The sequence below is a fragment of the Scomber japonicus genome, chromosome 19 (assembly GCF_027409825.1).
Source record: "Scomber japonicus isolate fScoJap1 chromosome 19, fScoJap1.pri, whole genome shotgun sequence".
In the NCBI taxonomy this organism is placed as follows: Eukaryota; Metazoa; Chordata; class Actinopteri; order Scombriformes; family Scombridae; genus Scomber; species Scomber japonicus.
The window spans coordinates 1737075-2018707 of record NC_070596.1 but is presented as its reverse complement, the minus strand read 5'-3'; the positions used below and the strand labels follow the sequence as shown (position 1 = coordinate 2018707).

At 39.1% G+C, this 281633-nt stretch overlaps 16 protein-coding genes across 19 annotated transcripts in view; 10 read left to right on the top strand and 6 right to left on the bottom strand.

Annotated features, from left to right (window-relative positions):
* The first annotated feature begins 4944 nt into the window (after positions 1–4944).
* On the top strand, positions 4945–17265 carry LOC128379742 (derlin-2). Its single transcript, XM_053339370.1, has 7 exons — positions 4945–5149; positions 11214–11279; positions 11640–11713; positions 12037–12130; positions 13154–13349; positions 13446–13536; positions 15211–17265. The coding sequence occupies exons 1-7, from the start codon at positions 5057–5059 to the stop codon at positions 15314–15316; spliced, it is 720 nt and encodes a 239-aa protein (XP_053195345.1). The 5' UTR covers positions 4945–5056; the 3' UTR covers positions 15317–17265.
* A 494-nt stretch (positions 17266–17759) lies between these two features.
* Positions 17760–24473, top strand: LOC128379734 (SWI/SNF-related matrix-associated actin-dependent regulator of chromatin subfamily B member 1-like). The gene is made up of 9 exons (XM_053339361.1): positions 17760–17916; positions 18887–18998; positions 20302–20410; positions 21009–21146; positions 21274–21401; positions 21492–21658; positions 22621–22811; positions 23082–23213; positions 23700–24473. The coding sequence occupies exons 1-9, from the start codon at positions 17827–17829 to the stop codon at positions 23737–23739; spliced, it is 1107 nt and encodes a 368-aa protein (XP_053195336.1). The 5' UTR covers positions 17760–17826; the 3' UTR covers positions 23740–24473.
* An 11903-nt stretch (positions 24474–36376) lies between these two features.
* Positions 36377–54800, bottom strand: LOC128379731 (stromelysin-3-like). Its single transcript, XM_053339359.1, has 8 exons — positions 54684–54800; positions 46106–46389; positions 42181–42324; positions 38614–38747; positions 37560–37774; positions 37208–37412; positions 36655–36915; positions 36377–36512 (listed from the first exon to the last, which is right to left on the bottom strand). Exons 1-8 carry the CDS (start codon positions 54798–54800, stop codon positions 36385–36387), a joined length of 1488 nt encoding a protein of 495 aa, XP_053195334.1. The 3' UTR covers positions 36377–36384.
* Positions 54801–62586: 7786 nt separating this feature from the next.
* Positions 62587–69676, top strand: ppp6c (protein phosphatase 6, catalytic subunit). Its single transcript, XM_053339366.1, has 7 exons — positions 62587–62726; positions 65216–65311; positions 65664–65729; positions 66894–67035; positions 67153–67232; positions 68185–68394; positions 69040–69676. The coding sequence occupies exons 1-7, from the start codon at positions 62652–62654 to the stop codon at positions 69286–69288; spliced, it is 918 nt and encodes a 305-aa protein (XP_053195341.1). The 5' UTR covers positions 62587–62651; the 3' UTR covers positions 69289–69676.
* Positions 69677–80005: 10329 nt separating this feature from the next.
* Positions 80006–81040, top strand: LOC128380636 (C5a anaphylatoxin chemotactic receptor 1-like). The gene has a single exon (XM_053340510.1). The coding sequence runs from the start codon at positions 80006–80008 to the stop codon at positions 81038–81040; it is 1035 nt and encodes a 344-aa protein (XP_053196485.1).
* Positions 81041–83317: 2277 nt separating this feature from the next.
* scai (suppressor of cancer cell invasion) lies at positions 83318–110313 on the top strand. Its single transcript, XM_053339372.1, has 17 exons — positions 83318–83595; positions 84977–85101; positions 91544–91639; positions 91912–91998; positions 93907–94005; positions 94965–95061; positions 101846–101944; positions 102229–102381; positions 105464–105565; positions 106652–106753; positions 106910–106988; positions 107736–107835; positions 107986–108067; positions 108152–108224; positions 108350–108523; positions 109165–109265; positions 109829–110313. Exons 2-17 carry the CDS (start codon positions 84995–84997, stop codon positions 109973–109975), a joined length of 1698 nt encoding a protein of 565 aa, XP_053195347.1. The 5' UTR covers positions 83318–83595; positions 84977–84994; the 3' UTR covers positions 109976–110313.
* A 12450-nt stretch (positions 110314–122763) lies between these two features.
* odf2a (outer dense fiber of sperm tails 2a) lies at positions 122764–137819 on the top strand. Its single transcript, XM_053339349.1, has 19 exons — positions 122764–122798; positions 123448–123564; positions 124659–124760; positions 124877–125059; positions 125340–125527; positions 126458–126591; positions 126768–126883; positions 129749–129823; positions 130015–130086; positions 130234–130350; positions 130486–130671; positions 131569–131678; positions 131925–132060; positions 132301–132411; positions 133063–133326; positions 134084–134184; positions 135462–135624; positions 137328–137453; positions 137542–137819. Exons 1-19 carry the CDS (start codon positions 122796–122798, stop codon positions 137710–137712), a joined length of 2475 nt encoding a protein of 824 aa, XP_053195324.1. The 5' UTR covers positions 122764–122795; the 3' UTR covers positions 137713–137819.
* A 1642-nt stretch (positions 137820–139461) lies between these two features.
* On the top strand, positions 139462–173656 carry sptan1 (spectrin alpha, non-erythrocytic 1). 3 transcript variants are annotated; one of them, XM_053339341.1, is made up of 54 exons: positions 139462–139532; positions 148040–148276; positions 148392–148517; positions 149132–149272; positions 149831–150111; positions 150263–150407; positions 150504–150658; positions 150895–151030; positions 151119–151220; positions 151315–151452; positions 151533–151643; positions 151735–151812; positions 151908–152063; positions 152156–152360; positions 152456–152637; positions 152731–152974; positions 153085–153207; positions 153304–153521; positions 153657–153749; positions 153879–154013; positions 154927–155075; positions 157306–157504; positions 158419–158523; positions 158622–158654; positions 158751–158786; positions 159366–159413; positions 160131–160222; positions 160894–161038; positions 161146–161327; positions 161416–161515; positions 161597–161794; positions 161877–162127; positions 162209–162371; positions 162659–162673; positions 163627–163758; positions 164236–164373; positions 164475–164579; positions 164665–164873; positions 164960–165080; positions 165527–165648; positions 165765–165897; positions 165989–166087; positions 166173–166332; positions 167131–167207; positions 167296–167505; positions 167599–167895; positions 168255–168367; positions 169883–169900; positions 171859–171913; positions 172005–172201; positions 172294–172347; positions 172568–172714; positions 172960–173107; positions 173200–173656. In XM_053339341.1, exons 2-54 carry the CDS (start codon positions 148043–148045, stop codon positions 173323–173325), a joined length of 7380 nt encoding a protein of 2459 aa, XP_053195316.1. In that variant the 5' UTR covers positions 139462–139532; positions 148040–148042; the 3' UTR covers positions 173326–173656. The 3 variants fall into 3 exon arrangements, with proteins under 3 accessions (XP_053195316.1, XP_053195318.1, XP_053195317.1); XM_053339343.1 differs by lacking the exon at positions 139462–139532 and adding an exon at positions 143018–143033; XM_053339342.1 differs by lacking the exon at positions 139462–139532 and adding an exon at positions 146551–146630.
* Positions 173657–173659: 3 nt separating this feature from the next.
* Positions 173660–179409, bottom strand: dync2i2 (dynein 2 intermediate chain 2). The gene is made up of 9 exons (XM_053339357.1): positions 179298–179409; positions 177994–178254; positions 177795–177904; positions 177548–177705; positions 176550–176659; positions 175904–176074; positions 174478–174716; positions 174232–174389; positions 173660–173977 (listed from the first exon to the last, which is right to left on the bottom strand). The coding sequence occupies exons 1-9, from the start codon at positions 179373–179375 to the stop codon at positions 173739–173741; spliced, it is 1524 nt and encodes a 507-aa protein (XP_053195332.1). The 5' UTR covers positions 179376–179409; the 3' UTR covers positions 173660–173738.
* A 1939-nt stretch (positions 179410–181348) lies between these two features.
* LOC128379740 (protein SET-like) lies at positions 181349–187933 on the bottom strand. Its single transcript, XM_053339368.1, has 8 exons — positions 187713–187933; positions 185991–186048; positions 185744–185886; positions 185485–185588; positions 185279–185392; positions 185013–185183; positions 184090–184224; positions 181349–183972 (listed from the first exon to the last, which is right to left on the bottom strand). Exons 1-8 carry the CDS (start codon positions 187780–187782, stop codon positions 183952–183954), a joined length of 816 nt encoding a protein of 271 aa, XP_053195343.1. The 5' UTR covers positions 187783–187933; the 3' UTR covers positions 181349–183951.
* Positions 187934–192442: 4509 nt separating this feature from the next.
* Positions 192443–215214, top strand: pkn3 (protein kinase N3). Its single transcript, XM_053340509.1, has 21 exons — positions 192443–192463; positions 196311–196587; positions 198856–199010; positions 199492–199615; positions 200660–200811; positions 202158–202377; positions 202491–202670; positions 203279–203388; positions 205736–205879; positions 206002–206077; positions 207096–207255; positions 208693–208779; positions 209444–209513; positions 209668–209759; positions 211857–212033; positions 212130–212192; positions 212283–212359; positions 212499–212641; positions 213910–214017; positions 214139–214219; positions 215014–215214. The coding sequence occupies exons 1-21, from the start codon at positions 192443–192445 to the stop codon at positions 215212–215214; spliced, it is 2718 nt and encodes a 905-aa protein (XP_053196484.1).
* A 1491-nt stretch (positions 215215–216705) lies between these two features.
* zdhhc12b (zinc finger DHHC-type palmitoyltransferase 12b) lies at positions 216706–220905 on the bottom strand. Its single transcript, XM_053339373.1, has 5 exons — positions 220809–220905; positions 219704–219843; positions 219252–219344; positions 217638–217804; positions 216706–217439 (listed from the first exon to the last, which is right to left on the bottom strand). Exons 1-5 carry the CDS (start codon positions 220903–220905, stop codon positions 217124–217126), a joined length of 813 nt encoding a protein of 270 aa, XP_053195348.1. The 3' UTR covers positions 216706–217123.
* Positions 220906–222099: 1194 nt separating this feature from the next.
* On the bottom strand, positions 222100–227332 carry uap1l1 (UDP-N-acetylglucosamine pyrophosphorylase 1, like 1). Its single transcript, XM_053339358.1, has 9 exons — positions 227007–227332; positions 225551–225755; positions 225202–225377; positions 224941–225113; positions 223876–224069; positions 223422–223562; positions 223141–223326; positions 222757–222823; positions 222100–222551 (listed from the first exon to the last, which is right to left on the bottom strand). The coding sequence occupies exons 1-9, from the start codon at positions 227284–227286 to the stop codon at positions 222465–222467; spliced, it is 1509 nt and encodes a 502-aa protein (XP_053195333.1). The 5' UTR covers positions 227287–227332; the 3' UTR covers positions 222100–222464.
* A 4609-nt stretch (positions 227333–231941) lies between these two features.
* Positions 231942–257650, bottom strand: slc25a25b (solute carrier family 25 member 25b). 2 transcript variants are annotated; one of them, XM_053339355.1, is made up of 11 exons: positions 257180–257650; positions 240088–240214; positions 239796–239883; positions 237890–237925; positions 237573–237684; positions 235660–235818; positions 235270–235422; positions 234409–234516; positions 233802–233969; positions 233561–233711; positions 231942–232126 (listed from the first exon to the last, which is right to left on the bottom strand). In XM_053339355.1, exons 1-11 carry the CDS (start codon positions 257534–257536, stop codon positions 231942–231944), a joined length of 1644 nt encoding a protein of 547 aa, XP_053195330.1. In that variant the 5' UTR covers positions 257537–257650. The 2 variants fall into 2 exon arrangements, with proteins under 2 accessions (XP_053195330.1, XP_053195331.1); XM_053339356.1 differs by lacking the exon at positions 237890–237925.
* A 7543-nt stretch (positions 257651–265193) lies between these two features.
* On the top strand, positions 265194–270215 carry naif1 (nuclear apoptosis inducing factor 1). The gene is made up of 3 exons (XM_053339363.1): positions 265194–266036; positions 267762–267812; positions 269361–270215. Exons 1-3 carry the CDS (start codon positions 265592–265594, stop codon positions 269918–269920), a joined length of 1056 nt encoding a protein of 351 aa, XP_053195338.1. The 5' UTR covers positions 265194–265591; the 3' UTR covers positions 269921–270215.
* Positions 270216–273199: 2984 nt separating this feature from the next.
* eeig1b (estrogen-induced osteoclastogenesis regulator 1b) overlaps positions 273200–281633 on the top strand; it is a 22118-nt gene continuing 13684 nt past the window's right edge. Inside the window, exon 1 of the mRNA XM_053339362.1 lies at positions 273200–273420. Coding sequence (XP_053195337.1) covers positions 273275–273420 — 146 coding nt within the window. The 5' untranslated portion in view covers positions 273200–273274. The remainder of the gene's footprint in view (positions 273421–281633) is intronic.

Genomic DNA, 281633 nt, shown 5'->3' with positions numbered 1-281633 from the left:
ATGTGCACTACATTTAGTAAAAACTGTCATTTATAAATGCACACCTTGCTTTTAGTTAACTTTATGCATTTTTTTCCTCATTGGTTATTAAATGATCTGTGTGTTTTTAACATACACAGAAAAACATGTTGACAGTTCAATCATTCAATAGTTTGGAGCAAAATATAGAATTGTTTTTTATGATCATAATAAAAATGTAAAAGTTTTACTTCTGGGTCCAGATGCCCCCTAGTGGTCGTGTTTTTCAGTGTAGTCAGATTTGTGTTGTGTGAAAATGAATAAAAGACACAACTACCCAGATTCCAGGAAAAAGACATGACGTCATGGTTTAATGAAAGGATATAACATCAACTCATCATGCTACTAGCTTAATAAGTACAATTAGCTTTCAGATAATAAATGTGATTAATGAAGAATATAACAATTGGCAATAATTTAGTCATTGAACTGTCTTCAAAAGATAGACACAGAAACCTGGAAACCCTTTAAAACTAAACCTCATTCAAACTTCCAATTTAAAATAACTTTAAATAACCTGATGTTATTTCACTCAGTGTGAGAAAGAAATCAAAACAAATGTGCTTGATAAGATAGGACAGATGATGTTAATTACAAAGTCTGTAAATACCTCAAATCTAAATGACTAGACATTAGGGGGGCATCTGTAGCCAGAACACCCCTATAGTAATAAGTATAAATTACCCCACAAACTGTGATGACTTATGCATAATACTATTACATATACACTGAAATCATGTTCATATACCTTGTGTCTTTTCAGGAAGTCAGTTCTGCAGCAAAGCATCTTCCCCCATCTGACAGGAAGATGAAGGAAGAATGTCTGAACAAGGATGGTTGATGTCATGTTTTAATGCAGATGGATATAACTTTTGCAACATTAGGGGGAATAATAATTAAACACATTGAAGCCCATTGTAGCAGATATGATGAAGTAGTAAATGAGAATTAGTTCACGGTAATTCTGGTCACTAATGAAGGTCTGGTTCATTTACAGATAGGTATTGGGACAGGTGCATCTATCTTGGTCTTATATTCACTTGTGATGGAATTCCACTGTATTTGGAAGCACTCCCTCAGAAGTCATTACTATATTAATAGTTTACTGCTCTACAGTGGTCATCTATTCTATTTCATAATAATGCAATTATACATTTTGGTAATCCATTATAATCAATACTTTACACTTTCTAATAAGTAAGTTGCCTAAGTCAATTTCTATTTTCTATTTCTATTTCTATTAAGGTATTTGCCAGAAAATCCTATTCTTCTCATCACTGTCCAATTCTTGCGAGACACAACTTCTTAAGTTTTGAAAATTTTAAAAGTTTTAAAAACAGCTGCCTTATCTATAAAACCCTCAATGGGCTGGCTCCTCCCCCATTAGAGGATTTTTTTAGACGGAGAGACAACACACTCAGCACCAGATCTGCCTCCAGAGGGGACTGCGAGGTACAGTTTAGACGTAGCCATATAGGCCAAAATTCATTGACTGTCAAGGGCAGTGCATGTTGGAATAGTTTCCCAACTCCGATCAGAGATAGTTCCACTTTTATTGCTTTTAAAAAACATCTTAAAGAATGGTTACTGTCCCACCAAATATGCACCCATGAATAACATTCTGACTAGCACTTTAATACAGTATTACTGTAGCCTTTATTTGTTACCATATCATATCCTGTACTGTATCCTAGGATAGAATTGCTGCTAACACTCTGCCTTCCTTTACTTATATATATATATATACTTTTATCTATTTTATTTTATTCATTTTATTTTATTTTATTACTATTATTATTACTTTTTTTATATATATATATATTTTAAGTTGTTTGTTTTTATGGTGTGTCTGTCTGTCTTTCAATGTGAGGACTACGGGTGGAAATTAGCCTTGGGCTAAACCCGGTATATTTACAGGACGTCATTGCACTAACTGTACATTAATATACATTGTCCTCGGCAAATAAACGATAAATAAAATAAATAAATAAAAAAATGTTATAGCACTTTTCATAACAAACATAACAAGTTGATCTATGAGACTTTAGAGAGTTGGCCTCCAGATTCTTAGTTAACTGTGTGTTAACCTCTTTTTCAGAAATGTTTCAGAAAAAAAGATAATTTGGAGATTTTTTGAGAGGCCTGAAACAATCCTGTTAAGATGGTGAACTTGTAGTTTTGACTTTTCTCACCTACGTTTGGCTTTCTGAAATTCTCTTTTAAATTGAGTGATGACATCATTGATCCAGAGGCATGGATTAACAGGGAATTTGGAATAGATGTGATGGAGGCCACTAGTGTTTCCCAGTATACAGTAGACCATTGAAACTGTCAACCAAACTCTGATTATAAGTAAAGCTAATCATTATCACTTACAAACCTTTCATAAAAGATGACTTATTACAAAGTGATAATGAGTTTTTCTCTATAGATGGAACTTTTTATGGGTTTGTTGATTCCAAAAACAGTAACAAAGCAATGTATGCTGGAGGTAGTGCAGAGATCAATAAATCAAACATTATAAATAAAATAATTTACTAATCAAATTCAACACATATGGCTCTAGTTGCATGAAGACAGTAGGGTTGGGTTTCGGTTTTGCAAATTTGCTGGCATGTGTATATGGAATTTAAGATTAAGAGCTTACATGTTTTTGCACAGGCATTTCATCAGCATCAACAATCAATTTCTAGCTTGAGTTGAATATCTAATTTTCTATTTAAAAAAGAAGGTCAAACAGTCTGACTATAGTCAGTACAGTCAACCAAAAACAATGTGTTAGTGTTTCATCTATGTGGTGAAAGAAGGAACAAAGAGAGTCAAACATTTTGCCTATATTTTACGATAACTACATTTTCTACACTTTATTTTATTGTACTTAATTTTGAAATTTTCTTGCATGCTTACTGTGACAAAGTGGATGAAACCCATCATTTGTCACCTCCTTTTTTCACCATCAACACCAGCTAACTTAAACCATTAGTTCATCAGTAATTATCTGCAGATACATACTATCCCAGGTTTGTTTTGCATATTATTTATATTTATTTTCAGCAAACCTTTGGTCAAAATAAAAACAGACGTATAAGGTTAATCTTTATTGGGTTTAGTTTTGAGTTTCATAAATTATGCATTGTGTTTTATTTGTTACTTACCATACCCACCATGTGCTTACCAAACAAATACTTCCTGTATTTATACACTGGTGATGTCAGTGGGTTGGACTAAGCATGGGGGATTTATTTTACTCAGTTAAAAGGCTGATTTCATGGTTTTGATTTATTGTTTTGGCTTATGGAAATGTTGGGAATGATGGCTGGTAAACAGTGTTAAATGATACAAGTAGCATTGTTGAGTGCCAGTTGGTAAGAGGGAGAGAACACCCCTGTAGTAATGGTTCTGCTTAATTGAGTGGAGGGCCTATTTAAGGGGAGATATGTAGGTTTAGAGGAACTCAGAGGATGAGAGTGTAGCTGTGTGCACCTGTTCATGCCTCAGTTGAGTATCTTGAGCTAAACCAGTTCATTTTTGATTGTTTGTATTCTTTTCATTTTTGGACACGCATTCTTTTTGTTGTTACGCTGGACTGAATAAATCATTTTTTACTCATTCAAACGACAGCCTGAGTCTACCTGCCTACCTTCCTTGTCACTTGAGCTACACTACATCACACTTACTGTTCATGTGAAAGGTGGAAACCTTAAACTTTGTACTGATGGCATACAGCAAGCAGACTTTTAAACATGAAATAAAAGTCAAAGGTTTTTTTCCCATTCATTTTCTTTGAATTTAAAACATCTACAATACTGTCAAAATTTAAATCTGTACTGAAAATATTGTTGATTTACTGACTGCTATATTAATTAACTGCTATTATGTTACTTCACTATGTATCTTATATTACATGCACAAGATGCATCAAATGAAATGGTGACAATAAATAAAGAATAAAACATTTACAATAACTGAATGAAGTGAATAACACTTGTGCAACATGTTTAAAGACACCTTTCACACCTCATATAAAACAAAACATTTTCCCATTCTATACCAATATACAGCTGTTATTAGAAATAAATACAGAAGCATGTTTGTTATCTGGATTATTTCCCTTATACATTTATTATTAGTTTGTATACTCAAAAAAGGGTCTGAATTCCCAATATAATCATTCAGATGGAATAATTTAATGGATAATATCCCTGGATGCTGGTTTTATTGTACAGACATACATGTACAATAACAACAATAACAAAAATGCCCATTTTAATTGATGGTGTGAGATTATCAGCATCAGAGGGAACACCAAGAATATCTTAAACAAAAAGGATCTTAAGATAAATCATTCAGTAATAATACTAAAATATCAATAATTAACATGAAATAGAATAGATAAAGTAAAATGAATAATATAAAAAGGGAATACAGTATTAATTCAGCTTTTCTAAATCACTTGGAAGATTATTATTATATGTATTTTTGTGCTTTAGATACTTTGACAAGTTTTAAAGATTTTAAAACTTGAAAAACATTTTCTGAAGAAAACTAAATTGGGGGGACATTTCATTCTATTTTTGTGTATAAAAAACTTTCTTTGTTTTTCAAATTAAACCAAATATTATGTCATCTCTTGAGGGAGAAGCCGGAAATGAAGGGAATTTATCTTTCAACCATTTGTGAACATCCGACCACAAGGTATGTACGGTGTTACATAAATATAGTAGCTTCAATATTGTTTTCAATAAATGAAAAATTATTATCTTCGATGTTAAAAGGTAATCTAAGTAAATGCTATTCATAGCCTCATTATGAAATGTTCCGCTTTAAGGTAATTATAGGTAATTTAATATAGTTAGTTCTCAGTTTTATCAAATGTATTTAATGTATGATCGTTATGTTGTCGTGTCCTGCCCTGGTTGCAGATGACAGCACAACTTTAACAGCTGACGTAACAGCATCCCACGTGGGTGAACGCAACACCATTCGCCTTGTTGAATGACGTGTCAACAAAGTGCCGGAAGCTTTCAGTCGCTCCAAAATGGCTTACCAGACCTTACAGCAGGAGTATCTACAGATCCCTGTGGTTACCAGGGCATATACTACCGCCTGTGTCCTCACAACCGCTGCAGTGGTAAGACAAATGTTTAACTTCACCGTGTTAGTCAGGGCTAAGCTGAGTGTCGTTTAATAAAGCCGCGGGAACGTTAACGTGTTTACTTTGCTGCTAGCTCGGTGCTTTAGCTGTAGCCTCTCTGAGAAGGATACGTGTCCAAAGCAGGTTATCTAAGGTGTTAACGCTCTGATTCAATCACTGATCAAATTAAAAGCTGTGCTGTCTGTCTCCGGAGTCCCGTGGCTTTATTTGTAAGCCGTAAAGTAAAAGTGAAGGCTGCCGGTCAATTACGTTTCCGTAGTTGAGCAGTTTGTAGAATGGCGACGCAGCTGTATGTGTCCTGTTAATGTTAATGTTAATGCTGCATGTACCACTACTGTTTTTAACAGATGCAAAAGCCTCCTATATGACTCAATACTGTGTGTTAGGAAATGTATTCATGTTCATTCTAAACATTATATGCATCCATTAACTATGTAACGTTATCTATAAATGATAATAACAGCTGTGTGTAGTTTAATCGATAGGAATGTAACATTGGTTATAAACCGGTCATATGTATTCGCTTGAAATCTTAAAGGACACGTTCATCATTTTTCATGTGTGTCTTAGACCATCAGTCAGGTGCCCATATATACAGTAAAGATGGGTTTTCCTCTCTGTAATCATTCCTCCTGTTCATACTGACTATTAAAAGATCTCCTTCAAATGTGCTTTCAATGGAAGTGATGGAGGACTAAATCCACAGTGTGTCCACACACTCATTTAAAAGTAGATGATCAGCTTCTATTCAGCTTCATCAGTGTGAGTTAGTCATATCAAGTGATATCTGACACATTTACAGTCTTTTTACCATCAAATTCCCTCTTAGTGTTTCCTGTTGTGCTGTGGTGGAAGTATAGTAACAAAAAGAGCAACTTTGGTACTAAAAACACTGTAACGTTGAAACATAGAAGATGAAGATTTGACTCATTTGGACACGGAAGCTTTGAAATCCATTGTTACACAGAAGGAGGACTGTGGATTTTGTCCTCCATCACTTCCATTGTAAATACATTATGAAGGGATCTTCTAATATGAACAGGAGGAATGCTTACAGCAAGAAAAACAGGTTTCAATGTTCATTTGGGCTCCTGACTGTTGATTTCATTAGTAACTAATAATTCCATCTGTCAAATAATAATATAGATACATGGACAGAGGAAGAGAGAAAGATTGACTCCCATTAAAAATAATGATGTACACACAACACTGAAAGGATGACAACAATGTTTAGGTGAAGGCTCAGAGTGTGTATGAAGCGTGTGGTGTATGTGCAATCAGCTGGAATGTCACAGGAACCTTTTTCATAATTGATTTGCAGCACTGCTTCCACACAGATCACAAAAGGTGCCAGCGTCCTGTTTCACATATACGTGTTGTCACTCACAAACTGGCATGCTCATACATAGTCACAAAACATGTGGAAAAGAACAGAGAGAGGGAGTGATGATGAGTGAAACCAGCCTCTGGGTCACAAATAGACTGTTAGAGGGTTTGCATTGGCTTACCGTAACTATAGAAACCCATTGGGACTGTTGTCAAGATGCAAAGGAAGTTTTTGGTTTTTATCCCAGAAGTGGTGCTGCTGTTGCCATAGTGCTGGTAGTGTGCATGTTTTTGCATACATTAAACTATACTACAGCAATATATTATGTACCGTAGTTATTTATGAGCCATGACTGTGATTTAAAGTAATTCACATCTGTCATGCATTTGTACTGGTAATTGAACCTGCATCATCATCTTTTAAATAAATATTCTGGCTGGAGGAATAAGTAGTTACTGGGTTTTTTTTTATCCCCCTCCTGTCGTCCTCCTGGGTCAAATTGACCCCATCTCTTTTTGACTGTTCCTTCTTTCCTTCCTTCCTCCCTCTTTCTTTAATTTTTCCTTTGTTCTTCCCCTCCTTTCCTCTTTCTTTGCTCCCTCCTCCTTCCATACTTCTTTCCTCATTTCCTTCCATCCTTCTTTGCTTCCTTCCTTCCTTCCTCTTTTCCTCCTTACTCATGTCCTTCCTTCCTTGCTGCCTCCCTCCCTCCTTACTCCTTTCCTTCCTTCCTTCCTTCCTTCTGTCCTACCTTCCTGCTTTCCTTCCTCCCTCCATCCATACTCCTTTCCTTCCTTCCTTCTGTCCTACCTTCCTGCTTTCCTTCCTCCTTCCCTCCCTCCCTACTCCTTTCCTTCCTTCCTTCCTTGCTCCCTCCCTCCTTACTCATGTCCTTCCTTCCTTCCTCCCTCTCTCCATACTCCTTTCCTTCCTTCCTTCCTTCCTTCCTTCCTTCCTTCTTCCCTTCCTTCTCTCCTTCCTTCCTTCCTCTTTCCCTCCCTCCCTCCTTACTCCTTTCCTTCCTTCCTTCCTTGTTCCCTCCCTCCTTACTCCTTTCCTTCCTTCCTTCCATCCTTCCTTCCTTCCTTCCACCCTTCTTTCCTCCCTCCTGTCCTTCTTTGACCTGAGGACAGGAGGGTTAAGTGTGCTTTCAGCTTGTTTTTGAATCAGCTTTATGTCTGTGCTGAGGAGAAGTGATACACTTTGCATATGGTTCAACAAGAGTAAGCGGAGGTGAAGTAGCTGAGGATTTATTCTCTTTAGTCGGAGTGTGTGTGAGGAAGTGTGTGTACAGATGTAACACTGCACTTGACCCCAAACCACACATGCTGTGGAACAACACTCAGAGTTGAGACTGTTGGTTTTTCTTGTGAGGCAGTTTTCACAGTTTCATTTCTACCGCTGCACGTTCTCTACACTGATTGGCTGACTCTTAGCTTCACGCAGCTGGCGGCTCCTCATAGGCCAGTGCTCTAATCTGATGGAGAGAAAAATAATCCATGTTGTCCTGTGAAGTTGTCATTTCCACAAAAATGATAAAGGATTGTGGTAATACCTTAAATGCATCAGTCTTTTGACCAATTACAATTAAAGTGAGTACAATAACAATGACTTATTGTACAAAAAATCATCAAGGATTACTTCATAACTTCATAATAATAATAATAATTAAAACTGCAAGCAGTGATGAACGGGCCCTCGCGCCTCCACGCACCGCCTTGTACGCGCATGTCGGTGCATGCTGCAGTCACATAGCAGACACAGCGGGCACGTAGACGTCTTGGCACCGGGGCTTGTAATGAACACTGTGTGATGGGGCTAAGTCACATTGCATGTGTCCACTAGGTGGTGCTAGAGATCACCCACCAATTACATGTCATGTTGCAGTGTATGATGTAGAGAACACATCCTCTAAATTTCATGTAAATCGGATAATGTTTGTCATATGAGGCTGACTTCCTGTGTCCAGTAGGTGGCGCTGTGTATATGAAGCAGTATTGATGCATAGATGTGTTCAGGGCGGGACCCTCTACATGCGTGATCAATTTGGTGTAGACGGGACAATGTCTGTAGGAGTTATAAGGACTTCCTGCTTCATGGCGAAGCATCGAAATTGTTTGCACAGCCACGCCCAACAGGAAGAAGTCATAAAAAAGCTTTTGATAACTTGTCATCTCCAATGTCTCAAGCTGACTCTGTGTGAATTTGAAGTGGATGGGATGAAATCTCTAGGAGTAGTTCGTTCAAATATGAGGCGTGGAAATGACCAAAACACTCACCAAAATTGAGCATTTTTCCCAAGATGGCCGACTTCCTGTTGGACTTAGGGTATGGGTCCAAATAGCGTTTTTGTGCGTCTATGTCAATCGGGAAGTCTGAGGTTCAATTTTGAAATATTGAAGGGGGCGCTATTGAGCCATTTAGTCACACCCATCCCATTGAAGTATATAGGATGTTAAATGACCCCACTCCAGACGTGTGTGTTGAGTTTCGTTACCGTGGAGGCATCCTTTGCCCCTTAAAAGTGTAATCGTATTTCATGGCGTTGAATGCGTTGTCATGGCAACAGTATTTGATGATGGGTCACGAGTTGCAGAATGTAGCATCACCAAGGTCTCATGTCTCAGCTGAGTCAATTTCAGGTGTAAATACTTAAGATTATGGGAGTAATTAGTGAAAGAATGAAGCAAGTGACTTCCTGTTGCCAGTAGGGGGCGCTATGACTGTAACAAAATATGAGACTGTACATTTTTTCAGACTGGGACACTGAACAAGCATATTAAATTTGGAAAAGCTCAGACCATGTGGAGTCAAGTTATGAGGGTTTGAATTTTCATGGCGAAGGATCGAAATTCGCCACATCACCACGGCAACCAGGAATGACGAGGGAAAAACCTTTTGATAACTTTTCATCTCCAATGTCTCAAGATGATCCTGTGTGAATTTGAAGTGGATGGGATGAAGATTATGGGAGTAATTAGTGAAAGAATGAAGCAAGTGACTTCCTGTTGCCAGTAGGGGGCGCTATGACTGTCACTAAATATGAGACTGTACATGTGTTCAGAGCAGGACCCTGAACAAGCATCTGAAATTTGATAAAGCTCAGACAATGTGGAGTCAAGTTATGAGGGTTTGAAATTTCATGGCGAAGCATCGAAATTCGCCGCGTCACCACGGCAACCAGGAATGACGGACGAAAAAGCTTTTGATAACTTTTCATCTCCAATGTCTCAAGATGACTCTGTGTGAATTTGAAGTGGATGGGAAGAAAACTCTAGGAGTAGTGCATTCAAATATGATGCCACAATTTGCATTAAAATCAATATTTTGATTCAAAATGGCCGACTTCCTGTTGGTGTTAGGGTATGTGTCCAAGAGACTTTTTGGTGCGTCTTGACATGTTGAACATGTGTACCAAGTTTCGTTTCTCTATGTCAATCTGTCACGAGGGGCTCGCTTTTATTGATTTTGCAGGTGGCGCTAGAGAGCCATTTTGCCTCGCCCATTTATGCAAACCATAAAATATCAAATTTTTCGCCGGGTCTGACTTGCATGCAAACTTTGGTGAGTATCGGGGCACGTTTAGTGGGGGAAAGAGGCAGTTACTTTGTCAGAAGAAAAATAAAGAGAATAATAATAATCATGGCAAAAACAATAGGGCTTCGCGCTGGTCAGCGCTCGGGCCCTAATAATAGACTCCTGTAAACAACTAAGTGAATAGGATAATGTATCACACCTGCTGATGCTGATGCAATTGAGCTAAGTGAACCTGAAGAAGCACAGTAAAGTCAGTTCAGTGTGTGCTGGTTTATTTGGACTTTTCACTGAATCCTTTCATACTGTATGAAAATTGACAGCTGTACATGTCTATTGCCATGTGTTTTAGTGAAATGAATAGTTCATAGTTTTAATAAGGATTTCTTTTTATGATGTAGCAGTGAAGACTGATGGCTCTAATGGTTATATAATAAACCCCACACTTCCATAAAGTTATAAAATACATTTCCATCATTATTGCTATGTTATATTTTCATGTCTTAGGTCAAATAGGACATGATATTGTGTGATAGGAGCTGTTTTTGGTGTAAAAGCTAAAAAATACACTCTCTCTGCTCTCTGAAACATGAATCAAGGTTTAATCACATTTATTGATCCATCAGATCAACTATTGATGCTTTATAAACACATCTGTGCTTCAAAATGTGGGATTCTTAGACCGGGTCAAAATTGACCCAGAACATTCTGCAGGGGTTTATCATATGAATATTATGAAGCTTGAAGATGTTCCTGCAACGGACCAAAAAAATACTGGCTGTGTCTACTGCATCAATCTTTTGTTGTACTCACCTATATGCAGATGTGTACACATGTGGAATCTTTCATGTTAATAGACACATGTATGATTTAATAGAGAGAGTTTTGGTTAAACCAGGCAATGAGAGTGATAAGTGCATTTATATCCACATATTCAAATATTCTGTTAATGAGCTTATGCAGTTTATGATAACCAGAATAATAATAATAATAATAATAATAATAATAATAATAATAGAGTATTGGTTTAAAGCAGTAGTTGCATGTATCATAGGAGCCAGCAACAGGCTTAGACACAAAGGTGTTACTTAATGTTTGTCAAATGTGGATCATTTTATGAAGTTCTTTGTCATTATTGTTACAGTCTATAACTTTATCTTTGTCTTCTTCTTCTCACAGCAACTAGAGATCATCACACCCTTTCAGCTATACTTCAATCCAGATTTGATTCTACGGAATTACCAGGTGAGTAATGTGACCCACCTCTCATCTTCATCTTCATCATTCTCAGGGGGCAGCTTCAGGGCATGGAACCTGACTTATTCAGCCAACATGAAGTGAGAAATAAAGACATCTCTCACACAGACTGCCAGTAGTTTTTCACATTGTTATTAAAATGAAATAGAATTAGTTCTGCTCACACAAGCATCCAACTACTGTAAGCCTAACAGATATCTTTCACATGTCATGTGACCTGCCAAAACCTTTCATCATTATTCAAGTAGAGTTTCTTAAATATTTTTTAAATCAAGGAAACATCTGGATTTGTGTGTCGTACTGTATACATGTAAGTTATGTTCAGCTCAATCTTCTCTTTTTTTCTAGGTATGGCGGCTAATAACCAACTTCCTGTTTTTTGGTCCAGTTGGCTTCAATTTCCTGTTCAATATGATTTTTTTGTATCCTTTTCAGTTCTGTTTCACTGCATGTGGAGTGAGTTTGCATACTTTCTGTTTCACAGGGAACATGTGTTTCAGAGATGTTAACTACATTTTCAACAGTAGCATTATGTCCAAAGTGTAGTCACATCAGTTTTTTAGTATCACACACCACACATTTGCTTTGGATCGTATATAGCATGTACAATGAGAAACGTACTCAGTCTTCTCTGTCATTCAACCAATAACACAAACATGTATTTAGTGGCAGTTCTTTGAGGAAATGTGTAAAATGGTTATAGCAGACTGTGTGTGTGTATATTTCCTTAACCCTTTGCTTTCAGGTACAGATACTGTCGTATGCTAGAGGAGGGCTCTTTCAGGGGACGCACGGCTGACTTTGTCTTCATGTTCCTGTTTGGTGGGCTTCTGATGACTGTATCCTTCATATGAAAGTGTCATTAAGAAAAACATTTGAACTTATCCATAAAGAGGTCCTTATTGAACAATTCAGTGACCAGTATGTCATTTATTACTTTAAGTGACCTCAACATTGACAGAAAAAAGAAGTGTAGCAAAGTGTATCAATCAATCTTTATTTGTATAGCGCCAAATCACAACAGAGTTATCTGGGAGTTGAGAGAAGAGAGAGGAAGGATAGAGGAGAGAAGCACAATGAAAATCAACAATGAAGCTAGAAGGTCCAGGACTGGAATCTGTCATCCGGACGTCTACAGGCCCAGATTACCTGTGAGACCAGAAAGCACAGACAACTCGGGGGAAGAAGTTTAGCTTATTGAATGCATTAATAGAACATGAATGTTAATGGATATAGATGGATGGATAGAGAGAGAGAGGGAGGAGGAGAGAGGAGCTCAGTGCATCATGGGAGTCCCCCGGCAGTCTAAGCCTATAGCAGCATAAGCTAAGAGTTCTAAGAGCTCTAACTATGAGCTTTATCCAAAAAGGAAAGTTTTAAGCCTACTCTTAAACGTAGAGAGGGTGTCTGCCCCCCGGACCAAATCTGGAAGATGGTTCCACAGGAGAGGAGCCTGATAGCTGAAGGCTCTGCCTCCCATTCTACTTTTAGAGATACTAGGAACCACAAGTAGGCCTGCATGCTGGGAGCACAGTGTTCTAGTAGGTACATAAGGTACTATAAGCTCTTTAAGATATGATGGAGCCTGATCATTGAGAGCTTTGAAGGTGAGGAGAAGGATTTTGAATTCTATTCTGAATTTTGTATGTGAATAAGAATCAGTACATTCCAATGTGTCCAATAATTATAAATAACTATAAATAATGAAGCACATAGAACAAAAAAAAGAATCACATATTACAAAATGCTGCCCATGAAACTTTAAAAAAGTTTATGGGCCAGGCTCTGTTTAGAGGTGCAGTCCTCACAATGACCAGTCAGTAGAATTGGTGCATTTGCCATGTTCTTTAACAAGGTTTCAGATATTTGGGACGTTTGTGAGCCTGGTGTTCCTGGGCCAAGCCTTCACTATCATGCTGGTGTACGTGTGGAGTCGACGAAACCCCAACGTGCGCATGAATTTCTTCGGGCTGCTGAATTTCCAGGCACCCTTCTTACCCTGGGTGCTGATGGGATTCTCACTTCTGCTGGGCAACTCCATCATCGTGGATCTTTTAGGTATTCTATCACTGATCTTACTGATACTTATAAAGACCAGAAGGGAGTGAGACGGTTGGTGGACAGTTTGAATAATACTTTTTTACCTTTGTTCAGGTATCGCTGTTGGTCATGTGTACTTCTTCCTGGAGGATGTTTTCCCCAACCAGCCAGGTGGTGGAAGGTGGCTCAAGACCCCATCTATCATGTGAGTCTCTAGCTTCTTTTAACACTTCAGGTGAATAAAAGTGAAAGCCCTGAAGCTTTACTAGCAGCCTTGTTCAACACACTTTGCAGTTTGTTGTGCTTTAATTGTGTGTGAGATAATGGGTAAGTCAGTGTAAAGGCACCCTAAGCCTAATAGATGGTATAATGTTGATAGGGTTAGGGCACAGAAGTAATAGTACATGATAAGAAATAGGCCTGTAACAATAACTACTTATTTGTTAGACGATATATTGTCTCAGAAATAATTGTGATAAACGATATTATTGTCATTTGAAGATGATTTTATACCACTGATATAATGATAGTATAATAGTATAATAATGTAAGGGGGGTGGGGGGTGGGATTGGAGAGTGGGTGCTACACTTGTGTCATCATGGTTGGGGACAGAGTTATTTCCCTTGAATTCTTCTACAGTCTCCACTCAGGACTACACAGTGAGGAATGGAGGACACTACTAGCTTAGCTAATGTGACATGAATAGCCTCTTAACTGCTAATGTGAAGTGTGGTAATGATCAAGCTCATGTCCATGTATCATATGATAAGTTCATATATAGACATGATGATGCTTATAATTACGTTATTGTACGATAAGTACAATATAAAATAAAATAGTAAAAGAATATGAGATTAATTAATTGGTATAAAAACAATGAAATAAATATTAGCTCCTGAGCAGGGAAGCCAAACCAATCTCACCAGCTGAAAGAAGAAAGAGAAACATCAAAACATCTGGCCAGTGGTCCAGATGTTTTGATCTGGACCACGGTGTTGGACAGAGAGACTGACCCACATGGGCACTCTAAATGATGTGTATTGTCTTTATTTACATGGATGTTGGTTTAAAGAATCATCACATCCACTAAGAAAACTTGGGTATGGCTTAACCCTCCTGTTGTGCTTGAGTAGGAAGGAAGGAAGAAAAAGGAGGGAGAGAAGTAGGAAGTAAGGAAAGGAAGGAAGGAGGGAGGGAAGGAAGGAAAGAAGGAGGAAGGGAGGAAGGAAGGAAGAAAAAGGAGGGAGAGAAGGAGGAAGGAAAGGAGGGAGGAGGGAAGGAAAGAAGGAAGGGGAGGAAGGGAGGAAGGAAGAAAGAAGGGAGGGAAGGAAGGAAGGAAGAGTCAAAACAGATGGGTCAATTTGACCCGGGAGCATAACAGCAGGGTTAAAGACTGTGTAAAGTGAATTCAGACATTTTCTTCTAAACACATTAAATAGGTCATAAATGTATTTCTAAAAAAGGTGTAAAAAGCATTTCAATCATTTAGATTTGAATTGTGGAGCTAGGCTTCACAAACTGTGTTTCAACATTTCTGTGCCGTCGAGTTAGCCGCTGATCTAGCAGCAGAAAGCTCTCAGACATAGCGTCCATGTTTCTGGTAGAGGTGGTGACTTTGATTGACAGGTGACACTTGGTAGGGGGCGGGGCTTCAGCGAACTCGACGGGCACTCCCACAGCGTTTGGGAGCAGAGAAAGAGACTGATTTTTACACAACTTTGAAGCCTAATTTCATATATTTGGTGATTTTTTTAATCATTCAAATTAGGCAGGGTGGTTAACAACACACTTTTCTGTGGTATGTCAAACTCAGAACACATATTTATTCTTACTTTACATAGACTTTAATAAAACCCTCTGTGTATCTCCCTCCCACAGAAAGATGCTGTTTGACACTCCAGAGGAAGACGCCAACTACAACCCTCTGCCAGAGGAGCGCCCAGGAGGTTTCGCCTGGGGAGAGGGACAGCGTCTCGGAGGTTAAACCTGCTCCCAGATCAGCCCTGATCCACAGGTCACTTTCATGGACATTCCCTCCGACAGATGAAGGGGGATGAACGTGGTCTTTGTCCTTGGCGTATTTGTTTAGTTCTGGACAAAGATGCCAAAACAAGCCAGAACTTGTCTGGAGATAACCATCTGTTGTCTTTTTGTATATGGGCTTAAATCATCCTCAGAAAAAAAAACTCTTCTCGATGCCAGATCGTTGCTCAAAGACTATTTTAGAGGACACAAGCTTCGGATGGACGGCGAGCCTTTTAGGGCTCAGGTTGATGTTTGTCTAACACCTCGGGAAAAAAAATTGACATACAACTGTCGTACAAAAGAAGCAAAAAAAAAAAAAAATGACAGCAGTAAAATATTATGAAAAATGAATTTATTCAGATGGCGAGTGCTTTTTTTTTTTCTTCTTGCATTTCACTTTTTTAAAGAATAAATGTGTGTGGCAAATGATGCTTTGGTTTCATCTCTTTTGACTGTTGTAGTATTGCATGAAACCAAAGAAGAGTCAACATATATTAGAAGAATTGAGCCATACGCATTAATATTATGCTCAGTAGAGAATTATTCCATGAGTTATTATGGAAGGTAGGGTCATTCTCTTTACACAGCAGCTCAGTTACTGCAGGGTTTGTTCTTCAGGCTTTGTGTGTCAGCACATTCAACATGAAATAAACTAATGGAGACTGAATTAAAGTGCCATGTCTAAGCTTTAATCAAAGCTTCACATCAGTATAGAAAGAAGTATGTGGAAGATAAAGCATTTTAACATGTTGGGAACCAAATTTAAAATTGTTGAAACAATTGAACAGATACACATGAAGTCCAACAAAATAATCATGTTTAATATTAAATGGAAAAAACTTTCACAATCAAAGCCTGGCTGAAGTCTTGGAGTCATAAACAGCAGACGCTTTGTGTCTTCTCTGCTGATTCTCCCACAGACAGTTTCAGGCATGTTGATCGTGGGCTCTCTCCGCCTCTAGTCTTGTTTCCAGCAGGTGGAATGCAGTTCAATCGGACTGAGATCTGGTCATCAAGTCTTCTCCTCCTACATCCTGCAGAGCATTCTTGATGTGACATTCTGTGTGCGCTCACAAAGGGCTTTTTATTTACTGCACAAGTATCACAAAACTTCCACAATCTACCAGCTTGTTTGTCATTTTATAGTTTTCCTGAGCTCACCTGCTTCTTTTTTTCCCCACAGTTTTCTACATATATTGATGTAAACCAACTCAAATGAAAGCTGACTTGGCACTTAAATGTAGCATCCATAACTTTACTTAAAATTGAAAAACAGAGCCTGAAGAACAGAAAGTGTGTAACTGTCCAAATCCTTACAGTCTTAACTGTATATCACATTTTGTACCATGTTCTCCATTTCATTCAAGTTTTTCTTTCTTTCATTTCATTCAAACGGCCTTAAATCTTGTAGGTGTGTGAACCAATCAGCTTTCAAAAAGGGTGTGTGAGTAATGCCTTTTATTTGTATGTGACAATGCTTCTGTTTGTATATCATGGATACTGCACACTTTTATTTATTTCTTTATTTTTCTGTTGCATGTGACCCAGTTTCATGTGTAGAAGGTATAAATCCCATTCTTTCTCTTGAGAAAGGGATGAAAGAAGTTATGATTCTTGGCAATAGCAAAACAAAGTATTTCATGAGCCTTTAGTAGAGTTATTAATAATATACTGTGGGCTGAGAAGAGTTATGGACTGTAAACTTTTTCTAAAACTAGAGCTGATTGTGCTGTTATTGTTTTGTTTTTATTTTACTTTGCTTTTTGTTTTGTTTTTTAAAACATTGCAGTAATAAATACAAAATGTAGTTGAATTCTACTTCTACATCTATAAATGACCTTTCAAAAATCCAAGTTTTAATCAATATATTGTACCGTATTTCACTGTAATTTTAAGTACTTTTCATTCATGTCATTCATATTTTCATTCATATGTATGTTTTGATCTATCTGATTGATTATATTGTTTTTGTTGTCATACAGCACATGAGATTAACAAGAAAATGTTCAGTAATGAGATTCAGAGTTAAATCTTTATTTTATATGTGATTTGATTATTTCAAATCTCTCTCCCGTTACATCAGTAGGTGGTGGTAATGTACTTTTGTAAATTGTTTCTCTACCTTTACATGAAGGAAGAGTAAAGCCAATGCAGCGTTTAATATTTTCTGAAGAAGAAAAAACCCTTTAATAACACCATCTCTTGGGTGTGTTCACGTAACATTTCTAAAGTGTGGATTGAATCGCGGATTTTGCATTTTTTTCTGAAGATTTCTGATCATTTTAATATCGATTTACACTTTATGTGCATATCTGCTTTCAGTTGGTGTTTTTTAAAGGCAGAAGAGCTTCAGTGCGCGCTATTTTCAAGCTCAACACTCTGATGTCCCATATTTGTCCTAGACCTGAAACACATCTGGAGGAAAGCAGGCTGTCTACGTGTAGTTAGCCTGTTAGCGACTGCGTAAAGATGCAATTGGCTCTTAGTAAAACGTTTGGCCAGAAGCCAGTTAAATTTCAATTAGAACAAGATGGGGACTTCTATATGGTTGGGTCTGAGGTATGTAACTATCCACTTAATGCTTTGCGATGCTTAATTTAGCTGTGTAATGTTAGCCTCAGTTACCCATTCTTCTGGCTAGTTGGTGCTAGCGTGCTAACAAGCACCCATTGATGGCTGCGTAAACAAAGAAATGGCTCACAGCGAAGGTCTGGAGGGTCTCACAGGGTAACGTCAGGTCAACAACTAGTACATGAAGCATCTTTTATCATTCATGCTGCTCTAACAGAAATAAATAACAGCTGACTGATTAAGCTGTTTTGCATTAACTTGTCATTCCAGCTAGTTAGTTGTACAGGACCACTAACGTTAAGTTAGCTGCATCACTGTGAAGTCACGTTAACGCGCTAAACGGTCACAACGTGTTTTTTTCTCTAATATTTAACATGACAATTCTTAACAGGTCATGCTCATGTGATTCAGTATATTTAAGAGTGATCCAGTAGATGACATGAAGCCAAACCACTGAGTTAATCGTATTGATTTGAAAGTAAAGGTGAAACATCTCCTGTAGTGGTGAGAAGTGTGCTGGATGATGCTGGATGTGTGTGAAGAAGAGGCTGCTCATGCTCCCTGTGGGCTTTATGTGTGGAGATGTATTAAAGGACAACTGCAACTTTTTCTCTTTTCAACCTTGTCTCACTGCTCAGTCAGTAAGTGAGTGAGTGGAAAAAGCTTCTGGGCTTTGATGAACCAAAGTGAAGCTTTTTTCACCACCAAATTAAACACTATGACAAGTGTTAAACCAGTAGAAATACACAATCCCACCATGAAGCTGATGGAGGCAGCATCTTGCTCTGAGGGTTAAATCAAAGTTGACCACATGTGTAAAGCTGATGCAGACACACCCAGTTATTGAATGTGTATTAATAGAACTTGTATAATATACACATGTGTAGAGATTTGTTTCCTCCTATAGGAACACTCACATACACTTTGAGTCACAGAACATCTGCCTTCTGTTCTCCAGGTTGGAAACTATCTGCGTATGTTCAGAGGCTCTTTGTATAAAAGATACCCATCTTTATGGAGGCGGCTGGCCTCAGTGGAGGAGAGGAAGAAAATTGTAGCGTCGTCACATGGTAAGTGCTGACATCAGTCGGTCTGGAGGCTCCATAGGTTATGTGGTGATAGAAGTATTCCAGATGAAAATTTATGCTTTAATCAAGTGTCCAGCTAGACTAGAAACTTTCAAAAACGCCTAAACATTAAGATATGATCTCAAATGAAAGTAGAAAGTAAAATGAGTGAATGAGTTTTTAATAAGATTTCATTTTATTGTATTTGAGTGCTTGTATATTTTATAGATTTTTATTGATCTTATAAATGTCAGTCTGCTGACACTGTAATTGATTTGATCGATTGCTCTGATTGCTGAAGTCTTACAGATTTTATAGAATTTGTTGATTTTCATTGATTGCCTGTTTGCACTGTCTTAATGTTTTCATTTTGTTGCCTAGTATGACCTGCTGATTGTATGCTCTGTGTGAAGCACTTTGTAACACAAGTCTCAATCAATCAATCAATCAATCTTTATTTGTATAGCGCCAAATCACAACAAAGTTATCTCAAGGCACTTTACACATAGAGCAGGTTCTAAACCAAACTCTTCAGGTTTTAACTTTAAAGAGACCCAACATTCCCACATGAGCAACAGTGGCGAGAAAAAACTCCCTTTTAACAGGAAGAAACCTCAGGCAGAACCAGACTCAGAAGTGGGCGGACATCTGCCTCGACCGGTTGGGGTTGAGAGGAGAGAAAGGAAGGATAGAGGAGAGAGACACAATGAAAATCAACAATGGAGCCAGATGGTCCGGGACTGGACCATCTGGCATCATCTGCCATCTAAAAAGTGATCTATAAATAAAGATTATTATTATTATTATTATTATTATTATTAATAATAAAACATATTAATATTTTGTAAAGGCATTAATATCATCTTTTACATGTACCATTATAAATACCCAGAGTCTGATCAGTGAAAATCCTCCAGCATACAGGAGGTGATGGAGGTGTGAACTTGTGGTCAGTCACAGCTTCCAGGGTTAATCAGAGAACCTCTACCACAGTTATGTCACAGTAGTGCTGTGGTTACAGTTACAGCAGCTTCCACCTCACTTCCACATGTAGCAAACATGTCAGCAACAGTAACTACAACCTGACTGGGTTGAGTAAACAGTAACATATAAAAGTAGGATCTACTACAGGAGTATAATATTAGATTACATAGCAGTGTACGGTTTTGTGGTCAGTCAATGTAATGTTTAGTTTCTCTGATGTGTGAGAGGTGCAACATGTTGCCCCAAAGCTTTCATGCACTTTATATTTACCACTTAAAATGTGCAATTAAGTTAGTGTCTTTTTGACTTTGTGTGTCTGCAGCCACCAGTGTCACTCTGCTCAAAGCCTCAGAGTGTGAAGAGATCTTCGAGGGTAATGATGAGAAATACAAGGCGGTGTCCATCAGCACAGAGCCTCCTGCTTACCTCCGGTAACTTCTGTCTTCTTTATTTATTATTATTGTTATTTTTTATATAATTTCCCCTTTTCATTATTATTATTATTACAGACTGTATATACAATACAAATAATATGCACACACACACACACACACACACACAAAACATATATGCACAATAATATAACAAACAATACATCAATCAAAAAATGTTTTAATTTTGTTTCAATTTGTTTGTTTTTTTCTGGACCAAACAAATAAGTATGAAATCTGAAATCAGTTGTACTACAGGTATATAATATTTAGCTGCCTTGGATATTTGATTATAGCAAAGGAAGCGCTCCAAAATACAGAAAATAACCCAGATGACATCATACAGAAAGCTGTGTAATTTGAAAGAAATTGACATTTACAGACCAGGGAGGATTTAATGTCAGTATTAAGGTGGATTTTGGGAATTGTTGGATCCAGCTTTTATGGAGCTTGATGTGTATTAGAGACTAAAAAGTGTGAATATCTCAGCCTCTGCTTCATTGATTCTGGTCATTCAGTCTGACAGCTGTATGGAAGTACAGTACTGGATCACTGGAGCTTACCTCTCAACATCATGTTTCTGATCCTTTCTATAAAGGGAGCAGAAAGCAAAGAGGAGCAGTCAGTGGGTCCCCACTCTGCCCAACAGCTCCCACCACCTAGACGCTGTGCCCTGCTCCACCACCATCAACCGCAACCGCATGGGACGAGACAAGAAAAGGACCTTCCCTCTGTGGTGAGACAGCTGTTTGTTTGCATCAGTATGGTGAAGCTGTAACAAACATGTACACAACAGCCTCTTTATGTTTTTGAATGACTTCTATATTGAGTGAAGTTGTGTTGTGTGTGTGTGTGTCTCTCAGCTTTGATGACCATGATCCTGCAGTGATCCATGAGAACGCAGCCCAGGTAGAAGCTCTGGTTCCCATTCGTCTAGACATGGAGATAGATGGACAGAAGCTGCGAGATGCCTTCACATGGAACATGAACGGTATAAACATCCCGGCATACACTACTGTCTTGAGTTCTCCTCTTTTTGAATATTTCACCTAACCTCACTGATCCCTCCTCCTCCTCTCAGAGAAACTGATGACTCCAGAGATGTTTGCAGAGATTCTGTGTGATGACCTGGACCTGAACCCTCTGGCCTTCGTCCCAGCCATCGCCTCTGCCATCCGACAGCAGATTGAGTCCTACCCCACTGACAGTATACTAGAGGAGCAGGCAGACCAGAGAGTCATCATCAAGGTGGGTGCTGGACAAAAGAGTCTTCAGAGGTAGAGTGGAGGAACAGGACAGTATCCATGGATATGATTTGCACATCACACCATTTCCTGCATGATAGAAACCAGTAAACACCTCATCCTGTTTCTTATCATTCTCTGCCATGTGTGCATATATATATCATCACGTTATGTTGAGCACTGTTTCCCACAGAATCAGATTGTATTTGTGCTGGTAGCTGACTGTGGACTTGTATGGGATATTGTTGTAATGATTTTAGCATCAAATTATTAACTCGTGTGCCTCACTTAGGACATTTTTGGCTTTTTTATTTTTATTTCAGTCAATTTATAATAGGTCTATAATACACTGCATAGATACAATTGTTCCTCTAAGAGTCTTGGGGACAAAAATGTCCCTAATGTCCCTTTCCCTAAGGAATCCTGCGTAACACTTTTTAAAATGAGGCACAAGGGTTTAAAATGTTGCAGTAAGAGAAAAAATACAAAAAAATACACTTTCACATTTTAAACAACCTTCAAGGCCATTTGCGTAGAGATTTCAGAGTTTACGAGGTGCACCTGAATGCACCATGAAGTCCTCTGTTTTTACAGTCTATGGACCACGCTTTACAAAGCTTTCCAGTTTTATTTGGGTTGGGCCGCCACTAACAAATAAAGGTATGGGAAATCCTGTCTGTCTAATCATAGGTCAAGATGTTGCAAATACCCAAAAATATCAACCAGTTTTTCTCATTCAGCAACTCAGCACTGCACAAATGTTGGTGGCACATTTTCTCATACACACATGTTAAATCAATAGTCCAGTCCTATTTTCTACATCTTAGAAACATTTCAAAGATTAGACATTTTCTGTCTGCCAAAATTCTTCTGTGCCTTGTTTTTATTGTAAAGCACTTTGTAACTGTGTTTTTTTTAGAGGTGCTATATAAATAAAATGTCTTATCATTGTTGTGTTTTCCGCAGCTGAACATCCACGTGGGCAACATCTCTCTAGTGGATCAGTTTGAGTGGGACATGTCAGAGAGGGAGAACTCCCCAGAGTCTTTTGCTCTGAAGCTCTGCTCTGAGCTGGGTCTGGGTGGAGAGTTCGTCACCACCATTGCCTACAGCATCCGAGGTCAGCTCAGCTGGCACCAGAGGACCTACGCCTTCAGGTAACACACACACACACACACACACACACACACACACACACACACACACACACACACACACAGAGAACTATTAGTGGCTTCAGTGGTTTAAACGCACATTGTTCCTTTCCTCCCAACAGCAGAAACATTGACAGGACATAGAAAACAGTAAAAGTGACTTTTTAGATTTCTGGAGGACTTCATCAGACAGTTGTGAAGTACTTGGTGTGTACTGTAATCTGTAATCTGTTGTGACTTACTGATTGATGTGCTGCTGCTTGTAATTGGCAGTGAGAACCCGCTGCCCACAGTAGAGATCGCCATCCGCAACACAGGCGACGCAGACCAATGGTGCCCCCTGCTGGAGACCCTCACAGACGCTGAGATGGAGAAGAAGATCAGAGACCAAGACAGGAACACAAGGTGAGACAGTCACATACAGACAGAAGGTCTGCTGAGTCAGCAGTTACAGGAGCCGTGGGTTAAATGCCACAGCTGGCGGCTGGAAGGAGACAGCAAACTTTAATGAACAAAGCTGTCTTTGTTTTTATGATGTTACAATTCACCATGGCAACGGGCAAGTAAAAGGCAGAGCTTTCATTTGAATCCAGTGATGTTGGAAATTATATAAATACATCTACAAATCAGTGCAGCAGCAGCAAAAAACACACATGTAGCCTTTTATTCTACATAAGTTTGTAATATATTTATTGTGTGGGATAGCCTCAACTATAAGTGTTAGATTAGTTTGATAACTGTGTTCTCCCTTCACTAAATCTGTTTATATATTTAGTCTATACCAGTCTAATTAGAGGAGGTTCAGATCATCCTGCAGTTTTATCAGAATGTTGAAATAATGTATAATGAATAATAATGTATAATAATAATGAGTTCAATGTGTTTTTTTAGGCGTATGAGACGACTGGCCAACACCGCCCCCTCCTGGTAGAAAGTAGCATTAACCTGTATCAGATGACATGACCTCTGGAGGCTCCTGTTACTTTGAAATGGTCAAGCAAACTTACACACACACACACACACACACACACACACACACACACACACACACAGGTAATCCACAAAGCATCTGGACGTTCCTGTTAGCATGAATGCATTCACACACCTGCCTTTCATCTACACACACACACACACACACACACACAGGCATTCCTCTGCTCACACACACTCTACCATCCTCATGTTTCATTTTGCCTTCAGCACATCAGTCATGGCAACATTTATGTGAGGAGTGTTCACAGACGCTCTGCATCACAGTTCAACACACTGAGCTTAATGTAACTGTATGAATGGTGTGTGACAACATACTGATCTGGACAGCATGTGTATGACATCACAACGGTAACTGAAAGCTTCCCACTTCTATCACATCTATGGATTAGAGGTTGGTTGTTTTCACTGGCTACCATGGCAACACTGGTGATAACTAATAACATTAACCATGATGTGTTCACAGCCCTGCACTGACAGTGCAGTCAGATAGAATGAAGTCATTATAAATATGAAAGCTACTATAGGTCAAAACATCTGCTGTGAAAAAGATGGTTAGTAGTGTCAAACTGATCGCACACATCAGTAATTAGTTGGTGGATTTTACCCCATAAAAGAGCAAATGACTCTGCTTAAAACTTCAACACCAAAGCAGATGAAAACAGTTAGTGTGAAAGTGTTTGAGGGCTCTATGTTTGACTTTTATGAAGTGTGCATAAAAGGCTCAAAGTCTGGAACTCCACAAACTTTAAGGACTTTAAGACTTAAAAGAATAATCCCCAGTGCATAGCATGACATGATTTCCACATTTGTTGATCTTATCAGGGAATCAACAAAAACCACTCCAAAGCCCCATTTCACAAAAGCAAATATGCAAGTTTGTAGGCTGCTGCTTTCACTCAGTCAAAAAAAAAAGCATAAGGATGACGTATCATAGTTTCTCATCTCTCCATCATGCTGTTTGTTATGAGGGAGGAAAGGCATCAAAATTGGAAATGTCATGGTAGTCTGGTAGTGTTATTGTAATGATGGAATAAATTCTCCTTTTTCTAACAGTGCATCAGTGTTTTGATTGACTGGCTAAACACATCAGCACACAGGTGAGTCTGAGCTGACAGGAAACAGAAGAGCAGATATTTGAGGACTAAAAGTGTTGACATAGTAACTGTGATGTCAGTAGATGGGCTGTAGAATACACCATTTGTCACTTGAACAAACTCGTCTACAAATAAAAACACTATCAGATTAATTTGACATGTAGTAATCTATGGCCAGTTTGCATGTGTAAAATCAACCTGGTGATGTCACCGCTGTCCAGACAGGTCATTGGACACTGAGGCTGGTATTTGCATTCAATCAGAGAGTTGTTGTGGTTTTAGTATGTAGCCTCTGAGCTCTGATTCTGATGTGTTCCATTCACCAGTGTTCATCTGCATGCTGAAACATAGCTAGCTCATACTGTTTGCTGTGCATGAGGGAAGCAGCTGTTCCCATAGTTGTGTGTTGCACTGTGCCTCACACTGTCAGTGTCAGCAGGCTTAAGCCTTTGTGTCACTGCTGCTGTGCTCGGGTAGGACAGAGGATTTTTTTTTAAAAACTAAAAAAAACCAAGCTGACGTGAACCGATGGTGTCTTTTAAAGTGTTGACTTTTCAACTTGAACATACTCCATAGAATGATGTAAACGTATGTACTGATGCTTCTTGTTATCTTTGTTTTGTAAAATTGCTTTACCTTTATAGTGGACTTGGTTTTTTTTATATGAAAAGTAACAATAAAGGAACTTGTTTAAAATGTGTTGTGTTTTTTATTGTGGCTATTAAGAGGATTTCTCTCAAGTAAGAGAACAGCTTTAATAAAGGTACAGAAATACAACTCACCACCCCTATGAAAAATAACTTTATTAATGATATACAGTCCCTGACAAAAGTCTTATCCATTTTGTAGAAACAACAGCGTAGAACCTGACTTTTAATTAATCCATTGGTTTTAGAAATGGCTCATATGAAAGCTAAAACTCTCCCAAATTATGTTTAATGTACAAAAATAAATTTGCTTCACTGAAGAAGGATTGATCATTTAATGAACACAGAAAGGTCAGATTTTGGCAAGACAAAAGTCTTGTCACCTTGTGAATTGCCATTGTGTATGAAATGCGCTATATAAATAAAACTGCCTTGCCTTGCCTTGCCTTGTCATATGATGCACCCAATCCTAGATCACAGCCTCACCTGTGATCAATAATGGATCAATCAATTAGTGGGTGTGTATAAAAAGAACCTAAGCACACCGGACCTGCAACTTGACCTCTGACAACATGCCTAAGATTCACCCTGAGACCAAAGTGTTAATTATCAAGAGGCTGAAGACCAGATCCACTGCTGAGGTGGCTGACACCTTCAATGTGTCTCAGCGTCAAGTACAAAGGATGAGAAAAAGATTTGAAGAGACTGGAAATGTTTTTGACAAGCCCAGGTCCGGCAGACCCCGCAAGACAACTGCTCGGGAGGACCGTTTGTTGGCTCGAAAATCCAAGGCCAGCCCTTTTCCACTGCTGCAGAGCTCCACCAGGCCTGGTCACCTCAAGTCCCCGTGTCAACCAGGACAGTGAGTAGAATTCTGTCTCGAAATGGCCTCCATGGCCGAATCAGTGCCCAGAAACCAGCACTAAACAAAAGGCAATTAAAAAAACGTGTGGCATTTGCCAAGGCCCACAGCCTGCTAAAAGGATGGACGCTGGAAAAGTGGCAGAAGGTGGATTTCTCCAATGAATCTTCGGTTGAATTACATCACAGCCGGCGCAAATATTGCAGGAGACCTACTGGAGCCCGCATGGATCCGAGATTCACCCAGAAAACAGTTAAGTTTGGTGGCGGAAAAATCATGGTCTGGGGTTACATCCAGTATGGGGGTGTGCGAGAGATTTGCAGGGTGGAAGGCAATATCAATAGCCTAAAATATCAACAAGTATTAGCTACCTCTTACATTCCCAAACATAAAAGGGGTCAAGTTTTGCAGCAGGATGGTGCTCCATCGCATACTTCCATCTCTGCATCAAAGTTCCTCAAGGCAAAGAAGATCAAGGTGCTCCAGGACTGGCCAGCCCAGTCACCAGACATGAACATCATTGAGCATGTCTGGAGTAGAATGAAAGAGGAAGCATGGAAGACGAAACCAAAGAATCTTGATGAACTCTGGGAGGCATGTAAGACTGCTTTCTTTGCTATTCCTGATTACTTCATCAATAAATTGTATGATTCATTGCCGAACCGCATGGATGCGGTCCTTCAAGCTCATGGAAGTTATACAAGATATTAAATATGGATCTCACAGTATCACTACTTAATTTACTGATGTTATGAAACATATTTTTGTATTTGAAGTCAATTATTTGTTCAATTTTCACATTACTCTATGTAGGCGACAAAACTTTTGTCTTGCCAAAATCTGACCTTTCTGTGTTCATTAAATGATCAATCCTTCTTCAGTGAAGCAAATTTATTTTTGTACATTAAACATAATTTGGGAGAGTTTTAGCTTTCATATGAGCCATTTCTAAAACCAATGGATTAATTAAAAGTCAGGTTCTACGCTGTTGTTTCTACAAAATGGATAAGTGACAAGACTTTTGTCAGGGACTGTATACTGAAAAGTGTACATTGGTCATGCATGTTATCTTACATGATTATGGCTCCTACAATATAAGTTTGATGAACATACAACATTTGTCTATGAAAGTTATAATAATAATTATATAAATAGAACATTTGGAACATAAAATTCACTGAAAATTAAGAATTTTTTAGAATAGCCATAGCTAATATAACATAATGGCATAAGAATAACCAATAATAATATAACTAACAAGAATTAAGTCGTTGTTTTTGTTTGTTTGAATCATTTGGGACACACCATTTTTTGTGGTTTTTGGGGGGAGTATAGGGTTGTTTACAGGGAGATAGCATTTCAGCAGTATAACACATTGAAGTGCTTTACATAATCATAAGCTGGAAACCTGAAGATGATTTGACATGTAGATTGTTTAGGAAACCCAGTATGCATTCATATCCAAATACATTATTCCTAGAATAGGTGACAATAACATGTTTATATTGCATGCAAAAAAAACCCTGCATGTTATTTGCCCAAAACCGAATGTGATTAGCATAAAATGTCCATGCCAGTTTTCCCCTCCCCCAAATTGAGCTTTGTTTAACACTCTTCCCAACAAGCTAGCATGACATAGTCGGTGCCAATACATGCTTTAAGTTTTACTGTATATGTACCTGTAGGTCTCGGCTCATAGTTGTGAACATGCAGATCCTCTACCATCCACCAGGGGGTGCTGCAGATCACCCCGTACCCCTTCTTTCCACTGACTTTATACCATGATGTATGAGATTTCACTTGAGACTCTGGATTCCTCACTGGGGGAATCTAGGCGGGTGTGTGAAGTGTTTGGACTTTGTCCTAATTCTAAAGTTAAATAAGAGAGCTCCGGAGGTTTCTTTAGTCATAGTTAGTTTCCATATGTGTTAAGTCTATCCCATCCACACTACTGCACAACATGGTAAAGCATGTAAAGTATATTTTTGGAAGTGATGTTCAGACGTGTAGTCAGTATGGGCCTGGCCGGCTCTGACTCACCCAGCCAAGTTTGATCCAAATATGTTTTTTTAACAATGAATGTAAAAAAATATATACAAAAGGAAATTAATAGATATAAACTTGATTTATGTTGTCTTGACATTTGTGTTGAAATTGTCCTATAATTAAACCAGAACTGTTGAAACAAGTTATAAGAAGTCTTTGGTTGATCTGGTACTGACACGTGGACTGTCCTGAGCTGTCTTCAGCCAATAACGCTTCCAGAATGGATAGACAGTTTTGTGCAAAAACTTTTTTTTTGGCTCATACATCAAAGTTCATTTTAGTTGAAGTTTTATACAGCAGTGATGAGTAAATTAGTGAGAGAAATTAGTTTAACTGATTACCTGTGCACCATCAGTCACTGAGACTCCTGTATCATTAGTGGTGGAAGAAATATCCAGATCTAATACAGATATATAAAAAATACTTTACAGGTAAAAGTCCTGCATGAAAAATACTACTACTGTAAAAGTAGTGTGATGTAGTATGCAGTATTACAGTAAAAGTTGTGATATATTATTATATATGACATCATTAGATTATTAATAGTGAAGCATCAGTGTTAGAGCAGCATGTTACTGTTGTAGCTGCTGAAGGTGGAGCTAGTTTACACTACTTTATACAGTTAGCTAGTTTATACTACTTTATATACAGTTAGCTAGTTTATACTATATATACAGTTAGCTAGTTTACACTACTTTATATACAGTTAGCTAGTTTATACTACTTTATATACAGTTAGCTAGTTTATACTACTTTATATACAGTTAGCTTGTTTACACTACTTTATATACAGTTAGCTAGTTTATACTACTTTATATACAGTTAGCTAGTTTACACTACTTTATATACAGTTAGCTCGTTTATACTACTTTATATACAGTTAGCTAGTTTACACTACTTTATATACAGCTAGTTTAGTCCAGTGGTTCCCAACCTAGGGGTGGGCCCCCTCCAAAGGGTCAGCAGATAAATGTGAGGGCTGGTGAGATGATTAATGGGAGAGGAAAGAAGAAAAAACATTTATTGAAATTCTGTATGCAGGGATTCTACTGCACTCTGATCACCTGCTGTGTTATCATAGATGTATATAACCATTTTGGGAATACAGGGTTGCACACAGAAATGTATCTTTTACTTGATTTAAATGTTCATCTGTTACAGAATGCCATTCAGCCTGCCATTCATGTTCCTTATTTAACCTGATTACTAGTCACTGCGGTGTTGCGATCATATAGAAATACATCACATAGAATGGACTCACATTGTAATTCCAAATAATTTCATCTGGAGTACATCCACCATCTAGTTAGACATACTGAAACAATAAGAAACATATTACATCAGTTGTACACACTGATGAAGGGCTTAAAATATTCTGTAACAGAACAATTAATCCATGATCTATGCATCTAGGATAACAGCAAGTGATGTTTTTTTATTTATTCTTACCATCTTTAACTGTATTCATTCACGGACTCCAGCAATGTATGAGTGCCAGCCATACACCTTACAGTCATTTACCTGTTGATGTAGTCGGTTCACATATTTCCTCATAATACAAAGCCAGTATCTCCAGACAATGCAGAAAAATCAAGACAGCTGTTTCCTATTATGCACTGGAGACAATGAAATCTTGCATGTCTGAGCTGCCATCTGCTGCATAGCAATCTAACCACAGCAGGAAGACTGCAGCATGACTCATGTCATCAAGATAGGAGAAACAAAAACCTGGAAATAATTTGGATTAGAGCTTTCTAGACATACAGTATGTGGACTTCATTTTTTTATTCTATACACCTCTCTTCTTCTCTTCTGCATGGCTGATAGTTGTAAAAGTGGGAAATTGGTGTGTCAGATTAGGAAAGCTCAATCAGCTGTTTTGAATAAAAAAAATATGAATGGGATTTAAAAGTTGAATAATGGTATGTATGCAAGATGTGGAACATTTTAAGGTTTGCATAGAGTGTGAAACAGTAGATAAGAGAAAATCCATGAAAAAGCTGAAACAGTAGGAAGAAAGTTGTTCTGTTTATTCATTTGAATGGAGCAATATCCCTGGAAAATGTTTAAAAAGGTATGAAGGGTGTTAATATAAAGTGCAGGGAGAAACTAAAGCCCACTTTCAATTGATTAGATCACTAAGACCTGAAAATCAGATGTTCTTACATGTTCCAAGGTTCAGACATTAGACCAAAGGAGACCACACTTTTACTGTCGTTGCTTGAATACTGTCAAATAAACCCCCCCTCAGTATCAAGTCAGCCAAGTCAGTGCTCATTTTAAAAAGCTTTTAAAGATGCACTTGTACAGACAGGCATTTTTATAATACTGTATAATTGCTGCTCTTTGTTGTTTTATGTATTGTTTAGTATTTATTGTGTTTTGTGTATGTTATACTCTTAATATTGCATTGTGTGAAGCACTTTGTAACTTCGGTTTTGAAAAGTGCCATAGAAATAAAGTTTATCATTATTTCTTACTATTATTAATGATTCATTAATGATGGTTAATTATTCATTTTAAAGTTTTATTGTAATTAAAAAACATTTACAGATTTATTCACATGAGAAATACACATTGACTGAAACAATTTAATATAAAAGGCAAACAGTTCAGTATATATTGAAGGTATATCAAAATAGACAATGTTGTCATGACTGTCTCCAAGCTACACCTGACTGCTATCATTGCAGACAGACCACAGTGTATTAAAACAAGTCAATGCAATCATCAGTGTCCTGCACTGGTAAACAAACAGTAATACAAATGTAATATCCATTAAAGAATATACAGTAAGGGAAGCACTGTCTCATTTCTCTGATTTGATTCTGATTTTGAGGACGAAAACATTTGCTATACTGTTAATATTTTAGATTATAATATCAACCAAAGTATGGTTAAGTATAATGTAATTTCCTCTGAAAATGATACAGTGCATTTTTAATGAAAGCACTATAACAATCAGAGAACTGAAACAAAGCTATTCAACAGATAATGAGGACTATTGCATGGCTCTATAAAAATACACCAAAGAAATGCATTGAATAGTGGAAATAACAGATTTATTTGAACTTTATTGGAATATACTGTATTTGTTTTTGTGTAATATATAGAGATACTGGTTTACCTTACCTACAGAAATCGGTTTTAGCACCTTATATATTCATGTTGTCATATGTAGCACACATCTGCTGTGAATTTAGAGAAATTCACGTGAGGAAATGGACACACAGCTGATTTTCAATACTGACTGTCAATGAATATCATTCAATGGGAACAGGGAACAGAGGTGATGAGGAGGTGATGGTCAGGTATGGTGTCTAGGAGATGAATGTGGTAGGAGAGATGGTAGTGGATTTTGCAAAACAAGTGGACAATGTAGTGTAGGAGGTGCAATCTAAAATAGACTGGAGACTGTAAGGTGGTGGCAGGGGAGAACGTAGTTATGCAGCATTGGATGGTAGAATGACTTCTTGGAGACCAAGAAGAGGAAGACAATGAGGGCAGAAACCCAGATCAAATGGTGGAAGTTGAGGAAGGAAAACTGTTGTGTGGTGTTTAGGGAGGAGTTAAGACAGGTGCTGGGCGGTAGTGAAGAGTTGCTGTATGGCTGGTTAACTACTACAGAAGTGGTGAGGGAGACAGTTAGGAAGGTATTTTGTTATTTGGACAGAGGAAGGTAGACAAACAGACTTGTGGTGGTGGAATGAAGAAGCACAGGAAAGTATATGGAGGAAGAAGTTGGCGAAAAAGAAGTGAGACAACCAGAGGGATGAAGTCAAGAGGATTACAAGGAGATACGACATAAGGTGAAGAGAGAGTTAGCAAAGGCTATGAAAAGGCATATGGTGAGTTGTCAATTATGAGAGTCTGGAGACCAAGGAAGGAGAGAAGGACTGGATGGCAAATCAGGAAATGCGATGGATTAGCATGGAAGATAGCAAGCTGAGGGTGGATGAAAAGGATCAAGAGTGGAAAGATGGTTGTTCCAGATGACATACCAGTGGAGGCATGGAGATGTTTACTAGAGATGGCAGTTGTTCTTTTATCAATTTCTTTCAATTATCAAGAACAACAGTGATGTGCAGAGCTGTAGTAACAACAGAGGTATAAAGATGATCAGCCACAACATGAAGTTTTGGGAAAGAGTTTAGGTTACGAGGAGAGGTGATGATTAGTGAACAGCAGTATCATGCCAGAAAAAGCACTTCGGATGCGATGTTTGCTTTGAGAATGTTGATGGAGAAGTATAGAGAGGGTCAGAAGGAGTTGCATGGTGTCATCGTAGATCTGGAGAAAGGATATGACAGGGTGCCGAAAGAGGAGATGTGCTATTGTATGAGGAAGTTGGGAGCGGCAGATAATATGTAAGAGTGGTGCAGGATGTACAGTAGGAGGTTACATCAAGAATCCTTTCTTCTTAGCAATGGTGATAGAAAGGGTGATGGACGAGATCAGGCAGGAGTCTCAGTGGACTTCACAGATGACTGTCATCTTTGAGAGACAGGAGGCAGAGAGAGAGGTGGAAGAGTTGAAGATGCTAAGATTTTCTTGGGAGTGACAGGGATGGACAAGGTTAGAAATTAGTATATTAGATTGACAGCTCAGGTTGGACGGTCTGGAGACAGGTTGAGAGAGGTGAGATTGAGATGGTTTTGACATGTAAAGAGGAGAGATGCTAGTTATATTAGGAGAAGGATCCTGAAGATGGAGCTGCCAGGCAAGAGGAAAAGAGGAAGGCCAAAGAGGAGGTTTATGGATATGGTGTGGGAAGAAATGTAGGGGGGTTAGTGCAACAGAGGAAGATGCAGAGGACAGAAAGAGGTGGAAACGGATGATATGCTGAGATGACCCATAATGGGAACAGCCTGAAGAAGAAGAGGAAGACTGTCAGTGGCTGAGGTGGCTTGTGTGGAGATGACTGGCTGCACAGACCGCCAAGCTCCAAACTACATGGTGTAGAAGAGCCAGACAAAGAGGAAATAAAACCAAAGGAAACTGATGAAGCAATCAAAACACAATTGCATTTAACATGTTTTGGAAATAAAGGCGAGGATAGGTATGTAAGGCCAGGCAGAGGTATGGTGTTTGCTGCCAAAACTACGAATTGGCTCTTTTGTGGTTTGTTTGACTGCCTTTACAGATGATGGTACTATGTGAAAAGTGAAGGGATGGTACTTGGTACTAGGTACAAGGGATGGTACTTGGTGAAAAGTAAAGGGATCAGGAAAGTTATTGCATCATTCATCCTGGGGGAGACATGAATGCACCAAATTTAATAGCAGTCCATCCAATAGTGTCAAAGATATTTCACTTCAAACTGCAAATGCCAACCACATGGTGGCACTGGAAGAAAAGTCAGAGGCTCACCAAAGTTTATGGGATTTACCCTCTAGGTGCCATCAATGTCTACCAAATTTTATTGCAGTCTACTTATTAGTTGTTGTTAGATATTTCAGTCCTGATCAATGCTACCGTGGCTAAAAAGCACAACTGTTTCCGGTTCAGTTTCTACTATGTTACAATTTCATTTGGCAGATGCTTTTATCCAAAGAGACATACAACACAAGCAAGGATCTGGTCAGTTAGATTGGATGTCAACATTCCAAAATGCATTGCATAGAGGCAATGCAAAGAGAGCATAGAGGCAGTTCTTTTTTCCATTTGTAAGTCCATCAGATGTTCATGAAAGAACTGGGTCTTTAGCTTTTTCTTAGGAATCAAAAGGGATTCTGTGGATCAAATGGCTTTTGATAACTCATTTAATCTACAACTACAGAAGAGAAGAGTCTAGCTAGCGGCTTAGTGCCCTGTTGTGGCAATAGTATCAGGCACCTTTCATTGGCAGAGCATAGTGAGCAGGAGTGATTTTAAATCTGAATGGAGTTCGGATAGGTGGGAGCTGTTTTTGTTGCTGATTTGTAAGCGAGTGTCAAGGTTTTGAATTTGATGCGGGCAACACCAGTGAAGGGATATGAACAGCAGAGTGATGTGCTGTTTTGGGCTGGTTGAAGACCAGATGTACCGCTGCAATCTGGATCATCTGCACTTTATTCATGTTATGCTCCTCTTTCCGTTGCTGTGAGACTGAATGATTGACTTAATGAGTGATTCTTCCTGGCATCTGTCATCCACAGCTAGTAGCCTATACTATAACAGCCCTGTCTTAACTCTGGTGATTGTCTGTAATGCCATCTGCAGGCAGCAGGTATTTGTTCCACATGCTAGATCCACGTGCAACCATGTGCACATGAAACGTATCGCTTCTGATGTTTTCTGTACAGTTAACACAAATCAACAAGAATGTTAGCATGTCAGAATGATATTTTTGCATGTATAACAGCCAGAACATGGTGATTACTAGATCATCAGTGGTCCCAGAAAGGTGAATTTAACTTCAAAAGAGTCATTATTTCTTCTGTAGAGACTCAACAGGTGCACACAGTGAACCTGGTCATGAAAATATTAACATTGCGCTGCCCATGTCATTGGGTTCATGAAAATAGAGCCCTATACATTTATATCAGCTATATACTTTCAAAGTCTCCTGGGATTTCTTGTTAAAAATTGAGTTTATAGTCCAAGTTGTTAGGCGTGGTTAAGTAATATATAACCACCTTATGGTGACCTGAGGTTATTACTCCAAGGAGTTAGATTGATAATCACATTTTGTCACTTCATTATGTACTATTACTCTTACTTGACTGACTGACCAGACTGGTGAGGAGTGGAAGAGAAAGAAAATCTCTGTAATGCATCAATTTCAGCGTGTTATTTCTGTGATTTGAGGAACAGAATAGTTGTTGTTGGAAGGGTTGAACACCGCTCCTCACATTGAATTGGGCATGTTTGACAATAGTTTTTGCCATTGTGCTGCCATTTTGGCAAGGAAAAAAGTCAATCCAGTTATATTACTGTAAAAATGGTGTACATGGAGTACATTTAGAATAGTTGCATGATAGGGTTAATGAGGTTTTCTGAGGGTGTGTTTGTTTCAGTACATAGTAGCCTTCTGTATATTGACAGACACACAAGCAGACACATGCCAGCAGGTATTTCCCAGGAAACAGGAGAAGATTTCAGCAAGAATATCTAGGAAATATGGGGATCTCAATTCTCAGTATTCAACCCGAGATGTGTCTAAGGGAAAGCTTTGACAGCAGGTTTCTTGCCCCACCTTCTCGCGTGGTCATTCAAAACAGGTATAATCATGTTTGTACTTTCATGGTCAGACAGAATCAACCAATTCTGTTTGACCATAATGAAACCTTAATAATTGCCTCAAGTTTGCTCGAGAGCAAGGTGTTGCTTGATTTGTCTGGGTTTTCCAACTTCATGCATTAAAGCGTACTTGCACCCAGTCTGCTTACACTGCCACCTTCTGGTGGATGCTCCATCGAGAAAAATGGCTCTTCACATTTCATTGCAGACATTGCTACAAACAGGAACCTTTCAACCACAGAGTTCAGTGCAGCAGTACTGCTCCTTCTCAATCTAGAGTGGAGTTGCTTTTTTAAAACATGAACAAACACTAAGTACTTGGGTAGTGAGTTTTAGCACCAAAGATTAGAAGTGAAGCTTTGACAGGGCTGCATTTCACCAGCTACCTGTCTCCAGATGTGAATTCTCATTTCAAACTAAGGAAATAATTTGCGGACTGTTCCTGTAAACTTAGACTTACAGTTAAATTTCGAATAAACATGTAAATTCAAAAACAAATGCATTGTTTTCTAAAGGATAATTTGGTTGTAGCAGGAGATGACTTTGGCAAGTGGCTGCCGTTATAGTCACATGGATTTTGATTCATCTTAATGAAATTCATCAGCCTTCAGTATATGTTCAAAATGACCAGAATGTGATGTATGTTATATTAAGCTGAAAAATCAACCTACTCCTCTTCAGAGGTTTACCAGATGTACTGTCTGTGTTTGAACTTATATGGCCCGCATTGCAGAGCAGCCGAAGAAATCCATGCCGATGCTGCGGGGGTAGCCTTCTAGCACCTTCAGCCCCACAGGGTCAAGCTTCCAGTAGTGCATCCCACTCAGGAAATTGGCGTAGCCTGTCAAACGGGTAAAGAAGGCAACAATCAGCAATGTGTTTACAGGTAAAACAACCTCCAGGCTTTTATCGGTCACTGGCACAGAGGCACAGTCAAAAAACGAATATGAAAATTAAAATGTTTCCCTCATCCCAGTCCTCACCATATTTGTCCCGAAAACCTGCGTCAACATGGATGGGCACTCCTCCCCACTCGTGGAAGTGGCGAGGGTGGGCACTAGAGATTCGATTCTCCTGAAGGTTAAAGGACCAGTAAGAACCGGACTTGAAGAGGTAGACTTTCTCAACTTGGTCCTCTTCCCACTTAATGGCTGCTTGGATGTCTGTTACAGGAAGACCCAGCTGCCGCACTGAATCTGGTCCTGTTATCTTCCTCTCTGCATCAAACACCCAGTAGTATTCACCTAGGAACATAGAACCCAAAATTTGGATCTCATTTACCTACATTTATTTCACCATCAGTTTCCTTTAAGGTAATGCCCAAATCCAGAACAAATCATTCACAAATAAGAAAAGCAATATTTTCATCAATACTGTTTTTGCACTTTTTTGATATTGAGCCCCTTTGTCTGATTTTTAAATTTTTTTGTTTTATTTTATTTCAGTATTAGTATTTTAAATACCATTTAAACCCTTCGCATGCAAGTTTTCGGCAGCAAACACACTTTTCTTGTTAGTTTCTCTATTATAACCAACCTTGCAAGAACCAGATGTTGCCAGACCTGTCTTCATACGCAGCATCGACGTGGTCAGGAATGCCCCTCCAGTGACGTGAAGCCAAAGCTGGATACCCAGACTGTAGCTGCCCATCACGGATACGCCAAACATACTGAGACCTAAAGAAGAACAACTCTCCCCTGATCATGGACACGGCATCAAAGGTTGTTCTGCAGGCGTCCGGCTGAAACACAACGACATACACAACAGGGTGATTTGTGTGTAAAAATGTGTTTGTGTTTGTGTGTAAAAATTTAAAAAAACAGGTAAGATTTTTGAAAACAAACAGAACATGTAGCTTTGAGGTCCAATACCAGTATTATTGTCTCACCACTCCAATGCCAATCTCATTGGTCTCTGACATGTCGGGCGGTATGTGCGGCGGGGGGCCGTACAGATACTGGATGCCTCTCTTGTCATCCTCGCTCAACCGCGGCGGGTAGGAGCTGCTGTAGAAAGGACTCATCACAGCATCCGGCTCCAGAGAATGCTGCAGGCCCAGGACATGTCCAAACTCATGAGCTGCCACTTGTAGGAGATCTGTGCCTAGACAAATAAAGAGCCAGCGAGACTAAAATTAGCTGATGATTGGTTACTCTTTAGTAGAAGTTGCCAATTCAAAGAATTAGTTTTAACTGTGGAGCTAGGCTTCACAAACTGTGTTTCAAGATTTCTGTGTTCAGGATTTAGTGGGCGGGTCTGAAAATCACTGCTGCGTTAGCATAAACGCTGCTGCTGTAGAGGTATAAATACATTCAGCACACACTACTACTACTACAGTCTACAGCTGGGGTGTCAAACATGCGGCCCGTGGGCCAGAACCGGCCCGCCGAGAGGTCCAATCCGGCACAGTTTCCTTCTTCCTCCCTTCCTCCCTGTCTTCTTTTCCTTCCTTCTTTCCTTCCATCTGTCTTTCCTTTCCCGCATTCCTTCCTTCTTTTCCTTCCTTTCTGTCTTCTCTTCTCTTCCTTCCATCTGTCCTTGCTCCCTTTCTTCATTCCTTCCATCTTTCCTTCCTGTATTCTCTTTCTTCTCCTCCTTTTCTTTCCGTCCTTCCTTCCTTTTAGTGGTCCGGCCCACATGAGATCAAATTGGGCTGTATGTGGCCCTTGAATGAAAATGAGTTTGACACCCCTGGTCTACAGTTAGCCAGTTAGCTGCAAGTTAGCTGCCGAGCTAGCAGCTGAGTTAGCAGCAGAAAGCTCTCAGACATAGCGTCCATGTTTTTAGTAGAGGTGGTGACTTTGATTGACAGGTGACACTTGGTAGGGGGCAGGGTTTCAGCAAACTCGACAGGCACGCCCACAGCGTTTGGTAGCAGAGAAAGAGGCTGCTTTTTACACAACTTTGAAGCCTAATTTCATTCTTTAATGTTTTACACTCACCCACATCATTGCCCACAGTCCAATGCTCATCATAGTCAAAGTGGACTTCTCCCTGTCTGTGTGTCCGGGGGAAATAGGCATGGGCGAGGATTCCTCCAGGACCATCAAATGGTAGGTCGTCCCCATGCCAGTACCTACACAATCACATCTGTTATGTAACAATCCAGCTGGAAACCCAGCCGAGAGAATAAAAAGCGAATATTATGCAGGCGACCCCGGTTCGAATCCCGCTCTGAGCGGTCTTATCCTGCATGTCATTCCCCCCTCTCTCTGCCTCCTGTTTCCTGTCTATCTCTACTGCCTATTAAAGGCAAAAAACCCTGAAAAAATATACTTAAAAAAAACTGCATCATTTAAAGGTGTCTGTGTGAGATTTCACAGTTCACACTGCCATGTCTTCCTTCTAATGAAACACACAGCAAAGTAACCATATCCTCTGTGAGTGCTGAAACCTGAGCATTACACCAGTCCAGGAAAAAAAACCTTTGACAGTTGCCAAAAGTTACATGAACAAGGACAAACCTGCAAGCATTCACCTCCTGTCTGTGAGCACTCACATGACTAATGAACTAAAGCATCACATTTCTCCAGTTTATATTAGGAGGCCTGCATTTGGATTCCTTGATATGCTTTTATGAGGATTATTTTTATAGCATCTTTTCTTTTCAAGCAACGTTCAGGTTCTTGTAATTTTGGTAAGGCTTTGGATCACAACCTTTTCCCAATTTACAGTGTCCTACAAAGCAACACAGCTCAGCCAGCAAGTTCATGACCGTTATATACTCTGCACTAAATACTAAATACTTTTCTACTTACTGTACTCAGAACTACAGAACTCATTAACTCATCTTCCCCCAACCTTCCAGCTTTATTGCTCAGTAATGGTCATACAGTGACCTGTAATGATAGATCAAATGCCTGGTGGTTAAGACTCTCTTTCAGTTTCTTTTCAATGATTGTTGCTCAGTATAAACTGTATACCAGTTAGGTACTCATTACTTAGTACCAACCTACCAACAGTATAAATTCTTTATAATTGCCAGGTTTTCCCCTCCTTATTCCTTAACTGCACATCTTGTTCTCTTGTGCCTACATGTATGTATCACTATGTACTATGTAGTGTTAGTGCTTAAAATTTACACTGTAGATTTGGAACAATAGGTAGGTAGGTTTTTATCAAAAGCGTTACCAGCAGTCAACTGATACTTTTCCTATATGTGGACCAAATGTGGTGTCATGTACAGTACACACAATCTCATAACTGACAATAGTTCAGGAATTTGATTGGTTTAAAACCACATGTCCATACACTAAACTCATTAGTTAACCCTCATGTGCAGTATATGTGAATACCTATTTTGACTGCTGTGTTAATAATGTTTGTTTTTGCTTTCATACTCTTATTTTCCCTGTTCACAAATGAATCCAGATTCAATGATACATGTTTTAAATTGTTTAAATATGCTGACGACATGGCCTTAGTTGGCCTTCTACTATCTGGCCCACACTAAGGCCTTTCAAACATGGTGTGGTAATAATCAGCTGGAAATTAATGTGGGTAAGACCAAAAAACAGAATCTGTACAAAACTTAATATCAAAACAGAGCCAGTTTCACTTAATGGCCAACAGATTGAAACTGTGGACAGGTCTAGAATCCCAGCTGAACTTCTTTGAAAATACAGAGTATATTTTCAAGAGATGCTCACAGCGACTTTATCTCCTCAGGAATCTGAGCAGCCTTGGAGTCAGTCAGCAGATTTTAGAAGTGGTGTACAAAACAATTATTGAGAGCATTTTAACTTTTCACCTTCCTGCCTGGTACGCTCACCTACACTATAGATCTAACAGCTAACTGTCCAGGATCGTGTTAATGGCCAGCAAATTATTGGCAAACCTCAAAAGGCCTTGTCATCACTCTTCACTGAAAGGACAAGGAGGAAAGTGAGGGGCATATTAAAGGATAGTTTCCATCTTCTATATAGCCTGTTTGAGCCTTTGAGCTCTGGAAGATGCTGTCAGCATCCTGAACACAGCAGAGTGGCTGATGAGATCCAAGCTACACATACAAACTGTTGTTGTATGTTGTCTGCTTTTATGTTGTCTCGTGTTTGGTGAGCCCAAGACCAATTTCCACCTTGGTGGACAATAAAGCTTTATTCTATTCTGTTCTATTTCATTTACATGTTCTTTGTTAAAGGTGCAGTGTGTAGAATTCCGTGGCATATAGTGGAACAGACTTGGCAGAAATAGAATATACAAGTATGTTTTCTTTATTATATAATCAGTTGAAAATGAAAATGAAAATGATTGTGTTTTTGTTACCTTAGAATGAGTCCTATATATCGATAGCATGTCATGCTGCATCGCCATGTTTCTACAGTATCCCAGAATGGACAAACCAAATACTGGCTCTAGAGAGGGTGTTTTGCATTTTTCATGAGTGCCATGGCCACATTACGTTCTCCTGTACACTTAAAGTGAGAGATGGAGTGGTATTCACTTTGCTGCCATTTGAAACCTCACTGCTAGATGCCTACTAAATCTTACACACTGCACCTTTAACCCTTACATACTGTTCAGGTCAAATTTGACCCATTTTAACATTTGACAGCTGTAAAAACACTCCACATATTGTTCTTTTACTTTGAAATGTGATGATTTTTTATGAGGGCATTGTTACTGTGAGGGAGTAGAATATATACAGCATGTGAGGGTTAAGTGTAACTTGGAGGAAGGCTACAAGCTGAAATGCATCACTTTCATTATAGTGCTTTCAGTCCTACAAGAAAGGAATGCTTGGGTTGATGCCCCTCAGCAGTTTTGGCAACAACAAGTTCTAATCAATTTTTATGATTATAAATCTGGGGATGAGTTGCTTAAGTTCAGAGCTGCCACCTGTACTCACTCACTATTTCACTCAGTGGCTGCTCATTATTCACAAATAATAATATGAGCATCTTGTTTGTTTTAACCATTTTCTTATGTTTTCAGTCAAGGAGAAGGATCCAAAGAGAGTATAAATAGCAGTGTGAGGACCTTGCTTTCTCTTTAAAGCAAATATATAATTTAAGGTTTAGCTTCCCTCCCAACCCAGTATTTTCCTAACACCAGTGATGAAAGCGAGTTATTAAAGTAACTTGTACAGGTCAAGACTCAAAGTGGAAAACGGGGCTTGGCAGAGTAGTTATGAAACTATAATGTGGGTGCGAAGTTGTTATGACATGGAAGTATCGTAAACCAAATTCCAAAATGACTCATCTGACTTAAAAAAAAAAAAAAAAAACGTAGCTGGAGGCATGCTATATTAATCTCGCCAAACAAGTCCAAGACCTGTGTTGCATTCATTCATGTTTGTAAAATTCACTCGAGCTGGGCTGGGACACATCTGGTTTAGTTTTTTGACCAAAAAAAAGAATCCAAAAGATTCAAGTTTGGGTTAAATAATGGAGATCATCTGGTGAGCACGGACAGCTGCCAGCTCAGCTCTCCGATATCATTAAACAAACATAAAAATGCCTATAAACAAAAGAAGTGTGTCATGGTGCAGGCTGAGCAGCTTAACTTACCTGTTGAAGTCAATAAGGATGTCAGCTTTCTCATTATTGACCTCTGTGAACCTCAGAGGAGTCACTGCACTCCACACGGCAAACCCTTCCAGTAAGATACGCCGAACCTTGTCCTCACTCATCTGCCAGGGAAAACGATCAATCCTGTTGGACACGGACACACACACACACACACACACACACACACACACACACACACACACACACACACACACACACACACACACACACACACCATTATGCTTTATCAGAGAGAACATATTTGTATCTTTTAACCATGTTGAATTCCTGCACAGGCTGACTTTCTGTGCACAAGCAGCATATTGTTTGGTATTTTCCTTAGCTTTAAGCTTGTCTGGCCCATCTGTGTGATAGTTTGGTGACCATTACAGAGCCACTGTTCACAGGAAGCTCATTATTTATCAGCGGAAAGCCAGTTGTTGTGAGAAACACATGTTGTGTGATTGCTGTGATTTTATCATCAAGTGCAAACTAAATATGTCCTTTAAATTATGAAGGTACAATAGTGCCATATATCCAAAGAAGAGCAGACTATTATTTTACTATATACAGATAGGGTCTTTACTTATAAACCGATGCATTGAAAAGTTTGTAAGTACACCAGTTTATTAAAATAAACACTTACCTGATGGCTTTTACTCTGCGGCTACTGCTAAAGCTGTAAACATAGTTGAAATATCGCATCGAGTTAAGACACTGTCGTACTATCTGTACTACAGTAGAAGTTTGATAACAATCCAGGCATTATTAGTGGGGTCATTTACCAGATACACTGGTGGTCCCGTTAGCACCTGTACTAAGACATTCAGCTGACAGCTCTAACTCCACTATTTTCCGACCAAATGAAAATAAATGGCTGAGGGGGTGTTTAGATAGACCTTATGGTGCATATGACGCTAGGTCGAAATTACGCCAAACCATCGCTTTAATGATTAAACTATGTAACCATTTACACAGTGAGATTCATTATTAGTTGAGTTATGGCTGAATTAGAATTCCACTTGCTGAACCATTAACTCTCCAAGTGTATAATTAACTATGTTATCATGTGCAGTATAGTCAACCTTCCTGATATAAATCCATACTGCTTATTGCTAAAAAAAAGTCTTATACAGTCTTGATTATATATTTCATTGTCCTACATACTACAAATGCTAGTTGAACTGGCCTATATTTTCCTGCTAATGATGTATTTCCTTTTTTGAAAATTGCACTGATATGTGCCCTCCCCATTCAAAGGATAAAAGATTCTTCAAACGATTGATTATATTATACAATTCAATGTTCAGCAATAACACAAGCCAATTCCTGTAAAATCCTCAGATGTATTTCATCTGTACATGGTGATTTATAGATGTTATTATTCTGTAGAGGCAAGAGCAGAGTTGTAGCAACAGGGTTCTAGGTTTGAACCCGCCGGCTGGCTGGGGCCCTAAACTGGGATTGGCTCCAGCACCACTGCAACCCTCTAGAGCAGGTGGTATGGAAAATGAATGAATGAATGAATGAATGAATGCATGAATGAATAGGTATTCGATAGAAGCAGTTTTCTATCACCAGTAGTTATTATAAAAACCCTCTATTTGCTGAACTTCCAATCTTGCTAAGTCAGGTATTTGCCTTTCAGGTTCTTTCATAACAATCCTTATCCTTTACAATATGTTTGTTTTTCCTGCTGATGTTTTAATTTTCTTCCTGTACAAACACAGCTGCTCTGTTGTTTTCTATAACCTAAATCCGCTACATCCATTTGTTAATATAGTTGTTTTAACCTCAGTTTAAAAGCAGGTGCTGTTGCGTTTCATCTCACTATGTTTATTTTAATTATTAGGATTGTCCCTCCAATAAACTAACAAATGTAAAACCTCATTCCATGAATCCCAGTGCATTGGATTATGAAATGTCTGCACACAGTCAGTTCAGTTAAGTTTATGAATCCTGATACTTTGTAAAACTTAAGACTCTCGGCTGTCACGCAATGAGACAGTTCTCAACATACATGTAATGTGATCATTTTCACACTTCCTGTACATGGTTTTACTTTCATTTCAAACCAGTTCATGCCAATTATCAAAAAAAGCATCAAAGTGAGTTTATACACACACATGGGTGGTCACAGTGTTAATCTGGTGATATTGTGTTAGCAGACAGTGGTTAGAGAATGCGTCTCTTATTGTTCAGATGTGTGGACGAGCTCAGACACGTTGGACAGGATGTAATCTGAATCTCTTCACCTCTGGCAAGCATCACTGACTCTCCTCACTCCAAAGTGATGATGAGCTAGCTGCTACTTAAGGACAACTCATGTCAAAAATGTAAATGAAAAGACAGCAGAGTTTGCTTTACTGTGTACTCACTTAAAATACATAGTGAGTTTTACTAGTGTTTCTTTTAATTTATGCTGCTGCTGGACATAAAGTTGATGAGAGAAGACTGAACCAAAACAATGAGCTGAAAGACACTAAAAGCTACATACGGCTGAGGGGATAATAGTTAATACAGTGAAAATGTACCACAAAATGGGCGATTGGGTGGAATTGGGTCATGTTTTTCACCTGTTATTTTACATGAAGAGTAGCAAGTTTGTCACCATCAACACCAGCTATCTCATTCATTTGGCATTGCTTGTTAATTGTTTGTTTAACCTATATTTAGGTACAGTTCACATTCAGCAAACATTTGGCAGCCAAGTTTAATTCAGTTTATTGGGTTTAGTTCTGAGTTTCATAAGTTATGTATTGTCTTTCTTTGTTACTTACCCACTATGTGCTCAACAAACAAAAAGAAAACCACCCAACTACTTCCTGTATGGTGATATCAGTGGGTTGGGCTAAGCATGGGGGATTTATTTTACTCAGTTAAATATTTGGTTTAGTATCTTTATGATTTATTGTTGTTTTGGTTTATAAGGATAATGTTGGGAATGATGTGTGGTGAACAGTGTTAAATGATAGAAGTAGCATTGTTAAATGCCAATTCATAATACGGAGAGGACACCCCTACAGTAGTAAGGCTGGTTCAGCCTAATTGAGTGGAGGGCCTGTTTAAGGGGAGAGGTGTAGATTTAGAGGAGGTCAGAGGATGAAGGTGTAGCTGTGTTTGTTTGTGTATCTTGAGTTAAGCCAGTTCATTTTTGATTGTTTGTATTCTTGAGCTACACTACTTTACATAGTTTTATTTTTTAATTCCTGACACTAGCAAAGAAAAACCACCAGTTTTTCTTGAATGTTTCCAACCCAGTGCCCACACATAGCTTACATACTCGGTTACAGTGTTGAGGATTACATTGCACATCTGTTTGTTATCCTATTTCAATGTTTTGTTGACTTTCAACACTTTTTGTAGACACAGATGTTCAAACTGTTAACACAAGCTCATATACACACACACAAACAGAGTATTACAGATACTGACTGATAGAGAACTACCTAATAAATAAATTAGTGTTTACTATAACCATTATTAAGTACAGGTACACTTTTAATAATAGGGTGACTCCAGATTTGCTAAGCCTTCCTCTCTACTTTGGGAATCTACAACAAGCTACACAACATCTTTTCGTGCAAAGTTAAACTGTAAACACGCTTTCATGAAACAATTGGTGGTTTGCTATCCCACCCCCCTCCCCTCCCCGTTTCACAGCCAAGGTCCTTACTAAACTAGAGCCATCAGCTTTGTTTTGCTCCAGCATAATGAAGTGCACTCAGACAGAATGGGTTTGTTTCTTTGGATGTCATGACACCCTCGAGCCAAACTGCAAAGAGAGAGGATGCCTAGTAACTGTGATTGGAGACAGGCAGACTTTGATAGTCTATCTCGTAGTGTAGAAAAAGATGCATGAAATATTTGTCAGTCGTGGCTTTCCTCCAAATGTACCTCCAGGCAGAAAGTTAGTGTTTCTTACTTGTAAGTGAGGTGGTTCTTCTCCCAGCGCCCTCCGAAAAGCGCAAATCGCTTCATGCGCTGCTGTCTGCTCAGTGCTCCCTTCTTCTTCCTCTTCAGGTTTAAGTAGGACAGGTTGACCTGCGTTAAGGAGGGATAGTCTGGGACTCCACAGCGAGGACGCTTCCAGAACTCTGTGTCATTTTTGGGGGGCAGCACAGACTTCAAATGGTACTCTTCATTGAGAGTGTCTTGTTCATGTCGTCCCTTCTTCAGACCGACGTGACTGTGGCGATGAGGCCTTCCCTGCAAACACGGACACAGTCACTGAGGACAGATCATCTGTACTGTGTGCTTTAAATTAAATAATTGTTTTTATACAGCACTGAATTCTATTTACTTCAATAGTGATTACACTACATCTTCCATACAGAGCAATTAAGAAAGAGTGGCTAATGTGGATACACACCGAAAAGCAAGTTACAGTCCTACAGAGATGTAGCTTTTCTTATTGTCTCAAGGAACTAGGGAAATAAATCGATACCAATTAGTATCAAAATGTCTCCCTTTAAACGATACCTGCAATTGATCCTTTTTGCACCCAGAGCTAGAAAATATGACAATTATTTGTATGGACTAACTCACAGCCAATCAACACAAGTGTTCTTGGATTTAATGCAACATGTGATTGGTCCACTGCCACAGCAGTTACAACCTGTCTTTGTTGGTGAAGTCGTGGTGAATTAGAGTTAGCGCGCTCAGCAGTTCAGCAGCCAAGATGCCACCTAAACTTTCTAAAGTGTGTCTACACTACACACACTGTTACACCAGATTAAAGACAGAGCACTAAATGTAGAATGGGTTACTGAATGAAGTTCTCAGTTGGTATCAGTATTACTTCAAGGGCACTTGGATTGGTATTGGTATTGTAATTTCTTCAACGATACCCAACCCTACACAGAACCAGACTTTTGATTCAAACATCTGGTCCACATTGTTCTTGAAGTGCTCACAAGCCACACACATACTTTCACTTACAGTCAAAAGGACCAACCACCAACCTTTGTTTTGGAGTGACATTATGCACTGGCAACATTACAATAACTAGACAGTCTCATGACGACGTGATGGTGACCGCACCAAAACATTGACTCAGCAATGTTTGAAGACTCGCCATGGGAGATTGCATCTGTGCAGGTACTTTTCTAGTAACTGCATCATTGACCATCAGGCACAAACACTCTTTGTTCTTGTTCCTGAGGGTCTTTGCTTTGGTTGTAAACCTATGGGGCCAAATTTAGGTAGGACTCACAGGAAGCTACTTTTACAGTTTCATCATTTGACTCAGATCCAATCTGCTGCCGCAGCAATCGTATTTAAAACAAACACTGCAGACAGTCACCTGCTAATGTTGACTGATTGGATCCTTTAGGGCTTATGGGATTGCCAAACATTGATATCATTTGAGGATATTTGGCAATAAACTCCAATGATCTTAGTTTATTGCAACATTTTTGGACTACATTCAAGCATTATCGTTTTCCTCTTGATTGACATCGTGCTGTTATAAGGTCATAGAGTTGTAGGCTGTTGAGTTGATTCAAATTGCCTGGTGTGTCAGTTGGACCAGATGTCACTGATTTACAAACCCCAATAAATGAATCAGCAAACTTGTGAACAACATTTATTTTCTTTTTGGTCTAATGTTGCCTTTAAAAATATGTTCAATGTCAACTGAAAAAGTGACACTGCAGGATGTAAAACCAAATCAATGAGGTGAAAAAGATGTTGAAAAGCTCTGTGAAAGTGAGGGGAACTGTGGAGTTGATGATATTTTCCTAAGTGACCACTTTTAATATTGTGATCCATTGTTATTGGCTCAGTGACAAATAAGGGTCAGCAAGATGAGCAATTCAAAAATATGTTAAAAAAAGTTTTAAAAGCAGCATCAGGTTTGTTAAAATGTACATTTAGTATTTTTGTTGCTTTTATATCATTTAAATGACATTTGCACCATTTTTTTTACCAAAAGTAAGACTGAATGCTCCTGAAAATGTCAAATGGTGTAACCACAAAAGAATGATAAATATTAAATATTTGATCACCTACAGTGTATTTAAGTGGACTTGTACTAATAATGACTTCATTTAAAACATGTAAATGTTTCCTGATCTCCATGATTCCCCAGATGAAATGTAATATTTAGAACAATAGTATTCCATTAGCTTTATTTAATATAAAAAGTTATAATGTAAGATCATGCCAAACTAGATGGTGTTTTATTGAGAATTATTTGGTACAAAGTTTTTACAGTTACACCACTTAGACATTTTTTTTTCATTAAACCACATGGACACAACAAAACCTCATTGATAAGAAACTCTGAGAGCAGTAGTCAGACCTGACAGTGAGAGTTTGTGATGACAGCAGCTTGTAAGTGTCATAACGACTTCACTGACACTAATCTGCTAGTGTCAAGTCAGCTATTTAGTGAACAGTTTCTATTCCGCTGACGAGACTGTTTGAGGTCAGCAGGGTCGGCTATTACACCAACCTATGATTGTTGGTGCATTTCAAGTTCAGAGATGCTGAGTGGGACATTTTTAGACAAGAAGACAACAAGTTTGACCACAAAGAAAAAACAGTTGCTGTTGCTTAGAACGAGCAAGAGGGTGGAAATGATTAGGTGAGAACCATCCTGAGTAATGCTGAATCATTGTCATTCATTCTGGAAAATATGCTTGCGTTGTTTTTTTTTTTACTCTGATATCAGACCACCAACAGCTACTGTAATCAAATACTTGTCAGAATGAACCTGTGATATATGAACTTACACGAGAAAAAAGTCCCACCCACCATTAATCTGCCAGCTCAGACAAACACCTGTGCTCTTTGTTCTGTGAAACATACAGGGTTATTTTCTCTTCACAGACAAAAGTTCTGTTCAGCTTTGAGTTGCGTTAATGTTTAGCAACCTCTGCAAGCCCCCCATCACTCACTGCAGAGTGTAATTAAACAGTCAAACTTATTGATTCATTGTCTTTCATGACTGTAACACAAATGAGATGATGACAGAGAGGACTGGCATGCTTACGCAAATCTTCCAAAGCACTCTAATGTGCAAGGATTATGGCTTAACACAGATGTTTGCTCATATAGTTGAAAAATCAAAAAAGCCACGCTGGCCCTGAGACAGCCTTGAAAAACAACAAGATCTCTGGAATGAACTGAGGTGTGTCATTTGGGCCAAATCCATCCTTCATTATGCTGTCTAGAGAAGAGAGGAGTGTCTTACTGCTTCAAGATGGATTATTTATGTGCCATAAATCATAAGTACCATCCTTACCACAGCCAAATATGTCTATATCAGAGTCTATACCATATATACTTACATACATTTCTAATCAGGGTTTATGAGGCTGGGACATCTCCCAGCATGCAAGGGACAAAATAGCAAGGAAAGCACTAATACATCTCTGATTTCCCATGTCTACAATTGATTTTGACATCGGAATGGCTTTGAAGGCTTAAAATAAATGTTTGAGTCTCACTTTGCAGAATGATGTGCAGTTGTTTTTTTTTTACATTCATCTTCTACTAGAGGAAAGCTTCTCTGAGTAACACCTACGTTCACCAGCTGCATCAGAACTTGTTTAGAAGTGAATTGCTGTCCAGTATACAGATTGTGTGATGTGGGAACTTGAAGCCGCCAGTACACAAACACTGAAATGGACTTAACAGTAAAGCAGGATACATCTTGCATCCAGCTGTTAATTTTGGAATAAATATTTACTTATAAATGGATAGAGATATGATGTCATTAGGGTCATCTGGGGTTTTCCGGTCGTGTTGATGTAATCAGGGTCATTTCCTCCAAGTGAGCTTGAGCCGTTTTTAATAGAAAGCATTAATTACATCTAAAGGTGCATGAAATTATAAGGCATTTTTGAGTGTCTAAAGAAAGAATCTAATGAGTTGCATTATGGGAATTGCAGTGTTTTTGGAATCTTATATTATCTTATATTATATTATATATTATATGAATTTTAGGACTCATTGTTTCTGTAATTTAACCAAGGCTGGATTAATACCCCCTTTCATGCCCCCTCATCATTTCTTGGGTCTTTTGGTTACCACTGGTGTTGTCCATTCCCACTAGTTGATTATTTTTACAGTGCATGGTGGCCTGCTAACCAATCATCACTTGCCCAGCCAGTCCTTAGAAACAATTTTTTTCCCCCCAATTGGATAAGACTGTTCAGGTGGAAATCTCATAACTCCATATTTCATTTTGGATATCTTAGGTTTCTGACAGCGACCATAATTATCAACATGGAGAGAAAGAGTCAAGCCTTGTGTCGTTTTGCTGTGGAGCCTGACAGTAAAAAAGGGCACTTTTTTTTCTCCCATCATTTACGGGCCCCTTTCTACTCAAGGGCCCCTAGGCACTTGCCCAGATTACTTTCATGGTAGATCCAGCCATGAGGTTAACCCATTATAATGTTGAGTCCCATAACTATGGATGTTCAACACTAAATCACTAAAGTAGACTTTTCATTCATAATCACAGATATATAAATCTGTGATATAATATATGCTATTATTTTACATTATTTTAAAATTGGTTTGCTCCAAAAAGTTAAGTTTGATGTTTTCCTCCCTTTGTGACATCATATACTGTGTATGTTTTGCTTGCTCTAAAGCTATATGCTGCTTAGGCTTTTCAATGACATTTCAATGGTTGCATCAGTTCATCAAATTAAATGTTTTATGAAAAATGAATTTGACATGCATTCATTATATTCATATGCATTCACTGTAGGGGAGACTGGCGACAGTTGCAACAGGGGACAGTTGCAAAAAATCTTATTTCTCCAATCAGAAGCATGCTAGAGTGATGACACTCACACTACTCAGTTAGACCTTCTGCTCACCAAGAAGAGAGAGGCCATATTGAGCATCTGGTCCTGCTTTTATCAAGAAAAGTTGTTTTGGAGGTATGAAAGTAGCTTTTTTCATGAGCTGTATTTTTGTCATACTGTCCTGACCTTTTGTACGAGTGAATTACCTAGTTTGAATCATTATTTTGTTGACTATTCAGTGACATGGTTAGCATGTGTCCATGTCAGTGTGGCTAGCTAGCACATTTAGTTTTGTCATGACTGATACCATGGGGTCAGTTGCAACATCTGATTTTTTTCTATTCAAATCAATATTGTGATTGACATGTTATATGTAACGATCTTTAAATGGTATGGGTAATTAGTAGCCATGTGTAAGTTTAATATGTAAAGGTTTGGTGGGCCTAGTCCAAATAGTCTCTGAGTAACTGAGAGCAATGTAAAAAGTGTTGCAACTGTCCCCAGTCTCCCCTATTTGATATGCATTAGTTGGAAAAAAAACAATTTGAGACTAGAGTTGAAACTATGATTAATGATTATTCTCATTGTTAATCCTTCACTTATTTTCTTGATTGATTATTTTGTCTATAAAATGTGAAAAATACCATTATATTTTTTTATTATTATTATTTTTAGAGCTGTGTTTTTTTTCAAACTTGTTGTCTGACCAACAGTCCAACGATTTTAAGTTTATGACAAAAAAGCAGCACATTTTACCTCTGAGAAATGACTGTGCTTGACAGATGACTGAAACTACTTAATTATCAGAATAGTTGCCTATTAATTATCTGATGATCAACTAATCTACTAATCGTTTCAGCTCTAATTTGGATCTTTACTGTAATTGAATATAAATGTTTGCTGCTTTGAACAAAGCTTCAAAGCTCTCGTGCACAACATGAGTACATAATGATGGACCTACAGGTGGATCTGACAAGGTTGAAGAGGTTTTAACCACTTCAATGAAGTTGAAGCCACAGGTTTAGCTGAATTGATAGGCTGCTGTATTTAAGAAGAGTGACAGAAACAAGACAAGTGTATGGGCAAGTTCTCATTTAAAAAGCATAAACACAAAGTCACATGACCCCAAAACAAAGCTTTTGCTATGTTGGGGGAATCCAGGAGATGGAGCTAACATGTCACTACAGGACACTGTGGCTGTGGTTGTGGACATGCCCGAGCTTTAACCCAAATTAAGTGCTAAGCCCGTCTACAGAGTAGAGCATTGTTGTTTTATTTAATAAGTGGCATCTGTTACATCGGAGAGTCTTTGTTGATGTCACTCAAACGTGTAAATACACAGTGTGCATGCAGGTACGAGCATGCTCACGACGGCAAAAATGTGCACCACTATCAAACCCACACTGGCACCCGAATCTTATTTTACAAACCTCCACTAAGTTGCATGACACAGACTGACCAGATGTCTGGAAATCCCCTGTTCAGTCATGACATCAGGGTGTCTGCACCATTACACAGGGAGTGCATGATGAAAGGTTTTCAAGGATGCTGATCTGACATTATTTAGAATGACTAACTTTACGACTTGCACCAACAGTGAGCAGAATCTGATCTGGCTCCCTAAAACCGCAGCACTACGAACGCGATATGATCTGCTCCCACAAACATTTTGAAGGCAGATAAAACGTAGTCCAAACTTGTGATAAATGATGTGCATGAGTTCTCTGGAGGATAAACACCTAGCCGCCAAACCTCCCAGATATCAGCAAGTATTTTGTGTTTTTGCACATGAACTTGCTGATTCCAAGCGGATGGAATGTTTGTAGGATAAAGAGGTTCAGCATGAGTGGATAAGAGACTGATCCTCCACTGTAAACACCTCTCAATGAGCCTTTTAGTTTAAGTAGCAGCTTTGTAGATTTTCTTAGGGGGGTTTCATATAGTAGGTGGAAGTGCAACTTCTTAATATGCCAATAAACACAAATCTCTCACTGTTTGTCACAAAGTGTCTTATGGATTGGCTTCACGCAAGCTGTCAGCACTTGACTGTGTTGTTAGGAAGATTAATCTGTCAGCAACAAGACTCATTTGGCCATCAGGATTAAGCGCTTACATTTCAAGGATCATGTGATGAATACCGATGTTTGCTTGTGTTGCAGCATCGTCCTCTTTGGCTCTTTGGCTGGACTTTTTTCTTTCTTTCTTTTTTTTGTCTTGCAGAATCTAAGTATAAAATGTAAACAATTCTCAGTGGTGGGTTTTCTCAGTTCCTGGCCGTGTGTTTGCCGTGTGTGCCTCTTTCTCTAAGTGGCACTATCGGCTGTTTTCTCCTTTTCCGCCTGAGTCAGCAAACAAGTAGATTTTTTAGCTTCCACAGACTGCCAGATGACTTGCCTCTGCCTGCATAATGCAACTCTCTCCCTCACACTGTACACAGCCACACTGGAAAACCTGGCCTGGCATCCATCAAGCTGCAGAGAGTTTGGAAATGCAGTGCAATGACACAACATGCACAATGATTTGATGGGGGGGGGAGTTAAATCCTATTAACTCTATGAAGGCAGTTTAAACAGTGAAAATGCATCACAGCTACAGGACCACTGAGTTCATACTTTCAGTGTTGATACTCCTTTAAGGCACCGGCTTCACATCTTTAATAGCATATCAGCAAGATAAATCAAGCTCATTATGAAGTAGAGAAGCATTCATTGTGCATAGCAGACATCTGTTTGAATTAAAAAGCCTTGCATGGAACTGATGTAGGGCTTTGAAATCCTACCTTTAACCCTTTCATGCATAAAGCTGTTTTCTTTTATATGCATGGATTTTGATGGCATAGTTACACAGTGGACACTAGTGTGTCATTCCATACACTCCCACTTTATCTGCACTAACTTTTCTGCTTGTAAATCAGTTCATTTATGTTACTATTAATTACGACAAGGAAACAAATCCTGGTTATCATAATTCAGGGATGAAAGGGTCAAATACAACTGAGTGCAAAAGAAAGTGGAGCACAGTTTCTCTATTTTTAAGCAGCTTTGTAAGAAACATGTCATGAAAGTGCTGACTTTGGACTATTACACCTCTTTTAAAGCCCTTACAATGGTTTCCTGACAGTTTCTATATTGATTTTGAGTTTTGCTTTTTTTCCTACAGTTTTTAAAGCACCTCATGATCCTCATCACTTATCTGACATGCTTTCAGTGAATGAACCAGCACAGTCCGTCAGCACCAGTTTTTAGTTATTTCAATGTGCAGGAATCACTATGATGAAGCAGCTGATATAAGCCTTGCTTTTTAATTATTCCATTATTGCTTCAGTTTAAATATATAGTTATTGTATTCATGTTTCAAATTGTTATATTCATTTTTACCAGCGTTATTTGTCTTTCATTTCATTTCATTTTTTCATTCTTTCAATCTGCTTTATTAGTTTTATTATCATTATTTCATCATTTCTGTTTCTCTACTGCATTGCAACCCTGCTCTTTTATGGTGACATTTATTATGTTTTATTACCAGCATGTCAGTCATCTGTAAAGCACTTTGAACTGCTCTAACCTGCAAATAAGACGCAGCACAAATAGTCTGGATGATTGACTGATCAAACTAACACATGACCTCTATCTTTAACTCCATCTCTCTATTCCTGACATACACACACTCACCGCATCCTGCACGGAGCTGTGTGATCATCTCTGGCCGCTGAACAAGCTTTTTTTGACTTTGACTCACCTGTAGCTGCTTGTACCTGCTGCTGCTGGCGGCTGTCCGGTCGAGCGCCGGTAGAGAGTGAACGCAGATGAGGAGGTGAAGAGGTAAGATGCTGCTGCACAACAGGAAAGCCCGCATGATGTCCGCACAGTCCTAGGCTGACAGGAGAGTGCAAAGAAACACGGAGCAGGAGGGTCAATGAGAGCTGCTGCTGTGCTGAGGAGGACGGTCAGTGTGTGTGTGTGTGTGTGTGTGTGTGTGTCTGTGTGTGTGTGCGTGTTGGATCTTATAGGCTACCGAGGGATTTCTTTGTCTTCTTCAAATGACACTTTTTACGAGCTCCAGAGTGCTCAACTACACTTCACACGTCATTTAACCCCTTTTACTCCAGATGTTCAACGACTCATGGAAATGAAGGCAGATCATCAACACATAGATAGATAGATAGATAGATAGATAGATAGATAGATAGATGAGCCAAAGTGAGGAAGTGAATGACAGTAATAAAGAAGTTGCTTTTTAAACTTATCTAAAACTTCTTCTTCAGCTGTGATGGTGAGATGTTCTGCATTTATTTTACAGCTCACCTCATTTTATACTAATTTGCATGAAATTTTTGCAGAGCATTTTGCTGTTTTTACAGAGAGGGTTGTGCAATTTAGTCCAAATTATAAGAAGAAAAACAGAAAAAGGTGTAAAGTTGGTATGTGCCTACCAATTATATCAGAGTTGATGCTTATTGGTAATTTGATTCCTAATAAATTGGACTCTTGGTAATGTTTTAATTTGCAGAAACGTGTTTTTCATTGTATAGTTGTATGTGTTAAACACATAAAAGCATATTAGAATGTTTAGTCTTTTCATTTGGTAGAATACAGACAATGTGCTCATTGTAGAGTTTTTAAGAAGATAAGATATTCCTTTATTAGTCCCACAATGGGGAAATTGACATTATTGTAGCAGCAAAAAATAGAAAAAGCATCACTAGAAAGAATAAAGAACAATAAATAATAAGTAAGTACACAAACAATAAAACAGTAGTAGTAAAAAGTATAGTAAAAAATTTGCCCCTTTGCAGTTTGACACACTAACACTGCACACTGAAACTAATTATTTATAATTAAACTCATTCTTATAAGTTAAAGAATTAAAGTGTCTAATTACTTATTATTATTTTTTGTTTCTGTTTTTTCCCAACAATATGTTCTAAATGTCATCAGCCTCTTTGTAAAATGTCCTAAAAAGTCATTACAGAGTAATCTCTAAATTACTCCAAGGAATTAGTATAACATTATAGACCTGTAAAATAAAATGTTACAGATGTTCTTATTATTTTTTAACTGTATCAGTCAATTAGGAGTCTGTAGCATTTACCAGAAGATAATACTAACAGATGGTCACAATATCTTCAATTATTTTACAATAGACTATTTCAATTGGATAGAAATGACATTGTGTGTTGTGAGACATGCAGTTATAGTTTAAGGATCCAAAAACAGAACTCAGACACAGAAATGTTTCCTGTGATTAAAAAGGGCAGCTGAGCAGGGAAGTGTGCCAGGGTTGTCAGCAGAGGCTATGCAGACTGTGTGCAGGCTCCAGAGCTGGAGTCTGGAGGCATGACGGTGAACCAGGTGAGGCAGGAGAACAGGAAGGAAGAGTGGAGTGAAGACCAATAAAAGGGTGGCGTGTTGAGTGGAGGAGATGATCAGATGCAGGTGGGCAGGTGGATAGGCGGGAAAGAGAAGTGGAAGGCCACGCCCAGCACCCACCCACACCCACACACACACACACACACACACACACACACACACACATGTTTGTCTTTATATCCTTGTGAGGACATTCATTTACACTATGTGTTACGTAGTCTAAACCCAACCATAATTTTTACCATATTTGACATCATGCAATTTGATGTTATAATCCTTTATGACTGTAAATCCATTATTATGTCAGCACTAACCGGATATTGGTTTACCAGCCATCAGCAGATGTTATCTGGGACACATCATCAGTTGTGTTCAGTTACTCTAAACTGAATCTGAACTCAATTCTGACATTCACCTTAAAACCAATTCTGAATCCTCAAACTGTCCTTTGAAGGGTGAAGACTATCCAAAATATCCTCACAACACAGAAATGTCCTCACGACACTGTTTTTTTTCTGCTGGTACCCTCAAAAATAGAAAGACATGCGCACGCACACACACACACACACACACACAAATACAGAGATAGAGAGAGAGAGAAACCAGTGACAAACAGGAAACCTAAGGGTGGGGTGGGGGGCAGAGCAGATACCCTACATATAACACATGTATTAAATCTGTATATCAATTCTTATAAGTAACCAATGGTTACTAACCATATGCATAATGCTTCTTCCATTATATCGTTGACCAAACATGAATAATTGTGATGTTTCCATTGTTAATACTTGCATTACAGGGTCATCCAACCAACTTGGGAAAAGGCTTTTTGTTTTTTAATCATGCGGTGATAAAGAGGGGTCCTTGAGAATGTTTGAAGTACTTTCAGAACCGCAGTAAATGTTGCTGTACAACCTTTTGGGTTTCTCAAACATCGCTGAATATTTGTCTTTAAGAGGAATGGACCCTCTGTAACTCAAAAGCATGTTAATACATAAAAGGAGCAAAATGGGGCCTAGACTGGGGACCTAAATAAGCATATCTCAGCGTCTGCTGCACAGAATTTGTCCCTCTTTTAATACATTACTGGTGAGTTCTCTAACTTGCGTGCAAAAAGCAATATTAAATCAATTGGGCGCCACTTAGAGGAAGATTTCATAGTTTTTAACATTCCGAAAATACAATAATTGAGTTTTCAGACAATAGGGAGCAGAAGAAGCCTGCAGCAAACTAACTGACACAGCTCTGACATTTTACCACATAGTTAAGTTGTTATGGCTAACATGTTAGCAAATCATGTCCTATTTCTAGGCATGTAGCAGGACACTAACACCATGTCCTCTCTACATTTCAGAGAATTTGGGGAGTTTTGCAGTCAGGGGAAATTACATTCTTAAATGAAGAACTTGCTGATTGTGTTATAGGCTGACTTCAGTATTTTCAGACTTAATTGAATAAGAATTCACTATTTCACCTGAATTTTATCCCAGACAGTGTGGAGAACGCTTTGAAACAGCATTTAGACCTTAATGTATGGAAATAACATCACAATTGACTCAATTATGTTTTTTGTGTCCATGTTGGTTTAGTTTAAATTTAAAGGGTTAAAATAATAAACGTATGAATAACTTCACACATTCTTTTTTTGTGGACCCAGCATCAAATTTCTGCTTTTAATCCATTTTGAGAGAATATATTAGAGGATTATGGCACAAATGTCTAAGTGGTGTGAAACTTTTTTCTTTGTGAAAGCTTGAATTGATCTGTTTATTGTTTTTACAACTTTTAATTGATCTCATTCTTTCACTGTTCTACTTTTGTAATTTTATTATTTTATACTTCTGTGCCTCTGTCTTTATCTCTGTGCTTCTCGTAGCCTTATTTTTATCTGTAAAGCATAACACTGTTAAGAAAAGCGCTATACAAATAAAGTTTATTATCATAATTATTCATGTCTACCAACTCATGAGATAAATGTCTGGATGTTCAACTTCCACACAGCAGTGAATCCACCACCATAAGCTCAAAGAAGCTAAAACACTCCAGGGGGCTGATGTTACTTTTAGTTGAAAGGAAAGGAAACTTTGAGGTTGACCAAGAACAGATTTCCCTCCATGCTTCCACGTCCTTCAGAGAGCACCTGAACATGTATCACAGCAGACTGGTGGGATAGAGTGCTGTGATGAACTCAACAGACACAGGAGACCTTCATATCTCTGCCTGAGCTCAACGTGTACGGTAAATCATCAAAGGATGAAAGTAGATCAAGCCACAAAGCTAAAGCGCTAAGCAAAGGAAAGGATGCCTGACTCACTGAAGTAAAGCATTAGTAAATACTCCAAACAGAAAGGCCTCCAGTGCTGTGGTTTCATTGAAGAGAGAGACCAAGATCAAGGTTCTCTGCAGAGGAGAATCTGCAGAGTCAATAAGAGGTGAAGTCCTGCTTCTTCATGGCCGGAGGGGTATGATGAACAGGATTATTGATCTGGACTAACATGTGTAGTTGATTAAACAGGAACCAAAGAAAAGCTGTTCTCTACAAAGATTCCTCCAGTACTTCAAACAAGCTCGTAGAGTTTATTGTGGGTATGTTTCATTCTCCCGGGTCTCATCCTTCCAGTTCCCCCCCATCCACACACCCCTTTTTCCAAACTCTTTACCCTCTAATTTTCCTCAATAAAATGTATCATGTTCGGACAAAGGCTTCATATATTTGATTCCATAGTCTTGAAAGTTTCAATACAATATCTCCAGTTACTTTGTTGTGGTTTTGTGTTGTTCTTCTGGTGGCGTGGTTGAATCATTTATAGTGTTGGAACAAAAATTCCTCTTCGTCTTCTGGTTGACAATTGATGTTTTGTTTTGTAAAATATCTTTATTATAATTCTTATGAAATAAAAACAACCAAACACCTGCAGATTCCTTTCAAATCTGGACTTTAAAAAATTGGATTTATGTCAATGTCGCTTTCGATGCAGACAGACATACTGTATTTTTGTCCACTTTCACCACTGGGTTCGGGTTGGATTCTGGTTTTAACCCTTACATACTGTTCTTATTCTGACTCATAATTAGTCTCTACACCAATTCACATTCATAAATTCTCCATCAGTTATTAATAAATGTTGTTAATCCCTCTGATTCATTTTAGGGAGAAAAGGACATTCATGGTGACCATTTTATTGTCCAGTTGAACATATGTTTCAATGCTGATTTTTAAAGTTGTTTTTTTTTAATAAACTCAGGTCAAATTTGTACATTTGTATATATAAAAATGTGTAACAGATGGACAAAAAACAAAAAAAACAGTTCATGCAGTTTATTTTCATTTCTGTATACTGTGGTTCACATTAGGAAAGTCCAGCTAAAAGAAATGTGTATATGGTGTTTTTACAGCTCTCAAATGTACAATGGTTCAAATTTGACCCTGAACAGTATGTAAGGGTTAAAGTTACAAACGGCAAAGGTATTATATCAATAGTACTTTTACTTTATTGACCCAGGTTACTGAAGTGACTAAACTTCCTAAATATAATTGAAATGCTATGTTTGTATTTTCTGACCATCAGAAGACTGAGGCTTCTACAGTGAGAATATGGAAACTTGCCCATTTATATTCAATGGATAAGCGATCTCATGTTGTTTATGCAGTTAGAGCAAGATTGTGCCCTCTAAGGTGATGAATTGATACATTTTTATAAGGCCTGCAGTCATTCATTACTCACGTTGGGTAACAGACTGTGGGTGTAATTATGTCTGGATGTGAATGCCGCTGAAACATGCATCAAAATTGACTGCAATATATCTATTGCAAACAATTATAGGTAGTTAAAATAATGTTAATGTTATCATTAACCCTTACATAGTGTTCAGGGTCTAATTTGACCCATTTTTACATTTGAGAGAATAAGGAAAAACATGTTTTTGTGCAGCTTACACATATTTTTGTTGAGTTTGTCTCATATTTGTTAAAAGAAAATAAAACGATTAAACTTAAACTTAATACTGTTTATTCACCTTTCATATCACCCATTGAAAGCATTATGTTCTCCACTGATATGTCATGTTGGACCTTTCTATTATATCTTGCAATTGTAAACATTTGTCTCCAGCAACAAAAAGCATAAAACTGTAGAATAAACTCTCTCTATTCTCTGACAGCTTCATTAACAGTTAATCACCAATTTATTAAAGACTGATTCATGAATTAAAATTATGTATAGAGACTAATTTGAGGGGATAGTGTGAAATGCCTAAACACGAACAGTATGTAAGGGTTAATTTACAGTACAGATGATTTATCATATAACATTTGCCATGTACTTGCTTACTAGTAAGCTGCATGAAAGCCTTTTTGTGTAAGAGTTCAGATTTCCTCTGTATTATTAATGAATCAGTGATTTTGCAGTCTGATAAACTGCAGTAGTTGGACATCTGTTTTGAAGAACTAAAAAACTGAATAAAATTATTTTCTCTGATAACCTTCCAATGTAGCTTATATGAAAATTGCAGCTGAGTTCTGTGTATGGTTGTACACAATGCTAAGTAGCAGGATTTATCTCTCGTTAATCCTTCATATAAATATTAGACCAGATCAAAGTTTGGATTACAGTTGTTATGAACAAGGTGACTGAGTTTAATTTCATCCAAACACAGCTGCTGTCAAGTGGGGGGTTTCCGTTTTCTTCCGCTCAAAACTAGGGCAAGAATTCCACAGATGACTGCCACAGTACTCCAGCCAAACCCTCGCTCCTCACCTCTGCTGTGCAAGTTATTAAAAAACCGCTCGTATGTGGAACAAGTGATTCGCTGTCTCCTTTCAGATTTGTAGAGCAAGTTGCTCAACTGTCTTGAACATGTCTGGTTGTCTATGAGTCTAACTTAATGTTTGCAGGGAGCAGTACAGTTAGAACAGCTGCTGCAGCTGTCTGACACACATTGCGGTGCAGGTTCTTCATGTTAGACATGTTTAGATTGACAGGAATGGGAATGCCTGGTTACTACATGCAGATTCATGACAGCTTTGTTTCATGGTAACAGACGTAATTCATCAGTCAGTGCTTCGTGAGCTGATAGCTGGACGTGTGAGGTTGGAAAGTCCTCAGACAGAGTGAGAGCACTGTCTAATAACTGGGTGGTGCTGAGGTTTGATGACAGGTTCAGTTGGCACAAAGTACATCTGAGCTTTACAAATTTACACACGCATGCACACACACACACACGCACACACACACACACACACACACACACACACACACACACACACACAATTCAACACGTATTCATGAACTAGGACCATTTATTACCTTTTTAAAAAATTACAAAACAAATAATAGATAGATAGATAGACAGATAGATAGATAGACAGATAGATAGATAGATAGATAGATAGATAGATAGATAGATAGACAGATAGATAGATAGATAGATAGATAGATAGATAGATAGATAGATAGATAGATAGCTAGATAGATAGATAGATAGATAGACCAGAATAGGGCCAGAATATTTGGAACAGAAGATTCAAGTGGACCCCAGGTGTGTTCAAACATCTTTAAAATCCAAAAACCTGCTCTTACATGAGTAATACTGTCCTTAAAGTCCTTTACTGAGACCCTTTCCTGACAATGAGTTGCTCAACTGTTTGCTCCACAAGAAGAAAACCAGGTAAATGTTGTCGTATTGGTTCGTTTAGTACCACTTAGTCAATTGTGTCATGCTCCATAATCTATCTGTCTCTAGGACAGATATGTTCTCAGTTGTAACCACCACCGGTTATATAATGAAAATGCCATATGTCTGTGAATGTCATTAAATGCACATGCACAATGTAAAATCAAATGCATGCGCAGGTGTTCATGTAAAAGTGCCATAAAAACGGCACAATTACATATGCATAAAATTAAGTAAGTAAGAAAATAAGTAAGAAAATGAGACAAACGGTTGTGAGAGCATATTTTCACCAGCAGGGGGCGCTATTGCGCCATGTTGCTTTTAAATAGCCGCCCTCAGAGCGGTAGGTAGTTACCTTCGAAATAAAGGAGTTGAGACTGCTACTGGCATTTTTTTAGAACACTTTCGGAAACAAGCGTTCAAATTAACATACAGTAAACTTTCCTGATTATGAGTTAACTGGATTTCACGTTTGTATTTTTCATTACCAAAAGACCGTCTGGTCAGTAGAGATTTGTATTTTGAAGGGGATTACAGGATGTGATTGACTTTTCACCGGAAACTGATGTTGACTGTGAAGCAGCGCTAAAGCGGAAGAAGAAGAGGAACCTGCTAGCTAGCTAGCTAGCGCCTTTAGCAAATATCTGCTTGTAGCATTTTGAGAATGGCGCCTTTAGACCTGGATAAGTATGTCGAGATAGCAAGACACTGCAAATATCTACCGGAAAATGATCTAAAGGTGAGTTCAAGTAACTGCGAGGTTTGTTAAACTCGGTGGAAGCTAACGTTGTGCCTGAAACGTACTAGGTTAAGTTTGTTCAACAAGCGTGGCTACTCATTAATTTATTTCCGTTAGTTGCATGTAGGAAGGATCCGTATTGTTATTTACTAACCCTAACCGTAACCCCAGAGGTCTAACCGCCAAGTTAACGAACGAAACTTCTGAAGATCGTTGGAGATGAAAGTGACTTAATGCTAGGAGCTAACGTTAGCAGCTAATGCCCAGAAGGATACACGACAGCGCTAACAGAACAGCTATCAGCAGCTTTCATCAGCAGTCTCAATCACTGCACTGTTTCTCACACTCGCAGTACAATTCACTTCCAGTATTTCTCCTTCAAATATCTATTAAAGCAATGCTTCCTAAACTGAGGGTCGAAACCCCCCCCCCCCCCCCAAAGGGCCACTGTATTAACAGAAAGGGTCGCGAGTTGATAGGACAGATTAGAGAAGAAGGAAAAACACTGTACATTCAAAATTGTCTATTTTTTTCAAGTTTTATTCTAATGTTTGCTTTACTTTTGGAATTCTGTATTTTAACTCATGCAGCCTCTAAAACAGGGGTGTCAAACATATGAACTGCGGGCCAGAACCGGCCCGTCAAGCGGTCCAATTAGGTCCACTGGATAACTTTGCAAAGTATGAAAATTGCAGAAAAATATTTCCAGTTTTTCTTGCTTGATAGGTTTTTTTCACCCTGACCATCATATTAAACTATTCATATATTGAATATCAATCAGCAGCTTCTGTGCAAGATAATTTGAAAAAAACGGACATAATATTGTAGACATCTCAGACTGTTCACCTGTTTTATACATATATTGTTTATTATAGTAAAGTTATAATATGTATATTGTTTCGATGTTATTATGGAATGGTTTTATTGGTCCGGCCCACTTGAGATCACATTGGGCTGTATGTGGACCCTGCCTGAACTAAAATGAGTTTGACACCCCTGATCTAAAAGTTACTTAGATAAAACAAAATAAGCTCTTTATTGAGCTGCGAGGTTAGTCATCAATTAATCCACTCATAAACGATTGATTAGTAACTATTATGATAAGTGAGTAATCATTTTAGTAATCATTTTTTGATGAACTGAATATGTTTGGATTTGGGGCTTTCTGTTAGAGCCACACCGATATAGCAGTCAGCCAACATTATTGGCTGATATTGGCATATATGTTGTCCGATATGCACCGATAATTTAAAAAAAATAATAATAATATATATATATATATATATATATATATATATATAGGCAAGATTATGTATACTTGATCTTAAATCAAGTATATCGATATCTGATTTTTTTTACTATCCAATATTGATATCAGCCCCAAAAAGTCCAGTATGAGTCAGACTGTGTTGAACCCAGAATCTACACAAACAAGCCTCAGAGCTCATATGTGTTATTTCAACATGCAGCTCATCTAGCAGTTAGCAGTTATTTTTAGACTTTCTGTATGACTCTGCGGTGCATTTATCTGTCACACTATAGTGCTGTTTGTTGGCTTCATGTTACTGCGACGGTATTCCTTAGGAAGTTAGTATAAACTCATTTGTCTTGAGACTTTGTATTAAAATGTATACATGATCTTTGTAGCACTTTGACTACATGCTGGCACATTTTCCTGAGCCAACACTTGGTTGTCTGATCAGCTTTCCTGAACTCTCAACTGATTATTTTCATTATTGATTTATCTGTAGATTATTTTCTTTATTAGTCCCCAGTCTATACGCTGTTAGAAAAAGGTATGTCAATTGCCCTGAAACCTGATCCACAGTCTACAACCTAATTACACTTAAATTCTAAAGTTATACATTAAATATTTTTGGCCAACTTCAGACTAAAGACTGAATAAAACCAGACAATATTAATATTTGAGAAGCTGGTATCAGAGAATTTGGACGTTTTGTTCTTAAAAACAAATTACTCAAAATGATCTAAATAGTTGACAATTTTTTGAATTGACTAGTAGCTGCAGTTCTGCTTTTACTGTTGCCAGGCGATTAATCAGATGTTATTTCCAATTACAACTTTGGCTCCCAGAGATGATGAAAACAAGATCATTAAGATAAAATGAATATTGTGTCACTCTCTTGTTTGCTATAATGCTCTGGTTTAGTCTTCATTCATAAAACAAGAATTTTAAGGCTTGGGTTGTGGAAGATTATTCTGGGTATCTATCACAATGTCTTGACAGTTTTCATAATGATAAATAACTATTGTACAATGACAATAAAGCAGAATGAGTCTCACTGATTATCTACCTGTACATCAGCAGTTTCCATGTTTAGTTAAACAGCCGCAGTTGAAGAATGAAAAGCTATTCCTGATTTGACTCTCATTAAAGAGTACGACAGCTGATGAGTTAGCATAGTGCTGCGATGATGATGATGATGATGATGAGTAACCTTTGTCATGTTTTGTTTGTGTTTTTCTAGAGATTATGTGACTACGTGTGTGATTTACTGCTGGAGGAGTCAAACGTTCAGCCAGTCACTACTCCAGTTACTGTGTGTGGAGACATCCATGGTCAGGTGAGTTTATGTCCTGTCTTCTCAACCTTTAACCTCAATGACTCACTGAGGATTCTTTTTTATCATTTGATTTTGCAGGTTTATTGTTGTTCTCAGTGGTTCATCTACTATCTGACCAATGGACAACAGTTGTATAAGAGCTTTTATAATGATTTTGATGAGCTTTTTACTTGTAAAAAAATGTTGTTAAACCTTTTATGATACGAAACACAGTCCATGTAAAACCTAAAAAGAGTGAGTTTATTTATATTACATGGTTAATACTGTGGCACTTGATCATAATCTGTTTTGTGTGTTGAATAATAATAATAACAATAACAATAACAATAGTTATCTTTACTGTTGTGTCTAGTTTTATGATCTTTGCGAGCTCTTCAGAACTGGAGGCCAAGTCCCAGACACAAATTACATTTTCATGGTAAGTTAATTCTCTTCTACTTTCTGTTCATTCTGCTTCATTTCACTTAGTCATCCTTCATGTTGAAAAGAACAATTAAATTCAGTCTTTCCTTGTGAAAAATGACATTCTAGCTTCATATTTTCTTCATTTACAAAGATCATTGTGATGATTGTCTTGCAATAAGTGTGTGTGTGTGTGTATATTTAGATATATAATGAATGTGTGTGTGTGTGTGTGTATATATGTGTGTGTGTGTATACATATATATATATATATATATATATATATATATATATATATATATCGCAAATTGCAATCATCTGTATGAGGTTAATGTTAACCCTAAAACAAGATAGTATTGTACAGTGTATCCTGAGTGAACCTGCCAGACTCTTATTTGAGTCTGGCAGTGTTATAGGACAGCAACACTAAATCAGAAGAGTACTCTTCTAATAATCAATTGTTGATCATTTCATTATGAAGAAAGAATTTACCAGAGTAATGTTACAAAATAAAGAGACATTTATTATTGATCCCAAATAAATTGTCAGTCTCTTCACATGTTTCCCATCCTATATCCCTGAAACTAACTTCGTTATACGGGTCAATGAGGTTTTTATGTGGTTTAGTTTAAATTTAAAGGGTTAAAATGTGAAAATAAACATATGAATAACTTCACACATTCTTTTTTTGTGGACCCAGCATCAAATTTCTGCTTTTAATCCATTTAGAGAGAATATATTAGAGGATTATGGCAAAAATGTCTAAGTGGTGTAACCATAAAAACTTTGTACCAAATAATTCAACTTGCTTAAAAACAGTAAATAGTCAATAAAACACCATATCAACTAGTTTGGCATGATCTTACATTATAACTTTTATATTAAATAAAGCTAATGGAATACTATTGTTGTAAATATTACATTTCATCTGGAGAATCATGGAGATCAGGAACCATCAGGAAGTCATTATTAGTATAAGTCCACTTAAATACACTGTAGGTGATAAAATATTGAATATTTTTCATTCTTTTGTGGTTACACCATTTGACATTTTCAGGAGCATTCAGTCTTACTAAAGATGTGTTAATGTGTTGCTGGTTGCTTTAATGTGTCAGATCATTTAAAACAGATGTAGGGAGTCATCTTTATGTTCTCTAATGTCTTCTTTTCCTTCCTTCAGGGAGATTTCGTAGACCGAGGATATTATAGCTTGGAGACATTTACACACCTGCTAGCTTTAAAAGCAAAGTGGCCGGACCGTATCACACTCCTACGAGGAAACCACGAGAGCAGACAGATAACACAAGTGTACGGCTTTTACGGTAGGCCACTCGTTATTTGCTGTTAGTCACTGCCTCCGTATGCAGACGTGTTTTCACTTTTCATATTTCACCAGCTCAATCAAACCACATGGCCATGTATGTTCTGCTTGTTTTTAGATGAGTGCCAAACAAAATATGGGAACGCAAATGCCTGGCGGTATTGCACAAAAGTGTTTGACATGCTAACTGTGGCAGCTGTAAGTTCATTTCTGGTTCTTTTCACATTAATAACATGGTAACATTCACCTATTGGGCCTTTTTTTAATTATTGTCACATAATGTTATACTTTATCTCATATAAACACATTTGCCTACTTACCTTTAGTTGGACACAGCTATCTATCTGTAGACATTCTCAGTATCATCTACATCTGTTAGAAAAAGAGTTTCAGCTGTGCTTTGAGCTAAATGCTAACATCTGCATTTTAGCATGCTTACATTTTTAACACCAGTATGTTTAGCAGGTGTTATTTTTAGTAGTGTCTTAGTTTAACATGCTAACATTTGCTAATTAACACTAAACACAAAGTAGAGCTGGTGGGAATGGCATTAGTTTTGAAGGTGTTTCACTTGGATAAACAGGAGTTTTGACCCAAATATAAGGTGGAAGAACATTTTTTCAAATGCATTTTACAGGGACATAAATGCTTCAAATTTCATGGCGGTCCATCCAATAGTTGCAAAATCAGACAAAGAGTGTTTGTACAATATTCATTGGACCAGGCTGCTATCATGACTGACACATAGTTTATGGTTGGTAGTAGCAGCTGTCATTCAGAAGGGAATCTGTATTAGATTTAAAATGATAAAACAATGGATGATAGTTAGTATTCACTACTGTAACTGATCTCTCTAAGTAATGTACAGTATGCAGTAATAAAGTATGCACACTCACATGAGCAGATATCAAAAGAATCATGTAGTTTACCCAGTTTATCATCTGACTGCCTTATTTGAACTATAATTTGTTGTCAGTTAAGATTAGATGAGTACTAGGAAAACACAGTGTCGAGATCGAGGTCCCTGAACAACCCCCCAAACAAACACACATACACACCTTTCTAACGTCTCGGGGACTCAGATATTTTAACAACTACCTGATTTTTTTTGTTTTTTTTCTAACACCATCTTTGATTTTTGAATTTCCAGTTGATAGACGAGCAGGTCCTGTGCGTCCACGGCGGTCTTTCACCCGACATCAAGACTTTGGACCAAATCCGTACCATCGAACGCAACCAAGAGATTCCCCACAAGGGGGCCTTCTGCGACCTGGTGTGGTCGGATCCTGAGGACGTAGACACCTGGGCCATCAGTCCACGAGGTGCAGGCTGGCTGTTTGGCTCCAAGGTCACTAATGAGGTGAGTCAGGTTTCAGTTTAATGGATTCAGTTGTGCGATCATTAAAATATCTGTGTCTAAAATCATTCCCTTATTCACTCATTCACTGCTCCCTGTATAATAAATACTCAATGGTTCATTCAATAGTGAGCAGCAAGATTTCAGACAATAACTAATGATCATCATCTGTGTCGTCACCATCAGCTGTAGAGTCACATGATTCTAGTTTCCACATCGTTAAAATGTGAAGCATTGCTTTGTAGGATTGTTAGTAAGTTGATATATTTGAAATCCGAATCCAACCGATACTGGATTTTTTGGGGGGTAGATATGTTATAATAATATATGATATTATGTTATTTATCATTATTATCTGATTATCTTACACAATCAACTTCTTAATGAAAGTAAAAAGTAATCAGCAGTTGGAACTATGATGACACTAATCATTAGTTACAGTCCTTTTATAAATGATTTTTCCATCATTATATGTCCAAGCATTGATATGAATTTTTCCTTGAAGAAGTATCAAAAAAGTCATTAAATTCCTTATTAAAAATGGTTGCAGATCAAACAAATCATCACAGCTTTAGAAGTCAGCTGTATTGTCAGCATTAAAATGTAAAATGAATGCTCATACCGCCCCTTGTTTTTTTTCTTTTTTAGTTTGTTCACATCAACAACCTGAAGCTCATCTGCCGCGCTCACCAGCTGGTGCACGAAGGCTACAAGTTCATGTTCGACGAGAAGCTGGTGACGGTGTGGTCAGCGCCCAACTACTGCTACCGCTGCGGGAACATCGCCTCCATCATGGTGTTCAAAGACGTGAACAGACGAGAGCCCAAGCTGTTCCGCGCCGTGCCCGACTCAGAGCGTGTCATACCTCCCCGAACAACCACCCCCTACTTCCTCTAATGACAAGACCCTCTGACTCTCTCTCACTTTCTCTGTCTCTCTCTCTCTTTTCCTCTATCTTTTGTCAAACTTATTTATATGCAACATCTTTTCAGAGTCACAGGTGTTAAGATCCCTCTCAGGTCCACAGCATCTTGAGGGTTTCTTCCAAAGCTTCTCGTCTGTTTGCACCACCCTCACTTTGTTCCGTTGTAACAAAAAAGATCTTCTTCTACCCCCCCGATGAGGAAATCATTTCTTCATATTTTAAATGATAAGGAAAAATGTTTAATTTCGATGTCAGACATAAGTGAAGCATATTAATTACCTTTTAAAAGTGGGTGCTAATTGCCAATAATCCATGTTCAAATAAAGCGATATGAATTTTTCTCTCTTTTAAGCCTCAGTATGACAGTTTGGTCTTGTTGCCTTTTTCAGAGACTAGTAAGTTACACCTCACATCCATTGTATGAAGAGTATTAGCTGCTGAGCTCACCCCACAGTGTCCTCTCTTAAATGCTGCTTTCATTTTTTTTTTTTTTTTGTCTATTTCTAATGTATAGTTTTTAAATAAGAAGCTCTACATCCTGCTCATGGCAAGTTAGTTTTTATTTATAAAGCATCAAATCATAACAGAAGTTATCTCAGGACACTTTTCACATCTGGACTGTAGTCTTGAACTCTTGAGAGCCCAACGTTGCCCAGATGAGTAGAACTTTCCCTTTAATGGGACCTCAAGCAAAAACCGAGCTTTAGGTGAGCAACTGTCTGCTTTGACAGTTTGGGTCCATATAGATCTCTATAGTAATAATAATAATGGTAATAATAATTAAAGCTGTAACCCCATGCATGTCGGTTTACAGATACAGTAGGGCTTTGCGCTGGCCCTAATAATATGACTAATAATGATAGTAGCAGTGGGTGTTGAGCAGGATCATAGGGGCCCCTGGCTACTGAAGCTCATGTCCCCCACACAACTTTTATTTTCCTCTGATTACATAACGCTGCTGTCAGGTGGAAACCTTGTTACTCCATATTTAGGATATACTAGGTTTTGGACAGTGACCATAATTATCAACATCAGGAGAATGGGTGGAGCTCTGTGTTGTTTTGCTGTAGAGCCAGACGACAAGAAGGGAAAAAAAGCACACATTTATTTCTTCCATCATTAAGGGCCCCTTTTTATGCCCTAGGGATTACTAGTGTCCAGATGCAGACGGCAACAGCAGGAAAGAGATGACGCAGCACAAAACTACAAGAGAGATGATGTGGAGTTAGTAACATGAATGCATGCAGATGTAGAGGTGGAGCTAAGTGCATCATGGGAAGTCCTCCCAGCAGTCTAGACCTAGACATAAACATAGAGAGGGTGTCTGCCCCCCCCCCGCCCCCAGACCCAAACTGGGAGATTGGTTCCACAGGAACGGAGCCTTACCACAAGTAAGCCTGCATGCTGGGAGAGGAGTGTACTGTCTTAATGATATGATGGTGGCTGACCGTTAAGGGTGAGGATTCTGGTTTTAATAAGGAGCCAGTGCAGAGGACTTTAAATCAAAGCACATACACACAGTTTTTTTTTTTTAATGATCAACATCCATAAGTGTCTTAAACTGGTGATGAATTTTGCAGTTTTTTTCTCTCTAATTTGATAGATTGATGACTGATCAACATGGAATAAGCTTTTAAAAGCAATTTGAAACAACAAATCTCATTAAAAGTGCTTTTTCATGAATAGTTGAGTAATTGTGTGAAGCAGAGAACATTGCTATCCGTCATTGTTTCCCTGTTTTGTAATTTGAATAAAACATTCATGAAGTCAGTGGATTTACTGTTGTTTTTTTAATGTAGTCATAATCAATGTAAAATGTGTTGTAAAGATCCGTGCTTCAGAGTTTGAATTGAACTAAATAAGGGACATCAGGGATTGCTTTAATTCAAATTCAGGATATTTAAAGTCCAGTTCGCTTCACATACACACATATACTATTAAAGTTTGGACATATACACTGATTCATGGGCTTTTCTTTATTTTTTAGTATGTTCTACATTGTCAAGCAATACTAAAGACACTTGGAATCTCCAGTAAACAAGTTATCCATCATATTTTAGATTCTTCAAACCAGCCACCTTTTGCCTTGATAATGGCTTCGCACACTGTTGGCATTGTCACAGATTCATGAGGTCATCATCTGGAACACAAGGAGTTCCTGCGTAATTATTATAATTATAATAATTAACATTTGTCGACTGGTTTTCCTTCACTGTGCAGTCTAACTCATCCTAAACTGTCTCAACTAAATTTTCGGCAGGGTGAAATTCTCTCCTTGTTCAGATAGACCTCACATGGCCTGAACATGTCCTGTAGGTCGTTGCCGAGTGAAAAACGAACAATGGTCCCAATAAGCTCAAACCAGATGGGATGGCGTGTTGTAGCAGAATGTAGTGGTAGAAATTTAGGACAATTCTAAATCTCAAACACACCATCACAACTCACACATGCTTATACCTAGATCTGTCATGATAACTACCTTTATTGGACGATATATAGTCTCGGAAATAATTATTCTACTGTCTCCACTCAGGGCGTACAAAGTGAAGAATGGAGGACACTACTCGCTTAGCTAATGTGACATGAGTAGCCAAAATGAATGTTTTAAAAGGATTTTTTTATATAGAGGTCAATCAATCTCAATCCATCTTTATTTGTATAGTGCCAAATCACAACACTGATGCTGTTCCTTTAATACCAATTAATACTTGTGTAAAAATGTACTTTGGTAAAAGTAGAAGTACTGATTCAACTCCTTTACTCAAGTAAAAGTAAGAGTACGGGCTCTGAAATGTACTTAAGTACAAAAGTAAAAAGTAATTTTTTACCATTAAGGATACACAATACCTCTTTTGATAACTCGACAAAACGATAACTCGTTTTTAATAGAACAGAATTTGTATCTTTTAAACACTTTATAACAAAAAACTAGCAACGTTTTGACAGTCTTACTTTACGTCAATGTGCAAATCAGTTTTTCATTTCAGCAACAGAACATGAAACATTATGATCAACAGGAAACTTCTAATCAAGTCTTTTTTATTTTGTGAGAAATCCACTCATCTCTACAGGACTACCAAAATCTTTTATTCAGCAGAAGCTGGTTCTCAAACTGTTTTGAATCAAGGCGTGCCCTTTTGGGTCTGAAAATCAGTCCTGGAGTGCTAAAAAGCCTCTCTCGCAGGCAGCTGAAGCAGGTAAGGGCGTGTTGAGCTTCAGTGACAAGTTGCAGACTGCTGGGAAAGATTTCAGGACATCCATCCTATCATCTGGGCAGGCCAGGTAGGACTCAAGCTGCTTGGAGTTTTCTTGAGTATTTCCCTGCTTGATGGGGAAAAAGAAGTCATCTTCCTCTGAAGAATGGGAAGTGTCAATTAGATGCACCATGGGTTGCTCCTTCAGATGGCTTTTGATGAAGTCAAGGCCTATGGAATACAAAACCAAAGAAGGATTTTAAAATTTTCCCCAATAAACATCACCTTTGTAATACCTAGATTAAAAAAATAGATCATGGAATTAGATATATTACATATATACAATATTTGACAATACTTTTATAATAAGGGTGCAAACAAATCATATACTCAAGTAATATGGATGTATCATAAATTGCTGCTGCTCTCCATTAACAAATGTTCACCTCACTATATTTGTATGCGATTAGCTCACAATTAATATGATCATCAGCTAAGCAATGTTAATTGACAGTTACTTCATGTATTATATACTATTAGTTAGCTAGATTACAGTTGCATAGATGTTTATCATTCCTCAATTGATGATCAACTAAATGTGAACTAATCAAATGAAGTCATAGTGACTTGATCATTAAATTAATGTCATTAACTTCATGATACATCCTCCATTAATTCAGGCATTATATCATCATGAATCATGCATTAGTTAACTATTACCTAAGTGTATGATTTGTACCCTTTATTGTGAAGTGCTCCCAATATTTTTATGCTAACATGTTTGGTAAAGTAGTTTTTGAAACACAGAACATGATTAACATAGGATTGTAATTTGTTTGCAAAAATGAATGTGACCACCCAGTATGTTATGGATAATTCAGATTCCAAAATTCCCTACATTATATTCAATTAATGTAAAGCAAATGTTTTATCACATACCAAGTTTTAGGATGTTGTCGTCACTTGTCCAGCATGTACTGAACTTGGGGACAAGAATAGCAGCAGCAATCAGCTCTGGATCAGCAAGCATCTGCCCGAATCGCCTCTCAAGTCCTGCTTGAAGAGCATCTACCAAAGGCCTACAGAACTTGGAGGAAAGTCGAAGGTGCTGTAGCTTAGTCTTGAGAAGTGTTATTGTGGGTCCCAGCCATCCCGTCTGCACATTGGTCTCTCCCTGAAGAACATCTACCGCCTTAGCTAATGGGCTCATCGTCTTCACATATTCTGCGAGAAAAGCAATCTCAACAGGAGTCAGAAAACAACATTTAAACCACAACATATCAGTGGCTACAAAAAGTCACACATGTAACACTTGACTCAAGTATATTGCGCGCGCACATACACACACACGCACGTAATGGAGTTAATATTAACTAATAACAGTCACTAAGGTGTGAAAATGTAAGCTACTAACATGGGAATCTTCAGCACACTGCACACAGCTGTAATGGCTCCTTCTCCTTGTTCTCTCATGATCCTCACAATCCTCTCCATGGCCAGAAAAAGAGAATTCCACCTCCTCTCATTTGGCCTCAAGAGCTGGAGTTTGCATTTTTCTTCAATTATCTCAGCAGCTGTAGTGGATCTTCCGCTTTTGTTCCATAGACTCCAGCACTTTGAAAATGCTGAACAAGACAATCGCTTGTAGACGTGTTGGCATTTGCCTCTGAAACATCAACTGTTGACACAAGGTTCAGAAGGTGGCAGGCACAGCGATGATGTTTTGGCAATTGGTATTCCAGGCCATCATCTTCTTCCAACAAGGTTCCTGCTTCAACAACCTCAAGATAGTCAATGTTTTCCTCCTCTTCCTCTCCTTCACTGTTCTCTCTTTCTGTTGATTCACTTGGTCTTGCCTCCTCAAGTGGAATTTGGTTATTATTTTCATCCAGCTCTCCATAGACTCGAAAAGCTTTGATAAAATTAGAGCCGTTATCAGTGGTTGTACGCACAATCTTGTCACGGATGTTGTACTCTGTGTGAATGTCATTCAGGGCACCTGCAAGTACAGAAAATGTGTGTGATCCTTTGAGCTGTTTGCATGCTAATGCAGCAGAGCATCTGTCCATTGTTTCAGACTCTATCCAGTGTGCTGTAACTCCGAGGAAACTCCGTCTATGTGCTGTCCAGCAATCGGTAGTAGTAGCAATGAACTCAACTTCACTCATAGCAGCCTTCAGATTATTCTTCATTTCCAGTGTTGCTTTCTCAACTTTGTTTTTCATAGTGCCTCGGGACATTACAACCACATCCAGTTGCAAGTAATACACAAGAGTTTTAAAACCCTGCTGTTGGACTATACTGAGAGGGTGCAGACCTTGAATGACAAAGTTCATGATGGCTTCATCCACACTTTTCTGTGACACTCTCTTGGTTTCCCACAGTTTAAGCTGCTTGGATGGGCCTTCATCTGAGGTTGACTTCCTCTTCAAAGTAGGTGCAGTGAGGTTTTTGGTGGTGTGTGGTTCACCTGACAGAATTGTTGTATATTTAACGTTGTCTTAGTGGGGAGTTGACGTACATGACTAACTACTACTGACACACTTGTCATCATTCCAGTCTGGCTTCAGGTCCAATTATTCAACGACAACTGCTGTTTTAAAGTTTACAAATGATGTGTGAAATGGTGAACTCACTGGTGCGATATTCATTGATTTAACTAAAGCCTTTGATTTTGTTGATCGTTATTTGCTTTTAGACAAACTTTCTCTTAATGCAGTCAAGTGGTTTAGCTCATACCTTTACAACAGAAAACATTGTGTAGTCTTGAATGGATTTCAATCCGATCTCCTTATTCAGCAACGTGGTGTCCCTCAGGGGTCAACACTCGGCCCACTTCTTTTCTCAATATATGTAAATAATCTCCCTTTAAGTCTTGCTAAATGTCGTGTTCAACTTTATGCTGATGACACCGTCATATATACATCCCAGCCTGATATACCACAAATTCAATCTTCTCTTCAGTCTGATTTTACTTCTGTTCAGAAATGGCTATCTTGTAACAAACTTGCTACCAAACAAAAACTGAAATCCAAACCTGGTTTCTGTGCTATAAACTGTAATGACGGTTCACCACTGCATAAAGTTGACAGTTTTAAATATCTTGGTGTATGGCTGGATTCAGAACTCACTTTTAAACCTAACCTAAATAATCTATTACGCAAAGTTAACTTTGGTATTAATATGTTATATCGCTCTCGTAACTGTTTTTCATTTAGTGTACGTCAGAGACTGGCCACTCAATTTATACTTCCAATCATGGATTATTGTGATGTTGTATACCAAACTGCTCATAAATCTGACCTTGCTGCACTTAACACAGCCTACAATAGACTCTGTAGGTTTGTCCTTGGTTGCCCTTATCACACCCATCACTGCACGATGTACAATAGACTCAACTGGCCATCATTGAATGTGAGAAGACATATGCACTGGTTGCAACTTATATACAAATGTATTAACCTTAATTATCCACCTTATCTACAGCAGTTTCTTATACCATATACATCAATTTACCATATCAGACATTCTGCTCATCTCTATTTTTTTCCCCCCAATGTTAATAAATCTTTCAGCAGATCTTTTACTTTAAAGCACCAGCAGATTGGAATAACCTACCGGCTAATATCAGATCCATTCCTGCATTTGTTGTCTTAAAGCGTGCTCTGTCTTCTCACCTTAAATTGGCTTGCTCTTGTTTTCATTGAAGCTGCGTGAACTTTCTGATTTGGTGAAGTGATTGCAGGCCCGCCGCTCCCCATACGCAGAGTACGCAGAGCGCGTAGGGCCTCAACCTGGCTGGGGCCCCCAAAATTAAGGTTGCTAAAAAAATGTCATGATAGTTATTATAGGCCTATTATTACATTAAAGAAATTATATAAATTAGTTATGAACAGGCCCACCGTTGTTTTTCTTAATTGTGTGCCCTATTACTCAAAACACATGAATGAGCTCGTTGGCTGCATGCTGTGTAAAGGAGGAATTATCTCTGGTCTTCGGATGATTCTTGAACACTTAAACACCTTGTAACCATGGAAACTGGTCCTTAACTTTACAGTTTAGCTTAACTACAGCACATGTACGTCTTCACCTTCTCCTGTTTCCTTCTCACTCTCACAGAATGTCAAAATAAAAGCAGTATTTTCAAAATAAAAGTTGACAGCCCTCTTAAGCAACACAGACACACAAAGACACCTGAAACATGTACAAAATGACAATAATAGTATAAACAGTGATAAATTGTAACTATCAGCTACATATTATATTGTAATGCTGCTGTTAAGAAAGTTTTTGACATTTTGTTTTATATATTTTGCTTAATATATACATTTTCATAATTATATGTATATTTCATGTCAATTTTAAAATAAATTGGGGGGGGGGGGGGGGGCTCCCTGACCATTTATGCTTAGGGCCCCCAAAAGCTTAGCAGCAGCCCTGAGTGATTGTATTCATTATCTGTATGTTTCTGTATTTTTATTTATTTTTTATTTTTTATTTATTTCTGTTGTCATTGTATTGTCTTTTGTATTGTCTAGTCTATGCCTGTATGTTGAATAAATGTCTGTTTATATGTCTGACCCCCTCGAAAACGAGATGATGCATCTCAAGGGGTTTATCCAAATAAAATAAATTTAAAATTTAAAATTTCTCTGAAACTGATGCTTCGACGACGGCGACAATATTCCCTGGTTCACTTTCTTCCTCCATGTCGCTGCTGCAAGTTTTCTCTCTATCATAAACTGCACACACACTTGGCGCCTTCTCTCCACTATTGACTTTCCCTCTCTAGTTAGTTATGTCTTTTACGTCGTGTCGTCATCCATGGAGGTTGAAAAAGTAACAAGCCCGTTTTGACAATGTAAGGAGTAGAAAGTACAGAAATGTGTGTTTAAAATGTAGGGAGTAAAAGTAAAAAGTCGTCAGGCAAATAAATACTCAAGTAAAATACAGATACCTGAAAAATCCACTTAAGTACAGTAACGAAGTATTTGTACTTCGTTACTTCCCACCTCTCCCAGAAACATGGACGCTACGTCTGCTGCTAACTCGGCTGCTAGCTTGGCACCTTTTTTAGAAATACATTTATAACCTATTTAATGTGTTTAGAAGAAAATGTCTGAATTCACTTTACACGGTCTTTAACCTCTGAGACCTATCCATCTCTATGACCCAGTGAAGAAACACTCGGACGTCAAGTATTGGCAACAACTTGAGAAAACATAGCAACCAGGGTATTGCCAGTGACAGATGAAGCAAAATGTGATTTTGACGATAAAAGGGAAAACACAAGCGGGAAAATATGTTTTAGATGCCAAACACTAATAAACAACTGCACAGCAACTGTGGCATGTCATACCTACATCTATATTGATGTTTACACGGAAATATATGCAGGCATGTCTGCACACATGGGAATGTAAAGAAGAACAGTAACACAAATACAAAAACATGTTTTAAGATGCATAAAAGTCAGCTTGCTGAAGTTGGAGACAGATATTTTAAGTAATATGGCGTCATTACTGCTTTTTTAAAACTTTCTGAGAAAACTTTGCTGATTCATTTCCTTCATGTCCACTTTTTAAGGGTTAGTACTAAAAGAGGAAACTGTGGCACAGCAACAAATGTTCTTAAATGTGTGTTTTGTTCTTTCTCTATACTTCATCTCTGTCACTGATACATCCTGTATCTTACTAAATGTCTTCATCGATCATCATTTTGACTCCACTGATAGCTTCTGTGAACACTTACCTGGTTACACCTTCAATATGTACAGTATTTATTGAAGCACTGTACAAACTATTCTGTGTTGACTGAAGTGTTGAGATGTGATTTTTAATTGATTTGATTGATCACATTCAGTAATGACATTATTGCCTCATCATATGTTACGTGAATGACTAAAACTCTCTTGTCTTTAAAATCAACATTTTCCATGAGGTTACAAAATGAGTCGAAAGCTATTTTATTTCCTTTTTGCTGGACAGGATTTGACACTTTCTCGCACGTGTTGAACCAAAAGAAGAAAAAAAAGAAGGCAGCTCTACTTGCTTTGCAAACAGTTGTAGGTGCCATGGAGAACTGTAGTTTTCAATGTAATTTAGTTTTAATTTTCAGTTTAATCATTTGTCTTTAGGCTGATTTGTGAATAATGTGTATATATGCAAATGTTGTTGTTACTGTAAAAATTATTATTATTAAATTGACAATAAAGTTTTTGTCCCAATAATGGAGGGACCAGTTTTATGGCTGCTGTTTAAACTTTATGAAGATTAAAGCAAATAGTATGTAATAAATCTACTTCTTATATAATTGGATCAAAACTAATATAATGCAAAATATTGAAGTCAATTTACAAACTCTGTCAGACTGAAAAAAACTGGAAAAAACCTGCACTGAAAAAACAAAATACAAAATAAAAACAACAACAACAACAACAACAACAACAGACCTTACAGTGTGACACACAGGCAAGATAAAGAGATAACTTGGTGGGGGGAGGTGGTTCTTAAGTGGTCACTATTTTTCTTTTCCCAATGTTAATAAATCTTTTATGTTTAAAGCACCAGCAGATTGGAATAACCTACCGGCTAATATCAGATCCACATCTACATTCAGACAAAAGCCATCATCGGGGGGCAGTAAAGATCAAGGGCTGTGACGTCACTAGATCAAGGTGTTGTTCTCATGGATAAAGTGTACAGTATATATTGTGTAAGTATCATAAAAATTGGAAAGTAATGCAAGTAAATGTTTATGAGAGTTTTTTTCTGAAACAATTTGTATTTGTATTTTTTTAGCTTTACTCTCATTTAAAAAAAATCATAGTTCTTTATAATGCTGGATTAAGGCACTATGGAGTGTTACATTACAGCCTTCGTATCAGTGAATACAGCCTTCTCTACAGTGAAGAACTTAAAGGCAAATTACTTTGTTTAATACCCCTGCTGAACATGGCTTCTTAAAAAAATATTTTCTGGCCATAAAATGATAAATCTCATTCACAATCTCATCACAACCAAATGGTGCAGGTCTGAAAGGAGCACTGCAGAGTAAATACATTTTTGTGTTATTTTGTTAAACTTTGCCAAATGCCAGTGTGGGTGTGTGTGCGTGCATTGGGTGGATAAAAAACATGCTTAAAAGCAGAACAGCTCCATAACTTCCTTCAAGCAGTGTGGGTGCAACATCAACAGGAAACTGAAGCTGTAAGTTGAGATTGCCATATAATTAGATATTTACTGAATTTAATTTCAACTGAAATGAGGTTTAACTGTTTAAATTTGATCAAGAACTGAATCAGGTAATTAATTGTGTTAAACTAATTTAAGGAATTTCTTCAGTATCATACATGATTGTTTTATTTTAGATTAAACATTTTTATTAATATCAAAGCTGTCTATTGTGTTGTCCATCTTTTTATAGTGTTAATTTAAGCATGCCACTAAATATTGTGCATTTCTGACAAATTTTACATCTGCAGCTTAAACCAGCCATGGAAGACATATTAGGCAACTTAACTTATGCTGACTACATTGGTATACTGCCTGAGAGTCCAGACTATTTGGTGCCTACAATTCAGCCAACCCAGATTGTAGCTCTGGTCTTCTATGGCCTTGTGGTTCTGTTGGGTGTCCCTGGAAATGCCCTGGTGGTGTGGGTGACTGGGTTTTGCATGCCCAGGTCTGTCACCTCTATCTGGTTCCTCAACCTTGCCTTGGCTGATCTTCTGTGCTGCCTGTCCCTCCCTCTGCTCATGGTCCCTCTGGCCCATGATGACCACTGGCACTTTGGCACACTGGCCTGCACATTGGTTAAAGGTGTCTTTTACCTGGTGATGTACTGCAGCATCTTGCAGCTGGTTTTGATCAGTCTGGATCGCTGGATGCTGGTCAGCAGACATGTGTGGTGCCAGAACAACAGGCGACCTAAACTGGCTGGCTGCCTGTGTGCTGCTGTCTGGTGCCTGGCCCTGATAGGCAGCATCCCCCAGTTTGTCTACACTAAGGAGATCACAGCAGGTGAGCACAAGCGAGAGTGCGTGAAGGTGTACACCATAGTCAGTGCCTGGCTCGTCACGTCCTTCCGCTTCCTGATGGGATTCTTCCTCCCTTTCCTGGTGATTGTGGTCTCTCACTGTGTGGTGTATAGAAGAGCAGAGAGTGGACTATCACGTGGTCGAACCTGTTCCAAGCGCACACTGAGGGTCATCATCGCTGTGGTACTGAGTTTCTTCCTCTGCTGGCTCCCACTGCACATTGTGGACTTCCTCTTATTGGTTACCCCTCGAAGGTCCATTCACAGCCCAAATCTGTACCTGGCACAAGTGTTAGCGCTCTGCCTGGCATATATCAACAGCTGCATCAACCCACTCCTCTATGTGTGTCTTGGCCGAAGCTTCAAGGACAGCATGACACGCTCCCTGCGCAACATGCTCAACTTCATCAGCGAGGATCCTACAAACAAGATGAGCGTTGTCACTGCTGACACCAAGAGCATGAGCAATGGAAAGGAGATGACTCAAATCTGAGGGTGTCTTAATACTTATTATTACTAGCTTAGGCTGGCTTATTAGTACACATGCATAGCTCCATGTTGCTGACTTCCATTGACAATGAATTGTAGCCTGTCGCCTTGCAGCCGGTAGTGTGAATGCCTTCACAAGCCATGTTTGAAATGTCAAACATTTCTTTTAGTTTAATTTATATCTTTAAAAACCTAAATGCCCATATAAACTAGATCATATGCTTGTTTTAATTATTAAAAAGTTGATGATAAGTTACATGATAACAGTCAGTGTAAACACTTGTTTGCTTACAGCATGCCAAATATCAGACAGACCACAAAGTCCCCCCACCCATGTTCTGTTGCCTGGTTAACATTTTTTGAGGTTTTTGATTTTTGATGTTCTGTTCATGTTTGTCACACACAAAGAATGTGTAGTGAAATGCAAATGTGGTCTAATATGGACTACCAAGCCCCCCATCCCAATCCCCCTTACTCTTTTGTTGGGAATATTGTCTTTTGTTGTTTGTTGTATTTCAGTCATGCTGTGTGCTGTTACAGGTATTCTGTTCTAATTATATGTTATGTTTGTGCTCCATACGCCGTTATCTACAGTATGTGATCTTGTTCTGAGTCATGTTAAATGAAATGAAAAGGAATGTTCACCCCTTGCATGTTTGAACTTTTTTGAGAAAGGATGTGAAATTAACAATACCAATAACATAAATGCTAAATAATATTTAGCCTTTTGGATATTGTTGATTCATGATTTATTTCTTAATTATGTAGCCTTGTAGACATGTTACAACCGTCCCTGGTATGGGTTAAAAAAAAAACAAGACCACCATTGTATAGTGAAAATTGAAGGATAGTAATAATGTTTATGACTGATATGGTGAGGGGTGCAGTGGTAAATGACTGGTTTCGGTTTGTTAATTGATTTGGGGGGGGGGGGGGGGGGCTTCCTTGTTTGTTGATTAATTGTTGTAATTCATTTGTGGCTCTATTTTTTGTTTTTAAAGCAAGAGAGACAGACACTTATAACTTTGCAGAAGATATAGGGTACAGGCCTATTTTAAGATTTTTACAAAACAAGAAGTAACACTTAAAGACCCAACTCATACAAAAGCAATCTCTATCAATCAGCTGCCCATTTCAAATAGGCACATGTTTGAAACCCTGCAGCACTGTTTTCCAAAGCCCTATGTGCACTACTGAAGCAGCAGCGCCCCCTGTTGGTGACAGCTGAATAGAAAAAGCTTACAGCACCTGGTCTCCTGAACCAGGCCCGACCCTGCTTAGCTTAGCTTCCGAGATCAGACGAGATCGGGCGTGTTCAGGGTGGTATGGCCGTAAGCGATTATTCACACTGCACACAGGCTATTTAAAGATGATGTTACACCATCAACACTTTCTCAAACTATTTGGCAGGCATCTCTGTCCCGTTTCATGCGCTGCTTAATAGCAGCGCTGCGCTACTGGAAATGATCTTTTAAAATAAAACTTAATACATTTTCTATGTCGCCCTAATTAATAAAACACACGTATAGACTAATTTAGTTTATAGAATGTTTTACTTCGGTATGAGACTATTTTGTTGATCATTGTTACTTAAAAAACAAAATAATTAGGCTATAGTATAGAGCAGGGGTTACACTTATTTATTTCAAGGGTCACATACAGACCAATTTGATCTCAAGTGTAATATATAATATACGTATTATAACTTTACTATAATAAACCATCTATTTACTGTGGAAAAAAAATGAATCCAATTTCAACAATGTTATGTCTCAGATTATATTGCACAGAAACATTTTGTACAATGAATGTTTATAATATGAATGGTTTAAATATGACCACAATATGTATATGTTGTATTCTTATCAGGAACGAAAAACCTCTGAAGCAGCAGAAAAAATTGAATTACTTCTCTGCATTTTATTTTCTCTTGGCAAAGTTATTCACTGGGCCAGACTGGACCCCTTGGCGGCTGGTTCTGGCCCACGAGCCATACGTTTGACATCCCTGGTATAGACGGAAGCAGCTAAATCATCGATAAATTAAACTATGTGGGGTTTCAGCCGTCACAAAAGTAATCAAAGTCACAGAATAGTCATGTTAATAATTTGAATGTTGTTAATAGTAATGTTGTGATCCCCACTCCAACCAGACGATGGCGTTATTGTAGCGTACGGCTGTTTCCCGCCATTAAACAACAAGAGAAGAAAAAGAAGCAGCAGACGCTTTTATTTTGAAAATGTTGACCCAGAAGTAGCTAGCCAGTTGTCGTGGAGCGGAGCCAGCAGCTGTCCTCAACTCCTCACCTCCTCTCACCCTGCCTCCGTGCCTGCTGCGGGACAACAGCCTTTGATACAGAGTACCGTTAGACTTCAGCGGGCTGCTGGAGGACGGGCTCTGCGGACACACGGTCCGGTGTCAGCCACGCAGTGAGATGCCAAGAAAGGCGCCGCTTCACCGACACGGCTCGTCGCGGCTTTTGCACTGATTTTTTTTCTTCTGAGAAGCATCTCTGCGGTTCTCCGTGCTGCTCACCATCAACGTTACCCGACTGGCCAGGTAGGGAGAAATGTCAACTACAAAAGCAGGGGAGGTTAAAACTGATAGGAGTTAGCCTGGCTCATATTACCGCTTTACGTCGTGAGCATCTGTTGTGCAGGTGTTTATTTAGTTGTGACGTTAATGGAGTCGTGTCTTCACTTTAATTGGACGGCGTTGGGGGATGATAGAAGGCTAATATATCGTTACATACAGAGCAGTAGCCATGTCATAGCTTACGGCTAAATGAAGCTTGGTCCTATTAGTAGCTAGTTTGGTAGATGAATGTTAACTGGAGGGCGTCACTGTCACACTACTTTACATTATACACGACTCCGCTCGGCACGAATATTCACTATAAAACAATACACAGCCAGCAACCATTCACCGAGTCATTGAGCATTTTTATATACATATATATATTTATTGAGACATTCTTTTCTTCACTAACAAGTCTTTCATATACCGGTATGTGGTCAGTCTTGTCGTGCGCGGCTCATTGTAGTGTCTCTCTCCAATCATTGCGCCCGCAGACGTCCCGTCATGTTCACGTCAAACACCGCGGCGAGTAAAATGAATGAGAGCTGTGGGATGTGATGTGTTCATGCCTGCACGGAAAATACCAGCACGCACACACACACACACACACACACACACACACATATATATATATATAAATCATATATATATATATATATATATAATCATATAATCTTAGAGTATTATGTGCAAGGTGGGAACCGTTTGTTGAGGTATAGCCAGGTGTGTAAGAGCCTTATTACCAAATACCAGGATGTACGTGAGCTGGAGGTTGTAGAGTAGTGCTGTGGTTGGAGATGCTACAGCAGCTGATGTGATCCTGCAGGCTTTTTTTCTGGCGACACTGACATCCACCCACCATCATACATCCACAGGCACACACACACACACACACACACACACACACACATATACACCACATCTCCTCATGTTAACCACGATACAGTCAGAATACACATCTTATTGGCTGTCGTTGAATAAAGTCAGTATTTCTATGTGTGCATAATGTGACCTGACTGTGTTGCTGCCTTGACCTGATTGCACCATCTTAGCGTACTGGAAGTTGCAGCCACTGTGAAAGTGAAATCTGGGACAGCCCAGGTCAACCTAAAAAAGGTGACCATGTGACGCGTTTCCTCCATAGTTCCTTATTTCTATTCATATGTAAGTAGGGCACCTGTAAGACACTCTGCAACCAGCAGCGACTACTGACATATCACTAGTTCCTTGTCACTGATTGAAATGCATGAAACACATTAGTACAAACTGTACTTTGCTGTGTTTGTTGCATGTATTTTTAACAATTTGTAACTTGATTTTAACGCAGTATATATACACTATGTCTGTTTTTCTTTGTAATCAGGTGTGAAAAGTCACTGTCATGACTGGAGCTGAGAATGAGGATGATATTCCGTTAGGCGAAAGGAAGACGGTCACAGATTTCTGCTATCTCCTGGACAAGTCTAAACAACTCTTCAATGGGCTGAGGTCAGCTTTTACTCAGTTTAATCTGTTCTCTTCTGTTAAATATGCTGTGTGATATGAGGATATATATTGTGTGATGATAGAAAGACATCTATGGTTTCATATGTTGCTCTTTTGCAATAATGTTGGTCATTTTTGCATGGATTACATTCATTTAAAAAAAGAGCAGTATGGAAGTGCAGTGGTTAGCACTGTCACCTCACCGCAAGAGGGTTCTGGGTTTGAACCCAGTGTGTTCTCCCTGTCCTTGTGGGGTTCTCTCTGGGTACTCCAACTTCCTCCCAAAAACATGCAGCTTAGGTTAATTGGTCAATCTAAATAGCCTGTATTTGTGAAGGTGAGTGTGAGTGGTTGTCTATCTACTCTATGTGAGTCCTGTGATGGACCAGCATCCTGTCGTGGGTGTACCCCGCCTCTCGCTCCAATGTCAGCTGGGATTGGCTACAGCCCCCTGCGACCCTCTGTGGGATAAGCAGTTGTTCATTGAATTTGCAGAAAATGTGCTATATCATGATTAGCATTGGTATCAGAATATTAAACCAGCTATATTAGGATATGAGCTTTTGGTTATGTCACATTCACTTTCAGTGGATAGTGGTGGGAAATGCATACAGTGCACAGTAATGTAAGGTCCAGGTCTAAAAATCCAGCCTAGTACTCTGAGGGAGTACATTCATATATATGACAGCTCTGCAGCACACATCTTATGACTAATGCCATGCAGGATGTAGTGTGTGTAGTGTATGTAAAGGTGTAGAGGTTGGGATGGTGGATGGGTGGTAAGAACATTTCTTCTCCTTCATTGAAAAACCCAGAATCCATCAATATGATGAAATAATAAACTAGGATTTAATGTGAGCTCAGAGAAAATTCATGTACGTTCAGCTACATTCATTCACTCACTTTGATTAGAAAATATGTCATTCCTCTGCAGTGAGCTGTACACATTTTAATTTAGGGATCTGATATTAGAGAGTTTCTATCTGCTGATATATATATATATATATATATATATATATATATATATATATATATACATATACATATACATATACATATATATATATATATATATATATATATATATACATATACATATACATATATATATATATATATATATATATATATATATATATAAAACACACCTAATTAACCAATCAGCTTTCAAACCACACCTGTGCAGTCAATTTGCTTCGTAACAACACCTGAACATTCAATCAGCATAAAAGGACTCCAAGGAACAGAGCACTTGAACACATTATTGAGAGGGACTACTTTTACTCACCATGGCAAAGACAAAGGAAATCAGTCTTGAGCTCAGAAAGAAGATAGTAGAGGCTCATGATAAGGGGGAAGGCTATACTGCCATTTCCAAGCGTTTCACAGTGTCTAGAACTGCTGTACGTTGCATCATTGCCAAGTACAAGGAGACAAATTCTGTAAGAAACAAACCTGGGTGTGGTCGTAAGCTTAAGATTTCAAGAACTCTAGAGAGGAAAATTGTCAGAGATGTCAACAAGAATCCCTGGACATCTGCCAAGATGATTGTTGCTCCTGTGCCAACCGAGTAAAGAACTACTCTAAGAGGTTGTTGTCAGTTGTGGCTCAGAAAGGGTACACTATTGACTATTAATGGCCAGGGGGATAATCATTTTGTATTTCTCATTTTTGCCTTTTTTTGTTTCAACTCATGAAATCAATAAAATATCCTAATCAAACTTGTCAACTTTTGTCTTTGTAGTGTAATTGTTTCCAAAATAACAAACACGTGTTGTTAATGGCCATTTCCATGGAGAAATCAAGACTTTTGTCTAATTTCATAAGGGGGGCTAATAATTTTGGTCACAACTGTATATATATGAGGGGTGGAGGGGGTGGTAGGGCGGTCGTCCACCAATTGGAAGATTGGCAGTTTGATTCCTGGCTCCTCCAGTCCACATGTCAATGTGTCCTTGGGCAAGATACTTAACCCCATATTGCTCCCGTTGCTGTGCCAACAGTGTATGAATGTGTGTGAATGGGTGAATGAGACATGTAGTGTAAAAGCACTTTGAGTGATCATAAAGACTAGAAAAGCTCTATATAAGTGCAGTCCATTTACTATTACCATGTTGTTCTACCTTGCTGATAAGCTGACATCAGCTTATCGCACATGACAATAAACTGCTGTCCGTTCCATAGTCTTGGTTTCTAAGGTTGTTGTTATGTTTTTTCCATGGATAATGTTTGCGTTGTCCACTCTCATGTTTCAGATCGGATTTCAGCTCAAACATGTACAGAGAAATTGAGAAGTTGATATTCCAGTTAAGGACAAACTAAAGTAGTGAAATGCTACTACTGAAGTTAGTGTCATAGTCTGTTAATGTGGCCTTTATGAGCCAGTAAATGCTTCTAAAGAGCTGACCAATCAGAACAGAGTGAGCTCATCATTATCTGTCTTAAAGAGACAGGATATGAAACGGCCTGTTAAGACACAGAGGCTGAACTGAGTTGCTGCATAAAGAGCCAGTATAAGCTAAATAAGGAGCTTTTAAGTGGAAATCATGCAAAGATATTCCAGTAGAGCTCCAGAATATAAATATAAAGTAGCACATATGTTGTCACTGAACGTAATGCAGGGTTCAGCACACTTATTCCTTAAGATATTTATCCAGTGACAGGTTGTAAAAGAATCTCTACATGTATAATCAAACGCTCCTCATCATGTTTGTAGCACCTCTGTCTTTATGAGGAGCAGGAAACAATTATGATATGTGTTAAAACTCCCACCTAGGCCTGGGAAGCTTCACCTACTCATCACATTTAGTAGTGAGATATTAAATATCCACACAATAGGATTGAATCTCTCTGCTTTATTGGCTTTAGTGGCACTTTTTCCTCCTCAGGCAAAGCTGTTAATAAACATAGCAGCATGCCCGGCTGCCTCATTCACACTCTGCCAGCTGCTATTTATGGCTCATATTTCACTACTTTCCTGATCTGGAAATTGAACCCCCCCCCCCTCCTTCTGATTATGTAATTGAAGCAATTACCCGCTGAGTATCACTGACCTATTTATATTAATAGGCTAATTGTGATTGGTTGTAGATGAATTGATGCTCCACTATCACAGTTATCTACTCATCTTCTTTATTTTTTTTGAGTGATGTATATTAGTAATAATATTTCTGTCATTCTTTAAGTTGTTGGTCCTGAGTCAAAGAAGCTTCTTCTTCCCACTTCTGTGTAATCCCTTGTAATACCTGCTATTAATGGTATTATAACTAAATATCTATGGCCTCTTAGTACAGTTCTTCAGACTGAAATATCTACAGCTGCAATTATTATCATATTCATATTCTGATTATTTTTTACAAACATTTTTTTAAATGAGTTCAAGGTGACTTCTTCAGTTTTTTGGTTGTTGTTTTTTTAAGTTCAAAACCCCAAATAATTGAGTTTACTATGATAAAAGACAAATAAAAGCAGCACATTCTCACATTTAAAAAGCTTGAACCAACAAATGATAACTCAATTATTAAAATAGTTGTTAATTAGTTTTGTGATTATGGAGGAATCCATAATATAGCTGATTGTTTCAGCTCTAGTGATCTATATTTATATATATTTCTTCCCATTGACCTAGTAAAAATTGATTTGAATTGTAATACACTTAGTCACAGTGACTCCTGTTCAAGGGACACCAGAGTATAAGGTGCAACATCTGGATTCAAAGCTCAATTCACCTCAGACATGGACAGTTGAACTCTGGCCTCAGCAGATTCATCTGGTTGTGTAGCCTGCTGCTGACACATCTGTGTAAAGATTGTTTAGTTTTTCATTTCAATGAGTTATTTCACTGATACACATCACTTTACTCAGTTTACAGAACTGTGTGAAGTTAGGATTAAGTCTGCAATCAATAATTGCTTTCATCATTGATTCATCTGCTGATTATTTACTCAATGAATAGTTTGTTCTATAAAACATCAGAACACAGTGAAAACACCCAGCCATCACATGTCTTGTTTGTTCCATAGTCCAAAGAGAATCCATTTATTCTAATGTAAGAACAATAAAGGAGCACATTTTTACATTTAAGAACCTGGAAACATTAAATGTTTGGCATGTTTGCTTGAAAATTGACCAATTGTTCTATTATCAAAATAAAGAAGAGTAGAAATTTCTCTTGATCAATTTATTGATTAATCAACTAATAGTTGCAGCTTCTGTCAGGACATCTCAGCATCTAATGCTCCAATTTTTCCCTCTTTTTGTCTCTTGAAAATCCCACGATTCACGTGTGTCACTGAATCATCTTTAACATATAACCAGTATTGGCTTGCCAGCATTATTTGATTTAGTCATTTTTGTTCCAAGTTCAGTAAACATATGAGCAGAATTGAGACTTGATTCGAGTCCAAAATGAAATAACAGAAAATACTCATAAGTCTTATCTTCCCTCCAACTTTATACATAGTTTGTGTCTATTTACTTTCATTAGTCAGGGATATTTTAACCCTTACATACTGTCCAGGTCAGTTTTGACCCATTTTGACATTTGACAGATGTGAAAACACCTCAAATGTCTTTGACTTTTCCTAAAGTGGTCCAAAATGCACAAAAATGAAAATATTTAAATAGGTGCTACAAATTTGGCTGTTTCAGGTAAATGATCTCTGTATCTATTGCCATGTGTTTTAGTGAAATGAATAGTTAATCGTTTTAATAAGGATTTATTTTTATGATGTAGCAGTGAAGACTGATGGCTCTAATGATTATATAATAAACCCCACACTTCCATAAAGTTATAAAATACATTTCCATCATTATGTCTATGTTATATTTTCATGTCTTAGGTCAAATAGGACATGATATTGTGTGATAGGAGCTGTTTTTGGTGTAAAGGTTAAAAAATACACTCTCTCTGCTCTCTGAAACATGAATCAAGGTTTAATCACATTTATTAATCAGAATATATGAACAGATTTGGTATAGACAATTTTTATGAGGGGTCAAAACTGACCCGGGATATACTGTGAGGGTGTAAAATATGAACAGTATGGAAGGGTTAAATATATCATGTAATAAAACTATCACAATTCTAGTCAATCCAGCAGTGAAGAGCTGTGAGTGGTTGTAAGACTATAAAAGCACTATGTTAACTTAGTACAGTCCATTTATCATGTGCACATGATTGTGACCTCTCAGAATTGAGCTGCCTCACCTGCTGAGAGAGCAGCAGGTAGTGAGGGTGTGATCTCAGAGAGCAGGAGACACTTTCACTTTGTTAAATCACTGGCTTTAGCAAACCTAAAAGCTCTATATCATAGTTCTTCTTCAGGTAAGATTTTTTGGAAATGGTCACAGTTTTTCTGCTGGCACTGATTCAAACACATAAATAAAAGGTTTGCCTCAAAACTGCATTGGGTGCTCCAATCAGAATCTAGCAGGATGTTGTATGTTTGAACTCAGTCCATGATCAGATCCTTAGGTTGACTCTTCAATAACTGACACAGGTACTTTTAAATGGTCCTGAATGTGTTTGTTGTGAGATTGTTCCAGTGAATATCACAATACGTTCTGAAACAGTGTAGAGTGCAAACAGACAGACGGGCCATCTGGAGGAGCAGTTTTCCCGCTGAGCTGGTGAACCTGTCATCTGGTGAGCCAACAGGACAACACCAACAACACTGATAGAGAAATAGAAAAGGAGCAGGCCACAGATATAGACTGATAGGTGGATGCAGGAAATGATGAATTGATCAGATGGACAGATAAACACCCACTGCTTCTGCCCTCTCACCTTGATTTTTGGTCCGTTGTTCTTGTTATGATCTGAGCTGAGTGACACATTGAGTTTGTTGTAAATGAGTCAAAACTGATGCTGCGTTCTAGTCATGTTTGTATTACCAACAAAATGGCGCCATCGTCAGCTCAAAGCAGCTGTTTTCTCTCACACACTCAGACCCATGTGAAATGATTTAACAGTCATACATTTGCCTCCAAAGATGAAAAATCTAGCTGGCTGTTGCATCTTCTCCTTTCCTTCTGCTGTTATGATCATAAATGTGACAGATGAGTAGATTCATCAGTTCAGATGAGCTATCACAATGAGCTATCTGGCCAAATGCTGTGATCTTTTTGAAGTCACAATTTTTTCAAGTGTATCTTAAACCAGCAGTTAGGTGTCCATATGAACATTAAATAATGATTCCTCCTGTTCATACTGACTATTAAAAGAAAGATCTCCTTCAAATGTGCTTTCAATGGAAGTGATGGAGGACTAAATCCACAGTGTGTCCACACACTCATTTAAAAGTATATGATCAGCTTCTATTCACCTTCATCAGTCTGAAATGTAATTTCCTGTTCCTCTAATTGGAGACTTATGTGTGGGGCTGAAAGCACTCAAACATGTTGTGTGTTTAATGTTACCTTTCTGTCTTCCTCTTCCCTGCAGAGACCTTCCTCAGTATGGACACAAACAGTGGCAGTCCTACTTTGGACGGACGTTTGACGTTTACACAAAACTGTGGAAATTCCAGCAGCAGCACAGGTTATTTCCATCTCTTACTACGGTAACTGTACTAGTTCATTTAGTTTGAAGAGTCAGAATAGATAGATGAAGAGTGAAGTGTTTCAAGTATGTAGTTTTCAGTTAAATGAATTCAGTACCAACCACAAGGAAACATACTGTGTTGAATCCATTGTCACAATTCTGCCAAAGACGGATGCACATGTAATGATGACCAGATGTTCTGTCTCTCCCAGATGTTAATTGATATCATTGTCTGTTGTTCAGTATTATAATTAGTCATTTATTGACAGGCAGGTTCTGGACAGTCGGTACGGCTTGAAAAGATGGCAGATCGGGGAAGTTGCATCCAAAATTGGACAGCTTTACTACCACTACTAGTAAGTGTCACTGTCTCAGCCACATGCATCACCACAAGCTTTCACAGTCTGTCTGCTTTCAGATAGATTAGATATAGTTAAGGTCCATACTATAAATCATACTACAACTTTTGGTCATGATATAGTTTATGTTGATAATAGAGTTTTTTTGGAAGTGGGACAGCTCGGAGGTGTATGAACAAAAATACATTACCTTGATTTAAAGGTACAGTGTGTAGAATTTAGTGATATCTGGTGGAGCAGACTTGGAATATGGTCATAAATGGAATATAATATTAATGAGTATGTTTTAATGAGTGTTTATCTCATGAAAATAATTGCTTTTTCATTTCCTTAGAATGAGTTTGCCTAGTGACATAACATAGGTTTATTTTTAAAAAAACAAAACAATGAACTCTGTGTTAATGTTGTTTTGTGTTTGGCCAAGTTTTTTATACACAAAAATAGATTGCAAAGTTTTCCTTCCAATTTAGTTTTCTTCAGAAATGAATTCAAATTATACATACAATCTTTAAAACTTGTCAAAGGATCTTAAGCACAGGAATTGTACAATATTATGAGCAATCTTCCCAATGATTTAGAAAAGCTGAATTAATACTGTATTCCCTTTGTGTGTTATATTATTCATTTTACTTTATCTTTTTTGTATCATGTTAATTATTGATATTTTAGTATTATTACTGAATGATTTATCTTAAGATCCTTTTTGTTTAAGATCTTCTTGGTGTTCCTTCTTATGTTGATAATCTCACACCGTCTGTTAAAATTGGCATTTTTGTCTTTGTTGTTATTGTACATGTATGTCTGTACAATAAAGAAGGAGGAAAACAAATTTACGAATCCTACTATGGTCATGCCAAGACCCACCCTTCTCTGCCTGTGATTGGCTTACCCTGATATTGTTGCCTTAACCCTAACCAATCAGAATCCTCATTCCTAAACCTAGGTGACAAAGGCAACGAGTGCTAGCCAATCAGAGGCAGAGTAGGGCGGGTCTTGGCGTAGTCATAGTAGGATTGGTAATTTAGCTGCACAGCCATGTTTCTAAATTAGCCCAGAAGGGACAAACCAAACAGTGACTAGAGAAGACCTTACATGTTTATCTCATGTTTTTGGCCACCATAGGTTCTCCTACACACTGGTAAAGGGAGGGGAGGGGAGGGAGGAGTATTTATTTGGTTGCAATCTTCAACCTCACCACTAGATGCCACTATATACTACTCACTGCTCCTTTAATAATTTAATTGAGCCAACTCTCTGACTTTTATAAAAGTCAAACAAATATTCAAAAACAAGACTTATGGCAAAATTAATTCAAGTTCATTTGAATAACTGCACAACTGTCTGATTAGATGTATTCACATTTGCATTTCTGTTGTAAAGTTTTCAGTGTAGGCAGACAGGAAATGTGGGACACATGTCCTGGGCCGGTTTTAAATCAGGACATTGTGTTATGGAGCAGTAGTTGTATGAGCGGTACCCATGTCTCTGTCTGCTCACATCCTTAGCAAGAGTTCTGTGTCATTCCAACGATTGACTTTGCAGAGATTGGATGTAAACAGTGCAGAATAAACATAACTTTGTTTTTGTTTGTTTACAAGAAAACCCTTTTAATTGCAAGTTGTCGGGCATGTACTTCCTGTTAAAGGCAACCTGTAATCCATGGATTTCTGTGCATGGGCACTCTACATATTTCTTGAATTGAACTTTTTTCTCTCTGCATCCCTGCTTGACAAAATAACACACTTTTTAGAAAATTTAATGACATGTTTTGTCTTGATTAAAGCTACATTGAATCTATTTGATGGTGCAATTTGTAGATCAGGTGTTACAGAATCAGCACTTATATGGAACATGCTTCAATGCAGAGATGGTAACACAGTTTCTGTTTTCTAATCTTTATTGAAGCCTTCGTACCTCAGAAACAAGTTACCTGAATGAGGCCTTTTCATTCTACTCAGCCATCCGTCAGCGGTCCTACTACTTTCAGGTCAACAAAGAGGACAGGTACGTTCCAGAAATACTCTGTGAAAAATGTTCTTCTACTACTACTAACGACTGTAGCTGCCCTTGCATGACTTATAATAAGTCATATGGACTATCAGTTTTGTTAAAGCTGCATTAATAGATTTGTATTTATTACTTGAGCTGTACAAACACAATATCATCATCGTTTAACTTTTATCCACAACTCTGCACATCTGTCAGCAACCTCTGGTCCATTTACTGCATCCTTACGATGACTAGACTGTGTCATCTCTGAAGTTATACAGTCAAAGTCTAATAATGATTTTATTGTTGCAGTGATTTACTCAGAATTTTAAAAAATATAATTTTTATTTTTTGATATACTACGACCTTCATCTCAGACTCCCTGTTTTACAATCCTTCACAAGCTCTCAGATCATCTACTGCTGAGTTTTTAAATACACACAAGAAAACAGGAAGTCTCTTTAATTATGCTCCAAAATAATGGAATACTCTACCTAAACCTACAAGTGATGTGAGCTCTGTGAACAGCTGAAAAAATATGTGTTTAATCTGGATTTTAATTAGTGTCATTTTATTTATAATTATTATTATTATTTATTTTTACTAAATGTGATTTTTTTGTTGGTTTATTGTATTGTATTTTTCTTTGTCTTTGTAAAGCTACATCCCTTGTGTGAAAGGTTATTATGATTATTATTATGTAAGCATATCATTAACATCTGTCATTTTTGAGAACACCTGTTTATTCAATATACGTCTACAAAAATGTGTAACCTCTTCATATATTCTGCTGTTTTAATAATGGAGGCAAACAAGACTTTTCTTGCTGTAAAGATTTAAAAAATGTTCAGCAAATTTCTAATGTAGACTATGTGAACCAGAAGCTGTTATCAGTACAAAGCTTGAAATGTGAGTATACTTTACTGTGGTTTGTTTGACCTCACAAGTTCTTATCTTCTCTCATCTTCCATCAGGCCAGAATTAGTAGTGAAGAAGCTTCGATATTATGCGCGCTACATAGTCGTCTGTTTACTGCTCAACAAGATGGACCTAGTCAAAGTTTTGGTGAAGGTATGGAAGCAACGTTTTTAAAACTTGATCATTTGTATGATAAAAACAGCCCCCCCCCCCCCCCCCCATTTTCTTGTGTACCCCCATGCAGCATTCATAGCATTCATTACAGTGTCTCACACCTGAGATTCTTGTATGAAGATTATGCAGAAATGACACTCATTTTCACCATTTCTCAAACACTCCGCTCATTAAGAGACCTGGTGGAGGGTGGAGGATGCTCTCTCAGTCTTGGTTGTATAACAGTTCCACTCATGAGCCAAATGTGTCTTCACAGAGGGAGGGGTCATGAAGAACCACAGAGCCACAGAGTCACTGCTCCTGCCAGTCAGTGCATGAACCAGTGAGGATCGGTTCAGATTAGGTAGACAATCCTCCATAACTGTGAGGCAAATACAGGAAATCCTTTTTTCTGAAGGGATGTAACATCAGACAGAGGTCTGACAGAGGTCATGGTTTAGTATGCGTCTTAGTTCTGGGGTCATAGAGCGAGATGTTCTCAGTAGGGCCTGACGGATACTGGATTTTAGAGGCCGATGCTATACCGTTATTTGGGAATAAAAAAATTCTGATATTGATATATCGGCTGACAATCTTATATATACAGATATGTACATAAACACACTTTTTTCCAAATTTGGCTACCAAACACTTGTGAGAAACATATGTTATGGAGGTGTGATATTTTACTGTTTAAGAATAAACTTGGAACTGGGAACTTACATGTATATATTAAACTTGAATTAGGAAAAATTATTAAATATACATAAAATGTTCTTTTATATATATCTTTTAAATATCGGGCACATACCAGATGGTATAAACACTGATACCGATAGATCAGTGATAGGCTAATGTCGACCGATAATATCGATTGACCAATGTATTGGTCGGACTCCAGTTCTCAGCTCAGTGAGTAAACTAAACTAAACTAATGAAACTAGTGACACAGTGGCTTATTGGCTCACTTCTTACTATAGAAATGACAGCACTCACTTACCTCTATATCCTAAAATACTGCTGCTACTCCTTATACAGGGGTGCTCAATACATCAATCGCGGTCCACCAGTTGATCGCAAAGCCTATGCTGGCAGCTCACGTGCCAAAGAACTTTGAGAGACTGCTTATTGGCTAATTTGTGATTCTGCTGTGGTAGCTAGGCTGTTTTTTGTTTGTTCCCAGGGTTTCCCGCAGAAAATGTGTTAGTTAAGGTGGTGGGGAGCAGTGGGGGGGTGTCTTGTCAAAAGTAGGCTATAAGACAGCCACATGTAAATGGTAAACGCAACTAGCCTTAATGGAGTGGACAAAATATTAGGAACACCATTCAATATAATCATGCACACCACAATCACTCAATAATGAACATAAAGCATAATTTTCACCTTCTTGTCAAAAAATGTATTTAAGCTTCATAAATGTAGAATGTATAGCAGAGCTGTTGTATTGGATTAAATTAGATTGTACAGGTTAAGCAGGCTAGTTATATTCAGCTTCAGTTAAGGTGACCAGATTTCTGAAATGAAAATCGGGGACATTTTCAATGCAGCGGTGAAAAATCATTACATTTTATCATTATGAAATAAAAAATGGGGACAAGTACTTTTTCATGTCTTTTAAACCAGCTTTTATTACACAGTCAGTAGATATTGTACAGTTAGTATCGGCACATGGTCGGCATTGCCTGTGTTTGATGGTGGGACCCAGTGTGATATCTTTTGGGGCCCAAAATCCCTGGTGGCGCCCCTGCAAAAGGTTAATAAATCAAAATGTCAGCACTCACAAATATCATGTGTCAGTAGTGAACAGCAGTGTCAAAAACACAAATATAGAATAATACATGAAAAAAAACATCTCTCTTCCAAATTTAAGAGTCATGTGCAAAGACAGCTGCCAGACCAGTAGCTAGTAAATATCATTAAGATGTAATTTAATAATAATCACCAAGTCAAAACATATAAAAAAGATGTAAGTGGATCACATAATGTGTGCCACTGGAAACAAATGGGTGACATCACCAACCATCCATCCACTGAGGAAGACAAAAATATCTTAGTCTTGTTAGCTTGAGTTATGATAGATTTTTTTGGTCAAAAGTGTCTACTCAACTGAATACTGAACTGATATTTATGACACAAAAGGTGGCAATCAAAGAAGATAGGTGACATTACCGTGATCCCCTCATTCATCCACCTCCGCCTCAGGAGCCTGGATAGAATAAGAGCAGAGGAGAACATGAGAAAAATTGCAAGAACAGAGCCAATCAGCAAGGCTAAACATCAACAAAATGCTACTGTATTAAAATCAAAGCCTACATTTATAAAGTGCACCTACAAAAGTCACTCATCAGGGGGACAGTTCCAGTATAGAAATTGGGCTCATATATTTATCTGTTTCTCCTTCTATCTCCTCTCCTCTCTCACTTTGTCTCTCTGTCTCTCACTCTCCCTCATTCCCTCTTTCTCTCCCTCCCTCTCCTTACCTGATTTGCATATTTCTCAGAAGAATGTATTTTCTTCTGGATGGCTCTGTCTTTGGCCAGCATCTCCATAAACTTAACACAAGGGAGGTTGATGTTTGTCTTTACAATAAGGATGGCCTTGATGGAAGGAACAGTGAACCTATTTCTGCTGTCTGTCCATATGTCATTCATTTGAGAGAACACCCTCTCTACTGGTGCATTACTGCCAGGTAAGCACATGACAACAGACACTAATCTTGCCAGGTTAGTGTGCGGGATGTCATTTTCTTTGAAATGAGTTAATACTGTGCTCCATCTCTGACTGAGTGGTGTCTCAAATTCTCTCCATTTCACAAGTGATTCCCCCTTTATTCTTGAAGTGATGGGTGACCAGCAGAAGAGTCAAATCAATGGAACAGACATGCTTGGAAATGAACGTGCCTAACAGTGGTTTTTCCATTGGAGCTACCCAGCTAGCAGCTCACAGGCTAAATCCCAACATCAAAAAGGTTAACACAGGTGTTTTTGGATAGTCACACATGTGGAATGGTGCATGTAAGGTCATCTTCTCTAATCTCAAACTAGATTGTCTTCATTCGCTGACACAGCTACAAACACACAGGCCCATGCAAGCTTTGAGTCATTCAACCACATGCTCCCTGTGGCATGCCATTGGAAAAACCTGCAACCCTTTTTTTTTTTAAAAATAGGATTTCTTCTGTGCCCTTTAAAGGTGGAGGCTCATCATTTGTGGATTAAAAACAACAACAAATGGATACATATCTTTGCCTTTTTGCATGCAAATACAGCACAGTGATATCAAAGAAAAAGGAATAACTACCACTTTTAAAAAAACAGGCAAGGCATTTTTTTTTTTTTTGGAATGATGTGCGATTGAAGATATCAGGTGCTGGTTGATGATGTGAAGGGAGTGTGATGATGGCCCACAGCAAGCGACAGAACTCACAGAACATATGCCATGCACACCTCTGCCTGCTACAAGAGCGCCGTTTGGCAAATACAAAAAATAAAATAAAAATCAAGACCTGGTAATTAAATTTTTTTTGTTGGGGGTGAAATCTGTTAAACTCCAACAGTAGCATCATCACGTTTTTGTTGAATCTGCCTCACTCTCTCTCTTCAAGTCTGTTGAATGAGAAACATCTGAGTGACTTAAAATTGACGTTTTGTAACATCAGTTGATAAAACGTGCAGCACCGCAGCATTTTACACATTGCACCGCTAATATCACCTGTTTAGTTAGAGCCGTTCATTTACTCTGAGCCGGTTAGCCTGAAACTTGTTACTATAGTAACGTCACAGTTAGCCGTCACAGTTAGCCTGAAACTATAGTAACGTCACCTAACGTTACCTGTCTGAGGATTAACGTTGTTAATGTTGACATCACATGGTGCTGCCGGTGTCATTATTTTTTCGGGCTCCGATGTTTTTTTCTGAGCAGGTTCTGCCTCAGATGATGTAGATTTATGTTTTAACCAGCGGTCTGTGTTTGTTTCCTCAAACTTGATATCACTGTTAGCGTGTCTGTGTTATGCTAGCGGGAGGTACAGAGAGCTACAGGTGTGTTCAGGGTCGAAGTCAGACAGTCGGACACAGCGGTTCCGGCCCGCTGCAGACGTTGGTTGGATTTATTTATCTTATTTTATTTTATTTTTTGAAGACGTTAGTTAAGGCGGCAGGCGTGTGTTGCTTAGGCGGCCGCCTTAGCTGTAAAGTGCTGTGGGAAACCCTGGTTCCTTTTTTTGGTGGGTAGATCATTTATAGCTGGTCAAAATAAAGTAGCTCACAAGCCAAACAAATCTGGGCATCCCTATCATACAGAATAGGCACAGCGGACTGACTGACTGATGCCCATGCTCAAATGGATGATGCTGTTACAAATAGTTTAGCATGTCTGATCAAGTTGTGACAAACCAATTTCATGGACAGCATGAAGATTTTGTGGGATCCATCGTTCATTGTCCAGCGAAGCTGTAACTTAATATGAAACCATGACGCTCCCAAAGCATAGATCTATGACACAGGAGGCTCTTTCAGCTCTAGTTTCTCATATGTGTATTCTATACTGATGACATGACCTATATGAGGGCTAGGTTACATAATGACATGATCACAAACAACAACTGACCCACTGTGGAATATGGACGCTCAAATAGACGCTGGAGGGTAAATATATGTCTGGGCAATTGAATTGAAAGCAACTGGACTTGTTATATGTCTATGAAGACGTTTTGCCTCTTATCCAAGGGGCTTCATCAGTTCTTGCGTGTCTGACCAGTCTGTGCTAGTCTGACTAGCAGTCTCTGCTCCTTGGATAAGAGGCAAAAGTCTTCATAGACATAACAAGTCCAGTTGCTTTCCATTCAATTGCCCAGAGATAACTATGGCCTTGACGAATGAGAACATTCACAGTCAGAGGGCTTTAGTAAATACAGTAGGTAGGGATTTCAGACAGAGCTCTATTTAAAGTGTGTGAGGCAATTAGAATTGAATTGAACTCCAGAAAATCACACACAGACTGTTGTGTATTAATTCAGGGAGAATATGTGTACCATTACCATTATATGTACCTAACCTGTATGAATTCATCTGCTGCCAGTGATGTGTCCTGGTCTTTGTACAAACAGGACTGCAGCCAATTTTTGCCCAAATCTGATCTTGATCTTGATGAGGTCTCCATTTCCGGCACAAGGAATTGCTCTGGATAGCAAATCTGCACCTAAAATCTAAACTCCAGGAGTCTTTCTCAGAGGGAGGATATGTGCATTGTTCTCTAGTATTGATTAGTCTACTTATATGTGCAGCTGATGGGAACACCATGGTCATATTGTCCTCCCTCACAGTACATGATGGCCTCAGTAAATGGAAGGAAAATATGTTAGCATCAAGAAGACTGAAGATAGCATAAGCAGTGATATTGTGCTCCAATTCCCCCACAGTCCTGCCCTTTGAGGCTAGATAGCTTCAGTGTCAAGAGCTCTGATGAATGCGACAACAGGAGCCTGAGAAGTGGGCTGTTCAGAGGCACTCTTCCTTAAATGTGCATGAAACCTTATTTTATAAATCTAGCACAAGCATTGATGTATGAAGAGAACTGGATACAGGAAGAGAGCGGGGCTTTGAAGCCAATTTGACATAGTGGCGAAACTGTGTAATTAGAACTTAAAGTGATGCTATTGAGCCCAAAAAGACTTTTTCATATAGACTTACATTATGAAAGGGACATATTTTTTGGGCATCACAAGCCCTGCGACTCATTTTACTTTCAGAATTGGATCCATTCCGTCTGATCACGTTTCAAAAGTCCTGAAAAGCCTCACGACTCAATTGTTTTATCCCCATTCAAGTTATCCAATATACAAGGCTAAACCAATTAGCTGTATCAGCCAATGGAAGTCTCTAGTGAGCATGCTCCATGGGTGCATTGGGCCACAGAGCATACTCGGTATGTTCTTAGGAAGTTACTTTTTTGGCATCATGCTCCACTGGACCCTCCAGGAACAGGATTGGGCTTTGAGGCCAATTTGATACAGTGGCCAAACTGCAAATACAACATCATGTGATGCTACTGGGCCTAAAGACCTTTTCTAATAGACTTTCATTTTGAAAGAGACGTCTGTAAATCAGCAGATACATTTTTCTCCGTCACAAATCCCATGAAATGACTCGTTTCACTACCAGAAATTGATCCCTTTGGTCTGATTATATTTCAAAAGTCCAGAAGAGCCGTACAATTAGATTGTTTTATCCTCATTGAGGTTAGCCGGAGGGCTAAACCAGACGTGGCCAGCTCGGCTTGCTGAAGTCACTACTGCGCTGCTCTATGGGCCCAACTACGCCTGTCACAATAATTATTTTATTGATTTATCATACAATAACATAATTATCGGCATTATCATGTCTATATATGGACTTATCATATGATACATGGACATGACTTTGATCATTGCCACACTTCACATTAGCAGCTAAGAGGCTATTCATGTCACATTAGCTAAGCAAGGAGTGTCCTCCATTCCTCACTGTGTACGTCCTGAGTGGAGACTGTAGAAGAATTCAAGGGAAATAACTCTGTCCCCAACCATGATGACAGTCTGTGTTTTTGCACAAGTGTAGCACCCACTCTCCAATCCCACCCCTTTTTTTAGTTTCATGAGTCACTGAGCAACTTTCATAAGAATGAATGTCCTGCCTCCAACTCTGTATCCAATTGTCTTCAAACATCTATGAGCCTTGCAAGTTGTACAGTAATCTGAAAAATGTGTTTGTATATACATAAATATGCATCTGTTTGCTACTTGCAGGAATTATCTGAGGAAATTGAAGATTACACCCAGCGATTCAACACAGAGGACCAATTGGAATGGAACCTGGTTCTACAGGAAGTGGCAGCTTTTGTAGAGGTAATCGACTCTCTAAATGTAAATTAACTCAGTACCTTAACAGTGCATCAGTACTGTTCTATTACCCAGCATGCATGTTACAAAACTGCTTTATTAGATTGTCCTCCCGTGTATCTCATAATTGCGTAGTGTGTGACTGAGTAAGACAACAGCAAACTGAGGGCAGATGTTGGTGACTGAAACTCTTAACAGTGCAACATTTCACCTTTCTGCACAGACAGCCAGGTGAATAAGTACGTTGTCTGCTGACCAGCTCACTGGTGTTTCTCTCTATTTTCTAACAGGCAGATCCTGTGGTAGTACTGAATGACAACAACTCTGTCGTCGTCACCAGCAATCGACTGCAGGAGGGGAGCGTTCCTCCCCTGGAACAAGGCATGGTGGTTGGGCAGCTCGTCCTTGCAGATGCACTAATCATCGGCAACTGTAACAACCAGGTTTTAACCCACTAATTCTAATTTACAGTTCCTAACACCTGAAACACATAGGCACAGTTGTTGATCTGTCTTATTGGAGGAAAAACCTGTGTGATGTTGGCTCTCACAAAAAGAAAACTTCACTTCAGAACAGTATAATTTTTACCTGCAGCTCCGTCATCGTATACACTGCTCTTGATGAGTAGTTTCACTGCTGCACCACAGCTTGGGTGAAGTACTGTATGTCACCACTCCACAAAGTGTAACCCACTGCTAGTAGTATTGTGACAGCTGTCATTCTGGAACAAAAAAGCAGCAATATATGACTTTATAACATGTAGTTTACTGACGTTTTCATACATAGGACTGAGCCATTGGATCTCATGCAAGAACCACTCGCAAGAACCACTCAAATACAAGCACAAGTGATTGAATAGAACTAGCACACACCAGTTTTCTAGTACAGTGGGGAGAACAAGTATTTGATACACTGCCGATTTTGCAGGTTTTCCCACCTACAAAGCATGTAGAAGTCTGTAATTTTTATCATAGGTACACTTCAACTGTGAGAGACGGAATCTAAAACAAAAATCTAGAAAGAAAAGATGTATGGAGGAGTGGGCCAAAATCCCTGCTGCAGTGTGTGCAAACCTGGTCATGAATTACAGGAAACGTCTGATCTCTGTAATTGCAAACAAAGGTTTCTGTGCCAAATATTAAGTTATGTTTTATCTGATGTATCAAATACTTATGTCATGCAATAAAATGCAAATTAATTATTTGAAAATAATACAACGTGATTTTCTGGATTTTTGTTTTAGATTCCGTCTCTCACAGTTGAAGAGTACCTATGACAAAAATTACAGACTTCTACATGCTTTGTAGGTGGGAAATCCTGCAAAATCTGCAGTGTATCAAATACTTGTTCTCCCCACTGTAGTTGGACTTCTTTGGTACGACTGAAATTCACAAGTCATCTACATATAGAGTGCATTTCTAATCAGGAGTAAAAGTTATAGTTTGAGTTAAAGGAGCAGTGTGTAGGATTTAGTGGCATCTAGTGGCGAGGTTGCAGATTGCAACCAACTGAATCCCCGTTCTAACCTGCCAAACATGTAGGACAGGCATTCCATAAAGGGCTATGTGTCTGCAGGTTTTTGTTCCAACCAAAGAACACACGATTCAGCCAATCAACTGTCTGAAGACTGAGATCAGTTGATTAAATGGGTCAAGTCTGGTGTGCTCCTGATTGGTTGAATGAAAACCTACAGCCATATGAACCTTTATGGAATAATGTGGACATCACTAATACACTAATTAAAATAAATATGAATATTATGAATATTATATTGTATTTCTGCCAAATCTGCTGCAATAGATGCTACTAAATTGTACAGACTGGTCCTTTAATAATTATGACACTTGAATTTGTAGTTTGAATATTTTAAAGACATCAACTTAAATTTAAAAATAATATGAATAGCAATATATATTAAGTAATATTCTGGTCCACATATCTGTAGGATAGCTGCTGATTTACTAAACAGTTGACATCCTCATCAAAGCTGAGAGAGGATGACCACCATGAATGTATTCTGTCCTTCAAACTGAGTGTAACAGGTAGCTTTTATGGCAGCACCACCTCATCAACATGTGGCACTCATTTGTTTATAATAAGCAATATATGCGGTTAAGAACAATCATACGAGCAAACCTCACAGAGAAAAGTATGAGAGGTTTAAGACGACAATGTTCAATGTTCTTGCAGCAGGCTCGCTGTTGAATTGAACAGCTGTTCATTTGCTTCTCTCTCCTCTGTCTGATGCATAGATCTGCATTTCCACTCTGGTCATAACACTAACACAACACTATTACTTCTATCAGAGCAGAATCATTCATATCTTCCCTTACTGACTTTCTAACAAAAATAACAATACATCCAGAATATGAATTGTAATCACTCACACTGTTTCATCTCTGTATATAAACTCTCTGTGTTGTCCCGATCAGTCTGGTAAAAGACTTCCTCAAAGGACTTCCTCATGTATCCTCACTCAACCTGGTTCAATCCTCCCTCCTCATCTCCCCTGAGCAGGAATAAGGGATTTGAGACTTGCTTAATTAAGGTGGACCAGATTGATTTCCAGGTCAGGAAAGGAACGAGCAGACATGATATGAAGCAAATGTGAAACACCCGCACTGCACCACATGAAACAGAAACTTCTCAATATTGCCCAGTCATTTAGGGAACCTTTGGAGGGAAAGTGTAATGTAATCCAGTGTTCAGGGGGGTCAGGGTTTACAAATGTGTGTGTGTTTTCACAGGCAGTTTACAGAATACATATCATTCAAACAATCATCATCACAGTAGTTTATTCCCATGAAACACATTCAGGTGTTATGGAGATGTTATATTACCCCTCCCTGCTCTGTGTGTGTAATCTGAGGTACCTGCACTGTACTGTAGTGTCCTCTGCTGGCAGCAAAACTTAAATCCTTATTTAACTAGTTCAGAAAGTATTTTTTGTGCTATTTTCTTTAGTTCTTAGCATGATGGCTCTTGGAATGCTATAAAACATTTTTTTAAAGAATCGATGCATTCTGTTTAGGGTCAAATTTGACCCATTTTGACCCTACACACATTTCATTTAGCTGGACTTTTCCTAATGTGACCCACAGTATACAAACATGGAAATAAAATGCGTCATTTTTTTATTTTTGTGTACAGCTGATACACATTTTTTGTATATGCAAATGTAAAAAAACAAACAAAAAAAAACCATTCAAACATGTATTTTTCACATTCTATAAAATGTTCTCAACCATAAAGTAGTGATTGTGATGTCTTGTTTCCTTTAAATAAATACTCTGTTTGTTCTCTGACAGCTTCATTAAGGATTAATCAAACATTGATTAATGACTGATGGGGAATTTATGAATGAAAATTGGTATACAGACTAATTATTGGTCAGAATATGAACAGTATACAAGGGTTAACCTTTTAAAGTATTTTTTGTGCTGTAAAAAATCTGATCTTAACATCACACCAGTGTTTAAACACAAATGTCTCAATAATAAGTTGCTTTCTTCCTTTTTATTGAAGGTGAAGTTCAGCGAGTTAACCATTGACATGTTCCGCATGCTTCAAGCTTTGGAGAGGGAACCAGTCAACCTGGCCACACAGACCTCCAAACAAGGAACGCTGGTCAGTGTCAGTGTGTTGAAACTGCATCATCACTCTTTTATTTTTATATCTGTATGTCTGAACTCAGCAGCAGAACATTCCCACCTCAGCAACAGTAAACATGTTGTGTGTGTCTCTCTCAGGACCAATCAGCAGCAAGTACCTGTGTGTCACTTTGTTTTGCTGTGTGAGAGCAGACTGTAATTACACTGTAGTGCATCCTTCCCTCCAGAGTTGCATCATTCCCCACTTGGAGTCTTGACTGATTTTGGTGGATGAACAAATGAACACATAACTGCATGGAAACCCTCATATAGACAGAGGTGGAAGAAGAACTCAGATCTTTTACTCAAGTGATTGTAGAAATATCATCATGTAAAAATACTCCATTACAAATAGAGCTCCTGCGTTTAACATCCTCCTCAAGTACAAGTACAGAAGTATTACCAGTTAAATTTATTAGTATTACGAGTTCTTGTTTTGCCGAAAATTGGACTGTGACTCGTCATTAAAACTGATGAACTTTTCTCTCATCTTCGCGTTTTTGTGAAATGTTTTTCAAGAGTTTTACATCTTTGAGGTTTTCTTATTGATTTGAAACAAAGTTTAAAGAGGTGAACAACTCACAGACATCTGAAAACATGAGAAGCAGACTCAGCTACACACTTATTTTATGTGAAGTTTGGGAACCACTGGTTTAATCTTAAATAATGCAGCAAAATTCAGATGCTGGTGTGCTCCTGATTGGTTGAATGAAAACCTACAGCCATATGAACCTTTATGGAATAATGTGGACATCACTAATACACTAATTAAAATAAATATGAATATTATATTGTATTTCTGCCAAATCTGCTTATTTCATGTCAAATTTTGATCTTAAAATAAAGATAAATGTAATGGTTCTACAAGTAAGTACAATATGTCCCTCTGAATTGTAGTGTAGAACAAAAAAGTAGCAGTAGTACCTCCAAATTGTACCTATGTACAGGACTTGAGTAAATGTACTTAGTTTCTTTCCACTGCTGCCTAGAGGACTGATCATCCTGTTACACATTAAAAAAACTTGAAGTGAAATGTGATAATCATTGAAATGTTTGTCCACAGGAGCCCAATGAGAAACCAGCCAAAAGAGAAAACCCTCACAAGTATCTGCTGTACAAACCAACATTCAGCCAGCTTTTTACTTTCCTGTCAGCCTCTTTTAAGGTCAGTACTGACTTAAAACACAGCTTCACTTAAGTCAACGGTTTATTGTTAGACATGCAAAGTTGTTACAATATCATATCATCTCTCAAGTATATGTAGCACATATATCTGATGTGGTTACATTATCTTTTTTTTTTAACTTGCTTGGATTTGTAGGAATTGCCTGCAAACAGCGTTCTGCTCGTCTACCTGTCAGCTACTGGAGTCTTCCCTGCTGGACATTCAGATTATGAAGGTAAAAAAGCTGTTTATCAGGCCAGAGTCTGCTACTGTAGTTCCTAACATCATACAGACATGTCACCAATCTAATGTGTGTGTGTATATATATATATTAATATGATATTATTTAATATTATTGTACATCTACAAATTAAAAGTCTACATGTGAGCACAGACCTTAAACACACTGTTTACATGTGAAAATAGTTTTTTTTGTGAAGCTCAACACAATTGAACCAGTATGGCATAGTAATTAGATGTGTGCTCTTAGATGCTGCCTGTTACACTGACACCTCCATCAGATCATCATTTTATGGTTGTAAAGTGGACAGAAATTTCTGCCACACAGCCTCTGACTGTGCCTGAGTCGGCTGACGTTCTTCCTTTCCAGTTTTTTTCCCAGTGAAAAATACTGAAAGCAAAAACAGAGGGAAAAAGACTGAAGCCAGATCAGAAACATTTTGTTAGTCAGCGTCAGGTCATTTGTCACAGCAATCTGTAAAATCACAATAAATAAAAAAAAATCTGTTCTTTATCAAGTTAGATGTAGTGGTGCTTACATCCATCATGTAGAGTTTCAGTAAAATCTGTGGTCTAGATCTGTCATGATAACTACTTTTGTTAGACGATATATATATTATAAGCAGATATATATTGTCTCAGAAATAATCGCGATGAACGATATTATTGTCATTTGAAGATCATTTTATACTACATGTCACAATCTGCCATGTCAACTTTCATCTGTGGATGTTTCTGGTAGGGCCGTACGATTTTGGAGGAGTTCTCACAAATACAAATCGAGACGTGGTGAACGGAGAGACGGTGCAGAAGAGGAACCAGGCCCAGAAAGAAATGCACTGGTGAGGAACGATAATATAAATGATTCATCTGTCTGAACGGTGTCATATAAGGAAAAGCTAGAAGTTGAGATTAACAAGTTTAGTAACTATCCAGCGCAGTGTAGAAAGGAGCTTCCTGACACTGACTAATGCTTGTGTGTAATGTTGCAGCCTTCATCCAGGAGATTTGTTCCCTTTCACCCGGAAGCCTCTTTTTGTCATTGTGGATTCATCAAACAGCACAGCCTACAAGGTACTTTACACCTTTATCTTTATAAAAAACATTGTATATTCTCATTAATATAACCTTTTCTATCTTTTGTTCATCCTTTTATAGAATTTCACTAATCTGTTTGGTCAGCCTCTGGTGTGCCTACTATCACCTACAGTATATCCCAAGAGTGTACAAGGTGCGTGTCACTCTTGAATATTACCTTTTGAGTGAATGAGAAATTTTTACTGATGGTTGTAAAATGACACTCTTTTGTGTTTTGTGATGTTCTGTTCTGACTTCTCCTCTGTGCTGTGTGTTCAGATCAGTCTCAGCGTGGGAGTCTCTTCACTCTGTTCCTCTACAGTCCACTCTTAGCGTTCTCCTCTGTGTGCGGTTTAAGCAACGTGCGGCGAGGATTGTGGGAGAGAGCTCAAGAATTCCTTCGCAAAGTGTACCGTGACATCGGCCAGATGATAACTCGATCACGGACCATAGGTAGCATACACTGTCTCTAGTAAATTATGAAGAGTGTGACATTATACTGGACTGTGGACAGTTTGTCATTTGCCATGCTAGCAGCACAGCTCTAGGTATAGCAACGTCGGCTGGTGAGGTTTTTGCAGCCTTCCGAGTTGGAAATCTGACTTCAGGGGTCATTCCAGTTCAAATTCCAACCTCCAAGTACAAATACAACACCAATGGTAAACTGATATCTATGCTAGCATTGTCATTGTGAGCATGTTAATGGTAGTATTTAGCTCAAGTACATATTCACTCAGACTACAAGTAAAAAACAATGATAATCATTATAAAGGTAATGCCTTAATTATTATTGTTCAGTATTGCAACTAATGATTACATTAATATTGTGATTAGTTCAGTTTATATGTAATTTTTCTGGAGTTGATCATGTTGAAATGGTATTGAATGGTTTTTATAGGTGAACCCAAGAACCCAAGTTATGGTCTTGGTCTGGTTTATTAGAGCAATAGTCCAAATCAGTGTCAATCCTCAATTTTGAGAAGCAGAAATCAGTGAATGTTTGATATTTGTCTTTAAAAAATAATTGAAGTGATTGATTATCAGAATGATCTACTTGTCTCAACACTGTTATTGTTTTGTGACTGTCTCCACAGATCAAGCCTTTTTGCAATTCTTTGGTGACGAGTTCCTCCGGCTGCTGCTGATCCGTTTTGTTTTCTGCTCAGCTGCACTCAGACTGCATAAACTCTTCCGGGTAAGTCGCTGCTGCTGCTGGAGTTATCCTAAAGAAGCTGCTGGGCTCTGGAGCACTTAAATCATGTTCACACACCATTAGGTACACAGAAAAGTGTGTCCCACTTCTGTAAAATACCAACACACAGTACACTTAAACTGATGCACACCTGTCCTGATACTACTTCAGAGCATCTATTTATAGCTAAGTGCATCCCACAATGCATCACAATGTACTGCATGACACTGCTTATATGCTGGTTTGCTGATCCACAGTTCATGAAGTGTGTAATTACTGCTAATACATGGGTGCAAAATTAGGGCCTGACTGACATTAGATTTTTTGGGGTTGACATATTGTCCGATAATGTACAGAATATATACATAAACACACGTCATCATAAAATAACGTAATAAAAATAAAAACAGAATAAATCAAAATCCATATGTCAAATGTATGCCAGCTGAAATAGTTTATGGCAGCTAGTAATGGTGGAAAAACATGTGCAATAGTTAACAGTGCCTCTTTAAAGAATGTTTGTTGTGATATTTATATATATTTATATTTTCTTGTCGTGCTCACAGGAGGCGCGGAGCTTCCCGGAGTCGTACCCCGAGCTCCCCAAACAGGACACAGTGGAGAGCAGTGTTCTACAGAAGCATATATTAGAGCTGGCCACCATGCTGGATGTGCAGAGTCTATTTTGGGATGATTCACTGGAAGCCTACTAACATCTCCGCACAGGGCAAAAATGGCAAAATGTTGTACATACAGACGCATAGACTCAACTGCCTCAGCCCTGGCAGTTACATTTCTTTTTTTTTTTTTCTTCTTTTTTTTTTTTTTACAGGTGAACCGATTCGCACATCACAAAAACTCCCACCTGCATTTAACTGTTACCTGTGCAAATGTAGTGCAACATCCAAAAATGTTCACATAGATAAGTCAGACAGATGAATATAGTGTAAATTCCCCCCCGATTCTCAGCAGCTTGCATCGTGAGTATAAGCATCACGTAAGTTACATAACCGTAAACTGACCAATAAGAGGCTATGAATAACTTTTTTCAACGAGCCCCCCCACCATTCAGACACAAAGTTTAACACTACAGTCAGTAACTTCCTTCCTCGTGTCATATATTTGTGAAGTTGGTCATCTCGTGGGTTTTTTTTTTCTCTTAAGTAATATTTATCATTGTTTAATAGAGTGAAGGTTGAGTAAGCCTAAAGGATAGACAATATAAACCTGGGCTGCCTCCCAGGTGTGACTTTATCTATCTGCATGAAGGCGAAGCAGGGTGGCGCTGAACTAATCCCTTCACTGCATCCGTAAATGTCTAAAAAAAACAAAACAACCAGTTCTCATGTTGGAGTTTAACAGATTTCACCCCCAACAAAAAAAATTTAATTACCAGGTCTTGATTTTTATTTTATTTTTTGTATTTGCCAAACGGCGCTCTTGTAGCAGGCAGAGGTGTGCATGGCATATGTTCTGTGAGTTCTGTCGCTTGCTGTGGGCCATCATCACACTCCCTTCACATCATCAACCAGCACCTGATATCTTCAATCGCACATCATTCCAAAAAAAAAAAAAAAATGCCTTGCCTGTTTTTTTAAAAGTGGTAGTTATTCCTTTTTCTTTGATATCACTGTGCTGTATTTGCATGCAAAAAGGCAAAGATATGTATCCATTTGTTGTTGTTTTTAATCCACAAATGATGAGCCTCCACCTTTAAAGGGCACAGAAGAAATCCTATTTTTAAAAAAAAAAAGGGTTGCAGGTTTTTCCAATGGCATGCCACAGGGAGCATGTGGTTGAATGACTCAAAGCTTGCATGGGCCTGTGTGTTTGTAGCTGTGTCAGCGAATGAAGACAATCTAGTTTGAGATTAGAGAAGATGACCTTACATGCACCATTCCACATGTGTGACTATCCAAAAACACCTGTGTTAACCTTTTTGATGTTGGGATTTAGCCTGTGAGCTGCTAGCTGGGTAGCTCCAATGGAAAAACCACTGTTAGGCACGTTCATTTCCAAGCATGTCTGTTCCATTGATTTGACTCTTCTGCTGGTCACCCATCACTTCAAGAATACACATGCTGCCATTTGTCAGTCACTGCAACCACAAAATGAATTGAAATGTGTTGGAAGGTGAGGAAGCAGGTAGCAACCACCATGGCTCAACTTTAACTGTGATGTTACCTTTTATGGATTTTTCTTGTCTTTGTGTCTTGACACCCTTTGTTTTTTTGGGGTCTTTTTTTGTTTTTTTTACTGTCCATACTGAAGGCTTTACAGAGTGCCTGTCATTGGTGCGCTCCACAACCTGACCAGCACAGTGCCAGTTTATCAGCCAGTAGAGATTTAGTGTTACACCCTGCTGCCTGCACTCCTTTTTAAATGGTCCTACATAGCAAGTAGAAGCTACACAGCCAAATGAAGCTCAGTCATTGTGAAATAAAACTCAAAATGTCCTCTGAGCACAACCGCAAAGACTGAGGAGAGGCCCAGAAGCATGCACGATGTAGGGAAGTTGAGAAAGGTTCATAGAAGCACATACTCGGTTCTAATGGAGTATACTGGCAGCTTAACATTTTAGTGGTCTGAGAGTTTTTGTAGCCATCTTGTGGTGACTAGAGGAACTGCAGCTCTTCTTCATCACTCAGTCATGGTGGTTGCTAATGCAAGCAAGAGCACTTGAGATATTTAGATCGTACTTTGTAGCTAGTTTAAAATTTCTGACCTAAGTATAGAGGTCAAAGACATATCCCATGATGCCTTGGGTTCTATCCGTCTGTCCTTTCTCACCCAGTCCATTGTGTCTGGGTATCATATCACACTTCAGACCGCTTGAGCCTAACTTTCAGATAGCATGAGCGCTATCCTAGTTAGCTAACACTTGCAGAGTCCAAGTACTTTTTCATTTGTTCATATATTGTTTGTGTCTTTGACTTGGCATGTTATTGTCTGCTGAGTTTCTTTGTATGCATGTAGGCAGCATCCAGACATTGTGGCATCTCACTCCCGCTCACCTGATAGCAGGTCTGTTTTGACTTTTTGTTCTGCAGTAGAAAAGTAGCATTTCAAAAGACTTTCAGTAGTCTGGTGCCAAAACTAAATTCCCCACACAAGATGTCTAAAAGTTTTGATACCCTCTTAAAGCCGATAACCTAATAATGACCGTTAACATAATAACTTTTTTTGTCCATTTTTTAATGTAATAAGCCGATAACGTAATAACTTAGAAGTAACTTAATAAGTTATTGGCTAGTTATTCCGTTATTGGTTCAGGAATTTTATTAACTTATTGGCAAATTATTACGTTATTGACTTATTACATTTAAAAACAGGCAAAAGTCAGCTATCATTACGTTATCGGCTGCTAGAAATACTTTAGTCCAAGACAAGGAATCTCCAAACAATGAACGCTAAAACTCCTTGAGCAAATTAGCTTAACATTAGCACGTCTCACAATATAACACACACTAGCTTATACAATGAAGCGAGAATTATTCTGTATTTGTTTTTTAGTCCATCTCTTAATACTTGCCCCTGCACTTCCATTCTAACAAGCTAAGAAGGAAATATCGCATTTTTGGGGGGTACTATTTTCAGCGGTGGATGAATACACATTAGGTGATTTAGTCGGTAAGAAGAGCTATGTTTTGGTTCAACAATACTCATTTTAATCTTTAGTTTGGAGTTTAAATTATACCAAATATCTTTATGTATCTGTAAGTATAAAAAGTAGAGAGCAGGTAATCTGGAGTTGCCATTGGGGATTTATTTTTGGCACCAGCAGAGAGGAGATTGCACAGGCCATTGTAGTGATGCTGATTAGAAACCAGCTGATGGTGAACTGCCCTCGACCAAAATCATATAACAATGCAGTGGAAATGAAAGACTTTTGAATTGACAGAAATGATAAGAACGCTATTTTTTAGTGTTTTATGATATTTATTGAGGATGTTAGAGCGTGTACAGATAATGTAAGGTTTCAGCACAGATGTGTGTATGTTCAGTATTTAGTAAGTCTATGTAATGTGTAATGAAAAATGAAGTAAGCATTGAGATAGAGACAGCACCAATAATAATAATAATAACGTGGCCAGTTTGTTCTTCGGCCATTTTTCTAACAATGTTACATTCCAACTTTTTCAAGGACTTGAAGAGAGGCAGAGGGAAAAAAACAGTTTTCTCCCATTTTACATTTTGTCTATAGGAATATAGGAAAAGTGAGCCTGTTTTTACATTTTCCTCTATTTTCATTGTAATATCAGACCACACATTCCCTCATTCCTTTGTGTTGACAGTTCTGATGATTAAGATATTGTAGGCTTGCACTTTATGAAGTTAAATATTGTAATGATCTTGTTTGTTGTGCTTTTAAGGAGGGGAAAAAGAGACAAATCCCTATTTTTTTTTCTTTTCTTTTCTTTTCTTTTTTTTTTTTTTTTTTTACAGTGTTGAAGTCAAGAGTGATTTCAAACATTTTCCAATAGGAACTTTTCATCAATCTGCGGCCACTTTTTAACATGTTTATGTGTGTCAGAACTAGAAAAACAGCGTGTTTTATAGCCAGCGGTGCTCTAAATCGCTAAAAAATGATGCTTTCAGTTGGAGATTGAAACATCTTTTTTTTTAACTTTACAAAGAAATATCATTTTAAAAAAAAAAGAAAAGAAGTAAAGAATTGTATTCCTTTAAATTGTCAAATATTGCATGTTGACAAGTTTGTATGTTAAGTCTCAGAAACTCATGTTTATATGTTGATAACATGTTTATTGTACGGTGTTTGTTTTTGTTTCCTGAATCCATAAAAAAGAGCAAATATTGTGGCACAAAATAAGCATTATGTAATGAAACCTATACACAGTCAGTGAGGTGACTCTGTCATCAGATAGATAAAGAAATGAAGACATTAGATCACTTTTAGCTTCTTTTTAAGAGCGTTTGCTGTAGCGATGTTTTCTTAAACCATGAACACCACCACTTCATGAATTAACACCGCTAGGGAAAAAAAGTACCATTTAAATGAGTTTGAAACAGAATTATTAGTTTTCTCACTTCATTTTTTGACATGTTGACATCAGCTGATTTCTGTATGATGAACGGCATTTCTTGCTTCACCTAATCTGATGATGGTGTTGTACAGTAGATTCTAGTCACTGAGCCCCTGCAGTCCTGGAAGCTGATGATCTTTGCACTAAATCTTGAGCACACAGGATCAACTGTGCAAGCTTAGATTATGAACTTGTGCGAGCAAGAGAACAACGTGCAAATATAGTAACTTCCAAAACACCTGTGGACAAGTTATTATCACTTTTGCAAACCAGACATTAACAAGTGTGAACAAGATGTTTAATTGTGCAAACACACAAAAAGATGCTGTACATTTTCTGCATAAAATAGTAATCTGTGCACACATGGTTTTTTCTTTTTTGATAGTCTGAAGAGACTCTTAAATTATCTGTTAGAATGTGTGGCTGATCTACAGGTGCTCTCTGAGTTCATACTGTACTAATATTAGATTATGGAGCCTTATGCAGGGTGGACACTGTGACTACATCATTTCCTGTCTTCTCTGCTGACTTTGCCTTTTTTTTATCTGAATAGTTTACATGCTGCTGGGTGTTCAGAGGTTTCATAAGTAAGCGATGTATGTGTTATAACCAGACTCAGCCTTATTGGATAAAAGCTTGATTTTTGAATCTGGGGTATGACACAGACCACCCACATCTACTCTTCCACTGCTAGACCCATACTGAGGTCTGTTCCTTCAGTCCTGTGAATAACTGCTCCAACTTGGATGAATACACATTTAGTTCCCAAATAATCAATGATTTGCTTTCTAAAAGCTGCCATTTTTTGCAACATTTCCACAGAGAAAACGCACACGAGAAGCAGATGAAGCGATATTTTTGAAGAGTAGCAGAAGGGAGGATTTGAAGGCTGGTGAAACAGAGTCAGTGCTCGCCCTGCATAACCAGTAGTAGAATCCACCAGAGCAGATGAAATAAACTGACATGGACGCACAAGCACAAACGGCCACTGTTCTATGTAACGGACCCACACATCTATAGAGAACACACATCTTAAATAACTGCCGTCTGATCAATCCTGTTTCCCCCTTCCCCTCCCCCTCTTCCACTTATCCAGGGGTCATTTCTACTTTTTTATACTTCTAAAAAAAAAAAAAAAGTCTAAAAGATGGGTGCAGCCCTCATTTATAGCAACACGTGTGACTTGCTTGTTGTGATTTTCAGTCGGTGTCAAACTGTCAGTTGTATTTTTGAATATTTCAGTTGAGAAGAAAAAAAGAAGAAGAAATGCACAGATGATTAATGTCTGTAAGCAGCATGTTTGTTTAGAATAGAAAGTGCCAAAGACTGGTGTACTCTCACTTTCCCATCCTAACCGTGACTGAGATCAATTATTGTATCAGATGTTGTTTTTTTTTTTCTTTTTTCCTTCTGTGTGTTGCCAGATGGAGTCAATAAAAGATGGAGAACATTTGGTATCATGGAAGGAACATGAAGTGTATTTATTGCAGGACTGAGAAAGATGTTAAAATGCACTGCAACTTCAAACTTTTAGCAATCAGAATTAACACATTATTTATCTCTCAGTCTCGTTCTGTTGGAGGGCAGCAGTGAGCATTCGATTGCAATTTTAAGGTAAGGTAAGTTCTAGAACAATCATATGAGCAGTATATAGTAGTTTGGACTTATCTGACTCATTTTAGTGAGCTGGTAATGAGTTAAGTTGTGTGTTAAGCTGATTTTTTTTTCACCCTACAAACTTTATTTTGACCTTTTTAAAACATTAAGTCAGCAATTGTCTGTCTGTCATGGATATTACATCTGTATCAGCAGCACCTTTATAAAGATCATAAAGGTTTTGGAGCTGTTGTGGACTCAAGCAAACCCACAGATGACATTGTTTAGTTGACTTCATCAGGTAATTTGTCACAATAATTAAAGATTATTGTGTTAATGGTGCTTTTATTGATTGGTGCAGAGTAAGATTTTCATAATACAATATTGGGCTTATTATTTCTTTCTTTATTATCAAACTTCATGTGACAATGTGGAAAATGCTGTGAAGTAGAGAGATGAGAAGTTGTCAGGTTGCTGTACCTTCACATGCCACCAGATGGTGACATGATACATGGATCCACCGACACCAGGTGAAACTTCCTGTTCACTGAGGGTAGAAATGTTAAAGTCACTTGTGTTCCTTCCAAATATCCACCAACAGGCAACACATGGTAACTTCATTAAGTTTTTCCCAATCAGTTCTGCTGTATTGGAACATTATTTAACCTTTAAAATACACACTCCTGTGCACCATATGCACCATGTAAACACATCATTCAAAAAGAAAAGACAAAATAGTGTTAATATCAGAATCACTAAAAAGCTCTTTAATAGTTGCAATAAATCCTACCTTTATCAATCTTTTTATTTACATGCAGTAGTTAAAGAGGAGCTGAATGTTATTTAGTTTGATCATTTTATTTTGAAGGATCGTACCGTAAGTGTCAGTATGTGATTGATGGTGGAGTTATGTTGAGTGCCCTCCAGTGGTCACAGCGAGGAACTATAACTTCAGACTCTTCAGTGGGCAATGAGCGCCCTGTTATCTTCAGCGTGTGCTGTAACGAACAACGGTGCTGCGTGTGTAAAGTGCTTTATAGAGTTGAGTTGTTAATACTACTACTACTAATAATAATAACAACAATAAAAAATAATAATAGTTATGATAATGGTAAAGTTTAGCACTTTTCATTCACTGTGAAAGTGCTACAGTAATAACAGTAGGCTACACACAACAGCAATAGAAGGAAAATGTCTTCCTCTCTGCTTTAAGTTAGCGTGACCAGACGTCCCCGATTTCCGGGGACAGTCCCCGTTTTGGGTGACCTGTCCCCGGTCAAACCTGTCCCCGAAAATGTCCCCGATTTTGACACTGAATGGGGGAAAATGCACACAGACTCAAACACCAGTTATTACGGTAGACATTAAACGCATCGCCAGAGGAGACGTCGTATGACGTACAGACGTTATCAGGACGTACGACCAGATGCAGCAGCGTCAACAGCTACAATCTAGAGGCGGCAAAAAGGAGAGAAAAGAAGACCAACGGCAGCGATAAATGGTATGTTGTGTATGAACTTATTATTATTTTGTGTGAACTGGCAGTAGACTTGGCTGTGTGTGTGAAGTGATGTAACGTTAAAGTAAGTATGATTGTTTATCTGAACTGAAGACCTAACCAAACGTTATAAAAGTCAGTGAATGAACGTTAACATTATGACAATGTTTTCATATCTGTCATTAGTGAAGCTGTAACGTTAACGTTAGCATGAGATTACCAGGTGACGACATTGTATGTGGCTCTGTTTTGGAAGAGAGGGAGGTGGAAGACTGCTTTGGTAGCATATGATTTTCCCGTAGGCATAAGGACCTAGGACTCTGTTCAAATAATACATTAATTAATAATAAGTCAATGGTTGATAGTTGTGTGGGAATACAGTGCTGTGTGGGTAACCAATGACGGTAGTAGCTATAAATGCAGGCCATCTGATTAGCTGATGCCCTGAGTCACTGTTTTGTATGTTAGTAAAGGTGTAACTTGTTATATTAGATTACAATGATATTACAATATTATCTCTATGTTGCTCTGTTGTAGATTAGAAGAAGACAAGTATAGGAGAAACTGATAGTAAAGAGAGAAGAGGAGAAGAGCAGGAGAACAGTGTGGAAAGGCAGAAATAAAGAAGTAAACAGAGTTTAGGAGAGAAGAGGAGGAGAACAGTGTGGAAAGGCAGAAATAAGGAAGTAAACAACAGAGTGAAGGAGAGAAGAGGAAAAGAGCAGAACAGTGTGGAAAGGTAGAAATAAGGAAGTAAACAACAGAGTCAAGGAGAAAAGAGGAAAAGAGCAGGAGAACAGTGTGGAAAGGCAGAAATAAAGAAGTAAACAACAGAGTGAAGGGGAAAAGAGCAGGAGAACAGTGTGGAAAGGCAGAAATAAGGAAGTAAACAACAGAGTGAAGGAGAAAAGAGGAAAAGAGCAGGAGAACAGTGTGGAAAGGCAGAAATAAGGAAGTAAACAACAGAGTGAAGGAGAAAAGAGGAAAAGAGCAGGAGAACAGTGTGGAAAGGCAGAAATAAGGAAGTAAACAACAGAGTGAAGGAGAAAAGAGGAAAAGAGCAGGAGAACAGTGTGGAAAGGCAGAAATAAAGAAGTAAACAACAGAGTGAAGGAGAAAAGAGGAAAAGAGCAGGAGAACAGTGTGGAAAGGCAGAAATAAGGAAGTAAACAACAGAGTGAAGGAGAAAAGAGGAAAAGAGCAGGAGAACAGTGTGGAAAGGCAGAAATAAAGAAGTAAACAACAGAGTGAAGGAGAAAAGAGGAAAAGAGCAGGAGAACAGTGTGGAAAGGCAGAAATAAAGAAGTAAACAACAGAGTGAAGGAGAAAAGAGGAAAAGAGCAGGAGAACAGTGTGGAAAGGCAGAAATAAAGAAGTAAACAACAGAGTGAAGGAGAAAAGAGGAAAAGAGCAGGAGAACAGTGTGGAAAGGCAGAAATAAAGAAGTAAACAACAGAGTGAAGGAGAAAAGAGGAAAAGAGCAGGAGAACAGTGTGGAAAGGCAGAAATAAAGAAGTAAACAACAGAGTGAAGGAGAAAAGAGGAAAAGAGCAGGAGAACAGTGTGGAAAGGCAGAAATAAGGAAGTAAACAACAGAGTGAAGGAGAAAAGAGGAAAAGAGCAGGAGAACAGTGTGGAAAGGCAGAAATAAGGAAGTAAACAACAGAGTGAAGGAGAAAAGAGCAGGAGAACAGTGTGGAAAGGCAGAAATAAAGAAGTAAACAACAGAGTGAAGGAGAAAAGAGCAGGAGAACAGTGTGGAAAGGCAGAAATAAGGAAGTAAACAACAGAGTGAAGCTAAGGAGAAGAGAAAGAAGGGTGAAGAAAAGAAAAGCATTGAAGGAGAAGAGAAAAGAGACGAGAGACAAGAAGAGTAGAGGAGAAGATGGCTCTTTCAAAGAAGCGCAAATGCCATTTTACTGAAAAAATCCAGCAAGAGTTTCCATTTATACGCCCCTGTCGCCCAGGCCAAGATGATACAGTGGTCCACTGCACCCTTTGCCAGTCTTCTTTTTCAATTGCCAGTGGGGGGAGATATTCTGTGGTGGAGCATCAGCAGACAAAAAAACATAAAAAAGGTCTGACTGCCAATGCTGTTACGCCCTCTATCACCACATTTTATAAGAAGACAGAGCCTTCCCAAAAGGAGTTCGAGTTAGCTGTGCAGGAGGGTATCTTGGCATATCACACTATGAAACATAATCATAGTTACCGTTCTATGGACTGCACAGCACAACTGACAAAGAAGCTTTATGAGCCAAAGTTTTCATGTGCCCGGACCAAAGGTGAAGCCATAGTAAATAATATCTTCGCACCATGGGCAACCAGTATGGTAAGACAGGATCTAGTGCAGGTTGAATTTGTTTCCCTGTCCATTGATTCATCCAATCATGGACATGTGAAGCTGCTGCCATTAATGGTCAGATATTGCAAAGTTAATGATGGCAGCATGTCCATAGAAACTAAATTACTTGATTTTGTTCAACTTAAAGGAGAAAAGGCAGAGGAACTTGCAGCTGAGATCATGGCAGTGATTGAAAAATTCTCACTGGAAAATAAAGTAGTGGCATTCTCTGCTGACAATACAAACACCAACTTTGGCGGGCTGAATAGGGTGGGGAGAGTCAATGTCCACACTAAAGTGAAAAATGCACTGCAGCGGGAGGTGATTGGCCTGGGTTGTCCTGCCCACATCATCCATAATGCAACCAAAACAGCTATGGACACCCTTCCCATTGATGTAGAGTACCTGCTCACAAAAATATTTGGATATTTTCATATTTACACTGTTAGGGTGGAAAGATTAAAGAGCTTTTGTGAATTTGTTGGCCAAGAGTATCAGAACATCTTAGGACACAGCAACGTTCGCTGGCTGTCCATGCTCCCTGCTCTAGAAAGAGTGCTTAAAATGTATGCACCACTTAAAGCCTTTTTTCTTTCTGAAGAAAAATGCCCTGTTGTCTTGCAAAGAATGTTTGAAGATCCACTGACTGAACTGTGGCTTGCCTTCGCCCATGGAAATCTGGCCATATTTAGTGAAACAATCAAGAAGCTTGAAGGGCAGGACTGCTGTGCTGTGGAGTCAGCTGCAATCCTGAGACAGGTGGAGGTAAAATTGACAGCAAGACGTGATGACATCTTCATTCCAGTACTGGCCAGAGGACTGCTGGGGGAGCTTGTGGAAAATGCAGCAATTGAAAGAGAAAACTTTCTCAAAACCACTCAATCTTTCTTCACAACGGCTGTGAACTACTTGCAAGCTTGGGGAAAGCATACAGACAATTTAAATGACTTGCACTGTCTCCTTTTAAAAAACAAACCCCTGCGCGAAGAGATCCAGAAGGCAACAGCCACACTGCAGGAAAAGTGCCCCAATGTGCAAATCAAAGAAGATGATTTGTTTGATGAAGTTTCTGCCCTGCAAGAATTCCTAAAGGGGGAATCACTTGTGAAATGGAGAGAATTTGAGACACCACTCAGTCAGAGATGGAGCACAGTATTAACTCATTTCAAAGAAAATGACATCCCGCACACTAACCTGGCAAGATTAGTGTCTGTTGTCATGTGCTTACCTGGCAGTAATGCACCAGTAGAGAGGGTGTTCTCTCAAATGAATGACATATGGACAGACAGCAGAAATAGGTTCACTGTTCCTTCCATCAAGGCCATCCTTATTGTAAAGACAAACATCAACCTCCCTTGTGTTAAGTTTATGGAGATGCTGGCCAAAGACAGAGCCATCCAGAAGAAAATACATTCTTCTGAGAAATATGCAAATCAGGTAAGGAGAGGGAGGGAGAGAAAGAGGGAATGAGGGAGAGTGAGAGACAGAGAGACAAAGTGAGAGAGGAGAGGAGATAGAAGGAGAAACAGATAAATATATGAGCCCAATTTCTATACTGGAACTGTCCCCCTGATGAGTGACTTTTGTAGGTGCACTTTATAAATGTAGGCTTTGATTTTAATACAGTAGCATTTTGTTGATGTTTAGCCTTGCTGATTGGCTCTGTTCTTGCAATTTTTCTCATGTTCTCCTCTGCTCTTATTCTATCCAGGCTCCTGAGGCGGAGGTGGATGAATGAGGGGATCACGGTAATGTCACCTATCTTCTTTGATTGCCACCTTTTGTGTCATAAATATCAGTTCAGTATTCAGTTGAGTAGACACTTTTGACCAAAAAAATCTATCATAACTCAAGCTAACAAGACTAAGATATTTTTGTCTTCCTCAGTGGATGGATGGTTGGTGATGTCACCCATTTGTTTCCAGTGGCACACATTATGTGATCCACTTACATCTTTTTTATATGTTTTGACTTGGTGATTATTATTAAATTACATCTTAATGATATTTACTAGCTACTGGTCTGGCAGCTGTCTTTGCACATGACTCTTAAATTTGGAAGAGAGATGTTTTTTTTCATGTATTATTCTATATTTGTGTTTTTGACACTGCTGTTCACTACTGACACATGATATTTGTGAGTGCTGACATTTTGATTTATTAACCTTTTGCAGGGGCGCCACCAGGGATTTTGGGCCCCAAAAGATATCACACTGGGTCCCACCATCAAACACAGGCAATGCCGACCATGTGCCGATACTAACTGTACAATATCTACTGACTGTGTAATAAAAGCTGGTTTAAAAGACATGAAAAAGTACTTGTCCCCATTTTTTATTTCATAATGATAAAATGTAATGATTTTTCACCGCTGCATTGAAAATGTCCCCGATTTTCATTTCAGAAATCTGGTCACCTTACTTTAAGTTCCACCTCTGTCGTGTTTTTGGACGTAATATTTCAGATTTTGCGGTTTTAAATTGTTTTATTTTCACGGTTTTCACCAGAATAGTTAGTAAGTTATTGTCTCTGACTTGATGCTGGTAGACTTGTCGTCTACTCTACGGTACAACAATTATCTTCTCAGGTTTCAGCTGGTAATGTGTTTCAGTAAAGGATAGTATTGTTATATTCCCGACTAAATGAAATCGCTGTTATTTAAAGCCACAAACAGCATAACATCAGCATTTAAACAGTATGTAGACAGCGGTCTAGTAGTTCGTAAACGATGCGCGAACGAGAACGGGTTAAATCTTGACATACTGAGTATCTTTGATAATTGCTGCAGTTTGTGAGAAGCTTGTTGCTAAGAAACATTAGAAATTCGGCTCTTGTCCAATCGCTGCTGGAGGAAGCTTGTCACGTGCTTTAAACAGACCAACCAGATTCAGAGGGCAGTTAGCGTCAGTACCTGATGAAGTTTATCCAAGCTTGTGCTCCATCAGAGTTTTTAAGTGAACGTAGCTGCTTATTTTCACTGAGTAACATCAAACCCTGCTTTGCTAATGAAATATATTTCCAACTCTTGACGAATATTCTTCGGTGTGTCATATGGTAAGACTTGAAGCTTGTTAATGCATTGTTCAGCCTATCCTCCGTGGTTGTCAAGGTTAGCTGATAAGCTAAGGCTAATGTGTACTTTTAGCTAAGCTACATTGACTTCTATATTTAAACATGTCCTTTACATTATAAGACTGACTCTGCTAGTTTGACTAATCAAAACATCATGACTGAGTATATGATATGAAGTCAGTGCATGACTGGAGTTCCTGGCTGTGATTATTTGTGTAGAATTAAATTGAGTTTAATTTAGTGTTGTTGTTAATGGGATTAGTAAGTGTTTGCAGCTACTTTTCCCCTCATCCACATCCTCATCCTCACAGCTTTTAATGATTATATTCCACATTATTCTACTCCAAGGAGACTATTTTTCTACCATTTGTCTTGGTGTTGTTTAATTCACAGATTTTGCCTGCAATAGACATTTTACTTTATTACCTGTAGAAGTGAGACTTACACAGTTATCTCTCAAATGTATTTTTATTTTGTGTACAAAAATGTAAACCAATTCATCTTGAAGGAAAAGCTGAAGTGTGTTGCAGTTCATCTCAAATATCATATCATATTTTCAGTGTATCTTGTTGGATGGGATTGGTTATACTGGTTGGAGACACTAACCGCTCTATTTCTTATCTTCCCACAGAAGAAAACAATGAGAACTCGCTCAAGTTCACCTCCAATTCATGTGCACGTCAACGATGACACAGCGGTCCACGTGCATGTGAAGAGCCAGAGGAAGAGTCCCTCCAGGTCACCTCAGGTTAGAGGTTAACCTTACAGATGTTTGGACTGTGTGTGTGTGTGTGTGAGTGTGTGAGTGTGTGTGTGTGTGTGTGTGTGTGTGTGTGTGTGTGTGTCTGTCTGTCTGTCTGTCTGTCTGCAGCTAATCTCACATACTACTGGACCCATCAGCCTAATATATTTTGTGAACATTTATACACCACTACAAAGTAAGCTTTAGCTCTTCATCAAACATCATCATCACTGTGGCTGTTTCTGCTTGTACTGTTCCTCCTTGCATTATTACTAACTGATCCGCTCAACAAAGAGCTCCAAATATCTCCAGCTGTTCTGATGTCGACCAGTTTTTAGCACCAGTAACGAAGCTCTGTTCCTGTCAATTCTTCACAATAAAAGTCTCTATTTATTTATATATTTAAAAGCTTTTATGATGAAGCAGGAAATGTTGGGTTTGCATCAGTGGTAACTTAACATGATTAAGTTGGCTAATCAGAATAGAGTGGGTTCATCAGGAGTCGGGTCTTAAAGAGACAGGAGCTGCCTATTAGAGACAGAGGCTGAACTGAGAGGCTGCATAAAGGACCAGTAGAAGATAAATGTAAAGCTACTTTAGTGGAGTCCCAGAATAATAATATAGAGTTCAAAATGAACATAACAGACCCCCCCCCCCTCTTTTGGACTTTCATCTTCTTAGCAGTCCTCATTATTTTATGATATGTGTTATAACATAGCATAAAGCACTTCTGGCAATTGGCTAGGCTAAAAACAAGGCTTACCTAGACTGTTGCAAGCCACCTTTTTGTCTTTATTGTGGCTTAAAAACTTATATCAATAAAAGAGTTTGATCTCATCTTGAACTGAAGCATCTGCCGATTAATTTCATACCTGATATGTTATGATCGTCTAAAGTAAGGCGCAATATGAGATGAATAAATCCCCATTTGTGTTATCCTCGCTGCAATTTTGACTGTACACACCTGTCAGACATCTACATGCTACTATTAATCAGATCATTGATGGGTCAGTCAATCATGAATGAAGCTTATTCTACACAGTCCATAGTACACACACCATGGAGATATTCTGCTTTGTGTTTTAAAGGGGAAGACCAAGGCCGACAAAGGAAACCTCCGTCCTTCAGCCAAAGTCAAAACTCGAGTGCCGTGGATTCCACCGGGGAAGACCTCCATCCGGGACGGCTCATACAAGTGGGAGGTAACATAAAGGAAAATTACACCTAAACTCTGTCCTCCATAAGGTTTTTATCTGTGCTTTGTGAAACAGCTGATTTAGTTTTTAGTGTTACTCAAAGTGTATTTTTTTACACAAAGGGGCCAACGCACCGCCTTGAGATCACACCATTGCTCCCTGATCCAGAACCTGAACCTCCCCAAAGTGTACTGCGATTGGCCGACCTCACATCAGAAGAAGAGGAGGGGCTTCACGGACGAATCAGCCAGTACGAGAGGAAGATTGACAGCTTACTGTCAGAAGTCAGCTCTCTGAAGAATGAGGTCAGTTTGTCCTCTGGTCGCACAAATCACAGCCTTATCAGCTCCCTGTTTATCATATATCATCACTATCTGATCCTATCATATATTATCATTATCATTATTATTATTATTATTATTGGATGTATTGGATAACATTGGCAAACGACAAAGGTTTTAAGTCTTGTCTCATTACATGTATTTGATATGATAACAGTGCTTCAGACATATTTGTTTGTATTGCCACAGTTAAAGTCAGTGTATGTATGTGCGTGTGTGTGTGTGTCCATCAATGTGTATGCAGGTGGAGCTGAGGAAGAAAGAGCAGCTGCTGGAGCGTCGGTCAGAGCAGCTGAGTGTCTCCCAGCGGGTGATAGCAGAGCAGGAAGAGGAGCTGGCTGAGGTGACCAAAGAGCTGGAGGTGACTGAAAGGGAGAACTCCAGACTACGTCATTCCATGGAGAAGATGCTGGAGGACACTGACTACAGCAGGTATCATATATATATATATATATATATATATATATATATATATATCACAGTAAATACTACAGCAGGTATATATGTTATTTGAAGTATTAAATTTGGAACATTTTCACAGTCTGAAAAATAGAGTCATTCATGGCCAGCTGTGATATAGATGAAGACTGTTGGTCTGATTTATCAGAAATGTTTTACATCTGGTATGAAGAATGAACAGATCCAGGGTTAGAATGTTCCAGATAGAGAGCAGCTGCTCTGTGTGACTCCTCTCCTGTGGGAAAAGGAAGAGAAATTAGATTCTGATTCTCCAGAGCCTGCCTGAAGACACATTTCATGTCATCACTCTTCTTTAATGTTGATCTGTCAAGATCTCTAAACAACAAAACCCAGCAGATTACTGCAAACTTTTCAGATATTATTTCTATAAAATCTCAATAACAACATCGATAGATAGACAGATAGATAGATAGATATTGTCATTGCACATACAATACAATGAAATGTGTTTTGCATTCCCATCCTAGCAGCATACATGAAAATATATATGTATCTATTACAGATAAATATATGGATATATATTAGAGTGCAACAATAGTGCCATATATATTGTGCTTAGTGCCTGTGTGTGTGTGTGTGTGTGTGTGTGTGTGTGTGTGTGTGTGTGTGTATTAGACTGTATGCTGTGTAAACAGGTTTTTAGATGCTTTTTATATCTTTTAGACAGTTTTATATACTGCAGACACTTTTGTTGTAGTGCAGTATTTTATTATTATTACATTAAGTATTTTTGTTTTATTAGTACAATTTGTGGTAATTTAGTCATTATTTTAGTTTTTCATGAGAAGGCTCTACCTATAATTTGCATGTAGACCTGTAGGAATATTGGTACAGTAATAGCCATAAGTCTGTGTTAACTGGTTGTTTGTGTTGTTCTTGCAGACTAGAGAGGGACAGTGTGCAACAAGACAAAGACACTCTACTAAGGAAACTGATGGAGGCTGAGGTGGACGGGACAGCAGCTGCTAAGCAGGTGTCAGCTCTGAGAGAATCCGTTTCCAAACTGTCCGGCACTTGTGGCAGCGTGAGTATCAGTGTTTGGTCTCAGTACCAGCCTGGGAGTTCTACCGAGTAACACACTGCTTTAACCTGAGATTGTTCACAGGACCATTTTCTGACATTATGAGTTTTTTTCCTTGTGTAGCCATGACTTCACCTCTCTCTCTTTCCTTGCTGGTGAAGAGGCTGTCAGGCTCTGAGTCGTCAGTCTTGGCCCGTCAGAAGGAGCTGCTGCTGCAGAAACTGGAGACATTTGAGGCTACAAACAGAACCCTGAGGCACCTTCTCAGAGAGCATCACAGCTCCCAGGTACTGTGTGTTAGGATGGATCCTCAAAACACTGGCTGTGTCTCACTTCCATGCTATATAATAATTGTGTGTCCTAACCCTTAAAGTCTATGTAAAGTAAGAATAAATATGTGTTCTGAGTTTGACATACCACAGAAAAGTGTGTTGTTAACCACCCTGCCAAATTTGAATGATTAAAAAAATCGCCAAATATGTGAAATTAGGCTTCATAGTTGTGTAAAACTCAGCCTCTTTCTCTGCTCCCAAACGCTGTGGGAGTGCCCGCCAAAACCCCGCCCCTACCAAGTGCCGCCTGTCAATCAAAGTCACCACCTCTACCCGAAACCATAGACTGTATAAAAGAAATGGACGTAACATCCATGACGTCACCCATTGCTTTATGGACTGCTGCTCGGAAGCCAATAATTTTGAATCTAGGCAGCGCCATCTTGAAAATTTCAGGTGCATGCTGGGAAAAATAAAAACACAGATTCTACTTATATGGGCATTAAGCGGAGCCATGGGTGCAGCGGGGAGGTTGCTATGGTTGTGAGGGCTGGATCTCAAGGACATTGGTCAATCAACCTGTCAATCACGACGTAGCCACGCCCTAACGCATACCCTGCTTTATTGTCAAATATAAAATCAGGGAGGCCAAAATTTCACAAATGAACATCATACTGCATTGAAGAAGGCTTTAAACTAGCGATTGAGACCATAAACACATTTTGAAAACGTTTACTGAGGTTAGAAATCAAGTGAGAAGTTGGTGAATTCTCCATTGACTTGTATAGAGACGGAAGTCCTTTTGACACCAAAACAGTTGCCCCCTGGTGGCCTTTTGCTAGAATGCAGTTCTAAGTTACTTCCGCGTTGGCTTCATTTCAGAGGACCAGAACTCCCCACCTGCCCGAAACATGGTCTGAGAGCTTTCTGCTGCTAGCTCAGCGGCTAACTCGGTGGCTAGATCGGTGGCTAGCTCGGCTGCTAACTCAGCTAACTGGCTAACTGTAGACTGTAGTAGTAGTAGTTTGTGCTGAATGTATTTCTACCTCTACAGCAGCAGGGGCGGGTTTATGCTAATCACTAAATCCTGAACACAGAAATCTTGAAACACAGTTTGTGAAGCCTAGCTCCACAATTCAAATCTAAATGGTTGAAATGCTTTTTACACCTTTTTTAGAAATACATTTATGATCTATTTAATGTGTTTAGAAGAAAATGTCTGAATTCACTTTACATGGTCTTTAAAATATGCTTTTTTGCCATTAGTATACAATAAATGAATGCACTATATTATTAAATATTACCAGGATGCAAAATGATTGTGGAACTATTTCACCACCAGCCACTCTTACTTTAAATTTCATCCAGCCGTGAGCAGCTCCTCCATTTTCTTGCATTATGGGAGAATAGTGTCAATAACAGAACACTCAACAATCAAGTGTTTTAATTGGCAAACCAACTGTTTTGTCACATTCCAGTGTAAACACACTCTATAATCTGCTTAGAATAAGTGTAAAGTCTGGCTTCTGTCTACATCTACTAACAACAGAGTCAGTAGTAGTACATGTTAGCGAGTCTTTGCAAGGTGCCAGTCTGTCCGTGTTCTATATGCATTTAAAGGAGAATTGAATGAAAAATAATGTATTGCACTACTGAGATCATGCTGGTCAATTTTTCTGGAAAAATCTCAGCCTCTACAGACTGGGTGCAGTTGAGATTGACACAAACTGTTAGGAATGTTAGGGTGGAAAAAAAGAAACATGACATGAGTGTTATTCCACAGAAATATCAATGACATCACATATAGAGTAGTCACACCATACAGATATCCAGAGAGCAGCCTGTATCTACAGAGCATCCAGAAAGTATTCACACCCCTTCACTTCCCCCACATTTTGTTATGTTACAGTCTTATTCCAAAATGGATTAAATTCCTTCTCCCTCATCAATCTACACATAATACCCCATAATGATAAGGCCAAAAAGGTTTTTTTTAGAAATTTTTGCAAACTTATTAAAAATAAAAAATTGAAATGTCTTACAGGGTGTGAATACTTTCTGGATGTACTGTATATGTAGAAATAGGTCAACCTAAACTACACTGATAGAAATATTGACCTATGTAAATAAAACCAAGTCTTAAAAAGTAAAAGAAAGAGCATTAATTAACAATGAACATTTTATTTGTGACAACAAACAAGCAGGATGTGGAGCTGTGGTCTGAACTGTGAGTGTTTGACTGCAGTTACCTCAGTATTCTAACTAAACATCAGCTGTATCTATACCATCACCACTGCTGCAGCTCCACCTGCTTCATTACACCTATACAGCTCATCTCAGCTGGAATGGAACTACTGAAGAAGAACATTTTGAAAACAAGCCTGATCTATTATAGTGTCTTTATGAGCTTGACATTGTCTCAGGTTAATGTATGAGTTCTGCTTCATTCTACAAATGCAGCTGCAAATTCAATCCAGTTTGAGTATGAAAGGATTCAAGCTCATTTGTTTATGATCAGTTGCTATATCAATTGATTTTATATCAATTGATATCATATCATGTCCAAGATTGTAACTGAACTGAGAAAATTTGAATAGACAAAACAGCTGTTTTAGCTGATAGTGAACTAAACACCTGACAAATTAAAACACTGCAGAAAGGCAAAAATCCAATGAACTGGATTCCATCTGACGCAAAGCATTACCTGCAATACAGCCAGAGATGTTAAAGGGATATTCACCCTGGTATAAACAGCAGAGACATACCTCACAGCATATTATGTTGTCTTTCTCAGGTCCTTACATTGTTGTCTTGTTGGGATTTCAGCAGCAATATAAAATCTAGAAGCATAGTAACTTTCATGTGTGCTGTCTTTAACAGATGGAGTCAATCCGTCTGTCAGAGCAGAAGGATGCTTTACTCAAGACACTGGCAGACACAGAGGCAGAGAATGCTGTGAGTTGAATAGAAGCCGATGATTTCATTTATTTTTAATCAGCCTGAATTATTTCTCCTTCTCTATTTTACCTATCAATCAAACTTCTTTTACATGTTTTATATTTCATCTCATCATAGAAAGCACGCTGAGTTCCCCCTGTATATGAAATGTGCTGTTAATTAAGCTTGCTTTGCTTTTCCTTTCACAGCATCTTCTGGTGAAAGTTCAAGAGAAAGAGAAAGAGATTATTCAACTTGCCACACTTTTAGATACTGAAAAGGTACTGTGAGCACATATTTCACTCTTTATGATGTGTTCTACTATAAATACAGCTCAGGGATCTAAAATTGAATCTTTCACTAATGGAAATCAAAGCACAAGACCTATTTGTTACTAATGTAAATTCTGCTGTATTTTGTGAATGTAGGATAATGCAAAGAGCACATCAGATTTATCCAAGAGTCTGGAGACAACAAGAGCTCATTTACAGGGACAGCTCCGTAATAAAGAAGCTGAGAATAACCGGCTGGCTGTGCAGATAAAGGTCTGTCAACTGTCTAACACAAGCTGTCATATGTAATCATCTGTTGTTGCTTGTGGTGATTCTATTAGAGTGATGAGGATGATGGGTAATGAAGTTTACGCTCTTGTTTATCTTTTATCCTTTCTGCTGGTTCAGAACCTGGAGCGAGCAGCCAACCAGCAGAAGGCAGAGATGGATCACCTGATGGATCAGCTGGTGAGGCTGAAGCAGCAGGCCAACGTAGACCGAGAGGATCTGAAACGAGCCACACGGGCCCAGAAGTTGAGAGCCGAACGCAGCGAGGACACGGCAGGCCAGCTGAGCGAGCAGCTGCTGGACATGGTAGGACACAAGCATCTCACATTCATATAGTTATCACCATTATAAAGTACTTTAGTGAAAATAATAGATTAAAGAAACACTTAGTAAACTCAGTAGTTACCTAATCTTTTATTCCTTTTTAGAGAAAGCTTCAATCCTTCTCTTGTCATGTGGCTCAGTAACAAATCAGGGTCAGCAAGATGAGCAATTCAAAAATCAATTAAAACTAGTTTTAAAAGCAGCATCAGGTTTGTTAAAATGTACATTTAGTATTTTTGTTGCTTTTATATCATTGAAATGACATTTGCACCATTTTTTACCAAAAGTAAGACTGAATGCTCCTGAAAATGTCAAATGGTGTAACCACAAAAGAATGATAAATATTCTATATTTTATCCTCCTACAGTGTATTTAAGTGGACTTATACTAATAATAAAATATAAATGTTTCCTGATCTCCATGATTCTCCAGATGAAATGTAATATTTAGAACAATAGTATTCCATTAGCTTTATTTAATATAAAAGTTATAATGTAAGATCATGCCAAACTAGTTGATATGGTGTTTTATTGACTATTTACTGTTTTTAAGCAAATTGAATTATTTGGTACAAAGTTTTTGTGGTTACACCACTTAGACATTTTTGCCATAATCCTCTAATATATTCTCTCTAAATGGATTAAAAACAGAAGTTTGATGCTGGGTCCACAAAAAAAGAATGTGTGAAGTTATTCATATGTTTATTTTCACATATTAACCCTTTAAATTTAAACTAAACCACATGGACACAAAAAACCATCACTGACCCCTATACGTCCACCCTTATTCTGCACTGCTGTTTGTAACAGAAAAATTAAAAAAAACAAAAAAAATCCACTGTAACAAAAAAGCTAATTTTAAAAAACTTTCTTCCAACAGGAGCAGCAGATGTCAGACGCACTGTCAGCAGCTGAGACTTGGCAAAGTCGCCATGACCAAGAATCAAAAGATAAAAGTAAACTTGAGGTTGAACTGTCTGTGTTGAACAGGTAAATACACACACACAGCTGAAACATAGTTGATCATTTTCTCTAGCTTTGAACATGGATGAATGTGAAATTGGCAGCAGGGATTAACATATGTCCAAATAGTGCACTATCAACATTATATTTTATAGTATTTGGGCTCTAACTATTGTTTTCATTGTCAAAGTCACTACTTGGATTTCAATAGTAGGGCATCTTGATAATATAGATAAAAACATGTATCGTATAATGTTCTGTAATGTGCTGCAGTCGTGTTGCCGAGCTGACGGAGCAGCTGCAGGGCACAGAGGAAAAAGGACGAACAGAGAGAGAATCCCTGTTAGATCACCTGCATGGACTGACTACACAGAGTACTGCTGTCAAACTGGAGAACCAGTCCCTGAAGGTGAAACACCCAACCACCCACAGAAAGCTTCACATTCACTTTACACTGACAACACATTCATTTAGTGTTAACCTGGCTTTGCCCTGATTGTAATTTGTTCATATCTGTATCTGTATCTTTATATAATGATCTTCCTATCTCCATGTATTACTCTAACAGACTTAGACTGACTTATATTACATTAGGAGGGTGGACTGTCCTGTTCATTTCATAACTAATGAAGCTGTGTGTTCCTGTCAGGCTACAGCATCTGCAGTGGAGGAGAAGCTGGCTTTGTCTCAGTCAGAGCTCCAACATGTCAAAGCTTCCATCAAGCAATATGAAAACCTGCTGGAAAGCTATAAGACCCAGGTACATGAAGGAGATTGTGATAGAACAGCAGATATTACCAATGGTTGCTGTTAAAGTCTGTGTAAAGTAAGAATAAATATGTGTTCTGAATTTGACATACCACAGAAAAGTGTGTTGTTAACCACCCTGCCAAATTTGAATGATTAAAAAAATCACCAAATATATGAAATTAGGCTTCAAAGTTGTGTAGAAATCAGTCTCTTTCTCTGCTACCAAACGCTGTGGGAGTGCCCGCCGAGTTCACTGAAACCCCGCCCCCTACCAAGTGTCACCTGTCAATCAAAGTCACCACCTCTACCAGAAACATGAACGCTATGTCTGAGAGCTTTCTACGACTAACTCAGCTGCTAGCTCGGCGGCTAACTCAGTTAACTGTAGACTGTAGTAGTAGTAGTGTGTGCTGAATGTATTTATACCTCTACAGCAGCAGGGGCGGGTTTATGTTAATCATTTTCAGACCCACCCACTAAATCCTGAACACAGAAATCTTGAAACACAGTTTTTGAAGCCTAGCTCCACAATTCAAATCTAAATGGTTGAAATGCTTTTTACACCTTTTTTAGAAATACATTTATGACCTATTTAATGTGTTTAGAAGAAAATGTCTGAATTATGTCCATGAAAAAGTTCAAAACAATTCGTCCCTTCCAGGTGAGGAAAACCCGGTCTGAGGCGGACGAGTACTGTGCCCGGCTGGCAGAGGCGGAGCGGGAGGCCAAGGCGGTGCGAGAAGAGCTGGAGAAAGAGATAGAGCATGTGCGCAGGGAGATGCTGGGGCGGCTGGCAGAGCTGGAGGATCTTCCCGAAGCCCTGCAACACTCTGAACTCCAGCTGCAGGAGGCTCAGGAGAGGGAGCGAAGCCAGGAGAGACGCAGCATAGAGCTCAGCTCTACACTGACAGACATACGCATGAAGGTTACAGCAGTCCCACACATCACGTTCAAGAAAGCATCACAAAAATCATGATTTTAAATGCCAAGCTCAGATATTACTACAGACATTTGGGAAAAGCAGTAAGCCCTCTGTGTTGCATTTTGGATTGTGAATCATCAGGTCAGATTTAGCTGAAAGCTTGCTGGATGCTGGATGGAACATTTAGTACAGACAGAGATTATTCCACTGTCAGATATTGAATATTGAACATGTTAGTGGTGATTTGTCCTTAACTTGATGATTCATTTTTTTAAATGAAGGAAAATAAATAAATAAACTCAAAATCAAACAACTGAGGCACCTAATGAATGAATCTTATGCAGGGAAAATAAGTCCATTGTCCAGGCAAGCAGGAAGTTTATGTGGTCTAGTTTTTTTCTGGTATAGATTCACCTTGTGTGTCCAAGCTGCCCAGTTCCTTCAAAACAAAAACGATGAACTAATGTTTCATTATTAAGTCTTACAAGAACAACAAATAGCTCCAACAAACATTTTTACCCATAACCAGGGAAGAAATAAATGATAGGAAGTTATGATTTATGGGAAATGTAGTTTTAGACTAGTATTAATCAGCAGTTCATTGTATGTGATTTGAAAAGCATTTTAAAAGTGCTAACATTTGTTGTAAGAGCACATTCACTTCAACACTTTTAGTGAGTGCATGGTAGCAGGAGCTCTAAGAAGAAAACCAAATACAGTCAGAGCCATTTGATTTAACACTTGTTTTATGTTGATTCAGGTGGAGACTCAGGGCAGCCAGATGGAGCTCCTCAGGCAGAAGAACAAGGTGCTACTGGAGGAAAACAGACAGCTTCAGCAGCAAGTGGAGATTCTGGAAAGGTCTGTACTTCATCAACAGCTGACTCACTGCTGGCTGTGACACTTTGTACAGAGGACACAGCATTTTTCATTTAATGACCAGCAACTGCTCCCACTAGCTGCTCCTAGCTTCTCTTTCTTAAATCGTGATGAAAATGTATCTAAATTATTTGATTAGTCTCAACTTGTTCTTAATTAAGTATGATCAGGTGTTTTCTTATTGATCAAAAAACAAGCTGTAGAAGTTAAAGCCTTTTTATAATTTGGAAAAAGCATCTCAATATGAAATAAAGCTGCAAGCAGTGATGATCGGACCTTCACACCATCTTGCAAGTCAGGGCACAGAGCAATATTCCTGAATATTGGAAATTGCATGTAGCGATAACTATCTAAACACACACCAAATGTACATTATGTTGCTGCATATCAAATGTAGAACACGCACTTTAAATCTCAGGTAAATCACAGTAAGTTTGTAACACAAGGCTTCATTGCCAGCAGGCAGTGCCACACAAGTGGGTCATTGCCTGACACGCATATGCATTGTCATGAATATCCGTCATTGCACGTACTGTAGTTAAGTAACTGAGTTAAATATCACTTCCTGGGGTTTAGCATAGCTCAGTGGGTAGCGCACCCGCCCCATGTGTAGAGGCTACAGTCCTCGCTGCAGGCGACCCTGGTTCGAATCCCGCACCGAGAACACTCACTACTTCTATGTCATGATGCTGTATATCAGACGATGCTTATTACATAAGACTGACCTCGTGTCAGTAGGTGGTGCTGTGACTATGACTCAATATGACATGTAGATGTGTTCAGAACTGGACTCCTAAACCCGAGTTACAACAACTTCCTGTTTCATTTACCATCAGCTTATAACTTTGCAGCACGATGGTCTTTTAAATCTAAAGTTGCTGTGGTTAATTCTCTAGGAGGAGTTTGTTAAAGTACAACACAAAATTTCACAGTAAATTCAAAATAGCTGGCTGGTGTTAGAGTGTGGCTCCAACAGTCTGGATATGGTTCATATGACTACCAAATGAATTTACTCTACAGCAATTTTAAAGGTGGCAGCTCTCTAAAAATTGTCAAGCCAACTTGCCACACTCAGGCCCAAGATCCACATCAGATATCAATTTTCACCAAGTCTGATGTGTGTGTTTTTGATTGAGTTCAGCAAATAATTATCATAATACTGATCTTTAGAATAACAATAGGCAAGCTAATATCTAACAATATAATAAGTGCTTTGTTTGACAGCTAAAGTAACTGTCCTCTTGTTTGCCATCTCCCAGAAAACTGGAGGAGGCTGTCGGTCAGAACGGTGACCTGCTGGCTGTCATCGCCAAACGGGAAGAGAGCGTCCAAGGCAATCAGCTCCGCCTTGAAGAGAAAACAAGGGAATGTTCCATGCTGAGCCGAAAGCTAGAGGAGGCACTGGATGATGCTCGCCATCAGGTCTGAACCCATGTTAAACACTGGTCATATAAAGTGTTCAAAAATTAGCTCTTGTATTTTCTTTAACACAGTGCTATTTTTCATCTGAACTAAAGGGTTAGTGCAGCATGGGTGTACAGAGCTGTATGTAATTATAAGTGTGCATGTCTTGGATTGAGGGATATATATCACTGTGGCCCATTAACCACTTAACGCGCGCTGTTCCGTCTACGGGACGGGACGGATGTTAGGAGGTAGCCACAAGTTCTTCTGAATGTTTTAAACACCAACCCTTAAACATATATATTCATGCCGTACATCGTTAGAAAGCTTAGATTGTCCTGATTCATTCAAGACCACTCACGACTTATATGGTTGCTCACAGCCGTAATAGTATTAGCGATTAGCTCGGCTAGCCCCTGAACTAAGTAAGAAAAGCTATAATGCTACATACCTTCAAAGTCTTCCCTTTATCCACAACGATCATCTTATGACTCAGCACTTTCTGTACAGCTCGCCAAGTATCCATTCTTGTGAAATATGAAATCCGTTTCCATAAAACCGGAATACTTTCCTCAATATGTCAACATGTATTTAGTCCAACACGTAACATAATAACACAAATAACAAACCATACACGGTCCGTTTACGTCATTTCCTGACCTGCACGTCCATATCAGAGTACACGTGACTAGATGTTTACGACCGTGAGCCTCTCCTGCTTCTGACGACACCACACACAAGCCAATCGGTGTTTAGGATTAGGCAGTACATGTCTCCAAAGCCAATGAGGACATGTGACCGACAACAATGACGACATGTCTTTGATTGACTGCTGTTCTAGCCTATAGAAATATTCGGTGAAACGAAGTTGATAACCTTTTAGCCAATAGTCAGAGGTTTCCAACGGTGTATGACACTAAGCTATTAAGTTTGGCTGTCCATAAACAAACTCCAAGCGTAACCGGCGTGCGCCCGGTGCGTAAAAGAGTTGAACCATATATCATTACGCACTCGGCATTTTGGTACACGGTTGGTTCTTCTTCGACTTGACATATCACTTATACCAAAATAAACAGATAGATAGATGGATAGATATGGCCAAACAAAAAAATATGGTTATATGTAATAATAATAATAATAATAATATTAATAATAATAATAATATGGCGTCAGCTTTCATTAGAGACCAAGATTTTGATTGTAGGGAAAGGGGATGTGAAGTTATAGGTGTTTGATTGCGGTTATACAGCTTTGGTAACCAAGTGTCCATTTGGAGTCTCCAAAAAGGACCTGAGGAAAATGCATGGACATACCTGTTGAAAAATAATTCAGAAATATTCGTCTTTTGGTCTTTTGACTCCAAATTTGGACTGCATGAAGCCAAGACATGTGGCTGTGGCCTCATTGTGTCTATATCCTGCTGAGAGGTCCCTGAATGTCTGTACACATGTCATTGTAAAGGCAAACCTATGGGCGAGTAAACAACCCCATCATTGTAACCTCTGCCACTCTTTGTCAGTAAGTCACAGAATCACACAGACACTTTTACAAGAATCCTGAGAGTGTTTCCTTTCCAATGATACCAGACACATCTCTGAGTCTCAAACTATGTGGGATCTGTGCTGCTCACAACTTGGGCATGTCGTTTAGGCTAACAGCATAAAAAACAGGGGCGTGTGTTAAGTGGTTAATTAAATCCAATGTGTTATATGTATCTCCAGATGTCTGAGACCATAGACCGTGCTACAACCAAAGAACGCTCCACCCAGTCCAAGATAGAGGATTTGGAGACCCAGCTCAGCAGGACTACCTCTGAAATCAACCAACTGAGACGCAGCAAAGAGGAGGTAAAAGCCTCCATCGACACTTCGCACAAAGCGTGTGTGTGTATGTAAGCTTTTGTAGATGTGTAATTTTTATATTTACGATGGTCAGGTGGAGCGGCGGTATCAGAGCCGACTGCAGGACGTGAAGGATCGCCTGGAGCAGTCGGACAGCACCAACCGCAGCCTGCAGAACTACGTCCAGTTCCTCAAAGCCTCCTACGCCAATGTGTTTGGGGACTCGGTTCTAAGCAGCTCACTGCGCGCCCCCTCGCCCATCTAACAACCTGTACATCAGCAGGTTGAAATATATATATATATATACATGTATATGCACACATTCCAGAACAGTATAGTGAGTTGTGCCCTGTTACATTTATCCTTGCTGACATGAGCTGGAGGCTGTAAAGATGACAGTGTCACTCAGCTGCATGGTTGCTTGTTTCATTCCACTTTGAACCAGGTGGGTGAAGAGCAACAGCATCAATGAGTCACCATGCTGAAAAATTTACAGGCACAATGATCCTTTACAGTGTAACACTTAGACTAGAATATCATCAATTATTAGGATTAAACAACAAAATCCTAAAATGAGAATGCACCTTGTAGCTTTTCAAATTGAATGTTGTCTCCTCATAAGCGTAATATTGGATCTTGAGGTCAGTTTGCATTTTACATGCCAAAAACAATGTAAATGGCTAACTTTTTAAAAGAATCATACTACACACTTTATTTGTTCTACTATACACTAAAATTATTGTTTTGTTGTTGTTTTCTTTTTTTTTTTTACAATGATACAAGTCTGTAACTAAGTCATCCATGATAGTTTCTGTGCTTTAATGTATCTATGCTCTTTGATTGTATGGAGCTGAAAACATTGGTGCTATCACTGTCCTTTGGCTGGCTCAAGACAGTGTGTCAAAACAATGATGTAGGGTTTACAGACTTACATATTAGATTAGATGAATCAATAGTTGTTGCTCATATTTTATTTCTGAACTGTTTTTATAGTAAGTATTTAATAACTGAATAACTGATATCCACTATGGGTAACATAAAAGCAATAAAACAAAACTGTTTTTTTGAATGTGTGGTTTTGTCATATAATGATAAACAGGATTTTAACCAACATACCAGCTCTTGTTGCTGATCCATCAACTTTTTGTTGTCAACCAGATGTGTTGTATTAAAATGTGTGGCTTACAGCTGTCAATCAGAAAATCACTCTAAAGTGATGTGTTGTCATATTGTCGCATAGCACATATTCTATTATTCACAGCCTCCTCACACCAGTCTGATACTGATGTGTTCAGTTTAAGAAGTACTGAATTAGACAATAAATAGTACTGTAAATAATAGGCCTACTATTTTAGGGGAGGTTTATGCACAACATAGAAGTGTGATTACATTGATAATGAACATATTTAGATTACATAAGGCAGTTACAGATGGAAATTACTATTATTACTTGGAATATGAAGCTCATGCACAGATGATCTCTTGTCTGATGTTCTTATGATAGTCAGCTGATAGAGAGGCCTGCTTAGGCAATTTCCACAGACAGCAGCACTGATGGTTATAGAGGAAGCTATGTGAGCTTAACACACACTTTGCTGTGTTGACTGGTAGTCATTTAAAGTGTGTTAATATAGCTGATCTTGCAGGGAGAGGAGTGCAGTTTCACAGCTGAGTAAAATGAAGATGTGCATTTTCCTCCATTAATGTCATTAACCTTGACTAGTCTAATAAATGAGGTGCAATTTTACCATAACCACTTCAGTCCTGTGATATTTACTGTTTGTCTTTACAGAGAGGGAATGTAAGTGTGAGCAAAGTATGCTTCTATATTAGAATATTTTAATTATGTAGTACAAAAATGCTAAGAATGTGTTGCCAGCCCACCTACAGTGCTGATCTCTAGCATATAATGCTGCTTCTACTGAGCATTATATGATCCACTCGGGTCCCTCCGGTAATATTCGGCTCTTTCCGTACAGCTGCAGAAAATTACGTCACGCTTGGCAAAAAAAAAGCAGCCTCCCAGCCTTCGTCGTCGATCCGCCTGGACAGCTACCACTTCGCTCTTTTCGAAAACAGACCGAGGTAATATAAATGCTTTACATTTTTATTATAATTTATTGCAGTCTTAAGCAGATACACGACACAATGGGTATCAGGTTCTCATAATTCAATTAGTCCTCTCGGGCTGCTATGGGTTAGGGTTAGCTAGCTTGGTGGCTAACGTTAGCTTGCTGTAAGCATTCCTTTTGTTGCTCATATTTATTGCTCAGTTCATGGCATTAAAGCGAATAACAGCAGATGAAGCCACTGTGTCTTTACAGCGGTTAGATACCTAGATATATATCACCTAATTGTTAACATTAGCCATCCTAATAAATAACATTAGCTTGCAGCGACACCCACCGACGTGCAGTGCGTTCATACAAACGTTTGACATTCATTAGTCTAACGTTATATGGTATTTTAATAATATGCTTGTCGTGTTGAAAGGTTTATAATATTACTTGTTAAGTTACAGCTGTTAAGCGAACGTAGCTCAAGAGTTGGTCACTAATGGCTATCTGCTAGCTCTGTTTACTATGCAAATGTGTGGTAATTAAAAAACTCACCTATATTTATTAGAGTAAGTCTAACTCACAGTTTGTATATTGTGGGTGTTGTATCTCTCAGTCAAATAGCACTGGTAACAGTAAGGTTGTGCTTGTGCTTCTATGACTAGTCGGCCGTGTCTGAATGGGAGCCGCCCAGTTCAGTTAGATACCTTTGGACATATGTGGCCCCAGCTGTCAGTGCTCTTGTTACTCTGCATTCCTAGATATAGAGACATTGTCCCTGTTAATCATTAATACACTACCTCAGGCAGACTGATATTACATTTTCAGATGCATAACCGCATTGTCAGACAGCTTTGTCAAATGTATTGTCAGTTATCTCCATGTCTTTATTGAGTTGAACAAAGGCTATGAAGAGACTCTGGTGTTTAACATAACATGACGGATCACGGTTTACATAAAGATAGCGCGTCATTTTGCATTAAGGCGGTTGTGGATCGTAATAACAGCATGGCGCTATCTCACATCGGTGTCACTGACTGGTCCCGGCAACTGACTTTGTCAGGGTGGTGCCAAGTTCCTCACATAGCAGCTAACCCCCCCCACCCCCCACCCCCCTTCACCCTACACACTTAAATAGGAATTCAAATAGAAAGCTAAAAGTACATAGGCTACAGGATGTATACTGATAACAGAGGAATTCTGACACCATTGGAATGGGAAGAGTATTATAATGACAGTGAAGAAATACATTATTAACCATGTAAACATTGTTTAAGAGTTCCCAAGCTTATAATTAGTTTTCTATTATGTATGTGTCCTTATAGCCCAGAAATGTCCCCTACTGCTTTACTTAGATTATGAATAATTACTCATTCAGTGATCATGCAGTTTCTTTAAAATAAAAGTTATAGGATGAAACTCTACCTTTTTAGTTTTACTATTTAGTCTACATGTTGCCATCTGCATTCACTATTTGACATATCAGTGTATCATGTTTAGGCCATAGTCTCTGTATTTCCATTTGAGAGGAAATGGAGTGAGCATCTTTATGATATGAGTATGTATTAATGTGTCATGTGTCATGCTCAGGCTCATGGTTGCACTGCTGTGGTAGAGTTAATATTTGTTATGTATATGGTCCACTCATCTCTAATGTAATAAGTCTTCTGTCACCCACATGTAAAATGACAGCAGTAGAGAATAAGAGAGGATTAATAACCCACACAGTCATTAATTAGCATTTTTCTGAGCTCACATCACGATCATTATGCTTTAAAACCATGTGGGCAAAATCAGATGAGCTGATGATTTTGTCGAGTCATTCCACATGATAGAAATGTATTGGACTGCAGCAGTCGTTGCAAACTGCTTTTATCCACCTGTCAGACCCTCGAGCAGCAGAATAGCAAGTTGTGACCTTTGCTGGTGTTGTAGACAACATTAGGTGAGTGTTGGGGGGAGGGGGGGGGGGGTCTGACCTGATGTTGCTGTGATACAGGAACATGGAGGCAAAATGGGACAGCTCTGAGCAGAACTGCCAAAAATACTCCTCAGATATTCCCCAGGCAAATGATATGTCCCTGCAGGCTGCCGCATTTTAATTGGATTGTATTATGATATTATGTATTATATATTATGATACCTGAATACATCAAATATACATTAAATGCTGCCTATATAACTTCAAAAAAATATTGGCACACATCAGACAACATATACACCGATACCGATTATATATCCATGACAGGCCAATATCGACTGATAATATCGGCTGACCAATATATCGATCGAGCTCTAGCTACAACTAACCATTATTTTCATTGTTGATGACTGTTTTCCAAAGCCTCCCAACCAACAGCCCACGACCCAAAGATATGGGTTATAAAAATTGTTGAAGATTCATTTAATAGTTGGCAACGAATTGATTAATCAACTAATCATTGCAACTCTAGCCATATGTGGGATTTTTTTTACAGTAAAACTCAAGCTCATCCTCTTATTTAGCTACTCTGCCAAATGGACCTGAGTAGAGTCGACCCATCACATTTAGCCCAATGCATTAGATGATTGATGATTTATTGATGCCATAGAAAGCCATTCAGGTAGGGCGGGGTGTATTGTTTGTGCATGCTCAGCTCTGCAGTCATTTATCATCCACTGGTTTGTTTTGCTGGTGAGAAACATATCGATAACCTCCTATAAGTGAAGACTTTTCTCCAAACTCCCCTTAACCTATCATTTCATCTCATTCGCTACAGCCACTTTTTTTTTTTTTTCTGTAACAGTTGTGCGACCACCGTGACCCAAATAGAAAATAGGCCTCCTCGTCTCCAGGGCTGTCAGATTTAGTGCCGGGGCCTGCTAACTCATTGTCATTCTACTGCTGGCACTATTTTTCCAGATTGTTTTGGAAGGGTCTTAAATGCACCACGATTCCTGTATCACAGCACCTGCTTAAAAACACAGTCATGATGAACTTCCTGTGAAAGCATCACTATACACTGCTGATTGCCTCCCACTTTAATGTAGCCGGCCAAACACGCAGCATGGCTACGTTTACTAAACCCAAACTCAAGGTAACAACCGAGTGTGTGTGTGTCACTACTCTGTGTGTGTGTGTGTGTGTGTATGTGTCTTTTTTTCAGCTATACAAGGGAAAGAGGATTCTAGAGCGGCGGAGGGGAACAGTGATGTTGTTTTGCTGAGTAAAGGGATGGCTGTGGTGGGGGCGGGGGGTGAGGAGGGGAGGGGCAGGAGCAGGGAGAGAGAGAGAGAGAGAGACGCATGGGCTGGGCTACATCTTGGCTTGCTCTTTTTTTTTTCGGTACAGCACAGTCACTGCAGGTGCAATGCGTCTGTTTGCGCTGCGGAGCTGATGAGACTTTTTATTTTTTTAATTTCTTTGTCATCTTCAGTCAAGACTGTTTTTAAAGAGACGCCACACGCTATGACCTCGCCACAGATGTAGCCCGTCCATCAGCCGAGAGAGAGGCGCATATACGAGAAAAGCTGAGGAGAAAAATCTGACGTGTGTACGCTTTGCTCCTTCTTCTTCTTCTTTTCATCCTGCCCAAACTATCAGCTCAGGTCTGCCAGTGTGAAAATATAGTGTTTGATTACATTTGGGATGCAGCTGCTGATCTGAACTCTGTGTGTGTGTGTGTGTGTGTGTGTGTGTGTTGACCTTCTGTTGAGTCCTTAAATGACAGCATTAGTTGACTTCTATTGCATGGCTTGTTGTTCGGGTGTGACATTCTTTGCATGGAAGTGATTTGCAGTTATGCGTCTCTCTCGGTGAACCTGCGTTACAAAGTTGGTCACATGATCAGTGCTTCAGAAAACACGGAGGTTCGTTAGCATATTCCTAGATGCCTTGTAGCTATCAGTGTAGTGTGAGTAGAGAGAGGCTAGTTTAACCTGCTGGACTGGCCAAAACTTAGTGTGTTTACTGGTCATATAAATTCAGTTTCAGCTATTAATCTCACATTTTAAATGCTAGAAGTTGATTGGTAAAGACTACATACAAGCTCGAGTGCTCGAGTGTTCCTCAGTAATTACACTTGCTTAAAATCCCTGATTGTAAAGTTATACGTCACTTATTGATCTGTATGATTAGTGACAATTCTTTGGGCGTGGCTGCTTCTATAAACACATGGATCAGTAAATGTCTCCATGTGTAAAACAAAGAGGGGGATGACAGTCAGCTGCAGGTTGTCCAAAGTTCAGTTGGAGGAAAAAGAGAGGAAGAGACATGTTGCCGTTACATCACGGCTCACTCTCTTTCTCATGAGACTCTCCCATTTCCTGCAAATTCCTTTAGCTTCCATTCTCCCAGCGTGGCGTCAGTGTGACCTCTGTTCAGCAGCAGATGGTTCACCATAGTAACGGGGAGTTGCTAAGTGAATGATTTCATCAGCTCCTTGACAGAGGGCAATCTGTTCATTTAATGGGAAGGGGATGCCTGAGGCTCGCTTCATCCTAACAGCCAACATTAGTTTATACAAGCTGATATAGTGATATAGTGTGACTTCAGCTTGAGAATGGATTCTACAGTCTATTAAAGATATGTGAGATGTATCCTTTAGGCCCAGCTGACCTCTTCTAACTTAAACAATAGCTCAGCGAGAGTTAGAGTAGCTATGTGTCAGTGTATCAGCTTGTTGCACATCTAGCTGTTGCACAGACCTTGGTGGAGGCTTTCCAATACATAATCCAGGTGATAGCTGTAGTATGTGGGCAGTTATTTAGTTGGGAGTGAATCAACAGCCATTACCCTCCATTCATCCACCCACACTCCCACTCCCACACACACACACACACACCCATGTTGTATCTCTTTTTCTCCCAGCACTCAGAGGCATCATGGGATCTACACAGTACATCTAAAAATACATGTGCTGCAAGCTCTGTGAGAAAATCCTGATTCTCTGATTTATTCCAGAGAAATGATCAAAGCTAGTAATTATAATTATTAGAATTGTTGTAATACAGATTTGTCCAATCTAGTAATGGGAAGGAGAAGAGATTGAAGTTAGTAGAATAAAGTGAGTAATTATACTGAAAATTAAACAGCAATACTTCAGTAAGATATAAAGTGAATTACAGTACTCCTTTGTACCTTTCCTAAATTCCTGCAATATATTTGTTGTGTGAGGGGTATAAACAGCACCTCACATCTAAAACTGATAAGCCACTAGTTTAATATGATATGATCCTGATTGTTTCTGCGCTTGTTAAAGTGGATAATTAAACTTGGAGAGTCACATGACCTAGGCAGCATTCAAAGTTCCCACTTCAGCATTAAAATTTCAACATGCCTAGAAGAAATGGAAGCGAGGGTAATATGAGCATGCAGCTACAGTGGAGGAGGAGGAGGCCAGCAGGCTGTAGTGCATAGTGCTGGCTGCTGTCAGTGTGTGTGTGTGTGTGTGTGTGTGTGTGTGTGTGTGTGTGTGTGTGTGTGGGTGTGTGGGTGTGTGGGTGTTGTTTTGCTGGAGAGGCAGCACAGAGGTGCAGAGAGGGAACGCTCTTATCTACTGATGCAAGATGGGAGGAAGGGCTATCAGCAGGGCCAGTGCTGTGTTTGAGGGCGTCACAGAGCTGTCACTCCTTTTCAAATATATGTTTAAGTCCAGGAAATTCCATCATGATTGATATTAAACCAAATGATAATCACCTGTTTAATGATACAAATAAAAAACAACCTTTGAGCCTTCAGCACATGAGATAACTTATAGCTCTATAGATAGAAATACATCATACACAACACAGCATAGCCCATATCTCCTAAACTGTCACTATGAATCATGGGAAACAGACAGATGCAGTGACGTCTGGAGTTATGGTAGAAGAAACTATATATAAACACAAGATGGAAATCACAAATGCTCTAGTCTATCAGACAAATGTGCTGTGTCATTGCTACATCGTTTACATAACTTAGTCTGTTCACTCCCTTTTTTAATATATATACATAAAATCCAAAAATATTAGCCCTGAAACCTGTCAGGATCAGACTCCACAAGGCACAAACAGTCAGTACAGTTGAGTATAGATGTAAGCAGCTGCCTCAGGGTCTTTCTACAGGACATTCTTGTGTTATAGCTAACAGTGTAACATCAGCTACTACAGGCTGGAATATTCTGTGTTTCTTAATTGGCTTCCATTAAAATCATGGAGCACTTTACTTTAGACTTCATGTCAAATCATCAATCTTCGGTCACTGCACAATCCCTGCAGCTGTATTTATATTGTCTAAATATTTCAGGTCCTCTTACGTGACTACTGACACTGTTAAATGTATTTTTTATTACACTTTGGCTGATTTCTGACTGCAAGACTTGATGCTCCAATGTATGTAGGTGACTTTTTTGCTAATGAATAATTTTAAGTGCACAGATCAAATCTCATAAACATTCATCTTCAGGTGACATTCATCCAGTTGAAACAAGCAATTTCTAACTTATTTTAAGAATTTGCCAAATCTAACTATGAGCAAACCTCACATAAAAAAAGTAAGAGAATTGTACAATGAGAATAGGAAATGTTCTTGTCTAACAGCTACCATGCACAGGATGTATATATTATTAGAATGAGTAGAAACTGTAGTGGAGAGCTCCTGGCATCTACCATAGAAAGGGGCCCTCAATGATGGGATAAGTGCTCAGTAAAGTAAGTTTAGATAAGTAAAGTCAATTTCCACAGTGAATGGACAGATGGGGTGTTATTGTGTGGGACGAGTGATGAACTTTATATAACTGCAGATCCGAATCATGCAAGTCAGCGTCCTCTTGTGCTGTCAAAGTTAAAGTTGGAGTTGGATTCAGTTCCATTTGTCTGACACCACTGAGCAGAATGAGACTGAGGTCAGTTAAATCCCTGAGATGATTTAAGCTCTCTGTGAACTGGGGCAAGTTAGCAGATGGGGGAGGGGCAATCGCCACCACTCACTTTTTCAGCGCGTGGGTCGGTGCCACTAATCGGCTTACTGTATATTCAGTGATGCTACATACAAACATGGTTGTTTTGTGTGTTTGTGTCAGTCTCTCCTCTGTTTACAGATGAGATGATATCCACTGAGCTGATACCTGACAGAGAACAGTGATACTTGCTCATTATCTTTACAGTATGTGTGTGTGTGTGTGTGCTCTCTAGTCTGGAAAAGCTAATGGTGCCTCTCTGCCCTTTGGCTCTGCTTTAAAAGCCCACTGCAACCGCACTGCTGACTCCACTAATCCTCCCATTGACCACAGATATGGACCACCGGACCGTCTCCCATCACTCCATCTCTTTTTTTTTTTTTTTTGTCTCACTGTCTGCAACATCGACAAAAAAGATCCACGTTCAGATCTACATTTAGGCCCAACGGACCGCACACCGCTCCCCTCCTCCCCCATCTCCCACCCCCACCATCACCCTGCACTCTGCTATTATGCTCAGAGTTAGTTTGACCTTGGGTTACATCCACCGATCAATATCCATCTCTGTCTTCCTCTTTGTGTGTGTGTGTGTGTGTGTGTGTGTGTGTGTGTGTGTTTGTTTGTTTTGATGGGTGGAGTCCGGCACAATCTGGTAAAAGCATCAACAGTCAAACTTTAATTGATGTCACCGTTTAATGGCTTCTATTTTGAATTTGTGAATGGGTTCAGCTCTTCCTGTAGCTCCCTTGCTTTACTGATTCTGAGAAGTTCGGACGTCGGCTCACAATCCTGGTCTGTCGTGTTTCAACAGAGCTTCTAAATAGACATTCCCCACAGTGTGAGGCTCCGCCGGTCAGGGACAGAGGCGCAGCGGACAGAGGGGCTGACCGCAGCGATCCCATTGTTCAGTTGAAGCCCAGTTACTGTTTGCATGCGTGTGGAATTTCCGCCCCCACACCCCGGTTTGGCATTTCAGTATTTTCAGCTGCTAGCCCCTTGGTTGCTCAGCTTGAGACAGGATGGAGGGAGGGAGGGTGGTGGTGGTGGTGGGCCTAGACTTTCAGATCATATATCAAGGCTTCTCAAAGGCCAGATAATAAGTCAGTGTGAACCCAGCCCATACTTTGTGTTATGAATATGAGGTCTGAGCTGGTTTTCTATCAATCAATGAATTGTTAGTGATGTTGGATATGCATTGTAGCTGATCCTGTCTCCCTAAATGTGGTTTTAATGCAGCTTATTATTTCCCTGTTGTTGACATTGTTGTCATAGCGATGTTAAAGGGTGGAGAGAGTGTCGTGTGTTGTCACTGCCAAGTTTGCGCATTAACATTACACCAGAGAATTTTAATTAGGCACCCCTTCAACCCCATCAACCCCATCCCAACCTATAATAAAAGTCAGATGCTGGCCTTGAGCACCTATCCTATATTATACTCAAACAGACACAGCAAATAGCAGTTTATTTATCCACTGTTATCAATATAATATCAATATCTGGGTGGCCTGAGCACGTCAAATTTTAAAGTTTCTGCCCAAATCTGTCCTGGATGTAGTTAAAACCAATGCAGTAGAAAACAAGCTTACAAGTCTTTATCTATGGTGTGTTTCTGCAGAAAATGGACACCGCAGGCAAAGTGCTGGAGACAGCAGAAGACATCCAGGAGCGCCGGCAGCAGGTGCTGGACCGCTACCGGCGCTTCAAGGACCTGTCGATCATGCGCCGGCAGAAGCTGGAGGACTCTTACCGCTTTCAGTTCTTCCGCCGCGATGCCGACGAGTTAGAGAAGTGGATCCAGGAGAAGCTGCAGATCGCCTCAGACGAGAACTACAAGGACCCCTCTAACCTGCAGGTATGACAGCATGGTTTCATCATCTCTCTCTCTGTGTATTTGAACCCTGACATTTGCTCTGTCATGATTTCTCTATATTTTATACATCTTAAATGTGTTTTTTTATTCTCTACAGGGTAAGCTGCAGAAACATCAGGCCTTCGAAGCAGAAGTTCAGGCCAACGCCGGGGCCATCGTCAAACTTGACGACACAGGAAACCTCATGATCACCGAGGGCCATTTCGCCTCCGAGATTATTCGAGTAAGACACATTACTGTGGAGCAAACACAAGCTTACAGGCAAACAGAAAGACACAGATGAACCGCACCTAGTTTTGTTTCCTGGACATGTTGTTCCCTGTTAACCCCTTCCGTCCGATTCAGTCCTACACGCCTTACCGGACTCAGCAGAGACCCATAGTTACAAGTTTCAATATGGCTGAGTATATAAAAGTAGGTGATGGACTGCAGTGGACAACTAATGACTCTTGAGTGCTTTAAAATCCTTCCATTTCCAAATCTTCTCAGCCAACTTTCCCCTTTTTTCCATTTTATTTTTAGGAGATGAACTGATGTGTTTTAGTGCATGTTGTGTGTTTTCATATGGAGAACACTGCAAAGGATGGGACTGTTCATACACTGTGGTCTTGTAAGAGGACTGTTTTTCTTCTGTAATCACACAAAGCAGCAATCTTAGTATAATAAATTTAGATAAAGAGTCAGACGAATACAGAGGGAAAACGTATCCTGTCATATGTTGGATGTTGTACAGATGTTTGCCTACTAATGTTTTCTCTTTTTCTACTTATTCTCACATGTACCTTTGAGCTTCTTCTTATCACTAACTTAAAAAAATTCCTCTGTCTTGTGGATTAGACTCGTCTAGAGGAGCTGCACCGCCTGTGGGACCTCCTGCTGCAGAGGACCAAGGAGAAGGGCATGCGTCTCCTGCAGGCCCAGAAACTGGTCCAGTACCTGCGCGAGTGTGAAGATGCTCTCGACTGGATAAGTGATAAGGTCAGAGTCACACTACATAGCAAGAAAAATATTGTTGCTGGAGAGAACAACTAAATATTTTGTGTTTATTAATTGAAAGTCACATATCTCAGTTTTCTCCTGGCCAATTTTCAGAATATAGGATATATTGTTTCTTAAGCTGCTCTAACAGTATTTAGCTGTTCTCATTAAAAGGAAATTATAATTGGAATCAGAAGCTTAAAACCTGGCCTGAGGCTAAATGTACCAATTAATCTGAATGAAGAAGAAGAACAAGGTTATAATGGCAGGTAGCAAAAGAGAATAATTACTTCAATAGTATCTGGTAAAGAAAACTAAGCAGTGAGCAGCTGTAACTGTAAATGAAGTTCAAGCTCAGTGCACAAAGAATCTTTAAGTTCAATTGGTAGAAGAAAGCATTAAAAGGTGCCTGTTGCTCAAATGTGACTCAAAATTCATTATGGAGTGGTCCCAACTGTCCCAACCTTATTCAAAATGAAATACAGTGATTTATATTCCATTTTCTATTAACTTGAACCACATAAAAGCATAAACCCTTACCTCCAACTCCACCTACAGGAGGCCATGGCCACCTCAGAAGAGCTGGGTCAGGACCTGGAGCACGTGGAGCTTCTGCAGAAGAAGTTCGAGGAGTTCCAGACAGACCTGGCGGCCCACGAGGAGCGTGTGAACGAGGTGAACCAGATCGCAGCCAAACTGACACAAGAGGCCCACCCTGAGGGCGAGCTGATAGTTCGCAAGCAGGACGAGGTCAACGCCGCCTGGCAGCGTCTGAAGGGCCTGGCCCAGCAGAGGCAGGGCAAGCTGTTCGGAGCTGCTGAGGTGCAACGCTTCAACAGGTAAACACATCTGGACAGCTTTTACACATCTCATTTTATATAAATACTGATTGCATGGGTTCAAATATAGATGTTTTCTCTCTCACTGATTTTGACAGTAAATGATTGTGTTGGCACTGTAAATGTAAAACTGTGTGTGTGATTCTAACAGGGATGTGGATGAGACTATCAGCTGGATCAAGGAGAAGGAGCAGCTGATGGCCTCAGATGACTTTGGTCGTGATCTGGCCAGTGTTCAGGCTCTCCTGCGCAAACATGAGGGTCTGGAGAGAGACCTGGCTGCTCTGGAAGATAAGGCAAGAGGAAGCTTTACATTCATCCACACATATATACACAAATAATCATAAAGCTCCATAAAAGTTTGAATTCTAACTTATTTTACTTTCAATCAGGTCAACACACTGGGCGGTGATGCAGAGCGCCTGCAGCAAACACATCCCATGAACGCCTCTCAGATCCACCTGAAGAAGGATGAACTCATTACCAACTGGGAGCAGATTCGCACTCTGGCTGCTGAGCGTCACGCTCGCCTCAACGACTCCTACAGGTAAAATACCAGACAGTGTCAGCAAACTGTCTGCTGCTAAATATGCTATTTATTCCTGATTTATTCATGAAGTTGTCAGGTGTTGGAAATTCAAATACATCCATACATGTTGGATCTGAAAGCCAATCAGTGACAGTATAAAAGACATGTGGAGCTACATCAAAGTGCCACTCTGTTAATCATTTCTTCACAGAAGTCTGCTCACTCCTGCCCTCTTGTGACAATCTCTTTTTCAGGCTGCAGCGCTTCACAGCAGACTTCAGGGATCTGACCAGCTGGGTGACAGAAATGAAGGCCCTGATCAACGCTGATGAACTGGCCAATGACGTGGCCGGAGCCGAGGCTCTGCTAGACCGCCACCAGGAGCATAAGGTGAACACTGTGAATTGTCCTTTTTTAAAAAGCTGAATACAAAATGAAATGCAACATGTACTTGACGTGTGTCCTCTGTGCTGTACAGGGAGAGATCGATGCTCATGAGGACAGCTTTAGAGCCACTGATGAAGCTGGCCAGGCCCTGCTTAATACAGGACACTATGCCTCTGATGAGGTCAAGGAAAAGGTAGGACTGCCAGAGCTTTTAGATAGAGCTTTGTGTCTGTAGTGGGGTTTTATCTTATTGTGCCATGTTTAACATCCGTGTGTGTTTTGTGTAGCTGGGCATCCTAACGGAGGAGAAGGAGTCTCTGCTGGAGTTGTGGGAGGTCCGCAGGCAGCAGTACGAGCAGTGCATGGACCTGCAGCTCTTCTACAGGGATACTGAGCAAGTCGACAACTGGATGAGCAAACAAGAGGTAACCAGCTAACACTCAGCCTCTCTTCAGGGTAGTAGATGTGATTTGTCAGTTACTAACGCAGTCTGTTCATTATTTAGGCTTTCCTACTGAATGAAGACCTTGGAGACTCTCTGGACAGTGTAGAGGCACTGCTGAAGAAACATGAGGACTTTGAGAAGTCACTCAGTGCCCAGGAAGAGAAGATCACTGTAAGTTACGCCAGTTGTCCATAAGAATATTGTTCAGCCAGATTTGACTCTCTTCTTTCTTTTAACTTCTTTTTTTCTTGTACATCTCCAGGCCCTGGACGAGTTTGCTACCAAACTGATCCAGAACAATCACTACGCCAAAGAAGATGTGGCTACCCGCAGAGATGCTGTAAGTGCAACACCTTCAATCATATTAGTTACAGCAGTTAGCAGTTTGTTTTAGTTCCACTGAAAGAACCTTCTTTCTTTTCTGTCCATCTGTAGCTGCTCAGCCGCCGCAACGCCCTGCACGAGCGTGCTCAGTCTCGCCGCGCCGCCTTGGAGGACTCTTTCCACCTGCAGCAGTTCTTCAGGGACTCAGATGAGCTCAAGAGCTGGATCAATGAGAAGATGAAGACCGCCACCGACGAGGCTTACAAGGTAGCGCATCGAAGAGTTTTTAGATTGCGTCCTCTCAGTTCTCTGCTCTGGGCTTTTCTAACCTGCATGTTCTTCTGCTCTCCTCACAACAGGACCCCTCCAACCTGCAGGGCAAGGTACAGAAACACCAGGCCTTCGAAGCTGAGCTGTCAGCCAACCAGAGCCGCATCGATGCTCTGCAGAAATCCGGCCAGGAGCTGCTGGATGGGAAGCACTACGCCTCTGATGAGGTGGCCGGTCGCATGGAGGAGGTCAGCTCCCAGTGGAAGAAACTGCTGGAGGCCACTGAACTTAAAGGTAGCAACCAGAGAAAAGCAAGAGTACAAATGTGACAATTGTAGTTACTACTGTGGATGAGTATAAGATAAAGATTTTCAACTTTTTCATCATAGGTATCAAGCTTCGTGAGGCCAACCAGCAGCAGCAGTTCAACAGGAACGTAGAGGACATTGAGCTGTGGCTGTATGAGGTCGAGGGTCACCTGGCCTCTGACGACTATGGAAAAGACCTGACCAGCGTCCAGAACCTGCAGAAGAAACATGCTCTGCTGGAGGCTGACGTAGCCGCTCACCAGGTGCCCAATAAAACTAGTTGATGTAGGACACAAGTGTACACAAAAGCATAATAGCAAATGTCGTAAATCCTTCCGTGAATATCTCTCTCTCAGGACCGAATCGACGGCATAACAATCCAGGCTCGCCAGTTCCAAGAGGCCGGACACTTTGATGCCGACAACATCCGCAAGAAACAGGAAGCTCTGGTGGTCCGTTACGAAGCCCTGCGCGAGCCCATGGCCGCACGCAAGCAGAAACTGTCCGACTCTCTGCGGCTCCAGCAGCTGTTCAGAGACGTGGAGGACGAAGAGACTTGGATCCGTGAGAAGGAGCCCATCGCCGCCTCTACTAACAGAGGTAAAACTCAGGCCACTATGTTGTACAGCACAAAAAAAAAGATTGATGTTTTGTAGTCCTTCTATGCAGTGTTGGCTGTTTTAACTCATTTCTCTTGGTGTCTTCCTCAGGTAAAGACCTGATCGGTGTCCAGAACCTCCTGAAGAAGCACCAGGCCCTGCAGGCTGAGATCACGGGTCACGAGCCCCGCATTAAAGCTGTCACCCAGAAAGGAGATGCCATGGTGGAAGAAGGTATTCATTTCAATACCCATGTCTTGTTTTAAGTGCCTTGCATGAGAAGATAGTGAAATATTACATACAGTACCAACATCCATGTTTGATTCTCAGGACACTTTGCTGGTGAGGATGTGAAATCTAAGCTGGGTGAACTGCATGGACGCTGGGACACACTGAAGGCCAAGGCCTCTCAGAGGAGACAGGACCTGGAGGACTCTCTCCAGGCCCAGCAGTACTTCGCCGACGCCAACGAGGCTGAGTCTTGGATGAGGGAGAAGGAGCCCATTGTGGGGAGCATAGACTACGGCAAAGATGAGGACTCTGCTGAGGTACATGAATGTTTAAGAGAATCTTGTCTTAGTCAACAAGATGATTTTACTGTTTCCACCCTCAGCTCATGTTAAATTTATTGCACAAGCCTCTGTGACAAAAACATTTGTACTGAATACTTTTCTCTTCCACAGGCCCTGCTGAAGAAGCACGAGGCTCTGATGTCTGACCTGAGTGCTTATGGCAGCAGCATCCAAGCCCTGAAGGAACAGGCCCAGTCCTGCAGGGTAAAAAACCAAATCCTCCTATACACCACAAACCTGCACATGTGCTCAGCTCCAGAACAGGGATTTTTTACTGTTCTATATAAATATATAGAAGAGTATAAATCAGTGACACGTATCGTTTTATTGCAGCAACAAGTGGCACCAACTGACGATGAGACTGGGAAGGAGCTGGTCTTGGCTCTGTACGACTACCAGGAGAAGAGCCCACGTGAAGTTACCATGAAGAAGGGTGACATCCTCACCCTGCTCAACAGCACCAACAAGGTACACATACAACCAGACTAAAATCATCTGTTTCTAGAAATATCCAGATAGTCAGTATGGAGACGTATAAGATAAAGCTGGCGATTATGGATCTCAGCCTGAGATTATTGAGGATGAAAGTCTTTAAAATGGATCACAAATATACAGGTAGTTTACAGGGGCCAGTAACAGCTGATCACTGTAATTGTTTAACAAACTAACCCAAGCAGGAGGAAATAGTGTATTTATGGGAGGCTATTTTCTGCAGCGGATTGATACACATTAGTGTTCTACCTGTTAGTAGTGACAGTTGAAGAAAAATCTAGGCTATTGCCAGCCTCATCCTTTGAATTTTGCCACAGGAAGCAACCATCAATTAAACTTTATTTATACAGCAGCTTTCTTTCAGGTTCATGTAGGTCAAAGTGCTTCACAGTTGACTGACAAGCTGATAATAAGACAGAACAAGTGTAGACAGAGGACAACATAAAGAAAAAGAATAACAATAAAGAACAATTTGAGATCAATGCACACGATAGAAAATAAGAATGGAAAAACAAGATTTAGGCTTTATAATAAACATCTAAAATAAGAAAAACTAAAAAAAATGAGAGAATTAGAGAAAGGTTTATTAAAAGTTAGAATAATAATAGAATAAAAAAGGGCTAGACTAAAAACTAGGTTTAAAAAGATAAAACAAGACAAAAGAAACTTAACGTTAGCAAGCTGATGATTTCAATCAGAAGATGATAAAAGAAGTAACACTCGATCTGAAAAGTGTTTGATGGTTGATATCCAGCTCCATGTGTGAGCTCAGTCCATTCTTGTATAATTAAAACCAGCTGCACCATACACATGTTTAAAAGCAGTAAAGTGAAGATGAATTAATGACAGCACTTGTTGACGTGACGCCTTTGTTTCCTCCCTGCTGCAGGACTGGTGGAAGGTGGAGGTGAATGATCGTCAGGGTTTCGTTCCTGCTGCTTACGTGAAGAAACTGGATCCCACCCAGTCCTCCTCCAGGGAAAACCTGCTGGATGAACACGGCAGCATCGCACTGCGCCAAGACCAGATCGACAATCAGTAAGAATCCCACTCCACCTCTGTCCGCTTTACTACCGAATGTACTTTACTACTCTTCTCTCCTTTTTCAACTAGATTTAAACTATTCCTCCTGAGTGCTCTGTTTTTTAAAAGCTTCTTTTTCTTTACTTCCTTTTCAATTTTAACTAATGACTTCGCCCGTGGCCTCTTTCTCTGTCTCCTCTGCTATCCTTTTGCTGTATTTTTAACAACTAAATCTCGCTGTGCGTTGGCCTCTCCTTGCCACCGCGCAGGCTCGTTACCAAGGAGGCCTGCAGCGTGTCTGTGCGCATGAAGCAGGTGGAAGAGCTGTGAGTAGGAACCCCCCCGTGTCCCTCTGCGTGTTCTTGTGATTGTGACAAAACCGCTAAATATCATCAGCAGTTGTGCACCCCCCCCAATCCTAAAACTGTGAAAAAAAACACTCAACCCATGTTCTATGACGCCACATCTACTTCACCCTCGTCTTCTATTCAACACAAGGATAGAAGTACCTTTGATGTAAAACTTCCACATCCTTGTCATCCCAGCCTTTCCTATGGATGTCAATTTATTTTATTTTTTATTTTGTTTATTTTTTTATTTTTTTATTCTGAAATTCTGTCTGTCTGTGTATCACAAGCCATAAAATGTCATGTCATAAGCTGTCCTCTTCTGCATGTATCGGGCTCTGATTCATTTTAATAATAAGTTTACCTCATTGTCCAAGGCTCAGGTGCTAGTCAGAGACGTTAGCTTATGCACTGGCCATTTGTTCAAGGTATACTATAGATCAGTGTTCTCCAGCCCTGCTCCTGGAGAGCTACTGCCCTGCATGCTTTAGGTATCTCCTCACTCTAACATGCCTGATTTTAATTATTAACCTGTTATCAAGCCCTTAACAAGCTTCAGCTGCTTGATAACAAGCTAATAATTACAATCAGGTGTGTTAGAGTGGTAGTAGAAACATCTAATTGATGTATGATAACTTGTGATGGTTTCCCGTAGGCAATAGGTGAGTTAAGGTGGTAATGTGCTGTGATTAAATACTTATAAATGTAGATATTAGATAACAGATTTGTGTGATGTAGCTCCACTGTATGTTTTCTCTGAAGGCTCAAATGTGTACTTCAGACCTGTTTTGGGAACACAAAAAACTATAGGTTTTCCACAAAAGTGAAATGATCCTTAAAAAAGAAAATGGTTAAAATAACATAATCATTCAGGATCTATGGCATAGGCCAAAATATTTGTCATTTTAAAAGTTTTCCTGCTGGACACAAGATGTCTCCTACTTCACTGTAGAGTCTGTCCTGAGTGTTTGTGCACTGGAGGCTTCATGTTTCCACATCACACTTGTATAAGTTGCTCACTGGACCTTCAAACTAGTTGTGATGTCATAAAATCATCTTGTACATGTGTACATTTCAGATTTAAGGTGAGCACAGAGAAACGTTCCTCTTTCAGCAGATGAATATGAAAGCAAACTGCACATAGATCATTTTTATAGAGAAGCTCACACATTTGGCTGAAAGATCAATAAGTAAAATATACATGTGAGTGGAGGGGACTTTAATGTTTCACAAAGATATATTCATTTCTTCTGATGTTATCAGAGGCAATGTTTATATCAGACTAGGTGGAACAAATGCCTTTTAAAACACTGAGGGGGAACCCTGCTTCTGTTTGCAAGGCCTGTGTGGTCTGCTGGACCCAAAACCTGCCCGGAAACAGATTTCTAATATTGATTTAGGATTATGAAATGAGTCTCAGACCAGATTCCCTTATTCAGAAATACAGCGAGACAGGTTAACAAAAATAATTTCTCTTGGATTAGAGATTGTAACACAAAAAAGTTAAAACCAGCTACTTTTCTCACTTTTTTTGCTTGTTAAATGTTATAAAAGTCAGTTAACTAATGGATTCAGCAATGCAGAAGTGAGTTTGTTGTTTTGATTTGGAGAAAGTCATTTGTAAATCTGTAGAGATGGACCACAGTATGAGAGGATGATAAACCTCTGAAGACACATTACATGGTTGAGATTGTGAGTAAGGGCTGGTTCATGCCCCCTGCTGTTCATTCAGAGCATTCTCATCTGTCATTTAGTAGTTATACAAGTCATAAATCAGTCACACATCCAGGCTTCCTTCTCATATTCTGTGTCCACCCAGCATGTCAGTGTTCCTCCAGTACTTTACTCTCTACTGGTTCCTCATGTAATGCCTCCTGTTCACCTCCTCTTTTGTCAAGGTACGGCACTCTGTTGGAGCTGGGAGAGAAACGCAAGGACATGTTAGAGAAGAGCTGCAAGAAGTTCATGTTGTTCAGGGAGGCCAATGAGCTGCAGCAGTGGATCAACGAGAAGGAGGGAGCCCTCACTAATGAAGAGATGGGCTCTGACCTAGAGCAGGTGGAGGTTCTGCAGAAGAAGTTTGACGACTTCCAGAAGGTAAAGTCTCTCAACCTGTCTCCTCCTTTATGTAGACTCTGTGTGTCAATATGGCTCCAATACTCCTCTTATTTAACATTGCTTAACAGTAGCATACAAACATAGAATTAAATGGTTTTGTGTTTTTTAGCAAATATACACATACATAGTTGGGTGAGTTTGGTGTGGAAGAACTTGACAGGCCCACACAGAGCCCTGACCTCAACCCCATCACACTCCTTTGGGATGAACTAGAACAGAGATTGTGAGCCCAACATCAGTGCCTGACCTCACAAATGCTCTTCTGGATGAATGGGCAAAGCCTCCCACAGACAATACTCCAAAATCTTGTGGAAAGCCTTCCCAGAAGAGTGGAAGCTGTTATAGCTGCATAGGAGGACCAACTCCATATTAATGCCTATGGCTTCAGAAGTGTGATAAAAGCTCCTGTAGTGTAAAGGCCAGGTGTCCCAATATTTTGTCCATATAGTGAAAGTGTTTAATTAATTTGTCAACAACTATAACAATAACTTTAACAACAACTAATTTATCATTTTTCATAAATACATAAACACTTACAAATCTCCTTATTTCTGCTTAACACTGTGCTGTAGTCTGTCATATGCTATTCATTAAATGTTTGTATACTGCTTATAAATGTTGAATGGAGAGACTAGCTGAACTAGCTGCTGTACATTTTGGTCCAGGAGATGTAAATAACTGTTTTTAATTGTTACACAAAACTCAATCTGTAGGTTTAAGTGTAGTCTGAAGTCATAACCGGTCTGTATGCACTGAATATGATTATTAGCTTCCAGCTCATGTGTTCCTAGCTGATCCACACACATGTTTCTCCTGATTACATTTGTACATGTCATATGTTCTAGATCACGTCTCACATAAAGTGTCTGATGTCTTTTTTTTCCTCCCTCCAGGATCTGAAGGCTAATGAGTCTCGCCTGAGGGACATCAACAAAGTGGCATCAGAGCTGGAGTCTGAAGGCCTCATGGCTGAGGAGGCTCCCATGATGCAGGCTCAGGTGAGTCCTTCCTCTGCATCTGTAGGATCATACATATGAACCTTTCTGATGTTTTAGCTGCAATTTAATATCAATCCTTTTTTTCCTTCCATTTACAGCAACAAGAGCTGCTTGGTTCTGCCCCTGGCAAGGTAGTAAACATCTCTCTCACTTCCATACATACTGCATGACATTTAATGAACAATTCAACAGTGATATTTATGCTTATATTATGTTTTTTTAAATAGGATGAAGCTGATTCTAAGACCGCATCTCCATGGAAGGTAATTTCCATCTCACACTGTTGAATCTCTCTCCAGATTATACATCCAAACATGTTTACTGTTATGTGTAAAAATGCATCAACTGCAAAGATTTGACACCCTGTCAATCTTGATCTGATACTGTAACTGTGCATGCCTGTTCAGCATTGGGTTGATGTTTGATAACTGTTGTGGAATTAACTGCAGTCACGCCCAGTAATGTCATAATGTTCAGTTACTGGCATGGGGGCGTAACGTTACACATGTTTACCTCATGGAAATCTGATTAGACATTGATGAGACGGCTCGGGAGCCTGAAAACTCTCAAGCTTTTTTAATAAGCCTTGAATTAGTTTTTAAATGAGGTCTCAAGATGTCTTAATCGTCTAAATCTCCTGTTTGATTCATCATAACTCAGTGTTGGTCAGTTGGTTCTAGCTGTGGTTGCAGTGCTTTACAATGGTGTTAAAGTCTTAGTAGAAGACTGAGACCAACCCTGGAAGTTTCCATAACACTCTTGACTGGTGTGGTGTTTTTTCTTTTTTTTTCTTTTTCCCTCCTTCCTTCCTTCCATGTTATTTTTTTCACCTTCGACTGTAGAATATACGCTTGGCTGTTCAAACAACGGCTAACTTTAATACTATCAAGGTAAGATTAACTAGTCCACCGGCCTCATTCTAAACCGCCCCTCTCCTTCTCTCCCGTGTCCTGCATCATGATCAGAAAACTAACACCCCCCCCCCCCCCCTTACATTGTCATCATGGCGTCCCTTTTTTTTCGGTGTAACACAATCTGTCTCTTCCTGTCCTTTGAAACCTGACTGTTTTGGAGTGTTCAATGTTATTTGATTCCGTCTAGTTCTTTCCCCCGTAGCTTTTTTGTTCTTTTCCTGTGATCCTGCCTTGTAGTTGTTGATTGTAGTATGTTGACTGTTTGTTAGCATGACTACACGAACACCTGAGCATCATTTTTTACTACATCCTGAATGTTTTCCTCATCCATGTGCCGTGTCATGTTCTTCCCATGCATCCATCTGTGCATCTCACCCTTCATCATTCACCTTCCTCTGTTTGTCCATCGCTGTCTGTGTCCATCAAGCAGACATCATGCACACACTATGCAAATAATCTCACATTATTCCATTCAATTTCACACTGCTTACATCACATCGATGCCATTTAATCCTAAATTTCTTTACACATCTATAATCTTGCACCACATATCTTGATCACTCAGGTCCCTCTTTGATTGAGGGTGTTAAGTTGACAAATAATCGCACATTTTAACTAGAAGACACAAGCTGCAGAAGGGCTGAGTTAATTCTGTGTAAAGTGCTGTTTTCATGCCGGTTGTTTAACGTACAGGAGCTGAACAATCGCTGGAGGTCCCTGCAGCAGCTGGCTGAAGAAAGGAGTAACATGCTGGGCAGTGCTCACGAGGTGCAGAGATTCCACAGGTAGGAAAACACACATAGTAGTGTCTGTGACATTACTAAAAATACTATACCTACCTACCTATAGATAAATTCTAATACTAATATAGGCATGAAGGGTGAAGCCTGGGTGAAATGGGAAAAGAATCAACTAAATTTGGATTTGAGAGAATTTAAAGGAAATCACCATGGCAACAAGTTAGACTGGTTGCAGACCACTGAATCACCACTCATATCTCCAACTTGTTCAGTGATTCAAATAGACCTGTTATTGTTCTCATAGACAGCTTCTGCCAGCTGGAGAAACTATTGACCAATTAGGAATGGTGACATCATCTTCCTAAATATGCAGCTACCTAGATCCATGAAGAATAGCATCAGGTTGTCATATGCTGACAAGCTGTTATTAACTGAGCAAATTCAACATCTGTTTGAAGTTTGCTACCAGACTGAGTAAGACTCTAGCAGCAGGGTTTTATTGCTTCTATAACTTTTCCTTTAGTATGAGGAAAAATGGACACCTCATCCTAACTAGTTATAATAGAAACTGACACAGAAAGTTAAAGCATTGAATACATGTTTGTGTTGTGGTGTTTGTACAGAAAGGAAAACCCTCAGTCCTGCACATAGGAACATGTTCTTATCACTTTAGATCACAGAGTGATTTGAACAAAGCTGTGTGTGTTTCTGTTCAGGGATGCTGATGAAACTAAAGAATGGATTGAGGAGAAGAACCAGGCCCTCAACACTGACAACTATGGTCACGACCTGGCCAGCGTCCAGGCTCTGCAGCGTAAACACGAAGGCTTTGAGAGAGACCTGGCAGCCCTGGGTGACAAGGTCAGACACCCTTTTAGCTGATCTACAAACAAACTGGCTCTGGTTCTGGCTAAAATATCTGTCTCTTGAAGTTCTTGTTCATTTTTTTTTCTCTACTCCTCACCTAGGTGAACTCTCTGGGAGAGACAGCAGAGCGTCTGATCCAGTCCCACCCTGAAGCAGTGGACGACATCCAGGAGAAATGCACGGAGCTGAACACGGCCTGGAGCAGCCTGGTGGGACGAGCCGACCAGCGCAAAGACAAGCTGGGCAACTCTCATGACCTGCAGCGCTTCCTGTCTGACTTCAGGTGAGGAGACTAACCATCTTTGAAAGTGACCTATAGATGTTTTAGGAAAGTAATACAGTATATAATTCTTCATCTGATTTGTACACAGAGATCTGATGTCCTGGATTAATGGCATTCGAGGACTGGTGTCTTCAGAGGAGCTGGCTAAAGATGTGACTGGAGCAGAGGCCCTTTTAGAAAGACACCAGGTACTGAACTCCTTCATATTATGATGTGCAGTATTATACACATCAGCACATCTAACACTCCCCATCCATCTTTCTTTCCAGGAACACCGCACTGAGATCGACGCTCGCGCCGGAACCTTCCAGGCCTTCGAACAGTTCGGTCAGCAGCTGCTGGCTCGAGGCCACTACGCCAGTCCTGAGATCCAGCAGAAACTGGAGGCTCTGGACCGCGAGCGTGCCGATCTGGAGAAGGCCTGGGTGCAGCGCCGCATGATGCTGGACCAGTGCCTCGAGCTCCAGGTAACAAAGCGCTGAGCCAACGAGATAACGAGTTTAGAAGCGGTTTGTAACACAGTCACTGACCGCCTGCGTCCCTCCACAGCTCTTCAACAGGGACTGTGAGCAGGCAGAGAACTGGATGGCGGCTCGTGAAGCTTTCCTCGCCAGCGACGACAAGGGAGACTCCCTGGACAGCGTGGAGGCCCTCATCAAGAAACACGAAGACTTTGACAAAGCCATTAACGTACAGGAGGAGAAGATCGCAGCTCTGCAGTCCTTTGCCGATCAGCTGATTGGAGCTGATCATTACGCCAGACCTGAGATCTCCAACCGCCGCGACGAAGTGCTTGACAGGTGAGAAACATCTGAAACTGTAAACTACACATCAGTGTGTTTGAGCTTAGTTTTAAATGTTAAACTCCTGATGTGTGACAGGTGGCGTCGACTGAAGGCACAGATGATCGAAAAGCGTTCTAAGCTGGGAGAATCCCAGACCCTGCAGCAGTTCAGCCGGGACGTGGACGAGATAGAGGCGTGGATCAGCGAGAAGCTGCAGACCGCAACTGACGAGTCCTACAAGGACCCGACTAACATCCAGGTAAAGTCTTGCACCAGCACAGACCTGACCCACACAGTGCATGGGATGCCTTCACAAGTGTGATTCAGTCAATAGAAAAGACACAAATATTCAAAGAAAGAAAGAAGATTGTAACTGTTTAAGTGGTCAAAAGATAACAAAGTGTCATGCTAAATTAAACTGCTAATGTGTTTTGTCTTGTTTATATTGACGATAACTCTTAATGGTGTTGAATCCCTCCCTCTGTCCTGTCTGAAGTGAGACTGAATTTTTCTCTCACTGTTTTTTTATTTATTTTTTTATTATAGCTGTCCAAGCTGCTGGTAAGTTTGAGTAGTGTGACTAACAACCGAGCAGGTTATCCTCCATGTGTCCACGTCCTCGCTGTGTGTGTGTGTGTGTGTGTGTAGACACGACATAGAACAAGCAAATCCGTCCATCTTGAGTTTGTCCCTCATCATCGATTGTTCACTGTCGAGTGCCAGCTTCTTTTTCCACTTGGGTTTTTAATTTAGTTCATTTAAAAAAAAACTTCATCCTGTGTTTATGTTTGTATTTTATTTCTAGGTTTGTTTTTGTCATCGAAGGCTACTAGTTGTTGGGTGTGGCTTCCATTTTTAATTTCAGTTCTCGAGGGGTCATCTTGAAACTTGCTTCAGATGTTTGATTCCTTCATTGATCCCAAAGACAAAACAAATAAAGACAAAATGAAATGCTGAATATTTTAGTTAAAGTGAGACAGTTTAGGGTTAGAGTTAGGGGTAGAGTGAGAAGCAATCCTTCCTCCTTAATTGAATCAGATGTAAAAAGACAGTATTTATGAGCCAGCTGAGAGGGAAATTAGAAATGTAAATAGATATAAACATGAAGCAATTTTTAAAGTGATCCTTCCTTCAGAAAGTTTTCTTAAAGTCAGCTGTGTTGCAGATGTTGTCCTCTACATTCCCATTTTGTGTTTGTCCTGTGTGTGTCCACGTCCAACACATTGTTTGCCATAGTTGGCGTCTTGTGTTGAATTCTTTTTTTTTTTGCAGTTTTCAGTTACAGCTACATTTTTTTGTCAGCCTCATAATGCTTAAGCTAAAAGGTTGTTGAAAAAAAACTCAACCTTCATTTGAGCTTTTGCACTGAATGTAAGTATGAGAGCTTTGCTAGACTTTGCAGTCTTAATTGACATCTCTGAATGGAAGAAGGGTTGTGATGTGACATGTACGCCATAGAGCAGGAGGTTCTCACACTGTGTTCTCGTTCCCTCCGCCTCTCTCTGTGCCATCAGAGTAAACACCAGAAGCATCAGGCGTTTGAAGCCGAGCTGCACGCCAACGCAGACCGAATCCGCGGGGTCATTGACACGGGTAACGCCCTGATCCAGAGAGGAGCCTGTGCTGGCAGCGAAGACGCAGTCAGGGTATGTTCATCATGTCTGTACACTGTGTTTGACTTATGAAAACATATAAGCAGCACATGTGGATGACACGCCTCTCTTTGCATCTTCTTTTTCTTTTTTTTTTTGCAATACAATTCAAATAGTTAGAACACTGTCTGACAGATTGTGACAGTGACACATTATCATAGTCAGGCTTCAAAACACACTATACAGTACCAGTATCGAAAGTTAAGATGCAGCTTCCTGACTGATACTGTAGATAAATGTATTTTTGTGTTGAAGTGTCTAGAATATTGACAGACCTTTCCTTTAATGGGCAAAGATTCATGTATTAGTGCCTTATAGGATAATAAGCTCATGACCAATACTGTAAGGTTCTGACAAAGAGTTGAAGCAATAGTTTAGATAGATGTTCTTATATTATGGTAACAGTATATTAGATATGTTACTTATGAAAACAACTTTATTTAATTTAACTTTGACTTTCGTGTGTCTCAGGCTCGTCTCAACGCTCTGGATGAACAGTGGCAGTTCCTCGTCAACAAATCAGCAGAAAAGAGCCAGAAACTGAAGGAAGCCAACAAGCAGCAGAACTTCAACACAGGCATCAAGGACTTTGACTTCTGGCTGTCTGAGGTGATGATAGAAACACACACACACACACACACACACACAGATGATCGCAGTCATCTCAAAGACTGACACATGTTGTTGTTGTTGTTGTTGTTGTTTCTCAGGTGGAAGCTCTTCTCGCCTCTGAGGATTATGGTAAAGATCTTGCTTCAGTCAACAACTTGCTGAAGAAACACCAGCTGCTGGAGGCTGATATTTCTGCCCATGAGGTACACAGCTCATTATCACACAGAATAGACACAATACACTTGAAAAGGCCTAGTTTATTCAGACCCCTCTTCTTCCTCCCTGCAGGATCGTCTGAAGGATCTGAACGGCCAGGCCGACAGCCTGATGTCCAGCAACGCCTTCGACACCTCGCAGGTGAAGGACAAGCGCGACGCCGTCAACGGCCGCTTCACCAAGATCAAGAGCATGGCAGCCGGCCGCCGCGCCAAACTCAACGAGTCCCACCGCCTGCATCAGTTCTTCAGGGACCTGGATGACGAAGAGTCTTGGATCAAGTAAGAGAGCTCCCTCGGTTCATGAAGAATCAATAGCAGAGATGAATGTCTTTATGGGATGACACTAAAAAGTGCACTGTTCACAGAGAAAAGAAGTTGCTTGTGAGTTCGGAGGACTACGGACGTGATTTGACAGGAGTACAGAATCTGAGGAAGAAACACAAGAGGCTGGAGGCCGAGCTGGGAGCCCACGAGCCGGCCATTCAGGTACACCAGTCATCTGTTCATACTAGAGCTTTATAGAACTGATAACAGAGATGAAGGCAGTACTGTCTGGACTCTGGTCTGTTCATTCTGTGAGATTTCTGCTATTGTTCAGTTAGTTTAAACAGGAAACAAAGTCTCATACCTTTTAGAAAACAGTCCCAATGAAGTCTTAATATTATGATGTGACTGCAGTCAGTTTATCTCCTCTCAGTGATTACTATACAGTTATAATACAGACTCTCCCGAACTGTCTTATACTTTATGTAAGGCAGCTGTCAGAGCTCTAAATACATGATACTAAAGCTGATTATACTGAATTTAAAGCCCATATGTCAGCATTTATACTGATATATGTTCTGTAACCCTATCAAATGAAATGATGGTACAATAGCATGTTGTAATTCTGCTTGTGTTGTGTGTGTGTGTGTGTGTGTGTGTGTTGTCAGTCGGTGCTGGACACTGGGAAGAAGCTGTCTGATGACAACACCATCGGTCAAGAGGAGATCCAGCAGAGGCTTGCCCAGTTTGTCGAACACTGGAAGGAACTCAAAGATTTATCTGGAGCAAGGTGAGCACTTACTCTGCCACACAGGTGCAGGCCAGGGCATGAGCGCACAGATAGAAACAGGAGTGTAAATGTGTGTGTGTGTGTGTGTGTGTGTGTGTGTGTGTGTGTGTTCTCAGGGGACAGAGACTGGAGGAGTCGCTGGAGTACCAGCAATTTGTGGCGAACGTGGAAGAGGAAGAAGCTTGGATTAATGAGAAGTTGAATCTGGTGGGGAGTGAGGACTACGGAGATACGCTGGCTGCTGTGCAGGTGATCTGCTGCGTTCCACTGTGTCAAATAAGTGTTTTTTTTAACCTGTAGTAAGTGATGATGAGTTCAAATAAGACCTCTTTTTCTTCAGGGCTTGCTGAAAAAGCATGAAGCATTTGAGACAGACTTCACCGTGCACAGAGACAGAGTCAACGACGTGTGCGCTAACGGAGAGGAGCTCATCAAGAAGGTACCCACTCTAACATGAAACAGTCATTTAAATCCATTCCTACACGTCTACAGAAGTGTTAAAATCATTAGCGTGTCTCCAACAGAACAACCATCACGTGGACAACATCAGTGCCAAGATGTCGGCTCTGAGAGGAAAAGTGACTGAGCTGGAGAGGGCAGCAGCTCAGAGGAAAGCCAAGCTAGATGAAAACTCAGCTTTCCTGCAGTTCAACTGGAAGGCTGACGTGGTGGAGTCCTGGATCGGTATGAACACAAAGTCCACCTTTTATCCATAGAAGCAGTCTCAGTCCAAAACAAGACAGCAACAAATGAAATACTAGATGTTACTGCTATAATATATTCACTCAAAACAATACATGAATACTTTTAGTGAAGCTTTTGTATTTTTATTTAAAGCAAATATTGATAGAAGTCATGCTTAATCTACAGTCCTGTGGTCAGAAACTACTTGGGTGACTTCAGCTTCACTGCTGAGTATTTTTATGTTATGAATTCAAACTAGAACCTAAAACTGTTTATAAATTCAAACTAGTGACGTGACCTGAACAAGTTTTTTCTGTCCCTGATCCTGAAGTCCCATCCATTGCTTTAGTTTCCATAGCAGCAGATAGAGATGACATCACATTATTGATCTGATATGAATGAAAGTTTAACTGGAGTACATGACTCTTGAATGTGAGGTGAACCTCTAGAGAGAAGATGTCTCACTCTGTTTGAGTTGTAGTAACTAAACTCTTGATTGTAAAGTACGTTGCTGAGTGGAGCATCTTCCCTCACAAAAGATCTTCGGTGAAGTACAGAAACACAAACCTGACAACACACTAGATGACTTCTGGCCTGCTGTTTAGTTACTTATGGAATGAATGTTAAATAGTGAGTGCTGATTTAACTGGTGAAAGCATTGCCATTGAGTGATTACAGCTTCTATTTAAATACACTGGAGGCCAGTGTAGCAGTGAAGACTTATCCAGAACTACTACAGGCTTAACAGTAGATGATCATGGACAGATGTGTGAACCTCTGGATGTGCTTTGTGTTTAGGTGAGAAAGAGAACAGCCTGAAGACCGATGACTACGGCAGAGACCTGTCCTCCGTGCAGACCCTGCTGACCAAGCAGGTACTACCTCCTCCCAAACACATTTCAAACATCTCCTCTGTTACACTGTCACTCTCTTCACTGACTCTTTGGGGTTTTTTGCCTGCAGGAGACATTTGATGCTGGTCTCCAGGCCTTCCAGCAGGAGGGCATCACCAACATCACAGCTCTCAAAGACCAGCTGCTGGCCGCCAAGCACGTCCAATCAAAAGCCATCGAAGCTCGCCACGCTGCCTTGATGAAGCGCTGGAACCAGCTGCTGTCCAACTCAGCCGCTCGCAAGAAGAAGCTCCTGGAGGCTCAAGAGCACTTCAGAAAGGTAAAGCTGCGATATGATACAGTCCAACATCAAAACATTTTCAGTGACATGAATCTGTTCGATTGAATCACATCTTCTCTACGCTTGCTCCAGGTTGAGGACTTGTTCCTGACATTCGCCAAGAAAGCGTCGGCCTTCAACAGCTGGTTTGAGAACGCAGAGGAGGACCTGACGGACCCGGTGAGGTGCAACTCTCTGGAGGAGATCCGGGCGCTGCGCGAAGCCCACGAGGCCTTCCGCTCCTCGCTGAGCTCGGCCCAGGCCGACTTCAACCAGCTGGCCGAGCTGGACCAGCAGATCAAGAGCTACCAGGTGGTGTCCAACCCTTATACCTGGTTCACCATGGAGGCCCTGGAGGAGACCTGGAGGAACCTGCAGAAGATCATCAAGGTCCCCACATTCAAGATTGCACATATATGTTTATCACAGTGTGATAGTAGCCACATGCTTCTACCCTGATCCAACATATCTGTGCTCCGTGTTTATTTAGTGTTACTGCACATCATTAATACCTAATACTTCAGTTGAGTTTAGAGTATACCAGGCCTTTTTAACATTAAACTAGTTTATTAGGTTATTACTGTACACTCATTACCAGGATTAATACAGCTATGCGGGCAAAGATGAAATTAATAATGATTTCTATTTGTTTTTATCTGCTTTAGGTTCTTCCTTTCTCCTCATTATTTAATGAGTTGATTTTAATTGGTTGATGTTTGCCTGACATGTGTTTTTGTGTGTGCGTGCAGGAGAGAGAGCTGGAGCTACAGAAGGAGCAGAGGAGGCAGGAGGAGAACGACAAGCTGCGTCAGGAGTTTGCGCAGCACGCCAACGCTTTCCACCAATGGCTGCAGGAGACAAGGTAGAGGAGAGCGTTCCCTTCTAAAGCCGAGCTGAGCTTTCACAGCGTGTCAGCTCTGCTCATTCAAACATGAAGATCAATCCTATCAGCTCACATTCTCAGCATGTATATAGTGTTTCTGAAGAGTTGCATGATGGTGTGTAGCTGTGTTTTTACACTCTGCTGTTCACTGAGTAGGTCCTGATGCAGATGTGTGGCAGTGCTTTCTTGTGTGTGTGTGTGTGTGTGTGTGTGTGTGTGTGTGTGTGTGTGTGTGTGTGTGTGTGTGTGTGTGTGTGTGTGTGTGTGTGTGTGTGTGTGTGTGTGTGTGTGTGTGTGTGTGTGTGTGTGTGTGTGTGTGTGTGTGTGTGTGAGAGATGTCTAGCTTTGGTCACACCAGCATTTCACAGTAAATCCAATTCATTCTAATCCAATCAGAGGATTTACTACAATTTGCACAACTTTTTTGTGTGTGTGAAGTTAAACCTGTGTGGAGTTTAACAGCTAAATGCAGCTTGTCTTGACAGGAGAGTCAGAGTCCAAACAAAGGTGGAAGCTATTAATAATAATGATAATGATACGAATAAGAATAACTTTATAAATGCAGCTCAAAGTGCTTTACAACAAGAGAAAAGAAATGACATACATTAAGTGCTTCACATTAAAAGGATGTAAAAGGAGTAAATGTTTAAAAAAGAACAAGGGAAGAAATAGAAACTTTAATGTAATATAAGATGTAAAATATAAAAAAGCAATAATTCTAAAATAGTAAAAATAGTAGCTAAGAATAGAATAGCCTCCTATCATAGTAAAAAGCCATAAAAGAGGGTTAGGGTAGAGTCCTGACCCATACTGGATTTTTGGGGCCTATACTGATATTAGGGAGCAAAAAAATGTTTGATATTGATATATCAGCTGATTATCTTATATATACATAAGCACACTTTGTTTTTATCATGGTTATCAAACACTTTTGAAAAAGATATGTAATAGAGGCTGTGATATTTAACAAACTTTTTATAAAATGACATCAGTGCACTGAAACAGTAGACATCACTGGGAATTGTATATATTAAACTTGAATTAGGAAAAAGGATTAAATATATCTAAAATGTCTAGTTAGTTATGATACAGGAGTACAGATACGTACATCTTTTAAGTGAACTGTACAAACGTGTCCCATCACTGTAAAATGTAAATATATCAGTGAGTATGCTGTACAGTAGTAGTACTGAAGTAAATGAACAGTAATGCAGTTACAGTCAGTGACCGTGACTTCCTGGTGTGACCTCAGCATCACTCAGCACAGAGCATGCTCAGTGTTTGCTCACAGTAGAACACAGCTTGATCCACACCTCAGTTTCAGCTGCTTGTGTTATTGTTTGCAGTGAGCAATGTATCGTTGCCTCATGTTGTTAACTTGTTTTCTCTCTCTCCTGTGTCTCTCTCTCTCCTGTGTCTCTCTCCTCTGTCTCTCGCTCTCTCTCGTGTCGGCTGCTTCCTGGCTGGTGCTTTGGGATCACTCTGCTAAAACAGGACATATCTGCTGGACGGGTTAATATCACTTTTTTTCTTTACTTTGTCTGACTGTTTGATCCAATGTGTGTGTGTGTGCGTGCGTGTGTGCTTGTGAGAAGTGTTGTAGGATGTGATGATGAAAACAGATGTGTGATCTCACAGGTGGGTGTATATTTTTTTAAATGATAAAGCCTTATAGGACTGTTATTCTCCCTTTTTATGTAGAGAATTTTTATTTTTGTTTTCCCTCCATTATCTTGTCTGCTGTTTAATCTCTGGTCCTCCCCCCTCCTCCTCTCTTTGAATAGCATAGCCTATCGACGGGTTATCTGTGTCTATCAGTACCAAGTTGCAGATGATCTGTCTGGAAGGTCAACCTCTTTCAAGCCTCTCTCTGGTTTCTTTTTGCTTCTTTTGACCCACGCAGTGCCCTCCAGGCTGTGTGTGAGCTCATGCACCCTAGTCTAAAACAACCACCATGCAGGGCTCTGGTGTGCTCAGTACCCTCCTGCTGTACTAACCTTCCACTTAGTCCTCCAACACCGCCCCCCCCCCCCCCCCCCCTCCACACACACACACACACACACACACACACACACACACACAACCTCACACCCCCACGCACCAGGCTGCAGTCAGCCAATGCTTCCAGCCTGTGGACCAGCTATGTCACTTTACTGCAGGGATGGAAACTGTCATTCATCAGCTTCTCTTGTTGCAGCATTTTAAGCCCCCCCCCCCCCCCCCCCCACACACACACACACACACACACACTAAGACCCGATGGAACTTTTTGGGTTTTTTGGGCTCTTTGTGGTGACTCTCCTGCATGTGTGCAGTGACTTCAGGGAGCAGTTTCCAGTCCTGTGTGCAGCAGCCCTAACCTTGCATGGTTTGGGTTAGCAGTAGTACAGACAGCATCACTGTCATATGAGCTTAGTTTATAGCGACTGCTGCAGCCACATGCCAAATGATACACCCAACAACCAGTTAATTTCACACTTCCAAACACTTTACTAGAGCTGCCGTGGGAGGGACTTTTTTCCCCCTTAAAACACAAATGAGTGAAGCCATTTAAATTGTCATGGTTACAGACAAGCTGATACTGGATTCTTGGCACCAATGCAGATGATCAGGGTGTAAAACAATTAGATACCAATATATTGGTTGATAATCTATACAGAATATATACATAAACACATTTTCAATGATTGTTGACACAGGGTATCTGCACATTTTAATAAGGAATTTAAGAACTTTTTAAAACATCTAAGGAAAAATGAATAGCATTATTAAGACATAATAATGCAGGAGCAGGATGTTACTGTTGTAGTGGGTTAAATGGAGCTCATTTTGTAGTTATTTATAAAGGACTGTAACTGATTAGTTCTAACTGCTGATTATTTTTACTTCAATTAATAAGTTGATTGGTTGGTTATGTAAAATAATCTGAAAATAATAATGATAAACTGAACAAATATAATTACACACAAATCAAATTTAATACATTAACTAAACTCCTACAAGTCCACACATTTAAATATATTTTAGAGCTTAAATATCCCAAACTAAACTTCAGACTGTTTAAGGCTCCACAAGGACCCTGTCATATCTGGTTATCAAACATTATGACAAAGATATGTAATGAACAATAAACATAAACTTTATGTGGTGATCAGCTTGACTGTGCAGTGGCTGTGATGTGATTGGGTTACCTTGGTAACCGCGGCAGCCCTACACTTTTCAAAAGCTAACCGTAGTTAATACAGGTGTTTCTGGAAACACTGGGTTTTGTAGAGAATGTAAGTATTCCTAATATCTGTGTGTGTGTGCGTGTGTGTGTGTGTGTGTGTGTGTGTGTGTGTGTGTGTGTGTGTGTGTGTGTGTGTGTGTGTGTGTGTGTGCGTGTGCGTGTGTGCGCGTGCGTGCACGTGTGCGCTAGTTTTCCCAGACTGCACTACTTCCTTTCTAACAGCAGTTTCTGTTGGCATCAGGTCGTGTATGGTAGAAGAGTCTGGAACACTGGAGTCTCAGCTGGAGGCCACAAAAGTAAATATGACTATCACTGCTGGAAGAGGTGAGTGTCTAATACTAATGTAGCACAAGCTAATCAAAAGTGTGTGTGTGTTTGTGTGTGTAGCGTAAGCACCAGGAAATCCGGGCCATGCGCAGCCAGCTGAAGAAGATAGAAGACTTGGGAGCAGCTATGGAAGAAGCACTGATCTTAGATAATAAATACACAGAGCACAGCACAGTGGGGCTGGCTCAACAGTGGGACCAACTGGATCAGCTGGGAATGAGGATGCAACACAACCTGGAGCAACAGATACAGGCCAGGTACACACCAACACACTGAGAGGTTTGATGTTTCATGTTGATAGTCAGTGTGAACATGTTTGATCTCATGTGTGTGTCTCTTCTCCTCTCAGGAACACTACTGGAGTGACAGAAGAGGCTCTGAAGGAGTTCAGTATGATGTTCAAGTAAGTGATTTCTCACCAGACTTGAGTTTCAGCTGTTTTGTGTGTCCCGTCACGTCCTCATCACATATATATATATATATATATATATATATATATATATCTATATCTATCTATATCTATATATATCTATATCTATATCTATATCTATATATCTATATCTATATATCTATATATCTATATATATATATATATATATATATCCCCGTTTATTTATTTACAGGCACTTCGACAAGGAGAAGTCAGGTCGTCTCAACCACCAGGAGTTCAAGTCATGTCTGCGCTCGCTGGGCTACGACCTGCCCATGGTGGAAGAAGGAGAACCAGATCCTGAGTTTGAGTCCATACTCGACACTGTGGATCCCAACAGGTTTGTCACATGATTTTAAATGAGTAGATTACGCAGAGTTGTTCAGCACTTGAATACATTACAAAGCTGGTAACCTGTATAGATAGCAGGAAGAACCCCAGCTGGTGAAATCAGGTTTTCACATTTAAAGACACTTGACTGCAGCCTGGTTACTCGAGTGTACATTAACACACATTTGAAGAGCTGTATTTGCATTCCATCCATGCGTGTTGTTATTGGTGACTAACAGTGAGGATTCTTTGCAGGGATGGAAACGTGTCGTTGCAGGAATACATGGCGTTCATGATCAGCCGCGAGACAGAGAATGTGAAGTCCAGTGAGGAGATAGAGAGCGCCTTCAGAGCTCTCAGCACCGAGAACAAACCCTACGTCACTAAAGAAGAACTCTATCAGGTGCCAAGTATTCTCCTCTCTCTGTCTGCTGTGTATGTGTGTGTCAGTGTGAAGTGTGTATGCAGGTCTAACTGTTCTTTTGTTCCTTTCAGAACCTGACCAAGGAGCAGGCAGACTACTGCCTGTCACACATGAAGCCCTACCTCGACAGCAAGGGCCGCGAACTGCCGACAGCTTTCGACTTTGTTGAATTCACCCGCTCGCTTTTCGTCAACTGATCCTTGCCCACCAGTGACCAATCGGGATGCGTTTTTTCCCCCACACACACACACTTTAACACGAACACATGGCTGAAACTGCATGACTGTGGCACTAGGAATACTCACTAATAACAACTATCCGTATTATCTATTTATCTCGCTCTACCCTTAACTCTTTGTGCTTCTCATGATAGCATAGTGGATCTGTCTGCATTTGAATGTGATTGTTTTAGCTGTTTTAGCTTGTGCTTTCAACCAATTAAAGAACCTAATAGTAACAATAATGTTGGAACACCTTAACAACTGCAGTGTGCTTTAATAAACGCTACTGGTTAGAACTGGAAACAAATACTTGTACTTGTTTTTATTTCATAATTATAAAACAATTCATAAGATTTATCCATTTATAAAATAGTCCATGTTAATGTGCCTCATTCTGCCACCTGATTGGCTATCTGCTCCAGCCGGCTGCTCTCTCTGGGGCTCTGCTCTGTCAAATCGGCGCTCAGCTGCCAAACACCGACCGTCCCGTCTGTTCTGCCCACTGCCAGCAGGTGAGGGTTCTGACAGTTAAAGGACAAACATGTTGCAGCCTGGCCAGCCCCTCCCTGGTCAATGGTGGCTGAGGGCCTCAGGGACCTGCGGCCCAGGTCCAATATCTGTACATCACCTTGGAGACAGAGAAACACATCTGCCTGAGACCAACGAGTGCTGCTTTATTTACATGAGAAATGCTGATACCTGCATATCCTGACCCGTCTATCAAAATCAAAGACTGCTTTAAGCCCAAGACTTACAGTACAATAGCACTAATATCATCTTAGCTTTAAAGTGGTTCTGGGAAACAGGACCCTAACCCTCCTGTTCTGAATCTGGTTTGAGGTGTGTGTAAATCCAGTTATTTCAGCAGTTTTAATGCTGTACCTTGTCCAGTGGCTGCAGCAAACAGCAGCGGTCTGGTAGGAGACCACTGCACCTGGAAGATGTAAGAGTCTGAGACCCTGACAGAGAGCAGTGGGTTGGCCTGCAGCAGAGAGTGGAGGTGGACCAGACCGTCTGTCCCCGCGCTCACAAACAGGTTCCTGTAAACATGTAAAACAGGGACGACGTCAGCACGCCTCACACAGCTGACACCACATCTGTATTATTATATTGATCAACATGTCAGACCTGTGGAAAGGGGAGCAGTGTATGGAGTGGACGGGGCCACTGCGAGGTCTGAAGGAGAAAACAGCCGGAGCTCTCAGCGTCACGCTCTGGCCTTCGGAGGACATTGCTGCTGCGGCGGGTGTCTGGGAGGAGAAGGAGCATCGGAGCAGCAGCCCACCCTCAGAGCCCACCAGAAAGGTGTCAGAGTCCCAGGGAGACAGAGCCAGGGAGGTGACGCCCACTGTGCTGCTGCCTCGAGCCTATGAGCAACACAAACATACAAAAAAAAAACACTCTTTACCTACTGTTAACACAGAGGAGCAGCTTAGGAAACATTCAAAGATTATAGAACATTAATGTACTTGTGTGTTTTTTTGGGGGGTTAATTTCTCAATCAATCATATCTGTACTTTACTGTGTTTAACTGTCAACTCTATAATAGATATAGGTATTTTATCCCTTAGCTGTTAAACTAATTATTAGTTGAAGAGCAGCTAGTCAGTCAGTCAGTGTGAGCAGCTGAAAGCACAGGTAGCACAGTAGCTATAATAAAGACAGTTATATATCACACTAATGCAACTAATGTTTATTTACATTATTGATTCATCTGTAGATTATTGGCTTGATTAATCAATTAGCTTTTTGGTCCAGAAAATGGTAAAAAATGATGATCACTGTTTCCCAAAGTCCAAGATGCAACCTCAAATGTTTCACCCACAACCCCAAAACACTCACTCTGTTATAGAGGACTAAAGATCTCCAAAAAGTTACATTTTTTAGAGAATTTTGTGTGTTTTTTTTCTTAAAATGACTCAAAAAATTCCATTAGTTATCAAAATAATAGATGAGTTAATTATTGCAGATGTACTTTATAATATGATATGATTATACACTGTGTAGGTATCTCTGTCTGTATGTAAAGACAGCCCAACATCATCCATTATGTTACTGTCTCTGATATGAATGCTGCTTCATTTACTGCTGCAGCTTTTCTATTCAATTTGGTTCAAATCACAACAAAAGTCACTTCAAGGCACTTTACACAGAGCAGGTCTGGACTGTACTCTGTAATTTAATTTAAAGAGGCTCAACATTCCCACATGAGCAGCACATGGTGACAGCGGCAAGGAAAACAGAAAGAAACCTGCAGTAGAACTGGACTGTCGGGTTGAAAGAGGGAGGAGGAGAGAGATGTAAATATATAAATAGTTTCTGCATTTATAAATTATTTCCCTTCAAAACCTCTAAACTCAGTGGATTAGTGTAGCAGTGAGTGATCCTGATCTCTCCCTAAAGACTACTGTAGATATGATCAGCTTTCATCTTTAATGAGAAACACTGTACGGTGAGTCTCTCATCTTTCCACCTCACTGATCTCCTCTCAGATTCTTCTACACTGACTGAGGATGAATTCAGTGTTTCAGTGTTTAGTCATCTTGATCCTCACCTTGAAGCTGCTGCTGCTGCTGTGTGGAAGCTGCTGTCTCAGCAAAGCGTAGGCTGCATTCAGAACAAACCCACCCTGATCCAAGTCCACCGTCCACAGCAGCACTCTTCCCCCTGAGCTGGCACTCAGCACCCCAAACTCTCCTCTCTTCTGCAAAGGCACCCAGGCTACCTACACACACACACACACACACACACACACACACACACACACACACACACACACACACACACACACACACACACACACACACACACACACACACACACACACACACAGATTATTTTCTTAAATAATTTATATGTTTTTTGGTCAATCAGAAATGTCCAAACTATTCCATAAAGGTTCATGGGGCTGCAGGTTTTCATTCCAACCAATCAGGAGCACACCAGACTTGACTCATTTAATCAGCTGATCTGGTCTTCAGACAGCTGATTGGTTGAATCTTGATTGGTTGGGACAAAAACCTGCAGGCACATGGCCCTTATGATATTCAGTTTACTGTCACAGAGAAAATATTAAGAAGCTGGATGTTTCAAAAAGATGAATCAGTTACAAAATCAATCAATTTCAGTGTTCAGAGTGTCAGTGTTGGTGCATGCTGATTGGATACTAGAGCGTCAGCTGACAGACTGTGTGCACTCACCTGATAAACAGGCTCTCGGTGACTGTCTGCTGACAAACCAGTCTGAGCCAGTACTGGGTCCTGAGTCCGACTGGTGTCCCAGAGCACCACCTCTCCACTGTACAGACCCCCTGCAGCAACACACACACACACACACACACACACACACACACACATTAAAATGAATAAATAAACAGTCCATATTGTAAATGACTGTCAGTCTTAATGGAGTAGATATAGTAGATATAATATGTGTATTTTCAGTTATATGGCCAAAGTTTAAAAAATGTTAATTATTTTCTTTAGTATATGTTGTGTTGACTGCTTACATTATAAACCAAGGTACAGTACATGAAGGTAAATATGATTGATAGCATTCTGATTGAGATTGTTAAAGGTTAAAATGTTTAGTTCAGTTAATTACTTTAATGTAAAAGCCTTACAATAAAATAAAAACTGTAAAATTGTAAAAATTGTAAAAAGGAACAAGGAAAGAAAGGAAATTGGTCCATATTGTCCACCAGGCTTTTCTGTAGAGATCAGTCTCTTTATATGGTATTGAAATTAGAGTCCAACAGATATATCACTCCACTGATATTATCAGCCAATCACAGATATATCAGTATCAGCATATATGTTGTCCAATATGTGTGGATATAAGTTATATAGGCAGCATTTTATATATATTTGATTTTATATATATTTATGTTTTTGTTATTTTTATTTATTTATAGTTATTGATAATTATTAAAGTCACTTAATACAGTGAGGTTTATTACCAAACTGTAAAATATATCTCCATTATATATCTTTGTCATAAGTTATAATCACAGTTGATGGCTCATTGCAACAAATATGTATTCATGTATATATTCTATCAGCTGATATATCGATATGGGAATTGTTTTACTCCCTAATATCGGGACACAAAAAATCCATTATTGGTCAGGCCCTAAATGAAATACAGCTGATAATAAAACTCTATAATATACATAAGTCAGTGTAAATATGTAGTGCACCTGCGATGAGTGCGGGCTGCTCTGGATGACAGCACAGAGCAGTGACTGCAGTGTGAACATCTAGAACCAGATCAGCCTGTTTGGGGTTCAGGCCTCTGCGGTCCAGGTTCCACGTGCACACATAAGACTTCTCTGTGCTCCAGTCTCCGTCGTCTATGCTGTGGAGAAAAAACACATCATTTTTCTATCTTGGAAAGGAAAGCTACTTAAACTGCTTCTGCCTGGTTTAGGTGAGACAGTAACATACCGACCGTAAGCACAGGCTATAACTGAACCTGTGCAGCTCCACGACACGCTGGTTATATGAAGACCTCTCTCCTGTGCGCTGGGATGTTGAAGACGATGAAGGCATGAAACCTGCACACATAAACAGAGCAGTCTAATGTAAAACTGTCAATGGAATTATATAATGAGACTAGATGTTTCATTTGTTAGGCCCTGCTTACCGGCTGACTGTGATCCTCCCAGTTCACCTGGAACCAGTCGAAAGCGTGACTCTTGGCGTTTCTGACCAACTCTCTGATGACAGTGTCCTCCACCCGCTGCAGGAAGTCCTTCAGGCCCAGCGGCTCCGGCTGGTCGAGGTGTTGTTGGAGCAGCTGCTGTATGTCCCGGTCATGTGGCTCCGTCTGAGTGCAGCTGACGGTGGTGGACACAGTCTGGACCTCTGCCTCAGTGCTGTGGATGGCTCTAGTCTGACAGCCTCTCTGACAGGCATATATGTTGTTAATGAAGTATGAATGTGAGTCAGTGTAGTACAAGACGCAGCTTTTGTTTGCTTTTTGTTTTCATAAAGTATTCTGTCATTGTTTAGTAAGTTATCAGGTTGTTCTCTTTGTTTTTCTTGCTGTAATCATTCCTCCTGTTCATACTGACCATTAGAAGATCTCTTCATAATATACTTACAATGGAAGTATACATCCACAGTCCTCCTTCTGTGTAAACATGTATTTAAAAGTTGATGAAGCTAATATGAAGCTTCAGCGTCCAAATGAGTCAAATCTTCATCTTCTATGTTTCAACGTTACAGTGTTTTTAGTACCAAAGTTCCTCTTTTTGTTACTATACTTCCACCACAGCTCAACAGGAAACACTAAGAGGGAATTTGATGGTAAAAAGACTGTAAATGTGTCAGATATCACTTGATATGACTAACTCACACTGATGAAGCTCAATAGAAGCTGATCATCTACTTTTAAATGAGTGTGTGGACACACTGTGGAATTTGTCCTCCATCACTTCAATTGAAAACACATTTGAAGGAGATCTTTTAATAGAACCTGACGGTTGCTTTATGACATGCTTGAAAAAAACGCGTTTCTCCTGTGGTTTGAAACATTTCCGAGTAACACTTGAACGTAACAGCGTGTAAAAGCAAGTATTAGCTTCTGTTTTTTTGTTCCAGTATTTTCACATTACAAACATTTAAAGCACATTCTGTGATACCATAATTGGAGACGTTGAATCAGCTTCTAAGATATAAAGAGAAGCCAATACAATAAAACAAAAGAAGAAAAGAAAAAAAAATAACAATGTGAGGGTCTCATTCTAGAAGGGCAAATAAGTCCATTAGAGAAAATAGTCTCTGGGCCTTTTTGTTTGTCATGTAGTACTATTAGCTTCTGTTAGCTGGCTAACAAACGTTACCGTAGACCAACGCTGTTTCTGAACTGTATGAAATATTCAGTAACTGCAGGCAACAAGTACGCTGTCACTCATGTTAACAGAGTAGGTTACTTTACATACATACCGACTCCTGCGCTGACTGTCGAGACTTCCTCCACAGTGAGCAAACACTCACTGAGTCCAGCGCTTCATCAGTAAACATGCTGATAAGTCTGCTTTACTCAGCTAACATGAGCATGACCATTGACTAGCTAAACTAACATGTTCATGTGCAGTTAGCTGCTTTTCACTGCAGGGGCCATTTTCCATAGCGAACGTTACCTTGGTAACAGAGAGGATACCCAGAAACAAGAGAGAAATCCCGCATTCACTTCCGCTTCATTCAGGTTTAAAATTATGGCGCTCTAAACAACAGCGGTTAAATGTGAACCTGTTGCTGTACAGTTATAAATAAATAAAATGGTTAAATTAATAGCACAGAAATACCTGTCTCTTATATGCTTCAGTTGTAGCTAATGATATGTTATCCAACTGTAAAGGGAATATATTGTAGAAGCATGTGTACTTCCTGTAGAGGCCCGTCTGTCTTTTATCAGTGTTCAACTCTAACATGCTCAAACAGGCGTTTAAACCCTGTACTAAATTAAAATTAAATACCCTGTGCTCGCCATATCTCTCGCCTTATTAATTACACATAATTGACGTAGTAATTAGCACGTTTTATTCCAGTCAGTACTCAGTCAGAGTATTATTGTGTCCTTGTCCTCCGTTTTTTTGAAGTCCTTGTTACGTAGAGGTGAAATGGTTAACGTTACTGCTGTGTGTGCTGTAGTTGAGCTGTGTTAGCTGCTGACATTTGGCGCTTTTCCATTATTATTATTCCATTATCATGAATACAGTCCTAGCACTACTCGGTTCGACTCGACTCTACTCGGTTTTGGTACCAGGTACGTCGTTTTCCAGTGACGACACTCTCTGACCAATCAGTAACAGGTGCAGTCTATTTACGTCACATTTTAGTATCGGCTCGGCTCACTTGGAACCTCACCAGAGCAGGTACTAAAAAGTACCAGGTACTATCCCTGATGGAAAAGCAAAAAAAAAAAAACAAACCCGAGTAGAGTCGAACCGAGCCGAGTAGTGCTAGAACTGTATAATGGAAAAGCCCCAATTGTTTTGAATCTTCTAGACTGTGTCTGTGGATGTATGGATGTATTAAGGTCTTATTACAGCAATGACTGTCTCATACACAAAAGCGGGAAAGGCCTGGTCAGTTTAATGGTTGCAGCCAAACAATTTTTCTCCTGTTACTTCATGTGAGAGATGTCTGACATCTGTTGGTGGGAGGACTACACCACAAATGTTTATTTCAAGAAGATTAAAGTTTGTTTTTAAGGTTAATATATATATAGAGAGAGAGTCACTACTGGAGGGAAGGTAGATGATAGTTTACTGCCAATAATCTCTGTGACAGCAGGACTCATTTCTCCACATCCTCTATGTGCTCTATAAAATGACATGAACATACAGTAAGAGCCACTCATAGTGAAGTCCAGTACCTCTATTTAAGCTTTTAACAGCTTTCTTTAGTCGTTTTATCATGTTATCTTCATCTTAGTGAATCATGTATTGCTGCTATTTGGAACCCAATGACCAGAGCACACACACACATATCAACACAGTTGTTTTGCATGTTTAACAATGAAGTGACACACTGCACAGTCACTTTAACTGGGCCAAACAAATAAAGTACTATCTGTTTTATGATGTGTGTAACCTCTGGACTGGCACAGCAGTAGCCGGCATGTACAAAGACAAACTATGGCACCGATTAGAAAATTCCCAAATGCGATCAAACTACTCCAAACATTATGTATACATTTATTTATTGTAACAAAGCAACTGGTACACTTAATTTAATGTGAACAGGTTTCCAGTGGAACAGGAGATTCTACAGAAATCTTTTTTTCCCTCCTCTCTCCCATCTCAAAATGTTAAGCCAAGCTCAAAATTAGATTTTTAGGTTGTTTTTATAAAAAAAATGTACATTTCAAACTTTGTTGTGGGTGCCTGAAAAACAACATAATGAAAATTGAATTAACAGAAATTGGTGTCAACCCCCCCCCCCCCCCACACACACACACACACCACACGCTGCCCCACCCCCACCCCCATTAAACTGTGTACAATTAACCACTGTCTTACCAAGACACATGTATACCCCAGAAACATTTACAACGGTTGAAAGGAACAAGCTGGTGCTTTCAATCAGTTCCATTACTACAATAAGTCACAAAGGAAAAATGCAACTTCTAATAAGCCTTAGTACCCCCAACCACTGGATATATTATAATATACATTTATATATATAAAAGTGGCTAAGGATGCTATGATTAAGTTATCACTGCACCATGGCTTATTTTTTATTGAACTCACAACTTCAACAGAAACTGTAACTTCATATCTTACATAGAAATTGCTATTGTACGTATCTTAAATCTACGTAGAATGACGTGCAGAATGCTACAAATTCTTTTTTTTTCCTTTTTCTTATTCTTTTGCATGTCTTTGGGAGATGTAGAGAATCAATGACAGGTGGGGCTTCCAGAGAGCCACCCACACCCCCACCTCACCTCACCCAATGTATACCTGCTGTGCACAGTTGGGTGCAAAAGTTTGGGAGCCCCTTGACAAATGACATATTTTGATGATTTTATTTTATTGAAAAAATGTGGAGAGTCTATGTAGAATATGGTGGGGGGGCTTCAAACATTAATGCAGTTACTTTTTGTCATAAACTAGTCAAAAGTAGATTCTTTTTACATTGATTCAGACGTTAATCAGCTTGTTAGCTCTTGTCATGAAGTGTCAGCTGGTGCCAGTTTCAAAGCTTTACAAACATTCTTCAAACCATGTGGGAACACTCAACAGCTTAGTGGCACTCTGAAAAAGAAAGTTATTGATGGCCACAGTGCAGGAGAAGCTACAAAAAGATAGCAACGTGTTGTCAGCTTGCAGTTCATGAAGAGATAGCAGACTAAGAGGACTGTAGAGGTTAAGATGAGATCTGGAAGACCAAGAAAACTCTCATAGAAAGAGAGAGAACTGCTCGTGTGGCAGAGACAGTAGAAAATAACCTTACCTACATCCTCATCATACAACATCTACAGAAGATGATCTATCATGTTTTGTGGTTTTGTTGTAGCCAATGAACAGTGGAGGGAAGAATGGATTCCACTAAATACCAATACATTCTGGAAGCAAACATCAAACATCTGAAGTTAAAGAGGATGGTAATGATTCTAAACATGCCTCCAAAGGAGATACAAGGTTTTGGAATGCCCCTCACAGTCCTGACTTAAGCCATTAGAAAAGAATGGGAGAAAATCCCAAAAATACAAGAAGTGAAAGACTTTAAGCTACAAAAGCATTTACAAGCTGTGATATGTGCCAGAGGGAGAGTTAGTAAGTACTGACTATACAAGATGCCCAAACCTTTGCACATGCCACAATGTTTTTAGGGTTCAAACCCCCAAAAAGGAGGTAGAACCCCTTCTGTGTTTGTCCCTGTTTATTGTCAGTATTAGTAGTAGTAGTAGCAGTAGTAGCAGCAGTAGTAGTAGTCTTCTGCCATGGCTCAAATGACTGAGCTGGAATGAGATAAAACTATGAGACTCAATAACTAGAAATGAGCTGCGTGAGTCCAAAGAAATGAGCCTAATCACCCCTCCCACCCAAGTCTGATTGACTTGAAATTTCACACACATCCAGCTTAAGCCTCTTGGACCATAAAGGTACACCATGATGGACAACAGTAATGTGAAGAGAACATCTTAGATTTTGACTTCATCAACACCAAATTTGGTATGGTCTTCTAGAGTCTTGGGGGACTGAGATTCACATTTCTTATATAAATGAGCAAGCTCGGTCCAAAAATGAGACCGTCGTCAAGCAAAATGTCTTCACAAAGGTTATAACTCATTAAGCATTTGTCCAATCGTCAGAAATGTTGGTAGATTACTTCAGTTCATCATTGGGAATAGATCTACCAAAGTATTTTGACTCAAACCCATGATCACTAACCTTCCTGTTTCATGCTCTAACTGTTTGAACTGATTTTTAGCTCTTCATTTCTAACGAACCAAAATGTGAAGTTTCGTATTGATTGGTGGAAGTGGGCGTGGCCTGTCACATATTTGCTCATGATTCAAAAACACACTGGAGCAATCCTGATTAAACTGACTGAGATGTGCTGCATCATCTCAACATACACACCGAGTGTTGTTCATATCTGATGAAAAAGAGGGATGAATGGTGGAACTTTGACCTCACCATTGTTAAAAATGCAGAAGGCTTTATGATTGAGGCTTTATTTCTTTTTGTTCAATTTATGACAAAAAGTAACTCTGCAGTATTGTTTGAACATATATCTTTTTATGTTCCATATCTACGTTTACATATTTTCATTATAAAAAAAAAAAAAAAAAAAAAAAAAAGTGACTAAATCACTGTTATTTGTCAAGGGGTGCCCAATCATCTGCATGCAGCTGTATGAAGCTGGTCATGTGACATGGCATTATGGACAGGCTGAGGCTGCTGAGGAAGAGGACGGACAGGCTGACGACACACAGGGGAAGAAAAAAAAAAAAGTTTTTCGTTTTGTGTGGTTGGTTTTTTTTTACAAAATCCCCTCCCCCAAACCAAACTAAATATTTTGCTCCCGTGGGTTGTAGGATGATCACGAAAGGAGGACCGGGAAAAGATGTTGGCTGAAGCGTTTAATCGTCCTCACCGTCATCCTGGAAGAGAAAAAACAAAACCAATGTTACACCAAGGAGCTTCTATTGGACACAATCATTGATTACAGTCACTAGTTCAACACTACAGAGAATAAACATGAACTGTCCTGTCCTTACCTCTCCATCTTCTCCATCACCATCCTCATCTTCATCTTCACCTTCCTCTTCCTCCCCCTCGTCAATGTCCTCCAGACCCTCCTCTTCATCGTCGTCGTCATCGCCATCACCTTCCTCATCCTCCATGTCGGGGACCTGGAGACATTCCTACGTTAACCAGCTGATCCTGCTTTCCTCAGTGTTCAGTTACAGTAAGAGGAACTTTTTATTATAGGTGCTCTCTGGTAGACTAATCATGTTTTTAAATGTTTTGTCACGTCTGTGCTGTGTTGTTACATGTCTGCCAACATATACATACACATACACTCACTAAGCACTTCATTAAGAACATGTGTGCAATTTAATGCCATCAATTCTACTTTGGCCAAGCTTATATACTTTCAGGTGTTAACATTGTCAGAAAGGTGATAATTGTACTTGAGGTTTATTAGTAAGGTTGTAGTAGGTGATGTACTGCAGTTCATTGTTCCTGTCTACCTTTAATGTAACAGCACACAGTGTCAAACAACCCTGCTCTTTAACATTATATTCAAGTTCCTTATCGAGGACATTCTCCATCATTCCAACTTTTAATTTTTAAATTTTAATAAATACATTTTTATTATATATTTTTTAAGTAAAACATAATATAAAGTAACAAATAAAACATAACGTATATTAGGAAAATGTAAAGAAAGGGGAAAAATATAATTCCAACCTAAAATATACTATAATTAGGACGCATTAAGTCTATAATCTTGTATATGATGAAGATTGTGAGATGTGGTAGAAATTTCTAGAAAAGCCATTAAGTGACTGAAAATTGATAAGCCATTCAGTTACTATTTTAGCAATGTATTTTAAGTTTTAAAACTGATGTTGACATTTGAACAAGTTTGATAAGTGTGTCAGTAGTGTGGAGAGCCAGAGGCAGCTGATCGTACCAGGTAGTACTGCAGAGGGTTGGGCCAGATGTCGTCTTTGATCACTTCTCCCAGCTCGTCAGCTCCTGCGTCCGAGTGGTCGGTGAACCAGGTAAAGAAGCTCTCGGGCTCCTCGTGCTGCCTTTTCTTCCCTGCTTTGTTTGGCGTCTGGCCTGTACGCTTTGTCAGGTCCTGAGGAGGAGAAGTGTGTGTAAGTATGGTCACACACACACACACACACACACACACACACACACACACACACGAGGCCAAAGATGCAAACCAACCTTTCCAGCTTTCCATTTGATTTCAGTGGATTTGGAAACAGGGTCTCCACTCTCGTTTACATTAAACTCTTTGGAGAGGGCTTTGTTCTCAAAGTATGGGTTCTCATCAAAATACTGAAAAAAAGAAAGAAAAAGTGTCAGTTTCTAGCAGCATGTGGTCATTTAGAAATGTACAAAACACAAAGTGGACTCGCTAAAATACTCACAAAATCTATTCTATATCCTGACTTGATGTCCTCAAACTCGGTGACCTCCACCCTCGACAAGTAATGAAGAGCTTCCTCGTCTTCCTCCCCCAGAAGAGCTGAAACTGCACAGCACACACTGTTGGCTGCTGATCACACAAGTTCTCAACATTTACTATAAAAACAATAACCAATATTACATTTAAAAGAAGTAGATACAATAAGATCATCCGGTGGTTGTTTACATTTAGAGTCACAACAACAAAGCTCAGATATTTACCTTGTGGATGGTTGACGAATGTTGTGACCCAGAAGTTGGGGATTTTGGCTATGAGTTCTGATCGCTTCTGAAAGAATGGCTGGCGTAATTTGTTGTACTTCTGCTCTACTTTTAAAATTTCTTCACTCGCCTGTTCGTTCAGTCTGGGAGAAGGAGGGATGACCAAAAAAACAAACATAAAAAAAACACAGTGACAGAACTTTCTTCATGCACACATCTTTTTAAAAAGGTTAAGTGTCTAACTCACCTGTCAATTTCATTCTGTACTTCATCAATGTGTTCAATTGCTTCCTGTTGCTCTTTTTCTGAAAAGGAAAAAAAAAGACACGTAGGATCTCAGAATGAAAGCTACACACTCCTGACTCAAGATATGAGGTAACTGAGATTACTGAGGTATTAGGATTCAATATAACTACTGTGACACAACAAAGAATATATCATTAACAGTAATCTGTTCTCTAGCATCAACTATTAAAGTGTGGCTCACACAGCAAATACACATTGACCAATGTCTGTAAAATACATTACAGCAAGCTTCATTCAAACATGTTAAAGCATATGATCAATGATGCAGCTGCTATTTGTGGATACATTTTCCACATAAACAGCATTTTTTTCAATGCATGTGTGATGAATGGAATGGAATGTCTAATATATTTTATAGCTGTAAAAGAAAAAAGAAAAAACAGCCTGGAAGTTTAAAATGTGTGCATGGTGTGTACTTACTTGCTTCTATTCAAGTTCTATATTTTTAACATTAATACTTGTTAATACATGTTTTAATGGTTTATAGTCATATCTCTTGTCCTGCATTTTCAGTCATGTTTATAACATCTTGACATGTTAAAAATAAAACTTAAATGCATCAATCCATTTAAAAAAGGACAAGGGAAAACTGGGTTTTGCTGCAGCTTTCTAAAGCGCGATAAACAATTCTTTTGAAAAGAATAGGATCTGATAGAAATCACTATTAGATTTTAACCGCCAGCAAATCGGGGCGAATCAAAACAACCTAAACTTCACATCAATATTTCATGCTTAAACAATTCTTAAAGTAATTCATCACAACAATGTCTAACACGCATTGTGTCGTTTTCAGACGAACTCTATTCCCGGTCATTTCTCCACAGTGCGCACCGTATGTTCGATAGCGTATGTACGTGTGTGTGTGTGTGTGTGTGTGTGTGTGTGTGTGTGTGTTGGATCCAGACAGACAGACCCTCTGCCTCCTGCAGTCTGGAGCTTCCTGTTGCTGCTAAAGGCGGCCTGGTTTGAATGAGACGCTGTCTACTTCACACTGATACACTCGGAGCTCCACCGCAGCTTATTCACGCATTATAAAAACACACGTTAACATTCACTATGCTACCAAACAGCGACGCTACAGCTAACCGAGCGAATAAAAGTGCTTGTTTACATTTTATCCAGACACTCACTCGTACATTAAAGCCGAGCTAGCACGCATGGTTATTATTAAAGTTATTGTTATTATCGGAGTTAGCAGTGCTCGGCCTCTCCTGTGGATACGGTCAATGTTGCTCTAATGTCCGCTACTAATGTGGGAAAGGACCGCGTAGAAAGCAGCGGATGCAACCGTGTATGGAGGGGACGCACAGCTGCGTTAGTTTTCATCGATACCATCCCCAAAACAAACGTCCCACATGCGTCTGAAAGAACAACAAGTGCACATCGCGCTAAATGCGAGCTGTGCAGCACAAAAACCGGCCTCCTTCATGTGAACTAGTGGCTAATGTAAGCTAATGTAGCTAACATTAAGCGCTCACGTTGGCTAATCGGTTAGCACATGTTAGCATGCTACATCGCTGTGCAGTCCTACGAGGCTAATTTACGCGGTTCAACCATGCACACACGTATCACTTCAACTCAACAGTGCAGTGAAAATAACAAAATGACGAAAAAACAAATGAAAATGGCGTTGTGCGGGATAACCGCCATTCCTTCACGTTACCGGAGGTCTCGTCTGCTCCGTCGTGATTCGAATTCTCCTTCCTGCTGACTTTCGCCGATGAAGCCGACATGGTTATCGTTTGGCGTGAGTCTCTGGACCAGATGTGTATCCTAGCTGGTTTCTAACTCTTCTCTGGAGGGTAAAAGTTTCTTCCACCTTACAGAGTGCGTGTTTCTCGTAGCCCACGATGAGGAGGACTGATGTTTCTCTCGGTCGGCGCTCGGTCGGTGAACAGATTTATGGTGCTCTGCTGCCGCCAGCTGGCTGGAGTCATCCATCCCATCCATGATCCCATCCCACCCGCTGCTAAGATACATACCACTAGTTTCATCGTCACTTGGATGTACAGTCATAGACAGTTCGACTGACTCACTAAAGAAGGCAATTAAGATCACTCTCGCCGGAGTCCGGGAAATCCCTTACTGCCGGTAAACACACAACACTTATCTACTGAATACATCCTACACATCCTGACCAGTACAAATGTATACATCTCATGAAATATTTCCCTTGAATAATGTTGGTGATTTGGTCTTGACCAAACCTTTCACCCTCTTCTCATTTCCCCCTCCATCATACTTTTTGCATTTTTGAAAGGCAGAGTTCTCGCAGGTTTCATATTACCTATGATGGAAGGAGTGAAGTAGGCTATATGTGTGTGTGGTGATGTGGAGTCCTTTGGGACACTTTGGATGGAAATCATTTGTGGTTTATCTCTGTGGTTATCTATGGAAGCCTGAATCACTTCTCTCATGCACATGTAGCTACTACTCAATGCCATGCAAGTTTGCTAATCAGAAATTGCAGACTGTTGAAAAGCAATAGTAAATGAAAACAAATGAAAATTCACGTTAGAGTTACTGAGTGAGTAATTGATGCAACCTGAGTCAGAGCTTCAGCTGTGGCCGGTGGGAGTGAGTACTGAGTAAAAATAAGCACCAGCACAGGGTTAAAACAGTACTTAACTTGATACATTGCCACATACAGTTACTATAAGAGTCGCATAATAATTACGCAATCTCAGCTTGTCTTCACAGTTTGTACTAGCTAACTATAAGGTAATAGTGATGAGTCTGTGAATGAGGTAGTGGAGATGAGGACTCACATTTTCAAACAAGTGCCATACATTCATCCATTTTCTCCTTTTCTATCATTGTATTTTTATTAGAGATGTCATTCACATTCCAGACAAGACATTTATATACATATACATCGACATACATCACATTTACAAAAAACATAATAATATAGGATTGACTCAAATATTTGCCACAAGCCTTATCTAAATAAAAATGTGTCTTTTTTATTGCTCTCCCTTTCATTTTACTTTGAGTTTGAGTAGCATTTATTCAACTTACTACTGCCTGTTCAGTATTAATATAACTATTTATTGTTCTAGTTGAATAAAAGATAAAAATGGGTTGAAACTTTGCCCACTGCACTTAATTACTTTCTGTATGATCATGCCACAGTATCACATGGCATCTCTCTATTTATTTTAGGGTAGTAGCTATTAATGTCACTGCATAGCTGACACTTAACACCTACTATATGTACAGTAGAAAAAGCAACATGTCATTTTAAAAATATATATTTATCTTAGCACTCTGCGCACTCTTCACTTCTTTGCACTATTTATATCCTGTTTGTGGTCAACAAATGGGTTTAACATGTATGTAGACATTCCTCATGTATAATTCTGAAGACTGGTGTGTTGTTATTGTGTGTAAGTATAGAGCCACTAAATCTTAGTCAATCCCTCCCTGTATGTGGATAAAAATACTTATTCAATATAGATGATTCTGTATGGCTATAGTCCATTGACATATCAAGATCATTCTTATAAAGTATAACCACTGGCCAAACAATACCAGATCAAATACACAGTGTACACACATTTCCTATTGTGCATTTGAGCCTGCGGTCTATGCAAAAACCAAACCCTCCTGTTTTACTGCACCCATGTGTCGTTTACATCACTGGTTCTCTCTAACAAGCCTCATCAAACCAGCCTTAGGACTTCTCTGTTTTGCTTAAAGTCATGGGATAACAATCATGATTTATACATTTACTTTTTTTTTAATAACTTGTGACATGCTTTTTACTTTTACACTAACCTGCTTTTGATTTGATGCCATATTATCTGATACAATAGCAAAACACACTGTTTTTTATAATCAGCTCTCAGGAGTTTTCATTCTTCAACACAAGCAGCTCTATTGTAAAAGTGACTCTATTCCCTGTAGTATAAGTAGATTAACTGGCAGCAATGCAGCATCACATGTTTTATGAGTTTTTTTTCTGGTCTTTCATATTTAATTGATATATGAAAAGTTGAGACTAAGAAACGTTTAATTATAACTAAATGACATCATAGCCTATCCTAGTACAAGGACAAAGTGAGATGTATATTTAGAACTTGTGTCTTCAGTAGCCACAACAGGCCGTGTTGCATTCACATGCTGTAGGACAGATTGAAATTACAAGCTGAGAGCACTTCAGGTACCAACAAAGTCAAGAAGGTGTGTGGCTGCTATTCCTGGTAAAGCTTTGTCACAGCATGCTGAAATGTTAAAAGTGTAGTTTACCTTTATTTCTACTATTCGACCTTTGTGTGTGTGCGTGTGTGTGTGTGTGTGTGTTTGAAATACACCGCTGGATTTATAGGCTTCATACTGTTCATTAAGACTTTAAGATAAAGGTATGTCTTCAGGAGTGATGTAAAAGAAGATGAACTGTTATACTGTTGTTCGGTTTCTTGTTGGTTTTATTTTAACACAGTAATTTTTTCTTTGCCGTTCATAGAAACAAGGAAAGCATCCAGAATCATGCTTACATAAAGAACAGAGAGCAGTACTCTAACCTCATGGAGCAATAGATGACGGCTATTTACATGCTGCCCAAGGTGCAACAAGAATTAGACACTATTTCCAACCCCACCCACTTTGAGTGTGTGTGTGTGTGTGTGTGTGTGTGTGTGTGTGTTTGTGTGTGTGTGTGTGTGTGTGTCTTGGCAGAATGACAGGAGCTGGACCAGTAGCTCTTAAAAACGTTTCACATATAAAAAGGAGCCTCTGTCAGAATATGCAGGTTTTCTGAGCCTACCACAGACTGCAGGCTGCATAAGATTATGAAATGTATTAATGGCTCTGACAGAAGTTTCTTTCCGTTTTTTTAAAGACAAGCAAAACTTGATTTATATTTACTCATAACAACAGCATAAGTCAAGAAGAAGGGGTCTTTAAATAACACATTCAGCAAAATGAATGTAATTTAAGGAGAAGATGTCAAATAGGCTACAATTTGTTTTAAATAATGATTGAGTGGAAAATAAGTGTGGATATGGTAGTTCCCTAGTCTAAATTGTATAAATGAACAATTTTCCCTTTGTTTTTACTAAGGAAAGGATAGGTTGCCAAAGATATGTCATCACAATAAACTTTATGTTTTCAATGGAAAGGGAATTCTTCTTAATCATATCCTTGATAAGAGATTAAAAGGCTGCTCTTCCTCTGTGTTTTTGTTTGTGTGTGTGTGTGTGTGTGTATTTCTTTGACTTTAATAATCCATGACGTGTCTGCCCGTCTCAGACAGGGAGTGATCCTGATGTCACCGACATAAACAGCCTGTTTCATCACTTGTGTGTGAGGTGGGTTTGAACTTGAAGCAGAAAAAATACAAATATTTTATATAATACAGTCACTCCTGATCTACACAGTATTACTCTTGTCCCATGTATTGCACTTGACTCATCATGTTTGTCATCCTTTTCACCACGAAGAAGGAGAGTTCAACAGAAAAGCGCTTAAGTGCCAATATAAGAAAAAAATATGTTGACCAAATAAATAATAAAAACAGTGCATATAATTTAACAATAAGTACTAAAAGCAGAACTAAATTCAATTTAATTATAGTATGATAGTAGGATAGGATACTTCTATAATAAAAGCAGAAACAGAGTTAAGAGTAATACAATCTAGATAAAAAATGAATAGGCTACTATCCAGATAAAAACCAAAGAGTGAGGGCTGGGATTATATCAAAACCAGTTTAAGAATTAAGTGACTGATTTGTTAAGAAGAGAGATTCAAAACTCACTGAGCAGACTGGAGATCTCTGTCCATACCGCTTCTGTTTCTGTAGGCTATCTCTAAACTGTGCAACCAGTGTGTGATGTGCAGAAACAGTCACAATAAGTTTATCTTCCATTGTTAAATGTGTTTCAGGCGGGAATACATTTATTGAAACATACAGTTCTCTGTATTTATTGACTGCAGCTTTTCTTTCGCCGGACTTCGCCGCAAAAAGTACAACTATTCTCAACTCTTTTTTTTTCGCCGCTCTTCGGTGAGTTCACAGCGTTCAGCCATTGAGAAAACAAGCTAACAACAAATAAACGATGTCGGCCCTCTTAGCAGCGCGAACAGGTGCATTGGATACTCGGATGTGATTGGTCCCTGAGGCGTACCTGTCGTAAAACCGCCTCCCAATCGTTCCCGCCGCAGTGTCGTGACGTCAGTTTAACGTTGAGCTCCAGTTTGAGTGGATTCAAACTTTGGCTCAGATGTGTGTGTCGGTGTGTGTGTATGTGGAGTATGAACTCAGGCTCGGCTTCATGAAGAGGCTGTGAGCTGCTGTAGGAGACGCCGCCAGCCTACCTGCTCCGTTCACCGTTTTACCTGGAGCTGTTTCCTGCTTTCCGTCCCGAAGAAGACTGACAAACAGCCACTATGTCAGGTTTAACACTACAGGTAAATGTAATGCAGTTGAGCTGTTATGGAGACTATATTGTTCGAGCTTTAGGTCATTTAAATGAGTAAGCGCGTCGCTACTGAGGCGCAGTCACACTGGATTTTCCTGTTTATCTTGTTTGCTTCTCCTCACAGTTCCTCTCACTGTGACAGGCACACGGTAACGTTCAACTATGTGTTACAAATCAGCGTTTTAAAATACAATGATAGCTTTAGTTTCCCCCTGGACATGACTACATTTCTGCCAGAGTTTGTTTCTTATGCTAGCATTTAGTCACCTAAAGCCTTTATTTCAGTAGCCTCACATTTACATTATTTTTGTGCCACATTGTTTATTTTTGTGTTAGCCCATACGTTGACATGTCACTAAAATAATTCATGTTTATTAGTAAAAGAATAAGGCCTGTAGTTTAATTCAAATATATCATTTTAGAGCTCAGGTGTCATCCACTGGTCATATATGATATAAATTAATACTAGTTTCATTGTCCTTTTAATGGGATCCAGTTTGAACAGCACTTTCTAGAGCAAAAAGTCTACTTGTTTTGATTGGCAGGTTGTGTCCTTTTGTAATATAGTAGCTAAATCAGGGGTTTTCTGAGTCTCCCAAGCTCAATTCCTGGAAGCCTATGAGATCATGGTTATGTTATTTGATCTCATAGACTCACAACAGTTGAGCCGTGTCAGCCTGATATTGTTGTTTGACATATAAAAAAGTCTGTCTGAAGGCATTTATTAGTTTCTGACACAGGAAAGCAGGAAAAACGGTAACATTTCCCCCAAACCACTGTATCTCTGAACTGTCTATTTAACCATATCACAGCACACGCTCAGGTTATTCTATGTAATCTCTTTTTGATGAATGTAAGAATTTCACTTCCGTTCATTGAGCCTCACCTGAAACTGTTTGGAGGCTGTCCTCCAACCTTTGAGCTAAATAATACACACAGAAATGAATAAATAACCGGTAATACCAAACACAGAGGACAGCCTACCTACTGCCATTCAGTTGGAGCCGGAGGCCTTTCTATAGTAACAGAGTAATGATCCTGTAGTTAGTATAGGTTGATAATTATTTAAGTATTTGGCTTTGCATCCAGTGGTGGAGAAGATGTACAGTAAAGGCTCAAAGCTGATTTAAACCAATATAAAACAAATTCAGTAATGTTGTCATAAAATGCATTTGATCATTAAGCATTTTATTATGTAAAAATTATTATTTACTGTGATGTAGCTTGTGTTATGATTCAATTAAGGGCTGCAACTAAGATTTAGTTTCATTACTTGTTAATGTAACCATTATTTTCTTGAATAACTCATTTGTTTTTATTCTGTTAAGTGTCAGACGATAGAACAAAAATGTGCAACACCATTTCATAAAATCGTAACTGATGTCATCAAACTTCTTGTTTTGTCTGATTAAAAGTCCAAAACTTTGGGTGACATTAAGATATCATCCAGGACTCAGTGGATCAAATATGTGAACCCCTTGTGACCAGATTTTGCGGAGGTGTCAAGCGACTGATCATGTAATGCCCCCTTCTTTTTTTCTTTTAAATATTAATTTTTATTGAATTTCTTCTTTTCTAACCTGTCCTGGACTTACCTGTCACACGTTTTACCCTTATGTACACGCTTAATCTCTCCCAAACTGTATAAAGTTCATAAATGACTACCTGTTTATTAAATGCTTGTATTGCAGTCTGCCCCCCCCCCCCCACCCCCCCAAAAAAATATATCATTAGGGCTGGGCGATATGGACAAAATCAAATATCACAATATTTTAGACCAAATACCTCTATTGATATTGCAACAATATTGTAGAGATGACTGTCTATGAAATTGTTGATGAATAATCATCAGTAATGTGGATATAATGACAAAGTGGGTAAAAGGTAAATAACAGAACAGCTAGAAAAATTCTGAAAATGATGTAATTCAGCCTTTAAAACCAGGAAAAGACAACTTTGATGACATATCGCAATATTACGATATCCAAAATCTAAGACGATATCTTGTCTTATATCACAATATTGATATAATATATACATATATAATAAATACAATATATTGCCCAGCCCTAGATATCATCCAAAAAATAGCTTTGAGGATCTTCTACTTTAAATTTTATTTGAGGAACATGTGAAGAGTTTGCTTACAGTTTATACAGCTGGATGAATAAGTCATAATTCACTCAGCGCTATCTATATGTCAGCAGCTCACAAATATCAGATATAGGTTTTGGAGGGGTGCAGCTACTTTCAAGAGTCGTTGAGTAATTACATCTGGCAGTGTTAGTGCAGTACACCAGGTAAGGCTGTGATTCTAATGAAACTCTCATTCAACCATAAGTGACTGTTTGACCTGTATTAGTAGCAGCTCAGTGCAGATGCAGTTTTGATTTCATCCACCTCCTCATTTCTCAGCATTGAACAGTTTCCAGAGAAGTCACAGTGTCAGGTTTGTCAGTGATGAAAGACAATGGAATGAAAGAATGTATCTGGAGCGAGGCTGAAACTATGTGAATGTATTCAATGGAAAACAATTTCCTCAAGATTATTTTCACTGCCAGTTTATCTGTTGTTTAATATCTAGATTGATTCCGTGTATTCTAACCAACAGATATCTAGTTTACTGTCATAAGGACAAGGAAAATCTGCTAATCTTCCTATCTGAGAAGCTGGAGTCAACAAGTTTGGCATGTTTGCTTGAGAGATGACATAAAAATGAATGAATCATTAAGGTAGTTGCAAACCTTTTTTATCGATACAATAAGTAAATGTTGCAGCTCTAGTTGGTTGACAAAACCAAAAGAAGACATTTGAAAACCTCAGTTACCAGAAGATGAACCCCCTCCCAACAGATCAATTGGTTACAGTTGCAGCCTTGTTCAGAACACAGCCGCTGGTTGACTGACACTAAGAGAATCCTTATTTATGAAGGAAAAATGCTGCTGTAGTCTCACTGGGATTACTGAGGTGTTTTATCCAGGAGGCTCAGCTGATGTGTAGCCACAAGGGGGAGTTATTGTGTTATTTACTGTTGTTGTCACTTGTTGCTTTAACTTTACTCCTTTTTTTTGGCATCAGTCAGTGAATGGACTAAATCCACAGTGTGTCCACACACTCATTTAAAAGTAGATGATCAGCTTCTATTGAGCTTCATCAGTGTGAGTTAGTCATATCAAGTGATATCTGACACATTTACAGTCTTTTTACCATCAAATTCCCTCTTAGTGTTTCCTGTTGAGCTGTGGTGGAAGTATAGTAACAAAAAGAGGAACTTTGGTACTAAAAACACTGTAACGTTGAAACATAGAAGATGAAGATTTGACTCATTTGGACGCTGAAGCTTCATATTAGCTTCACATCAACTTTTAAATCCATTGTTACACAGAAGGAGGACTGTGGATTTAGTCCTCCATCACTTCCATAGTAAGTACATTATGAAGAGATCTTCTAATGGTCAGTATGAACAGGAGGAATCATTACAACAAGAAAAAATATTTCAATTACTTAAAAAATTGTGAATCCACCCCTTAAATCCATGTCTTTTGGAATCCATGGAGCCTTATGTGGATGATGTTTTCAGAACAGAAGATGTCTCTTCCAATTGTCAACTTATTTTTAACCGTGCTCACTTTGAATTCAGTTTCCAAAATCCATATGAATTGATAATGATGCTCAAAGAATGCTTTCAAGAAAAACTATGACAAGTAAATAGTAGCAGTTTTTCCTAGAAATGATAGGGCCAGCGTGGCAGTCATAATATGCTGCACCTGAGCTATCAAAGTACATATTAAAAACAAGAATCTCAGTGACTGAAGCTGTTGTGGTGTTTCCTTCAGAGCGGCTGCCTGCAGGGATTGGATGAGGCGGATATTCTTGACCCGGAGTTTCAGCAGAGATTGGAAGATGCCCGCACTCTGCTCAGGCAGGAGATCCAGCGAGAACTGAAGATCAAGGAGGCGGCTGAGAGGCTGCGGCGGGCCGTCACCAATCGCAAAAACGCGGCCGACGTGGAAGGCCAGCTTAAGGCCTCGAGCCGCAAGCTGGAGAAGTTGCACTGGGAACTACATGAGCTCAACGCCAGGTCTATGGCCACAGAGAAGGACAGTACTACAGGTAGATGATACACAATGTTTTCACAAGGTATTTTCTGATCAAAATTGTCATGCCTGGGAAAAGCAGGTGTAAAATCTGTTGGACACACATAGATGGAAAAACACTATATTCAGGTTAAAACAGTAAGAATGTGAGAAAGACATGCAGAGTGAGAGCAGTGAGACATTGTCCTAATAGTTCAGACAATTAAAACAACAAAGACAAATAAATGCATTATGAGGTAACTGTATAGGAACACACCAAATATGTGTCACTCTCCTGATTTTAATTGGCTCACTGCAGCTTCAGTTTTACATGTTAAGTAGGTCTGTTATATTCATATTTGTCTGTTCACAAGTCAAAGAGGTGAGAAGTTTGGCAAAAAAATCTGTCACACTAATTTATTTATTTATTTTGTAACATTTTCACATTCGTGTGTGTGTGTGTGTGTGTGTGTGTGTGTGTGTGTGTGTGTGTGTGTGTGTGTGTGTGTGTGTGTGTGTGTGTGTGTGTGTGTGTGTGTGTGTGTGTGTGTGTGTGTGTGTGTGTGTGTGTGTGTGTGTTATCTTCAACCAGAACACATTTTGTTTCCACACACACACATGTGAGAACATCTTGTCGAGGTGCTCTTTATACAGATCAGATGGAGAATGCAGTGGAACAAAGTGTTTGCATCCCTAATGGTAATTTGTGGCAGCCTTAGTAAATGTCACTGATCCTCATTTATTAATAGATACATTCACAGAGTGTCTGTGTATAACTGTGATGATCACATACACACTGTAAAATGCTTGACATCAGGGGTTTTTCTATAGTTATTTTTCTGCTATTTGAGTGTTTTGTAAGCTGCTCCTGCACTGATGAACCATTTGTGTTTCTAATTATGTATCTAGGTTGAATTAAGAGTAGCAGCCTTGAGAAATTGAAACCCACTTTGTAAATGTCTCTTCTTCTCTGAAATGATTGTGACTGACAGAATGCATTTTAGAAGTAGCATCAACAGCTAGCAAATATAATATAAGTATTAGACCAGGCAGTGTCCAACTCTGGCCCAATGTTTATTCTCTGTCCTCAGAATAGCAGCCAGGCACACAGTAGTGAGGCAGTGTTCACATTATGGCAAAAAATCCTAATCACACATTAAACATGATTACTCACTGGTTTTGGAAACAGTATGCTTTTATTCAACTGTTAAAAAACTTTTATTTTTAACAGTGGATTAACTTCAATGTTAAAAATCTTTTAACTGTAAAACAAATGTAAAAAATGATAGATACACATTTAAATAAATACTAAAAAAATAAATACCATATACCAAAATCAAGTATGTTTTAGTGTACTGCTATGACCTACTGAAAACTCCTCATGTTTGGGCTATGTTAGCTTTTCAACTCATTTTAAAAGGGTTAGAGGAAAAGAGAGAGAGGGAGCAGCAGAGCTGAGAGCAAGAGAGAGCTGCAGTGGTAGAGCAAGCTAGAGAGTGAATGGAAAGAGGGAGCGGTGTGAGAACAAAGCCATGAATCAGACAAATGAAATGCCACTTTCTGATTGTTTCATGGCAAATAAAGAGAGATGTCCCACCCTCATCCTAAACTGGTCCAACATCGATACTGGAGCACTTCTTTATTTTGTGAATGAAGCCACACAAAAACCACAGCATCATTATGCGACACAATAGTTAATAATAAACCAAAATGGACACAAGTGTGCCTCAAGCCTTTACTGTAGGTTTGGTTAGTTTAAAGGACGGGTCCACAAAATGTATCTGAAGCTAATATGAAGCTTCAGCATCCAAATGAGTCAAATCTTCATCTTCTATGTTTCAACGTTAATTTTTTTTAGTACCAAAGTTCCTCTTTTTGTTACTATACTTCCACCACAGCTCAACAGGAAACACTAAGAGGGAATTTGATGGTAAAAAGACTGTAAATGTGTCAGATATCACTTGATATGACTAACTCACACTGATGAAGCTCAATAGAAGCTGATCATCTACTTTTAAATGAGTGTGTGGACACACTGTGGATTTAGTCCTTCATCACTTCCATTGAAAGCACATTTGAAGGAGATCTTTTAATAGTCAGTATGAACAGGAGGAATGATTACAGAGAGGAAAACATCTGTATTGTCAGTGTTCATATGGACACATGACACCAGCTACCTCAGGATAATGTCAGGATACAAACAATGTGTGCCATTAATGCTACACAATGTTTTCAACCACTAATTCAACTTTGACTCATCATCTAACTCATATGATGCTTTCTGATGCAGGCAGCGTGGAGGAAGAAGACAACCTGTCTCCAGAGTCGTGTCAGTGGGAAGACGTCACGTCACCACTGGCAGGACGAGTCAGAACCCTGAAGAAACAGCTCACCATGGAGACCAAAGTCAAACAGGGTGCTGAGAACATCATCCATACCTACACCAACAGCTCAGTCAAGGTACACACACACACACACATACACACACACATTCAACAGTGTCACATTCTGTTCACACACTTTTCTGTGCCTGTAGCACTGACTCATGTGGTGAATTGCTGGCAGCAGCAGAAAGCATCTCTGATGTATAAGGAGGGACAGACAGAGGATTGGACAGGGGAGGGAACAAATAAAGTCCATTGGAGTAGACTGCAGGGAGTGTATTTGGGGACACAGCAGCCCCACTCAGGACCTTACATCCTGAACTCCATTACTATTTCTTTTTATCTTTTTAAAGGACCACGAATGTGTGAACCAAATTTCTCATCAACCCATCCAATAGTTTAGAGATATTTCAATAAAGAACTAACCTCATGGTGGCATAAGAATTAAAGTTAGAGGATCGCCTAATTACTTAGAAATCATCCTCTAGTAACCCTGAGTGTGTGTCCTGAAAGTTTTGACTTGCTGGTGGTCTTATGTTGTCCATTTTCTCCTACAGGACAGGAAGATGCTGTCCACAGCCCAGCAGATGGTGCAGGACAGCCGCACTAAGATCGAGCTGCTCCGCATGCAGATTGTCAAAGTCAGTCAAGTCAAAGACGGAGAACGGGACAGTGTTTATGGTAAATATCTTACTACACACATGGGCTATGTGCTTCTTGTCTTAGCCTTCTAATCTCCATCAGCTCACAGTGCTAAATGTGCATTATGTGTTAAGATGCAAGAATATATAACTGCAACAACTGCGGACCTTTGATGCATGTCTACACATTTTTGAAAAAAAGTAAAAAAAATAAATAATAATTAGTAAAAAATGATAGTGTTGGTGAGGGCTGAAGGCTATAGGTTTGAAAATGAGTTAAAAAGAAGAGAGTTTATCAGACCCCTGTAGCTCCTTCTCTCTGCTAGAGGCTACATGAATAACACACCTGAGTCTCCTTGTTGTAGGTGCCAGGTTTTTATGTTTGGACTTCAGATTGCAATACAAACATATAACAAATAGAGGTAGTATCATCTGCTGTGTGGACATTTTCAATATTTATGAACTTTGTACAATTTTGGAGAGATTAAGGGTAAACCTAAGAGCAATAAAAAGTATGACAAGTAAGTCAGGGAGAGGATAGGAAAGAAGAAATAAGATTCATATTTAAAAAAAACGGTTCAACATACAGTATCTATATAAAAATAAAGATAAAGGAGCAGGGAGACTTGACACCTCCACAAAATCTGGCCACAAGGGCTTTACATATTTAACCCATTTAGTAATTTTCTTGAGGCAGAGAGAGAGAAAATAATCCTTTCCATAACATGAAATGTACAATGTTAAACATTGATGACTAAAGGAATCAATAAGTTCTGTGGAGACAGACCAATCCATCATCTCTCTCACCTTTTTAATTTATTTGTTTGCTGTTTTCTGCATGTCTGTGTGTTTAATTGTTCAGTGAAGCAACAAAAAATAAATAATTTTAAAAAGCAGCTAATAGGGCAACAATATGGCACGTCTAGTAGCATTTAAGAAATATAAATCTTGTTGAAATCATGAAATAGATATAATGCAGGAATTATACAAGAGTCTTCTTCTACTATAAATATATAATAACTGACATCCAGAGGTGTAACTCTGTTAGACCTCTTAGTTATAATCTGCTGTGATGTTCTCTCAGGTCATCCTGTGGACACTGTCAGTCCTCTGGAGCTGCGTGTGGCTGAACTCATGCACCACATGAAGATCGAATTGGCCGTAGCAGAAGGCGCCAAAAACGTGGTGAAGCAGCTGAGCGAGCGTAAGATCCAGGACCGCCGCATACTGGCAGAGGTGGGTAACAGCTGGACAGTCCTCACTTACTGCTGGTTAGTCTGTCATGTGAGATTACATACAATGAAACATCACAGCTCCAGCTGATAAAATCATACCTGCTTATGAGTCTTAACTGGATTTTGTCCATAATTTTATAATGCATAGTAACTGGATTTTGAGTTCATTGGTTTGTATTGTGTGACAGTTCCATTCATTTGTTTATGCTGTTTGTATGTAAATAACATAAAATATACAATAAACAATCTCTAAAATAATGTGTAATTATATAAATCTACAATTGTCATACATTCCTTATATACTATACTACTATATTATACTATAATGTTCCTGGGAGTAAACAGCAGGGACAGCCTCAGTCTCGTTAGTGGGAGCTGTGCTGTTGTACAGTCTGATGGCTGATGCTATGAAAGAGTGTTATAACAGTGTTTATGCTGATATTTTAGACAGATCATTCTTGAAAGGGGATTTTAATCTCAAAGAGATTTTTTTTATCTAGATAAATAAATAAATAAAGGATAAGATACAAGAGTCATGATGATTATAGATCTTTAGAGACTAAACAATATAAATGTCTCTAGTGCCATGCTTATTTTAAGAATTATGGAAAGAAAAAACACAACAGAGTGGTTAGCTGAGGGTTTCTAGTCTAACAGGTTTTCATGTGAACAGTGTTCATCATCACAGTTTTCTTGGTTATATATCATATACAATCATTCTGTAAACTAGAAATGTATTCAGTGATCATTCATTATAAATTCAGGTCAAAACACTGAAGACATGTTACTGTATCTACGCTAGACAGATACAGCAATTGAAATTTACAAGCAGTCTAGACTCCAGACTGCAGTCTAGACTTGTACATTTCATTCATACCTCAGAGAAAACTGGTGAATGCCACAAATTCTCTATAAGCTACTCGTATGTGACACTTGAACTACAAGAATGTAGTTGTTCCAGTGCTTCTTGCATGTGGCTTGTTGTCTTTTACTAGATTATAAACCAATGTAAATATCAGTAAATGACAATCTTAGATTACTTGATTATGTGATTATATCATAAACATTTCACCTCTTTAAATATCACATTTCATCACCGTATCACTGCTTCATCTCATAACATATTAAGCACTTCACTCTTGATTATGATGCAGCTTCATGATACCAGTTATCCAGACATTAATTGAACTACTGCTTTCCCACCTGCATATCTGCTTACTGTATAATGTCTAGACGTAATAAATGCTAAAGGTCTGATTAGGATGTGGATATGATTTTTTGTGGACAGATGCTTTTTAATGATGTGCATCCTAACAATGAATGAAAAGAATATGGTGTGTGCTTCAGGCTCAGGCACGGATGCAGGAGTCGTGTCAGAAGGTGGATCTGCTGCGTCTCTCTCTGGAAAGACGTTTGAGCGAGCTTCCAGACGATCATCCCAAACACATCATCATTAAAGAGGAACTGATGTTAGGAACCTCACCTTCCTACAACTCACCGAAGAAGAAGACTCTGTCCTCTTCCTCCTCCTCTTCTTCCTCCTTCTTTAAACCAGCCAGTCTAACAGGTAGCCACCCAAATATTTCAGTATACAATCATTTGGTTTTTCCTAGTTAAATAACTGAACTCATCTTTTTGTGCGATTGCATTAAACTTGAGCGTCTTCTTGCTCCTCCTCAGGACGGTTAGAAGTATGTCTGATGGGCTGCCAAGACCTGTTGGAGGCTGTACCGGGTCGTGGTCGTGTGACAAGCGTCTCTCCTGCTCCTAGCCTGTCTGATGGAAGGTCTCTGAAGGTGAGGGCGGGACTGACAGGACGTGGAGCCAATGGCAAGACGACCAAGGCTGATGAGCTGTCCTGTAAGTGTCCAAACTAACTGTGCTTTATTTTACTTCTCTGGCCGTAGATCATGTGTCTGCTCATTTGTGTTTTGTATGAATTCCTGTAAATGGATTTGTAATGAATTTAGAAGTGCCGGAGGAGGACACAAAAAATGACAAAAAATGATTATATTAACTTAGCAAATAACACATTATATTGACATTGGTGCAAAAGTCTAACAGAGGATTTAGAAATTAGGCTTAAAGGTTTGTTTTATTGAAACTAGCCCAGAAATGTAAGTTTCTAAGGCAACTACAGCACCTCCTGTGGACACCTGTAAATGGAGACTGCTGTATAAACGGATCATATATGACAACACAGTGTAGTAAAACACAGAACATGTGTCAAGAAGTTATGAGTGCTGACATTCATAAACACTTAACACTGTCCTTATATTTATATATTTATATTTACATTATAGTGTATTACAAGCCATTTATTAGATATTTGTATACTGGTTATAAATGCTAAATAGAGGGATTTAAAAACAATACTTTATTTGTGTCTATTTAAAATATCCTCACAGCCTGTTACAGTCTTAAGTAGTCTTTGTATTATTTTTAAACTGTGCTGTTTTGTGTCTCAGCTGAGATAAGCGCCGTGCTGAAGGTGGACAACACCATAGTGGGACGCACACACTGGAGACAGCTGGGGAAAGAGGCCTGGGGCCAGAGCTTCAGCATTGAACTGGAACGGGTCAGTGGTTTTCACTTGAGTGAGCAACTCCATTTACAACACAACAGTTAACTGTACTAACCTGCTTCTCATCATTATTATTATTGAGCTACTGTCTCGAGAGGAAATGAAAGAAAGGATGGCTTGGTTAAATGTTCCTCTCTCCAGGCACTGATGCCTCTACATGAGTCACTATTTTAATAATTATCAACATGTTATCTACAGTATTATATGTTATTTCAGATAAAGATGGTGATAAACATGATTTTGTAGTCTGGGGGAGAATGAAGATTAAAAGGCTTGTTTGACTCATTTTTATGCATGAAATATGATAAAAGCTAGTCACAACCCCACCACCTTTTTGTCATGTTACTATACTATACTGTACTAATAATTGCATTATAATTGTAATGTCTTACAACACCAATATGCTGTATTATGACTTTTGAGTGGTGATGCCTCTCTGGATCACTACCAGCTAACACATTCCTGTCCTTTGCTTTTAAATATATTTTAATTAGTTTATTAGTTTATTCATTAGTTTAAGATTTGAACATAATTTATATTGTGCACCAAAATTATTCAATTTGCTTAATATTGACTGTAAGCTATTTTCAGAAATATTAGCAGTATTATAACAGCAACAAGAAAGTTGAATTCATCCAGTAATGAGTTTTTTTTTCCCAGGATGACTTTATTAATACTACTACTACTACTACTACTACTACTACTACTACTAATAATAATAATAATAATAATAATAATAATAATAATAATAATACTAATACTAATAATACTACTACTACTAATAATAATGATAATGATAATGATAATGATAATAATAATAATGATAATGAACTTTATTTATAGAGCATCTTTCATACAAGGGATGTAGCTCAAAGTGCTTTACAAAGACAAATAAAAAATACAATAAAATAAAACGGCAAAAAAAAAAGAAAAGGAAAATAATAATTGGACAATGTTTTAAAAATTAGACACCTAGTAAAAATAAGTTTATGACACTTTAATCTAACATTATAATGAAGCTACTACAAATAGTGCAAAATATCAGTATCAATATATTGCATCATGATACAGGACGCTGAGAAAGCATTTAATAGAATGGAGTGGACATATATTAAAATCCAGCATACAACAAAGCACCAGGCTCAACAGTTACTCCTGTTACGCTCGACTGTTCCACCAGACAACAGCTCTCTCTCTTATCTCTGTTGCTGTTGGCATATGATTATGTGCTGGTCATAGAATAGACACACATATGAAACATCTCTTAGTATCTTAGCTGAGCTCTGTTAAGGACAATCCTCTAGAGGTATTAAAGGATAAACGTCCTTCCATGGATGAGTTTTTGTGTGTTATGGATATTCAATAGTTCCCCCTTTTCTTGTAATATGATGGAGAAAGAGAGAAATCAGAAATAAAAAAGACAATTTTCCAGAAGTTAGAAGGGTGATTTTGATCATAGCAACCATGTAACTAAGTTAAATTATAGTTACATTTGATTACAGCATTAAAACCAGGCTCAAGCTGGAAGACAAAAAGCTGCCATTACTAAAAATGATTGTCTTTAATCATTGAAAGTGGTTTTATATATCACATTAGTTTTTTACAATATGAAATGTATTTGTCTTTGTTCAAATAGTCAAGAAATGTGGGAAATGAAATACTTATTTGACAGTACAGGAGTTTGTATCAGTGATGTCTGGTGTTGTCCCCTGGTTAAACTGAACACTTGCTGCCAGCCTCATCCCACAGATTATTTATTTAGAGAATCTCTGTTGCCCCTAATGGTGAACATCTGTTAGCAGGTCAAGCACAATCACAGAGCTGTGACTTCTCATCCCTCCTGAGAGCCGGAGTGAACGAGCCCGTCTTTGATACTTTGTCAAAGTCGATCCTCCTCTCATGTAATCCCACCGCTAATCCTCTGACATTTGCTCTAATCTGGGTTTACCCATACAAGCCAGGCAGCTCTCCAGCTCTCTGTATGACCAAGTTTTGACATTTTAAAGGAGATAGTCAGTGATGGATACACACATAGATCAGGTTACATTAGATAGTAGGAGGAGAGTGCAGTGCTACATTTCTGATGAGATTGGCTTACTCTCTCAGAAATACATTTCTCTAGCTGCTGTCATTTTACTTTATCATTTATTTTATTTTATTTATTTTTCTCAAGTTTGCCAGCTAGTGAAGTCTCATCATGTGTCCATTACAATCACCTCTTTTTGGTAATTTGAACGATAAAGCCATTCTGCAACAGCAAATCCAGTTAATCCAGTTGTGTGTGTGTGTGTGTGTGTGTGTGTGTGTGTGTGTGTGTGTGTGTGTGTGTGTGTGTGTCCAGTCCAGGGAGTTAGAGATCGCTGTGTATTGGAGAGACTGGCGAGCATTGAGCGGGGTGAAGTTCCTGCGGCTGGAGGACTTCCTGGATAATCAGCGACATGGCATGTGTCTCCAGCTGGAGCCTCAGGGAAACGTCTTCATCGAGGTTCTCACTCTCCCATCTAGTTTGTGCATGTCTTTGTAATCACATTCACTGGATCAACACTAAATAATAAAGCTTTCATCATAGTGTGCTGAAGAATAATCCACTCATCTGTTCATTTCCAGGTGACGTTTATCAATCCTGTCATTGAACGGCGATCCAAGCTGCAGAGGCAGAGAAGAATTTTCCCTAAAGAAAAAGGTTACTACAGTTATTTTCTCATTGATATAAACTGTATAACAGAATATGATGTTGTAGTTTCACAAAGTAAATGTTTAAACGTACTAAGACCCACATTTCAGCTTATTGTTGATTGATTGTTGTTTCTTGTTATCATTTCAGCCTTATAAGCTGGGTTCATTGTCAATTGGTTCTTTAAAGAGCTATCACTGTGTAGGCATATATCAGTTCATATTATGAAGATGATGTAAGCGTCAAAGTACAGTTTGTTGGTAAATAATAATATAGATTGAGGATGGAAGTTGTTTAGTTTCATTTGTATTTGACATCATCTAAGACTTATTTCCACTGTGGTGCTTGATGTATAGAGGAGAGGTGCAGGAGTTCAGGTGAACAAATGACATCATCTCAACACATTGGTATCATCATTAATAAAAAAACACAGTCGATTACATTTTAAATTTTTAACTTTCCCTGCAAGTGAAGTCCTTGTCCTAGCCTTACAAAAGTCTTCTTGCAGATGATGTCAAATCCATTTCTAGAAAACATCATAAACCCATTTATCATATCAGCATCAGGTCTTTGTCAATATAATTATACATATCCTAGTGCAGTACTTTGACGAGCAGTGGAATCAATCATTGTGTGTACAAGTACTATGAAGCACACTGACCTGTAGTTGTTGTGTTAGCCACCCAAGCTGTTTGTGAATGCGTGTTCCTGGGTTCATACCCACCACAACCCAGACTAACTGGTTCTGAGAGATATGTCACATGTCTGTAAGTGTTCTCAGACAAAGCACATACACAATGACTTGCTAAAACAACTCAAACAAAGACAACTGGCCAACATCTTTATCAATTCAGTATTTCTATTTGTTAAGATCCAGTTGAAGCATATTGTACAGTACATTAATACGTTCAAATACATCCTTTTAAATAAATGCAGTCCTAAGATACACAAGCTAATTTGGTACAGTACCATGTGACAACCACAATCCATCATCATAATTCTTGTCTCACTATTTGCATCATAACAGGGAAGGACTTCCTGCGTGCTGCCCAGATGAATATGAACTTTGCCACTTGGGGCCGTCTGATGATGAGCATTCTGCCCCCCTGCAGTTCCATGGAGCCCATGAGCCCTCCACTGGCAGGCCCACTCACTAGCCCCGCATCATTCAGCCCTTCTCCAGCACGGTAAGGCACTGTGACCCAGAAACATCCCTTTGTCACTTCTATGAAAGAGCAGTCACAAAAGTCAGCTATTAACTTCTTTATTCAGCTTCCCACAGTGACTTGAGGCTATTTTACTGTCCTCTTTTTATCTGAGACTAGAGAGAATGTGACTGCAGTGAAGGGATGATAGCTTTAATGCTTTAAGGTTTAATAAGAAGTATCATTTTAGAAATTAGGGGATATTCTGTATTTTTCTCATTATCAGCTAAACCCATGAAAAGACTCTACTATCAAAGCCTTTTAATATTATTCTTCTGTGCTATAGAGCACCATTTGTGTCTATTAAAAACACATCCATCAACAAACACATTGAAGTTTATTTTACTCAATTCCACACACACACACACACACACACACACACACACACACACACACACACACACACCCTGCTGTCCTAAATACCCACTACAGCACCAAATATGGATTCATCCACAGCTAAAAATAGTCCCCAACAAACACTGTTTCAATTTCCACAATGTTTGTTTAACTTAAACTATACAAGAGGCTAGTTTTGATCTGTAGTCCTCAGGCAGTCAAGTACAATCACTTAGCCAAGTACAATAAAAAAGAAGAGAAAAGTCAGAAGAAATTAATAAAAAGATGAGCTAATGTTGGTTTAGGTATTTTTATAGAATTTGTAGCCCTGCTGTAAAATCCACCCAGAACCAGGTTCAATCATTAGCTGGTCATTTGCTGCTCTTGCTGGATTTACCTGCAGAGACAGCTTCCTCAAGCTGGTTTAACTGGTGTTCAGTTGGTAGACCAGTTTTTGTGTAGCTGGTTTTTCACAGCTGGCCAACTCAGTGCTGATAGCTGGACTACCTAGCTGTCAAAAACCTAGCTTAAACTAGCCCCCAGTTCTGAGTTAATAGTTTAACCTAGGTATTATTACACTGGGGAAACTAAATTACAGAACACCAGCCTTATCTTTTTTAAAAGGCAAGAGCATATCACCTTCCCATAAATACAAAAAACTGAAATACTTCAAATAGACAGAATTCTGATGATAAAAGGAAGAAGTGATAAACTGGCAAAAGAAAAAAACATCATTTTGAGATTCTAGATCTAAAAACTGAATGCGGAGTGAGAATATACAACCTTTGCCCACAAAAGCCTTTTAGTGTTCATTTGGGTGGGGCGTGTTTGGTCCTTATGTACTAGTACTTTTTAGACTAGTTTCTTCATAGAAGCAGTTATGCAAATATATGTTATATATTACAGCAATGTGTCAGTGGTTTTGAGGTAGTAACATTTTGGAGATGTTGCATGAGGGTACAAAGTAAATTTAAGGTCTAAAACAAGTCAGCAATGCTAGCTATAAGACAGCATTATAACCAGTATGTATAATCAACATAACTGTTGGCAGCAGTGTAAAAGGTTCTCCTCTTGGTTTTTCAGAGAAAGTCCCAATTACAGCGAAGAACAAGCTGGCAGATCTCCACATCGCTCAAGAAAGATGCCTAAAGACTCTCTGCTGGTGAGCCAGTCAGATTTACATATAAATATAACTGTATGAGAATAACAACAATAAAACATATATCATTTGTAACTTGTATGACTTTAACTACAATCAGCCATCATCTGGAGCAGTGGTTGTTTCTGTCGCTCTGCTCATCAAGATTATTTTTCAGTTTGTATTCTTTTCTTTGTGTTCTCTTTTCTCTGTTTACCTCATGCAAAACAAAACCAAAAAACCAGTCTCCTCGTAAGAGCCCGAAGCCTGTACGACAACCCTCCATCCATCCACCTCCAAAGTGAGTCATACTGAGTAGGAATGAATTATTAACTAAACAATTCAGAAACAATCCTACATTTACTTTAATATAGTGTGTTTGTAGTAAACTAAAACTGCATGAAAATACACTGCAACCTCCTTTAATTTGGTCAATTTTACAACATTCCCTGACATTTAAGTAAAACTTGAAATTCTTCAGAATATCACTGTGGAATATTCCCACCCTCAACAGCATGTGTGCTATAATTTATCACATCCTGTTTAATTTCAATGCCTTCATTTCTGGGGAAAACAATGTATATTTAGTAGTTTTTTTATGTTATAGGTGTAGAGAAAACAATTTAAACAAGTGGAAAATTATTTTAAAAAGTTTTCATTTGTAAAATATTTATGCATTGTTATGTTTTGATGTAGGATGGATGGAGGTCTACAGATGGAAGACTTCAACTGCATTTCAGTACTGGGAAGAGGTCACTTTGGAAAGGTGAGTCTCATTCTTCTGTCCACCACCCCTTTTGAAAATGTTTAGAACGTTGACCATGCGATCACACCATCCCTTATTTCCTGTCAGCTAAAGTGTAGAAATGAAGGTTAATATGCATCCAACATATATAATCATATTTTATAACTGATCCAAGGTGCTGCTAGCAGAGTATAAGAAGTCTGGTAAACTGTACGCCATCAAAGCCCTGAAGAAAGGAGACATTGTGACACGTGATGAAGTTGACAGGTAACTCAGCCAGTTCAAATCTAATTCTAGTCTAAATGCTTCTTGCTAATACTCAGACATGTAGATTATATCCACAATTCTCACAAACTTGATTCTCTGCTATGATGCTGAACGCTGCTACGTTATTTTAATGCTGACTGTTTTCTAAAGCAAGTCTTTAGGTTGATCTCTTATGTTCCAGTTGATGACTTGAGCCTTTCATGACGTAGTTAATCCATCACAGTCAACTTGTAGTCAGCCTGTCTATTTTTTTTCCGGACAGAGTTACATTAGCACTGAGTGGTAATGCAGTTAGGGTTAATATGAGAGGCTAAGAGAATATTATAGCCTACAGAAGGTGATGTTATACTGTCAGCTGCAACATGAGATGATACTGAACCAGAGAGCTGCTGAAATACACAGAGGCAACAGCTGTTTACAACTGTCAATGAAATATCACAGTTACATCTAAAACAGTTCTGTCAGTCAATTAGCAAACCATTATAAAGATATTGTGAACAGAATATTAGCAAAAAGCAGTGTGTAGTGGGCTCACATTTCAGATGTCTGAGTTGTTAACAGCTTTTTCCCTCTAAACTTCTCACATGCTTTCATTTCAATAAATGTTCAAATGATCCAATATTTCAGCAAAAATAATCAAAGATTAGAGAAAAAGCCCAAAAACTGAAAACACATTTGTGTATCAGAACTTCGTTTTTTCTTCTTTCCTCTCCCATTAATCATTTCACCAACCCTCACATTTATCTGCTGACCCTTTGGAGGGGCCCCAACCCTAGGTTGGGAACCACTGGACTAAACTAGCTAACTGTATATAAAGTAGTGTAAACTAGCTAACTGTATATAAAGTAATATAAACTAGCTAACTGTATATAAAGTAGTATAAACTAGCTAACTGTATATAAAGTAGTGTAAACTAGCTAACTGTATATAAAGTAGTATAACCTAGCTAACTGTATATAAAGTAGTGTAAACTAGCTAACTGTATATAAAGTAGTATAAACTAGCTAACTGTATATAAAGAAGTGTAAACTAGCTAACTGTATATAAAGTAGTATAAACTAGCTAACTGTATATAAAGTAGTATAAACTAGCTAACTGTATATAAAGAAGTGTAAACTAGCTAACTGTATATAAAGAAGTGTAAACTAGCTAACTGTATATAAAGTAGTATAAACTAGCTAACTGTATATAAAGAAGTGTAAACTAGCTAACTGTATATAAAGTAGTGTAAACTAGCTAACTGTATATAAAGTAGTATAAACTAGCTAACTGTATATACAGTAGTGTAAACTAGCTAACTGTATATAAAGTAGTGTAAACTAGCTAACTGTATATAAAGTAGTATAAACTAGCTAACTGTATATAAAGTAGTATAAACTAGCTCCACTCACTTTCTACATTGCTGTATTGGTACTTTTATTTAATTAAAGCATCTCAGTAACCCTCCCACCACTGGATCTAATGATAGACACTGTTCAGTTGCATTATGGGAAATGTAGGATCCAATATTTTTGGAGCTTGACCCATACTGTAAAGAAATAACCAGGAGGCTTTGACCTCTTTATAGAAGTGCTAATCATGAACACTGTTTTGTTTAGCAGAAAAATGAATGATAAAGGTGAGATTGATGAGTTTCATAAAAATTAAATGTGTTTAAATGCTCAATGTGATGGATTTAATATTTCAAGCAAGCTCCCAATCTCTGTCATTTATTTTTATATAACATACAGTATCTCACAGAAGTGAGTACACCCCTCACATTTTGCAAATATTTCATTATATCTTTTCATGGGGCAACACTATAGAAATGAAACTTTGATACAATTTAACAGTAAATCCATAAGCTATACAAGCTGTACATGCATATCAAAGTTTCATTTCTATAGTGTTGTCCCATGAAAAGATATAATAAAATATTTGCAAAAAAGTGAGGGGTGTACTCACTTTTGTGAGATACTGTACATATAAATTAACTGCTACAAATGGCATTTTCTTTAGTATTATGCTAAATAAAAAGTTAATAAGAAAATACATGCTGGATTGAGTTAGGTGTGTGTGTGTGTGTGTGTGTGTGTGTGTGTGTGTGTGTGTGTTCAGCCTCATGTGTGAAAAGAGAATCTTTGAAGTGATCAACGCGTCTCGTCATCCGTTCCTGGTGAACCTGCACGGCTGCTTCCACACAGCAGACCACGTGTGCTTCGTGATGGCCTACTCCCCCGGTGGAGACCTCATGAAGCACATTCACACCAACATCTTCAATGAGAAACAGGCCCGGTGAGAGCACATACACACCACCACATAAACACACACACACACACACACACACATCCCGCACGTTTCCATCATCTTCTCTTCTGCTCTTGTTTTAAGGTTTTATTCATCGTGCGTGCTGCTCGGTCTGGAGTTCCTCCACAAGAACAAAATAGTTTACAGGTGAGTTTTCTTAACATGCTTCCACTACAGCACCTGAGAGCTTGTAGTATAATGTGTGTGTGTGTGTGTGTGTGTGTGTGTGTGTCTCAGGGATCTGAAGCTGGATAATCTGCTGATGGATGCAGATGGTTTTGTCAGGATAGCAGACTTTGGTTTGTGCAAAGAAGGTACAAGATACTCTTTTTTTTATTTGTATTTTATGTGATGTAAACTTCTCATCTTTAGTACATTATTTGCTCATTTTTTTTGCTAAATGTCATTAGACAGTGTATGATCTGCTAGTGAAGCTGTGTACTGTGTTTTTAGGTATGGGCCACGGGGATCGCACCTCAACCTTCTGTGGCACACCAGAGTTTCTAGCTCCAGAAGTGCTGACGGACAACAACTACACCCGCAGTGTGGACTGGTGGGGGCTGGGGGTCCTCATCTATGAGATGCTGGTGGGGGAGGTCAGTGGAAACACATGGCTGCATGATTTGACTGTCACCGTGGAGATGGATCCAGAAACAAGGATGTGTAGTTGGATAAAACCCCTCAGACTAGCCGGCAGCATTAGGAGAAACTCTTAACAGTCATACATTTAATCATTTTACTTTAAAAAGTTTCAAGTTTTTGGTTAAACAATAAATCACAAAATAGTTTTCTCTGATTGAGCTAAACCATATCACTTTGAAAGGCGCCTATAAATGAAATGCATTATTATTATTATTATTATTATTATTAGTATTATTATTATTAGTATTATTATTATTATTATTATTAGTATTATTATTATTATTATTATTATTATTTTAACACTTAAAGCAGCTCTGAAGACTGAGTAGTTGCAACTAGTCCAGTGAGTCACTGTTAGTCAGGTGCTGCAGGTAATGAGGAAAAATAGGTTATATAGATGTTTTAAAAGCATATTTTTATGACATATATTTTTTTAATTTTTACCTTTATTTAACCAGGTTAGTCCCATTGAGATCAATTTAAGGGAGACCTGGTCAAGTCAGCAGTGACACAGTTACAGTAAAAGAATGAGCTTCATTAAAACTTACTCATATAAAACACAAAGACAGTCTGGACTCCAGAGTTTTCACTAGTGCTTTAAATGTTGTCAAGGATACGAGAATTTGAAGATGAAGTTCAGATTATAAATAGTTCCAAGCATCAGGTGCTGAAAACCTAAAAGCTTTCTTTCCCAATTCACTTCTTACTTTGGGAACAACCAATTGCAAAACGTCCACAGAGTAAAGATTGTGACTTCCTTGTTTCCATTTTGATGAGTGAATAAGTTTCAGCAAGTCCAAACAACACAACACCAGTCTACACTACTATGACTCTGTAAAAGGACAGTTTGCAGTGCTTTCTGTCAGTTATTCTTCAAACATGCATGTTTTTACAGTTGACTGAGCAAATCCCTTCATTTTCTATATAAAGCACATATTTGACTGGGTAATCAGGCAATGACCATGATGTAGTACAAGTTTTAATCTAAAGCACACATGTCACTGTGATGAATAATATGAACAGCCTGAGCTATTAATCAGTGCTGCAGACTGCTTTCATACACTGTCCAGAGGTGTTGTGTTAATGTCATTGGATCCTTATTAATTGGCTCTCCTTCAAACGTTCAGTATTGTTGAACCACAGGAGATCTACCTGCACTGTCATATAACCACAGAAGGAAAAGTGTGTATATGAAGTGTGTGCTGTGTCTGTTCTCTTTCAGTCACCCTTCCCCGGTGATGATGAAGAGGAAGTGTTTGACAGTATCGTCAATGATGAAGTGCGCTACCCTCGCTCCCTCTCTCCTGACTCTGTATCCCTCATTCAGAAGGTTAGCCTCCTGTCAAATGGATTCAGAATCTCCATGATCAAACTCAAATTGCACAGTATTTTGAAGTGTGTGTCCTGTTTCATTGATTCCTCTCCCTTTTTTGCTCTCACTGTGTTTTCAGCTGCTGCAGAAAAATCCTGAGATGAGACTTGGAGGAGGAGAGGAAGACGCCTCGGAGATCAAAAGACATAAATTCTTCCAGGTCATTACCTCACTGTCCTCTCTTCCCTCCAAAACATCTCAAGTGTCTGACTGGCTTTAGACAGACAGTTAGAGAGTAAAATATTTAGTCTCCTTGGTGATTCTCACTTGCAGAGCTCTGCAGTTCTGCTTGGTTCATAATATTTAGCCATATATTTGTATCTCAGATATTATGTAACCTTTAACTTTAGCACTTAGTGTAATTGAGTTACTCACATGCAGTTAATGTGTAGTATGGAAGTATGGACATTTATGCAACAGAACAGATGGGTCGTGCTGCAGGACTCATTAATAGGGATTTTTCCTCCTATCATGGAGGTTTATATGGAGCTGATCTAACTACTGAATATTACCAGAAGCAGTAAATACTAAAACTAAAGCACGTTTGCCACTGAAACATTGAAGATAGTTGAAAAAAAAGTTTGAGTGGTGGTTGAAAGAAGGTGAAAAGGAAGTTCAAAGTGAAAGTGCTGAAGCAAATTAAAATGTCAGTTTTGGTGCAAGCGGTGAGTGAAGTTCAAGTGGAAGGGGTGAGAAGAGTTGAAATAAAAGTATAAATGCTTGAAATAGAAGTTCTGGAAGAAATCAATAATACCAATAAGTCAGCATGCAAAAAACTGGTTGAAGCTAAATGGAATGCAGTCGATATTGTGTTAGGAATTATAGCTGTAAATCATATTATGTCAAATGTCTGCTGTGAAAAGGCTCAACTCAGGATGATAACACACACATATAGAATTGTTATCATTGTGTGTGTGATCTCTCAGTGCTTCCCTGTGCTCCCTCTGTTAACAGGGAGTGGACTGGAATGCTCTCCTGGCCAAGAAGCTGAAACCTCCCTTCCTGCCGGTCATCAGAGCGAACCAGGACGTCAGTAACTTCGACGAGGAATTCACTCGCCTCAAGCCGGTCCTCACCCTGCCACGAACGCCCTGCTCCCTCACCGCTGAGCAGCAAGACATCTTTACTGACTTTGACTTCTCTTTCATCAGTTGACCCACAGAGCTGCTGCATCACTATCAAAAGCATCCCACTACTTTTATTGACCGTACGCTCCTCTGATTCAACAGAAGCTGAGAAACCACACGTTCCACATTTCCAGCTGCGCACATCTGTCTGTGAACAGTCCCTCAGATACACTGCACAAACTCATACTGTTGGACAAAGTATGAACATTTACTGTTTCCACTCTGTATGAACTGCCTCCAGTGCAATAATGAATTGTTGCTTTTTTTTTAAAACCAATGAGCATGTGCCAGTGATACTTAAAACGTCCTTACTGCCTTCATAATCTGAATTACCACACTGTAAATATTTATGATCTACATGATGGTCAAAGCACTGAATATATCCTCTTCTTAGTGTAACTATGACAACTGTTGTTTACCTCATATATGTTCCTGGGATGTAATATACTGAAAATATCCAAATGATTAATTTAAACTCTTTCTATCTTTGATGTTTCCCAGCTGTATTTGGAGTTTTTTTACTTAAAGCTGTCATGGAGATTGTGCTTCTATAGAACAAACCAGCCTGTATGTAAAGTGTAAAATGACATGAAGGAAAATATGAATGAATAAATTTCTATCTGCTGGACTTTAATTAACAGGAGAGTCTTCATGAAACATTTATTTATTGATGTGTACAATATTGTATTTTCAAAGTAGTAAAAAAAAAAAAAATTTGCATGACAGTATTGCATATTACTTGAAGTACACAACATGAATTAAATGTTCATTCATAGAAACCAGAGCTGAAACTGGAGGCCATCAGCGTTTTGTCCCACACTACTGCTGTACATTAAACTCAACACCACATTTATTGCTCTCTTACAGGGTTACTATTGCACAAGAGGAAAAAAGCTCAAATGGAAATACCAAACTATGTATTGCACTCAAAGCTATCTACTGACTCTTACTGCTCCACAGTATTGAGTTACTCTGTTAAAACAGTCATACAAAATATCTAAAGCCGTTTTCTGCTTCAAAATAGTTTTAAAAATTATGTACAATATAAAATAGCTTGAAGTGCTGTCCATTGAAAGCGTCCTGTACATCAAAGTTAGATTAAATACTGGAACAGTACAGTTCATGTTTCACATCTGTAAATATTAACCCTAAGCTCAGGTTTGAAATAAAAAATAAATGAGTCACAGTTTTTCTTTAAGCTGTTGAAGCAAGTGAACCCTGTAAACCTCTCTGTGCAGAATAAATAAGATTCAGCAAATTATCACATGAAACAGAATAACATTTTCTACACAAAAAAATAAAAACAACAAATGTACCAAAGAGAGAAAGCATAGATTAGGAATGTCTACACATGCATCTAAAACATCACATGTATAAAAAGTAAACGTCAGAGTTGATTAACAGTCCATCAGTCAGGATTATCATGTGACTGTCATAGTAAGACAACAGGTTAAATAATGTAGTTACTGTCCATATTAACCATCTAGTGGGGGGAGCAGGAGGAGGGGGGGGGGGGGGTCAAGAGTGGATGTGGGTGCATAAACAAAGCATAAGCTTCAGTCAACAGGGACAACAGGCAAGTGCCTGTAGATACTGTGGATCATTTCCTGTTTTAGGTCAGATTGTAAACAATAGTTGTGATGAGGAGACATGAGCGCATCTGCTGTCCACACAGAGGAGCAGGAGCTTCTTTCTGGGCACCTGTTGGACTATTTTTAGTGTAATAACAACCATAAGAGAGTATAAGAGGGAAAAAAGGAGGAGAGATGTTCAAGAAAACAGGAAATGTTACAGTTATGGCACAACAACACAAGTGCCTATACAAATATAACCTGCACATAATAATAATAGTTTATCTCCAAATGTTGTGCTCATGTGGATCTTCAGTCCAGACAGGTTTGTGGAAGTTGTTCGTGAGTGGAATGCAGACTTATTCCCTACACTTGGTCGCTGCCCTCTCTGAAGTACACCTGCTCCCACACCACGGAGCCCCACACGCAGAAGAAACCCCACAGGTTGTGGAAGGTGCCTCGGTCGAAGGGGTTTTCGTCTGCTCCGCAGTGTTTGAGGTAGGAGATGCGGTGGCGTGACATGAACTCCCAGGTGGTGGTGTTGAGAGAAACCAGGTAGAGGTGAGAGCCGAGCAGCAGCAGCACGATCAGAGACAGCAGAGCCACCAGCACGGCGACGGCCAGCAGCATGCCGTTAGTACGCAACCACATCTGCCAGCTGGGCACGTAGCTGAAACCGGTCCTGACGAGACGAGCAGGGAAGAAGAGAAGACAAGAAACTTTATTGTCATTGCATAAGAAGTACAATGTCATTTGCTGTGCTGTACAACAAACAGAAAATAGACACACGCATACACAATCATCTCATTGTCCCATGATTGCACAGTGATTGATGACATCATAGAAGCATAGTGACGCTCACTGACAGTGTGTTACTCACCAGGCTATGTGCAAACCCCACAGCAGCACCAGCAGCTGTACGGCCAGATAAAGCACGAACCAGCGGTGGTTCCTCTCGCCCACGCAGTTCTCGATCCACGGGCAGTGATGGTCGTAACGCCGAACGCAGTGCTGACACGTCTGGCAGTGCTTTGATCTCATTGGCTGCTGCTTGAAATAAAGGTTATTGTAGTTAGAAAGAAACCTTTTCTGTTAAATCAATAAATATGTGTTAAAAAGCACACAATTGGGGGCTTGGGGTTAAGGTACATACACATACACAGTGCCCTGGTTCAAATCCCGGCCGGAGGACCTTTGCTGCATGTCACACACACACACACACACACACACACACACACACACACACACACACACACACACCTCTCTCCCATGATTTTTTAACTCTGATATTGCACTATAATGCTCATATGTATTTATTTATTGTTTTAATATTTAATGACTCATACTTGCACTGTCTTGCCTTATTGTTTGCACTATTATCACACAGCCTGAGCACATCTATCTATCTATGATTTCCTGTCTCTCTACTGTTAATAATGTCCCTATGTTGTTTTGACACTTTGCTTTAGAGCCAGGTGTGATGTGAAGCAGTCCTGGTCAGTCTTCTGTAAAGCTCATCTTGGCTATCAGTGTGAGAAAATATGTACTGCTGCTCATCAGTGCACAAAGTGTTCTACTGTCAGTCCTGAAGCTGCAGAGCTTCACTGAGCCACAGTGCACCTGAGTCTCAGTGGAGACTGATGGGGAGTGTGACTCAGTTCTCTCTGTCCTGGGAAAGCAGCCACATGAACCATCTGTTAAATGATAGAGAGCCACAGAGCATCCAGGGAGCTGAAGAGAGCTCTCACCTCTGTGTTCACAGCATTTTTATCTCAGTGTGATGATGAGGAAGAGCTGCCTTCACAACACTATCTGTCCACAGAGCTGATGTGTCTTCTCACATGGATGTAGAGTATACAATTATGTTAAGCATAAAGATTCCTTCTTAACCTTTGATGCAGACTGTGAGATGTGGCTGAAAGCTCTAGCAAAGGCAAGCAAGTGGATCTTGAGTTAGGATTTTTCTTTATGTTTTGGTTGAAGTAACTGAAAATAAATCTAAAACAGTGTGAGCTTTACATTAGATCTGATTGTTGGCTGTCATCATTTTTAATAATGCCACCTTACAATCTCATGTTTTGATTTTTCATAGTTGGATTACATTTGGGTTTATATTTGGATTATGGATTATGCCTTTAAAGTGAAAAGCTAAATAGAGACATACAGCTGTAGATAAGGAGCTGACTGTGTGTGTATAGCTCCTGCTCCTGGAAGTAGTTCAGGTGTGTAACATAGAACTGTGCTTCTGTTATTCTATACCACTAAAGGATGCTACTAGTACTGTAGTAGTTCAAGTGTCACATTTCATCCTGACAGGTACACAGCATCATGAATATATGACCAGTTACAAACATAATCAGTGAGTCCTCCATCAGCAGGGAAGGAAAACAGGCCGATAAAAAGCTGCACAGCCACGGACAGTGTGTTGCTTTTGAATGTGTGGAAGTGTGTCATCCTGAAAAAACAAGCGCATGTCACATGATCCTGTGTGTACCTGAAGCAGACAGTGACCACAGCGCCTCTGTCGCAGGGATTTGGAGGTGGGTGGGATCATGTCCTGCTGCTCCTCAGTCACTCCCAGTGTGAACTGGTACAACACAAAGACACACTGGTCACTTTAAGTTCACATGTTTTTCATGACCTACAGTTTAGTGTGCATGTCTTAGTGTGTTTTCATTTTCTACTACAGTGTTTCCCAGAGCTGTGATACACACATATTGTTATACTGCCTCTTTATCATGAATGGACAGGAACGCATCTAATGAATGCAACACCTGCACTGCAACACAATCCATCTGAAAAGCCATGAGGAAGCAGTGTGTGATACTATCAGCTGAGATCAATACAAGTTTCAGTTTAGGGAGACAAGATGTTTTAAAGAATGAAAGTAAAGAGTTTGGTACTGTATGTGTGATGATACGCATAGACATTAGGTTCACTGTTCACCTGTAAATCGCTGTCATCAGACAAGATGAAGCCAGGATCCATCAGAGAAACAGCAAAGTAGAGCAAAACTGACACCAACACCAGCAGGACAAAGAGCACCGGCTGCACCAGCTGGCCTGTCTCCTCCTGCTTCCTCAGCTCTGCAACAAATACACACACGAGACACTTTAAAGACCACAACACACACACACACACACACACACACACACACTGCAGTCCTGCTGAGAGGTCAGCCAGGATCCTACATCGCTTACACGCAAAGCTACTAAAGTTAGGGGAAATAGAAATTATATCATATTTAGCAGCTGATTCTGTTTTTCACCACTTTCACTTATGAAATAGTGTTAGACCTCATTGCAAAAGCCTAACACTGTTTAAATACATCCCAGACAGATCAAAAACCACTATACTTGTCCAATCTGGCCTACATTACTAAGGAGAACACAGTCTTAGATTTGTGAAACCTTCATTCTACATGTGAAAAGGGCAATTTCACTGCTTTTTCAACCCATCAAGACCACATTAGACCAGGTCTAGATGAAAACCCACCAGTTTAGACCTGTCAAATGAGGACTAGATTATTATGAACATACAAAGTCATTTGTATAATATAGTTTGTTTAGTCTAATGTGATCTGGATGGAGGAAAAAACAGAGAAATTGTTTTTTTCTGTTTTGAAAAGTCAAATAAAGATGTGACATACGTGTTAAACATTGTTAAGGCTTTTACTATGATATCTCATTTTTATCATAAGTAGAAGTGATGAAAAACAGAGATTAACAACCAGAAGCTAACATTAACTTCAGTGTAGATGTCAGCTTAGATAACAACTGTCTTACTCAGCTAACAGTATATATAGCATTATACTGAGTTATACGAGGAGAAATAGTAATTCCACATATAATACATGACTTTAAAGCTACAGTGATGCTATCATGTGTAATGATATATATATAACTTTAAAGCTACAGTGATGCTATCATGTGTAATGATGTATATATGACTTTAAAGCTACAGTAAACATATCATGTGTTATCATGTATATATGACTTTAAAGCTACACTGAAGCTATCATGTGTTATGATGTGGGAATGTGCAGGCTTACCTGTATCATGAAGGAAGAGTATTAACGTTATGACCCATGTCAGAATCACATGAGCTGTTCTCACCAGAAAGCCTGAGCCGAACACATTTTTGAACATGTTTCTAGCATGTTAGAGCCTCCATCAGTCTGCACACTGACCGGACAACAACAACAACACACCGAGCGTCCTGTCGGTCCCGTTCAGCGAGCTAAACGTTAACGTCGTCAGAGAATTAACGCTTAGCAATATTCCAACCGTCAGCGCGAGCTTGCAACGTTGACGTTATTTGTTTCGCGGTACTGGTCCAAACATTGAATGAAATATAAGTCAAAAAACATAATTAATGAATGTCAGCGTTTTATTTAGGCTCTAATAACTCTACTGACACGGAATCTGTCATTTTAACGCATACAGTCCGCTCCGTTGCACTTGTTTTGTGTTGTCGTCCCTTTAAAGTCCGCGGTGTGATTGGCCAGCGTCGGTCACGAGACAGTCGAGGATAGGATGGCCGGGAGGGACAGGTACGTAATGTACGTACTGTACGTAATGTATGTACTGTACGTGCTGCTGTTAGTTCACCTCTGGCATAAAAAGCAGTGTTTACATGACTTCTGACAGAGTAACACTGAGTGAAGGAATGACAGCAGATGATCTAATGCAGATATTTCAGACTGCCACATAATATTCGTTTATCTGTAAGAATGACAGATAGTTAATACTGGAATTTACGTTCAGTTACATTTAACTATTAGAAAAAGTAAAATGAAAATGTGAAAATATTATTCATTACATTCCATTTAATTTCATATTTAAAACTGACATTTATTTTTTAATTGTCTGTCTTTGTATTTCCTGCTAATTTTATCTCTTATTCTGCGTTAATTTAGTTTTATTTTCTATTTAACTTTTTTTTTCAATTATATTTAAATGGTGTTTATATTGTCTTATGTTCCTTTTGCATTTTGTCTTGATGCCTTTTATGTTTTATGTAAAGTACTTTGAATTAACTGAGTTACAATATGTTATACACATTAACTTACCTTGCTTGCCAGTTCAGTCTTTGGACCCAAAGCTACATTACTCAAGTCCTGCCATTTAAAAACCATTAACTTTTACATCACAGTAAAGGCGGTATGTTCTATCACTCATTTTGTTAACTACAACTTGTCTTCTTTTTGTTATTAACCTTTTTTATGTGTTACATTGATCAAAACAGATTTGTTTTTCACAGATCCACTGGTCTTTATACTGAAGCTGTTCCTTCATAAATATCATGAAACATTCTCATACACATCCTGAAACCATTGAAAAGTATAGAAGAGAGAAGAATTACTGTAATTTACTCAAATAAATACACGGTGGGAGTACATTCTGATTATATTTTTGTTATATGTTGAACAAAACAATGTGAATATAATCCCTGTAAATCAGAGAGTCCCTTATTTGTAGAATTTGTTTTCAAGTGTTCATGTCACACGCTTTGTAGCACAGTGACAATTACATGAGACATAAAATGGCAGTTTGATATGATTATCTTCACACAGTTTAAGATTCATTTCAATTCTCAGGCTGAAAACTACCAAATCACATCAATCCAGGCTTGTATCTCCATGCTGTGCTCCTCTGTGGTAGAATCTCTGCTGCCATCGCACACTATTTTACTCATCAAAGAAATGTTACAGAGCATGCAGCTCTTTGGCTCTTTTTTCATCCAGAATGAAAGGAGTTGGCAGTGTCTTCCCTTTAAGCAGCGGCTCCAGGCCCTGGCAGAGAAAATGACAACACAGTTCAATTACAGCAGCTTACTGAAGAAGGAATAATCCTCAAAATTAACTCCTGATAATGACAGCACACAAATAATCCTGAATTATCTCGATCTAGTTATCAACCTGTAACTGCTCTATAGGTTGCACTAGTTAAGTAACCCAACAATTTGTTTTGGTCTATGGCAACATAAAGTATACTCACCTCTCCAAAATAAGAGACCAGTGGTGAAATCTCACATTGTGCTGGAGGACTGTCCCCTCCTGACACACTGTGGAGAGAAAAACATATTTTTAGACATTTTCAACACTCGATTGGTCTTTGTAATCATTTCTCATCACTATAGTAGGAATTATTTAAAGTGATTACAGCAGCTTTCAAATTATTCTGATGACATCCATTATTGTTTGTATACTGTCTATCACTATGTCACATGACCACCAATTAGCACCAGAGTATGGACCTAGATCAGGAAGTAGAGAATGAGGGGGGCCATTGCACTTCGACAAGAAATCGTTTCAGCAGATAACTCTCCATAAAAATACAACTTGTGTTGGTGTAGGGTGTAACAGAACATTTGCCTCTGACCTGGCTGTAGTAGAAAGGTTATTCCCGTGTTCATCCAGCAGTGTGGCTCCTGCAGCTGTGGCCCAGCGGCAGTGTTGAGACAGCAAAGAGTTTCTGGCTGTGGTTGGACTGTCTGAAGCTGCCCCGTCTGCATTTTTCAGAGGGGAGAACTCATCCTCCCTCCTAACTTCAAACGCAACAAAGTTCCTTCCAAAGACAATTTTTTGAATTAGTAGAAGAGACACAATGTTATGACCCAAGTCATGTTATGTAGAGTGAAGCAATAGAATGATGAATAATACCTTGAGAATGGAAAGACATCAAACACAAATTTTTCCATCTTGATGCCGTTAGGTTTGGTGGGTTTGACTTGATTGCCACATGTGTCTACAAATGGGACCTTCTTGATTGCAACATGTTGTTTCAATTGGCTTTCAAATTTCCTGTAAGATAACCGAAAAAATAAATGAATAGTAGGGAATCAAAAGCTAAACTTGTAGGACCTAACTACATGTAAAAAAGCATTATATACAGATGTTTTACACCTGCAAGAGCAATTGCAAGCACAGCAATTAGCAGACTGAATGGTGGTCAAATTAGTTCTCAATCATTGAAGTCTTTTGGGGTCTATGTCTCTGTCCATTCCCAGTTTGTGTCCCTTTTTGCTCAAATCTGTGTAATTTAATTTGCTGTGACCCTGATGTTGTGCAGGCTGAAGTACCAACATGTACTTTATGTGACAGTAAATGCTCTTACTCTGCCACATCCTGCAGGAAAGTCCTGGTGAAGAAGTGATTGCAGATGTTTCCAGCACTGTAGACCAACTCTCCTCCAGGTCCTTGGAGTTGAGCCGTCTCCGGTTGGATCTCACTGTACTCGACCACCTGGGGAACGCCTTTCACCTTGCAAACCACGCCCACTGGCTCAGTAGGGTACGCTTTCTCCACCACCTGACACACAATATTATGGGTGTTAACAAAGCATTAAGTTAAGCTAGATCAAGCTAAATGTTAAAAAAATCTAGTTCTAACTATTCCATGCAAGTCGGAAGTCGATCGCCCCGAATTGGAATATCTGACTTCCAATATAAATGCCTACCAGTGCATCTGCTCGGGAAAACATGGACACCCACTGCAAAATAATATTTGCATGGCAAGTCTCTGACCTTCACAAGAGGGCCTTCAGAGTAGCACATTTTAAAAGAGAGGAATACGAAAGGAAGAGTCAGCTAGTACCGCATCCTTGCAAAGACTCCTATCAAGTGCAAATCAACTTAATGGGATGAAAAGGTCATTCTGCTTGCTCACTGTGTGGGCTGGATGGCTGTCACCCAAGTTGCACCTGTCTGTGTTGGAGGTTGTTTCTTTCAGAGTTCCGAGTACAATGGATTGCAGCATGAGTATAGGTCTCTATTCATGTTGGATGGTACCAAACCTGGCAACCTCACACTGACAATAAGATTCCTAAAAAGTCACTGCCCTCAGCTGTCTGCCAAGAAATAGTTCCAGCAGAAACTCTTCCTGACTCTGCAAATTGTTTTTATCTTTTTGTTTGAATGTACATTACACAAAAAAGATATGTGTAAATCAGTGAGTCTAAGATCTGGTGGTAGGTGTGTTTTTATGATTTTTAACAGTCTGGCTAGCTACTTCCATCTGCTTCCAGTCAACATGCTAAGCTAGGCTAATAACCTCCCTGATCCAGTTCTGCCCTTAATACTGAGAGTGGTGTCAATCTTCTCATCTCATCTCAGATAGGAAGCAAAATACTGGACTATTCCTTTAATGCACTATTTGTATCTACTATTTAATGTTACTCTACCTTGGCTCCACAGTCGGCTCCTTTGCTAATACAAAACCCAATGAACACAGGGTCAGCCATCTTGACCAGGATGTTGTCCACACAGTACACATGCAGGTACTCCACTCCTCTTTTCTCCATGTCCTCCAGTACCTTGTTGTCCACCAACGCCCGGTACAGACCACCATTCCCATCTGATAGACAGCACAACATACATCAGTTGCATTAAGTGAAAGTATTGGTGTTTCCACTAGTACTTGACTGAGCTGATATCCAACCTACCTGGGGCCATGGCTAACTTCCCTTTACTCTGCAGGATGACCTTTCCATCAAAAGTGACCGCTGGGATCATCCTTTGCTCAAACATAACCATGTGTGACGGCTCCAGACCAAAGTAGTTGTTCTCTTTGAAGAACTTCTCAGTAGGAGCCAGAGTGAACTCACTGGTCATGATGTACCTGAGTTACAATAGTACAGAAAAGAGTTTTGCTGCTCACTATAATCTAGCATGACATTTCTTATCATAAAACCATTCCAAGCTTAATTATAGAGGCAATAACAGCCATGTTTTTATCACTTTATATTCACACATGATCAGAGTAGTAGAATAAGGTTCATCATATAGTCTTACCATGGAACGGTGCATTTTGAGCCATGCTTAGCTTCTGCCAGCTGTTGGATTTTGTGAATGCGCTCTGCCTGGATCTGATACAAGGTTTTACCGCTTGGTAGCCCAACGTTATACATTCCTTTAGGATACTGAACACCAAGACGGGTCCCCTGACCACCGGCCAAGAGCAGGACCGCAACTCGATTCTGTGAGATTTGCAACAGCCCTGAAAAAAAAAAGTAGCATGACGGACTGCATGCAAGTGAACTTTACTGATGTAAACTGTAATCATGGCTTCTAAACTTTACAACAGCATGAATAGCACACTATCAACTCTTAGCATACTGTTAAAGTGAATACTTTCATAAAACTTTACTAGCTTGCCTTTAACCTTTAACTTGTGACTGTGGTGGAGTTGTTCCATAGTTTAAAATTTCAGGAGACCAAATGAACATTGAATCATGCTTTTCTTGTTGTAATGATTCCTCCTGTTCATACTGACCATGGAACTCAGTAGTTCCATACTACTATGGAAGTGATGCAGGACTAAATCCACAGTCCTCCTTCTGTGTAAACATCTTAAAAAGCTGAATATAAGCTTCACATCTACTTTTAAATGAGTGTGTGGACACACTGTGGATTTAGTCCTCCATCACTTCCATTGAAAGCACATTTGAAGGAGATCTTTTAATAGTCAGTAAGAACAGGAGGAAAACATCTTTACTCAGACGGACGCCTGACTGCTGCTTTAAGACACAGTTGAAAAACTGTGAACCTGTCCTTTAAAAAACACTTAATTTTAAGCATCAGAAATGTTGTTTCTACATCTTTACTTTCCTGTTAATCCTCTTGTGACCCCTTTGATTTATCCAGTAGCTTGGGGGGGGGGGGGGTTGGAGGTGTGGGGGAGGGTCTTAGGTTGAGACCACTGATTCCATTTACTACTTTATCTTACGGCTGTTGTTTTCAAGAGCAAGAGCAGGAGTGTTGGAGGAATCATATCTTGATTTTTCCTTTGTCTATATAGGTCCAGTGGCAGGAGGGATTTTTTCTTTCCTTCTTCCCTTTGTTTTTAATATTTCCTATGTATCATTTTTGAGCATGTACAAGCCTACTGTTGTTTACAATCATTTAAAAAAGAAAAAAAGTTTCAAGTTTCATTATAGTGAACATCTTGTCTGCTTTTTTGTTGTTAGAACTATCATGAGAGATGTTAATATACTTTCAGGATGAATGGATTCAAGTATAAGTAAAGGTTTATAGTGTTAGATGAGAGGAAGACAATGGCTGCCTGAAGAGCATAAAACACATTCACAAATCTCGTGTTAGTGGTAAAATCAGCAAGGATAGGAACAAAAACACAAACTTTCCATGTTGTTGTTCCATAACATAACACTTCCTCGTCTACATATTTTCTCAATTTACCGTTGTTACCGTAATCCTTCTAAAAGAATGCACCAGTGATGTTGAAATTCACCTTCATTTTGCCACTCTGCAAGACACTTTTTGTCACTTGTCCTCACGCTGCCGATGAACTCAGGAGGGACAGCTTCTAAGTGTTGATCCAGGCTGTCAGGAGGGGAAGCTGCAGCCCTCGCAGCCCCCTCACAGTGACCCTTCAGTCCCTTTAGATCCAGCTGAGACAGCTCCTGCAGGAAAGTGTCCCTCTCCTCCTCACACAGCTCCGACCAGAACTGCAGGATGTGAGACTGTCCCGCTGTCTCCAAACTCTGCTTCACTTGCTCCAAAGACAGCATGATGATCGTTTTATAACTAAGCTAACGGTGCAGTGGATCAACACATGAATGAATCCAACTTCCCCGTGTGAGCAGGATAAAGGTGGAGGAGCAGTGTGGCTGCTGTTTGGAGGAAATGACTGCGTGTCATGAGGAACTCGTGACTCTACTCTCGGATCCAAACAAGGATCCTGCGGTGAAATGCTCAAATATAACAGGATGTATTTCTGCAGCTGTATGAAAGATGTCTTTATGCTGCTGCAGGTTTACAACGTGTCTGAAAAAGCGTGTGTGAAACCGACTTCATCTGAGTCTGCACACAGACATGAGACCGGAGGTTAAAAATGAGCTGACTCAGCTTTAGCATCAGCTGATACCGCCTGATATTCAGAGCAGTCCGTTAAGCACAAAGTCACAAAATATATCTGTAATAATGTAAATATGGATTTACAGACGTTCTACGTTTTACGACCCCTTGCAGTTTTGCGACAATAACTTGCTGTGTAGGGATCGTCTACAAATTTCACACTAAGAAAAAACATTACCCTAAAGTAGTGATATCATTTAATGTTAATTTAAATTCAGCTATAATAATATTATATTTTATGCCATTCTATCATTCTACATTGTTACATATATTTGACAGCTGTAATGATATGGTGTTTTTTCCTATTTTTAAGAGCATGATGTATCACTGCAAAAGCGGGATATATTGAGTTCACATTAAGATTTGTTGAATAAATATAAGGGAAAAAACTCCATATGATGATTAGTTACCTGGTAAAAAATGATAGTTTATAAAGCATAAGGTAAATAAATTATCACCCAATTCTTATCTCCAAACATTTTTACACATAGTTTTGGAAATTATGGTCAGTAAACCTCATTTAAATTAAATTATACCTCATATTTGAGCTAATGCCTATTCCCCTCCATCCTTGTGGGGTTTTTTTTGTAGATACAAAGTGGCTTTGTTATAAATTTTACCCCTCAAAAAAGATGTAAAGTACTTACAATTTGAGCCTCTTTAGCCAGCTACAATATTAAATGCAGTGGCAATCATACATTCTGAATGTATTTGATCAATTGCACTTGATCTCATGATATCATTCATTAAAGAAACACACACAGGTACACACAGCTTTTGCTTTTGAAAAACAAAAACAGGTTTTTGGAGTGTTTTGTTCATTTATTAAAAATAAAGGACTGAATACTCTGTTGAGCTGTGGTGCTTCCTGCTTCTATCAGTGGTCATTAAGATAGTTGTACAGTTTGATTGGAGTCCACCTGTGTCTAATTTAATTCATTGGAAATGATAGAAAACTTCTTGTATGCACTGTATGTGTGTGTGTCTATTATATATGTTAATAATAATATAAATGTAATGCTGGATATACACTTTTTTTATTAAGAACAAATTGCCTTTCTTTTGATTTCAGTGGGAGTTTCATATCAAATGAGCCCAAATGAAAACACAGGTTGAATGCTGAACTCATTTATTTAACAGCTGATCTCAAACAAGCATAAATATTTGTTTTCAGCATAACATTCTTTCATTGGATGCATATACACACAGACAACTACTGTACAACTTCTCAAATACTCATTCTTGCAGCTCGGTCAGTTACAGGTAAGCATAGTAAAATAAATTAGAAATATATATATTGAATACATTTAGTAAACTATGCCACCATTTACCAATATACATTGTAGCCTTCAGTTTGTTTAGTCTGGTAGTTTCCTGTACATTGAAAGTTCCAACTCAGGTTTCACTTGAAGACATCAGAACGCTACTTTTACTGTACAAAATATGAAAAAAAAAAAAAAACATTTACTCGCAGCCACAGAGTGACATCATTCTGTGTCACTGCTTTATGCATACATGATATCAGTATTGAGCAAATGTATGTTTTCTTCTCCACCGGTTACAAAGACACAGCGCGGTATCAGAAGCGAGTAAGGCAGCTGACCAAAAGCAGCTGATTATACAGCACGATGGGGAGATGGCCTTTTCATTGAGAAAATACATCCTTCCTTTTTATGACAGCAACATATTGAATCCCAGGAGATCCTGTTCAGATTGTGTCAGGCAGATGAAATGCAGGGTTTGGGAGCTCTCAGAGGAATCTTGAATTATTTAAACCACATCAAAAAGTTGTGTCAATCACTCCAAAAACAAAACCACAAGCCACAGATTCATCAAAAAAAAAAAAAAAAAAAAAAATCAAACAGCCACCTGAATATAAAAATCATTCAGCACGACCACCAGATCAAAATCAGTCATCAATCCATGTTTTTTTTTTTTTTGTAAAAATAAATACATAAATACGGTCATAAATAAATTTAAAAAAAAAACAACACACAGGAAGTAAAGCAGAGTACCTTAAAGTGCGAACAATGTCCCACAGACTCCACCTCTTATATAGTGTTTAGGTGCTTTATAGAGAGGCTCGGCACCCAAAGGCACTCATGGGAATCATTAGACACAAGGTGCAGTCGTGTTGAGTGTTACCTCTGCTTGGATGTGCTGATATTTGACTCATAAAGGAGGGTTTATTTGCATCACGCAGGCTGGTGAAGTCTCCACCAGCTCCTGTACTCAGCCTTCAACTTTACAACATTGACCTGGAATTACTGAATAAATGCCATTATTATTATTATTATTATTATTATAATTATTATTATTATTGTTAGAGTAAAACCAGAGGAGCTGTGTGATATGATGTAATCTTCATAATATGTAGAGCTGAAATCAAACAACTCCTGATTGATTTCTAATCTTTTCTGCTATGAGATATTTAAGTGGTATTTTTTAGAGCCTGAATGATATATCGCTCAGCTGATATGATCGGCCGATATTGACCAGATATCGGTACTGGTGAATATGTTGTCCGATATGTTTTTTTCAAGTTATGCAAGCAGCATTTTATGTATATGTTGAGTTTACTGTTTTAATGCACTGATTTAAAATATCATACCTTCATTACATTTGAGGGATCATTACAAAGCAATCTGTTTATCTATATATTCTGTACATGTAATATTATTGGCCAATATATATTGATATTGGAATTTTTTTGACTCCCTAATATCAGCATCAGCACAAAAAGTCCAGCATGGGTCGGGCTCTACTATTAGTCCCATAATCAGTTTATAATAGGTTCTATTCTATGTGAAGCATAATACAGCCGAAGCACAACACAAGCTAACGTTTCATCACTAGTGTTGAGTCAAATCAGGACCAATCAGACCAGAATGTTGCAGCAGTTTAAGCTGTTACAAAGCTGTTACTTTGTGTAAATGTAAATGGTTGGAAATGTCTACAATCATGTCAAGAGTTCAAGCTTTGACTTAGTAGGAATGGAGTGCAAAGTTTTCCAGTATCACAGCAACCACATGACAACATCCCAAATGAGGAATCTGCTCTCCTGATCTCTAGCATCAAAGACTGTTTCTGCTTCCCTCACTGTGGTGAGCTGCTTCAAAAGGTATGTAAGTCAGTTCAGTCACAAGGAAATGCTTTATGATCTATCATTCTGCACAATAACTGGACATTCAATATGATATCATCTTGTAACTGTCACTTGTGGCTACAGTGGCTGCTGTGCTTACACAGTCACACTTCAAAATGTCAATGTTGACGACAGAGTCAACGGGAAGACAGGAAGTCACTGCTGTGCTCACTGACATCACGCAAACTGCAGTTGTTGCAATTTCAAATTAAAAGCACTTATGGATTAGCACAAACCAAAACATCAATGAATACAGTTTCTCCTGCTCTTCAGCCGCGTTCATCTCACTCCGCCAGTGCAAAAAAAGTGCAGCTCAGAACAGACACAATGACAGTTGGCTGTAACTAGATCCCTTGATAACATTTCAAAATAAAAGGATTCCTTCCCTTGGCAACATGTCTATGGAGATTTCAGATGTGGGCCTAAGGGGGGCGCTGCAGTGTTCACAATGGAAAGCTTCATCCTTTGGAGAGAATGAATGGAAATATGACTGCTAAGCTATTTTGAAAAATACAAATGAAAGAAATATAAGTGTAAATATTCTTGTTGATGGTGATGCTTTTAGAATTTTGCCATCATCTTCATGCAAGTTAGAGGAATGTAGCTGAATCTATTTCCACTAGTTGTATTATTTAATAAGGTTTTTTTACCCTCAGTCATCTACGTCAACATAATGGAACATGATACATGCACAGTGGGGGGGGGGGGGGGGGGGGGGTGGGGGCTACATACTTTAAAGTGTTATATGGTCAGTGTACTCTATGATTAGTAGTGTGCAGACATGGTTAATGCTTTGTGATTTGTCTGAACAAAGCCCTTCCAGACTGAGATGATCCCCCCCAATCATGTACATATTACTGGAAACACACCAGTAAAATGACTTCAATGTAAACTTTTAAAGATAAAGTGAACAGGTGTTGAAGCAGTGCTGGATATTTAGAGGAGCAAACTAACAGAAAAAAATGCTTCAATCGAGTTCTTGGTCCATCCAGAAAGTCTTCATTGCTGCTCGTTCCATCTCTTGTTCCTCCTTTAAACCCTGGAGTTTTTCATTTCAGCTGCTTGTCAATCTTCAGCCCAAAAGTAAAGCAAAAAAAAAAGAAGAAAAAAACATAACCTTTGGCCTCTAGGTCTCCTCTGTCCTCCCTCCTCCTCCTCCCTCCTTCACCTTGACTGGACGCCCAGCGTGATCTTGAGGTGCTCGTAGACGACGTAGCTGATGCTGACGGATGGAATGACCTTCATGAAGTTGGGGGCCAGGCCTCGGTAGAGTCCCGTGGGCCCCTCGGTCCTGATGATGTGTCTGAACAGACCTGACATGCTCATCTGAGGGCCTCCTTCCAGGGTCGCTGATGAAGAAAACACAGTCAAACACTTAACACCAGCTTCACTTCTTCAACATGTTTCATCTTTTAACCATACAGCTACTGACTGATATATTAATGCTGTGTTATTTTTACTTTAATGCTCATTTTGTATTAGATTTGTGAAAAGTTATGTGTGTTCTCATAACTTTTGTGCCTATAAACCCCATAGCATGAGATGACTTTTGTTGTGATTTGGTGCTATATAAATAAAGATTAACTGATTGAACTGAACTGAACTGAACTGAATTGAGTGCCAGGAATCACACACTGTTAGAGCAACTTAAAGGACAAGTTCACAATTTTTCAAGTCTTTCTTAAAACAACAGTCAGGTGTCACCACTAACAATGAAATAGTTTTGTCTTGCTGTAATGACTCCTCCTGTTCATACTGACCATTAGATCCCTTCATAATGTACTTTCAATGGAAGTTGCCTACTGTTTTAAGACATACTTAAAAACTGTGAACTTATCCTTTAACACCCCATAAAATCTAGTATTTCCCATATTGTGCATGACAGCAAAAGTTCAAACAGTGCTACCTACTGTTGTGTTAATATAAATGTTGAATTTCTATCCTTTTGTATAATGCTCGTTATTTTGTCCTACTGAGCTACATGAGAGAGTTAAAGTAGTGTGTTTGTATTAGTAAATAGGCGTGGTGATAATGTGACTTCACTACTTGGATATAATTGGCTTTAGTTTGTATGACAGAGTGCTAAAGAATTATAATCAGACCATCATAGTAATACACTTGCAGGATAATCAATCAGTTGGAACTAAAGTAACATCAGGAAATGAAATATTAAAGACTGTGTAAAGTGAATTCAGACATTTTCTTCTAAACACATTAAATAGGTCATAAATGTATTTCTAAAAAAGGTGTAAAAAGCATTTCAACCATTTAGATTTGAATTGTGGAGCTAGGCTTCACAAACTGTGTTTCAAGATTTCTGTGTTCAGGATTTAGTGATTAGCATAAACCCGCCCCTGTAAAAATGTAAAATTCAGCACACACTACTACTACTACAGTCTAAAGTTAGCCAGTTAGCTGAGTTAGCTGCCGAGCTAGCAGCTGAGTTAGCCATAGAAAGCTCTCAGACATAGCGTCCATGTTTCTGGTAGAGGTGGTGACTTTGATTGACAGGTGACACTTGGTAGGGGGCGGGGTTTCAGCGAACTTGGCAGCCACTCCCACAGCGTTTGGGAGCAGAGAAAGAGGCTGATTTTTACACAACTTTGAAGCCTAATTTCATATATTTGGAGATTTTTTTAATCATTCAAATTTGGCAGGGTGGTTAACAACACACTTTTCTGTGGTATGCCAAACTCAGAACACATATTTATTCTTACTTTACACTGACTTTAAATGATGTCTTGAGGATGTCAGCTGTTTAGACTAGACTAGAGTAGTGTTACCTTGCGCCTGCATTCTAGTCCTGACCAGAGCCAGAGGATAGCTAGCCAGCTGTCCACACGTGCTGGATGTAGTCCCACAAGCCAGGAGCACAAACACCCCTGGATTAGCGCTGTCTGTGGCGTAGCGTTGCAGCCAGGCATTCTTCAGAGTCTGAAGAGAGGAGGAGGAGGAGAACGAGTCAAGATTCAACTAGAGAAGAAAAAAAAAAGAGAAGAAAAAAAAAAAAGTCCTCCCACACACCTCATACACAGCCAGGTCGATGCCAGCGTAGGGGATGATGCCCAGCATGTTGGGGACGTAGCCTTTATAGAAAGCAGCCATGCCCTCCTTCTGGAAGATGTGTTTGGCGCAGTGCACAATGCCCGAGAACTGTCCCGTCTTCCTCAGGGCTAACCTCGTCTTCAGGACCTGACACGGAACAGGAAGTGATGTCAGGCTTCCAGACATGTGACCGTAAACTCCACTTCTAGTCGCAGATCATCTTTCATAATACTAAACATACATGTGGCGTGCATTATATCTCCCATATGAAAAAGAAGTTAGGGTGTATGAACCTCATTTAAATGACTTGCTCACACTTTGTGCATAAGTGAAGGTCTGTGAGTCTGCGTGTGAAGGTCTGTTTTCCTCCAGATAAGAGGTCACAGTACAGTTTCACATGATGGGTTCAAGGCTAAAAGTTAAAATGGGCAGTCAGTCACAAAGCAAACATCGTCCATCATCCCAAACATAATCAATCAAGAGTTGCCTTAAAGCATTTATACAATCCATAGAAACTTATGACCACTTATTGTTTTATTAGAGGTGATGCTTAAATGATTGTCTGTGTTATTATTAACTCTCTCACCTCCATGGGGTAGATGCTGCTCTGAGCGATGGCTCCAGCCAGAGAGCCTGCTACCAGTCTCTCCGTGATGCCCAGGGTCTCCTGGTTGCTTCCAATTAATCGTTTAATCTGTCAAAAAGAGATCAATCCTCTTGTATTAAGATCAGATATTCCTTTATTAGTCCCACAGCAGGGACATTTACAGTATTACAGCAGCAAATGGATAGTAAATAATAGAAAGAGCATCAATAAAAGAATAAAGAACAATAAATAATACACAAGCAATAAGAACAATAGTAGTAAAAACAAGAAATTGTAGCATTATGTACAATTGATCCCTACCTTTGGTACATAAACATAATAGTACTCTAATGATTAACTATATCATTCTTATGATGCTGTTTGTATTATATTATTATTATAACATTGTTGCTCAACATATAGTCGCCATTACTATACTCATTGTTATCATTATTATCTCTATTATTATTACTATTATTATTAGAATATAGCACAGACTTGTTAAAACATCCTACCACACACACACACACACACACACACACACACTCACTACATATATCATACCACCCAACTTGTAACAACTCTTCACCATCACACAGACTTCTCTTTTTCTTTCAAATGTGCAATATATTTTTATATCTGTATACATAGTTTTATCTTATTGTTTTATTATTGTTAATATTCAGAAATATTAAATATAGTGTATAACCTGAATGACAAATAAAATCTATGTAATCTAATGTTTATATATTAATGAATGTGTGTGTGTGTGTGTGTGTGTGTGTGTAGTAATACATTTCTTGTGTGTGTATTGTGTGGGTTATTGTATCACCTCTTACTGTAATAAAAAAGAAGGCATACCTGTTCATAGGCCATGAACTTGATAGCAGACTCGGGCCCGATTTTGATGACATTGATGCCGTTGCCTCTCCACAGTGACCTCACACCTCCCTCCCTGATCATCTGACCAAAGCCGCCCGCCATGCGCATGCTGTTACTCTTGGAGGCGTGAACCTGTGCAGGCAGGGACAAATATCTTCTTATTAGAATAAACTTTATTCATAGAGCACACATAAAAAAAACTATTCAGTGTGTAGGAAAAAGACAAGAATGGACAAAAAATATTTAAAGGAAATAAAAGCAATTAAAGGAAAATTACAACTCAATTAAAATGAAAAAAGGCTCTCTGATGGAAAAGAGAAAACTGAATCAGCTGACTTTACTTCCTGATTTCACACAGTGTGTTTTTACCTGCATGAGTACTTTGAGCCGGTCCAGTGGTGCAGTGCAGGTTCGAGACACTGCGCCGGCTCCTCCTCCGGCCACTAGGTGTCGCCACCACATGCCTGTTTTCTTCTCCTCTGCTGTGAACTCATCGGGTACCATCAGGCTCTCCCCAACATCAAAGATCTGTAGAGGATGCAGAGTGTTCCATGAAGGTTTAGTCATTAAAATTATTTTATTATTCATTTATTATATTTGATTCATCTTTTATTATCTTTTATTTTATTTGGGTATTCTGAATTTTTGAAATGTTGGAGCAGACATTTCATTAAATATCAGTGTTATTATCTCATAATAAAAAGGACAATAATAGAAGAAGAATAGAAGACAGTTCACATAAGCCTTAAAAGCCTCAGCCTCTTCAATATTTTTAAATCTGCCAACTTCAAGGTTCTCAGCTGTGTTCAGTTTGCTGTAACAGAGGATTCAGGGCCATAACTGTGCTTGATTTGAATATACGTTGGTAATTAAAAACAAAAAAAAAGCATATTTCTATAACCCATGGAGAGCTTTGATTTACCTTCTTATTGAGAATGTTTTGACATATTAAGCAAATGATTCCATAATCTGATCATTTCACATTTCACTTATTGAACCAGAAAGCCGACCCATCTCATCCTGAACAGCCAAAATAAGAGCAAACTAATGAAGCTTTAAAAAACAGTGTGCGGCTCTGTTCTGTTCTGTATCTCTATTTCACATTCCTTAAGAACCGTATCATCAAGCATAGTTTAGTATGGGGGAGACACATGCATCATAATGCTCAGCCTCTCCCACTTTAGTTCCAACTTCTAAAGTCATACTTTTATCAAGAGTAAATCCTAAATATTTATATTTGGAGGTATATTCCAGTTATACATCCCCAAAAGTCATGTTATTATTACTTCTTTTGTCCTGAAATGAATCATCTGTGCTTTACTTTGATTTATTGATAGCTTGGGGTCTGTTTCTTCCTGACAGAGATTCAGGGAACAACATAAATATTGTAAATTATTATTATTAATAATAATTAATAATAATAATAATAATAATTATTATTATTATTATTATCATTATTATTATCATTTTAAGAGCTTCCAAACTACAGCAGCTGCTTTTGTACACAACAACATGCTGCTGGTAAATCATGTGACCCTCATCCCCGATGGAGTTATTAAATGATTCAGTACTGTTTCAATATTAGCCAGTAATATAAATCATCTGTAGCATGACTATTTAATGAGCTTGTAGAGACCTGTGTGTTAATGGTTCCTGACTGGATGTTGGCATCTGTCAGGTTATTAAAATCATCTCAGTCACACTCAAGTCAAACTGAGCACACAGTAAAAAAAGCTTTTTAAATGATTAGTGATCATTTTGACAGAGCTTTAGCAGCTTTTAGCAGAGCTGACACAAACTGAACCTAGTACAAAAAGCTTTTGAGTGAGTTCTCTCTTAACCTTCCTGTCTTCCTCCTGGGTCAGACTAATCCATCTGTTTTGACTGTTCTTTTTTCCTCCCTTCCTTTCCCCCTCCTTCCCTCCCTCCTACCTTTCTTCTTTCCTCCCTCCTCCCTTCCTTCCTTCTTTTGTCCGTCATTCCTTCCTCCCTCCTTTCCTTCCTTCTTCCTCCCTTCTTCCTCCCTTCCTTCTTTCCTTCCTTCTTCCTCCCTCCCGCCTTTCCTTCCTCCTCCCTCCCTCCCTTCTTCCTCCCTCCCACCCTCCTTTCCTCCCTCCCTCCCTCCCTCCCTCCTTTCCTTCCTTCTTCCTTCCTTCTTCCTCCCTTCCACCCTTCATTCCTCCCTCCTTTCCTTCATTCCTTCCATCCTTCCTCCCTCCCTCCTTTCCTTCCTTGACTGGAGGAGAACAGGAGGGTTAGTTTGATATGCAGAGTTAGAGTACCGTGGAGTGTTTCCAGTAGAGGATGATCTCAGGAATGTTGTCTGCTGGATGCAGGAGGTGATAATCCCTCCACTCGTTCCAGTCAATCATCATCGTTCCATTTTTATCCATACTGTTGGTAAAATAACACTTACAGTTAGTCATGTGACAGCTTTTAAAACAGTAGCAGTAAAAGCTTTCTGCTCACATGCACAATAATGCTGACGTGTTCTTTTGTGATGTCATTCCCTCTGATAGTAACAGCTGGTGACTGAATGACACAGTGGTGATTAGTGTGACGCTGGCTGAGAAAGCAGACTATAGAAGCTACTACTTACTACAAGATAGGGGCCCAGATATGACCCCTCCTTACTCTGAGACCAGCCAGAGAGAAGAACAGACAGACAGACAGACAGACAGACAGACAGACAGGAAGTTAGAGGAACAACACAAGGATCACACAGAGCACAAGTCAGAAAAGTTGAGCTGAGGATGGAGGATCAGCAGCAAGCACCCTGGTGGACTGTGATAGGCTGAGACACCTGTCAATCTAGCTAAATGTATGCACATGTTAGAGAACTGAACATGCCCCACTTCAAATCTAATTATCATCTTAAAAGATAAAAACATTCAAAACAGCTACAAGAAGAAGCTGTTGAGACTTTAACATGGTACTTGTAGAGAGGCTGGGAGATTTTAAGCTTCCAAAGAGCTATGTGATCCTTAAATGACTGAGCTCCAACAGTCTGTCTGCTACATAAACAGCTTTCAGACATGGGATATGTCTCACTGAGCTGTTAAAGTCAAGCTTTTTAGTCATTGTTATGGAAGTGTTACTCAGGCTTTTATTCAGACATGATAACTCTGTTATGAAAATGAAAAGAAACATAACACTCATGTGATATTTGGCTCTATGCACATTTCCTGTTAACCTAACACAGAATCAATCTCTCTCTCTCTCTCTCTCTCTCTCTCTCTCTCTCTCTCTCTCTCTCTCTCTCTCTCTCTCTCTCTCTCTCTCTCTCTCTCTCTCTCTCTCTCCCTCTCTCCCTCCCTCCCTCCCTCCCTCCCCCTCTCCCGTCGAGGCAGATGGTCGACCACCTAGAGTCTGCTTCAGCTTGACGTTTCATGTGGGAATGTTGTGTCTCTTTAAATGAATCAAAGAGTATAATCTTGACCTGCTCTATGTGTAAAGTGCCTTGAGATGATTTGTATTGTGATTTGGCTTTAGTTCACTTACACACTGTTCAGGCACATTTTTACATTTAAGAGCTGTAAAAACACCATGTACACTTTTTCCTTATGTGACCCACAGTATACAGACATGAAAATAAAATGCATCTTTACACAAATAAGTTTGACCTGTGTTTTAGTCATCATACATTCATCATATTTATACATTGATCATAGGGGTGTGACGATACACGAAATAAAAGTAAATTGCACAAATCCTGTATCACAAATACACAAGTAGAACAGGCTACTTCAGGCTCAGTGTAGAGACCTGCAGTTAACCTGCTCCTCTCCTCATCTCATACTTCTGACTGAGATCTTCTCAGCAGGTAGAAGCTGTAACAATGTTAATGATCTACACGTGACTTTATAAAAAGAAGACATGACGTGCGAATGAACGATAGACAACCGATTGTTGGTTTTTTTTGGTCCGGCCCTTAATTATAGCTTCGCGAGACAAAATTCACTTCGACGAGAAATATTGTTGCGTTCGTCTCGCGGCACGAGATCTCGTCACACCCCTATTTGATCATATTCTATAAATTGTTCTCCTGGATCATAAAATAGTGATTGTGAAGGTTTTCTTGTTTTCTATAAGATGAATCAAACATTTGGGAATGAATGAATGTGAATGAGTGTAATGAGTCAGAATATAAACAGTATGTAAAGGTTAAAGCAGTCTCATTGACAGTGTTGTAAACAAGCTGTGTGTGCATATTGAACCTGCTGATGCTGCTGTAGCCTTCATGTTAATGTAACACTGGAACTAACTCAGGCTTTTGTTGGAAATATTACTATTACATACATAAAAGATTTTAGATTTACCCTAAAGAGCTGCATGTCTGAAAGAGAAAAGTGCTGATTTGACAAAAACTGGTCATCTAACTGTTGCCTGTAAAGAATGAGATTATAACATTATAAAATGGAAACAAGGGAGACATCACACACTCACAAACAGTGAACAGATGAGTGTGTGCAGTATCAGAAGCTGTGAACCTCAGCATCACTCACCTTTTGAGAATCTTGTCGGCCTGCTCCTCAGAGATGTTAACCCCCAGGTCACGCAGAGACTGCATGATTTCTTGTGAGTCAATCCGGCCTGCACCACAAAAATCAGTCACTTGTCCATTAAAGTTTGACTCCTGGTAGACGTTTAAGTTTGTATAATAACAGTCTTCTCTGCCTGATAATATACATCTGCCTTTGCTGCTCTAGAGTTCAACATCCCACTTTAATCTCTCTCTAAAATTGTAGGACTATCCCTTTAATTATGTAGCGATCCTGATTTAGAAAGATTCCTCACCATCGTTCTTCTTGTCCAGACTCTTGAAGACCAGCCGCAGTTTTTTCTCGTGGTCTCTGAGGTAATGTACAAACTCCTCAAAGTCTAGTTGTCCGTCCAGGTCTTTGTCCCCTGCTTTGACTATTTTCTGTAAAGGAGAGCAGAGACAGGAGACAGGAGATACATTTAGAGGACACTTTCAGACAGGGACAAAGCCTGCTCATAAAGATGTTTGGCCTACTTTTGTATTTAAGTGATGTTTCAGTCAGTCAGTAAGATTGACTTGAGCTAATCCAGCAGGGTTATTAAAGAAAGTGACAAACAGCAGTAGAGGTTAGAGCATCTCCTGCCATCTGTGCAGTGTTGACTCAGTCTGCAGTTTGGACCACTTTACAGCGCACACACACACACACACACACACACACACACACACACACACACACACACACACACACACACACACACACACACACACACACACACACACACACACACACACACACACACACACACACACACACACACACACACACACACGGCTATTAGTCATCTTACACAACAACGGGGAGCCTAGGAATCACAGTTACCTAAACATACACGGATACAGCAGAAAGCGGCTGCCTGAAGGTAAGAGCAGCTGGGTGTGTGCACAGTGTCACTTCACCAAATCATCTGCTCTGCTAGTGAAGAGGCAAAAAAGTGAATCAACCATGTGCACCACTGGACTCACCAATGTTTGAGGGACTGACCCTGTTTTTCCACTCAACCACTTTGTTTTAAATCTAAAAAAAAAGTCAGAGTCCTGCATTCAAAATGTTACTTGAGTGAAAAGTATTAGCAATAATATTATAATATCAATATTAAAATATTAAAGTATTAGTTAAGCATTAATAGTAAAAGTCTCATACAGAAAGAGAATTTAAATTGATGTTAAAATCACAGTAATATACTCACTGTACATGTATGAACTATCAGACTGATATTACAGTGCAGGTTTAAAGGGCCATTCAGTCTAACTTAACGTGGTTCAGAGGATGCTATTCAACTCATTTGCATAGATTTGTTGTTGCAAAGCACTATATCCATGGCAACGATGAGCAGAAGTTGAGATGCAAACATGATGGCACTTTCAGGTATTTGCATTCTAGTCAGAAAAATCATGTGACAAAAGCTATTAATAAAGAAATATCTATACACAGTACAAAAATAAAAGTTAATGAGAACAAAGTGTGTTTTCATTCGTACCTTTTTCCACATGCGATATTTCGTCAGTTCATGTGAAGGGAGAAATAAGCTCAGCTTTAACACTGATTTGATTTCAGATGGTAATCCGTTTGTTTCAAAGTATTCAAATTCATAGTGGCCCACGCTGGACACTGGCACATAGAGACACAGACGCATCAAGCTTTTCTCTACGCTCCTACAGGAAGTACTAAAGCAGACTGTATAAAGAGAGAGCGCGGGCTGGAAGAGTGAAGAGCATCATCATTAGAGTGCACATATACAGCATTACAGCACCCGCCCACCAAGACGCCAGCCTGCCACTCATTGGATCGTTTTATAAAAGATTAAAGAGTGCATTCCTCCCACTGGATCAACAGCTGTTCACTAAGTCATCTCACAGAGAAAACAGCTGCATTAAAAGTCAGTAACTGTACGAGTCCATCAATTCAACTGTATTTATATAGCAGGTTCATGTAGTGCTTCACAGTTGATTGATCAGCTGATAAGAAGACAGAACAAGTGAAAACATAAAGAAGAGGAATACAAATGATGAAGGAATAAAAACAAAGAAAAATTTAAGGGACAAACAAACATAGCTTAATACAGTTAGAAAATGATAGTAAATTGCAGACTCAGTCATTACATGAGTTTATGTATATCATGTGCCAACAGATGTGCAGATAACCATTGTAAGTGTGTATCTTGGTTCAAAATGTAAGCTATAGAGTTGAAAGTAGTGTTTTACTTTTTATACCAATGATGAGCAATGAACACCAAGTGGAGGGCTGTCATACCACTCAATAAATAACTCAACAGGGTGGACAATGCATGAGTTTATCTGCTGTGTGTGAGCAGGTCAAGGTTGAATACACACCTAAAGCAGTTGGATGATGTCATGCTGTTTCTCAGAGCGGCAAGGTTAAACGGGTTACTGGGTAAACCATTTAGACGGATGTTTTCAATTGTGTCAGGATTTTTGTATGGAAGTCTTCACAGTGTTTCCCATTAATGATATAGACTGTGAGACAGAGGAGAGGAGCAGCTAACGTTAGCCTCTGCTATAGTTTGCTGTCACTTCTCGTAGCGTTGCTGTCCTCTACGACTACTTTATTCCTCCTCACTGTTCTGTATAAAAGGTCCGGACACTGAATGGAGGACAGAGTTGCTCCGTCAGTAAGCGGCTACAGGACGCTGTTGTATTTGCTGTGGTCGAGTGAGCTAGAGAGTGAATGAAGAGAGGGAGCGCTGACACTAAGAAAGCCGGTGAATCAGATCAATAAAACGTTATTTTCTGATTGTTTCACAGCAGTTACGTTCAACAGCACAAATAAACTTCCCCACACACCTCCACTCAACCCTGCAGCTCTGCCTCAAACCTCTGAATGTGAAGGCTGCACAGCAGCAGCTTTATGCTGGTTTAGTTAGTTCATAATAAAAAAGCAAAGTCTTTATGAGCGATCTTCTTTATTTCTATCTGTAAAATAAATTAACTCTGATCCTGAGTTGAGTCTTTTATTGATTAGCAGACAGTTCAGTTATTTGAAGAAACACAATGTAGAAAAAGCATGCCCCCCTAGAGGGTCTGACTAAGACCTCACCATCATATTCTCTCAAGATTAAGTGGGAAACAGTGTGCAGCTGTTATGAGAATTTGACTTTATCCAAGCCAACTTTCACGTGACTGTTATTGAGGAGGAACATATGGTAGCAGCTCATTTCAGACATGATGCCTACTTCCTTTCATACTTGAATGAACGGGCTGACAAACAGCTGGGGAACAGGCAAATGTTCAACTGCATCAATGGTAAGTGGTCATTGAGGTAAAGTGAAAGTTGTGTGGTAGATGCGCACATCTGGAATAAAAAACCAGATGCTGGACCAAAGAACTAAATCTGTTTGAAGCTTCTTCAGGCACAGTGAGTGACAGGGAGTGTAAAGAAGAGCAAGAGACGTGGTAATGTTGAAACGTCACACTTGATATCCCATTAAACTATATCATCATTTAGGTAAAGTCAAGACCAGAGAGGAAAGCTAACCTCTGTAACCAGTGTTTGCTGCAGTGACCTTTACCTTTAACAGTCCTTAGAAGTCCATTTCAGAACACTTTTCAATGCTGTATTAAGAATCCAAAAACAGGCTCATTTTCTGTTTCTGGTCTTATGAAGTGATGAAAAAAGCCTGTATAGCAAATCTGGAGAAGGAAAGACTTTTGGAAAGAAACGGTGCACGCCAAGTTCATTGACTGAATAGAAGACAAAGACAGCAGTTTAATCCCCAGAGTGGCACAAACAGTCTGCAGTGCTTCTGCAGTGTAAGCTTTGCTCAAGGCCACCTTGACAACCGAGGTTCCCTCAAAGCAAAGAACACATCCCTTAAAAAAGCTGTGAGGGAGCTGCTCAGCTGCCAAAAGATCAGTGTGGTTGTTTTTGTTAATGTGTGACTGAGGAGCAGTGTGTTCCCAGAAAAAAAGCTAAATGACAGTTAACAAGACTGAGAGTCTGCATTCATGCCTGCAGTTCTGTGAGGCAGCCTAGGCCTGAGTTCATTCATTTGAAGGGAGGGGGGGGGTGCTTTGACGCAGAGAGGGTGTGAGGGTCAAAAAAAAAAAAAAAAAAGTTGCACCTGGCTCAACTTTTACTACAACACAACACGACAAGGTGCTACGATGAACCAATCACATGAGAGATGGTGGACTCTGTACCTTTGCAACGTGAGCGCTGTTTTTCTTCTGTTTACATCACAATCATGTTGTGTTTTGTGTCTGCTAAGTCCAGCGGGACTTCCTGGATATTATTTCATTATCTCCCTGGTACCTTACACAACACGGCCAATGTCATTAATTGAACAGGTATTTGGTCAAATTTTAATTTTGACCCACTGGTGGCATTACTGGACATAAAAGTCAGTGGATCAGCAAATGAACTCAAATCCATTGTCTGAACTGTGAGTTTATACCACGTTTTGTGTCACTCCATCTAACAGATGCTGAAGAAAAGTGAAATGTGTGACCTGATAGTGGTGCACTGCTGGATAAACAGTCATTAAGATGAATCCTCTGTAAAATCCTCCTTAACTGGAAAACAAGAAATCAACTGAACATCACACACTAGAAGAATCTGTTAATAGATCAAATCTCAATGGAAAAAATGTCTGCATTAATTAATTACAGCATATTCTGTTTCAACAAAACTTGGTCCACATTTATTCAAAAATCCACCTCTACAAATACTTCATGTCAATTCCACAGAACCTTGCAACACACGCTTTTTTTTAAATTTAATTGTCCCTTATTTATTCTATTATTGTTTTTCTTTTTTTTAATCCTTTTTTCTGTGCTGCTGTTGTAGGCTACCTCCTTGTCTGTCTGTCTGTCTACACAATATACAGTTGCCATACCATCAAAGATCAAGGTTAACACCTTGTGTATTACTATGTACATATTTACTTCCTGGTTTATTATTTACCTTACTTCTTCCTTATGTTGTTTGACTTTTTAAGTTCTGTAAATAAAAATTAAAGTTGTCCTTCAAAAGTGTGGGGGTGGTGACGGACCAAAAAAGAAAAGAAAAGATGACTCCTCTGTATTTACACATACCTGTACCAAGTTATCTTTGCAATCCATCACATAGTTGTCAAGATGGAGTGACAGAGTCATCTGTAGAGGCTGACACTAGAGGGACAGATTTTGTAGTTTTTATCATCAGGTCTTATCACCTGTTACTCAACCATGGTGGAAAGGTTACTTGACCTGTTCAGCTCTCCTTATGGAAACTATCCTGTGAGATGTGGTTGAAAGATATGCTAAAAGCTAAGAAGTTGACTTGAATTAAGATGTTTTTTGGGGAGGGGAGGGGGCACAGGCAAATTCTTTGAATTTTTTTGGACGTTTTTTTTAAGATGTAGCGGTTTGGTTGGAGACGTAGATAAAATGTTTGGAAATCTACAGCCACTTTTGTTAGCAGCAGTGTTAAAAAGTCAATCTTGTGTTTTAGCTGCAGTGTCTCCGGGCTAACAGCAAGCTAGAGGAGTGAGTGGGCGAGCGAGAGAGAGTGAGAGAGTGGCATTGTGGTGGACAAAGGCGTGCTCATTGGTACTGAGCAGTATAAACTATAAACGTAGCACTACACGTATTTATTATGCATAATTTACACTAAAAACACAGTCCTACAAATAAACAGTAGGGATACATTTAGTTGACTGTAGTGTAGTTTATTCCATGGAGCACTCAAGGTGTGTCACAGCGTTTCAACCAGTTATGAACTTACATAAAAATCATTTATTTAAATGTTTTTGTTTGTTTGTTTTTTGCTGTTTAACCCTTTATCAGGAGAATAACTGTATTTGGTAACCATAGAGATCTAAAATATCCTCCTCATGCCTCTCTGTGAGGTTGTACAACCATGTGGTTTTATTAGACAGACTTTTTGGTAAACGTTTTACCCTAGACCAACGAGGAACCATATATGGTAACTTTATTGACGCTGATTTGCAACATAACAATGAAATATTTTGAAAAAAGTCACAAAATCCCCTAATAACTCTCTGGGGTTGACATTTTTCATTTTCAAGTATTTCAATGAGTGGCCTATAAAGGGTTAAAGGCTTGTTGTAAGTTTCAGCAGCCAATCAGGAGAGTAGAAAAGAGAGTACAAAAAGTGAATTTCTCTTGTTGGTGAAAAACAGCATTTCTTTGTAACACTCTGTTATAGTTATTTCTTTAATGTGTGTTGAATAAATGTCTTATTACTTCTATAATAACACATTATGTAGTCATATTTTAGTACTGACTTCATAAGGGGCTCTATAGCAGGGGTGTCAAACATGCGGCCCGTGGGCCAGACCTGGCCTGCCAAGGGGTCCAATCCGGCCCACTCTCCTTCCTGTCTTTTTTCCTTCCTTCCATATTTCCATCCAGTCTTCTTTTCCTTCTTCCTTCCTCCCTTCCTTCTTTTTTCCATCCATTTGTCTTTCTTCCCTTTCTTCCATCTTTTGTTCCTGTCTTTTTTTCCTACTTCCTTCCTCCCTTTCTTCTTTTTTTCCATCTGTTTGTCTTTCTTCCCTTTCTTCCATCTTTTGTTCCTGTCTTCTTTTCCGTCCTTCTTGACTTCTCCTCATTCCTTACATCTCTCTTTCTTCCATCTTTCCTTCCATATTTTCATCCTGTCTTCTTTCCCCACTTACTTCCTTCCTCCCTTCCTTCTTTTCTTCTCTTTTTTCCATCCACCTGCCGTTCTTCCATTTCTTCCAGTTTTTTTTCCTTCCATCTTTTTAATGATCTGGCCCACATCAGATCAAATTGGTCTGTATGTGGCCCTTGAATGAAAATGAGTTTGGCCCCTCTGCTCTATAGGATCTATTCTTCATTTAATGATTAGAAGCATGATTTAGTCACCAGGTCTAATAACTTCTCAGGGGTAAACTACTCTGATCCTACCTGTTGATGATCTGTAGGTGGATCCACCATGATTAACACTGTGGTCTTCTTTGGAGGAGTAACAAGACCCCTGCTCTCTTCTGTACTCTCAGAGGAGTGTGTGCTCGTTCCCTGGAGACCGCTCTGCAGTTCTCCGTGGATGCCGGCCGTCTTGCTCTCTTTCTCCTCTGGCGACTGGGTTTCGGCGGGCTTACACTGTGTCCTGCCAAAAAGTCTCTGGCGCATGAAACTCAGTATGTCCTCCAGCATCCTCTAGTGTGTGTGTGTGAAGAGCGTGTGACGAATGTTAACTGCGTCTGTTGGCCCAAGGAGAGGAGAGGAGAGTTGAAGCTGAGGGAGCAGGTGTAGAGAGGGTCAGCTGAGGACACGGGGGGATTCGCTGCACTCCCGAGTCAGCATTTCATCTTCTTGCTGTGTCTTTTTTCTTCTTAAAAATCACTCTGCATCAAATTCACCATTGAAAACTCCTCCCATGTAACTCCTGAAGCATGATTAGCTCTCTGATGTCCCACTGTACATATCTCATGCTGAGTGTGTTCAAATGAGTCGGCTTCAGCATCATCGGCCGGTGAAATGCAGCAAACAGAGCCTCCAGAAACCTGCATCCTCACTGCAGCTGAGCCCAACCAATCGCAGCAGCCCATACTGGCAGGTTGCACTGCTGAACAATGCTAGAAGCCCGTCAGCCAATGGAGGAGGCGGGACAACGGTGTGAAAATTAATTTATGACTTCAGTTGTCAGTCAATGAAGAGGGAGGGGAGAGGTAGGATGGAGCCCAGGGTCCCCCCCCATCTGTAGAAAATCTGCTGAGTGATGACTCCCTCCCTCCCTCCCTTTTCCTTCCCTCTCTCCCTTGCAATCCTCTGAATCATTCCGAGCGCTCAGTCAGCATCCGAGCAGGCGATCCCAACCGCACCTATGCTCCGTCCGCATTTCTAATTCTCAACATGTAGCGGCTTCCTCCTGCTGGAGTCGATCAGATGACAGTGTGATGCAGCAAAGTAGGAACGATCTCTGCATAAAATCCTCATTACTTCCAGCTGATTTAATGACTGTGCTGCCGGCAGAATACAATCGATCCCAGTGTGAATGATTGACACAAAGAGGAATTCTCTATTACAGCTCATCCAATGTTGCAAGAAATACCTTCTTCCGAGTTTCTCCCAACATTGACTTATTGATGGTTACAGCTGCTGTTATTATCAACAATAATAATAATTAAAGCTGCAAGCAGCGGTGAACGGGCCCTCGTCCCCCCATGCATGTTGGTTTACAGATACAATACGGCTTCACGCTGGTCAGCGCTCGGGCCCTAATAATAATAATAATACTTCCCAGAGAAGTTTAGCGTTTTAGTGCACTGATTTCATTTTATATAATGTTGAACTATCATACCTTCATTATATTTGAGGAATCATTACAAAAAATGTGTTTATTTATATATTGTGTATATATATCATTGGCCAATATATCAATATCGGTAATTCTTTACTTCCTAATATCTGTATCGGCATCAGCCCGCTTTAATAGTTATATAGTTTACTAAGAGCTGAGTGCTTCTACTTTAATCAACAAACAGGAAGACGATGCTGAATTTGGTGAGGACTATTTTTTCACATCAAATCAATCACCAAAAACAGCCTTCTATCAGCTTAAGAACATATCCAGAGTGAAGGGTTTTATGTCTCAAACAGACCAGGAGAAGTTGATTTCATGCTTTCATCTCAAGTAGACTCGACTACTGTAACGGTCTTCTGACTGGACTCCCACAAAAAAGCATTAAACAGCTGCAGCTCATTCAGAACGCCGCAGCTCGAGTTTTAACCAGAACAAAGAGATCAGAGCACATTACTCCAGTTCTAAAGTCTTTACACTGGCTCCCAGTCAGCTCTAAAGTCTTTACACTGGCTCCCAGTCAGCTCTAAAGTCTTTACACTGGCTCCCAGTCAGCTCTAAAGTCTTTACACTGGCTCCCAGTCAGTTCTAAAGTCTTTACACTGGCTCCCAGTCAGTTCTAAAGTCTTTACACTGGCTCCCAGTCAGCTCTAAAGTCTTTACACTGGCTCCCAGTCAGCTATAGAATACATTTTAAAGTTCTGCTACTGGTCTACAAATCACTGGATGGTTTAGGTCCAGAATACATGAATGACATGTTAGTAGAATATAAACCCAGTAGAGCTCTGAGATCTACTGACTCAGGTCAGATAGTTGAGCCCAGAGTTCAAACTAAACATGATGAAGCAGCTTTTACATAACTGGAACAAACTAGCAGCAGAACTGAAATCATTTTTAAATCCAGGTTAAAAACATTTCTCTTCTCCTGAGCTTATGATTGAGCTCTTTTAAAGCACTTTACATTTTAATCTTTCATTTGCACTCTATGTCCTTTTAATGATTTTAAAGCTAATTTATTATTTTATGCTGCAATCATTTTATTTATGTCTTTCTATTTTTCTGTACTTTGTTTTTATTATGGGGGGGGGGGGGGGGTTAATGGTATGTTTTAAGTTTCTCAAGTTACATGTTTTTCTGTTTTATGTAAAGCACATTGAGTTGCCGTTGTGTATGAAATGTGCTATATAAATAAAACTGCCTTGCCTTGCCTATTTTCAGCGGTGGATTAATACACATGGGTTGCTCTAGGACTGTGTGTTTGGGATTGAGTCAAAGTAAACTACAGTGTGTCTGTTCATGCTAATGAGGGAACACTAATGTGTTTTTAATAGTTTTTGGTCAACAATGGAGCTCTATGAAGTAGAGGAGTAACATCTATTCATACATTGCTCACTGCTGTTGTCTTATGTTACTATAAACCTGTGGATCAGAAAAATCTGATACATATTTACATTTCCTTGGGTAAAAACTTTAATGTGCAAGTCTGTACAGGGCTGAACAATGAACTGAAATTTTATTGAAATTGCAACATAGCCCACAACGATTTTCAAATTGTAGGAGGTGCAATATTTGTTAAAAGGTGAAATGTGTCAAAAAATACATTATAATTGAAATATTGTGGTGCTGCAGAGATGTTAAGGCCTACATCATAGACTGTATATAAGAAATGGACGTAACATCCGTGACGTCATCCATTGGTTTGTGGACTGCTGCTCGGAAATCCAATAGTATCGAATCTAGGCAGCGCCATCTTGAAAATTTCAGGTGCATGCCGGGAAAAAAAAACACGGATTCTACTTATATGGGCATGAGACGGAGTCATGGACGGAAGTATGGGCGGGACCAACGGCGGAGCGGGGAGGCTGCGAGGGCTGGATCTCACGGACATTGAACCCAGGTCAATCAACCTGTCAATCACAACGTAGCCACGTAGCCTGCTTTATCGTCAAATATAAAATCAGGGAGGCCAAAATTTCACAAATGAACATCATACTGCATTGAAGAAGGCTTTAAACTAGCGATTGAGACCATAAACACATTTTGAAAACGTTTACTGAGGTTAGAAATCAAGTGAGAAGTTGGTGAATTCTCCATTGACTTGTATAGAGACGGAAGTCCTTTTGAGCACAAAACGATCGCCCCCTGGTGGCCTTTTGATAGAATGCAGCTCTAAGTTACTTCCGCATTGGCTTCTTTTCAGAGGACAGGAACTCCCCACCTGGCCTACATATCATGTTCTACTGACTAAAGAGAACATCTTTGTTTGGTACAAATCCCCACACAAATCACACCATCATCATTTGAACATGTTTTTCAATGAGAATGGAAATAATGATGCAAATATTATCATTCCCTCCAGTAGTAAAATTATATCGCAATTGTATCTGTCATTGTATCTGTCAGAATAGTCCCAATTAGATATTTTGGTTCAGACACTATGGGTGACAAAGTGTTGCCTGTTTACTGACTCTGTTATTAAAGTTTCACACTCCCCAATATTAGGTATGATGATGCAGAAGATGTTATTATTACCAGTACACTAACAACCAGTAATTCCCAGCTGTGTCATAAGAACAAGGCAGGCTGCAGGTATAGGAGCTGTGGTGTGTGTGTGTGTCTGTATGTGTATGTGTATGTGTGTGTGTGTGTGTGTGTGTCAGCTGTAGGTTATCAGTACACAGGTGTGGAGAGTCTTAGGAGCAGAGTGCATTAAATGAACAATTGACCTCAAGGTCCTCCTCACATGCAAAGCCCTTAATGTGCTAGCATCAAGAACAGTGTGATTACCTGCTGCTGCTTTATTGGAGGTTCACCCCAAACTATGGAACACACTTCCTTTAGACATCAGGGAAGCCAGGTCGCTAATAGTTTTTAAAAGAAAACTGAAAACCTAGTTCTTCAGTTTAACTTTTAACTAACTTTTCTATCAGTCATTTTCACACTGATGAACTACTGCTCTTCTTTTAGAATGTTGTATTTGATCTTATACATTCTAGTTATTAGCTAATTTAACTATGTACTTTTTTTTTTTTTTTTTTTACTATTTCACCATTATTACTATTTTTATTTTCCATCTTATGTTATGTTGTTTTTTGTTTCTTTTTTAAATATTGTTTTATGTTCCTTTTACATCCTTTTAATGTGAAGCACTTGGTGTATGTCATGTTCTTTTTTTGTAAAGCATTTATTGTATAAAAGGTGCTATACAAACAAACTTATTATTTAGGGCTGACAGCGTTAACACGTTAATCGCGATTAGATTAATGCAATCCATAACGCGTTTTTTTTTTTTAAATCTCATTTTAATTTTGCAAGCCTTTTTGTCCCTTCTACTCACCCATAGACGGCTCCTCTAGCTGTAGCGCTATGCTTTGAAGTGGCCTCTTGCAGTAAACCTACCGCGCTGATGGAAAGTAAGAGAGCTACTGGACTTTTGAACGGCTTGTTTAACTTTAAAACACTTCCAGACGCTTCAGTTGACAAGTCAAAAGTAAAATGCAACCTGTGTCAAACGGAGTTTAACTACCCCCAGAGTACATGGAGTTTGAGTTACGCTAAACACCCAGGTGCAGCCAAGCGAGCCTCAGCTCCACCAAAGGACCATTTTGGAGTGTGGGAGTCGCAGCAGAGCCGTGATTGATTCCCAGTTAAGACACTCTGGTAAGAAATGCTTTACATTATGGGCTTAAAACTGCCTTCAAATGGAAAATAACAGGATTTTAAATATGCAATTCAAAACGTGATTAATCGCGATTAACTATGGAAATTCTGCGATTAATCGCCATTTTTAAAAATTAATCGTTTGACAGCCCTATTATTACTATTATTATTATTATTTAAAAGGTACAAACACATGAGCTTCCTGTGGCTAAGGAGCACACAGCACACTGGTGTAATGGTTAACACTGTGGTCAACTACAGCACACCCAACAGTCATGTGACTCACTGAAAACACATCACAATGATGTTCAAGTCAAACCTTAAAGCCAGTTGCTGAAGTAAATGATGTATGTGAGATCTGTCTTGTTATTTCCACAACAGGAGAAGTGGTAGAAATGAAATCCATGAAATAAACAAACAGTCACAGAGTGTGTTATTAATACTGGGCAGCTGCAAACAGACACTGTTTCAAGATGTTTTTCACATCACCTAAATGAGCTGGAAGTAAGACTGCAACTAATAATTATCTTTATTCAGGATTTATCAGCTAATTCATTCTTTGATCAATAATAAAATGTTACAAAACGGTGAGAAATGCTCATCAAGTCCACAAAACCCCAAAATATCAGTTTCTTGAATAATTGTGTATAAGACAGATGAGCAGCATTTCCTGTCAGTTAACTAACACATGAATCACCTGGACATTTCAGCTCTAATTGGACAGGTGTAGAATTATCTGAATCAAATTGTAAGAAGAAAAATCTGATTGAATATGAGTATATAGTAGTAGTAGAATATATAGTATATCAAATTATACCAACTGTACTTCCTTTCCCATTTCCTTTTCCTCTTCTGGTAAAATACACAGCATATAAGCAGTGGTGTATGTTACTATGGCGACAACAGCAGCCTGCATGAGCAGTTTGAGACAGGAAACTTCTGTCTGTGCTGGTCTTTTCTGACACACTCACACCGTAACAATATACACAAGGCAGTGACACACACACAGCCTGGCTTCATCATCAACAACACAGAGCAGCAGCTTCATTCTACAGCAGGAGACCATGCTAATTACTGCTAATTAGTGGCCCAAAACTCAAAAATGTGTCTCAAGCTGTGATTTGTGTAGATCGAGCTGGTTTGAGTGTTCATTTCAAAGTTAGAAAAGCTGTTTTATACATCGCAGTTATTGTGAAACATTTCCACTCCTACAATCAGCCATACATGGATGAAGACACGCCTTAAACCAGCTGTTTTCATATCAGCTGCTCCACCAGTATTTACACCTGTCTATGAAACAAACAGGAAAGAAGAAGGAGTGTAGTTGACAGACTGTGTTGCACCTGCAAGCTTCTCCAACAGCTGTTATTATACAGCTGTGCAGCTCTTTATAGCGTCATCACTGGTAATTCATCATGTGGACTATAAACTATTGTCTGCAGCTCTGTATCTGAACTGACTTTACAAGCTGTGATGCAACTTATGATGAGAAGATATTAATAAAATGCAAAAAATTTTAAAGTATGCGTCCTAAGCTTGTGGCCCCTGGAAAGTGAAAAGAAGAATCATGGGAGAATATAATGAACAGTCCATCTCTCTAACTGGCTATATGTATACAAGTCGGGCTGGGTATTGTCAATGATTTCCTGAATCGATTCAATTCCGATTCACAGGGTCCCGATCCGATCCGATTCTCGATTCGATTCGATTCAATATCGATTCGATTTTATGTTCCCAGAGTTTCTGTTTTGTAAGTCAGACAATATTTTTAACACGCAGTCATGTGTGGACACCAAATTCTTGAAGAGTAAAGTTAAATCATGAGTCTGATCCAACACTGGGATCTAGCATGATAGCATTTATGTGTATTTACCCTTAAGACCAGTGGCATTTTAAATCATGTCATTTTGAATTATGTTGTCATCATGTAACCAATGATTTTCAAAAAATGTACATAAAGATTATGGATAAGCATGTCAGTTCAAATACAAGACAAAGTTGTAAACTCTCAAATTATAATTATTATTTTAAATTTCATGCTTCCATCTATTCTCTCTGAAAAAATCGATTCACAGAATTTTGAATCGATATCGAATTTTTAAATAGAAAATCGATATTAATTGGATCGATTTTTTGGACACACCCCTACATACAAGCATAGGCTGAAAACTGATTAAAAAATGTTCTACATTATGTAATCTATTGTTCATGTGATCATTGATGATACGTTCTAGTTTTACAGTGAAGTGTTGACTTGTGGTGACATCACTTTTTTAATACTACATAGTGATGACATTTTTTTGTCAGGAGTAAGTCATGTGATTAGGTGTCACCCAGTGATACAACATAATGATAATTAATTAATATAGCAGTTAGTTTAAGTAAATCAATAAAAAAATTACAGTACAGATTTAAATTGTTACAGTACATTGTGGTGATTTAAAATTCATAGAAAAGAGACATGGTGACATCTTCACACTGAGTTTTCCCAATTTAAAATATTGACAGATTAATGGACAAATGGTGAAAGCTGTTTTTGTGAGAGTGAATTTCATTGACAGATAAAGCTGTTTGGTATCGGGCTGCAGTCTGTTTTGAAAGCAGTCTGTCAGTTTCTATATTGGGACGTGACTAAAACCTGTGACATTCCTGACAGGGTTTGAAGGGGCGTTCATGACCCTGAACTGAGGCTGGGAAAGAAAGACGCAGCCAGTCATAAGACCTGATGTCAGTTCAGGTTAAATGCATGCTGTGTGTGTGCGTGCCTGTGTATGAAGCATGTGTGTGTACTGTACATGTGTATCAGCAGCACAATGTCCTGGACTGGTTTATAGTGTAACCCTATGGGTACCAGCATCAACTGTTACACAACAGCCTGGTGATATCAGCCAGCACCTATGCAGCCACAACACATTGACTCTGTAGACATAAACAGAGCAACACATGACCATGCTTCCTCAGCTAAACAGCTAACAGCTAAACAATGAGCTCAAACTCACTCTAAAGCTGAGAGGAGCTGCAGAGTCACTGATTATTATCTGTAGGTTCCTCACTACGAGACACAAGCAACATGACACACTGACTCAGAGCTCAGACAGTGAAGAAATGACATGGAGATGTTAATACACGCCTTCATCTCATCACATTTAGACTACTGTAAGTCTCTGTTTACCTGCCTGAACAAATCTTCTTTACACAGCTTACAAACTGTCCAAAATAACGCTGCTAGGCTCTTAACTCCATCCATCACACCCAGCTTATCCTCACTGCACTGGCTTTCTGTACATTTTACAATTCATTTCATTTCATTTCATTTCATTTCATTTCATTTCATAGGGACTGATTTACTAAAGGTTTGCATGTGTAAAAACGTGTGCATCACCTGCAAAAAATGTGCAAGCTAATTTCCTAACAGAATACGTGCTGTCCATTTAGTACGTTTGCCATAATGAATATGTAATATGGAGCGTTTTAACCTCAGTGTGCAAAACACAGGGGGGGGGGAAATGCAAATATGTGGTTTAGCACACCCAGCGTGATTTACCAAACTCAAAAGGTCACTTAGTTGATGTTAACTAGGTCTATAAATAATACCTTAAGGCAGGTATTAACCCACTGTGTACTGCTCACTGATGACTTCTGTTACTGTGGTGAGGAGACGGAGGCACACTCTCCATTAGACACAAAACTCTCATTTAAATACTGCTCTCTGCACCTGTTGCATCTGTTTTCATTTACTGTGCACACAATTTAGTACCCTTTATTTGTGATCTTAGTAAATCAGGCCTGTAGAGTCTTACATGTAGTACTGTCATGATGACTACTTATTTGTTGGACGATATATTGTCTCAGAAATAATCACAATAAACGATATTATTGTCATTTGAAGATCATTTCATACCACTGATATAATGATAATATAATAGTATAATAATGCATGCTGCCTTCTCTTGAATGTGAAAGCTGCTGTATAAATGAACTGCTTCCACATTGCTATTATAAAAATATTGATTATAGCCACTTAAAGTAGTGAAATGTAAGATATGTATAAGAATGTACTTGACTGATGTGTGCTACTCTCTTTACATTATATCATACAGTACACAGCAGGGTGGATCAATACATCCAGGCTGTTTAAAGGCTTCTTTGATGACAGGTGGTTGCTGCTGTAGCCAATCATAAAGCTTCAACTGTTTATGTGTTCAAACATTTGTTGTACAGAGCTGTTATTTGTCCGCTTGAGGCTGTTACTGTTCCATTTTCTCACATATTTCACATCTTCACTCCAAACTCTGATACACTGATGATATCTGGCCCCAACGACAACACAACAGCACCGCATTCAGCCACTGTGATAATAACTCTCACCCACTCTCTTTAGTCAAACAGTAACTGAGCCTAAACTGACTGTGGGCAATCATTTACTGCAAAAGTGCTTATGAATAAGTACAAATCTCTTCCTCATTCGACTGCCAGCTTCAAGTCATGTAGATACAGAAGCTGGAACCGGTGGATTGTTCTTAGAGGTTAAATCCTGTGGCCTCTGTATTCCTGGACATTTGCCACCATGTCAAACAGACCAGATGAGGTGGAGAGGGGTGGGGGCTCCCTTTCTGCTAGGTCACTATTATTATAACCAAGTTCAAAACAATGGCTACCCTGTCTCCTCCACTTTTCCTAATTTGGTGATGTTGACAGATGTGTTCTTTACAGAGTCATGGTGACCGCTTTACTTCCTTTATAGCAGATTCATTCAACCTAAGTCCAGTCCAATAGCAGATAAAATGTGTTGGTATGGTACACTACAGTACAACATGTCAGATCAGCTGTGTTTTACATTTCAATGGCTCTACGATTGCTCACATTGGTTCGCCTGTGTTTCAGGTGCTGGAGCTGCTTCATTTGTTTAAATGAAATATTATAATAAAAAGGCCTTGAGGCTGTGATGTCAGACACTGGCTGTCATCCAGGATGTCCTGTCACACACTTTGTATGTGAGCAGAACTGTACTGAAGTCTGTTGAAGTACACGTTTCTATGACATTATGTGTTGATTACAGATTACAACATCACTTCTCACTCATCTCTCAATCTTTGTTTAAATAAGTCATGTAGAGTTCTTCTGACCTATAAATAACCAAATGATTGCTTGCTAAATTATTCATATACCTGATTATAAATATATAAATTTCCCAAAATATTGCATCTGCTTTACCTCACCCTTTCTACTGATGCTTACAGTTCTGGTACTAATCCTGCTGCTGTATTGTCTTTGTTACTTTTCTTACTTTGCCAAATGCAGTTTTAATTTTACATATGGAAACAATAAGACAGAGAGAAGGCCAGAAAATCAAGAATTAAACAGGGGAAAAACAGAAACTGAGCTAAAGCATAACTTACCATTAGTTCATGTTCAGTACGATGCACTCCTAATTTCTTGAGTCCAATGGTCAGGTCGTTAACACAAATGCCTCCATCCCCGTTCACATCCAGGACCTGGAACAGCACTTTGAGTCTGTGCTCCTGCTCAGGGCCTCCACATATGTCGCATGGATGTGGCGCCTGGTCGGAATCCAAGGGCCAGTCACCGGCCAGCGGCTGCCGTGTGACCGGTTTACATGATGAAGCTGATGGGGGGTCCTCGGCGTGCACGCCTCCGCCGCCAGGGTCGACCCCTGGGTGGGTCTCTGCCGACCGGCACTGGCAGAATACATCACCGAGCAAAGGAGGCATGAAAGAGCCGTGCTGGTGCATCATGAATGTCCGTCACTGTTAAACTCCTGTGTAGCGACTATAAAGTATATAGAAATATTTACACACACACACACAGGTATATACAGTCTATAAACTGGACTGTTCGCTTCGTCAGAGAGCAACGGCTACTATTCTACCACGTCACATGTCCCTCCATTTCTGCCGGCTCAGAAAGCAAAAGCTACCGCCGCCGGTGAGCTTCCAAACCCGGCTTTTCATCACGAGCACATCGAAACATTAACGGAGCACAGCTAAGACGTAAAAAATAAGGAGCCTCTCGGTAATTCCGCTCGCTCGTTTGACACGACTACACAGCGTTTCCAACGTAACCTACTGTGATGTTGTGTGTTAGCAAAGCGAGACGTGGTGCCGGGTGTTTCGGTGTAACGAGCGACCGTGTTAACTGATGACTCTCGCTAGAATGCGCCCGCGGTTTTTGTAGTGATGGCAGCTGTTGAAAACACGAAAAAAACATGTAAAAAGAAAATATGTTTAATACGTTATATATTCGTCTAGTGCTCTTTGAGTTGATAAATATAGATTAGCAAAGAAGCTAGTGATTTATGAGGAATTTGTAATTATGATACAGTTTAACTGGTTGAATATTAGCCACTTTCCGATTGAGAATAACGGTGTAACATCACCAAAATAGGCTATAGGTTTGTTTCCCACGTTATAAAAAATGTTACAAGAGTGCATAATTAAACTGACTTAAAATTAGAACTATTCTCTTTTTTAACAGCTACCGTCACTACGACAACCACGACTCTTTCTTCTGAGAGTCACCAGATAACACGGTCACTATTTAAAGCGAAACACCGGGATGAGGAGGATCCCGAGCTGTCAGCGCCCAGACTGAAAATACTGACAGAAAGTAGCTTAAATACTGACTGAAAATACCTTCACAGGAGGAAGTCACAGTTCATACGAAGCTGGTGTATTCCACATCACGCATAATACGTTTCCTCTTATAAACACCGTTAAGTGAAAGTGTTTAATCCGATTATTAAGAGCCGTTAACTTGCCGACCGTTGAAGAGAAAATGATAATTGACTCCGGGAGCCGGCTGCGCCCGACATCTCGCTTTGCAACGCGAGATTAGAGCGTGGTCACATCAGGGTGGAGGTCAACTAAGGGAACTGACCTTACTACGTGATACTCCTACTTTACTACACGACCCCCATGACCCTTGAACCCTAACCATCCCACTGCTCATGTCTAACTTCTTACCGCAAGCTGTTTGACTAATGAACACGGCTGATCCTTTCATCCCACACACACACACACACACACACACACACTGAATGTGGCCTACTGTTACAACAAGCATTGCTACTTTTTGCTGTGTTTGCACATTTTTATTTTGCATATTGCACTTTATTGCTCTGATAGATTATTAATGTTTTATCTATGTCTTAAATTATTTTTAATTGTCTTAAGTGCTATCTAAATTTCGTTAAATTGTTGTCTGACCCTCAATATAATGACAATAAAGCTAGTAAACTAAACTAATGAACATCAGAGGGTATGTAGATAGATCTTGAATGTGGGTGGGTACACAAAACAAGGGGTCTGGGGCGTCCTCTGCCATAAATGTTTTCAATTTGAATCCCATGTCCTGTAATTTATACATACATTTAGGGACTATGGTGATACAGATCCAGGAAATAATGAAGTTGGTAATGATATATTGTGCCAGAAAGTACTATAGTAACAGCTATCTAGACTGGTCAAATCTGGACTGGTTTATCTCAGAGGCCAAAGTCTCTTTAAAACACAATTTCAGAATTGTGAAAGCTTTATTCTCTTTGTGAAAATGCAATAAAGGCAAATTTCACTGTTTCTTTTCATACTGTATGTAGACCACTTTAGACCATGCAGGAGTAGATGAACAAACAGTGATCGTCTGTGGAGATGATGCTGTGTGGTTAAAAAATAATAATAATACTAATAAACAAATGAAATGAAAGTAGGGGAGAATGTTTAATGCCAGTGTAAGAACAGCCTATAGAATAACATTCTGAGAATATTGAATGAAAATATGAAATCAAGCTCAAACCTCTCCACGACACAGGCACCACCTTTAGTTTCAGATATGTAGTGTCAGCCTGCCGCACAGGTCATACGTGCAATGTATTCAAATAAAAGAGACAATGGGAAATCTGGTGACAGCTATTTCAGAATAAAACACTTTGTTCTGTGGCCAGTGCAAAGATGAGGCCTGTATGTATACATATAATAAACCAAATTCATTATTACTCTAAAGTTTTTATTGCTTCAGTGGAAGAACATTTCTCACCAGCATCAGCATCTGTTGAGGAATGGTGGACAACATATCTCATTAAAACTGTGAGTTTCAAGCATTAAGTAATATAGGCTACTTATTTAATGTCTATGAATAAAAGGTAATTCACTCCAGAAAACTTGTAGCTGAATGTAGCTAACCTTTAACAATTTGGTGGAACATGGAAAAATGACCCTGTTCTTTCTTCCAGATGTTTGTTCATCTTTTTTTTTTTTTTTTTTTAATCTACAATGACTTGGAAGGACTTGAGGAGGGTCTCACTAGCATTTGGTCAATGTTCCATCCAAATACACATTCACACACAACTTTAATGAAAAGTCTAAAACATTACAGACAAGCTCCTGTAGTTTCTGGCAAACACTTTCACTCGTTCATCAGTTTATATACTGATATGTAACAAATAAACTAGATCATATGGAAGAGTATTTTGTCTTGATCTTGAGTCATTATACTAACTTATGCACAGTAGAATGTAAGTGTAAAAGGGGGAACAAAAGCAACATTTATTCAAGTTTTTAATTTTTTAATTAATACGATTAGATATTCCTTTATTAGTCCATTCATGGGGAATGTACATTATTACAGCAGCAGCAAGTGGATAGTAAACATAGAAAAATCATCAATACAAAGAATAAAGAACAATAAATAATAAGTACACAAGCAATAAAAACAATAGTAGTTAAAAATATAGTTAAAATAGTAGTAAGAATGTGCTTAGATATTGTGTGGAACTGTACTGCTGGGATGAATGACATTCCTCCTAAAGGTATTCAATTGATGATGTGATGATGGTGCTGGACTGCATTTATTGTTTCTGCACTCATTGAGCTTAGTCAGGTTTTTCCTTTATATCCTTACCAAATCTGTACTATATACATTTATTGACAGCTGTTTTATTTGAAATATCAAGTATGTGTTTGAGTAATTCTTTATTTTACAAGGCTTTTATTTCCTAATCTGAAGGTTCCTGGAAAGAATTAGAAGTGTTCTATCTAAATAATTATTGTTTTTTTATTTGTGTCTGGAAACTTGATTGTGAGGTTGTATGCTTGCCTGTGGACAAGAAGCATGTTCAGCTGACTTACTGTGCACTGATCCAAGACTATATAACAATGAACTGATTCATAGTGTGTCATCTGAACTCTTGTGTATTTGAGGTGTTTTTTCTAGAAATAGGAACAAATGGCATCATCTTTTTCAATCTTTCTAAGAATTACATCAGCTCCTTTCTAGGAAATGAAGGAAACTATAAGGTCCAAAATAAAGTGTAACCATAAGTTGTCACTCATCTGTTTGTATTTATATCAATACAACTAAAACTGTGAAGAATGAAAAGTGAAGTGTTGTGGGAGATATTCTTCAAATGTCAAATATTTGTCATTATTTTGCCTTTAAATCATCTTCAACAATAAAGGTTATTGATCAAATGACATCTGCATCTATGTTTTTATGTATTTAGTTATATAGTTCTATCCAGCCACTACTGTCATATAGCTGCTGATAAGGCTACTGGCTCTATACTAATGTAACTGCTGCTACTAAACACATGACTGAGCAGTACAGAAGCCCTGTAATAGAGTAATACACCAACAGACAGGAAACTAACACATGAAGTGTGAAGGATCCTTTGATTGAGTTTCATTTAAACTATTTCACATCATGTGTTCAATGTTATAATGACTCAGTAACAGAAGGACTAACTATCCTTAATCCATATCATTACATCCAAATATATTGTTATTTATAATATAACAAGACCAGGGTTGTGAATGTTACTTTGGAAATGTAATAGATTACGGATTATTTAAAATGTAATAAGTAATGTAACTATTTCAGTGACTTCATCAAAGTAATGTAACTTATTACATGTGATGACTTTTCTAATGTTCTAACCAATGTTTCCAGCTGTTAGGGGAAGTGTTCCCATTAAGCACCAAAATCTAAGTTCAGCTGTTTTTCGTGGATACTGACATGATTTATAAGAGAGATCATTTCTTATAAAGCAACATTTATCTCTCATTTGAAAATCTATTCATTAGTTCATATAGGTTTTGGAATATAAAATAAAGATATTTGATGAATAAAGTGGGTTTAATTAGTACTGTGACTCCATTTAAGTCCATGTGTGCTCCAAATAAACCCACCTCATGATTTATTTACTAAATATAAAAAATATTGTTTTCAAAGAATTAAAAACAGCAATATATGTATTCAGTAACATGTTAAATCTTAAAGGTGTGACTTCAGATGTAACCTCCTTTGTAATCATCATCATTTTCATCAGTAACTGTCATTTAATGACACATTTTTTCTCAGTAATTGTAATGGATTACATTTACAATTACATTTGTTCTCCTACAGTAAGTAGCTGTTCTGTTAATATGTTCTACAGACTGTGTCATTACAGTATATATCAGTGAGCAGGACAGCTTTAATACAGTACTGCATTACATGATTTATACATAAGTGTAATGAAATAGAGGATAAACATTTAATAAAGTAAAAAACAGACTCTCATCTGAAAGTATTAAACCATAAAATAACAGAAGTTGTATCCATGTGGCCAAAACCTGCTTACTTTAAATACAGTTAACTCACTGATGTGTTCTTAGATCATTTTAACCAGTGGGACACTTAGCAGCACGTTGTTACTTCTGTCCCATCTACTGATGAGATGTTTCCATTACCAGAGATAACTGTGACCATTCTTAAGGATCATTTTCACATTCTGTTGATGCCATACAGACAATATGTCCACTGCTGCTCCTGAAAGCATCACCTTCTTCTAACAATTGGAATAATTTTCTAATCATTTATTATTTGCAACCTGATTCAATTAGTATTTTAGTAGTACAGGGGTTCCTCAAGGATTTGTGAGCTCTACTTTTTTATTCACTGTTTACACAAATGAGTCCAGAAGCCACCAGACAAATAACTTCATCATAAAATTCTGTTATTTTAAGCCTGCTATAAGCAGATGTTAATACACACTTTTAGGGTCTGCTGTGAGAAGAGTCATCTCACTTTAAACCTTACTAAACTGTAAAATTGAGAGTAAAATCAACTTGAATTAAACGAGCACATTGACTGTCTGTGAGGCAAATTAGCCCAAAGATTACATTTCCTCCTCCGACTCGGATTGTTTGGTGTGAGTAGTGAAATGATGTTAACCTAGGTATCCTGATCTGATACGGCTTAGCTTCCTGGTTTGGCTCCCTCACTACTCAAAGCAAATCTAAGATAGTCCCTTCAAACAACCTTTCTAGGAAACAGTAATCAAACAATCTTATCGTATCTTGAACGAAATCTCACACAAATATGTACTCCTACCTTCAGGCAGGAGATATAGAGCCTTTAGGTACAAAACTAACTGTTACAGCTTCTCCTTCCTTCCAACATCAATTGTTCTTCTTAATAATAAACAGCCTGCCAAATTCCAATCTTAATTGAATTATGTATTTATTAAATTGGAACTAAAAACTTGGTCCCTGCCCTGTGGTTTATTGGGTTATTGTACCTTTACTCATTGATTCTTTAGGGTGAGCTACCTTGCGCACAGCAGTCTCTTGTATAAATCAGTTCCAGCACAAGTCACTTTAATCTATGTGCAATATTTCTTATTATGTTTAGTGCAATATCTGATTGGAAATCCAGAAAGCACAGTAATGTGTAGACTGTCACTTATGTCATATGTAAATTGAATGTGATTGTAGCCACTATAAACTGTTATCTTGATTCACTTTGATTTGATTTACATGTACACTACTGACTTAAAGTGTCAAAGTAAAGATGTATGTACACCGCAGTTTTACATAAGCTGGTTATTAATATCTCTATATTATTATATAACTACATCCAAGTTTTTTCTGTATTAATATGCAGTTATTATCACTATTATGACACTTTCACCTGTAGCTTCCTTACCATGTTTTATGATCCATTGTATTAGCTGCTGTCTGTAAGTCATTCCATAAACACAGTCCTACTTTTCCTAACATTACACATTTACACGAGTAAGCATTTAGTGAAATATGAAGTTTGATCAAGACAGAACAGTGTGTTTTGTCTTAGTGTGAGTATGAGTGTGTATGTGAGTATGTGTGGATATGCAAAACGAACAGCTGTACTTTTATGTACAGCTAGGCTGAACATGAATCTGTGTGTATGTAGGAGTTATGTATATGCACACATGAACATATATTTTAAAATCTGAACACCACACTATGGGAAATATTGTACCTGCCTGCCCACATCCCTGTTCTGTTTCATTATATGTTTTTTTTTTTTTTTAAACAAAACTAAAAACTTAATATATTCTGGTTATAAAAGACAGAAGTAACAATGGAAAAATATTTAACTGAACAAGAAAAGTTTGAGACTGGTTTGTCGAACAGTTGGTTGATGTAAAATGTGAAGGAGTAGTTCACCATACTGGATCTTTGCTTTCATTGTGAGAGTGACATGAGATGATCTGTATCAGTCTCATGTCTGTCAGTACTGAGCTGCAGCATAAACACACCAAACCGCAGCACTCTGAGACGGATCTAACTGAACTAGTGTATTCCTTAAGGCTTGTTGACCTGAGACAAACTTCAGACTGGCTCAACATGTTTTCATATACCTACAGAACACTAGCCTATATTGATATTGAAATATCTCTTTGTGATCAGTTTTTTATTCATTTGTTTATAATTTACAGGAGGGGCGTAACATCATTATAGTCATATATAGGCTATATGACTTCTACAACTGACAACTGGTGTATACACGAGAGGTGTTGCAAATAATGTTATTGGGGGGAAATCCAAAATGTATCATTAAAAAATTAAAGAATGTATTTATCAACTTCAACAAAGTGTCAAAAAGTAGCGTAAAGAGGACAAAGTGTTTACTGTTGTTCTACACTTCACTGTTCATTTAGCCTACTTCATTGTCATGAATCTGCTCACACTGATTTATTATTTACATGATCTACTTCTTCTATTTGAGGTCATATTGTTTGTACGAACATGTAGATATTTAAAGGTTATTACAAAGTGTAATTAAAACTCTTGAAACGCTGTGACATAATTTTAAAAAAAGATGGTAGTCTAATGTATCTTGTTTCTTCAAGGACACACACATGCAAACACACACACATACACACACACACACACACACACACACACACACACACACACACACACACACACAAATGCATTTCTTTCTCTTTTTTTAATCTTCGTGGGGTATTCAGAGCAAAACATTCTTTGTTTAAAGGCACATGCAGTGTATATATCATTCTGTCAACATATGAACAGTATTTTCAATAGTTTTTCAAAAACGATTGTATCTTTTATAATCATTTAAGAGGTTACTGCTTCTTAGAGTATTCCTGTAAATTCTGCATGTTGTCGTTATTGAATTATTGAAATAAGAAAGGGGGAAAGGCGGCTCTATTCACCAACTACAACGATAAAGTAGGACGGCTGTTGATTTTTATTTGGCGTTTAACCGACATAGTTTGTTTGGCTCGCTGATTGATTGGCATTTACTTTAACCAATAGTATGAGAGCATATAGCATAACCGCGAGCGATTCAACCAATGCCGCGACACTGGGCGGGGCTTAATGCCCACCTAACGTAAGCGTTGTTAGTAGGAAGAAGAAGCCGATTCTGGAAGCCATTACGTTGCGCATATCTATTGAGTAAATCCTACTATTTTTGCGTACAATACGCACAGTTACCTCTCCAAAAGAGGAATTTCTGCAATTATGGCATCGGTCGCTAAAAAGAGAAAAATGAATTTCTCGGAGAGGGAGGTGGAAATTATAGTAGAAGAAATAGAGAAACAAAAGCACACACTGGTTAACCACTTCAATGCTGGAGTCACCCACATGGCAAAGAATAACGCGTGGGTGGACATACTGAAAAAGGTGAACGCTGTCACCACCTGTCCCAGAGAGTTACCAGAGGTGAAAAAGAAGTGGTCCGATATGAAGACGGAGGTCCGGCGGAAAGTGGCCCAGGCGCGGGCTGCTATAGAGGGAACCTCCGCTGACTGCACTCCGGTTCCCGTCATCCTCACTGCCATGCAGCAGAGGATCTGTAACCTGCTGGGGGAAGCCACCATCATCAGTCTACCTGCGGGAGACTCGGATGCTGAGATCAGTCTACCTGTCACAGTGAACACAGCCACCACCGTCACACTAGCAGACAGTAAGTTGACTAAAAGTTTCAGTGTGAGCATGAACGGGATGCACTTCCAAATCCAGTCAGAGGAGATCATGTGTTGCCCTCTGGTGGATCCATCCTCTCAGCTCAGTGATTGAACCTTTTTTTTGTTTGTTTATGTGATGGATTCCCACAGAGCTGTCACATTAACTCAATGCCCTTAAAACTACACCACCCAGCATGCTTCAGTGCGGTCACATTTTAAACGGGTACATTCATAAGAGATCAAATAAGAGAATCCTTTATTTGTGAGGAGATGGACATTATTGTAGCAGCAAAGTGCATAGCAGAAAATAGAAAGTGTAAGGAACAATAAATGATAAGTAAGTGCACAAACTATACAATTACAATAGTAGTAAAAAATGGTAACATTATGTACAAGAGTAATATTAGTGTTGAATGATAATATATTGTCATTGCACAGGTTTTAAAGGGAAACAATAAACATATAAGATAAGATAAGATATTCCTTTATTATTACCACAGTGGGGAAATTCACAATATTGCAACAATGGATAGCAACAATAGAAAGAGCATCAATAGAAAGAGTAAAGAACAATAAATAATAAGCAAGTAAATATATATATATAGATATATATAATATATAAATACTAACTGGACTCATTGATACTAGTTGTATAGAATAATATTTGTTTTCTAGAAAAGTGTGTGTGGGAAAAATGATGAACCAGTAGAAATTGGACGTTGCCGGCGGTAACCAAAAGCCAAGCGAGGCACTTGAGATTAGTGCCCAGGGGCCCTTATAGGGGTACTAATTCAGCCTTGGGGTCAGGGGTTAATATAAAATGTGTGTTGGAGTGAGAAGACGTTAACATTAAGGTCTGCAGATATGAATGTTTCAGGATCTGCTTTACTGTAGCAACATGGAGTCAATGAATTCATTTCCTGTTACTACTTTTCATTTTGATTTGTTATCACACTCCCATAAAGTTTGAAAAGAAAAATAATAGTAGCAAAGGCTGAGATATTCTGACATGGTTCAACTCCAATAACACTGTATCCTACAATTCCCATAATGCAGCAGTACCACAGTGTATTTGCTTGGTATACAGTTTGAGGGTGATGTTCTCAGATTGAATAAAGTTCTCCATGTTTTTACCAGTGAACTAACATGGAAAAATAAGTGGAATGCTCCTTTTAAGTGTCCGTCATCCCAACATGAAAGAAAACGGATTGAGAAAGCTCCTTTTTTAAAGCTAAATATCAGAAATAAAATGCAGTTAAAATGAAATCACCGGTATAGACCCCTTGCAAACCCTTGCTTTGTTCTGCCCTAACTCTGTTATCTGTAATAACTTCATCGACAGCTGCTCCCATCCTGCTTTCTCTCTCATCTTCTGCAATCATTCATCACCTCTCCTTTTCCTTGTTGTTTCCTGGTTCTCTGACGATTAGGCGTGGTGAGGACAAATGCAGTCTCTTTGACCTTATAGTTGCATGGCTGCCTGTCCTTGCCCCCCCCCCCCCCCTTATAGATTTATATACATGCTCTCAGCCAGTGAGAGGCAGTGTGGATGCATCACTCCTACGTCTCCTCCACCTCCTCCTGGTTACCCGTTCCAAAGAGCCACATGTGCTACTTTTAGAAGAAAAATAAAACAAGTGTAATATGATGTAGTGTTTTAGATTGTCTCTCTTCTTTTCTTTGCCTTGTGTTTTCAGCTCATTCTCTATCTGTGCGTATTTCAGCTCTTCCAGCTGGCACAGGAGCAGTGTGTGATGAAGCAAAGCCACTGAATGGTGAGTTATTTTTCATTCATACATGCATTTTAAGCAGGCAGATGAAGCCTTAGATGAATGTCTGTCAGCTTTTAAAGAGAACATACAAAAGGTTCTGCTTTTCAGATGTTATTCTTCCTGTTTGATTTAAAGAGTAAAGATATTGTGGAGGGGGAAAGGTCTGAAAGGTAACTCAACAAGGTAACAAAACAGCTGCTTAAGAGTTAAATAGTTCACTCTGCACTGTGAAAACATGCAGGCAACAAAAAAACCTAAATGTTAAAAGATATATAAACTCTACACAGAATAGTAATTGGTTTTATATGTATAGTTAATATGGAAAAGTTCATTTACCTCATTAAGATCCTTGAAATGACGTTTACTCCTTCTCCCTTTCATAAATCTATGAATATACACATATTTTGATTTTTTTTAAAAAAGAGTTGAAGATAAGATAAGTTAAGTTAAATTAGATTTGTTAAGTGAAGTGAAGTGATCCCCATCAGCTATTACAAGTAGTAATAGCTAATCTTCTTGGAGACTCATACATAAAATACATGATGAAGTTAGCGAGAAAAACAATAACTAAATAAAATGAAATACAAAATGATATTGATCCAAGGCTTTGATATATGCCTTAAACTCAAGGTGAACACAGAGAAATGTTCCTCCTTCAGCAGATGAATGTGAAAACAAACACATCCATCATTCTATACAGAGCAGCTTAAACATCACAGTGAATAAAAACAATAAGCACATTTTCTTGAGTTGAAAGTTGATTTTGTTTCCTATGAATTTAAAATGACCACAATATACTGTAACCATTTAGATCTGTACTGTAAATAGAGTTGTTATTATGTTGTATCACTGGGTGACACAGCCAATCACATGACTTATGGTGACAAAGAAAATGATGTCATCACTATGTAGCTTATATTATCTGTGAAATCGCCAAATATATGAAATTAGGCTTCAAAGTTGTCACCTGTCAATCAAAGTCACCACCTCTACCAGAAACATGAACGCTATGTCTGAGAGCTTTCTGCTGCTAACTCAGCTGCTAGCTTGGTGGCTAACTCAGCTAACTGGCTAACTGTAGACTGTAGTAGTAGTAGTGTGTGCTTAATGTATTTATACCTCTACAGCAGCAGGGGCGGGTTTATGCTAACGCAGCAGTGATTTTCAGACCCGCCCACTAAATCCTGAACACAGAAATCTTGAAACACAGTTTTTGAAGCCTAGCTCCACAATTCAAATCTAAATGGTTGAAATGCTTTTTACATTTTTCTTTACGCAGTCTTTAACAGTGTGTAATGACCTGAATTCCGAAATCTAGGAGTCAGGACAACAAAAGCTTGATCACTCCCAAGCAGGACACAACCAGGAGCTCTTGACCTGAGAGGCCTCAGTGATACACTCTGGGGCCAAAATATGTCAAATCCAACTGAAGTCAACAATAATTTTGTTGGTTTATCAGAGAAATGCACAAATAGACTATATAGACTGCATAGTATTTGATGCAGAGGTGTATATGGGACAATTTGCGCTGATTTTCTGTCTCTTTTCCAGCCGAAACAACTTACCACGCACTGGAGGACGGAGGCGTGGTGGAGTACTGCACCACCACGGTCGGCGAGCCCACTCCCACCGTTGTAGCGTCGGTCGAGGCTCCGGTAGAGATGCTGGCCTCGTCTTCGGCTTCTTCCCCGCCTCCTCCTCAGGGTCAGGCCAAACCTCAGGAGCTGAAGAGCCGCATCGCCCTCAACTCGGCCCGTCTGCTACAAGAGCAGCGAGTCACCAACGTCCACATCCGACAGATCGCCCAGCACCTGGAGGGCCAGAACGAGCTGCTGCAGATGATGCGGCGTTCCCAGGAGGCTCAGGCGTTCGCGCAGGAAAGACAGGCTCAAGCTCTGGAAGGAACCCAGGCCGCCCTGCTGGCGTTAGTGCAGATGCTTAGGCCTGCTTTAAAAGACTTGCGTAAATTCCTTCAGAGCGGCACTGAGGTGGCAAACTCCAGCAGCAGCAGCACAGCGGTGGGAGTTTTGGCCGACGGGGCGGGAACAGAGGAGCAGAGCAGGCCCAAAACACCGCCACCGCCTCCACAGCAAGCCGAGGAGACACAATAGACTCTCTGTGTGTGTGTGTGTGTGTGTGTGTGTGTGTGTGTGTGTGTGTGTGTGTGTGTGTGTGTGTGTGTGTGAGAGAGTGTGTGAGTGTGTGTGTGTTTGGGGCTCCTGCCTGCATTGCACATACTGTAGAGGAGTCCATGCACACAGACTTCAAAGAACCATGAAGAACATGTCAGGAGTTGCCTTAGGAAGAGCATGTACAGAATTTTATCCGTTTTTATGATTTTGTCACAAAAGAGAGAAAAAGTTACGTTTACCACATGTTTTTTACTTTTTACAGTCTGTCAGTGTTTGACAGCGTGTTTATGTTATTTAATTCATTGGGTTTGATATTGAAAATGATGTTTTTAATGCAAAGATGCAGGAGTTTATCAGCCTGATGCAGGTTGGATATTGGATTCTTAGTTTGTGTAACAGTCATCCTGCAGTCGACCTATAAAATGAAGAACAATCAGTCTTGTTTTTAAGATTAGAGTCAGTTCAGTTCTTCGGTTAGTGTGTACCTCCAATTCACAAGTGAATAAAATTTGAAGAAAAAAATGAGCTGCATGTGTTTTCATTATAGGCTGCATCACTGATAACCAATCAGAAGAGATCAGTGTGTGTAAGCTCATTTTATCACTGATCAATCAATCCAACTTTATTTATACAGCTTTCATACAGGTATCACAGTTTATAATAAGACAGAACAAGTAATAATATTAAGATGAGTAAAAATGATGAGGGAATAAAAACAAAGAAGAAATTTAAAAGGAAAACTGAGACCAATGCACACAAGATAAAATAATGATAAAAAAATGTTTAGAAAATGTAAATAATGTAAGATAAGAGAAAAATAATGAGTAAAAAAACTAGGTTAAAGTAGATTAAAAATAAAATAAAGTAAAAATGAAATAAAAGATAAAGTTTAATAATAGCTCGACTAAAAACTTGATTAAAAGAGATTAGAAAACAGAAGAAGCATGAATAAAATAAAATGAGATTTTAAAAAAACAATACAAATAACGTAGAACAAAAACTTAAATCACTATCACACATCACTAAAAATTAATTCTTAATCAAAAGGCAGATCTCTGTCTACAATAACCTAAACACATTAATATGTGTTTAGGTTACATATGTATTTAATGTCTTAAATATTGAATATTGTTGTAGTTACATGTCATTAAGAATTGTGGAATGAATTGTTACTTCTGTTAGTTTAAGGTTTGTCATAGACAGTGATGATGAATGATAATGTTGCTAAATCAGCTGGATGTGTACTGAGCCCCTCTATCTATTTACATTCATGTACCATTAATGCATTTCACTAACACAGGGGCCATGCAGGCTGCTGCCGTTAACACATAATTCATGCTCCTGATATTTTTAATGTTGTTTGTTACTGTACCTCTCTCTCCTCTATCCCTCTTCTCCCCCCCTCCCTCTCTCTCAACCCCAACCAGTTGAGGCAGATGTTAGCCCAACCACAGTCCGGTTCTGCTTGAGGTTTCTTCCCATTAAAAAGGAGTTTTTTCTTGCTGCTGTCATCAAGTGCTGCTCAAAGATTGACTGATTGATAACATGTTTATCATTACAACTTTATAAATGATATGTCAGCGATTGTGTTTTCAGCTTTTTGTGGAGTTCTACTGCCCCCAGGTGGCCATTATTGCAGCTTTGAGTATATATAGTATGTATAGAACCAAAGTATAATACTTGTGTTTTCATCCTCAGCACAGTCTGGCTTCAATAATCCACTTAAACCCTGTGGTTATGAATGCTCTCCATACAGACAAACCTGAATAGTATGTTGTGTTTGTTACTCTCAAATAACAATGCAACTCATCCTGGATTATTGTTTACATATATATGTCATCTATATTAATGTACCAAGCATGTGTGTTAGCTAGTAAATATGTCAGCATATCACACAAAAGTCATCACATTTTCCTATCGTTGTTAATTAGGGGAAAACGGTTTTAAGAAAAATAAAATCTGACATGTATTTATACTACTACTCCCACTAATCAGGCTTCTTGAGCAAAAAGTTGGATTCTGAAAAATGATTTTTGTTTATGTCAATTTTGATGTCTCTATTAATTAATAGTGGCTACACTTGTAGTGTTTTTTTGTATTTTCATTTATTTTTAAATTAAATTCTTTATTATTTGTTGAACTAAATATACAGTAGAGTAATCAATGCCTATACATGCAACCATTAGTTCCATATTCATAATAAAGGATAAATAAAAAAGTTTTAATAAGTTATAATAATTCCAATAGTAAGAAAGAAAAATAAATAAATAACAACTAAACATATAAGTGACATTCATCTTCAATTAAAGCATTCTGAATAGATTTTAATAACATGTAAACTTGTTTTATTTTTTATATATTGTAGACACTCAAAATAATATTTAATTTCAATTAAAAATAAATGATGGAGTTGTTTCTTTTTATTTTAGCTATGTGGATATGACACCTAACAAGATAAAAAAGCTTTACAATAATACAAATATTGATATTTTGATAGACAAAACAGGAAATAGTGTTTTATTTTGTTCCCTTTTTTGTCTTTTTGGTTTTTTTTAATGTTTTGACGTGGCTCTGCTTCACTTCTACGCACACGCATGTGCTCGGAGTTTGTGGACGGCCCCTAACCGGCCCCGTGAGTTTTGAGACGTTCACGGAGCCTCTCCTCCTGAGATACTGACTCTTGTTCAATCCTCTCCTTAGAGTGGGAACAGTTGCTGAAGATGCATTGAAGCTGAGAAAGTGCCAGCTACCCAGACTGCGGTTCTCACAGCTGTACTGTTGAACAATATGAGGAGCAGCAGACCGACACAACGGTAAGAATCAGTCAAAACAAAAGTTACAGCGAACCGCCGAGTGCTATTTGGTGTTTGCGTGGCAGCTGTGTGCAATGGGAGAGTCTGATCATGTTGGAGAAAAGACGAACAAACGTACGCATTTTTAAGGAATTGCGTTTAAAAGCTTATTTTGAAAATGCATTACCCACCCCTAAAGTTCTAACCAATAAGAAGGAGGTGTTGTCACATATATTCAATGTGAAGAAAAATGACCGCATGATTTCCACAGCTGTCATTGCACCTTAACATGCAGTTGCAAATGAAACTCACTTCATAGTGTTTAACAGGCTTTTATTTTTAAAATTCCAGGTCTAAACCACACTACGGAAATGCTTAATCCAGAGGCAAAGAAGGATTTTCAACCTCCACTTTGAAGCCAAATACACTATCTTTCTCTTTTTTTTCTTTTCTTTTTTTTGGGGGGGGGGGGTTGTTTTTGTTTTGTTTTCATTCATTTGGTGTTCATCATACCATCAGCACACTCCAGCAGCTGGGAACAATGTCTTTTTTGATGAAAAAGAAGAAGTTCAAGTTTCAAGTGTATTTCACATTGGAGGAGCTTACAGCAGTGCCTTTTGTCAACGGGATGCTTTTCTGCAAGATCCGGCTGACTGATGGTGGGGACTTTGCCATCTTGTCATCCAGGTATTTAGAGCAGCTCTTCACTTCCTTGTTGTAACACATGAAAACCATCCACTGCATGCAGACGACTGAATACTAACTGACTCCACAGATGTTAAGTTCAATAGTTTGAATAGTTGATACTTTGCTGTTTTCTACAAATAGAGCTGGAGTGGATTATGTGAACCCACTCTGATACAAAGGATTGACTTGTGTTTGTTGATGCTTTTCCATCTTAGATAAGGAATGCATTGTGACAGCTGTTAAACTTGGTATGAAGCTGTGTGTCTTTGCAGTTCAACCTTTAGTGCACTTTGGTGTTGTTATTCCTGGGAAAGTTGTCTTTGTTCTGTTTCTCAGCTCCACCCTGTCACACATTCACAGTGGGAAGCTGCCCAGTATCGTCTTTGAGACGCTCCGTTGGAGAATGCAGAGATTAAGCGCTTTGCTCAAGGGCCCCTGGGCAAAGTTGTTGACGTCTAGATGATGCATTCACTAAAGCTTCACAAACATAAGGACTATTTCTTTGTTAAAAAAAATGAGTTCTGTGCATTACTTAAAGTTTCTGTTGAATATTTGAGTTATTTTGTATAGTTATATTTTTGGGGGTGCATTTTTTGCCTTTATTATGAGACAGTTAGTTGCTGAAAAATCCTGAAAGGAAATAAAGGGAGAGAGAGAGAGAGATGGCTATGACTTGCACCAAAGGTCCCTTAGTGAACTTACGGACTTACAATGAGGCGCTCCATATATATATATATATATATATATATATATTTTTTTTTTTAAATTCTCTGATTACCTCCATTGTGTTGGGCTGAAGGCAGAAATCTAACAGACTTCTTACAACTTTGCCAAATAAAACAATTATAATTCACTGTAATTTTCTTTTTTTTTTTTTGTAGTTTGAGTGAATTAGCCCTTTAATTATTAGCAATTAGTGGTTTCATACCAGCTCAAAAGGCCCCAAAATCAACCCTCCCCCCCTTCTTCTTCTAGTGACCGCTTTGGTATGACCTCAGTGAGACTCACTCACCATAATTACATTTGAGGTTAATGTGAGTAAGCTTTTGGGGGAATGTCATGACAGGTTTACAGGTTCAAAGAATGATAGATAAACCTTCAAGGGCCTCCCTAAAGTTTTGGTTTGTGGTAATCCAACTTGGAACACCCCCCCCCCCCCCCCCCCCCAAAAAAAAAAAAAAAATAAAAAATACACGTTTACTTTACCCACTAGACTTTACCCGCTAGACTGCCATAGTTTTTCCTCTCCTTTCTTTAGGACCCCAGCTTGTTCAGACTAGCTAGTTTCTTACTTGATCCTTACCCACTACTGAATATTTATGCAAATTAGCACTGAACAATGACAGTTAAATAGTTGGAAGTCAACATCAATATGCTTATTTTCTTTCTTTCCAAGAGTGACATGATTGGGTTGATATCACATGTCAGGATGTGGTTAGGCTAGTTTAGGTAACAGAAACAAATAGTCCAGCACATAACTCTCCTGCATGTTAATTGGTATTTTTTCCCCATTTTGGACACAGAATCTACTTCTAGTCTTTATGCTAAGCTAGGCTAATTGGCTCTCAGCTCCAACACTGTACCTGATCCACAGATTATTGTTCCAACTGCTGAAAAGAAGGTGTTGAACTATTCCTTTTTTTAAAGCAGATTTAATGTTCACTGCGATTAATTATCTTAACAAGGCAGGTTTCAAGTCAGCGCACGTTGATTTTCATGCTGTGGCGAAGCGAATAGAAACTAGTGGCTGCTTGGGAAAATGTGGTTAGCAGTTTATAACAGAACAAGAACCTGCTCAAAGACAAAGGTTTGAAATGTGATGGTAAGCAGGATGAATAAGAGATAAGGTAACATGGAAGGTGTTTATAATAAGTATGAAAGGCTCCTCAGGCAAGCTGCAGAGAGGAAGCAGTGTCACCTTTGGACAGCAGAGCAGTCAGGAGCTTCCTGTATGAGGGTCAACAGTTCAGACAGATAACTGGGCCCTGTGGTTCAAAGCTTTGTGAAGTAATCGCTATAAGATCTGTTGGTCAGTGCTGTAATGGACAGGAAAGTAGCAGAAACAGGTCTGCGTCAGCACATTTACCTGCATGCAAATAAGTCAGTTACTGCGTGAATACCAAGTTTTTATGACTGACTGCTACCTCACTTCCTTAGTAACCAAAGTTTATATGACTGGTCATGTTTGTGGCCGGAAGAATGAGCGGTGAGTCGTGGGAGCTTTAACTTGATAAGAACTGATTAGTTAGAAATGAGATGAAGCTGCAACTTAGTAGTAGTTTCATGATTGATTATTAATTTGTCCACTATTTGGTCCATAAAATGTCTATAATAATAATAATAATAATAATAATAATAACTACATTCATGAGGCCCCATAAGGTTCAATTTGGGCTACACATATAAGTCCCAATTGGGTTTGTCCGCCGTTTCCATGGTGGCCCTACCTGTGTTGGCACATGTGGGCTTCAAATGGGTTCTGACTAGGTTTCAGGTGGGACCCACTGGGCCCCTGTGGGCCCCATTTGTTCATAATCCCTGTTTGTCCATATGGGGTCAAAGTGGGATCAAAATGGACCTCAAATGGGATCCATTGAGCAAACCCACATGGGCTTCACATGTGGGGCCCATGTTACTGAAACACTATGGGGCCCATACAATTTGCCCTGTTTATGCCCATGCCTGCTTAGCCCACTTACATCCCATATGGAGTTCATACAGTCAGCCTGCTTGGGCTTCACATGTGGAGCCCATGTTCCTGAAAGCATGTGAACTGGGCATGCTCACTCAGTACCCACGTAGCCCGCATTCAACCCATGTGGGGCCCACATGGACATGCTGGCTGAGAATGTTCTCTTTTGTTCCAATCAACAGTCCACCACCTGAAGATTTTCAAAAGAAACCAGAAAATGTTCATATTTACAAAGCTGGAAACTGAAAATTTGCAATTTCTTTCTTAAATACGATTATTTGATTATCAAAATGATTGGCATGTAATTGCAGCTCTGTTTCTGTGTACAGTTGCTATAGCGCCAGTATATCCAACTAAAGAACAATGAAGGATGTCTTTATTTGTATTTATTAAACACTAAAACCAAGCACATCATCTATTAATCATGTCTATTTTTACATTATTTAAAGATCATTGCTCACTCCCTAAAATGAGGAATCTATAATCTATGCAGTATTACTTTACTGAAGCAAAAGACCTTCAAGCATACAAGCATCATCATTTTACATACAAATGTGCAGCAGTTGGTGGTGTGCCAACCCAAAAATAAGAGAAAATAATATGAATGCAAGAGAATTTTACACACAGAAGAGCCCATTACTCTTTCTTTGATGCTGCTAGAATCCTTGAAACCAAAAGGTAATCTAGCTGTACTGAGGCCGATGCCTCTAAGATCATGATACTGTCTATCTGCGTCCAACATCAAAGTCAGAGATGCTTGAGAAAATTCCACTCCTTGGCTTAATTCAATATAACACAGGCGTTGCCCGTGACATCAGGCACTGTTGCACAATGGACCAATATCAACAGAGAGAGATTCAATAAAGACCTTTCACTCCTCAGCTCAACACAAGTGGCTGATTTCATCAACAAGGTCCTTCACAGTGTCAGTAGATCTTTGTGTGTAGCCTACAATGATCTGATCTGACTGAGCATTTTTATATAGTCAGACATTTTAAAAGTATGCAAACCACCAAGTCTTAAAAGAAACAATGCACTTTGAGCCTAAACACTTACAGGTACCTGATTAGACCAACAGTTAGTAGTGTTTACTGTGCTGGTATGAAGGAGACTTGGTCTTCTTTATCTTATGTTTGCCTGCTGATTAATATCATGACTGCATATTTTCCTCTGTACACCACAAAGGCCAGACTCAGCAGATGCAGACATAGATAGACTGAGTTAATATTAGGTACCTGGGACAGATGCCTTTGGCTCAGTACCCGCAACTAATGAAAGCCTTCAGCTTCATTAAAGGAATAGTTTGGCATTTTTGGAAGTATGCTTATTTGCATTCTTGTTGAGTTAGATGGGATGTGAACTAAATATGAAAGTAGAGGCAGCTGGAAAACAGCTGGCCTTGTTGCTTGTTGCTTGTTTTATACAAACTTTTGTTAAAACTCTTTGGTGTTCTGCAACATCTGACCCAAATCTTGCTTTTATCAATTCATTCTTGGAGTCTGTTTGATTGTATCTTGATTACATTTCATTCATTTCTTTAAGCTGTTTAGCTGGTGCCACAGTCTCCATCATTCTGGACCTCCATCACTAAAATCGTGCTACACGTAGGGACAAATGACATTTCCCATCGGGCGTCTGAGCACACCAAAAACCATTTTAATCTCCTTCTTAACATTTTAAAGAACGCTTGAAAGTCTGCTTTTGTCTGTCGTCTGCTGGGTTTGTAAATACACACAATTATGACCACAAGAAAATAGGCAGTGTGGCTTTCTTTAGTTATGCTCCAAAACGAAGGAATGAACTACCTAAAGCAACGACAGCTGAAAGTGTATTTATTTAATCTGGCTTTTAATTAGTGTCATTTTAACTTATTTTTACTTTCAACATAAATTGTCTAATTATACGTTTCATTTTTTGTTGTTTTATTGTATTGTATTTTTTTCTCTCTAAAGCATTTTGAGCTATATCCCTTGTATTAAAAATGTGCTCTATAAATAAAGTTTATTATTATAATACATTTCTTAGGCTAATGAAGTAGGAGATACTGTTGGTTGTTGGTTTCCACTACCAGTTTACCTCTGAATATTTACTATTAGCATGTTAGCTCTAGATGTTGCAATGTTAGCCAGTTGGTTGGTCAGTCCATTGTTCGGTCCAGACTAAAATATCTAAACAGCTTCTGGATGAACTGCTGTGAAAGTTTATACTACACTATGCTCATAAGTGTAAAATTATAATAATATTAAGCACTGTGTTTTTGTTGGTTACTGATAGTTCACTTTTGTCCCTCAGCTCAGCTCATTGATTGGGTTAGACTTGTTGACTTCTCTCTTAAAGTTGTTACATATGCAGTCTAGTAGCTTGACCTTTGTCGCTGAATCATATCTTTATAATTCAGTGTCTTGTTTGTACGGACGGTTCAAACAGGAGAGTCAAGCCTAACCAAACGTCTGTGCAACAAATGAGTAGAACTGGCACAAAGTAACCCAAACTGTTTTGCTCTGTATTCAGCCAAGCATTAAATTTTTCAATATTTTTCTTATTGTGTGCCGAGCCAAACCAACAATGAAGTGTTCCTGCTTTTTCCTCTGTCAGTGAACTACACAACAGTGTACTGGGTAACATGTTCCTTCACCATGAAGATTACAGTCACAGAAGTTTGTTTAGAAACGGCTCCAAAGAGTAATGACAGCCATCGTGTATTCAGTCTCTGGAGAACAGATCCATGTAAGGCACATTCTACTGTGTAGCTGCCCCCATGGAAAAAAGCCATATCACATTGTTTGATATCTTTTTGCATTTGAAACAGTAAAAATAACATTTTGACACCTGTTTAAATGATATTATTATATGTTATTTTATTACCTCGAACCACTACTTTCCAGTGGTTATAGGACTTAATTCCATAATTCAGTGTACTATACCGTTGTGATATCTTATATATGTGTGTATATGACCTCAGCCATTGTTCTTACTCAGCATAGTTTGTGTTGGCTGTGTGTGTGTGTCTGTGTCTGTGTGTGTATCCCACAAATAACTGTGTTGGGCTGCTTTACACAGGCTCATGGCTGGATGTTTGAATTGAGGAGAACTCAAAGAGCAGTTGAGACGCTGTTTCTTGTTGCAGTAGTAGCTCTAGAAAAGGGAAGTGTAACCAGTCTGATCTGATAGACACTAACCGTCCGCTGATTCTGCTCAGTCTCCTGTCTGCTGTGACTGGAAATGACTTCTCTGCTTTCACTATTAAATGTCAGGTGTGTTTACACCTTTGGAAATATCAGACTGGAAATTTCTTACAAAGATATAACATAAATTTGCAATTAGAAATGTTATATTAAGCTTAAATATAGAAGTACACCCTAGGAATAGTCTCAAAAATGAACTAGTTTCATAGGCATGAGGAAAAGGGAACCTACACAGTGATCATAGTTTTATCAAATGCTTACTAAAGTCTTGATTGTTGCTCATAGATGTTCTAAATAAAAAAAACGAGCGATTGCCATCATCATCATCATCATCAACCTTTTTTATTTTCTCTGGGATACATTGAGGGGTGACGCTCGTTTTCAATGATGCTGAGATTAATATAAACAAATCGAACAGCAGAAATACAGAAATAATTAAAACAGTTACATTAAAAAAGGTATTTAGGTATATGTCCCAATGTTATCAATATTAATCATCATAAGATCAATATTTAAAGTGCTTTGGAAGGTTGTTCCATGAGTCTCAAGCACAAAATCTAAAAGTAATGTTTCCAAGGTCTGACTTGACCCAGGGAACATGTAGTGTGATCGGTCCTGAGAGCAGGTTTGATAAATACTTCATTGATGTCTATTAGTGACTTGAGGTAAATGAAAACTTGCTTTATAAATGACTATACACCAGAATATGTACTAGTAATGAATTGGTCTTCAGAGGAGATAAAGGATATGAGTCATAAACGTTATCTTTGATCTCCTTTCCACTTTCTCTTTCTGTTTTAAGACCTGGAAATCTGTAAAAAAAAAAAAAAAAAGTTATCATGAGCTTGAGCAAATGGGGTTGTGTCAACTTTGCCATCATGTATAACCTGTGAAAGTAACACATAACATGATGACATTTTATATCCAACAGGTCAAAGGTCACCTTCACTGTAACATCATAATGTTCTGTAGAAAGACTTGTCTGGCCATTATTCATCATCATTTAGGAACAGAAAGGGAGATTGTGACCATATTTCACTTTAGGTTGTATACTGAATTGTTATCAATTCAGTATACAGGTACTTGGTAAAGTATGAGTCCTCCCTCTGCACTTCCTCTTCTTGGATGACAGTGTGGACCTCCTGTTCCTCTGGTAGTCCACCACAAGCTGATCGGTCTTGCTGATATTGAGCTTCAGATGATTACCGTTGCACCATGTGACAAAGCTGTCTATGAGTCCTCTGTACTCCTCTGTAAAAATAGTCTGAAGAAAAGGTGTTTATCACAATGTCTTCACTACAGATATTAAATGAGTTTCGTCAGATGTGGATGTAACCTGCAACTTGACTGATTGGTGGAGGCATATAACCACATGGCAGTATTGCTAACACAGGATTTGCTCATTCATTGACTATCACCTTTGGATCAGTAAAACAACCACATGGTTGATAACCTTTTAGATGTCAAATTATTGTTTTCATTGTTATGCTGATGGAAAATGTCCTTATCAGCACAATTTGGTTGTGTCATATTTGAATGTTTTTCAAAAAACATGTTACAGCTATGAAATGCCATACTGGTCACTGTCAGTAGTTCAGCTCTGTATTAAAGGATAGCTTTGTCAGCTGATCATATGAACATTAGACAGGTTTTGGTTGCTGTTATCATTTTTCCTCATCATACTGGCCATTAAAAGATCCAATGTAAGTGATGTGGGACAAAAGTTATTATCTCTGAATCAGACAAATCAAGTGAGTAAAGCTCCTTTTCAGTCTGCTCAGTACAGAATTCACTCTTTTTGTTGAACTCGACTTGAGCTGCGCTGACCTTTTGTGGGTGTGGTTGATCGCTGTTGACCACTGCTTGAACTGAAAGATGGACAAAATAACAAGAAAAATACTGCTTGTGTTTCTGAATTTGCAGACCTGTACAATAACAAATCGGTCTCATATTTAGACCAGACACATTATATGTGATGGTGAAATATCAGCTGTATATGCAGCCAGCTAACATGTTTTAGTCTAAAATGTAGAGATCCACTACTAGCCACATTAGCACTGTAGCTTGTAGGTATTCACATGAATCAACTCTGACTCAGCTTACTTTATAACTCAGCTTACTAAAGGATGCTTTTTGGGATTTTCTGTAATTTATATACTTTTATGATGTTACATATCTATGCTAAACGTGGTCAAAGTTCCATGTATGTAGAAAATCTCCCTGCAAGTCAAATGACTTTTTTTCTACCTTGTCAGCTTTCTGCACATGCTCCTAAACTACTTTGGTTGCTAAGGTTGTTGCTAAGGTTTTTCCAAGTATTGGATAAATAAGGAATT

Excerpts from the sequence above, each read along its gene's own strand:
- naif1 (XM_053339363.1), top strand. The coding sequence starts at position 265,592 with ATGGCATCGGTCGCTAAAAAGAGAAAAATGAATTTCTCGGAGAGGGAG. Across the intron at positions 266,037-267,761 it reads CACCGTCACACTAGCAGACA|CTCTTCCAGCTGGCACAGGA; the intron begins GTAAGTTGACTA and ends TGCGTATTTCAG. Across the intron at positions 267,813-269,360 it reads TGAAGCAAAGCCACTGAATG|CCGAAACAACTTACCACGCA; the intron begins GTGAGTTATTTT and ends TCTCTTTTCCAG.
- sptan1 (XM_053339341.1), top strand. The coding sequence starts at position 148,043 with ATGGACACCGCAGGCAAAGTGCTGGAGACAGCAGAAGACATCCAGGAG. Across the intron at positions 158,655-158,750 it reads TTGGTTCTGCCCCTGGCAAG|GATGAAGCTGATTCTAAGAC; the intron begins GTAGTAAACATC and ends TTTTTTAAATAG. Across the intron at positions 165,649-165,764 it reads AAAGATTTATCTGGAGCAAG|GGGACAGAGACTGGAGGAGT; the intron begins GTGAGCACTTAC and ends GTGTGTTCTCAG.
- LOC128379742 (XM_053339370.1), top strand. The coding sequence starts at position 5,057 with ATGGCTTACCAGACCTTACAGCAGGAGTATCTACAGATCCCTGTGGTT. Across the intron at positions 11,714-12,036 it reads CTGTTCAATATGATTTTTTT|GTACAGATACTGTCGTATGC; the intron begins GTATCCTTTTCA and ends CTTTGCTTTCAG. Across the intron at positions 13,537-15,210 it reads CTCAAGACCCCATCTATCAT|AAAGATGCTGTTTGACACTC; the intron begins GTGAGTCTCTAG and ends TCCCTCCCACAG.
- slc25a25b (XM_053339355.1), bottom strand. The coding sequence starts at position 257,536 with ATGATGCACCAGCACGGCTCTTTCATGCCTCCTTTGCTCGGTGATGTA. Across the intron at positions 237,926-239,795 it reads GCCGACAAGATTCTCAAAAG|AGTAAGGAGGGGTCATATCT; the intron begins GTGAGTGATGCT and ends GGCTGGTCTCAG. Across the intron at positions 235,423-235,659 it reads GGCTCAAAGTACTCATGCAG|GTTCACGCCTCCAAGAGTAA; the intron begins GTAAAAACACAC and ends CTGCCTGCACAG.
- zdhhc12b (XM_053339373.1), bottom strand. The coding sequence starts at position 220,905 with ATGTTCAAAAATGTGTTCGGCTCAGGCTTTCTGGTGAGAACAGCTCAT. Across the intron at positions 219,345-219,703 it reads CTGATGACAGCGATTTACAG|TTCACACTGGGAGTGACTGA; the intron begins GTGAACAGTGAA and ends GTGTTGTACCAG. Across the intron at positions 217,440-217,637 it reads TGGGGTTTGCACATAGCCTG|GACCGGTTTCAGCTACGTGC; the intron begins GTGAGTAACACA and ends TCGTCTCGTCAG.
- LOC128379740 (XM_053339368.1), bottom strand. The coding sequence starts at position 187,782 with ATGTCGGCTTCATCGGCGAAAGTCAGCAGGAAGGAGAATTCGAATCAC. Across the intron at positions 185,184-185,278 it reads TCAAATGGAAAGCTGGAAAG|GACCTGACAAAGCGTACAGG; the intron begins GTTGGTTTGCAT and ends TCTCCTCCTCAG. Across the intron at positions 183,973-184,089 it reads GTGATGGAGAAGATGGAGAG|GATGACGGTGAGGACGATTA; the intron begins GTAAGGACAGGA and ends TTTCTCTTCCAG.
- uap1l1 (XM_053339358.1), bottom strand. The coding sequence starts at position 227,286 with ATGCTGTCTTTGGAGCAAGTGAAGCAGAGTTTGGAGACAGCGGGACAG. Across the intron at positions 224,070-224,940 it reads GAGCCGACTGTGGAGCCAAG|GTGGTGGAGAAAGCGTACCC; the intron begins GTAGAGTAACAT and ends ATTGTGTGTCAG. Across the intron at positions 223,563-223,875 it reads TTCCTGCAGGATGTGGCAGA|GAAATTTGAAAGCCAATTGA; the intron begins GTAAGAGCATTT and ends GTTATCTTACAG.
- odf2a (XM_053339349.1), top strand. Across the intron at positions 126,884-129,748 it reads GAGAGCATCACAGCTCCCAG|ATGGAGTCAATCCGTCTGTC; the intron begins GTACTGTGTGTT and ends TGTCTTTAACAG. Across the intron at positions 132,412-133,062 it reads TGGAAAGCTATAAGACCCAG|GTGAGGAAAACCCGGTCTGA; the intron begins GTACATGAAGGA and ends CGTCCCTTCCAG.
- ppp6c (XM_053339366.1), top strand. The coding sequence starts at position 62,652 with ATGGCGCCTTTAGACCTGGATAAGTATGTCGAGATAGCAAGACACTGC. Across the intron at positions 65,312-65,663 it reads GTGGAGACATCCATGGTCAG|TTTTATGATCTTTGCGAGCT; the intron begins GTGAGTTTATGT and ends TGTTGTGTCTAG. Across the intron at positions 68,395-69,039 it reads GCTCCAAGGTCACTAATGAG|TTTGTTCACATCAACAACCT; the intron begins GTGAGTCAGGTT and ends TTTCTTTTTTAG.
- dync2i2 (XM_053339357.1), bottom strand. The coding sequence starts at position 179,375 with ATGTTTACTGATGAAGCGCTGGACTCAGTGAGTGTTTGCTCACTGTGG. Across the intron at positions 177,706-177,794 it reads ATAGCCTGTGCTTACGGTCG|CATAGACGACGGAGACTGGA; the intron begins GTATGTTACTGT and ends TTTTCTCCACAG. Across the intron at positions 174,717-175,903 it reads GCAGCAGCAGCAGCTTCAAG|GCTCGAGGCAGCAGCACAGT; the intron begins GTGAGGATCAAG and ends TGTTGCTCATAG.
- scai (XM_053339372.1), top strand. The coding sequence starts at position 84,995 with ATGACTGGAGCTGAGAATGAGGATGATATTCCGTTAGGCGAAAGGAAG. Across the intron at positions 106,754-106,909 it reads TCCTGTCAGCCTCTTTTAAG|GAATTGCCTGCAAACAGCGT; the intron begins GTCAGTACTGAC and ends TTGGATTTGTAG. Across the intron at positions 109,266-109,828 it reads GACTGCATAAACTCTTCCGG|GAGGCGCGGAGCTTCCCGGA; the intron begins GTAAGTCGCTGC and ends TCGTGCTCACAG.
- LOC128379731 (XM_053339359.1), bottom strand. The coding sequence starts at position 54,800 with ATGCGGGCTTTCCTGTTGTGCAGCAGCATCTTACCTCTTCACCTCCTC. Across the intron at positions 38,748-42,180 it reads ATCCTTATTGACTTCAACAG|GTACTGGCATGGGGACGACC; the intron begins GTAAGTTAAGCT and ends GTGATTGTGTAG. Across the intron at positions 37,413-37,559 it reads ATGAGATTGGCATTGGAGTG|CCGGACGCCTGCAGAACAAC; the intron begins GTGAGACAATAA and ends GTTGTGTTTCAG.
- LOC128380636 (XM_053340510.1), top strand. The coding sequence starts at position 80,006 with ATGGAAGACATATTAGGCAACTTAACTTATGCTGACTACATTGGTATA.
- LOC128379734 (XM_053339361.1), top strand. The coding sequence starts at position 17,827 with ATGCAATTGGCTCTTAGTAAAACGTTTGGCCAGAAGCCAGTTAAATTT. Across the intron at positions 21,402-21,491 it reads CTTCACATGGAACATGAACG|AGAAACTGATGACTCCAGAG; the intron begins GTATAAACATCC and ends TCCTCCTCTCAG. Across the intron at positions 23,214-23,699 it reads GACCAAGACAGGAACACAAG|GCGTATGAGACGACTGGCCA; the intron begins GTGAGACAGTCA and ends GTGTTTTTTTAG.
- pkn3 (XM_053340509.1), top strand. The coding sequence starts at position 192,443 with ATGTCAGGTTTAACACTACAG. Across the intron at positions 212,193-212,282 it reads AAGAACAAAATAGTTTACAG|GGATCTGAAGCTGGATAATC; the intron begins GTGAGTTTTCTT and ends TGTGTGTCTCAG. Across the intron at positions 212,360-212,498 it reads CTTTGGTTTGTGCAAAGAAG|GTATGGGCCACGGGGATCGC; the intron begins GTACAAGATACT and ends CTGTGTTTTTAG.